Below are 208,751 nucleotides of genomic sequence, written 5' to 3'. Positions count from 1 at the left end.
ACTGTGGAATGTCCAGCAGGGAGGAAATTTCCCAAACTGTATCATTGTAAAGGTGGCATCCATCACAGTACTACACTTGAAGTCACTGAGCTCTTCAGAATGGCCAATTTTGTGTCACAAATGTTTGCAAATAGAGACTGCATGGCTAGGTGCTTGATTTTATATTCCTTTGGCAACAGGTCTAATCGAAACACCTGAATTAAATGATAAACAGTTGTAGCAAAATACTTTTGTCCATGTAGTGTAAATCCCCCTGGTGCTTGCATACTTGAGGACAGTAGCTAATATTTGTAGGGCACAGAAAGGAAATGATTAAAGGGAACTTTCTGTGTATGTTAAAGGATCAGTGTGTTTAGTTTTTAAAGGGACATACTAAATATAGAGAAGTCGAAGCTGAAATATCTCTGCTTTTAGTCTGTGTTGCTACAAAGACTCTGGCTCCTACATTACCCATAATGCACCTCAGACATGAAATATGTTTCTTTGATGCTCTTTAGAAGCTTAGGTGTTCCAGGATGAGATGGTTATAGGTTCTTTACAGATGATGTCATGCAGCAGCAGCGATCTCCAAACAGGGGGAAGAAGTGATTTCTGCTCCCAAAAATGCCATGTTTTGAGCTGTTTAGGAATTGTGGGCACATAAATGAATGAGTAAAATATACATCATAGACCAAAACATAAATGAACTTACTTATCCCCATTATGAATGCACTTGGGTTATACTGATGAAATATCAGTATAACATACTGTATGTTAACATAATATCGGCCAGGGGTTGACTCAGTTTTCTCAGTTTAACTTATTAAGCTCTGATCTTACCTGTTTTTCCTCAGCTGATGTCTGTCCAGTCTCGCACGTTGTGATGGGAAAGCTGTCTCTTTTGAGAGATCCAGATCATTTGGCTCCGTAGAACAGGTTGTTTGGCTCCGAAAAGGCTCTTCATTTGGTACCATTTTGGCTTTTTAACTGTGGATTAAATTATGACAAAGGAGGGAGGAAAGGAAACTGGCACTCAAATGGGAGTTAGCTTCTGTAGCTTACATGGAAGAGCTGTTCTGTAGAACAGGCTCATTCATGAACGGCACATCATTACTCTGTCACTTACCCCTCAAGTTTTATTCGTTTGATAGCATATCACTTTTTCAGTTAAAAGCATGTTTGTGTCAAAATGAGGATTTTTTTAAAATATGTTAAAGGGGCTCAGCTAGTCTCTTAGCTCAGTACAAGACTCCTCAAGTGAGTGAAATGGTGACATGCTCTGGTAGTAAACAAAAGTTTGCAAGATATCAACCTCGTTTTAATAAAATCAGTTTATTCACGATCTCAGCCAAAAATACACAAGTCCCCACAATCATAGAGTGTCACAGTGCCAGCTCTGATTTGCTGGGTCTTACAATGGAATTGTCTACGGAGCCCACCAATGATGCCTTTATTTTAGAGAGGAGGATAGAGTCTGAAACAGGGATGAGAGATCAGAGAAAAACATGCGGGAAAGGAGCCACAGGCTGGACCTGAACCTGGGCCGTCCGTGTACATGGGGCATGACCTAATCACTAGGCCATCTACGCCCCACAACATTATCATTCAAAATAAAATCACTACTAATTTAGAAAAAGATATATATGTGGTTTGAAAGCTTGAAAAGCTGTCATTAATAGCAAATAAAAAGAATGGCAATGGATTATGGGAAATGTAGTTCTTCTTCCAGTAAAGAAACATGTACACAGTCTTATACCTTTTTCTCATTTTTTAAAATTCCGTGTTTGTGTTGAATCAAATGTTTCAAAGCCATTAGTACCCAGGTAGCTGGTTAGCTTGGTTCAGTCATTAGAAGCGTAGTAGTAAGGATTTTGCGAAATGTCTATGAGGGATTTGAACGGCAAATTTCACTTCTGGAACCAGCGCTGCCAATAAAGTGGGCAGACACTGTTGATGTGTTTGATCTCTGCTCTAGCATCTTTTCCTCCAGTTATGGGGACAAACAAAAACTAGCAGCAGGAAGGGCTTTAGTTTGGCTTCACTCCCAGGTGACCATAGCTATGTCCATCTTTATGTAGCTTGATAGAATAGGCCTTTTGAGGTCTTTTATAATTACTAGTGATTGTAAGTCCTTCAACATGCTTCACAGTGTCATGTTAGGGTTGCAGTTTTCACAACTAAAGGCTACACACTGGTCCTTTAACTTCCCTGCTTAGATACACTGTTTATATATCAGGTCAGTGTTGAAGTTAAAACATAAAATGTGAATTCAAAACCTCAGTGTTTAGTAGATATTATGTAAACGGAGGCCATATGTACATATATATTTCTCACGCCAAATGATGTTCCATGTTGAAGAATGTTTGTTTCATTACCTTTTCATTGGAGAATGTGTTGACACAAAGTATGTTCATTCACAAAGCAAAGGAATCACAGTATTGTTTCATTTAGTTGATTCCTCAAATTCCTCCCAGTTCTTCTCTGCTTGTAAGATACTGTAAAATAACTCCTGCTTCCTCCCGATGCTACTCTTTGCATGTACAACACAGAAAACAGAAAAATGCCACCTATTACGTAAACATGCATACATAATCCCCATCAAAAGGCATCTAACTTGTGAAAAATTTCACCCAGAGCCTGCTGGATGAGCAATTTTAACACATGTATACGTGTATACGTCTACACTGACTGAGGATGATTGTGTCGCTAAAGTATGAGAGACTGTGTTTTTAACAGTGCAACTAACAGAAATGATGCACAAAAGAATTAACTAGGAGAATGCTGCGTTTCAAGCACTTGCATTAAATGAAAAATCATGAGAAATGGCAGCCATAGCCTGTATGAGACACAAGAGAAAAATCACATTGCCAAATATTTTGATAAATTTTGCAGTATGTGGTTTATGGAAGTGTATAGAGGGTGAATGGGTGCATAGCTTTGTAAATATTAAATGTGTTTGAGTTGTGCAGGTGATGCAGAAACCTACGCTACCTTCTTGGAGCAGCTATGATGACTCATCCAGAAGGCAGACAGTGTTCAGTCAGTCAGCCGCCTTAATGTCTCTTCTCTGCCCCCTCTGTGCGTAGCGAGGGATGACTGAGCTTTGTCTGTGTTGGAGATCATTTTCCCCCGTTAGGCTGTGCTGATGCAAGCGCTACCACGCCTCTCAGCAAGGTCAAAAATATCCCATAACTATCAGAGCTGTCAGACTTTTTTCTGCAAGAATGCTTGGGCCTTTTATCAATGGACTGGTGGGAAATTTCAGCTTGCAGTATTCAAGGTGTGTTTGTTTGTGTGACGCTCTCAAACAGGGGTGTGCATCTCCTGCATTTTGCCAGCAATCAATCTTTGAATTCTCCCTCTTTCAATGCTCTATTATCAGGCTCTTGGATTTCTCTCAGAACGCTGATGTGCAGACTTTTTTATATTCAGTATAACTGTAAGATATTCAAAGTAACTATTTAAATAAAATAATCATTGTAAAACCATAACTTTTATGCTAATGACTGTGAGTGAAAGGGATGAAAAAACACTAAAAAGTGCTGCTGGTTTTGAAGATAATCAGATTTCTTCTCATGTTTTTTACATTATTATTGCACATACATAAGTGGTGTGTAGTTGTAGTACTAGTGATACCTTCCAGAAGAGGTTTTCTTAGCTACTCTTTAAAGTGGCCTCCTGATAGGCTAAGTCCAAAACCGCATACTTTAACACTATTAATACCACATCTGACATCACATTGAGTATGTATAAGTCCAAATTAACAGTATGCAATATTGCATGTGCAAAAAAATCCCTGGATGTATGCTGACGTGTCCAGGATTTGTAAGTATGAAACGGGAGCTAGTGTTTATTAGGCTTCCCACAATGCTTTTTTTTATACCACATAAAATACATGTGAGAGTGCTCAACTTGTAAACTTAAAAGCTTTTCATGTACTAAAAAAGTTGGTTGCTAACAACTGGCTTAACTGATAAGAGCAATCCATCCAGGAGCCTGGCCCACAATGCTGGCCTCAGCCTTTTCTGGGTGAAAACATTCCTTCGCAAGTTTCAGACATAAACACTCGTCTTAAATTATAATTTCCTTTTCTTCAGTATTTTTTAATACATACTGCTATGTTCTTCTTCACCACATAAAACATAATTTCAAGTGTTCTTGTTTATACAATTTCTAGAACTCTCAACATGGATGATCCTTTAAAAAGTTGATTGATTCTGGATATCCAACTTTATTTATTATCCTAAAAGCTCTTTTTCTGCAGTTTAATCATTGGATCTAAATTTGTTTTATATGTATTTATTTCCCCAAATTTCAGCACAATATATTAGTATTACAAGTGAACAGTAAAAAAAATGAAGGCAGTTCTTATTCATTGACTCCCTTGCTTTGTAAAGAACAGCAATAGACTTGGATAATTTGTCCTTGATGTGTTCTGTGTGAGGCTTCCAGTTCTGAGTATTTTAAGGCCAATGTAATTTTTAATTTTACCCATTACTGTTTAAAGATTGGAAAACAAAACTTGAAAAAATCTGCCCCCTGGGTCTTCTTGTTATTTTTAAAAAATTAAACTGGAAATCAAAGAACAGAAAACAAAAAACATTTGGTCTTTCATTTTCTTTTGCCCGTTTATTTTGAAAAAGGACTTTATAAAAGAAATGGTATGTTTCTTTCATCTTATTGTCTTTTTTGTGTTCTATTGTTTGATATTCCAAAAAGGAATATAAATGAACGAAACACTGGTGATGTAGCATTCTTTTTTGCTGTATTTATGATCTATTGCAGGTGTTGTGGAAAAAAAGTATGTTTTATCACCAGTGTTCCATTCTTTCATCATCCATTTTTTTAACAGAGCAAAAACAATAAAATTTACTGTTCTTTATTTATAATGTTTTTATTTCTCTTTTTAATGAGAAACTGAAAGGAATGTTATTTTTTTATTCTGTTTTTTCATTCCAAGTTTAATGTGAACTGCATGAAAGAGTCAAAGGCACTTTTATTCCATTAATTGTTTTTCTATTTTTTAAAAAAAGTAAACCACTTGTTTCTTTATTTTAAATTTCTTATTTAATATTAAATAAATAAGAAAAGGGGCTGTTAACAGACCCCTTTTAACATAGTTAATCATTTATTATCACTCCCAAAACTTTGTTTCATAAACTCCATCAGTTTAAATAGCTTTATGTCAGTGTGCTTATACTTTAAAAACTATGAAAGCAGAGTCCATTTATCAAGATTTTCCTGATGAACAAACAGGCTCAATGCTCAATGCTAACTTCTGGTTTAGCCTAAAACAAAGTGTAACAGATTTGCCTGCAAGCCAACAAGCAGCATGAAATAAAAGAAACCAAACTGATGTTCAATGTTGTTAAATAACACTCAAACTATGTAGCTGTTTTACTGTTGAACTCTACAAATCAACGCTAGTGCTAGCTTGTTGCTAGCTTAGCCAACGAAGCCTGGAGCAGAAATATGTAAACAAAAGTCACGTGATGCGGGGCTAACAGGCTGGTGGAAACTGTGGAATGGCGTAACACATAGCTTACTATGCTGTATATATGTTTGATTTTGTAGTATCAGTAGTGTAGTATGCGGTTTTGGACAGCGATAGAATTATTTATTGTAGCTCACCAGTATTTGCAGATATAGATACTCATATGCCAACTGAAGTCCAGCTGTTTTAATTTATTTAAAAAGCTGACATGGACACTAATGAAAACTTTTTGTGTGCACTGGTACACTTCTCAAGTCATATCATGGAGTAACTTGTTTGTAATTTATAATTACTTGACAGAAATTATTTATTATGACATTTGCTTACTTGCCCATCCTTCATTTTGACTTTTTTTAATGTTTGATATTTTGTGTTGTAATGTATGTCTCAGTTTTAAAATGTATCTGTACAGTCTCAAGGAAAGAATGTAACAAGTGGGAGTTTTGCATTGTATATAACTGTAATTATTTATGTTAATTCTATCATTTGTATCATATCAATGCCTTGTACAGTGTTTTTTTTTTCTTTTTTGTTTAAAATTATTTTGTATTTTATTTTTATAAACTGGTTATAAATAAAATACTCATTCCGCATGCATAAAATCTTGTGAAATGTTGTATTTTTTCCTAAAATTTTCAGAGGAAAGGTTACAAAAGGGTATCTTTGAGGTGTTTATTGATTCAAATGTTTGTTTATTTATTTATTTGGACAACCCAAAAGTGAAAAGAGGCATCACTGTTTAAAGGCACAGAATCTAAATGCTGCTTCCAGGGGTCTTTCAGTCAAAACAATTACAAAAGATGAGATGCTCAGCAACTACTTGTTTTGAATTGAGGAGTTTTAAAAATTCTCTCTATTAAGGCACATTTATGCTCTACACTGCATATGGTTAAGGATGGAGCCTTTTTCATACTCTGCGTCTTGGACCAAACATTATAAAACCAATGGTCATCGTGAGGTCAGTGTTGGGCAATGTAGCCAACAGTTCAAGCCAGAGCAGCAAAATACAAGGAGGAAGAAAAAATTGGAAAATGGTGGGTTAGTACTTCAACTTTTTGAGGTAACATTGCCAAATCTTGTGTGAGTTTTTAGAAACCACATATTTGATGTTGGCTGTTAACTGCAAAAGAACAGCAGGGTCATCTGAAGGTTGGGGGTCCGAATCCTGGCCGGGGCCTTCCTGTGTGTAGTGACTAATCCTAAACTTAGCCGCTACCGGCTGATAGTGGGCATTAAGATGTTACGACGTGTACTCAGTTAACAAAAACAAAACAAACCGATCAGAGAAGTCGCCGATTTAACTCCAAAAAGGCGTTTTATTAACTCTCAACGTTTCCTTCAGCTTCCAACAAGCCTATGATTGAAATTAATACAAATAATATAAAAGAAAACTGAGCACAGTCGAAAACTGTTGGGCTCCTTCCACTTCAACCACTTTTATATAATTAACACAAACCTTTAACACCTGTTGCTGGCTTCAGCCTGCACCAAAGGCCACTTCACTGACCTCTGGTGGCTCGGAGAAAACAATTAAAGCAAAGTGAATACATGGCTCTTACACTGTGTGAGGCTGTAAATTCTAAGGACATAGAAATAGAACAAAGACAGAAATAAGTGAATTTGGTTCGATCATTATTTGTCTACTGGTAAAAACTGTGTATAGGGTTGTATTTATTATAGCTTCTCTGTTTCTTATAAGCTCAAGAGTAAGCCCATAAATTTGCATGTGGGCAGTAGATGACAAATGGGCATACTTGCCTGCCTCAGCTTCATATTTTTTGCCTGTTAGTAAATTGAATGTTAGTTTTAGCCACAATTTCCAATTTCCAGCAACCGCCACTGATGGGAGTCATAATGCCGCTTCAGGAAGCCAATGGATGATGACACAGCCCTTTGCTGTTCCTACATGACTGTGTCCTAGTGCACAAAGCAAGGACTATGAAGACATGGTTTGATGATTTTGGTGTGGAAGAAGACCAACACAGATCCCTGACCTCAAACCTATCCATCACCTTTGGGATGAACTGGAACAGAGATTGCAAGTCAGGCCTGACCTCATAAATGCTCTACAGAATGAATGGGGACAAATTCCCACTCCAAAATCTTGTGGAAAGCCTTCCAAACAGAATGGAGGCTGTTATCGCTGTAAAACGGGTTTCACCTCCAACTCAATACTTCTGTCCAGATAGTGTATTTGCTACCCACTGAAAATTGCCAGCCCACCGGTTGAGAACCACTGGTTTAAACACTCAGTTCACTCTGACTGTAATGGTCCGACTATCATTTTAACTGGTAAAACCAAAAACAGGCCAACAAAGCTCCACCCTGTTTATGACTCAGCACAGATGCACCAGGAAAAAGGCTGTCTCTCTCACGCTGGACAGACACACTGAGAAAGAAGATAATTTTCATTGTGAGAAATAAAATAAATAACTTTTATTTGAGTTATAAAAATAATGAATTTTTAACTCAGCTTTTCCAAACATTCTGGTTTAATTTTGGAAAAGCTGTGTTAAAAATTCAATTATTTTTACTGTGTGTTAAAAATTCCTTTTTTAAAACATACATGTAAGTTTGTATACATATACAGATATACATATTCATATACATGATGTAAACTCATCAGACATGGATAGCTAGTTTAAATAGTTTTCACAGCATTCAGTTTCATTTTAGAGAATTAAATTCGATGAAGAACATTCCTTTAACAGACTTTCTAGATTAAAAGGGAGAGGTTTCTGTTAGAAAATTTGTATCGAGTGTAACCATAGACTGTAGAACGTTTCCCCCTCTGTTTAGCTACGTCATACGCATTACGCCTACGTGATTGCGTATGCGCTTGTCCCGCCCCCTTCTCCCCTCAGCCCTCTAGCCGCGCAGCTCTTGGACAGAATGGCGGCTCTTTTGGAATCTCTCCTTGTGAAGAAAGCGGATATTAAAACAGTCTTGGACTGGCTCACGAATGCTAAGGTTGGTCCGGGATGTTTACAGACCACATGACTGACATGTAGTAAAAACACTCAACCTAGTGTATCGAATATTTTGAGATGACAGAGCCCCAAACTGATTGTAAACAAAACTTTTAGCTGGGGGGCTAGTGGGCTAAGCTAGCTGTAATCTGTATGGGATGGATTCAGGGGGATACGCTACGTTGTCAACTTTCACATAGTCAGGATAGCGATAATAGTTAAAAAGATTACATCTCAATGTAGCTGTTAGATGCTGTCACCTTTATCGTTACATACACAGACCTGTGCAGCTCAATAGGAATGAATTAGCGCCTATTCAGCTAACGTTGGTTCAAGAGGTTTGTATCAGCCTCATGTCCTGAAGCTTCACTAAAAATATTCAGATTTAATCCATGAAAGACTCATGAAACAAGTGTACTATCAACTTCGCATCTTAGTCTTGTTGATGTTGTTTCCAGTCCAGTTCATTTTCCAACAGTGATGCCTCTCTTTCACAGCACGATGACAGCCTGGCAATCAGTGAACCTGCCTTGACGGTTTACAAACAAGAATTTGTCCCTTTTCTGTTAAACTTCCTGAGAGAGCAGAGCAGCCAGGCACTAACTCATGGCCCTGCCACTCCTGCAAAGACCCCTAGTCGCCCCAGACCCACTGCACAGTCCCAGGGCTTTACTGACAGAAGGGGCTGCAGATCTGCTGGTGGTGGTGCTGGTTCTCGGAGTGCCAGCCGTGTCCAGCTGTTTTCTCCTGCCTCCTCTGTGTCACCTGGAAATGATTGGGATGCTTCTGGGCAATCTGGGTCACACTGTCTAAGTGGGATCAGTGCCTTCAGCAGCCCCTCTTTCACTACAACATGGAGCCCCGCTTCCAGGCCTTCAGGCTCTGAACGTCGGCCTGGACATAGGATCAGTCTGGGGGACTACATGGTTTCTCCTCCTGAGCATCAGCACAGCCCAAATGTCCAGCCTCAAAAGGGTCGCAGGAGAAGTGGAGGCAGCACGGCAGTGGTGGGACAAGGGAGACATGGAGGAGGGCGAGGGGGGCATCACAGTGATGACACTGGACGCTGGGAGAGTGGGATGAGGAGGTCAGGTAGAGGAGGAGGGCACAGTAGGATAAGCGAGCAGGTGTCACCTCCATCAGTGGGGCAGCTCAACTTCGGCAACTTAGAGGAGTTTCCTCCAGTTGGGACGTCACCACTTTCCCCAGCGTGAGTTCAATTAGACAAAAAGTCAACACTGACTCCGTGTTAGTTGCTTTCAGTTTTATGTAACAGTTTCTTGTCTACTCCAGGGCATCCAAACCATCACGGAGAATAAACCCAACACCAGTTGGTGCAGAGCGACCACACTCAAAGCCAAAGACCTGCTTCACCTCCACACCATTCAGCAAACCATCAACTCCCCCTTTAGTTTCAGAGGCAGCTGAGGGGTTGATGACAGTGGGAAGTCCTCTCAGCCTGCATGAAGAGAGGGAGCTACTAAAGCGGGAAAAGTAAGTGCATGTGCAGAATTATTCTAATTTTTGATTCGTTTTTGTGCTTGATATGGCAAGTACTAAATGGTGTCTACTATTTCCCATTCCAAGCTAAAAATATGTGTTAACTTTTGTTATTAATCTCTGTATTTCTACTGAGTATTATGGAAGCCCTTTTAGTTTATTTTCTAGTCTAGTTTCTGATAATATGCTAATTTATTTACTTAGTCATCTTCAGTATTATGAGCCTTTATTATTTTTCCACTGGAGCATCATTAATTCTCTGCCTCAGATTATATATGCTTTATTACTATCAAATATTTGTTTTTAGGACAAGGCTTGCCCAGCAGGTTGGCTCTCCTCTGCCAACCTCTCTGGACCCCAGCACACCGACCAAGACGGGGCTCAGGATTGGATCTAAAGCCACTCCAGATCTGCAGACACCCTGTCCTGAACCATCCAAAGTCATCTTTTCTTTGGAACTAGACCTCCTGGCAGAGCTGTACTGTACCTGCATCTCTGGTGAATCACCACAAGATGGCATTAATGCACCATTTAAATGAAGCTGGTGGAACATCAACTGTTTCTTCATATTTATCAGACCACCTGCATAGATGCATGAAGACATATGAGTTTGTTTGTGTTTTTCTGACTTGCAGAAAACCTTGTGCCAAACATTTTCTTGGAGCTTTTCTTTGTGATACAGTTACTGACGTCTCAGTCTCCTCACAATCACGATGATGATGAGCAGGAAAGTTTGTGTGCAGGGAATTCAGGCATGTACTGAAATATTTTGTAACTTTAACCCTAAAATGTTCAGTCTTTGTGATTTATTTGAATTCATATAATCTAAAACTTTTTCCTCCTTTTTTCAGATGTACTTGAGAAGTGTTACCTACGACAAGTACACAACTGCGTGTATTTTGCGGTGAAGGTACTAGAGAATCAGTTTCAGTGAGTTTTTTTTATCACAGTTATCACAGTTATCCTTTATCCTCTTTACTAACATAAACATGTACTGTCACACAGCAGCTTTCCCCAATTAGGTCCTCATATCCCTCTGATTTTCCCCCCATCTTGTTTTCTTGGCAGGTTGGTTGCTCATTTGGACAAGTGTACATTGCGTCTGCTGGCAGAGAATGAACGGGTGGCATCTTTTTCTCCGGATCTCAGGAACCGTCTGACTCAGGCCCAAGACAAAAGCACAGCCAAGGTAGTTTACCTTTACCATGTGATGCTATAAATAATCAGTCTTATTGAATATGATTGAAAATTGGTCCCAGAATTTCTGCTCTTTAAGATCGGACCTGTTTTGGATTTAATGTTTTTTGTATTCTGCATTTTATTTTTAGACCTGCAAATATGATTCTATTAATTTGTTTGTTTATTAGAATGGCATTAATCTACAACTCTTTTGGAAATTGAATCACCACTTTTGCTATAAAGTAAATTTAAGATACAAAACAATTTGTTTTCCTTCTGTTCTTTCCTTCCTTCTATTCTAAATACACTCTATGGATGCTTTACAGAATGAATGGGCACAAATTCCCTCAGAAACACTACAAAATCTTGTGAAAAGCCTTCCAAAAAGAGTGGAGGCTGTTCTAACGGCAAAAAACTCCACATTAAAGTACATGTATTTGAATACAGTGTCACTAAAATCCATGCTGATGTAATGGTCAGTTGGCTGAATACTTTTTGTCAGTATAGTGCATGATCTTGTGTTGTACAATGTTAATAATTTAATCTTTGATTGCAGCCATACTAAGGTCTGATAATACAGTCAGTTTGCCTCTTGCTTTATTGGATTTCTTGTTTAAATTAACAATTAAAAAGTTCACAACTCCATATGCTTTATAGCTGCCTTTGTGGACTTTTTTTAAAATGTTTTTTGGGTTCTGATTCCTCCTCATCTGTTCCAGCTCTCTCCTTCAGTTTCCACTTTCATCCATTCAGTCCCATTCCAGCCGGCCACTGACAATCGGTCCAATTTTGGTAGTGACAAGGCCTTTCACACCTTTAAAAAACAGAGGTATTATTGAAAGGTTTATGGTTTGTGTAAAACTTCAACAGGCTGAGCACTTAGAGATAATTCAGCATTTTCTTTAACACTTTAGTAATCAATGTCCATGTTTTTTTTCTGTCTCAGGGATATTTTTTATGAGGTATTACGAGAATGGGAAGACTTTCACAAAGAGCCAGGGTGGAACTTTGACTCTGCCCTTGGAAGTAGAATAAGGTCAGTACAAATATTAAATGCGTACAATTTGTCTTCAAGATGTAATTCAGAGCTTTACTTATATTTCTCTCTGTTCATCCTCTTGTTTTTAGAGGAATTATGAGTCAGCTGACTTCTGCAGGAAACCATTCCCACTTTTCCCGTCTCTTCCTTAAGCAGCTTGTTCAGGTAGAGTGTAGCATCTCCCTCACACTTAAACTGTAGATCATAAATTAAAACTTCTGTACAAGGGGAAATTTTTTGGAGCTGCTTCCTGACACATTCATCACTTTCTAAACAAATGTTGCAGTACATAGAGCACACACCAGGTACAATAAATCCTCCAATTTCTTTTAGATGTGTAAAGGCCCTTGTGTGAACAGCTCTCCTGGAGATACTCCTGATGCTGACCTGCTAGGCATGCTGGGAGCAGACAGCCTGGGGCGCCTCAAACGCCTCGAGGAGCGTCTCATTCAGCCTCATGGAGTCGCAGGTCCCTGCCCTCCTCCTTCCTTTCCTGGTCATCAGGAGTTCTTCAGGGATTTTCTACAGACAGCCAGCTGGTAAGACATTATCACTAATTATACTTTATCAAAACCAAACATAAACTCCAAGATTAATACCTTGAATTTAGAAAAATAAATTGTTTTAGTGATATTTATCCTGACAGGAAGTTAAAGCAGTCACTTTACTTTCTCTGCAAGCTTTGCCTTCATTTGGCAGTAGTCTTTTCTGAACTTAATGAGCCTTTTCCTACATTTAAAGCTAAAATCTGCAGTGTCTGTTGTCTTTCTGTGATCTAACAAGTCTTCCATATTGTGAACCAGCTGCCAGCTGAACCAGCATTTGCAGGACAGCCTGTGTCAGCAGCTCCTCCAGCTGGATGAGGTGTCCATCATTAGCCCTAAAGCTTCCATTGGAGAGGGCGAGGAGGAGGGAGAGGGTGATATGGAGCAGCAGGTATACCAGCAGAGAAATATATTATATTGGAAGTCATGAATACATTTGTAACAAACTATTTTTGTTACAGTTATTTAAGCTTTTTAACCCAAAGCAAAGCTAGTTCATTAAATTACTAACATGCCACATTCAGAAAACTTCAGAATCTGTTATGTGTTGACTAAAACATGGTATTTCCTCTCTTTCTACTTCAACAGGATGAGAAGCAGAGGTTCACATCAGTGCTGCTTCTTGCTCGTCTTCTTGCCAAGTTTCTTGGATTTATTTCCTTTCTACCTTACCAAACAACTGAGAGACCGTCCAGGGAAATACAGGAGACTGCTATAGAGCTGCGCAGCAAGGTGAGGGAAAATAAGAATGCACTTACTAGTATATGGCATGTTTTAGGTAAAGCAGGAGACATCTCAACACAGGATTGCTTTTCTCCACATTTTCAATGAGGACTAATGTGGTTAGTCTATTAGTCTATTTTTTTCTGGTCTTTAACCATCCTAATAGATAATGTCTCTTACTTTCCTCAGAGTGTTCCTGTGCTGGATGTGTGTGCAGTCCTGAGTAACAGTATGAAAAGAAGGCGCACCATCCTGACAGTGCCCTGGCTGGTGGAGTTTCTCTCCATGCTTGACTTCATTGGTCCTCTTTTGCTCTGTTATAGAGCTGTGTTGGGCACATTGCTTTTACTGTACAGGTCAGTCTCCATCTCTGCATGCCTATACTAAAAGATTGGTAGAGAAATAACCTTGCAAAGCAGATGGATAGGCCAGACTCCATGTTTGTCATCAGGCAAATCCATTTTGCAAAGCTACAATCTACAACATTTGTGCCAGGTCTGAAAACAGACCTAGCCAATCAGCATCGCTTGAGGAGAGCTAAGCGGTAGCTACGGGCGGGGTTGAGTTGTACCGGAAACTGACAACAATGGTTGCCACCAGTGTAGCGATTAGCTTGGTATACTAAAGGGAAGTTTGGTCAGAACTGGACCACAAGCGTTAAGAGTCACAACGAAAGGCTCTTGGCGGAGATTTTGCTGCACGTCTTCCAACCATTTAAGCAAGACCTACTATTAGTGCACTAAATGTTTTGCTAATTGCAATTAATCACATGCTTTATTGTTGCTTTCAACACACTTTGGTTAAGGCATTTCAGCATCTCCCTGCAGCCACAGTGATGTAAAATAAGTCCACTGCTTCTTTAAGTCTCATTTTACTTTAGAAAATTATACAGACAGCTCAGTGGAAAACAGTCATCTGAACCTTTTTAATGTTTTCTAATTTCATTTTCGATCCATAAAAAGTTCCTTTTTCCGCGTTCAAGATCATCTTCAATCTACCATTAAAAGCAGGTCTGTATCCAACAGGAAGTTTATTACCCTTAGTTTAAGATGGTAGAAAAATAAAAAAAGTGTTTCACAAAACTGTTTAAAATGCAAAATAGTGGAATAAAAAAATGAATTTAAAAGGGTGCAAATAATCACAATTAACTACAGAACTTCTGGGATTCATTGCGATTAAAAATTTTAACCTTTTGACAGCCCTACTCATAAAATCTGACCTCTCTTTTCCTTGTAGGAGAATGTTGCTGGGCAGATGTGGAGAAATGTGTTACCTGAACAAGCTGCTCATGGTTTCTGTGTTGGGCTGGCTTTTTCAAGTATGACCTTCCCTTTTTATTTTCTTTGTTTTGTATATTGTTGCACATAGAAAATCATAGAACAAAAAAAAAAATAATAACATTTGTAGCTTCCTTGCGTCTGTCTGAATATAATATTCATTGAACTTGTGCAGATTCCAGTGATCCCTGAGGACATTTTCTTCACTAATGATTTCACTGAGATGGCTAAGCTGGAGGACAACATTACAAGTGCTGCAGGGCTTGTAAGTTGAATATCCATCCAGGTGTTTTATAAATCCATTGGTGTTTCTTTGTTTTAATGGGGTATTCATTTCTTGTTGATCTGCAGGATGGCATTCCTTTGGTGGATCAGCAGCTTCTCTATATATGCTGTCCATTTCTCAGTAAGTGGAAATCACATTTTATTCCCCCCCTAGTACAAATGCCACGTTTTATAACTTGCATGTACATTTTATAGGATTCTGGTAATATAATCATCTTTTTGTAGTATAATTTGTAGCTATAGTTTTGTTTTGTATTGTGTTGTTCATTGAATAGTGCATAATCTTCTAGACAAGTGTCAGACTCCATGGTTTGTATCGTTCCAGGTGAGTTTCGTAAGCTTCTCGCTGCTTTTGTGTCTGGAAGTACTGCCAAAAGTGGAGGAATCATTCGCAAGATCACTCCCACTTCTGCTGAGCTCAGGGATACGCCGACCACCAACAGATCGCAGCAGAAACTGCAGGTGAGTCAACAGCGGAGGTGATCAAGCTGGATATGGTGTGATATCACTAAATTGCCTGCGTGCAAACATTTTGACTGATTGTTTAAATGTGACAGGTGGATCTCGAGCAAGCCTTCTTCCACAACCAGCCACCGTCGCTGCGCCGCACAGTGGAGTTTGTGGCAGAGAGAATTGGATCCAATGCCGTCAAACATATGAAGTCAGTACAAGTTCACACAGGCTCTTAAAATATTCCAAATCAACCATATACATCGCATTTCATTATTTAACCTTCACCGGCCGCTGAGTTACAGTTGAGAATTGAAAAAGACTTTTTAAATAAAAGTCAATAAACCTGCATCTGTGGTTGGTTGCCTTCCTAAAAGGCTTGTGAGTGTTCAACAGTCCACATTTATCAGCACTTTAGGGGGTAGCTGGAGAGAATTCCAACACCACATGTAGATGCATTGTGTATGTGTTATTAAACTGTTTTAAACTTGATAGCTAAATTATGCGTAACTAATAGCATATATATGTAGTATTAATGTGTTCCTATCCCTTTGTGAATGTACTCCAGGGCAACATTAGTGAGTGAGCTGGTGGATCGTGGGGAACAGATGCTGAAAGGCGGCCTGGAGTCACCAAACTCAAACCCTTCCAAACTGAATGAGTCCATCTGTGCTCAGCTGTGCGTCGCGGGGTTGGAGGCGCTAGCAAGGGCTACCAGGTACCACAGCTTCCTTTAAATGTCTTTAGATTTATTGCAATATTAGAACTGGAAACAGAGTATGAGTCTGCATGAGTGAAGATTTTTCATTGATTCAAGGATATATAAACAAAGCCAAGTGGATTTTTGTTCTTGTTAATCAGCATATTTTGTGGCTTTTTTCAGATTTTGCAGTGAGAAAAGTCCTGAAGCCATACGAATTCTTCTCCCTGAAGAGACCTCCTCCACTGTAAGTTCAGCAAAAATCATGCATGTAGAAAAAAATCGCTTAAGTGCTGCAATTCTTATTCTTTAGTCAAAAAGAGATGGAGAAAACACTAGAAACGTGTGAGTGGGTTGTTTCAGTGTTTTGTACTTGCTGCCTATCTGAAGGTCTTGACCACATCGGAAAACATCACCAAACGCCTCGCAACAGAAAAGGCCTGCAGCTGGCTCTCTGCAAACATCACAGGTAGCTCGTTAATTCACCATGCTTGTGGTTTTGTATATTTTCACTTTTTAATACAAACTAAGCCTACTCTAAATGTACTCTTTTCCCTTTAGGGATGCAGGGCAGTCTTTAATCGTTCTCGCCTTTTATTATCAGCTGAAATTCTGGAAATGTAGTATGCACCGTGGATCTAAAAAGTCTACACACCCCTGTTAAATGTCACATTTTGGTGATGCCCAAAAAAAAGCCAAGACATTTTATTCCAGGAATATTTCCAATGTTAATATACATGCTATACAAAAGGAAACAAAGAAATCTTTTAGTAGGAATTGATAAAGAATACAATAAGAAAGGGAAAACTGGTTGCGTAAATATCCACACTCTTTACCAATACTTTGTTAAAGCACCTTTTTATTACAGCATTCAGTCTTTTTTGGGAAGAGTCTGTCTGTGTAATCTTTCTGGACCTGAAATTTTCCCTCTCTGAGGACATTTCCATGGCAGAGTCCTCCTTAGGTCACCCATAGATTTCCAGCAGTATTCAGGTCATTGCACTGGCTCGGCCAGTCCTAAACTGTTATCTTCCTCTGTTGGAGCCATTCTTTTATAGATTTGGATGCATGCTTTGAGTCATGGTCACACTGAAAGGTATTCATCTTCATCCTCAGCTTTCTAGCAGACACCTGTAGGTCTGTGCCAAAATGAACGGGTATTTGGAACTGATTGTTTTCTCTCCATTAAAGCCACAGATCCAGTTGAAGGAAAAAAGCCTCAAAGCATGATGCTGCTCACACCGTGCTTCACCATGGGTGTGGTACTCTTTTTTTTGTATTCTCATATTCTGGCTGTGAGGTGGGGGACAAGATGGAAGCTTTTTCTTCAAAAGAAAGCCAGACTAAATTTTGCAAAAACATAGATAACGTCTCCTGGAAGCATATGGGAAAGTGGGTTATGGTCTGATGAGACCAAAGTTGAACTATTTGGCCACCAAAGGTGTGGTTGACACAAAAACAACACCAAAAGAGCACCATACCCACAGTGAAGCATGATGTCTGCAGCATTATGCTTTGGGACTGTTTTCCTCCAGCTGGATCAGTGGCTGTAGTTAGTGCGGATTTCCAACATTTCCAGATACCTGTTGATTTTGGCATTCAACCTTCAGCTAGAAAGCTGAAGCTAAAGTTGAATTTAACATGTCAGCATGATAGTCACCTAAAGCATACATCCAAAGAATGAAGAATGGCTTCACCAGACGAGGCTAAAAGTTTTGGATTGGCCAAAACTTGAATCCTGCTGAAAATCTGAGGGGTGACCTGTGGAGGGCTCTGTATAGGAAGTGTCCTCCTAATCTGACAGATTCTGGATGCTTTTGAAAGAAAGTGTTGATGAATTTGCCAAGTTTTGCCAAGTCGGTTTGGTACGGCAGGGTACATGTTTTTTTGTGTTTTCATTATCAAAGTCAAACCGTACTGTCCCACTTTTTGGCACCCTTCTGCAGGGGTGCCAAGCTTACCAATCCGTCCCAAGAAGGTGGAGCTACACACATAAAAATAGGGGTTTGCACTGATGTCACATTTAGCGTGCGGCACGAAAACTCAGCCAAAGTACGTCTGTCTGCTCTATGAGGAGTAGGTGAAAATGGGAGAAAAACAGACTGGTATCTACTTAAATTAGGGATATTTGGATGGACTCAAAAAGTATGAAGGCTGTAATGAAATCAAAAGGTGCAAAGCATTGGTCTGGTGGTGTGCAAATTTATGCAAACACATGTCCTTTTATGGTAACACTTTAGTATAGAGATCAACTCTCACCATTAATTAGCTGTTTATTAGCACACCAAGTAGTAGCATATTCACTGCTGATTAGTCATTATTAAGACCTTAGTAGTATCTTATTTTACAAGACCATAATCTATGGCTAATAGTCCTTTAAGAGTTTTCCCCTGACAACCTCCTTATTACTGCATATAAATGGCAAATTAGGAAGTTGTTTCACATAAATTGTGATCTTAATGCTTAGTGTGGCCCTTTTAAGGTAGTAGTACCACAGGAATAGTTATTTCCCCTTAATTACTCTATCCTCATGAAACAAAGCATAACATTTCTATTTTTAGTAATGTCCAAATTAAACCTTTGTAACTCAGAATATGTACCCCAGACTAATGTGAGGTCTTGTTCATCATTAATGCTGTGCATTAAATATATTTTATAGGATTACTTGGTTAATTGACAGAATAATTGGTAGAATACACGATTACAGAAAGAATCATTTACTGTAGCCCAGTGGCAAAATTTTTGGCATACTCTTGCTGACACTTAAGTAAAAAATAAACTGTTTTTTTAAGGAAAACAGATTCATAGACTAGATAAGTTGTGATTTCTCAGGCCTTTCTTGTAATAAACTACCTGCAGTGTAAATATTTTGTAACATCCCTGGGGAAATCTACTTAGAGACTGAACTTTAAAGTGAAGGGTGCTGCCTTGATCATGCTCCAGGGCATAATTGCCATTGTATGAAAACAAAAGCAGTGCTGTGATTTACCTTTTTTCCATGTTCTTTGCCGTCAGCCCTAATCAGACGAGAGTGGAAGAGCAGGTATGACCGTGTGATGAAGGCGGTGGGAAGCCCACCGGTTCCAGACTCCGGTGATGTGGTCGAGCTGGTCATTCAGGAGCAGTCAACTACACCTAAGAGGAAACAAGGAAGTGAGAGAGTGACATCCTGCCCTCCACACTGCAGCCACAGTGCTTCACTGCCCTCTGACGTCCTCATAGAGATGAAGGTTCGTCCGCATGAGAATTCAAGTGTACATGCACGAAATGGAATTGCTTAGGGTTGTTATTCTGCAGAAAATCACAATTTTGTCCAATTTTTTTAACCTTCTCAGCTTAATTTTATTCTAAAAGATATATAAGAATTAAAAAAACATGTCTAGAGAGAGTAAACTAAAGTAGAATTGATTGATGTCTGCATGAACTGAATGTAGGAGTTGCTGAGTGTCGCAGTCGGCCCCAGGACTGATGAGGAGCTGCCAACTGGTTCTCAGATCAATACGCTGCTACAGAGAGTGGGAGAAACACTGGCTTGCAGGAAGGTACATGAGACGTATGAGTGCAAAATGCAACTTTATCATTACTAATTTCACTAGTATTCACTGCAGCCTGTTCTTTTCTCTTAGTATTCAACTGCAGTGTCAGAGCAGATGCTGGTGAACTGCACTGTCCTACTGGCCTGCAAACTGGGTAAGAATGATGGGCTCTTAATTGATGTATTTGTTATGTGCATTGTGTTAACTGAAAATGGCTTCATAGCAGGGCTTGACATTGAAACCCCCCAACTAGCCAAATGCGGATGGATTTTGGCCGTGGCAGGTAGCAGCGTGACTCTAACTAGCCACGATGGCGGGTTGAATTTATCAGTGTCACAACTTATGCTTCACTCTGAAAGTGCTTGTCAGTTAGCCCTTATGATTTAGACTTGTTACAGAGAGGCTGTTCGGCACATAAAAGCTCAAATTTCCCGCCAAAATAACTGAAAAGCGGCTGGTCTCTTCATCCATTCGTGCGTATTTTATGCAGCGCCAAGGGCTTTGATGCTGTATGACACACACAAACGCGACACTCACAGACATATACGGACACACACTCGCACTGACGGGTTGGTTAGACTGAAGGCTTCTATCTGTTGAGGGAAAATGTTTCAGAATTTGCAGGATAAACTCAGACCTGAACTTTCTCTTTCTGCTTTAAAGTGCCTCTCTGTCCATGTGTGTCAGGGCCGTTTATGTGTGTGTGCTCTCCAGCTGTGTGTCTCTGTTGCTCGTGCAAGCCAGGGCGGGCGGTGTGTCTAAATATTTTTTAATTAATACTCCATCTGTATTCTTTGTTTGTTGAGGGCGATCTAAATGATAAAAAGCTCAGCAAAGGTGCGCATACTTTAAATGTCATTGAAACTTTTAAACGTTTGTATATTCAGGGTTTATTATAAATTCGCCATAAATTGATAATTAACGGTTATAAAAGACGAGAGGAACTCTGAAACTTTAAATCAGTTCACTGAGGCAGTGAGAAACAGAGGCAGAAGGATAAAAGTCTGTAACTAATCACTTAGAAGTCCAAGAGAATTCAACTAAACGGTGATTTTTTCCTTCCTCTTATATTATACATCTGTTGTTTAATGTTCTCCAAATGTGAGCTTCACCACCAAATGTAAGTCATCTATTACTTGAAGAGATATTTTAATTAGTATTAGACACACATATGAAAACATTTCCTCCATACAGTATAGAGCAGAGGACAGGAGAAGTTGGACACTTAATATTCTCTGGTGAAGATTTGTAAGAGTGAAAATTAGAGATGAAAGTAGAGCACGTGTGTCATATCATACGCTTTGTACCAAATTTGACATATAGCTCAGAGTTACCAAACACCAAAGTTGTGGCTAGTGGAAATACTGAGTGGCTAGTAAGTTTGCAGAACCACTAGCCACCGTGGCTGGTGAGCAAAAATGTTAATGTCAAGCCCTGATCATGGCTTTTGCCACGTATGATGTATAAAATGACTATATCGCGAACATAGAGTACAAATTATGTGGAAGTTTTGAGCTGTCAGCGTGACTTTCTCACTGGAGTTTCGCTTCTCCCATTGTCCCTGAATGCATCTTTCACAGCAGAGAGCTCTCTCTCTCCCTATCCCCCGCCCATCCAGAAAACTCGTCCACACAGGTGCGCTGTTGTATCAGCGACGAGAGAAGCAAGTCAGAGGAAGGTAAACAGAGCAGCATGGCGAGTTAGCAGTGAGAAAAAGCCCTGGATCTGCAGCGTTGAGCAGTTGTTCAACTTTGAAAAGGAAGAGGTCAAACTCACGTGGTATTTGTTAAAATACGTCGCAAGATGATGCCGAGATAACAGCAGCAGTAACACAACTCATTGCTAGAGACATAAGCCCAGTGTTGTTGAAAAGCCAGGATTTAAAAATTTCATAAAGACACTTAATCCAGAATACGTGATTTGCTTGGACGCGAGCATTTTGGTGAAAACTCCCCACCAGAGTCGTACATGTCAGAGAGAAGACGACCCAGCAGCAGACAAATGTTATCCACAACCACAGAGCCTTATCTTAGCCTAACAGTTCAAAACACCGATAGCAAGAAGTTAAATTGCCCCCCCCATGGTCACAAAAAAGAGTTTGTGTCATAAGATCTAAAGATGCTCTCATGTTCAATAAAATCTAAAGATGCTCTCATGTTCAATAAAATCTAAAGATGCTCTCATGTTATGAACTTGTCAGAAACTGGTCCAGCTTTCATCAGCACAGATAATGGACTAATGTAATCACAGCTGTGAGCCTGAATGGTGGATTAGACTGCAGGGTTTTGGCCTTTGGCGGCATGCAGGATTGGTGAGTTTTGTGTAGGTTTGCTTCACCCTTAATAAGGAAAATAATCATTTTATAATCAGCAATAATTAACATAACACAGAAAACATTTCAGGAATTTGCATACACTGTAAAATACATTGTATAATAAAATGTAAGTATTTCATGATTTATGTATTTTGATTTATTAGTAAAAGATTGAAGATTAATATTAGAATGAAGTCCTTTTCAACATAAAACTGCTAAATTTGACTTAATATTGATTTTTACCCTTTCTGCATATGGTTTTATTCAAAATCCAATAGAATCGTCTATTCTTATCACCAAACTAGTGTCATTTGGGGCTGAATTAAATACAGCTGCTGAGAGGCCATTTCAAAATATATATCCTGTATTGGGACATGCCTCGTTATCAGGATTTACAAAATGTTTAGGGGGGATTTGATCAGCGAATTTTACTTCTGGAACCAGAGCCACCAAAAAGGGGTGGAGCTTAGAGAAGGATATATGGAATGTTTAACACATTTATTCTGGAATTGTGGTATTGTTGCATCATAGACAGAACAGAACTCTTAAGACACAGTCATATTCACAGCTAGACTCATTACACCTGTGACTTTCATGTGAAAACTTGTGAGAGTTACCCTGAGTACGGATATATTATCGACATCCGGTGAATTCTCCTGATAGTTTATTATTGAAACAGCAGTTGTTCCCAACATGGATCTACTGTCAAATCAATTCAAGAGGCTAAGTTTTAGAGAGGTTGAAGAAATGGCTTTGGCACCAGAGAAGTATTATTTCTGCACATTCTTCAAAGCTGAGGAAGTGCCACTGCCAGAGGAACTAGAACCAGAGAAGCTGGATTTTGAGCCTCCAAAAGACATTGCCTGCCTTCTAAACCCAGCATATCCACCAAGTGAGGAGGAGCATCCACAGACATGTGCTAAATCACAGCCTGTGGCTACAATAGCGGACAACTTGGTCGCCAAGTTTGATTTGTCAGAGGCTCTTGAGGCTCCGCTACCTCCAAGTCCTCTGCCTGTGGTCTACGATCCTTCCTTAGATCAAGAGATGGCTGATTTGTTCTCCCAGCAATGTCAGATCCACACAGCAATGCCCTGCATTTACCCGGCATTGGCTGAAGATGTTGATTTGAGGCCCCTCAGCGTGTTGGCCGAGATTCCTCTGCCAAGTAATGTCAAGGCAGACACAGAGTACGCTAGGGAGAACATGTTTCCGGACCTTAAGGTCTTCCAGCACCCGTCTCTGGATGACCAACTATATGAAATCATGTGCCAGCATCTCTTCCAGAAGGCTCAGAGGATTCCTTTACCTCCAAGTCCTTTGCCTAGGGAGCTGGACATGGACGACAACATGGACGGCACCCACTGGGGACTAAACAAAATCAGGTCCTGGTCTGTGGATGCAGAGCTGGATTTGCTATCCCAGCATCTCAGCAGCAAGCCTTGGGAAATCCCTCTACCACCAAGTCGTTCTCCATCACCTGATCAAGATGATCACCATGAAGTAGATACTGGACTGATGCCACTCAATGTGTTGGCAGACATTCCTCTGCCTGAGAGCGCAGTTGATGGATTTGATGAAAAGGAATATGCCAAAACAACAAACATCGGCTTTCCTAGGGAGACAGGGTCTACAAGTCTGAAGAGGAAAAAGTGTCCAAAAGTGTCTTCAGTAGATGCAAGGCCAATGAAGCGTCATAGGCAGGAGGAAGCACTATCACCATAGAGAAGATCGTCCTCTTCAGCGTTCATTAATGAGGATGATAAGTCATTAATGAGGATGATAAGAAAAACCGTCTGAACAAGATATGGGTCCTTATTGATGGTGATGCCTCCAGACAAGATCCATCGCGCCCAAATGTACCTCCAGTGAAAGTGGTGAATCATCCAGGTGACGCCTTTGGTGACAGTTTATCATCCTGTTTTGAACTCTGAATGATATCAAGCCCCTGATTTCTCCATCAGGCCTCAAAATAAAAGGTACTGTAAATAAACATGAAACAAGTTCATCTTTACAAAATTACTTTAGAGGTACATAATGCTACCTCCTAGATGAATCGACGTGATGTTTTTCCATAAAACTTAGGACATGGAACAGAGACAGTTCAAACATCTAAAGGGGGAAAACATACATGACTATTGTACTCAAATAAAAATACAGTTACTCTGGTTTAAATTTACTTCAGTAAAAGTGCAAGCAATGGGCTATAAATCTATTAAACCAAAAGTAAAAAGTATTTAATTTAAAGTTCACTTAAGTACTGAGTAGCTACTAAGGAGCTGTACAGTAAAATATGATCTTTCCTTCTGGCATGAACAACAAGAGAAGAGATCTACCAGGTTTTTCAGGTAAATTCACTCCTCTATAATAAAGTAAAATACACAGCAAAATTGAAAGTGTTCATTAATCTGACAGAGAACACGTTAATGAAGATTATCACCACATATGTGACGTTTCTGGATCCTAGCCCTTCATCAGACATGAGCAGACACAGGGGATACACCTCCATATATGCACAGCCTGAATCACCTGACAAGTCATGTGACAAAATTCTGCCAATGTGAGGACAGTTCATATCAAGAAATATATACACAAATATACCTGTACACTGTACACCATGTTTTTAGAAAATTATACAATAATACTGCATGTCAACTTTAGAAAAAATAAATTTGTTGAGAAAAAATACAATCTTAGAAAAATATATCAAATCAATTCAGATACATCAATAAAACTGGGGAGCCCCATCATAGTGACACACAATAACAAGCAAAAAATATGTAACAAGACACAAGTATTAAAATACAAAGAAGTTGCCCTGTCAGTTTAAAGGAAGTGACAATCTATTATTGGTGTTCTTGTAATCTGCTGTAGCTTTTTCTAATAAACAGCCGGTTAACAGTATTTTAATTTTAGCATAAACTTGATACCCATTAAGAAAATAAAAATCTAAGAGTCTTGACTCTTAGATGACTGTCTCTAATAGTCTGACCCATATCTCAGTAGTGTGCTGTTTCATATGTCCAGGGAGAAGTGCTTTATTAAGAGGAGAGCTGATATTGATCATATTGGTGAGGGAAAGTAGAGCACGTGTGTCATATCATACCCTTTGTACCAAATTTGGCATATAGCTCAGAGTTACTAGACACCAAATTTGTGGCTAGTGGAAATACTGAGTGGCTCGTAAGTTTGCAGAACCACTAGCCACCATGGCTGGTGAGCAAAAAAGTTAATGTCAAGCCCTGCTTCATAGACTATGAAACTATGGAAGTACCTTAAAGTCCATATGTAATAAGAGCTGCCTGTTGTTTGTGTTTGCTCAGTGTCTGCAGAGCTGCCGGTGCTGCCTCCATCAGGGTGCGTCAAAGGTGACAGGGTTGTTGTGGGTCCTGGTTCAGGGTCAGAGCCTCCTGTCAGAGCACTGCTGGAGCAGCTTGTTGAGCTATGGGAAGGAGACTGTTGTTCCTCTGCCCCCCTCCACCTTCTATTTACCCCCCTCACCGTCACTGCTGTGCTGAAGGCAAGCGACACTGAAGTACGTCTCCAAAATCTCCTACAACTGTTACTTAAAGTTTTAATGATACTTCAACTCCTTCTGTCTTTTTAGGCTTTATATTTGTATGATATCCACCTCATATACCTTAATCATGTATATTCATGGCCATTTATAGCCTTTGTACAGGTTCTAGATAAGTGATTTAAAGCAACAGGTATGGGCAAATGTTTGCTCAAACATTTCAGATCAATTTGCTGTTCTTAATAGACAGCTTTATGTACTCACCCTGATTGATATTGCACTGATAATCCCTCTAAGTTGCAGGACAATTTCTAGTGTTTAGCTCATGAATTTGAACATTTAGTCCTGCTTCACATTGCTACATGAGTTTTGAGTGCCCCTCCACCATAAACATCACTCAAAATAAGCTATTCTGCTGAATTATTATTATGTCCAAAAGACATAAATCTGGTGTTACTTACTAGTTTATTGCTTACTGCGCATATTGTATATTTAATATGAGAAGTACTTTTTGGAATTTTTGCCTCTTTTAACATTTGGTAATAAAGAGACAGACAAAAAAGGAGGGAAATGACAAGATTTAAAAGGTCCATGGTCTTACTTGAATATTCCATCACTGACATGCTCAAATGAGTCACTTTTTTTTAGTTTTAGGCTGTTGTGTGCAATTTTATGAAGCATTTCCCCCTCAATCCACTTTTTAGCTTAAATTTAAGCTTTACATGTCTGAGATGTGAAGCCTCTGGACTTTTAACCTTTCACAATGTATGGTTTTGTCTTTTTTAGTGGAACAACTACCTTTTCCTGGTCAGAAAGCTGGTGGATAAAGACGTCCTGAGCAAAGAAGAGGTCATATCTCATTGGAAGAAGTTAACAAACGTAGCCTTGCCAGCGGTGAGTTTTCATTTCGTTCTTGTTATTACATATTCCTTTGAAGATTTTTTTCCTTTCTATAGTGATCTGACCTCTTTTGACTCTTTCCCTCTATCTGTCTCTTACTGACTTTGTTCTCTCGTTTTTGTGTCATTTCAGGAGCTGATAGAAAATTTTCAGCTGCAGTCACAGGGTATTAAGCCACAGTCGCCTCTGGCTGAGTTGCAAAGCCATCTGGACATGCTGCAGGTGTCCCAGCAGACAGTAGAGGGTGCTACATGACAATAATATTATGCCCATGGAAACCAGAGCACCTTTTCTGTGATCCCCTCAGTGTTTTATACCAGTTCTGTCAGTGTGGTACTCAAGAAAGAGAGACCATTTGGATGAGTTCCTGTTGTTTACTATTTCTGAGTTTCTAATGCACAGCACATCAGAGCTGTCCCACAGTTGGTCTCTGCACACACTCACGAGCCCGAGACTTTTGGTATTCACCTGTGCAGTTGGAGCAGCCTTTTATGAATCTCTCTTTGGTAAGGTGCCAGTGTAAAAACAAGTGAAGCCCTGCCAGTCAGGGGAGCATGGGACCACATAAACTCAGACTTTATACATGTTGAACTTTGTATCTGTTTCTGTCTGATGGGAGTACTTGTAGATTAAATAGTCAAGACTATAACAAAAAAAATAGCAAAGATAGAATATGCAATTGTATATTTTTGTTGTTTGTAGTATTAAACACATGTAGCTCTTATGCATTTATACTCCTATGTATGATGCCCCTGTAAAAGCCATAGTCCAGACTACCCCTTAAAATAGACAGAAAATGTTGATTTTAAAGACACTCTTGAAAGAATTGATGTCTTAAATTTAGTAAAGCACTTTCACACACTGCCTTTGACCACCAATACTAGTGACTGCATGTTAATTTCATGAATGCCAGACTGCGTTTGTGATTTGTTTTTGTTCATGTTGAACGGCTTCTGTATTTCCTGCTGCTTTTAAAAATGAAATATTTTTATGTTGCCAAAATGAAATAATAAAGATTTAATCTGCCTTGAGGTTGTACTCATGATTATTGTCTCTGTTGATAATCCTAGATTAGTCATTGGCTGGTTTAATGGCTTAAAAATTGTAAAAAGTTGCTAAAAATTTGAATTAATGTTTCCCAAAGCCCATTAAAATTCCCAAATTTGAAAAATTTGCTGCTAATTAATTGTTTTTATTTTTAATATCTGAAACTTGTGTTTCATGTGCCTTAGTTTTGGTAACAGGGTTGCACCAAGCAGGCCTTCCCACTGAATTGTCTGGGTCCCTGAGGAACCCTGTGAAGGGGTCCCCCCCATTTTTGATCTATTAATATATCAATGTGTGTGTGGATCATTGGTGCTAGTGTCCTGACTAAGAGTTACTTAATTTTGGAGCTGAAAAGTGTGAAGTTGTTGGGTTCTGATGTTGAAATTACTTATGCCACTTTTTAACCCCTCACTGTCATCACTGTCTACCCATTTTCTACTTTTATCCCATTGTAACCACTTTTAACCACTTTTCCCCATTTCCTAACCAATTTTTGACCCCCCCTTTTGTCTTTTTGACCCTTTTTTCCCCACTTCTTAACCGTTTTCACCATTTTCCCATCCATTTTATGTCTCTTTTGCCTTTCTTGACCCATTTTTTGTCTATTAACCCCTTTTCCCCTGCTTTTTAACTGCTTTTCATTTCCCATCCATTTTTTGCCCCTCTTTGTCCCTCAAACCATTTTTGCCTCTTTTAACCATTTTTTGCCACTTTTAATTGCTTTTCACAATTTACTCTCCCATTTTTTGCCCCTTTTTGCCTTTCTTGACCCATTTTTTCAACTTTTACCCAATTTAGCCACTTGTTAACCACTTTCCAACATTTCCCCACACATTTTTGTTTTTGTTTTTTTGCCTTTTTGACCCATTTTTACAGTCTAATCTCGTTTGAGCCATGATTTAACCACTTCCCACCATTTCCTCACCAATTTTTGTCTCTTTTTGCCTTTCTTGACCCACTTTCTTCCCCCTATTATTTCATCACTTTCCCTTACAGTTATTTCTTTTTCCTCTTCTTTATTCTCTGGCATCCTGACATTTCTGCACATCATCGCTTAGCTATGAACTCTGATATTACTGTCCAAATATTTTCATCAATTTGCCCATGCACATTGTTAACATTAGTAAAAACAGGGACTTCTGGTTTAGGAAAGGGGGTTTACATTTTTATTCAGCTATATTGTAGCTACTACAATAAAAATATAGTTGTTTTTGTTGCGTTTATGAGAGTGGTTATTAGTCATGGTTAGGATAAAATCTGGTTATCACAGCTTAATTTTGCCATGGACCCTGATTTTCCTGACTTCACTGTTGTTGTTTTTTTAAATAAATATCAGACATTTGCCAAACAACTTGTGATTTTTTTCTTAAAAGATTTGATGGCATAATTGTCCTTCAATTCTGGAATGACCCTGACGGGAAACTTTTGAAGACTTTATGCAGTTATTTAATCAATTATATATGTCAGAAACAGTGCATTTTCCCTCTGATTAAATTTAATTCCTTTTAATTTCAAATAGTGGGGGATTTGAATAATAACAGACATGAAAAAAGATGTAAATATGGCGAAGTAGGAGGAGTATCCTAGGCATCTCTCCTCCCTCTACTCGCTCTCTGTCCAGCAGGAAGTTTGTGTTCTGTTCAGACTTTTGGAGATACTCAGCGGGCGGTTGAACCCACGTCCAGAGCCCGGCAGAGATGACTTAAACAGCGGATGACTGAACCATTTACACCCGCTTTAAACTTTTATCGGAGTATAATGAAAGGATGAAAGAAGACTCGATATGCTCCCACAGGACAATGAAGAGCTATTTTACACCAACTCGGAGTTAGTGAACCGATGATTTTTGTGTAAAAATCTTCGTTAAGACATGGCAAACGTTAAAGTTGCGGTTCGTGTTCGTCCTCCCAACGCAAGGTAAGTTCGACCGTTAGCTCACATTAATTACAGAGCTAGCCTAAACGTCTTATCAAGTTGACGTTATTTGGTAAACTTTATTGAATCTACCTCCATGTCACATTTTACCACTGTTCTGTGCCATTTTCCTCTGCCTGTTGCTTGGTGTTTATTAACATACCAGGTACAAGTTAAACGCATATACATTTACCCATTTATATAAGCGCTGTTGTCATTTTGACAAGTCATAACAAAGAGACGTTAAGCTAAGTTAGCCGTTAAGCTACTCAAAAACTTGGTGCACATGGGGAAGTAATGACAACTGTGGCTGTCAGTTGTGTTGTCTGACTAAGCTCCTTGTGTGCAGAACAACTGTGTGTGTGGTGCTGAGTAATGTACAAAAACAAATCAGCTGACTAAAGTCAAAGGTACAGCCAATTATCTTTGCACAAGGACAATTAACTTGGACTAATTTGGTGTAACCAGAATTGGACATGACTTTTGATGCTTTACTTTGTGTGTGACTGCTCCTGGGATAAATCAGTTAAGTAATTTTATGAAACGAGTGTTACCTAGAACATTACCAAAGCTTTAAGAGATACACTATATGGAAAAAAGTATTTGGCAACCTGACCATTACACCAACTGGGACTGTAATGACATTATATTAAACTACATATGTTTGATATGGAGCTGGACCCTCATTTGCAGCTATACCAGCCTCTACTCGTCTTGGAAGGCTTTCCACAAGATTTTGCAGTGTTTCTATGGGACTTTGTGCCCATTCATTCTGTGGAGCATTTATGAGGTCAGGCACTGATGTTGGAAGAGAAGGCCTGGCTTGCAATTTCCGTTCTAGTTCATCCCAAAGGTGCTTGATGGGGTTGAAGTCAGGGCCAGGGAGCAGGCCAGTCAAGTTTTTCCACACTGAACTCATCAAACCATATCTTTATAGTCCTTGCTTTGTGCACTGGGGCACAGTCATGTAGGGGTAGAAAAGGGCCTTCCCAAATTGTTAGCGGGGTTTTACACCACTCCATCCGGTGCTAGGCACTGGACTCGGTGGTGTGAGGCTTGCATGTAGCTGCTCAGCCATAGAAACCTGTTCAATGAAGCTCCCACTGCAGTGTTTGTGCTTACATTAATGCCAGTGGAAGTTCATCGCTCTTCAGCTGTGGATTAACAGAGCGCTGGCGCTTTAGTAGTCGTTGACTCTGCTTTGGGATTTTACAGTTGCTGTTGTTCCTAAATGCCTCCACTTCTAATATTATCACTTAAAGTTCACGGTGGAATATCGTGCAGGGTTGAAATTTCATGAACTGTTGTTCTGCAATGGTGGCATCATCATAGCACCACACTTGAAGTCGCTGAGCTCTTCAGAACAACCAATTTTGAATCACAGATGTTTGCAAATGAAGAGTGCATGGCTAGGTGTTTGACTGTATACACCTGTGGCAACAGGTCTGATTGTAACACCTGAATTCAATGATTAATAGGTGTGGCCGAACACTTTTGTCCAAATAATGTATCTCAAGATATCAACGCAGTGATAATGTCACCCTGAATTGCTTCATAATGCTGTTTCAACCAATTTCATGTCTTAACTGCAGTATTTTCTGTTGGACAAGGAGACAATAATTGCAATGGGTTCAGTATTTATTTCAGTGTGGTTCATATGTTAACTCATTGTATGAGCTCTAAGACCTCCATTGTTTTCCAGATTCACTTACAATGTCATTTACATTATGTATCTACTTTTTTCTGCACCATATTATAAAACACAGTGTTTACCAGTGTTTAAAGATGTTTAACATAAAACTAGTTTCTGCACGTTTTGACCTTGTTCTGACCAGAAACAGTAATGAATAAACGTGATATGATGTTGGGGTGTAGAGGTTAAGGTTTGATACATGGAAACAATGGAAAGAAGATTAGGTAAAATGATACTATTCACATTTTTGCAAGCCTTCTGTTTGAAATATAATCGACTTAGTCAGTGAAATTTATAGAGTTAAAAAGTCTTGATATAGAAAACAAGTTTAATCCTCTCTCACTCGGTTTAGTAAAGGTATTTTCTTTGTAAAATGAGAGGCCTCTATGGAAACTAGTTCTCCCTCTTGGTTTTACAATGCAGTGAAATCTGCAGTTTAAGTAATAAAGTAACACATGGAGGTTGTAAAGTTGCTTTGCTCAGGCAGATTGCTCCAAAAAGTTAAATAACAGCCCTGCAGGGTCCTAAGATAAAGTACTTATAAGTTCTGTATTAGTACATAGCATTATTTTCAACTTCTTCAGGGTGTTTTGTGGGGATACTTAATCCGAAGGCCTCTACAGTACCATAACAAAGCATTATTCAGGCTCTGCAGGGCTGGACAATGAATCTTTTAACCAGTCTTCCTGGTAATTTGCATAACAAAAGAATTTCTTATACATAATGTTCAATGTAATGCAAATCTGTGCTTCCTGATTTCTTTCTCTGACACTCCAACTGTCCTTAGCTCTTCTTCTTTCCTTTTCTAAGTGAAGGATGTATTTCCTTCCTTGTATATTTGAATAAGGGCATACTGTGAGACAGAGATAACATTAACACCAGTCTGGGTAGCTGCATTCCTCATTTGGTTGGGCATAAAAGCATGTTACCCTTTGTTTTAGCTGACCAATAGGATTAATGTGCCCTCCTTTAGAATGAAAGCATCCCCTTACATGTGCAAGAAACATGCCAACTGAATTGTGTAATTGCTCATCTAAGGTTTGTATCAAAACCCTTTTTTTTATGAGGCGTACTATTTTCCAACCTCAGACCTCCTCTCCTTCATGCTAGTTTGAGCCTGAGATTGAAGGTTAGTGGTTTTGGGTTGGGCCGCTGCTGGGGTTGACAAAATGAGTCCCGCGTGGTGAAGCACAGGGAGAGAGCTGCCGATTACAACAGCTTACACGTCTGCCCCCCAACCCACCACAGAGGCACAGCAAGAAACGGTCTCTGCAGGCAGCGGCAATATTCGCCGTCATTATCGCTCCTGGAGATCGAAAAACTCTGCTCCGTGTTGTGATTGCCTCCGCTTTCGCGTGTGTTGCATCAGATGTGCTTGGTCCAGCTGCTGGAGCTCACATAGCTGAGTTGACCTTGTTTTACACACATGCAAAGATGTACACTCTGGTCCAGATTACACACGCGCACAAAACTTGAGTGTGCTTTGTGGAGACAACCCAGGCTGCTTCGTCAGAGAAGATCTCTTGGGTGTGTGGGGGTCTGTTTTCATTTGAATCTGAAACTAGTGGGAATTTCATGGATCTCCCTTTAACAAAGAGATTCATTGTATTAACTGTCATGTGATGGCCTCAAGTCAAGTGGAACTGGTTTAAATGTTTCTGGACACCCTCTCAATTAGATCTGCATCAGCTAAAAGAGGATTTTAAACCCTTTAAGTGTTGAAGCCAAAGTGAACTTTTGTTAATTTTTTGCCTGGTCTTATCTGAAGCATACTCATTTATTCTGATTGCTCCACTTAGATACTCTATTCTTCACTAGAAACATGTTTTAGTGTTAAACAATGATATTTATTTAAGCTGTCATTCCCTCCCTTTTTGCAGGGAGAGTGCAGATGGAGGAAGGTTTGCAGTACAGGTGGAGGACAAGTTTGTGAAGATTCGAAATGTAAAGGTGAGTATGACTGTACTTTGGAGTGAAAGCATCCTTACAGCTGTACACTTCTACCCAGAATTGAATCTGTTTTTGTGTGCTGGGTCTTAGTAGGATGGAGAACAAGGGGGTAGAGGCTATTCATCACAGCGACAGGATGTTTACAGCTTTGAGTCAGGCTTGTAGTGCTTGATGTTACTGTTGTTTATTGTATGTGTTAAAGTTGCACACACACGGACTGATAGATCATTACTCTCAAACTTGTGCGCCCTGATACTCAGCATATCAAAAAACATGCTAGATTTTGTAATGGAAAAGTAAAATATGGTTGTTGACAAACAAATGACTATAATCAACAACAAGTTAATGATAACTAAGCCATAAAGTAAAGTTCATTTTATTTGTACAGCTCCAATTCCAAAAAAAGTTGGGATACAAAAGTAGGGACAGGGCAACAAAAGACTGGAAAAGTACGTAAGTGGTATAAAAGAAAAACAACTGGAGGAGCATTTTGTAGCTTATTAGGTTAATTGATAAAAAGACAGAAACAGGACTGGGTACAATAGGAGCATTATAGAGGTAAGGTCTCTCAGGAGTAAAGATGAGCAGAGGTTCACCAATCTGCAAAACTGTGTCTAAGAATTGTGGAAAAACTTCAGAAAAAATCCACCTTCTACAGTCCATAATATCATCAAAAGATTCAGAGAATTTGGAGAAATCTCTGTGAGCAAGGGACAAGGCCAAAGGTCAATACTGGATGCTCTTGATCCCTGAGCCCTCAGGGACCACTGCATTAAAACAGGCATGATTCTGTCTGGAAATTACTGCATGGGCTCAGGAACACTTCCAGAAATCACTGTCTGTCAACACAGTTTGCAGTGCCAGCTGTGCCACAAATGCAAGTTAGAGCTGTATCATGCAAAGAAGAAATCGTATGTGAATATGATCTAGAAACGCCACTGTCTTCTCTGGGCCAAGGCTCTGTAAAAATGACTGATGCATAATGGAAAACTGTTCTGTGGTCAGATGAATCAAAATTTAGAATTCTTTTTGGAAACCACAGATGCCCTGCAGACTGAAAGGAGAGGCACCATCCAGCTTATTAGTGCACAGTTCAAAAGCCTGCATCTCTGATGGTATGGGGTTGCATTAGTGCCTGAGGTGTGGGCAGCTTGCACATCAGGAAAGACTATCACTGCGGATAATTAGAATGAGGTTTAACAGCAACATACGCTCTTATCCAGACAACGTATCTTGCAAGGAAGGCCTTGCATATTTCAGCAAGACAATAGCATTCTGTTTTTATTTACATTTTACACAGCACTCCAACATTTTGGGAATTTTGCAATTGGGGTTGTAGTGTGACTTGTTATGATAGGCCAAGTCTTCTTTATCTATGTTTCCTTGCCCCTGCTAAACTCCATGTTGGTCCTTAATATACAAAAACATCCGATAAATGTTAGCATTCGATATCTTGGTGATGAATGCATAATACAAAATCATGTGCTGCAAGGGATTTGTATGCTTTTAGTCTTTCTTTAATGTAGATGCTGGGATTCTCTCAAAGGTAAACAAAGATGTCTGGCTCTGTAACTTTGGCTGTCTTGTTGGATCCTTGACCCAACTGTGTGTGAGTAAGGAAGCCTCACCTAATTGCAAGGGATTAGCCTGTCACTGTAAGACAAATTGCATTCTGCTGCCAGTCACTTAAAATGACTGAAGAAAGCATCTGGATGCCCCATAGCTTTCTGATGTACGTTAACAGCAAGCAACCACTGGCTTCTGCCACCAATTGGGCTTCACCCCAAAAAAGTTATTACTGTTTACAAACATTAAAATTTCCTGTTCCTAAATTTAACACATGGAAATGATAATGAAACAAACCAAAAGATTTTGATAAGTTTTGATTTCATTGCTAGTCCTAGGCACCCAATATTTTTGAGTTTTCTGATTTTAATTACCAAGAACAGCTACTGCTTTTGGTTAAATAAGAAAGGCCTGAAGCTCTGTTTACAGCTTTGGTTTTCTTTGATACTGATCATTAAAATAATGGAAATTAAGCTACTTCCAAAAACCTTTCAAACTACATCAAAAACATCAGTATTTCAAACATTTTCAGTACACAAATGTGGTCTAAATTAGGGATTTTACCAGAGTCTAGCCCCAGACTGTGTTAAAAACAGACAAGACTGTAAGAGAAGAAGAATGTTTTAAATAGTATGTCAGATGAACGGGATAGGTTTTTTTGTTTTTCTTTTTCATTTAGGTTTCCCTGAGGTTTTGCACATTTGGGAATAATTACTGTGTAAGCTGACACTTTCACCAACCTGCTGTGTCAGACAGCTTAGAAGACTTGTGTGATTGGTTGAGCTCCATCACCTACAGGCAGCCTGGTGCTGTCTCTACTGCTTCAGTCTGAAGCATGTGACCATATCCTGTTTTTCCTTTTGAATGTTTGCATTATTAGCTTATACTGACAAGATAAAACTTTGGGTATTTGTTGGGTGTAGCCTGTAGATGAAAAGGTCTTTTGAGAAGCATATATCAAAATGTTCATCTCTAATGTTTACAGATGATTCAAACATCAAGAAAGAGGATTTATTTTAAACCACACATTTTGCTATAATAAATTCAAGCACACGTAAGGTTCTTTTTTTGAAGAAGTTCATCAAATTAGCTGTTACAGAATTACCCCTCTTTGTTTTGCTTTGGATTTTTCAATGCTGACGTCTAGGAGAGAAGTTGGGTGGGGGAGGAGAGAATCTGTTACAAATAATGTGACAGAGACGAGCCACATATGGCCTCCCTCTGCATGGAAAAGGATCAAGACTCCACGGCTGCTGTGGGTCTTTTGGGAATGATTATTTATGGAAAGTGGGACAGTTTTTGGCGATCTGAGACAGAAAGAAGTAAGGATGGATTTTAAGGGACAATAAACGCAAGGCTAACCAACAAACAGCAGGAAGCAGTAGCTATAAAAAACTACTGAACTAAATAAAAAAGTTTGAAACAAGAAGAAGATATAAACTAGGGAGTTCTAAAACCAGTCCATTTTCTCTGACTTCATAGCCTTTATCAGAGGTTGAGGCTCTGTTGGCTGCTGTTGCTTTTGGCTAATCCTTTCCTTTGTAAGGCCCACTGTTGGACATCCTGAAAGCGCTGAGGGGTTAAACAGTCATGTATTCAGGCAAGCCAATTGCTGTGAACAAAACTGATACCCAGAGCTTAGCGTTGCTCAATGTTTCAGTCAGGGAAAGGAAAGGCTATTTACATAGATGTTTAAGTGGATTCATTATTTGGACAATTGACTGAAGGTTTGGAGTACAGAGTGAATGGATGACCCTTCTTCAAGCTCTCAATCTACAGCTGAAGTGACCCTGAGCAGTGCATTTAACCCTTACCATCTGCAAGGCTGTTATTACAGCTGAACGTGCACTCATAAAATGCAAAGGTAATATACTGATGTCAGTATAGGAGAATGATGAAACAAAGTTGATAATGCAAATCATTTCCATCAGCTTTAGAGGCAGTCTTGAAAATGACATGAAAATGCTTGGTAGATGGAACACATGCTGCTGCTACATAAGCCATTTAACTCTGCGAGTCTTTACCTTCTGGAAGGAGTTTTAGGGTCATTTGGTGCTGGCTATTCAAACATCCATTTCTGAATGTGTCCGTTAGACTCCTCAGCAAGTCAGGCAAAGTGCAATATTTTGAATGGTACAGTATGTGAAATGTGGCTAGTGCAATATGCTACAACTGTACAATGTCAGACCATTATCTGTGCAATAGGAGATACTATACACTCTGTACTGTACACCAGGTGTTTTGTCCATAAATCAGATTTTTGCATGGCCAATTAAAAATAAGAAATGTCAAATAATGTTACAAGAATTTTGACAATGTATGTCCAAAGCTCTACTTTGACTTGTAACGATTTAATTTGTATTATGTTGTATCAATATATTGCCCAGTTCTACCAGCAATCAAAGAGAAAACAGGCTTTGGGAAATTGTCTCACCTGCCACTTACTTTTCTAAAAATAACCTCAGTAATGTAAATATGGCCAAGATTTAATGCTGTAGGAAGTTCAATTTAAAGTAAAATGTTTTGTGAAGATCAGGCTTGAACCCTGGAACTCAAAAAAACTTGCCATGCACTCTAAAACACCCCTTCTTTGTAATTTGATGCGTCAGCTTTTAAATAAATTGAGAACACCTGAAAACACTTAAAATATTGCAAGTCACACTTTAAAGTTAACTCAAGTATAAATGCCAAAGCGTGTATTATTTTTGCTCTTATTGTTAGGTCATTTCAATGAGATTGATTTGTCTGTGCAGTGATTTAGAAGAGATGTGTTGTCTATTGTCTGTTTACTCATACAGCTGTTGTGCCTGAACAAGTTTCAATGCTACTGTTCAGGATTCACTCACTGTAAGCAGAAAACTGCTCAGCGTTGATGCAGTGAGGCGACTAAAGGACTGGAGGAGCAGTGAATGCATCGCTAATGAATGGAAACAGCTTGCTTGCAATTTCACACCACAGCAGTCTCATTACTTGTAATTTTCAGAAAACATTGAAGTATCTGTTAATAAAGTATCAGTAATTTAATGTATGTTGTATTGAACTTATGTACAGTAGCACAGAAAGTGATTTTCGACTATTTTTTCCTTCATATTCAGTACTGACTTTGTTTACCAAATGAAAACATAATGATAACAAACAGTCTTTGTGTTTACTTCTCTGCTTTTTTTTTTTTCCTGCAGTTGGATGGACGCACTGATGGTGCTGTAGATTCAAGGGAAAAGTTGCTGGAGTTTTGCTTTGACTACTGCTACTGGTCAGTGGACCCTGCAGACCCTCACTATGCCTCACAGGAGGAGGTAATGACCAAACTACCTGCCAGTGTTTATATGAACTAGAATAATTAGTTTGTAAGGCAGTATTCCACTCCAAACTATTCAAGTGATTTTACAGATATACCATTAGCATACATGCTATGGGGCAGAGCACAAATAATGAACTCTGAATGTTTTATTCAGAGCCTTTTCATTAGTAACACTGGACCTCATGTGCCAACTGTTCTTAAGAACAAGTTTGTTCCTAATACCCACATATGCAGCTTTTAAGAAGAGTGTTGATTTTTTGCCACTTTGAAATGATTTTCCGGTATTTAAAGTGACAGGTTTTAGAATAACTGTATGTTTCAATCAAATCCTATTCACTTTGACACCCCCTGCCTGATTTTACTATTTTTTTCACCTAATCCTGAATCCATCCTTTTCTTATTACAGCATAATGCACGTCACTCCGAATGAAAGCACTATCGATTACATCCAATAAATGTGTTTGTTGCGTATATTTAATATCCATTACTGGTGCTAAAAATAGAATTAATTTTTCCTCTTTTGGTGTCATTTGGAGCAGCACTACATCAATTTAAGAAATATTGAATTATTTTAAAGTATTGTGTTTTTTTTAACAGTTTATTTTAATTTGAATGTTACTGACATCGTGTGTCTTCTCCTCTCACTCCTGTTTGCCTTCTGTGTTTGCACACTGCCTTGCAGTCTAATGCCCTTATATGGGCATAAAAGAGATGTTTCCTTATGCTGATTAGGAGGAATGTGCACATGCTTCCAGCTTAGGAGCACCTGGCATTCATCAGCTTATGAACATAGATGAGAACGCCTCAGCAGATTAAGAACCTGTCATTAATCCCTCATAGGTTTCTCTCAGAAACTTTCTTAAGAAGAAATTTAAGTAAAATCTGTGGAAGATATTGGTGAATGAGGCCTATTGTTCTGTGCCTGAGCACCCTTGTATATGTTTTGTTGCAGCCTGTTTCATGGGTGATGAAAACTTCTGGAAGGACACAAGTTTTGGTTTCAAATTATGATTATCACAAAATTAGCCAACTCAAAGGATAATTGCAAATTTGTAGTGTCATTTAAATCAGTGATGTACTGTAAGTGTGGTGGCATGGCATAATGAAGTGTGGAGTAAATGAACAAAAGACAAAATGTGTGAGTGATGGCGAGGGTGAGTCTGGGCTGAATGAGAGAGAAAGAGACAGCAACACAGGGGGTTGAACTTTCATTCACTCTGAGATCATCAAGCCAAGGTCTACTGAATCTGGCACACTGAATTCTCTCTAGGAGCAAAGAGACACGAACTATTAGAAAGGTCTTGGTAGGAAAAAGAAAGGCAGTGTCTGTCACAGTATATAGTCATTTACAGTAGGTTGCTGTACCCACATAGTGGGTTTCCAATTCCACCAAGAAGACAAAAGATGAAGTAACCATGACAAACAACAGGTTATATATAAACTTATTTTCTATGTGGACAATGGACTCCATCCAGCTACTATACACGTTGTTTTTAATTGTTTTTGAGACACCCGCAACAATGTTGTTACTACTTTCACATCCACAATATAGCTATACAGATAAAATGGACCTCTGCTGTGTAGTTATTATGATGCAGCAGACACAGCCCACTTCCTTGTTTGAGCATGGTTGTACTTAAATCTTTCATGGACCATGCAATAGTCATAAATCGGGCTTGAGACATGCCCAAGCCCAGGTCACTTCTGTTCACAATGATCAAATGAAGCTGGGCTGAATGATTTTGAAAAAATAACCCAATCTGATTGTGATTATTTTGACTCATATTGCAAATTTGATATTAATTGTTTTATTGAAGGGAATGATCTTTTTTTATGCCATTCTCCCTTTGGTTAAGAAAAACATAAACTAAGATTGCTTTGCATGATGTTTGTGTGATGTGTAGAGCATAACATCTCTGCTGCAAACAAATATTTTGACACATTTCAGGTTAAAGACTTATTGCACTTTCTGTGATTTAAAATTGCAGACGGTCATATTGCAGTCTAATCTTAATTTTGATTAATTGCACAACCTTGAAGTGGATTAAAGGGCCAAGTGCATTGGATTCGGGACTAAGTCTCTAATGTGAAAGCCCCCTTAGTGGAACAGCACCAGAATAAAAGTGCTTTGAGTGATCCTCTTGAGAAAACCAGCTCAAAGAGGTTTCTCCTGGTAGAAAATCAGCATTTTTTTTCTGTTTATATAGACTGCATTTTGCCCTACACAATGAAGTATTGTAGACACAAACACTACATCATACAGTTTCTCCTCAAGGTATGTTTTGTGACTTAAACCATTTGGAAAACCTTCTGACAGGTTATTCTAGTTTTTATGTTGTGTTATATACCCTCCCGTTACGCACACACCCTTGGAGACCGGGTACGTGCCAACTCAGGCTTCGGTCACAAGTTGACACTGGGCAAACACAAAAACTGCACCAAGAAAAGAGCCCAGAGGAAATGGTGTGTCCTTGCAGACAAACCGCAACAAGAGGGGTGTGTATGTTGTGTTGTGCTGTATGTTTTTACACAGATGGCCACTCAAGGGATACAATATCAGCTCCATCTGCTACCCAGAAGTCTGTTCGCCTCAGACATGGCATGGCTAAAGTAAGCTCGCTTTTCATGTCCCCACTTTGATTGGGCGATTAGATATTGTAGCGTTGCTTTGATTGGAGGGTGTTGCTGGAACCTGAGACGGGGCTTCACATCAAGAGGAAGTGCTGCATAATTCTATTGCAGGAAATGTCCTCAAACGCTTTTACTTTGAATTTCTTTTTTTGGACACCTAGTTTTGCTATGATTAATAATTCCATTGAGTTTTTGTGATTAAGAGTAACAGATGCAACCCTAGTTTTTCAGTAACTTTTTACTCCTTTATCCCCAAGGGGTTCTCTCCTCTGCCACTCCCTAGCTGCCTGTTTCTCCCCTTGTCAGAGCAGCCTTTGTGTGTGTTTGAGAAAGACACGGCTGTAATGACGGCCTACACATTGCAGAGTAACAGGCAGCACCACACTTCTTCCTCTCTCTTTTCTCTCTGGCTCTGGACAACACTCTCTTCAGCAGAATTGTGTCCAGTCACAGTGGCCTTGTTGCCACAAGACATTCCTCTGTCAAGCCATGGTGGGCGAAAGGACACTGGCAAAAGATGGGGCCTTTGGATTTAAATGTGACCTCTTTTCCTGCCCCAGAATCCAGAGGATTGCATTTTTAACAAAGACACTCTTACATGAACACGTCATTTGTTTACTAATCACATCACAGTTGAAAATATTTAAGACTTGTTTCTGTTGGATTTGAATGTAACTTTCATGATAGAAGCAGAAAATCTCAGTGTTTGGTAGCTGTGCTATTGATAGCAGGTGGACTCTAATAACTGAAGAGCCATTCCAAAGTACTTTACTAGACTGAATGCTTTTTAGGACAGTGAAGAGCCTGTGTGAGAGGGTGGTTTAGTGGACTTGTTAACCTCAACCAAAATAATGTTTTTGGGCCACATTGTTGTGTTGCCTCATTTCACTTAGTGCCATTACATTTAGGTAATAGCTCCCAAGTGAGGGCTTGCATGTGGTTTCTCTAATGTATCTAACTTCATATATTTTTAACACATTAATGAGCTTATGCTGTTTTTGCCAGCAATTGATTTTCACATGATATGAAAATACATTTTAGCATGCTTTTTAGAGCCTTATAGGGACTTTGTCTGAGCTTGTTTTGCAGTGTTTTCCCTGTGAGACAGTCTGAGTCCAGCTGGAGAAAACAAGGGAAAAGGGGGTCCCAATTCTGGCTTTTTCCAATCCCACCACACCCAGTACCCCTCAGAGAACAGGATACCAAGCCCCCTGTACCTCCCTCCTGCCCACTTCTGTACTGTTCTCTGAATAATCATGTCATTCTAAGTAACAGTTTACATCCATTTCTTTTGAAGGTTTCTGTGCTTTAGGAGAGTTTACCAAAATGTAATACCTACTAGGAGTGGAAGAAATATAGATGCCACGATATATCTTCCTGACTTTTGTTTAGTTAGCCTATGACTAGTGCCAAATATCTGTGATTCTATAATTCCAAAGCTGGAACTCAAAATAGATTTCAGTAATTTTACTCAGTATGTCAATACTTTGAATCCAAAAAAGTTCTTGATTGGCTGGATTCCCTAACTAAGTAGAGGACAAGCATGGGTTAGTCTGCTATGGAGTGCCATCAGAGAAAAAAACCCATAGATGAGCAGGTCTCTGTAGGTTACAATAGATAGCTACACCTAACAGACTTCTCCTAATTCTGACGTAATTCTGACGCAAAAGTATTTGGCCACACCTATCACCTGTTACTGAATTCAGGTGGTTCAATCAGACCTGTTTCCATTTGTGATACAGAATTGGTTGTGCTGAAGACCTCAGTGGCTTTAAGTGTGGTGCTGTGATGGATGCTACCTTTGCAATCAGACGTTTTTTGAAATTTCATTCCTGCAGTGCAGGATGTTCCATTCAACTATAAGTGATATTATCAGAAAGGGGAAGCGTTAAGGAACAACAGCAACTCAGCCATAAAGTGGAAGACCATGTAAAATCACAGAACGGGGACAACGACTGCTCAAGTCCATGGTGCGTAAAAGTCTCCAATGCTCTGCTGATTCCATAGCTGAAGAGTTGGGATCTTTCACTGTGAGCACTAAAAATGTATATTGGGCGCTCCATGGAATGGGTTTCCATGGCTGAGCAGCTGCATGCAAGCCTCACATCACGAATGCTAAGTGTCAAATAGAGTATTGTAAAGCACATCAGCACTGGATTGCGGAGCTGTGGAAACGTGTTCTGTGGAGTGATGAATTGTGCTTCTCTGTTTGGCAGTCAGATAGGTGAGTCTAGGCTTGGCAGATGCTGGGAGAACATTACCTGCCTGATTGCTTTTAGCCAACTATGAAGTTTAGTGGCGGAGGTATTATGGTTAGGGGCTGTTTTTCAGGGTTGGGGCTAGGGCCCTTAACTACAGTGAAAGGTAATTATGCTTAAGCATACCAAGTCATTTTGGACAATGCTATGCTTCCAACTTTGTGTCAAAAGAATGGGGAAGGACCCCTTTAATTCCAATATTGCTGTGCCTCTGTGCACAAAGCAAGGACTATAAAGACATGATACGAGGAGTTTATTGTGGAAGAACTTGGCTGGCCCGTACTCACTCAACCTGTGAAGCACCTCTCAGATGAACTGGAACAGAGACTGCAAGACAGGCCTTCTCATCCAACATCGGTGCCTGACCTCAAATGCTCAACAGAGTGAATGGACACAAATTCCCAAAGGAACACTCCAACATCTTGTGGAAGTTGTTGTAGTTGCAACAACTATTGAATGTTGAAGTACACATATTTCAATAAAGTGTCATTACAGTCCCTGTTGGTGTAATGATCAGGTGGCTACTTTTCTCCATATAGTGTATCTTGATATCTAGATCATATTATAACTGTCTTTAACTAGCACTACAGCACAAGAGCACTGACTGACAACTGATAGTGATCCTCATACTTCCTTTAAGTAACATGAACTATCTAACTTTTGCTATGTGGCACTCACCTATTCTTTAATGATGAATAATTTCTTGCCCTTCATTTCAAATAGCAGCATTATTGACCCACAAACATCGCAATGACAGAAAAAAATTTTTTATCCTGTTTGTGGTGTTTATGAAGAAGGATTTAATTACTTTTTGTTATTTAAATAGCATCCCTGGTGCTGTATAAGGGTTCAACGTGACAAAAACTTGCTGTGTAATTTAATATCTTATTTTTTCTGTGGTTGTCTGGTGATGTAATTGTTTTGTGGAGTTGGGGAATTAAATACCCAGTGCTGCACAGCCCCATAATGTAATAGTAGCTGCCACTGTTCTGGGTTTTTTTGCCTTCCAGGTCGCCAGACAGGTTATGTGATGGAAAACTTTGAATTATGTTGGGGGGTTTTTGTTATTATTGGACATGTATCACATATCTTACTGTGCATCCCCCTGCAATTCTTACCTCTGGTATCAAACTGTAATGCTTCTGTTGTTGTTGCTGAAGTCTTCTTACATGATTTTTTCTTCCAAGAGTTCCTTTTTCTCAGGTTTTGTTCTTTAACCAGTTCATAAAATGAAGTTTAGCAGAGAGGAAAAAGAATGACACCTTCAGGTGGGGAGAAGAATGTTTTTGAAAAAACCAACACTCCATAATGGGATCCAGCTGTTGCATTAATGCAGGCTAGCGAGGGACTATTTATTTAAACGCTGCCTTTGTTTTGGGACTTGATATCGAAAAAATGAATAGCTTTTTCCACCATTTATTAACACAAACAACTCACTTCTTTATTGCCTCTGACAATGAGAAACATGGGAAAGGAAAGTGAAAAAGAAACAGGGCTAAGAAAAACTGATTAGAGAGAGTGGAGATGTAAATTCCTGGGGAACAAGAGGAAAAGTGGGGTCAGGGGTCCGCTGTGCCTCCACAGTCCCCAGCTCTCTCCCAGCCAAAGTCACAGCTGCCTCACGAAGTAATTTTTTGCAGTTAAATCTCTGGCCAAAGTCGTCACAGCTGAGCATTCAAATCAGAGCACAAAGCTGTTTTTTATTGCCAAAGTAGTCGACTTGCTGGGGTTTTCCCCTCTCCTCCTCTTCTTCTCTCTGCATTGATGCAGATTGTGATTTCAGTGTTTCTAGGTCTGTGTGTCAGTGGTGCTGCAGACTCATGGAAGAATAGCTTCTCTGTATGGGAAGAATCCTCCACACATGCACGCACGTGAGCATTTTACTCCCCCTCAACATAACCCAGTGGACCTCAGTTCAGCCTGGTTTGAATTAACTCCAAACAGGACACCAGATACATCTCATGCAATCAACAAAGAAATATGAGCTCAAGCCATATGGAAACAGGAAGATCACCTGTGATTTATGCATGGATGTACTGCTTACTGAAGGCAGAGGATAAGAGGAGCAGCTACAAGAGGGACTAAAAGAATTAATTTACAAAAGGTGCAGAGTGCATTATAATTGTATGCTGTCAATTTTGAAACACAGATGCCAAAGTTTGATCTTTTTAGTAACTGAAAGGTTGATGATGATCCAAGTTATTAGTGAAGTTTTTATTCTTGTCTTTTGAAGAACTTGCCAGTTATTTATTCATTGGTTTTGCTTTGAAATATCGAACTGAACATTACCATTTTAATTTTTCTAAAGTCCATGCTCTTGTTTTGAAATTATTTTTGATCACAACCACATGGATCTATTAAAACCAAGCTTAAACACACTGATCTATGAAAACAGACAACATTTTAATTGAAACACGATACACACACTTGATTATGTTTTCTTTTTGGTTTGTGTTTATGTTCCTGTTACCATCTACATAGTGCATGAAATATCGTAGAAGATTCCCCATGCTTTATCCCTCACTCTCTGATAGCTGTTATTCATGGTAAGTGAAAGTTTACAGATTAACCAATGCTGAATTAAAACACCTGGCAGCACTTGTTTTTATTTTGTCACCCTCAACTATTTAAATTTCATCGTCTCCTCTATTTGCGCTTTTTTCCCTTTGATATCAAAATATTTAAGAAAACAACAACTTCAGAATAGAAATAAAACGGAGAAGGAAAGTAAATCCATTGGCATTTACTGCAGGCTATCCTTGCTTTTTTTGTAAGTTGTGGGGGTATGTATTTATCTTTGTGTTGGCTACTCATTTCTTGTCTTGGCTACTCCATGCACTCATGGCTTTAGACATTAATTGTCCATTTGGTGCACACACATCAGCAGTATTTTTAAGATTTTTTGTATAGATGCATTGATTGCGAATGTTAAGGCTGATGTTTAACACAACATTCTGGTCTACGTTAATGCCAATACCTAAGTCTTTGTTTTATCACTTCTTTTGGTGTAAGACCCCTAGTAGTGCTGCACATTTACAATATCTTATCACGATATCAGGCTGGACAATTGCATAATCGTATTTGCAATTATTTTTGTATTAGGTAGTACTTGAAAGGTTTAAAAAATGCCTGCAGAAAGACCTTTAAACTCACAATAGTGCCACTACTGCTCTTTGTAGAAGTACCTTTAATTTTAAGGGGGGGTGGTATGAAGTTATTTTGGAAGCAGTATTATAAAAACTACTCAATATTTTTATATTGCGAGTTGAGAAATACACTTCATTCAGGAACACTCTCAACATACATTTCATCATACAAACTTCTCTTTGCAAAATGGATGTACAGGATGTACAGGCTTTCCTCAAAAGATGCACCCTGGATTAGTCGAGCAGCATGCTTTAACTTTCCCGAGAGAGCACAGCTAGAAACCCCTATATAGATGGATACATTTATGACAGTGCATGTTGAATACAATAAAATTAGCTTAAAAGCAATTGATCCATAGTAGCATGAATCTTAATATACAATACAGTACAATAAAATACACTAACTTTATTTATCCCCGAAGGGAAATTCATTTGTCTGGAGTCTCATCTGTTTATGGTAGAATTATATAGTCTTATTGCTGATGGTATGATAGATCTTCTATATCTTTCTGTCCTGCAGCGAAGAGAGAGGAGCCGTCCACCACCGTTGTTTCTTTGGTCATTTAGGGAGATATGAAGTGGATGATCCATGTTCCTCAGAATGGCCTTCACCTTCTTCATTGTGCATCTCTCCACCTCATCCTCGAATGAGTTCAACTTGATTCTGACCACAGAGCCAGCTTTTTCCCCCAGTTTGTTCAGACGCCTTGCATCCTTGTGTTTTACACTGCCTCCCCAGCAGACTGTTGCATAAAACAGAACACTTGCCACCACAGACTGATGAAACATCTGCAGCATCTTACTGCAGATGTCTATTGATCTGAGTCTACTCAGGCAATAAAGGCAACTCTGCCCCTTTTTGTAGATGAAGTCTGCGTTTTTAGACCAGTCCACCTTATTATCAGGGTGTACACCTAAATATTTATACGATGTCGCCAGCTTGGTGTCCACGTCACAAGTGTTCACTGGCTGAAGAGGGGGTTTGGATCGGCGGAACTCTATGATCATTCCTTTGTCTTTGAGGTGTTGAGTAGGAGGCAGTTTTTGTGACTCCAGTCACTGAAGGCACTTTTCAGATCCCTGTATTCAGCTTCTTGTCCATTTGAATATGAGGATACAACAAATTTTATACTATAAAGGAAGTGGCTGGGGTGGTGGAGGTTAAGCTTTTCCGGCAGTAGCATGGGGCATCAGCATTAATGCAAGCAGGGTTTAGTGAGAAGTACGTCATATTTAGATAGACTGTATGGAGAGAAAGAGCTGCGATTTGCTGTGGGCGCTGGGTGGCGATAATTGGTATCAGCTGGCTGTCAGCTGATCACAGCTTATCTGCAGTTTTTGGTAATTGACAGCAACAAAATTACTTCATATTGGTTGTGTATGACCTCTGTTTTTGTTGTTGTGGTATCAAAGTAGGTGTAAGTATTGCTTATTTTTTACAATACATCAAAGTTTCAAAATCTGGAGCACTGCAATCCTGCATGGACCAACAGTAAAAGCAGGGATCTGTAATCAGCCAAAATGGAATGATTTAAAATAAAAGAATGGCACTTATGTTTATGCCAGACTCTATTAATATTGTCCCCATGTGTTTCCCATTGAATCAAAGAGCCTATACCCTACCACTGTACCTTATAGATCTTACACACGGCTCCCATCAGTCTGCAAGCTGGAAAAGTCATTCCAGCCAGCCATAAAAGTATAACATGCAGCTACCTTCTACAGTGTCGTGCTTTAACAAGGATCAGGGGAGGGGCACAGAATCCCCAAACTCTCTCCAGATATGGTTTTATTTATTTGTTTTTAGTGTCTGGCCTTTGCCCCAGGGTCAGCTGCTGGCAGAGCGTACACTGAAAATATGGAATGCTCTGCCAAAGCACAACCCATCTTCTTTCTTCTGTCACGTGCTCCTCTTTTTCCCACTGTCCTCCGTTCCCATGTGTAGGGAGGCCTGTTTAATGAAGAGCAGCTTGTCTGTTTGGCCTTCATATCTCTGTCTCTCCCTCTTCCCTCTCTTGCAACCTCTCTGCCCTCCCATGCTAATTTGACCTACAAATCCTGTCCAAGTATGACAAACGAGAGTGAGGTTGAACTTGGGCCAAACAGCTTCCTCTCTGTCTCCTTTCTGAATGTGACTGTCTCTCTCTCTGTCCTATCCCTCCTATTTATTTACCTCTGATTCTCTTTTTCTCTCTGAATCCTTGCAGGAAGTTCCGACAGTGATCTCCAGTGACATTTTATTCCCTGTGCCTAAACAAAGGCATTTAGCTTTTGCTCAAGGCCCAGCTGTTGTGTTTGTGTGACCCACTTGGAAAGCGTGGGACATGAACTGAGGGACCTTTGATTCTTCTGCAGCTGTCGAATCGCGGAAATTGGGAGATTTGGGGAGATGTGCATCTCTTCTTGCCTTTTTTGTTCATTTACAGTCTTAGTTGTTAACATTAAGCTCTGAACCATCCTCCCAGTGAACACAGAAATAGAGGGAAAATGAAACCCAGTCCTCTTGGTTGCGTCACACCTGGCAAACGAAACGAGAAGCAGAAGTTTTTAAATGTGGCCAACTGCTTCATTTTACTCTTTTGGCCTCAAGCCATCACCCCTGACAACATTTTACTCCCATTCACACACAAGCACACTTAAATGCCTCCCCTGGGTTTAGCGTACAGCAGGCCACATAAAACCAGACCAGCAACTGGCATTTTCCACAGCCAGTGATTGCAAGACTTAACTTATTACAGAAGCATTAAACCATTACTTTTTCACTCTTCTCAGTCTTTATCATTCTTTTTCTTTGAATGTTGTGCTTTTTGAGCATTTCTTCACAACCAAGGCTGCCTCTTTGGAGAAAGAAGTCTTTCACGTGTTTCAAAACAATCACAGAACATGGTTCTTATCACAGTCCAGATCTCTGGCATGAAACCCAGTTGGTTCCTTGTTATTCAGAGGACCTCGTTTTCCTCAGAGGTCTGCTTTAACTTAGACACGCATGTGACTTCATCTTTGTTTTTAAGGTCAGTTGCCAAAGACTGGATTTTAAAAGATATCGTCTCTTTGTGTCACCACTTGATTAAAAAATGCTGTCATGCAGTATAATTTGTTCACATGAACTTTTCTGTTTTCCATTTCTTGACATTGCATTGTTTAAAGTTGACTCTTAGCCAGAGTTAGGAATACATCATAGTTTGGGGACAGTGGTGCGTGTAGTGGCTGTGTAAACTGCAGGACTGATGGTGGCCAGCATAAAACGGCTGTGTACCAGAAAAATCTAAAGCTTCTTTTCATTCTTTACACACTGTGGTTCTGCAACAGTGCTGCAATGAAGTTCCACCATCACTACACCTTTACACTTTCTCCTTGCTTCCAAAATGCTGCAGTATATCTGTACATGTGTGAGTTCACATTGTTTACTATGTTGCAGAATGTGAAAGCATGCAAACACACACACTCAAGCATACTGGCTCAGATGTTTCACATTCCCATTATGCCTCTGTTACTACCTCTGATGGTCGATGGGGGCAGAATGACTCTAGCCTCCCATTCAGCCTTCATGCTTCACAAATTGCAGGCGAGGCGTAACAAAGACGTAAATATTCTTAAAGTGCTAAATGTCACTGGACCACAACTACTTGTTCAGTTGCTAGTGGCTCTTCTGGGCTCAAGGAGCTGACCCTCAAAGGGGGTTAGCTTACAAGCTGAACAGGGATGTCTACAGGCGAGGAAGTTGTTGTGGTTACTGGACTTTAAGAGAGAAAAGACATTTTAATGTATCATGTGAAGGGGCAGGGAAATGGAAAATATGAAAACAAACATTGGAATACTTTGCTGTATTGAGTTTTTGGGGCACATCCCTGGTGTAGATGACAATATTATGAAGCTAAAGATCTCCTCTAAGATTATACAATGGAGATTATAGACATCTATGACCTGTTACACAGTTAGGTTCTTAAGTTTTTGAACAGCAAGACAATGTTGTATTGTATCATATTGAATGGCTTTGTTTCATATTGCATTTCTTCATATCCTATCATTTTCTATTGTTTGTATTGTATTGGAAGACACACTTAGCATTGTAACCCAAATAGTGCACCTTTTGATTAATCAACTTTATTCATTAAATAAAAAGCCCCTACCTATAATAGACTCAATGCCAAATATCAGCCTCAATAATTGGTCAGGTTGATAATTGCCCGACCCTTAACGTGAATGATCGCGGAATCCGTTCCTCAGGGAAGAAACACCCCGTCACAACATCTAGAAAAGTCAAAAACCCTCTAGAGGTGGTCGGTCTTGAATCAAGAGATGTCTTCGTGATTATGAATGCAGAGGCTTTACAACAAGATGTAAACCACTGGTAACATTTAGATTAGACTTCACCAGAAAAACATCTAAAAAGAGCTTTGGATGGATGAAACCAAGAAAAACTTGTACCAGAATGAGGGGAAGAGATCCAAAACACACCACATCATCTGTCAAACATGGTGGAGACAGTGTTATGGCATTGGCTTGTATGGCTGCCAATAGAACGGACTCAGTGGTGTTTATTGATGATGTGAATGTCGATAGAAATAGTAAGATGAATTCTGAAGTTTATAGGGTGGTACTCGCCACTCACACACTGACATTCAGCCAAATGCTGCAAAACTGCTAGTTTTGTCTCTGTCTCCTATGACGTTGTTTTGCTATTGCAGACCCAATTTTCTGCTAGTTCTGATCCCTCTTCTCTTAAAGCCTTGATTCATTCTTCCTTCCTCACTTTCTGGTTTGACCCAATAAATCTGACCTGCATTTCCTGCAAAAGAATACCATCTATGTTCTGTGTTTCCTCTTCCATTGTTTGATTGTTTATGCATTTATTCTCAGAGGGGGAAGCAAACTCTGAGGCCTTGTCCTTGTTTTGGGTGCTGTTTCCTCTAAACTAGAGACACACGCATTAGAGTACACATAAGCACGTGCAGGGCTCTGCTGATGGCAGCCACCTTCCTGTTAATGGAGGTGTTTAGTCTGTATTCTATGGCTTAGCTATGAAGTCTGACATTAATTTCCAAATATTTAAGTCAATTGTTAAAATTGAAAAAAAGAAAAATTTGGTGTAAGATAAGGGGTGTACATTTCTATTAGGTTATATTGTACTGCAGCAAAAACTCATTTTTTTGTTGCTTTGATAAGAGTGGTTATTATTCAGGTTAGAAATAAAATATGGTTATCACAGCTTAACTTTACAATGGACCGTGATTTTCCTGACTTCCATTGGCCCCAATCTGGCTGGGCCCCAGAAAGCTCTCCCCTTTATCCCCCCTTATGAGCAGCCCTGGATCCTGGAGTACAGTTTCCATTCCAGCAATGCAGCCTGTCTCATGCAAAAGCTTTGATAGTCTAACAAAACTCACAATCTAAAGGTTGCTACAAAGTAGGTTGTGTCAGAGACCTTCAACATCGATTCGAGCATTTACAGCAGAGGGGCATGAGTATAAATGTAGTGGTTAAAACTGCTGGGACAATGGGGTTGCTATAATGTCTCCTCACATGGCCTGTCAACTCATAGACACACTTTGAATTCTCTCAATAGGTTGAAATAAGTTTATGGGTTCTCTTGTGGTTTTGCTCAGGGGTTATTCAAAGTATTTTGCAGACTTAAAAACAAACCTGGCAGAACCAGAGAAACTGAAAGAAAAGTGCACAAAGAGCAAAGAAAGTCAAGATCAGAGGCTGAGCGCACAGTTGAAGGGAAGTTCCTGCTCTTTGTGCTAAGCCTGGAGGGACCCTCTGCCTTGTCGTAGCCCCCATAGAGTGAATTTAAGAGGGTCAACTTTAACAAGGGGTGTATTGATTCTCTGTGTTTGAGGGAGGAGAGGGTGCCTGAGTCTGTTTTTTGAATTGTAGGATGAGGACAAGACAGGGGCGGCACTGCTTTTTGTCTTCGTGTTTAAGCTTTTATTCAGCTGAGTAGCAGGGGGTAACACTTGGTGGTCTGGACCCTGGCTGACTACACACTTTGACATTTGATATAACATTAGTATGAATTGGGCAGCAGTTGCATAAGAAACCAACCATTTCAATTTCTTTAAACATCAAAGTACATATAAAAACACAGTTTCCAATATGTCATATATGATTCAAGCACTACTGAAATGCAAGGGAAAAAGATAGTCATCTGTCGGTAGGACTTGGGAGCTTAGAAGCCAAACCTGTAAATCAATAAGTTGATTGACTTAAATTGTAAATTGTAAATCGTAAATAAAAATGATAAATATTTAGCAAATTTAGTTGTGTTGAGGATTTATCTAGTTTTTCATGTTAGATAACAGATTAAATATAATCTGGTCTGATTTAAAAAGGCAATTTAAAACATTTCATTGTCTTAGAAATCACAGTTTTCCACATTGGCCTGATATTCATTTCTCAATAAAAAGTAAGCCAAGAAAATATCTTGTTTATCAAGATCAAAAAAATTCTCAATTGAACCCCAAGTTAGGCTTAAAAAAATCCCTGCCTTTACATGGATTCCTAGGTGTAGGAACTGTCACGTCTCTGCCATGGTCTGCTTGGTGATTTATAAGGTCACTGAGTAAGACAGCTGTTGTGGCAGCACTTTTACTAGTTTTGCATGTCTGCTGCTGTCTCCATGGTTGGCTAGGCTACAGAGTAAAGATGAAAAATGGGGTTTATAGGATTCAGGACTACACCCCAAAGTTATTTTCTTAATGCATGATTCTGTTTCGCTCGTTATTGATAAATAGTTTGGCCTGTATACTGAAAATTCTTAAAGAAAATCTTGTGTATGAAGAGCCAAGAATTCATCTTCAGATGTCTTATTTTGTACAACAGCCTGGAAGGAAGATTCAGTTTACAGTTATAAGTAATGGAGAGGAGTAGAGGATTCTCATATTGGAGAAGTTGCAGTCAGTCAATGTTTGGCATTGACGCTTGATGGATGACTTAAATGCAAAATCCTTAGTCGAAATCTGTTCTATCTCTTTTTGCTGAGTTAACTGCCATCTTCTTAGCTCCAGTAAGGTTGTGAATAAACAATTTAATAACTCCCATATTTGAAAGAGGGATTAGTTTATGATTCAATTTGGTGACTGACAGAGAAAAGTAATCTCTACAATGATTTCAACATACAATTAATTATTTGTTGAGCAAAATTGAAAAAATGAACTCTTTTCTGATTAATTTTGGCTTTACTGACAGTAAATTGATTATTTTTGTATGTCTGTGAGTCACAAAAAATGGCAATTTCTTTATCAATGGATAACATGTAAATATCAGGCCAATCTGAATGTTTCAGCACACCAAGACATTTTGGACAAAACTATGCTTCCAACTTTTTGGAACAGTTTGGGAAAGGCCCCTTTTGTATTCCAGTGTGACTGTGCCCCAGTGCACAAAGCAAAGACTATAAAGACATAGTTTGATGAGTTCAGTGTGAAAGAACTTGACTGGCCGGCGCAGAGCCCTGATCTCAATCCAATCGAGCACCTTTGACACAAACTGGAAGAGAGATTGTGAGCCGGGCCTTCTTGTCCAGCCATCAGTGCTGGACCTCGTAAATGCTCTATATAATGAATGGGCACAAATTCCCACAGAAGCGCTCCAAGATCTTGTGGAAGGCATTCCAAGTAGAGTGGACTGACTGTATATTAAAGTACCTGTAGTTGAATACAGTGTCATTACATTCCTTTTTGGTTTGATGGTCAGGTGTCCGAATACTTTTGTCCATATAGTGTATCGTATTGTATAACGTTAATTTCCTCAACATATTATCTGATTAAAAATGTTCATTAGCTACCTTTTTCATGAGGAAGAACTGGACTGGAAGAACTACAATGAGCTAGGAAATAGATCTTTGCTTATAATAACTCTGATGATCTACATTTGTCCACTCTGTGTGTCACTTTTCACTGAAAATGTGAGCAGAGGTGTGCCAAAGGACACGGAGCATGAGGAGTGAGTCTGTGTTTTCTGGTGTGCAGAGCAGTGTGACAGAAAGGGAAAGCTGCAGTTGTAGCTGAACCTCTAACTCTTCTGTGTATGCTGGGGTAGTTTTTGCATGCAGTTCTTTTGTCTTGCTGAGAAAAGTCCTTGAACTCCTTGGCTGTTGCAGTGACGAGCATGATGACACATACTGGCCGTTGAAGGAGAATTCTCCTCATCCTAGTCCAGAGCTTCTGTGGTAAACTCTCCCAAACTTTCTATTAAGTCCAGATAGCTAGACAGATAGAACAAAGGAATCTGTTTTGAAATCTGCTAGAAAAAAGATTAATAGCTCATTAGATGAAGTGACATAGAAAAGCATTGTAATATGTTTCAAGTAAACTCATTAAAATGACTATCATGCAATGGTAAATTACTATCTTTTCAGAGAGTTAATATTAACTTAAAAAAAACAATCCTATATAATAGTTTGTTTCTGCACCTACATTTTAGGGTCTTCTGAATAAAAGTGTTGTGTTGTTGCAACAGTTTTGAAAGCATCTTTATTCTGCCTTGTCATTTGGTCACTGCAGTCAGATAAGACGTTGGTCTCTCTGTAACCTTCACCACACTGTGTCAATATAAATCTTTGACATTTCTCACATTTGACTCAAGGCTGTTTAATATTAATACTCACAGATTCACACACTCCTGAAGACAACCACATGCCCACTGGATCCTTTCAGGTTGCTTTTACAAGACTTAGACTTTTCACAAGAGCTTTCAAGCACATCCAACCTAAACCTATTCCCACCGTCCTGTAAGCCCTGAGTATACACAGGCTTAGCTCCAGGTTCTCTCTTCTCCTGACCACAGTTGGTGCTCGCACACATTCACACACATGGGAGGTATTTTGAAATGATTCCTCTGTTTGATCCTCGGAGATTGCAGTAGGTTTTAGAGCATTCCTCCCCTCTTCTCTGTGTACATAACCACCAGTATCCGTGGTCCAGGCCTGAGCCTCGAGGCCATGACAGGGGACCCCTCGCTGGTCTCCAGGTTGTGTTTTGGCTCTTGGGGGGGTGGGGTGTGCTGGTGTCAGGTCTGGTCTGGATCAGGTTGCTGCCCCCCTCAAGGTATTTGTTGGCTTTGGACTTAGTTTGGCTTTTGTGTTGCTGATGATCCAAAGGAGTGTGTTAAGATTTAGTCAGTTTTTGCTGATGAGTCGTAAAAAAGGAACAACTGTAAAGAGGATTAAGATCTTCAAAGAAGGTACATTTTTTTTTTGTCTTAAATGGGGCTTTTGTGACACTTTTCAGCTGCCTTGTGCTCTGTCAGCTGCCTTGTGCTCTAAACAGAGTTCCCTGCCAATTTTGCCCACTGGGTCACCATTTCATGGCTATTCATGGTGCCACTTATGCCATTAATGAGAAGTTGGAAAAACAAAGAAGACTGCAGGATAATGCTGGAGAGCAGTTAAAGGAGGTTAGGAGATGAAGTGGGATAAGAGCTGAAACTGATAATGAAATACAGGAAAGAGAAATAATAATCCTGCCTTGAGGAGCATTTAATATCTCTTACTTAATCAGATAATATGGTTTATCATTACATAATTGCCTCACAACATATCAATCACTGCAAAATTGCTGTATTCAAATAATATTGTGGTATTGGCAGTGTTTCAGTCCAAACTGCAATGTTTTTGTGCAGTTTAGACTGTGTGTAGGAGTCTACGCATTTACTTAATAAAAACTTTTTAAAAAGTTTTGTAATATTTGATAATACTGATTATTGAAATATAAAAGATTAGGATTTTTAACCACATGGTGCCAAATACCTTTTGAAGTGGTCTATTTTTACATTAACATTTACAGTAATCCATCTGATGTGATATTTATCAATTTTTCACTTGGTAAAACAGATTAATAAGCTATCGATTCAATACAATATTTGAGTGGTGACAATTTAGTTGAGTAGTGTGCACAGTACAATAACCTTGCCAAAACATCTTCTGGTTTGCGGTTAACAACTTCTATTTCATTGCAAACTAAAACATGAATACAATGTAATTCCATGAACTTTAAAAACAAGTGTCTGTGATTTGACCTCATGCTAATAATCTCCAGACTCTGGCTCTCAGACGTGAAAACAGAGAGAGGGAAAACAAGAGGCCTTAGCTGATTGTTTTGATTGGGACTCCCCCGGATCCCCCCGTCTGAGCGCCATGATTTTAAGCAACGTTTATTTTCTTGACCCAACCACTTTTCAAAGTCTTGCTATCTTCACATATGTTTCTCTCACAAAAACATTCTGCAGAGTTGTTTACCCAGAGTATTAGCTGACCTCCCTGCTCCTACCTAAACACCTATGCAGGAAGTGTTGTTGCTTTAGACCAGTGGCACAGTGCCACTGCATTGTGATCAAGAAACCTTTGTGTGAGGCTTGACTTGTGTAAAAACACAGTGTGGTTCAGATAAAGGTTGTTGTTTTACTGTAGATTTTTTTATATGCACTAGAGAACACTTGCTTTTTAGTTCATGGACTTTTAGATGTATTTGCAGAGATTTTGGTACATTTCTAGTTTTCACTCATCAGTCAGTGTGTGTATTCGGCCTGTTTTTCTTCCTGAATCAACATCCTTGTTAATTAGCTCAACATTTTGAAAAACAGGGAGGTGAATCCACGTGTCAAACGCCACCCATTTGTTTATAGAAGCCTTCATATTTTCTTTCTTTGTGTATTTGTGATTAAAGGTGTGTATGTGATTTTCCATCAGGTATTCCAGGACCTGGGTGTGTCGGTGCTGTCTGGAGCCTCTGAGGGCTACAACATTTGTCTATTTGCTTATGGCCAAACAGGATCTGGAAAGACGTACACAATGATGGGGACATCGGTGAGAAAAAGACTGTAAACACTGCATTAGATTATTTTCATTTATCAGACCTACACCCATAAAGCTTGGAAATATGCAGTGAAATGTGAAGGTGTGCAATAGTGATGCAAACAACAACCTGAACTCTAATTTTCTTTGGGCAAATGAATTGTCTATATGCTTTTCAAAATTGCAAAGATTGCAAACTATTTTCTTCTCAATTAAAGACTCAGTGGGCTCAATGTGTCTGAGTGTAGCTGATAGTGAGCCTGAGCTTCCTCTGACTACATCAGAATTGTGTGAAAACAGCCATCAAACCCCATCAAAACCCAAAATATAGAGCCGTGCAACTGAACAGGTCTCACAGTTTGATTTGATTATAAATATCAGCTCTCAATTCGATTCGATATCATGATGCATTAGGATTTATCCAATGTGTCCTCCATTTTCTGTATTTTACTTTATCTCATTGTTTTTTACATACTACATACATATTACATATCTCTCTTCACTTCCCTTACTCTTACACATCTCTTTAAATGAGAGAAATAAACTTCATATTGCCCAGTTAAGAATTTAAAGCTAAACTAAAAATGTGACGGGTAGCCTCCTGTGTCATTTAAAGGATTTTTCTATAAACTCAAAACTAACATAGCTTTAAGAAAACATTGCTGTTATGTTGTTAAGCAGTGTTTCATTGAATCAGGATGCAATGCTATTTTTTGTGCCATTGCATCGTATGTTTACTCTACAGGTATGTATTTTGTCTCGTAGTAATGTTTGACATTACTGTGTTCAACGGTAATAAAATTTATGAGACTTGCTGGATTTAAATTGTCGGTGGGGACAACAAACATAACGGACATAAAAGAGTCTGTCCATCCTCGATTAAAATGTCATTTTCACTGTCTTCTTTTTTAACTCTCCCTAACTCGCTCCATATCTTTGCCTCTGTGTTGACTTTGCACTCTGCTGACTCTCAAGTAGCGTCACATGTGACTGGTGCTACAGCAAAGTCAGGAGAAGCCGCGACATTCAAAATAGACCGCCGTTGAAATTCATTAAAGCAGCATCGTTTAGAAGGGAAACGGGACATTAGTTGAGTATTTATGGTAGATTCAGCTGCAGGGGAAAATACACAAGCAGCATCCATCTGTATCTCTTATGAGCTGCCTCTGTATTGATGCAGAATTATTGTGGAAAAGATTTTTTATTTATTTATTTTTTTAAATTTTATTTAACCTTCATTTAACCAGGTAGTCCCTTGTGATTAAGATCTCTTTTTTGAGGGAGACCTGGCCAAGACAGCACACCAGTTACAACAAGAAAAACATCAAAATGCAATAAACATGACAGAAACATCAAAGACAAAAGGCAGAATGAAAACAGCTAAAAAAGCAGTCACATTTTTCAGCTAAATGGTCTTTTGATATAGTTTATCATAAACAAAACTCAGACATCCAGCATGTGTTTATTGCTGATGCTCATTTTGCATCACATGTTAGACTGCCATTTACAGTGCAGCACTAATCTAACAGTATGGTATATTTCCTTGTAACTGATCCTGGTTTTTAGGGGGATTTAAAACATTTGTGATACAAGCACCAGTATTTGAACAACCTTAGCAAACCTACTGCTAAAATGACATAAAACTCTGACCCAGTTTTATATGCAGGCTGTCAAAGTAGTTCTCCTTTTCCGTCTCTTTTTTCTCCATGCTGTCAGGGCTCCATTGGATTGACACCTCGGATCTGTCAGGTACGTCAACAGATTGTCGCATTAAATAACCTTAGCTCAGTGATAATTCAACTAACTTGAGTATCTGGTGTTAAAGCAGGAAGAAAATAGCATTTCTCTTTTCCTTACAGGGCCTCTTCAGGTCTGAAGACACTTTCCCTGACGGGCAAAACTCAAGCAGAGTGGAGATTAGGTACTGTGTCTGATTCTTTGTGATCGTCTCTTCCTTTTGAACAATTCAATGTTGAAATTCAAATACCACTATACGATTATACTTCAAAGCTGCTAGCAGCACAATGCAAATCACAAACCGGATTTTCTTGTCTGGGTTGAAGGGATCGACAACTTTTTGAAGGCAATGTTAGTTTTACAAAGCATGCATTGGCCTTGTCTGCTCTCTACTCCCTCTACTTTTCGCAAGGAAAAATGTTGAGTTTTTAGGATATAGGAGATTATTTTTATAGTGCAGATTTTGTTTTTGGGTCATTTAGTTTGGTCCCCAGTCTGACGCAGATCCCGTCACCATGACTACGACCTGGTTCAGCTGCAGCCATTGTCACATACCATCCCTTCCTTTGTCTCTGTGTACTCTCCTTCAAACAGAGGACAAGTGACAGAAAGTTAACTTAAAGATTTGTTATTTCTGAAATAATGAATACAGCCTTTTACCTCAGCTTAACAACTTGCACATTGTGATTTTGCACTTATAGTTGTCCTGTGCTCTAATTTTCTGTCAGTAAATTTACATCATGCTAGAAAGTACAACCCTAATTCCAAAAAAGTTGGGGTGTTGTGTAAAACGTAAATGAAAACAGAATGCATTGATTTTTCAAATCTCATAAACCCTTTTTTTATTCACAATAGAACAAAAACAACTGCTGAAACTATCAACTGCTGAAACTGAAACATTTTTCTAGTTCATTGGTGGCAGCAACACATTTTTAAAAGTAGGTACAGGGCCATGTTTACTATTGCAAGTTTTTGAGAGGAATTTTGTCCTATTCTTGTCTGATATAGGATTCTAGCTGCTCAGCAGTCCTGGGCCTTCTTTGCCAGATTTTTCATCTTATGATGCTCCAAATGTTTTTTTTTTTTTAATGGTGAAAGATCTGGACAGCAGGCAGGCTGGTTCAGCACCCAGAATTGTCTACTGTGAAGCCATGCTGTTGTGATGGATGTTGTATGTGGTTTAGCATTATCTTGCCAAAATATTCTAGACCTTCCTCTAAAGAGACATTGTCTGGATGGGAGCATGTGTTGCTCTCAAACCTCTTTCTACTTTTCAGCAGTGCCCTCCCAGATACATAAGCTGCCTACGCCATAGGCACTAATGCAACCCCATACCACCAGAGATGCAGGCTTTGGAATTGTGCGCTGATAACAAGCTGGTTGGTCCCTCTCCTTTTAAGTCTGCAGAACAAGGCATCTGTGGTTTTCAAAAACAATATAGAATTTTGATTAATCTGACCACAGAACAGTTTTCCATTTCCCCCAGTCTATTGTAAATGAACCTCAGCCCAGAGAAAATGGCAGTGTTTCTGGAGGTCACAAATGGCCTTTTCTTTACATGTGGAATGCACAGCCTACTGTGGTGACAGATGACAATTTCTGGAACCTCTGCCCAACTTCATCTCTGAGAGACTCTGCCTCTCTAAGATGCTGCAAAATTTTCCTTGAGCTGATTTCATCAGCACTACTTACTTTTCTAGCTTTTTGGTGCCTGATCCCTAGTTTTTTGAGGTGCTGCTGCCATCAAATTTAAAGTGAACTAATTTCTTGTAATGAAATGGTGAAATGTCTCACTTTCAACATTGGATATCTTATTTTTTGTTCTATTGTGAATAGAAATGGGTGAATAAAATATGGGTAATGAAATTTGCAAATCAATGCATTGTTCTAATATACATTTTACACAGTGCTCCAACTTTTTTGAAATGGGGGTTGTAGAGTTATTGCAGTTGTTTTACTAAAACTAGACCTTTGTAAGACATATAGACAAAACAAAGTTGAATTTCTTAAAGGAAGTTAGCAGTCAAAGCATGTTAAGGTTACAAAAATCTATGCTTGTGTGTCAATATGAAAACAGGAAAAAATTCCTTGTCTGTTGATTGTTTGATATCTGATTTGATGGATCAACTTAGCAATGAGCTCAAAGGGGCTATATCGCCACCTACTGCTGTGGAGTCTGACATACTTCTGCCAATACATTGTGGTTGTACACTTGCACAAGGACAGCAGAGCTGTTAAATATCCTAATCAAGCTATAACTGTAGCTTAACTTAGTGACTGTGTAAACAATAACAGCTATGCAACAACTACCTCCATCAGTGATAAGCTGCTAGTGTCATAGTACTCTTCTGTCCCTGTAGCTTCCTGGAGATCTACAATGAACGTGTGCGGGACCTGCTTCGAGGGGGAGGAGAGCAGAAAAAGAGAGCCGCCCTGAGAGTCCGAGAACACCCAGACAAAGGACCTTATGTACAAGGTGATTATTCTGCCAGATCCACAGATATTAAGAGTATTGATTTCTTACTTTCTTTAATAGAGTGCATTGTTAAATAGACTTTCAGTGCATGTTTGTAATCATGCAAAGCCCAAAATCCCAATACACATGCACATACCTTTACATACATATCCATGAATATAAAATCAATCTCTGCAGGAAACATAGCAGATGATCTGTAAAAAAACTTTCCAAAAAAACACAAAGAAAGTGAAATTGGATGGATTATGAATATAATTGAAATTCTGTATTCAAACATGACCCACAGTTCCAGGTGTAATTGCAAAACTCATTGAGCTCATAAATCAACAGATCATTTCCACTTTCTGTAATTTTCTGTCTGTTTAACTGATTGAGCTGTTAAACAGAGGTCTAGAGGCTGCAAATTCTTATTACCCTGCATGGATAATTTTATCCAGATTACAGTAAAACTTTATTTTAAATAACCTTGTGGTAACCTTACGTCTCAAGAGCACAGCATAACTTTACATTTGCATATTTAAACTTCATGGTTTTAATGTTGTGTCTTTTAAAGGCAGCAAGCTCTTTAAAGTATCTAACAGCCTTTTGTAAAAGGTTCACAAACAGACCACAGTGTTTCATTAGGTTGAAATAATGTGTCTGAAATGCTTGGTATTTAGAGAGTGAAGATGAAAGTGGATAGCAGAGGTTATATCTTCTGTTTCTACACTGTTATACCCACAATTTTGTCAAATGAAGCACTACAATGTGAAACATGGGCTGCTGTATTTTGAGTAATACTCATGTCTTGTTAGTTTAGTTTACAAGTCACTGTGGTATGTGGTCTGGGGCAGAATTTTGTTCTGTTGTCAAGTTGTTTTTTTCTATATCAGATCCAAAATAGGCCATCCTGGCTCTGATCCAGATTCCACTTTTAGCTTTTTCTTCTTTCCCTTCCTCTCGCTCTCTCGTGTCTTGTTTCCTTCTATTCGTCCTCATCCCCTAGCCTGTCTGTGTTTAAAGCCCCACATCCAGTCATTGTCTGTATCAGGAGAAATCCCAGCTGGCCAGAGGAAGTGAGATCATTTCCTTCTGGCTCCAGGGAGAGTGCTTTAACACAGACTCACACATATGGAGCGTGTTCAAGATTCCATTACTGCCACTACTTCAACACGTGCTCAACAAATCATGTTTCAGTATCCCTTGTATTCTTCTGGAATCATTCCAACTTTTTGTATTATTATGAAATAACTATATTTTCATATTTAAAAAATGGCAAGACAAGTTTGTTTATAAAGCTTTATTCATACATAGATCGATCCAAGGTGCTTTTCAGAGTTAAGCAAGATTATTAAAAACACAATTCAGCAAAAGTAACCAGTGAAGAGACAAAGTATATAAACTTAGCACAAAAAGTAAGGAAATTTGTGTTTGTTAGATAATTTCTTTGTTGTAACAATGCCTTTTGGCAATAAATTGTATACCGTTGGAAAGCCTGTTTATCTCTCTTTTAAGTGGTGCCGCATTTATAATGAAGATGCATTTTTGGGATGAGCAGCAGAGCTGAGTATGTAGGATGTGGGTTTTGCCAATGAAAAATTTAGCCAAATCATTTCAGTCAATACCAAACAACATACTCTGCCATTGACTCTTGTTTGGTGTTGTTTGGTGGATTGGATGATTGAAGTCTGAAGAAACAAGACATTGGCAATTTAACTATTTATTTAACATACAGAACCCTCAGTAGCGTGTGGAAGATCCATGCACAGCCACAACAGCCTGGCACCTCCTGCTCATGCTGATCACTAGCCTGGTCAGACACTGCTGTGGGATGGCATCCCATTCCTCAACCAGTATATGTCAAAAGTCAACCAATGTGGTTGTTGTGTTCAGTGGGGTTGAGGTCAGGACTGCTGGCAGGCCATTCCATCCTCTCCACTCCCAAATTCAGGAGGTAGTCTCTGATAAACCCTGCTCTGTTGGGTCAGGATAGAGTTTGGTCCTAGACTGTGGCGATATGGGATTGTCACAGGTTGCAGAATCTTATCACAGTATCTCTGCATTGAGATTTCCTCCAGTGATGACCATCGAACACATGATTGTCAGCACCTGGGGGTTTCAGAAGCTCAAAACAAAAGTCAACAGTGACAGCAAAATAAGCGGTTTGGCATTGGCAGAGAAGATTTGGCAAAGTTTTCAAGGGCACAACCCAAACATACTCAGCTCTGCTGCCCATCCCACAAATACATGTTCCTTACAAATGTGGCACCATTAAAAAGAGAGATAAACAGGCTCTCCGAGGTATAAGATGTATTGCCAAGAAGCACTGTAACAACAAAGAAATAATCTACCAAACACAAATTTATTTACTTTATACACTTAGTTGAGATAGAAAGATCAACTTCATATGCCCCAAAAGTGACCAAATTTTTCCTTTGTTAAAGTTCAGACAAGAATTACAACATACATTAAAACACATTGAAAACATAATGTTCAGGCCTGTTAAGAACAATAAAGGATAGAAACAAGAGTTTTTTTTGTTGTTGTTTAGGGTTGTTAGTGCAAAGAGACTGAAGGATTTTTTGTAGATATTTTTCTGGGCCTGATGGTGGTAACTGGCAGGAGTGGTGGAGGGGGTGAGAGGGGCCCTCTGTGATCAGGGTAGCTTTCTTGATCACAGAACGTTTTTAATGTTCAGAGAGAGGGGAGTTTGATATTTTGGTATTCAAATGTCGGACCCATTCTGATGAGAACAATGCAACAAAATGTGCAAAAAAAATCCGACCCAGCTGTTCCGGACTAATTTCTTTCCTGGAACTTTTCTCTTGACGGATGTGAGATTCAGTATTGTTGCAGTTATTTGACTTCAGTAGTTTCCCTTCTGCTTTTTAAAGAATTTGAAACTGTGGCATAAATAACCCTGTTATAGTACCATTTGTCTGTATTGCAATAGTGAACATGCACGTGGTTAAACAGCTGCTTTGGATATGTGATTCATGCCAACATGAGGAGCAGCTTTTCTGCTGTGGGAAAAAATTACAGATCGCACATAAGCAAGTATTGATGAGACATATTTCCTGTTTGTGTCTTCAATGCATCCCTACTCCTCTACTTTTTCCTAGCTGGCCTGGATGTCTTTTATTCACTGTTTTTTTATTCACAACAGCATTGTAAGGAAAAGTTGAAATAAAGCAATTTGGAGGAATTATTACAATAATAAGGAATAATGCAATAGAAAAGAAAATAAGTAAACAATGAGAAGTAACACAAAAGCTCTCTTGAGGGTGTGCTGTACTCTAGTATGGTTTATGATATACACTATATGGATAAAAGTATCCGGCTGCCTGACCATTACACCTACAGGGACTGTGATGACATTGTATTCAAACACATGTACTTTAATATGGAGGTGTTCCTCTTTCTGCAGCTATAACATCCCCCACTCTTCTTGGAAGGCTTTCCGCAAGGTTTTGGAGTGTTTCTGTGGGAATTTGTGCCCATTCATTCTGTAGAGCATTTATGAGATCACACTGATGTTGGACAAGAAGACCTGGCTCATATCGCTGTTCCAGTTCATCCCAAAGGTGTTCAATGGGGTTTGGGTCAAGGCTCTGTGCGGACCAGTCAAGTTCTTCCACATCAAACCATGTCTTGAAGTCCTTGCTTTGTGCAATGGGGCACAGTCATGCTGGAATACAAAAGGGCCTTCCCAAACTTTTGCCACACGGTTGGAAGCATTACATTGCCCAAAATGTCTTGGTATGGTGAAGCATTAAGATTGGCCTTCACTGGAGTTGAGGGCCTAGCACAAACCCTAAAAAACAGCCCCATACCATTATCCCTCATCCACCAAACTTCACTGTTGAGACAATGCAGTCAGGCAGGTAATGTTCTTCCAGCATCTGCCAAACCCAGACTTGGCCATCTGACTGCCAAACAGAAAAGTGTGATCAGTAACTCCACAGAATATGCTTCAACAGCTCCACAGTCCAGTGTCGGTGTGTTTTACAGAGCTCCATCTGGCACTTGGCATTGGCTTGCATACAGCAGTTTGGCCAGTGGAGGTTCAGAGGTCTTAAGCTACAATCAGCACAGCACTGGTGATGCGCTTTAGCAGTCGTTGACCCGGCCTCTTTATTTACGGGGTCTTCGACTTCATGGTCTAGGTGCTGTTGTTCCTTAACGCTTCCACTTTCTAATAACATCATTTACAGCTGACCGTAAAATGTTGTGCAGGAAAACAAATTTATGAACCGTCATATTGTAAAGGTAGCATCCATCACAGTACAAAGCTTGAAGTCACAAAGCTCTTCAGAATGGCCCATTTAGTATCACTAATGTTTGCAAATGGAGACTGCATGGCAAGGTGCTTGATTTTATACACCTGTGGCAACAGGTTTGATTGAAACATCTGAATTAAAAAAATCACACGTGTGGCCAAATACTTTTCTCTATATAGTGTACCTCTATTTGTAATGACAGCAGGATGAATAAATGGAGGCAGTTAAATTCAGCAAGAAAGAGTGAAGAGCAAAGGGAGGATGAGGGAGAGTGTTGGGGGGAGATGAGGATTGCTACTGATCGAGGTTGTTGGCATCAAATTTGTTTGCGTAATAGTCTAGGAAGATGTGCCAAGTTCTTTTTAAAATCTTTTCAATAAGCCCTAATGTTTCCAGTTTGAAAACTGACATAACCTCATGAATTTATGAATCCAGCTAAAGTGAGATGGAGGGGTTGGTGGTTTCCTGCGTAGAATAAGCCTGCGGGCTACTAAGATTGTGAATGCATTTACATCTCATTGATTGAAAGGGTCTGGAGCAACTCTCCTTTCACATATGGGATATGTTGAAAACATCTGACCTGATTTTGGGCAGGTCAAAAACATTTGGCCTAAAGTAGTAAGGCCTGATGGTATCTGATAGAAGTCGGTCTGAACCAAGGTATCAAATTATAATAATTAAATGTCATCCTGAGTAAAATAAAGGAAGGCGCTGAAACTGCACACACTTCTGCTAAGTTTCCCAGCCTGAATTCCACATGAATTACGTTCCACTTTGAGAAGTAGGTCAATTAACAGATTCGTTACCAAACCGTAACCTATTTTGTGTATTTACTCAGTTTTTACAACATTTTGTTAACTCTCTTACCAGACCTTTCACAGCACGTGGTCTCAGACTGCAAGCAGGCCATGGACCTTTTGGAGGAAGGCATCGCCAACCGCATCACTGCAGCAACCCACAACCATGATGCCAGCAGCAGATCCCACGCCATCTTCACCATCCAGTACACACAGGTCATTAATCTTTCACACAGCAACACTCATCTGTTATAAGTCAATCTGATAAAAAAATCATCTTTTAACTTTTGTGCATCCTTGATTCTTGACTCAAAATGCATTCAGTATTGTTAGAATTCATTTGAAGCTGTGACATTTAAACTTTTTTGCAGATTCCAGTTTGATACTCTTGTGTTTTCTGCAGGCAATCCTCGAAAACAACCTCCCTTCAGAAACTGTCAGCAAGATTAACCTGGTGGACTTGGCAGGGAGGTATAGCTGTAATTTCCTTCTGCTTCTTTCCTCCATAATCTTTAGAGCACAAGTCATTGACTAAACTGCCCCCTAGTGGATCTTGGGCAGTGCCTTGAGATTTTCCTCACTGTCTGATTCACATTCGTGGGGGATAATCAGCATCTTTTGTTACTGCAACAGGCATAGACCATGCTTTTTTGGATTTTGCCTTGCAGTGAGCGTGCAGACCCAAATTACTGCAGGGACAGACTGACAGAGGGCTCTAACATCAACAAGTCATTGGTTACCTTAGGCATCGTCATATCAGCTCTTGGTAAGTTAAGATAATGAAGCTTAATAAATGATAATGAAGATTTTGTTTGGATGTAACTCTGTTATTGAACTTCACAAATTACTGTTTTTCTTTCCTTCTGCCTGCAATGCTCCCTCGATGTTCACTGCTTTTCTTCCCTCCACCTCCACAGCCCAGAACTCCCAGATGTCCAGCAGCTGTCAGAGTATCAACAGCGTGGCCTCTGAGGGCGATGGCAGCACCATTGGTAGCCACAGCAGCTCCCTGTCTGGAGGAGGAGGAGGTGCGAGAAGGCACTGCTTCATCCCCTACAGAGACTCGGTCCTAACCTGGCTGCTGAAAGACAGCCTGGGCGGCAACTCAAAGACCATCATGATTGCAAGTGAGTGGTAAATGTCAGTCTTGAAAAGGGCAATAGCTAAGGGCCTGCACAGACAGTTTGATCATTTATTTGCTCATTCTTGCCTAAACTGAGTATTCAGAACATTTTCTTATAGCAGGTGATGTCATGAAAACTCACACAATCTCTTTGTAATAGCTGCACTGTCAAAAATGTATCCTTAAAAATGTATTTTATTTCAAGCGAGTCTCCAAAATATTTATTTCTAGGATTATATTTGATTGGAAATGCTTGGCTGGATGGTTGTGAATAACTTCCAAAAGGGATGGTTATGCTTTTAAAACTAGTGTTAAGTAACTTGATCACACAGGCAAAAACACTGATGTGGTCCCTTTAGTCCTGCTTTTAAATTCATGCACATATTTCCTTTGATTTCAATACTATTTGCTGTGCGTGGGTGTTTTTGTGTGTGTTTCATTTTTCTGTTTTGTGTTACAGCTGTGTCACCCTCTGCTACCAGCTACAACGAGACCCTCAGCACCCTGCGCTATGCTGCCCATGCCAGGAATATTGTCAACAAGCCTCGTGTTAATGAGGTTGGTGCCTGTTTGGAGGCTGTCAACAAGATTGCATGTTTGATCAAAAGGCTTTTCAGTAGGTTAATGTGTGCTGTGATCTCTGTGCAGGACGCCAACGTTCGGCTGATCAGGGAACTCAGAGAGGAGATTGACAGGCTGAAGAGCATGCTGCTCAGCTTTGAAATGGTATGTGACCTTTTACTGTTAGAGCACTGTGCTTCCTCTTTTTTAGGGAATTGCCCAGCTGGTTTTACAGTCCCCAGAACCCTCTTGATACCACAGAGCTTTGAATATAAAGGAATCTCACTTTTTAAGTTTTTCTCTCAAATGTTTAAAGCAGCACTTTGTGTCTTTGTGACATGTTTTAATCCCATCAGAGGTAGAGAATGAATTGCATTGTAGCAAGTGACCTTTCCCTTTTATGCAATATGTTGACTGTTTTTTTGTCTTCTGACTGACAGCAGAGGAATCCCAGTCCATCACTGAGTGATGAGAGGGATGGAAACCTTTCTGACATTGTGCTGCAGAACGAACTCAAGGTAATTTAAAATCAATGCAGATTGTTGACCTGCCTGACTTAAGCCTGGCACACTAAAATTTTTTTAAATCTGAACTTTTTAAAAAAGTGATGACAAATAATGACAAATTGAACAGTTTTGTTCTTGTAGTGTGTGGGGCTCATCTTTAAACATCAGGTTCAAATGTTGTATGATACTGTATAGTCGACAATGCACCCAAGACACCCCACGACAACAATTTGACAAGACTAGCATATCTGAATTTTTCTTGCATCGTTATTTAGTTCAGTGGTTCTCAACTGGTGGGTTAGAGTAGGTCGTAAGCCTGTTTTCAGCGGGTTGCAAAGGTGTACCTGGAAAAAAACTGTGGCAAAAACTCCATGAGTTACATACATCAGAACATTTTATTTCACTCTGTTTTTGCATGATAAGAGTACATTATAGCTGTTTTCTAGATGTCAAATCCAGTTTGACTTGAAATCTCAAGAAAACATGCAAAATTCACACTTTAACATAGAAGAATAAAATGCCAGTTCAGGGTTTCTGAAGATGCGCTTGTTTTGTCACTTTGTTTTGTCATGTTTTGTTTCAATTAAGGTACAAACATCAGTATTCTTTAAGTAAACTGAAGTTGTTGAAAATTTTCTGAAATTTGGGTTGCAATTGCTCATTCGGGAGGTGGTGGCAGGTCCTGAAGCTGCCATTTGAAAGACAGCCGGTCCATATGGTCCTCCCTTGATACATCTATTGTGCGTTTTTTTCTTCTTGTCAGAGCAAAAGACTGCTAGAGTCCAGTTGCACATAGGTGAAGTGTTGTCAATCAAAGTATTTTAATAGTGTGTCAAATCTGCTGGATATAAATCAGTCCAACTGCAGACCATCAAGTTTCCTGACAAACTTCATAAAATCATCCCAAGTGTTGTGGAAGTTCTCGAGGGCGCCATTTAGACTATATCGGATCTTTTCCAATTGAAAATTAGAGATAAAAATGCGGATGAGCTGAGCGTGGGTGGGTGGAGCAGCATTCTTCCAGTTCAGTAATATCAACCGCCATGCTAATAGGGAAGAGAACGCAAGAGCCTTATTCTTTTTAGAAGTTGTGGATACGTTTGCTGGGGGTATGTCAAAGATAGCAGTTAGGGAGCAGAGGGGAATGTTTTTCTTAAATATTTTAGAGAACAGATTGAAAAAGGAGGACCAAAATTGATTTAGTTCTGAGCGTGGGTGGGTGGAGCAGCATTCTTCCAGTTCAGTAATATCAACCGCCATGCTAATAGGGAAGAGAACGCAAGAGCCTTATTCTTTTTAGAAGTTGTGGATACGTTTGCTGGGGGTATGTCAAAGATAGCAGTTAGGGAGCAGAGGGGAATGTTTTTCTTAAATATTTTAGAGAACAGATTGAAAAAGGAGGACCAAAATTGATTTAGTTCTGAGCATCCCCAAAACATGTGATAAAGGGTTGCAGGCATTGTTTTGCATCTAAAGCAGTGAGGGTCTGTGTGGGTACAGTTTAGCCAGGGCAGAGTTGCAGTAATGAAGACGATGCAGAACTTTAAACTGGATCAGAGAGTGACAAGCACATATAGTTGACGAGTGTACATTTTTAAGGGCTTTGTCCCAGATATTCTCTCCAATGCCAAAACCAAGCTCCCCTTCCCAGCGTTGTTTAATGGTATGTAGAGATGGGGAATTAATGGAAATACTATATTCATATATTTTAGCAATCCTCCTCCTCTGAGATTTCAGACACATTTTTGTGATATGATCAAGGTGAGTCTCAGGTGGGCAGGATGGGAAATTGGGAAACCTCTTTCTGATAAAGTCCCTCACCTGTAGGTAGTGAAAGAAGTGGCAACAAGGGAGGTTAAATTTCTCTGAAAGTCGAGAGAAGCAAGCAAAGATGTTATGTATGTACAAGTGCTGAAGATTTTTTACACCCGTGGTAGCCAAGGTAGGGGCTTTGCTTTTCTTAGATTGGAATAGGGCAGCCCACTCTCTGCTTGCTCTTTAGCATCTGTATGCTGTGCAGGTCAACAAGGAGAGAGAAGGGGAGGGATGATCTGTCTCCCTGTGTATTGCTTTTGATTGCTTGGTTTTCTGTAAAATACGAACCTCTCAAACAAAGGTTTCTATCATTATGTGCTGTTTGCTGCCAATTTTATTCTGTACCCTCTTAGTTTTGGATTATTTTAACATGGCCAGCTGAATAAGTAAAGAATAATACTATTTGACATATTGGTGATAGTTCTAATTGTATATTAAAAGTGGTAAGAGAAGTAGCTGTTGTAATGGAAACTGGAATTGATGTTGGTGAAAATAGTGATGTTAGCTATTGTTATTATCATCATCTCCCCAACACAATTACTTACCACTCTGGTTTGACTCTGGTTTGACTCCTTCCCTTTGGCTTTTTGCCTTGTGTGATCCTCAGGTGGAGCAGCTCACAAAGGATTGGTCAGAGAGCTGGAGAGACAAGAAGGAGCTGCTGGAGCAGTACAGCGTGGACATCAACAGAGACCAGGCTGGATTCCTCATCAATTCCCTCCAGCCGCATCTGGTTTCTCTGGACAGAGATGTTCTCAGTACCGGGGTCGTCTTCTATCACCTCAGGGTATGAAGCAAAAACAGAAACTTCTCCCCTCTGTATATAAAATTACCATGAACATTAATATTGTCTCTGTGTTTCTTTTGCAATAGTCACATCAGTCATTTGCACAAAAGCTGTTACTCTAAAAACACACATTAGCAGGAACATGTAACAAACCCCCTCAAACTGGTAGTGTTTGCATTTTCTTCTTTCCCCCCTTAACTCTGAAGTTTCAGATTTGTCAGCTGTCTTGACTAAAACTTTGAACGTTTCTTTCTTTCCCCCTGTTAGATTTTCCTCCTTCCTCCTTCTGCTTTTTGCCTTTGTTCTGCTATAAAAACTCTTGAGAAAAGGTGCGTTTCTTCTCTCGTTTCTTTTCACTCTTACCCTCCAACTGTCCTGTCGATCTCCCATCTCTCCCTGTGTGTGTGTTTTTTTTCAGTAATGCATAAAGCTCAGTTGTCGAAGAGGCTCTTAGTTCTGAATCTAGGACTCAGGGGAGCTTAAGCTGTCCTGATTCTGACAATGACAAGCATACCCTCAGGCCTGACAATTACACTGTTTCCTGCATGTGAAGAGCTCAGGCCACCTGGGAACGCATGTGGTCTTGACACCGTATGAGAAGGCCTTTAATCCCATTAGATAAGACTTCAGAGTAAACAAATGATATATTTTCTGTCAGCTAAGTGGAGATTAGAAGAGAGGGGACAATAGTTCTCTGTGGATCCCAGTGTAAAGTCATTGTATCGACTATCACTTGTCTTTACGCAGCAGCAGTAATGTTGTAATCTAGATAGCTGTTTAATTTTTTTGTTAAGAAAGATTTGATTAATCTGTCATGTTTTTTTCTTACAGGAAGGAGTTACCCACATTGGACTGCAGGAACACTCTGGAGAGCAACAAATAGGTATTTTTTCCTTGTTTGATAGTCTTTGAGTCTCCCTTTCCAGCTACAAATATTCATTTCCTACTCGTTTAGTGTATATTTTAACCTTACTAGCATTTTCTTAGAGATGACAAGCAGCAAACTGGAAGCTTTAAATAAAAAATCCCCTTTTTCATTGAGCATGAGGCCTGACAGTACATAAACAGTTTTTTATTATATACTGTAACTACGACATGAGAAAGTGTAGTGAAAAACATTCTAAAATAAACTACTAACGTTCTGTTATATGGTTTATTGAGCACTGAATGCTTTTTTGACCCTGTAGCTCAGCATCAGTGTTTATGACTGTTTCTGCATCCTGTTTTCAGTCCTGCAGGGCAGTGCCAGCTGTGAGATTGAAAACCACGGAGGTGTTGTAACACTGAGACCACTGCCGGGCTGTGTCTGTCTGCTGAACGATAGAGAGGTCACCGAGCCCTGCAGACTGGCTCAAGGTACACACCTGTCCTCATTAGAACAGTTTGTTTGACAGAGACTGGGTATGCTGAATTAAGAGTCGAGTCAGACTTTGTTTATACAAATACAGGACAACACAGTGTGCACCAGATTCATTAAGTTAATCAATTAGTCTGTTTGTATAACTCCATTTCAGAGTATATCATATCTCATAACATTATACCCAAGAGCAAGTCTAAGACCGGCCACACACTACAGGATTTTAAGCTCAATTTTAGGCAAGATTTGACCCCCCCGATGATTGTGGGGGTGTATTCCAACTGGAGCCTCATCGCAAATGATTATTTGTCTGAGTAGTCTGCATGTGTGTACTGTCAACATGATTAATTTACTGCTCTAAATCGCGTCGTAGCCTACCAAACCCCGAATTGTAAATATCAAACAAGTTTGATATCTGTGATTCTAGGTCATAGTGCCACTGATGGAGTATACCCACAACAACCAATCAGTTTTAATTTTTGCAGCTACTTTTAATTTCAGTCTTAGTTTTAGCCTTTAAATAAAATGTATTTTCATTTTAGTCATTTCTATTGTTTATAGTTTTAGTCAAGTTTTAGTCGACGAAAACTCAAAACCATACTCAAAGCCATACATTTTATTATCTGATTTACAAGACCCTAAACAAATCAAGCAATTAGGGATGTATGATACATCAGTTCAGTCAGGATCACTTTGTCAACAAACACATGATTGCGATTTTAAACTTATCTCTTTATTAGAAGTTATTGATTTGCTCTTATTGCTGTTATTTATATTTGGCTGTGTGGCTGTTCTAGGATCCCCCTGCCCTCTCACAAGCCTATGTGGAAAGCATTATTCTACTATTATTCTACTACAAGAAAAGCCTTAGGCAGGGAGAGAAGCAGCAATAAACCCAGAGCAGAGCAGACATCAGTGAAAACGGATTGACATTAATTAAGTCAGATAAAGCACAGAGGAGGAGCTCGGGTGGAGGAGGGTTGCAGAAAGCAGCTTGCGGAGGGAGCAGCAAAGCATAGCCAGGCTTGAACAGTTTGAATATGGCAGCATGAGTGCAATTAGCCAATAGCATGAGTCAGCTGGCCATCAGCTGATGACGGCTTGTATAAGATCAGCTGATCTCAAATTTATGGCAGTGCCCAACTCCATGGCTTTCCTGAATTAATGCTATATGCTCAACTATTGGCAAATAATAGCTAAAAGTGAGAAACAAACCAAGTTTGAGCCTTTTGTCTTTTGATCTCAATCTCATGGCTATGAAGACAATATAGCTGCACTATACTGAATTTTTGCCAATTTTTAATATGCCAGTATTTCCAAACTCACTTCAGCCGATACTAGGGATTTTACAGTATTTATATTCACATGACAAATTCAGCTGAAAGGAGAAACAAGCATTCACACATGGTGGTATTTACACACCTTTCTAGGTTGCACAAATGCTTGTAACTATTTGCTAACAAAACCGTAAATTATTTGTTATCACAGCAATTCATAGAAAGATGAAACGCAGGGAGTGTGCAGGACTTTTTGGGCCAAAAATTGAGGTTGAAGTAAGGTGTGGATGTGGCGAATAAGCTGCCTGAGGATACCATCATGTGGAAAGAAGGAATGACACAACCCCGGTGAACTTGATTGTAGAGTTATGGCACATCGGGCCCATGATGAATCCTTAGCCACCTACATGCCCTAAACTTATGCACATGACTGTATGTCCACTTAAGGCTTTTGTACTTTTTGCCACTTTTAATTCCTTTTTAGATCAAAGGTATGACAAGTAAGTCAGAATTTATATAGATTAAGTAGGATTTGATGTGAGAGTTGAGAAAGAAATTTAATAACCATAGTGAACACATTTAAATAATAAATGTCATAGAGTTATAAAAGATGAAGAAAACTTTTATAATACAAGTCTCACAGTTTGGGTCAATGGGCTACTACTGACAATACAAACTGCCACATACAGAGACTGTAGTAATAGGCATGCAGTCATGCATGATGCAGGAAGAATCTTACACATAAGGAGTATCATGTGGACCCTTTCTGATGCTGTTTAAAGAGACGCAAGCGTCCAGTGATGCATAAAATCAAACCTGTACAGCACAGACATGCAGCATTAAGGTCTGTCATGCCACACTAAGCTGGATATCACATTTAGGTTAATGTGCAATTACACACTCGCTTAAAGATGCAGGGGTACGACTTGATAACATATATGGGTTAATGTACAATTTAATATGCATGCCTGCCTGAAGTGCACAGATTTTCCCCAGCAAAAACATAGATATACATGTGCATACCCTGCAGTCTTCATCAACATGATGCCTCAGTATGAGTGCAGCTTGTGATGAAAGATATGTCTCTGTCTCTAGGGATGATAATCACCTTGGGAGGAGTGCATAAGTTTCGTTTCAACCACCCGGCAGAGGCAGCCGTGCTCAGGGAACGCAGACGGGTGGGTGCTGCTCTGAAAATGTTCTTGATGTTGTTTGTTATGATTTATGATGATAATGGTAATGAGCTGTGGATGATAAACCAGGATGTAAGTAATACAGAAATCATTTCTAATTATAATTTCGACTGTGCATGTGTAGTTAGACAACAGTAATGATAGTTGATTTTTTTATAGTTAGTCTAAATTGGATTGATCTTGTTGTATTGTTCACAGGCCAGTGAAAGCGGCATGACCTGCACCTACATTGATCTGTGCCCTTTGAGTCCTGACCACAGGTAAATACTGCTTCAAAAATGAAATTTAGACCCCTTAAAATATTTGTGTGGTGTGGGAGACCTTATTCTGCCAACTCCCAGCATACATATTTGATAAGAGGTACATGTGTTATACCAGCGTTCATGCTGTGGAAATAGGGCAATGCTTCATGCATGTTTTAATTCATTTGGTACAGATGGCATGTGTTTCAATTTACCTCCACCCCAGTGAACAATCCCAGTTAGCTGTTTACGGGGAGGACTCAGCTGTTGCTTGGTTACTGTTGAGGCTCTGGACTGCAAACCAACAACAGAGGATTTTATTTTAAACACACCAACAGGAAACCTTCAGTTATTATACTTGAAGTTTAACCTAGTTAATCTAAAAGAGTCTCTTTGGTTGTGGTTTTGCTTTTTGGGCTGTCTGTACTGAAGAAAGTCTGTCAGGGGATATTTTTTCCTGAGCCTGTTTGTATTTTTCATAGTGCTGAAGAAGTAAAACTCCAAGGGCAGCTGGGAGACTGTCTTCCCCCAAGTGAGGAGCCTACTGCGAGGCAGCGTGTGGAGGTACAGCAACGCTACGTGGAGAGTTTGAGACAGGAGATTCAGGCTGAACAGAGACGGGCCGAGAGAGAGCTGGAGCGAGAGCAGGCCCATCTCCGACAGCAGCACAGTGAGAGTAAGTAGTCCTTCTGCAGATTCACACAGAGATTTAAAAAACACCCTGCATGTTAGCTTTAGAATTTCAAGGTCACATTCAGGAATTTTGACATAAGATGGACAAAAATGGAAAGTTGCAAAATCAGAATATGTTGTCTAGGGGTCAGATACTCAGCCCCTCTTTCCAGTCTTTAAATATTTTATTTAAATCTTTCCTTAACAGTCCAGCAGTGGATTCTGCAGGAGAAACAGCGCCTAACAGCTGCAGAACAAAGAAGTACCCAAGAATCAGGAGTTCAAACAGACCTTCTCCCTGCACCCCTTCTGGAGCGCCTAACAAGTCAAGCACCTGAGGATCAGGATGGTCAGACAGTTGATCAACCACCGATGTTAATAAGGGCCAGGAAGAGGGCGGTACAGGAGGAGCTACTAAAGCATCACGCTCTCTGCCGTGCCGAGAGCCGCATCCGTCGGAAAAGGTTGCACTATCAGCTGGAGAGAATTGCCCGTAAGAGGCATCTACTGGAAGCTAAAAGGGAATTGCAGAAGCTGGAAAGGGAGCTGCCTCCAGGACTGGACAGTCCTGAGTCTCCTGAGTTGCCAACACAAGTCAGAGGAAGGCAGTTTGTTTCACGTAGACACTCATTTTCTGCAGATCTTCTGTCCCGGCTCTACCCACAGCACACTCCTATCTTCAGGTAAGCATAAAATTTTTTGAGTTTAATGCAAACTTCCTTTCTTCACTTAGAGTGAATATGAAGTCCAAAACTATGCATCAGTTTGCTTTTCCTTCTAATTTTTGGTGTTTTCTTTGGTGATTTTTTTGCCAAACAGATCTCAAATAAGTCATTTTTTACTTTTTTTGACAGACACTTCCTCAAGAGAAATAGATCCACAGAACTGCCATCAGATTCCTGCTCAACCTCTTATTCAATTGGCAGGAAATGGGTTTCAGATGAGTGTCTTCCTCGGGGAAGAACCCAGAGTTGTTCTGCCAAGATCATCTCAGGTCAAAGTCAAGCTAGCGGAAGTAGAGTAAGCTCCTGCGAGAACATTACGCCAGTGGTCAAAAATGAGCCTCAGCCCTGCCGGGGACGACCGGAAAGAAAACCTCTGCTGCCAAACAGAGACCTGTCTTTTAAGATCAGATCAGATCAGAACTCAGCGTTTAGTTTGAAGTCACCTGTTGGAAAGTCTTTGCAGCCAGTGAGTAAGGAAAATGTTCAAGGACCCAAAACCAGTGAATCAAGTTCTCCGATTTTCTCTTGCACAAACAAAATAACACAACCCTTTACTGATAGCAATGAAGTGGAAACCGTTATAAAACCTTGCTCTTCTTCTGTGGGGCCCAAGTTGAAAACAGTGCTTTCTAAAGTGTTCAAGAAGCCACCCTCAGGTGTGAAAGGAGGCAGAAGCCCCAAAACCTTTGGGAAGATAGCAAGCAAATTTAACTGGAGGCAAAGAAAAGACCGTGGCCCGAAAGATCCCAAGATGAGCCGTAACAGATGTGCTGTTAAAACAGCCATCTCATGTGAGAGGCTTGACCAAAAGACACCGTTGGATGACATCAAACAGAGACGATGGCATAGCACTGAGACTCTGATGAATAAGACCAGCAGATGGGTTGAGAACCATCAGTGCTTAATTGGATGGGAGGAAGGGCAAGACGACAGAGATGAAGGGATGTCAGACTCTGAGAGCCTTTTCTCTCTTGATTCCCTCTCCTCTGCTTATGCTACAGCCTTAGCAGAGCAGCTGCGACATGAGGAAGCAGCTCAGAGTGAAACAGAGAGTGAAGACAGTCAGATGTCGAAGGATTCTTTGGCTATGGAAAGCAGCGGGAAAAACACAGCAGTGGAGCGGTATTGCCAAACATTGGTGCCAACCTACTCATTATTGACAGATAGCTCCCATTCACTCATACATAACTGTAGAACAGGGGAGACCATTTTAGATGGGAACAGCTGTCATAAACCTCAGGTAATCCCAGCAGAGACATGCTGGAGCCAACAAGGCTCTCCAAGATCAAATCATTGCAGTGCAATGAAGAACACTCCTCCTCATAAGCAATTAGTAACAAATTCCAGCTGCAGAGACACTGTACACAAACTGATTGACGACTTTGGAAACATCCAAACTACATCGACAAGCAGCCCAGGCTCCCTGAGCAGCTGCAGCATTAGGGAGCCAGAAAACATGCTGGCTCTCACCGATGCCTGGTCCTCCACAGATGCAGCAGATAGTCCAAGGATTCACAGAGATTCCCTGCCTTTCCAAAGAAAGAATGTGCTCAGATGTGTAGAAAGTAGCAGTAGCGGCAGCCCTAGCCCCATCACTACAAACCTCCTAGAGTCTCAAAGTGAATCTAGAAGCTGTAGCTCAACGTCCACCAGTGCTAGTGGTGTAAATGTGACCGTGCAGGAACACAGTGTTGAGAATTCAAGGGGAACCACAGGAACATCAAATTTTCCACACTCTCAAAGTCTAACAACAAAAGAGGAAGCTCTGAAGGAGGTAGCATATTGTGTGGAACAAAAAGATAGGGTGTCAAAACTCTTTTCAGATACTTCAGGCTACGGTAGCAACAAAAATCCAACTGATTTACCTAACCCAAATCAAGCCATGCATTTGTCACCAACTGATGTCTGCCAATCTAAACAAATATCACAAGTCATACTGCCTCAGGTATTCACTGATGAGTCTGAAATGGTGCTGGCTGACTTTGCAATGCCCTCTGCCTCTGAAAAGTGTACATCAGGTATTCGAATGTCCCCAACCAGTCCGACTAAACAGGGTCAAGTTTTAAGCAAGAATTCTGACTCTGAAAGTGCCTCTAAACAATCCACTAAAGATGAAGGACTGTGCAATCCAGATTGTCTGATGGAAAAAAAGACTCATTTTCAGCAGCATGACTTTGGGAATACCAATTTTTTCAAAAGGGACCAAACGTTGGACAACGTTGAAACCAAAGGCACTGAGCCGTACATTTCTTTACAGCAGGAGCTTGTTAAATCGGCTTGTAAAAATTCCAGGAAGAGGAACAAAGACCAACAGGATTCTTTCATGGGCAGCCTAAAAATACCAAAATGGACCAAACGCAAAGAGTCGGTAACTTTGTGCCTTACACCAGTTGGCAGCCGAGAAGGTAATTGGCCTGATGACAATAATAACACCAGTGACTCAAAGGGGGAGCAATCTTCTGTCGAAGCTGACAGCCGTGAATTTGATTTTATTACTGTTGATGGCACAAAAAGACAGGACAATGTGGCTTCAGTGGTGTCGCCAGTTTACGATCCCATGAGCGGAAAACTTGGGCCCAGTTTCCAGATCTTTGAGGACTTTGAATGTAACAAATGTTCTCAGAGTGGTACCTCTGTGGGGGAGAGACTGTCGGTTGAATCGGTTGGTGTCACAATAAAGGAAATACCTGCCGAAACAAAAGGAGGAGAATGCCAGACTGATTACCCCAGAAAACATCAAGAAAATAGGAAACACACATGCAAATCTGATGCAATTTGTAGCGCCATTGATCTGAGAATCTCAGAAGTGGTGAAAGAGCACATGAGTTTGTCATTGGTTAGCCCTACTGTTGAGAGGAAGAGCAGGAGTAAAAGCCTGAATGCCTTATGTTCTGTATTAAATGTCAGCTGTAGTAGTGAGAAAAACAAATGGGCAGAAAAAGAAGTGCAAGACAAAGAAGTGGAATTAAAAGAAATCCTCAGTGAACCCTTTCTACTTGGAAAGATGGAGAGTGAAGACATAGTGGACAAAAATGAGCAACAGCAACCTGATCAGCCAGCTGAACCAATGGCTGTCCATGATCCAAACATGCTTGAATCAACTAAAGTATTACAAAAGATCAACCAGGGTGGTAACTTTTCTAATACAACACCAGACCAGTCAACAGTTGATCATTCAGCTGGGGTTTTCAAAAGCTCCTCTGCCGTAAACGACATCCAGTCAAACTCTCAAAGTGTCAGCAGTTCCAGCTTGGACCCAGTTGGTTCGTCCTCAATGAATGATGCCTCCTCTGCAAGGAAGTGCATGTATTTCCAAGCAAACACTGTAGAGAAAGAGGTTTTACTTCAAAAACTGAATGTAACTGGTGGTCAGAAAGTAAGCTCTTCATGTTATCCTGTTGCCAACAATCCATGTTCTAATGAAGGTGGAACCCAGAGCAGTCCAAACACCTCTACTTTAACTCCTGATTTCCAAAAACGTCAACAAATACCACATGAAACGCCTTCTTCCAAAGGGTATACAAAAGAAATCAATGGCTATAGTCATGTTAAGGATGTTAATGTGGAAGCCACATCCAGGGTTGAAGATGAAGATGGCTTTTCATTCAAACAAAACTCACCAAGTACCATTCAGCAGCTCAAAAAGTATCCTGAAACACATCAAGCAAACCAGAACACACATAGTGATGAGAGTTTCTCTTTAAATCTTGTTACAACAGTTGGAAATGGTGAAGTAGACAGCACAACGGGTGACAAAGGTTGTATCAGATGTGAACAGAATTGCTCTAATAACTTCGCGCAGACTTGTGCTGTCAGTGAGAACTACAACGGCAGATGCCAGCATGTTTCAAACCATACTCAGATTAATAGCCAACACACTTGTGTAATGCCAAATGACAAGGAGACATTTCACAACCAATCTGAAGCACAGGTTCCAAAAACATCCCAATCAAACTCAGAGGTAACTGATAACAGTTCATCACAGCTAAATTCCAAAATACCCCAAGAAAATGTGATCAGAAATGCGAGTTGCTGCAGACAGGTTCAGCTGAACCCATATGGGGATAAACTGGCTCATTCCTCTCTCATGCCAAAGAAAGGGAGGTCCAAAAGGTTTAGAAGGTCTAAGATCCAGACATATCCCACTTCTTCCTCCGAGTCTTCCCTTAAATCTACAGATGAGGATGAGGAACATGAGGAAAACAACAGAATGCTTTCCTCTAAATGGGTTAAACTTGGACATCAGAGCAATTGCAAACTGGAGGCCAGGCTAATCAGAGGTGGCAATGAGGATAATTCTCAAGTTTGTGCAAGCAAATCTAACACAAAGACTTACATGAATCTGGATAAAAGATGCTCTCTGCCCACTCAAGTAATGCCACAAAAGACAGTTACTGAAACAGTCATCCCATATGTGAAGAAAGGTGAGCTACAACATACAGCCATGGCTCGGGACTCTCCTATGCATTTTGCCTCCAGTGATATCAACCCTTTCGTTCACCAGTGGCAAAGCGATGGCTCAAACCAACCTTACTATAAGAACCCAGCATTTGGAAGTGCTGCTGACCTCTCCTGTAAATCTCCACTTCTAAACAGCTCTGAAAAACAAATCACAAGATGCTGTAGCGTTGACAATGGTTTGAACTCGCCTTTCAATTCTCACCTGAGCACTTATGTCACCAATAAGGGGCTTTCAAGCACACTAAGCAGTATGGAGGATTATAAGGAGAATAAGAGCAAAACATCTCAGCCACATCCGCAGGCTTCTGTTGAAACTCGCAATCATTCAGCTCATCTGACAGTGAAAGCTGGAAGTTCTGAAACTTCTTCAAGTAATGGGGCTCAAAGTGGGATTGGTAACAACCCCAGTCAGGTGGATGAAATTATGTTTGTCTACTCTGAAAAAGACTCCAAGGCAAGTCAGACACAAGCGCAAAGGAGTAGGACGTTAGAACATGGCACTCAAACTGACTGTAGGCTTCACACAGTCATTACTGGCAACAGTGACAGTGCACTGAAGAGGAAAGAGCGCCACAAAAGAAGTAAAACAGATGTTCCTACAACTCAAAAAATGAAAGTGGATATTAAAGAATCACCAACATGGGCAAGCATGGAAAGCATGTCTGTTCAAATATCAAAGCTGATCAACAGCACTTCAGACCTTCTAGAGGATGTCCAGGGAATGAGGACAGGCGATTCTCTCAACTCCATAACAAAGAGAAGTTTTAACTTGTTAAATACCAATACTTCTTACAATGAATCTAATGACTGTAGCAAAAGAGACTGCTCAACACAGACATCCATAGATGTTGGAATCCAGACAGATAGATCCTCTTCACCAGCCAAGAATGAGGTTCACCAAACTCCTTATGAACAGTCCAAACCTCATGAAGTCAATGTAATAGTCAAAGTAATTGGTTCTGAGGTTGTCAGTGTATCTCAAGACCAAAAAGTGCACTGTCTCGTGAAGAATAAGGCAAACACAGATGATAAGATGCAGAGTATGCCTGACTTGAGATATAAAAGCTCAAGGGCTTCCTGCCAGTCAGACAGTGGCCCAGTATCACAAGTGAAGACTACTGGTGAAAGTCAAAGGCGTGTAAAATCGGCTTTTTCTGGAGTTTCAAAGCAAAACCTACCTGAAACATTGTTCAACAAAAGCAGAACATTATCTGAAACCATCCATAGATCGCCAAAAAAGTCTGACAGCTCCAGTAATTGCTTGAGAAATGACTTGAAGAAAGCTACATACACAGACCGTGCTTCATCTCCAATACAGACCGTGGCTGTTGGGTTGCGTATAAAGCAGAAAGGAAACCAATCAACACAATATTCCTCCAAAAACCAGGATTGTAATTCTGAAAAAGACGGCTTTACTGCACAATCATGCAAACTTTCTGGATGCAAAACTGTTTCAGAGACTGATAACATTTCCAGACAGGGCTGTGATGTGTCTTCTTGTACATCAGAATCCTTATCACTTGGGAAAGAGAGTCAAGTGCCTTGCTCAAGCCCAAAAGATTCCGATAAGGGCTCTATAAGCCTAACTTCATCTCTGGATGTATATACAGGCCCCAAGAGGCAAAATGTCTCCCATAAAAGTGACCAATTCACATGGCACATGGAGGAAGGGACTTCAACAGGAGGTTTAACCATGCATAAACAAATCAGTCCAATATCAAGACCACCTCATGTGCACAAAGCTAGACAAACAGAGGAGGCAAACTACTCAAGAGCTGCACTTGAGTGTGTAGATTTTTGTGTTGATACCTACAATCAGTCCCAACTTAGCAAAACAACTCTTCAAGAGGATGATATGGTGTCGCTGGCACCCAGTGAGTGCAACACAGATGTCCTTGTAAACTTTGAACCAATCAGCAGTGTGTCCCTGTGCAAAGACCAACAGATTATCCCGGAAGACCTCCCCATGCACAACAAGTTCACCAACTGGTCAGGCATCAGCCACCAGCAATCAAAACCATCCAACAAACAGGCCTCAGTTCTAGCCAAAGACTATGTCAAGAGCAGGAAGAATGCTGAGTGGGGTGAAATGGAGAGTCACGGCTCACATGTAGAATATACAGGGCAGAGCAACAGACGGGTGAGAGAGATTGAGAGGCTGAGGCAGGAGAGAGAGCATGTCATGGCAACCGTCAACATCAGCATGAACCACACGCCGCTGACTGTGGAGCTCACAGAGGCCAAGCTACACTACAGCCTGGGAGAGACAGACACACTGTTAAAGATGCTGTCTCCAAGGTCCACAGAGGAACCAGCAACATCTGCTCCAACCAAACAGCAGCTGTACGATCAGTGAGTATACAACCTCAGGTATCTTGATTCTGATCTATTAATGCAGTCCTGAAATGAAATTTGCACCAATACAAATACTGTATTTAGTAAACAGCTCTATGTAATGTGCCTTTTCATTTTCTAACCAAATTCCTGTTTTATATTTTTTATCTTTTAAACTTTTTTTTCAGACATCGCAGGAGTATTGAGGGTCTGAGACAGCAGAGGGAAGACCGTCTGCAGTCTTATCGCAGAGCTCGTAGTTTGAGTCCAAGCAAACATCTTCACACCTCTCCACCAGAGGCTGCTTTCTCCTCTAAGATGTCTGCTGCCACGCCCATTAGGCATAAAGAGTACCTGCGACAGCTACACCAAGAGGTGATTGACAACACCAGGTAAGACTCTGGTTCTGTTATAAAAGCAAAATAAGATTCTCATTTCAGAAAGTAAGTCAGGGAAATTAATTGCCAAGGCTTGAAAAGATTTGCATTGAAAAGAACAGAATTGTTAGGGCCTGTGTCCACAGTAACAGTTGTTTACGCTGGCAGTGCTCAAGTTCAATGCAAAACCAATGGAGTGGAGTGTTTTCGGAGCTCAGCTTCCCACAGAGTCCTTTGCATTGTTTTCATGTTTTGTGGTGATGGTTCCTTAAATGCAGAAACTCATAAGTCCACAGAGCTATTTAGAAATGATCTGCGGATACAACCAATGAAAGCAGAAGTTCATTGTGACACTGCCAATGCAAAAAGTCTATGGACACTGGCCCTTATTGATTTAAATTAAACTCACCAAATTATCCTCATAACAGAACACCAGACCCACCACGAGGAGAGGGCCAGTGTCCATCTGACATTGAGCAGCTCCTGCGGGACTATGGGCGAGCCCGAGAGGAGGCACGGACAGAGATTGCGAAGGCTCGAGAACGACTGCGAGAGAGGACCGAACAGGAGAAGAGGAGGCTTCAGCAGCAGGCTCTGTCACAGGAAGCCAAGGTCAGTGGGTCTGTTATTAGATATTTCACATGATAAATGTCTTCTTTTATAATTTTCACTCAGGCTTGTCAGTAGGAACAGGTTGTAGGGACGTGAGGCATTCCCTATATTTATGTCAGCTGCTTGAATGTAACATTCTGATACTGGGTAATTTTCACTTTTACTTTGAATAAGTTTTACCAGCAAATATATACAAAGAAAATCTTCATAAATTACTTGAATTTTACATAATTTAACAAATTGTTTTGGATTTTATAAGTTTTCGGTCACAATTAAATGTTTATGCCCCATTTTTTTATTCCAGCTCATTTTTATTCCCACTAATTTTAAGGATATAGAGTGTTCACCAGAATCCCTTGTCCCCTCCTACATCTGCAGGATGACTTGAGACATCGTACAAGAATCAGTAGCAGTACCTTGTGTACTGGATCCAGCCTCAGCCTCTCTTCTGGACCGACTTCAGGGTACAACAGTGGCAACGCTGCCCAGCTACAGCAAAGCAACAGAATGCTTCTTAATGGACAGGTTTGATTTTCACATGTACTCAAGCAATGTAATAACCTAAAGCTTTAATTTAGACAATACTGAAGGAATTTCTGATCAACTTTTAGAAAGCAGAAAGCCTATCTTTATGTATTTGTCAACTTTTTTAATGAGCACCATGGAGATCCATTTTACTGTCTTATTTTGACTTTTGGTCTGTGCAGATGCCAGAGTTCCAGGATGAAGGGCTGAAGGTCAGGACATGTCCTCCTGTATGTGGTCCACAAAGTGTGAAAACACACAGAGTGTGGCTGTCTGCCCATGGTAAGGACTGGATGGCGAGTCACATGCACAAAAAAGCATGCTTAAAAATGATGTGTTGCAAAGAACATTTTTTCCAGATTAAAAAGTAACATATCTTTAAAAATAGCTTGGTAGATGGTTTTGCTTATGTCTGTCACTATTCATTTTCCATGTTAAAATGTCTTGTCAATATCTGTGTGCTTTGCTAGATGTTCGTCTTGAACCTCCTGTGACCGGGTTTGAGCCACTGATGGCTTCGACGCCATCACCAACAGCTTGTCCACGTCAGCGCACTGCCTCCTTTGGCTCCTCCTCTTCCATATCCATAGCCTACCAGGATATTACATCCAGTCTCCTCAGCCGAGCTCTGGCCGAGGTAATGACCTTCAACTGTGACACTGATTTGAAGAAAAACTGGCCAGTATCTTTGCTATACTGGCTGCAGTTCTTCGTCAGTAAAAAGTTATTAAATGCTGCTGCTATTTAATAAACATGTAAATGATCCACATTATTTTATCTTCTCTTTAAGACATTCTCATCAAGTTGAGTTGTAAACTTCTTTCTTTAGGTGCGGTTGGCTTCTTCCGGGGATTTGAGCAACCTGCTGGTAGGCAAGCCCACAGCAGGCTGGAGGTGAGATCACTAATTCTATATCATAAACACCTCTAAAAATACCCTCAGTCTAATCCCTTATTATTGCAGGACTTCCTCATTGTTTGCTTTTAGATACAATTGATCAGCTGCAAAGTAAAGTCCTTACTTCAGTCCACCAAAATTACAAATATATTTCATTTGCCTTTGTATTAACTGTGTTTGTTCAGATATCAGGGGGAAGAACGAGGCATCCAGGCTTACTACAAGCCCTCCTCCAGCCCGTCTGTCCACGGTTTTCTCGGGGCCGGGGAGCTGAACAGACCTGTGGACAGTCTGTGGAACATAATCTGCCAGCTGTCCAAGAGCCACATGTACAATCAGTCAGTCCGTTCAGTCTGGACACGACCACTAGATGACAGCACTCAGCTGGGTGAGCTATCATGTCTGCATAGTTAACATCCTCATATAGTTCCTATATATCAAAATACAAGTGGTAGAATATAACAAAATATCTAAATTCAAGAACTGTTTAGTTGATATTAATGTACTTTACTGAAGTGATTCCAATTCATGCAGTTTTATTTAGTGACAAATTGCTGGAGTTAATCCTTTAATGTGAATTTTCTTCAACAGTGACTTTCTTTTTGCCACTCTCACATAAAGCTTTCACTGTTGAAGAATCTGGGAAGCGGTTGATGCTCACAACTCCTTTAGAGTAGTAATAGGTGTCTTGGTGGCCTGTCTCACTAGTTTCCCCCTTGCACGCTCACCCAGTTTGTGAGGACATCCTGATCTAGGCAGATTTACACGTGCCATATTCCTTCCATTTCTTGATAATGGATTTAACTGAACTCTGGGGGATGTTCAGTGTCTTGGATTTTTTTTTTTATATCCATCCTCTGACTTATACTTTTCAATAATCTTTCATCTGAGCTGCTTGGAGTGGTCTTTTGTCCTCACGGCGTAATAGTAGCCAGGAATACTGATTAACTAGTGACTGGACCTTCCAGACACGTTTCTTTATACTACAATCATTTGAGACACATTCACTGCACTCAGTTTATCCTCATTTTCATTAACTGTGAGATTACTAGCACCAGTTTGCTACACCTCTGCTGGATTAGGTCAGTCACCTTAAAGGGGGTTAATTTTTATGCACCACCTATTTTATATTCCATTTTTTGTTTAATTGATATTACTTTGTGAGATCTGTTTTTACTTTGACATTAAGAGTTTTTTTTGGTCAAAACATCAGATTATATAGACCATGATTGATTTATAAAATCAGTAAAAGGGTAAACATCCAAGGGGCTGAATACTTTTTTTATAGGCACTGTATGTTTTCTCTGTAAACACCACCTGAAACTTTTAGACAATACAGAAATAAATGGCAACCAGTGCATTTAATTTGCTGTGGCTAGAGTTTACCGAGCAAATGATATTGGTATTTTTGCAAGACTATGTGGAAAATAATTCTGTTTTTGTCTATGCTGCAGAGTTATTTTTCATCTATTTTTGCAAGGTGTTTATGGCCCCTCAGAATGTCTTAACCAAAAATGAAATGTCAGCATTTGTTAGCCATTTGTTATACTGTAAAGAACACAGTCCCATACATCAACTCAGTTCTTACACCTGCAGTATGTTGCTGACCTTTGAAACATTAGTTCTTTTCTGCTCTGCTCTCTTTAATTTGGCTGTTTTAGTGCCAGTTAGTATAGATCCTTATATTTTAACTTGCCTTTTTAATATTTGGTATATTTTTTTTAATATTGGAAACCAAACTGCTTTCCACAGTTTTGGCAAAAAAGTTCTGTCTAGTGTATATTTTCCTTCATTTACATAGTAACATCATCTATTTATTCTTGTATTTTCGTTCAGTGTACATACTGACAGATCCGTCCTCCTGCCACCTCAGCCAGCCGCGAGACTTCTGCTGCATCAGCACTGAATCCAAACGGGTAAGCACAGCTGTGAAATGAACCAGATGATCCTGGTCATTCCTGCTGGTCGCTCTTGTAACGGGTCCCCTGAGTGTTCGCAGCTCAGTTGCAGGCTTTATTACTCTTCATTGTGAAGATGAAAACACACTTTACTGACATATGGTGTTGAAGAAACTTAAATTGGACTGTGATATATATTTTGTAAGCAAATAAAATTTCTGATAAACATTGCTGTTTACCCTTAGCATCGAGAACCAGCTGTGTAGACAAATTAAGCTTATAGGAATTCACTGAATATAAGCAACATTCACCCAGAGGAAGGAAAAAAAAGGAAAGAAATGTACCAGCTGCTAGTTATCTGTCTTTGGCCCCTTCTGATGAAATAGCTAAACTGTCTGTTTTGTTTATACTTTTCTCACTTTTTGCCTCAGGGTGGCCGCTACATCCTGGCGATGCAGTCTGTGTTTGAGGAGTCTCTGCCTCGTCCTAGTGTAGACGCCGTCCGAGGGGAGATGATGCCCAGTTGTTGGATACTGCAGCCAGTCAGGCATAATGGAAAGGAAGTCACCAGGATCATCTACCTGCTACAGGTAAAATATGCTTCCTTTAGGTTCGTTCTTTTATTAGAAACGTCACTGCATTTCTTAGCTATTTTACTTTGGTTATCATAGACAATAATGGCTCCTTTTGACTGATGTAGATTTCACAAAACCTACCTCTGACACAGGCCATTGGAGAACAATAAGTCTTGACAACTTACAGCATTGCAGTGTCATTTAGCAGAGGCTTTTGTCCAAAGTGACATACATCTCAGAGTAAGTACATCACTAGCAAAGATCTAGTGTGTAGTGTTTTGAATTTGATGCAAGCTGCCGCCAGGGTAGAGAGATGAACAGTGGAGTGACATGTACTGTCTTGGGTTGGTTGAAGACCAGATGTGCTGCTGTGTTCTGTATCATCTGCAAAGGTTTAAATGTGCACACAGGGAGCCCCGCCGGTAATAAGTTGCAGTAGTTGATAACATGATATTACAAGCTCCTGTACCATGAGCTGTATCAGGTAGGGTCTGATGTTGGTCATCAGTCAGGACACCCAGATTTCAGGCAGACTTAGTGGGCATACATTAATTCGATCCAAGCTGGATATTGATTTGATGTTGTATGGTGGAATGATGATAAGCTCAGTCTCGGACAGGTTGGGCTGAAGGTGTTGTTCATTCATTCAGAAATATCAGCAAGGCAGGAGCCTAGCTAAGACAGTTGTGTCATCTGGTGGAAAGGATAGGAACATCTATGTATCGTCTGCATAGCAGTGACTTTACAACCCTGCGTGTGGCGCAAAAGGCCTAGCGGTTAGACTGCGCCCCACATATGCAGGCAGCTCAGGTTCAAGTCCAGCCTATGGCTACTTTTCCGCGTGTCTCACCTCCACTCTCTTATCCCTGTTTCAAACTCTATCCACTGTCCTTCTCTAAAAAGGCAAAAAAAAAACCAAAAACATCTTCATAAAAAGTTCTAACCCCGGGAAACATACAAAGAATTCCAGCAAGATGAGTCATCAGCTCACTATGAACTGCCAAATTAATAAGATAGCAGCTTTTTGTTTTGCCTTCCAAAGACAGCAGCATATCCCAGAATGCTATATTTTCAGTCTAGCCTACGTTTTTTAATTGGCCTGGTAAAACTGTACAATCATAAACCAGGGATTCTGAGTGATATTCTTCTGAATGCAACCTTAGAATCATGGACAAATAAATGTTGGCTTAGTAAGAACAGCATGTTTGATAATTATTCAACTAATTGGGCCAGTTAATAATGATGTAGAACATAGGTTTCACACATTCAGGTGGGAAAATAAAAGTAAAGCACTAAAAATAAGGTGAATGTATGATAATTCCTGCATTATGCCCACTCCAGATTGGGCTTTGAGGTAATTGCAGGTGACTAACAAGTTCCTGTCCCAGGCTGTGTGGAAGCAGAAGTTGGTAATCAAAACTGGACCTGCGCTCTAGACTATGATCCAGTCATCTGTTAAAACTAGATTCAGTTTATCAGAAAGTTATAGATTTTTTCAATTATATCCTTTAATTCAGAGTATTTGTATGCCTCTATTTACAGCACTTGTACAGAACTCTGCATTTGTTATGGACTTAAATTATAAATGGACTAGAGCTTGGAGTGCTTTCCTAGCCTGACTAATCAAAGTACTCTCACACTGCAGGTCACGCTTATGCATTCACTCCACAGTCGCACACTGATGGTGGAGGCCGCTATGTAAAGTGTGCATGAGTATTCGTTAATCCCATTTACACACATTCATGTACTGTACATTAACATGCCACTAATTTAGCAGAAGGAACAAATTGACATGTTACTTAGGGTACAAAACCTTCTATTTAGAGACACCTAATTCCACCACTGAGCCACATCCACCCATTTTGGTCCAAAGCAGTTAGAAAGTGAAGATTACAGTATTGTTCCATCCGTGCTGTTTATTGTTGCCAGTGGGTTCTGAACGTGTTTATCTTTGATCTTTACCCCCCAGGTGGACTTAGGAACTCCATCTTTTCCTCACCGATTGTTAAACACTGTTGCCAGAAGACAAGCGGCTGTCATTGCTGACCTTGATGTTTTCCTCGCTTCGTAAATCCCTGGGATGAAGACACATTAGCTGTGAGCACTTAGACTAAACTGTCTCCAGCAGGGAGTTAGTCTGTCTTTTACTTTTGCACCTGAAAACTATTTACTTGACTTTTTTTAATTCTAAGAGCACTGTTACATTGATTTTTATTTTTTAAAGTTGAAGCAGCTTTTTTGCATGAAGGTATTTTTTATATTAAAGATTGAAACTGTGTTTTTATATGTGTAATGTACAGTATCGCTTGTAACAATCAGATTTCCTTTTTTATTATTATTTTTTTATTTTTTCTACCAAAGATTAGTAAGAAGCCTTAGGGAACCACTTGAAATGACATTAAGCTTGATAATTAGATAGCGACTGCTTCAAAGATTCCCCATTAAATCCATTTATTGATCTTAAAAAAAAAAAACAAAGGTAATTTCTTATGTCAATCATAGCTTAATTGTATCAGCAGTTCAGCTCCCAAACAGTTCAACACTATGATGTTGGCTTTTTTTTTTTTTTTCAATTTTATGACATGGAGCTGATATGTTAGAGTTTATAAGGTCAGTTACATAGCTTTAGCAGAAAATACAAGGTCATACTTTTTTAGTCAGTGGTGGTTATTTACTAACCTACTGTTTTATGAATACAAGAAAGTAAATGTAGCCCAATTTAAGCTCATATTCAGAAGCAATACAGCTTTTCCTCGGATCTAATTTAAACATTTTTCTAAGAAGCAAAGATATGTAAGGTATGTACTTATTTCCTCAGGCATTGCATATTTTAACCACTGAAAGTTGTTAATTCAGCAGAGAATGAACTTCTGAAGCAAAAAGGGAAAGTATGAACTTTTTAGAGGAGATGGATCATCAAAAAAGGTTAAAGAAAGGAAAGTTTAACTTTCCTGGAGAGGGTTGGTTTGCAACACTTTTCAAATCTATATGATTTTTTTCTGTTATATTTCCTCAAAAAAACACTACCAACTAAAAACAACTTTAACCCATTAAAGCCTGAAAACACCAATTAAAGCCAGGAATTTCTCATTTTTTTGGATCTGAAATGTTTATTTACCTTTCTACTGAAATTCAAAATAATCCAAATTTCCATTAAATTTAACATATATGTATTTTTTGTATCTCATTCATTCATTGGTGACTGATAATCCACTTGATGGCATTTTTTATCATTTAGCAGATTGTATTTAGAAGTTTTTTGAGTAATTTATTGAGCATGTTAACTAGATGGAGGTATCATAAAAGTATGTATCAAATATGATACAACAGGCTTTAAGGGGTTAAAGGAATATTTTAGTGTTTTTTAAATTGGGTTATGTAAGGTACTTGGTTGTAGTAGCGGCATTGGTCTCAGATGATTTTAGTGTAAGTTGCCCCCTGGGCTGGTTTTGTCATTTTATCTTCAGAAAGTTGAAGCAGGTTGGTAAAACACAGACGTTCAGTAAAGCTGGTAAATTTAATCTGATTCAGACACATGTTTTGAGTCACATCACTCACTTAGAAGTTGTCTTGACTTTTGGTCTGATCGTGCATTGTTTGTTGTGCAGTGTACAGGGGGATACGATGGCTGACCACGACCTGCCTATTGCCCAACCAGTTGCTCTTGACTGGTTGGATGGATTTCTGATATGTTTGATATTTTAGTCGTAAGACTCCCCACACTTCCACAGTTATAGCAGCACCAAAAGCAGAATCCTCAACACTGAGGGAATTTTGTTCCTTTGTGAAGTGTTTCACAATGACCTAAATCAGCTTTTTCATGCTTTTCCGCATGTCTCTCAACTGGTTGGCCACCTTCACAGAAACCACTTAAATTCATTTAATTACAATTTTGTCTCATACAGTTGATCAGATACGCTGAGGTGGGTGAACACGTAGCCAGTTGCATGCAGCCTGCAGTGCAAACAGTGCCAAACACAGAGGCCTTCTGGGTAAAAAAATTTAAACACCTCAGACATTTTCACTTTAGCAAACAATTGAGCAGACATTGCTTTTTGGCCCATTTTTACCTAAAACTCACTAAATACCCATCTGTAGCACTATATAGCCTAACTTCCCTGCTGCTACTACCAGCAAGTCTTCTCAAAGGGGCAACACTGAAATCCCTAGAGACTAATGCCACTTCTATTGCCAACAATGCCAAGTACATCATATGGCCCAGCTTCAAAAATACTGAATATCCCTTTAAGTAAAAAAAAAAAAAAAAAAAAAAGAAAACACAGGAAATGCCTTGTTTTAATGTCAAATGTAATATTTAGCTCTCTTCACTGTAACAATGATTGCCATACTGTCTTTAAGCTATATTTTGGATAATACGCAGGTGTATTGAAGAATTTAAGAGAATGATTGTTACTTTATCTGTTTGGGCAAATGTAAAAAACAATAAACAGCACTGTTTTGTAGCAAACAAGAAGATGAGTTTAAAAGTCAGGAAATTTTCAAATAAGACGTCTAAAACAGTTTTAAGCCAAAGGTCTCAGATTCCTTTAGGCATCTGACCTACTGAAGTGGCCTTAAGCAAAGTGCTTTAGAAACCTAGGATGGTGCTCTCCAACTGACCCTGACCACTGACCTCCCTGTTTGATTTTACTGTAATAAGTAGAGAACAAAAAAGACACACTACGGTACCCTAAATCTGCATAAGTCTGAAGGCCTTTGTTCTCACCTGTTCAAGAAGTTGTATTTATTTTGTTCCTTTTGCATTCAGTTTGAAATGCTGTTGAATGTGTGTTATAGTTATCGTGTTTGTAAGCAAAGCTCGGTGCTGTGTTGCACAACATATTAATGCATCCATTAATGTTTTATATTGTTTTACTTTGTACAGTGTTGAAACTATGCAGAATCAAAGGCAGGACTGTTGTCGGGTCAAAGCTGGATCGACTGAATCCAGATATGAAGCCATACTATTTACTGAAGGTTCACAACTGTTTGGGCGTTACAGTTGTGACTAAAACTTCACCTGGGAGCCAAAGAAAAAAAAAAAAAAAAGATACTGAAGTGGACACAGATTGAAGGAGCATAGAACTTTTCATACTGATTTTGTTTATGTCTTCCTATATATTTTTTTAAGTGCCTATTTCATTGTGTACAAAGTATGTATTGTTATTTATGCATTGATGAATTGTAAATGTATTTTATTATAAATGTTCAGCTTTGTTTGGCCTGCTTGTTTGGCCATTTTTGAGTACAATACATATTTTAAAGAAAATGTTGTTGCGTTTTTAATGTGGAGACCTTTCCAGTGGACCAAAACTCTGTCAGAAGCTTGAACTGGGCCTTTTAACATCCCTCATAGACGTTAAAAAGGACATGTACTTGTAATTTTTGGGAATTTGTTTGGGACGTTTAGGGGACTTTTTGTTTATTTCATTTATAGATTTTTTTGGTAATGTGTACATTTTTGGGAATTTAATGATACCGTTTTGGGGGGTTTGTTTTGAAATTTTGGAGAGCATTAAGATTTTCAGGAACTTACATGGAATTTTGGGGATTTCTAAAATTGAAATATTCAAGCTTGAGGATGAAGTTTCACTGAAATATCTGGGGGGTGCTTTTTATGGTATGCTTAAAAATGTGTTTCAGAGTTTTCACTGAAATTTTAGGTAATTTCTTGGAGATTTTAGAGAATTTGTATGGATTTGGGAAAGGAAATTTTCCAACAAATTCAGAGCTTTTAGAGAAGACTTTGTTCTTGCTTAGTCTTAACAAGTCCTTACGGTCTGTCATCAGAAAAACAGGAAAAATACTCCATAACAACACACAGATCCACTGCTGTTTCTTTTTCTTCAGAAACCAAACCTTCAGACATTTTTGGTAAAAAAAAAATCCTGTTTGAAGATCTGGTCCTTCTTATCCTAAATAAATGGGATAAACTAAAAATGTATTCCAAGAAAACGCCCAAGTCTTACAAGGTTAAAAAAATATGTATCGTTTAAATGCAGTCCTCTATGGAGTCAATAATCCCTACTAAATGTCATAGATTCTCAGAGTCATATGAAAATGTTTGAGAAAATACATAAGTGTAGTTTTTGAAGCATTTCGTTTCACATTGTCCACAGGATGTAGAGCATCCTTTCAAATGAGAGGATCTTTGTCCAGTACTTGTCTCCATGTCCAATCTTCCTTCACGCTGTTCAGTGTGTAAATGGCATTCAGAGGCAGCAGTGGAGGTGACATTTCTGAAAGGGTCTGGGTGGGTGTTGTGTGTGCGATTAGAGCCCTGTCTGGGCGGGGAGATGTGAAGTAGGTGGGGGGGGGGGGGGGCACGGTAGATCAGAAGTGTCTGCCATTTAGAGTCACCAGCTCATGTCAGGAATGTCCGTCCCTGCCTGCACACAGATCATGTACTGGATGCGCCCACTTTATTTTTAACCCTGCAGGGTGGGTCAGTCGCTGGCTTTCGGGAATGATCGTGGAGCGCGCGGCGCCTGCAGCCCCTCTCCCTCGTCCCCCGTACCCTCCTCGCGCTGTGGAGACCAACGTCCGCACTGACCAGGACCCCGCTGTTTCAATGGGATTATAATTGTTTTATTGGCAGGGCGAAGCTTCAACATAAGCACTCCAGGACAGAAGAACTTCAAGAAACAAGTAAGCTGAAATTCATGACAGAGCAAGGTGAACTGTTTAATGTTTCTTTTGAAAAAGAAACTGCCAAATTAGTGTTGGAAGGCAACTTTACCGGGGCTATTAGCACAAGTTGTCCTTGTTTGAAGAGAATTTACAAGTTTCCGCCAAACCACCTGTTGTAGGCTGCCATTTCAAAATTACGACATAACCTTTGAAAAGATAATATAAAATACACACGAATTAACCCCTGCATTTTATTTAAAATTGAAATAACAGCTGGTGTTTATTTGCTATCAGTTTGTTATCTTTCCATTACGAGCAAAGCGCGTTGAAAGTGCGCACAGTGACGTCTAGGCGCATGGTTGTGCGTGTCCAAGTAGGTGTTTTTAAAGGGAGGACGAAGTGAAGAAATACTTGGCAGTAATGGAGAATGAGAAATACTACGTCATATTAAATACTGTATGTAGAAATCAAAATAAATGAATTCCTCTTAAAAATTGGTTAAAACAGTGAAACTCTCCATTAAATGTCATTCACACTGTTTAAGTGAAGAAGCCTTCTAGTGTTGTTTGCTAGGTTTTGTTTTGTAGGTTGCTGTTTTATTAATGCATGTCAAACTTGAAAAAAAAAACCTTGGAAAAATGATGTAAAAGCATTTACATTTTGGATTAATTCTCTATACTTTAAGACCAGTGGTTCTCAACATAGGGTCAGGACCCTTTGGGAGTCTCCAGATACCTTCCAAAAACAAAGAATATTTTTTATTTTTTTTTAATTGTATATTTTACCCACTTTTATAGAAATATATGTGTAAAGTTAATTAAATGTAATATAAAAACTTGGTCATTTCAGGGAGATTTATGCTGAAATTAAAATAATGTTTAAAAAATCCTGTAAAAGTCTGCACATGGCTATTCTTGAATGTGCACTTTCAGGTACAGTGGGGGTCCCTGTTCTCTTGCACCTTTATTTTAGGAGGTACAAAAGTTTGAAAAGTCCTGCTTTTTTTGGCTGTTTGCCTTAATTTTGGTAGAACAGCCTAAGTGAGTCAGGAATGTATAATATTTTTAAAAGATATATACGTAATTTACCTCAAGTTTTACATGCAAAAATTGAACTGTTTTTAAAAAATGTATTTTTTCCCCAAAATGACTTGAAAACCTACATGAAAACCGAAAATAATGACGTAAAAGTACCTACATTTTCAATTCATCTGCCGTACTTTAGACCAGTGCTTCCCAAGTGTGGGCCGAGGACTACTGGAGGGCCCTGGAGGTCCTTCAGGTGGGCCACCACAGCTCATTTAAGATAAATTAAAATCATAAGCATGGTTTAGAATAGAAATCACATTAGTTTAGGAGATTTTAAAGCTAGAATTAGGGAACATCTGACCAGTGTATGCTCATTTTTTTTTTTTTACTGAAAGCTGCTGAGTTGTTGATTGATGTAACCTAGATTTTGTATTTATTTATTTTTGGGCTTTTTTGCCTTTATTTGAGAGATGGGACAGTGGATAGAGCTGGAAAGAGGGATGAGAGAGTGGGGAATGATATGCAGTGAAAAAGCCACAGGCCAACTGAAACCCAGACCGCCCATATCAAAAAGGCACAACAGGCCATCTGTGCACCAGGTGTACTCCTGGTTGAATAAAGACTAAGTACAAGTTAATGATTCTAGAAATAGTCCAGATCTAAAACAACCTCAGCGAGAGGACTGAATTTACATGCCACCCTTTTTTGTCACTGAATCAGTGTCACAGTTTAATTGGTGTTGGATTAACTAGGGACAATCCATACAAGTCCACTAACTTCCTGATTCTATGAATCTATGGGTGCTTTTGGGGACATAATGTTACTTGAAAAGAGCTTGTGGAGTTGCAAAGTATGATTAAAAAGATGAATACTTGAAAAGAAAATATAAGCGACTTAACAAATGTCTGATCAAAAACATGCAAACAATGGCGGCTTGTTAATTGTACTTCATCACTCTGCAAACCCTTTTCTAAATAAAGTTTATGTCTCTGAAGGCACTGATAACTATTATAGTTGGGAAGCAGCAGTGAAAAGGGATGTTTGAAGTTATTTCAGTCGTCACAAGTCCAGTGAAGTAACTGGGTGTTATGTTTTGGGTGTATGAGGGTTTGGTGGACCTCGGAGAATTCAGGTTTCAAATTTGACAGTAGCAAGTTTGGGAAAGTCTGCTTAAGATCATTTAATTCCACCTTTGATTAACTAACCCAAGTACTTTCCATGTACTTTCCATGATCGCATGGTTGCCTCAAGGCGACCATAGATGTTTATCCCATCCTTGATCGGAAACAACGTGCTGGCCTCTCAGTAACAAAGACATAAAATATTCTCTGAGCAAAACAGACCTTCCTCCTCATTCCCCTTAAAAGGACAAGTGTGTGTCGCCACGTCTGGTTGAGCAGGGACTGAAGTGTAAACACTCTCCAGGAATAGTTTACTATTGATTCCTTATAGCCTCTCACAAGATCAGGCTCAGGCATGCTGAAGTCAAAACAGAACTGACCACAACAGAGGGACTTTCTCACTGCTGGTGTTCATAATCGATGTACAGCATGCTATGCTGTCACAATAATAGAGGTGTGTTTTGTGTTGATATTTACAGGTTGAAGATAGCATCAAAGCTGCAGACTTTGGTGGTCATTCAATCCAGTAAGCAGCCTCCTCTTCCGTCCATATTGATCCCTCTCCACTTTGTGTTTATGTCTCCGATTTACTCTCTGCAGGACCACAGGCCTCCCTCTCCTCAGTTCAGTTGCTGCTGCTGCTGCTGCTACAGTTTCACACGCTGTAGGTCCCCCACATTTACACCACACCCATCTCTTATTTCAGCCTCTTCTCCTGACTCTAAATAATGTGCTTCCTATAGCTAATGTGTTTCTGCTCCTCAGAGTGCATCCTCCAGCAGCTTACTTACAGCTGCGAGCACGCTTTGCAAGGTTATTACTCATCTCCCAGGTGCTGATTTGATGCTTATATTGTACATGTTTGTTTGCGATGTAGTTTTGCAGTAACAGCAAAGGAGAAAAATAGGGGCTACTTAATTAAAAAAAATCACAAGCAGCGGAAAAGTTATGAAAGAAAAGCTATTTCACGCCTCGCAAACAAGGAATTGTTTTGTTTATGTTCTTACTCAGCAAATCTTAAGGGTGAAAATCTCATTCACACCTTTTTATCTATTTCTCAAAAGCTGCAGAAAATATTTGCATAGCAGCATCCACAGTAACATGAGCTTACACTTTTTTGTCAGCTTTTGCAGTGCTTGGAAATGTGGAGAAATTCCAGGTGGAAATTTAATCATCCCTCTTGACATTTATACAACTTTTGAGAAATTAAGCAGCTACCCTTACTCATAAGCTTACAATGTGCTGCTAAAATATATGTATTTACTGATACATGTGCTGCTGACATTTTATCTTCTATGGCTGATAGTAAGAGTTACAGTGAAGTTCTGAAGTATTAGAGAATTTGTTTTATCAGTAGAGGCCAATAGGGGCAATCTTTGCCAACTTCATACTGCAGAATAACTGACAGTGTTAATATTAATTCTTCTTTATGTCATTTATATGTCTGTGATTTTATATTTGTTAAACTCAGACGCAATAAAACTAGAGATTTAGTACACTATCATCAACTATTTTGTTTAACTGCCAGACATTAAGTGAGTTATGGCTGAATGATGCACTAACTTTGCCACCTTTTCTTTCCTGTGCCATCTAAGATTACAAACCTTGATTTTTGCTATTTAAATGCCTACATCAGATCTGATTTAGTAATAACAGCACACGGATCTGCAGGGGGCTAGCCTTCTGGTTCCCAGGCTCAGATTGACTTTGAAGCTGACTGAAGAACATTTGCTGTCAGGTTATCATTAGGGGTCATATGCATCTCCTTTTTCTCCTTTCTTATCCAGTATCCACACTTCTATTTCAGGAACGTATATTTAAATTCCACGGGCTCTCCCATGATGTTAATGGTACTAGAAAAGAAAGAAGTTAAAGCTCAACACCATTTCAAGAAAGCAGGTTTACATTATGAAACTGTCTCCTTTTACTGAGGCTCAAATTTCACAATGAATATTTTTGTTTTTTTTAGTAAGTAAGGTTTAGTACATTTGATTTTTTCTTGAATTTAGCATGGACCATATTGCTGTCTTTCATGGGCCTCTCAATGTGGCTGGGTCCCACAAAGCTTTCCCCATCATCCCCTCTTGTGAGTAGCCTTGCCCCTTGAAAGAGAGATGCGTACCTGTGGTGGTAAAATCTTCTGCTATGAAATGATAAGACCCTTCAAGTTCCTCATCATTTGTCACTGACATCATTTTTGTAAACAGATGTGACAACATTTCAATGATAAGCAACTTTTTTTAAAGGCTTGTTCAAAATCAAAAGGACTATAATGCATTGAAACAACATTAATGTAAGACATTAGATTGTTGTAATTTTCAAGTCTTGCAGATTATTCACAAAGTATTCTGGGAGAGTTGCCATAATGCTGGGTTTGGAGTGTGCCTCTCCATTTGTAGCACTGTTTACTCCTAGCACTTTGCCACCATTCCAACAAGACACCTTACCTCTAGATGTGAACCTGCACAATATACAGAAAGGGCTAGAAATAACCCTCAGGTTATTTTGGGACTGAGCCTTTTTAATTTCCCTTTTCTTTGTAGCTGTGCCATTATTATGAGTTGAGGAATAAAAGTATTTATCTGCCTGTGTGTCTCCCAGGCCACAACAAAGATCCAGGCATTCAGGGATGCCTTGGATGCTGCCATAGAATCTGTGTCTGTGGATGGTGAGAGCCTGGAAGGTAAGGAGCAGTTCATCTATCTTGGCAGCGTAATAACTGCAAGGCTGAGATCAACTGCAGACTTGGCCTCGCACATGGTGCCATGGGTTCACTGGGCAAAGCAGTGTGGTGCTCCTAATATTTGAGCATGCAGACGAAAGTCAGAGACTTTCTGTCCTTGGTCACCCTGGTCTTACTATACTCTTGTGAGGCCTGGAGGTGACGGCTAGAATCCTTTGTGACAACATTTTTGGCTATCATTGGCAAGACCGTGTGTCTAATGCTGGCGTGGTCAGGGATGGGAAGGGTCCTCTGCTGGATGCAGGAGCTGCAGCTGCACTTCTAAGGCCGCCTGAAATGTCAGAAGCACAGCAGAGTTGGACAAGAACTCATCCACGACCAGACCCACAATGTTCTTCTCATTCCTGTCAGCTTGCATTTAGATTAAAGCGCTTGCACACCTATTCAGAGAGTTGCCAGCTAGCTACAGTTACAGTTAGTAGTTTGAATTAGCATTTCTTCTTAATGTTTACGATATATGATCTCGAAATAATTCCAAAATAAGTATAAGTAAGTATAATTAAATTCTTGCTTGTTGTAGAGAGGTTGTATTGTCCGTTTTTATTTAAAACAGGTTTTAAAACATCTTGCAGCTTACAATGTAACCAGGTGCTTCTTGAGTACATAACTACATTCTTTTAGCTTTTATTTCAATCGGCGACTGTATGCTTTGTTTTTTTTGACTCCCTGTGTTCACTAGAGAAGCTCATAGCTGACAAAGTGACCTGCTTTGAATGAGCAGGTGTGTCAGAGCTCAGTCTCTTGTTCAAGGACACCAGGAGAGAGGACAACTCACTATTGACAGACTCACACTGGCTTTGGCAGGCAGTGAACTTTGTGTCACCGGACTGTCTATAAGCAGGAGGCCTTATACAGCTTTAAACTGAGGCAAGGACACTGTTATAAAGTCTCAGCTCACAAACTCAGGCATGTTTTGCAGGTTCATGTCAGAGGAATGGTCCCAATTCTTGTTATAATAGATGGGATGGGTGATGTCTTAGGGGTACGTGGCAGAGGCATACTCCAAACCTGTTGTTAATCAGTCTCTCTCTTCAGGCTATTCCTGATTATAGCTTTTTGGTCCCCATATAAATGGACTGCACAGGTTCAATCCAGCCTGCGCCTCCTTTACCACATGTCTCTCCCCCACTCTCTCATCCCTGTTACTGACTTTATCCACTGTCCTCCTCTCTCATAACAAAGGCATAAAAAGCCAAAAATAGATCTTTTAAAAGCCTCCTCAAACTTTTCAACTTTTTACCTATTTTTTTCCAAAACCCTTGATAAAGTTGTCGCTCAGCATCTTCTTCAAGTGGTAGAAGGTCATCATGCCTTTGATAAATTTCAATCTGGTTTCCATCAAAAATATAGCAATGAATCTGCTTTCCTTAAAGTTTCTAATGCAGGCTGATAAAAGTGAATTTTCTATTTCAGCTGCCTTTAACACTATTAATCTGCAATTCTAATCAACCGCTTGGGTTGGCTTCAGGGGTACAGCTCTAAAATGGTTTGCCTCCTACCTGTCTGACAGATATTTTATGTACATTGGTTATTTAAGATCTTCTGCTCCCTTGTTCTGTGGAGTCCCACAAGGGTCAAGACCTATTTTCAATCTGTATGTTACCCCCGGTGACTTGTTCCAGTGTACCTGTAACACTTCCTACCACTGCTACGCTGATGACACACAGCTGTATTTTTCATTTAAACCTAATCACCTTAAAAATGTCTTCTGTTTTAACTGGATGTCTCAAAATGTTCTCAGCCTCATCCTAGATAAAACCAACATTCTTGTCATCGACCCTACTCATTTCCATAAGGGGGTCAGCCTTGACCCCTCGCCATCAATATCAAGTCCTCTGCTGAGAATCTTTGTGTGGTATTTAAACCAACATTTCAACTTTGATTTTCATATCACTTAGCTAGTTCAGTCCTGCTTCTTTCGGTTCAGAGACACCGCCAAAGTCATACCGAAATACTGATATTTTAATCTGTACCTAAATTTTTTACGGGTCACTTTACTCTTCATTACTCTTCCCTGGCATCACTCAGTCCTCTATTTCTCATCTTCACTCTGTACAAAATGCAGCACCTGGTTAACACATACTAGTCATCATTCTCATATTGCTGTGGTTCTTCCATCTCTTCCGTGGCTTTCAGATACTTTAAGGATCAGTTTCAACATTTTATTAATTGCATGCAAGATCCTGCATGGTCAGGCTCCTACTTATATAACTGAATTAGTGAGCCCTCACTGGCTCTGATCATCTATTTAGGGCCTTCTAACAGCCCCTTGCTCAAATTTTAAATCCTGAGGTGTGCATTTGTGATGGGAGCTCCTAAACTTTGGAACAGTCCTCCCCGTGACAAATCTGTGGTTTCTTTTAAAAAGCTACTAAAAAGTAAGCATTTTAGTAGATAGGTGTATAATATCTACCTAAGATGGCTGCTCAAGCATCAATAGAATAATGTTGTTTCAGTTCATTATGATCCTGAAATGTCAAACAGGCAATTAAAAAAACATTGGTTGTATTTGAAATATTCTCTAATGTCTCTTTTTTATGTAAATCCCACTGCAGACTGACAGTGGGAAGGGTCGTTGCATTTCACAGGGAAAGATTTTCCCACTTCTCTTTATGTTTCAAGGGCCATGGGGCAGACTTGCAAACAAGGACTAGAGGTAAAACTTAGAAATGGGGCTGAGCCAAAAAAGCTCCGCCAGCTGACGCCATTGCAGGTTTCAGCTGACAGTTTGTGGGCTTGAACGGTGTGTATGGAGACACGTACAGTGTGTGGTGGTTGTGCAGTAGCGCTGTCCAGATCATGTTTGTGAGGCGATAAGGGGGATCCCCGGCTGTGGGTGGAGCAATCCCCAGACTGATAAGTGCTGTCTGTGGAGCACTGATACTGAGGAGGAGGAGGGAGACCTGTACTGTCAGATGTCATCATTGTGCATCACTGAGGGCCTCTTTTCTGTACCCTAAAATCTGCTATTGTGAACTTGTGTCTGCGGAAAGTAATTCAGAAATCAGCTACAGTTTTGAGGTCATTTCCCCCAAGATTATTCCATTTTATGCTACTGTAACTTTTACCCAGCTATTTCAAAAGGCAATTATTGATCTTTCTACTCTTTTTATGTGCAAATTATACGATAGTCCTTATTATTTTGTTGCAGATAATTAATATCTTAGTATCTTAAAAATGAAAGTAATCTGAATAGCTTTTTGATCACTGATTAAGCAAAACATTGGAAGAAACAGTAATCAACTTTTTCTGTTTTTTCATTTATGTATTTGACAGACCGAACAATGAGTTTATTAACCCCAAAAATAATCAACTGTGCATATCAATAAATATAGCTAATGTTGCTTAAATCTCTCATATTCCAAAAAATGCCCAATAATCATTCATGGTGTGCAGTCTCAGCCTCATAAAGACACTGCCACGGGCCTTTCTCTTTGTTCATTGTGTACCTCAGCATCAACATGAGCGTGTGCACTCTCACACTTTCAATTCAAGCTGTTTGAGGTGCATCATTCAAAAGTCACTGGTTTCGTCGTGTTCTGCAGTTCATAGGTGTTCCCCTCCCCCTGTGAGGTGAGATAAGAGAGCTATGCTGCACACAGATAGAGCTATCTGAGCGGGTACCCTTCAAACCGCCATTCCACACAAAGACGCACAGACACGCTGCAGGGTGACAGTTGAGCAAAGCGACATGCACAAAATGGAGATTATGAGAGGCACAGGAGCCTGTGTACAGGGCCTGGAGGAAAGCTTATACAGGAAAGATTTCTGTATGAAAAATATACCTTTAACACATTTTCAATAACAAAATTCAACAATTTCTGATAACTGAAAATGAGAAACTACCTGACATTGGGTGCTTTAAACTTGTTTTTTACTGCCACAGTAACAAAACAGCTATCAGTATAATCTGATTTTTATTGGTATCTTATCAAAGCTAATTTTTTGGGTATCATTGTAACCCAAATACAAATAACCCCAATTCCAAAAAAGTTGGGGCACTGTGTAAAATGTAATTAAAAAAGAATTCAATAATTTGCAAATATCATAAACCTATATTTTTTTCAGAATAGAACATAAACAGCATATCAAACTGAAACTAGAACCATTTAGAGAGGTAGAGTCTCTCAGAAGTAAAGCTGGACAGAGGCTCACCACTCTGAAAAACTGTGTCTAAAAATTGTGGAACAACTTCAGAAAAATATTCCTCAATGTAAAATTGTGAAGACTTTGAAAACTCTGTAGTCTACAGTCCATAAGATCTTCTCTAGATTCAGGGAATCTGGAGAAATCTCTAAACACAAGTGGTCAAGGCTGCTCATCATCTACGGGCCCTCAGGTGGCACTGCATAAAAAACAGGATTCTGTACTTGAAATCTCTGCATGAGCTCAGGGACACTTACACAATTGGCCATGCCTTCCAGAAATGCAAGTTAAGCTGTATGAGAAGCAATATGTGAACAGGATTCAGAAACAGCACTGTCTTCTCTGGGCCAAAGCTAATTTCAAATGGTCTGAGGCATAATGGAAAACTGTTCTGTGGTCAGACAATCTTTTTTTTTTAAATTTGGAGCGGACGGTTCAAAAGCCTGCATCTCTGATGGTATGAGGTTGCATTAGTGAGTAATGGTGTGGGTCGCTTCTGGAAAGGCACTATTAATGCTGAAAAGTATATAGAGGTTTTAGGGCAACATATGCTCCCATCCAGACAATGTCTCTGCCTTGCATATTTCTGCAATACAATGCTAGACCACAGACCACATCCATCACAACAGCACGACTCAGAAGAGTCCGGCTGGTGAGCTGACCTACCTGCAGTCCAAACCTTTCACCAATAGAAAATATTTTGCACATCATAAAACAAAAAATCCAGCAAAGAAGATCCTGGACTGGAGAGCATCTAGAATCCTACATCAGACAAGAATGGGACAACATTCCTCTCCCAAAACTCCAGCAAGTGTTCACCTCACTTCCGAGGCATTTACAGACTGTTGAAAGAGGAGGGGGTACTACACATTGGTATTGTTGTCACGTACCAACTTTTTTGAAATGTGTTTGCCATCAAATTCCAAACGAGCTCAAATTTTCATGGAATGGTACAATGTCTCAGTTTCACCATCTGATTTGTTGTTTATGTTTTATTGTGAGTAAATATGGCTTTATGAGATTTGACCATCATTGCATTGTCTTTAGTTAAATTTTGCACAGAGCCGGATGTCTCTTTTAAAGCAAAAATTCCATTTTTGCATGCTGTGGTGTCACAAAATCCTTTACACCCACAGTCAGTGTTTTTTCTAAAAGAGATTAAGATGATCTGAGAGAAACTTCACTCCTGAAAACCTTCACAAACATTCTGTATAATGAAGGTCAAACCTCCAATTGACAAAAATGAGCAAAAACATTTTTAAATGTGCAGGTCTTTGAATGTCTTTGTCCTCTGCGGTTATGTTCTCATGTCTGGTATGATTTTATTATTAATGAAAGTCTCGCTGTCCCTGGTGTATGCGCTGAACCCGAGTTAATCATCATAATCAGTCATAATACCACCTCCACTGTCTGTCTCTCCCCTCTGTTTCAGACCTCCTCCACTGTTCAAGGTCCATCCTGCCGTTTCATCCCCTCCGCTCATTTCCCTAAACACCCCGGACCACCTGAGGACGCCTGCTGCCGTCCCCTTGCCCACTTGCCAAGCTGGCTACCGCCATGACTTCCACCACAGACTTTGACAATGCGGAGATCACGCAGCAGTACAGCCACATCAACACCCGCTTCGACCTCTCAGACGAGGAGCTCGACAATGACAACAGCTCAGCCCGGCTGTTTGAACGCTCGCGCATCAAGGCCCTCGCAGGTGAGTGCATGCATAGTAAACAGGCCGTGTCCTCTCAGAGGTATGTGTGGGACAGATTTCTGAGTTGACTGTCTTTTTTAGAGCGTGGGAGAGCAAGAATGAAGAGCTATAATGAGCCTCTGTTTGACATTCACTGACCTTCACATAGTTATGGTCAAAAAAAGATCACATCAGATTACTCCTCACTCCAGATGTCACACTTAGAGAGTTCTGCAGGTGCATTGTGAGTGTTTTTGATGTGTTTATATTCCTCATGGTGCCCCCCCCCCCCACAACTAAGCTCTGACACTGCTCCGCACCCTCTGAAAGTAGCAGAGATCACTTGCACATTCCCTGAATGTCCACTGTCTGACTGTTCTGGACAGCTGCCCTGCCTGTCTGTCTGCCATAGCACACATCTCTGGCATTTCTAGCTAAGCGGGCAGGCTGTCGTCCACCTGTGGGGCGGTTGCTGTTAGGGGTTTTTAAATAGCGGTGTTGGTGAGTTGGGAGGAAGTGTAATAGAAAGGGGGAGCTGAGGGTCACACTGTGTTTATTTCTGTAAAGCTGTAGACACAAGAGAGGTCAAACACAAGGTGGTCAAACATGGAGTCAACTCTCTGGAGGAGATACTGAAATGATAGCAGAAGTTTTGTTCAAAAAGTTTTGTACAAGTGAGGATATAATATCTGAATTAACAAACACAAAACGGTACGGTCGGTGACAAGGTAAAATGATCTCTTATTAGGGGAAATACTGATGTCTGTTGACGAAGGGGTAAATAATACACAGTACTGTGCAGAACTTTTAAGTATGTTTGGCCCAAAAAATTAGGCTGAAGAAAGGTGTAGATGTAGCAAATAAGATGACACAACCCCAGCTGTGCTCTAGATATCCTTGCACATTGCCAGGGGCATGGCCAAGATAAGCAATTGAAAAAATATCAAAGTCTACACCTTTAGGGCAAAGTAAGGGGTGAATGTGGCAAGTTAGTATGCCGTTTAGGTGGATAGTGGGATTGCCATGAGCCCTCAGTCATGCTATGGATGTCCAAAGGGCCTGAAAACTGCCAGCAGCAAGACATGTGTAGCACATCTGGCCCCATGATAAATCATTAGCATCCTACATGCCTACAACTTATGTACGGCACTGTATACAGAAAAATTGTCATGCTGGATTTTTACAAAATATTTTTGTTTGTTTTTTGCCTTCATTTTGAGAGGACAGCTGAAGAGAGACAGCAAACATGGGTAGAGAGAGTAGGGGTAAGATATGCACCAGCTGCTGGAGTTTTAGGAGAGGAATGTTGTCCCATTCTTGTCTGATGTAGGCTGGAAGAGTGGCACGAATGAAAAACAGCTGCAGGTGGATTTTGCAACCAATTAGGTGAATTGGTCACAGTAACATGACTGGGTATAAAAGGAGCATTTTGAGCTTGTATAGCATTTTCTAGTTGTCTGACAACTCAAAGGTCACTACATCTAAACGCAATTACATTCCAGCGATGAAGCTGTGGGAGCAAACTGGGGTTAAGTGTCTTGCCCAACAACACATCAACATGTGATTGCAGGAGCTTGGATCGAACTCACAACCTTCAAGTACATACTGAGCCACAGTCACACCATTTTAGAGGGGCACAGCCTCTAAGAAATAAAGATGTGCAGAGGTTCACTCATTTTCTGAAAAATGTTAACTAAAAGTTTTGGAGCAATTTAATTAAAATGTTCCTTAATGTGAAACTGCAAAGACTTTGAATATTCAACCATCTACTGTCCATGATATCACCAAAGATTCAGAGAATCTGGAGAATTTTCTCTGAGCAAGGGACAAGGCTGAAGGTCAAAACTGGATGATTATATAAAAGGAAAAATCCAGCAAAGAAGAGGCAGGTCTGTTAAGCTAGAATCCTACATCACACAAGAATGGGACAGCATTCCTCTCCCAAAACTCCAGCAGCTGGTCTCCTCACTTTCCAGATGTTTACATTGAAGAGAGGATGCAACACAATAGTAAACATGGCCCTGTCCCAACTTTTTTGAGATGTGTTGCTGCCATCAAATTCCAAATGAGCTAATATTTTTGATGAAATGGTAAAATGTAACAATTTAAACATCGTATGTGTACGTTATCTTCTATTGTGAATTAGATATTGGTTTGACCATCATTGAATTCTGTTTATAGTTACATTTTACACATTGTCCCAACTTTTTTGGCACAGTTAAGGCCTATTTGAATATTTCCTAACAGCCACAGTTCCAAGCAGCACTGATTCCTTAAAACTGTATATATGTGGTCTGATTTTAATGGTTGTCTTTTGTTCATGGTTTATTCTTCAAGACAAACACAGTTGCAATTGTATAGCGGCAGTTTTTTTGCACTCGATGCCTAACAAAAATAACTTCCTGGAGCAAAACGAGTCCAGTTTTTAGCTCGACATCTAGGTGGGCGAAATATTTAAAGATGTGTCCAGACGGTTTATCCAGCAGCGCTCTCACCACTTTACTTGCTGCATCTTTTCTGTCTCTTTAAGTGATGAAGGCTTCTGTGTGGGTGTTTGTGATATTGTGTTAGAGTGCTTCTGCACCGATGTTTCTGTAATGCAATCAGTGTTTCCTGTCAGAGAGGGAGGGAGGGAGAGAGAGTGTGTAAAGGGAGAGCTGGGGATGAGAGAGGCTCTGAAAGATGTCCGCTGCTGATTTACAGCTTGTGAAGTCAGAAATATTCACTCAGCATGCCTTCGAGCACATACGCAACATATCTGATATCCAGCCATTTACATAAAGCTAAATACATAAAGCTAAATAAAGACTCATTACATTGAGCTGAAGAGCTTTATGTCCTGGTGTTGGCAGAGGAAATCACAACTGTGCCAGTCCTACATTTCCTATTCAATGATGTCACGACTGTGTGGGAGTGCCTGGCGGAGGGAGGAGTTGTGGGAGCACGTGGATGTATTGAAACATATTGTATGCATGGATGGTGCTAGAGAAACCACTCTGAACTGTACCGAAGGCTGCCTGAGTCCTTGTGCCGCCTGAGAGTGGAAGCAGAGCATCATCACGGCAGCAGCGGCAAGGGGAGAGTGAGAAAGGAAGAAGAGGAAGGGAGGGAGGGAGGGAGGAAGTGAGCACGAGAGGGATCTGAAAAGGAGGACAGAGAGCCAAGAGACAGAGAGGAGGAGAGACGTGGAGTGCCAAGCTCCGGGCTGTGTTGCTCTCGTTGTTGTTATTGTTGTTGTTGTTGTTTCGGGTGGGGGTGGGGGGGGTCAAGATGAGCAGCCCATGCCTGCTGCGCGCCGCCCCGATCAGCCAACCTGGGCTCAGAGAGGTCAAGCTCAGCCTGAAGGCCAGCAGCAGGGAGACCACAGTCATCCGGAGCAGCACCAAGGAGACTTCCAACCGGACTTATGCAGAGAGAGACCCCCCTGTTCGGGTTGGGATGAGCAGCAGCAGGAGCAGGAGCACTCCACCGGTGCACCGAGCACAGAAACCTGAAATCAGGAAGCCTACAAGGGGGACCAGCATTAGTGGAGGGAAGCATCATGAACCAGAACACCACCCGGAGAAAAACGGCACCCTCCTGCACATCCCGCTCAGCGTGGCGCCCGTGGGACTCTCCCCTTTCTCCTCATCCTCCTCTTCATCCTCTTCCTGTACCCCTAGACGTCAGAGGCCCTCTCACCCTCACCCTCCCCCTGCCCTCCACTCCTCTTCCTCGTCCTCTTCGGCAAAAAGTATGAAGAGGGCGCGCTGGCTGAGTTACAGCACCTCCAACATCTGCTTCAACTCCATCCTGGACGGACGCTTCAGGCAGCTGCAAGGTACAAGGTGGAGGAGTTGTGTGCATGTTTGTGTTTGTTCGAGAGGGAGTTGGCCTTCCTCTGCTGCCTCACTGATGAAACTCTTTTTTAAATCAATACCCCTCCCTTCCCCAACTTGTGTTTACGTTCAGGTGTGGAAGGGATCACAGGGAGGTCGGGCTGTGATGTAGAGCAGTGAGAGTTTTGTTTGTCATCCTCTTGTGAAAAGTGGAAAAATGCAGCGTTACAGGACGTTAAAGCGTCACTTGCTCTTTTATTAAATGTATAGGGTTGTAATTTATTTATTTTGAGGAAGCTGTGGCTCTGCCCCAATTGTTCACTGACTTACCTTTGAATAATTCATGGGCAAACCCCTAAAAAGGTTGTGATGGTTTCCCTCCAAAGCAATTCAAAGCTGGGAAGTGTTATGCACCCTTACATGCCCTATTTTTCTTTAGATAACAAACTTATTCATCTTTTAACCTCCTTAGCCTCTGTGTGAGTATTACATTTAAAAAATTGACAAATAATGTCATTTTGCCTCCTTTTCCCCTTAATGATTGCGTTAGTGATGTTAAAAATGAATAGTTTTCTGTCGGTTTAACTTCTCCCGGCCTGTGTTATTAACGTTTTAAAGAGAGAGGTTTGCCGTCACTGTGGATTTTTGTTAGCTTGCACTATGCTGTCCAACTCCCTGATGACAGGAGTGCATTAGTGAGAGGAAGAAAATGGAGGAGACGAAGCTGGAACAGAGAGGGAAACATGCCTTTTTTTTTTTTTTTTTTTTTTTTTTTTTACCTCCTGCATCTGCTAGATTTCAAGTATCGACTGGCTCCGAAGACTGCAGAGGCAACTGATACGTGAAGCAGTAAACTTTTGAGGCTTTCTCACAAATCAGGGAGGTCATACTCGGCCAAGTGTATTGATCGCCCCGTTGGATTTCATCAAATTTCATCAACTTTTTCTCACGAGTCATTAGGGAGTTCTAATGAAGACTGCAGGAGAATCAAGTTGTACAGAGCAACAATAACATAAACAGAGGTCGAAATAATGAAATACAGGGAGAAAGGGAACTGTCTTCCATTTGAATGTATTGATTTAAACCATTAATCTTTTTTCTCCTCTTTCACTGATCGTCCAATTTGTGTTTCTCTGTTTTTTCAGCTAGTGGCATTGAATTCAGTGCTCTGTAGGAGCCTATTTAGGCAGCTTGATTTTAGGGTTTGATGTAATAAACAATCATAGAACATCACCATACACTGCCTATGGAAACTATTCACCCTCTTGGATGTTTTACACTTTTATTGATTTTATAAATCAGTCATGGTCCATATAATTTGGCTTCTTTATGGGTTTTTTGTACAGAAAAGTTCCAAAAAACTTTTTTTTTATGTCAAATTGAAAACAGATTTCTACAAAGTAATGTCAATTTAACAAAAATATGTAAGTTAAAATAAGAGACTGTGTAAATATTCCCTCTCTTTTAAAGTGACTGACCTAATTCAACAGAGGTCCGGCCAATTGTTGCTAGTGTTTTCACTATTAGTGAAATGGGGATCACCTGAGTGTGAATGTGTCTCAAGTGATCGTAGTATAAAGGCACATGTGTCTGAAAGGTCTAGTCACTGGTTAATAAGTATTCCTGGCTACCATTACACCATGAAGACAAAGACACACTTTAAGCAACTCAGAGAAAAAGTTACTGAAAAGTATAAGTCAGGGGATGAATGAAAAAATCAAGGCAATGTACATCTCCCAGGGTTCAGTTAATTCCATCGTCAAGGAATGAAAATATGGCACATGTGTAAGTCTGTGTAAATCAGGCTGTCCTCACAAACTGAGTGACCGTGCAAGAAGGAGACTAGTGAGAGAGGCCACCAAGACACCTATGACTGCTCTGATGGAGTTACAAGCTTCAGCAGCTGAGATGGGAGAGATTCTGCATACAACAACTGTTGGCCAGGTTCTTCACCAGTCAAAGCTTTATGGGAAAGAGTGTTGAAGAAAACTCAGATTAAATCTGGACTAGAGTTCACGGGGAGGCATACATGGACTGCATGGTCAAGTGGTATGTTCTGGCCATCAGATGAGATGCTTTGTTTGGTGGACACCAACCACTGCACACCACCACAAACACACAATCCCTACTGTGAAGCACGATTGGCAGCATCATCCTGTGGGGATGCTTCTCGGGTAAGAAATTAAGGGGGTGAATACTTTTTATAGGCAGTGTACACACAATATATAGTAATGGAAAAACGTAAAACTTGACGTAAATAATCTATTGATAGTTTCTTTCTTTGCATACTTTGTCCTTACCAAATCCCTCTGTTTACATTACCTTGACAGCCAACAGATTTGCTGGTGATTTTGGTGTGCTATGCTAGTTGCAGCCTACTGTTCTCATAATTTACATTAAGAAATAACGGTCAAATTAGAGCCCAATCTTGTGACAACTGACTGTCATTGATATAGTTTATCAACAACAATATTTACCTCTACTATTAAACTCTAATGCAAATCAAAAGGTAAATGCTTACAGGATATTTGTGTAAAGTAACTGATTTTTAAGCAGATTATTTACAGTGCTGTGAAAAAATATTTGCCTGCTGAGGGATTTTGGCCAACTCTGTTTTGCAGAATTGTTTTAATTCAGCCACATTGGAGGGTTAAATCTACATTAGATTTAAGTCCAGACTTTGACCAGGCCACTCCAAAACCTTTGTTGTCTTTTTAGCCATTCAGAGGTGGACTTGCTGGTGTGTTCTGGATCATTGTCCTGTGTGACCCAAGTGAGCTTGACCTTGAGGTCATGAACTGATGGCTGGAAACTCTCCTTCAGGATTTTCTAGTAGAGAACAGAATACGTGGCTCTATCAATTACGGCAAGTGGTCCAGGTCCTGAGGCAGCAAAGCAGCCCCAGACCATCACACTACCACCACGTTTGACTGCTGGTATGATGGTCTCTTTACGAAATGCTGTTAGTTTTAAAACCAGATGCAACATGCTGCACACCCTCCAAAAAGTTCAACTTTTGTCTTGTTAGCTCACAGAAAATCTTGCCCAGAAGTCTTGGGGATCATCAAGATGTTTTTTGTCAAATGTGAGACGAGCCTTTGTGTAACTTTTTGGTCAGCAGTGGTTTTGACCTTGGAGCTCTCCCATAGGTGCCATTTTTGCCCAGTGTCTTGATTGTTGAATCATGAACACTGAGCTAAATTGAGTCAAGTGAGGCCTGCAGATCTTAAGATGTTTTTCTTGGTTCTTTTGTGACCTGCTGAGTGAGTCATTGATGTGCTCTTGGAGCACTTTTCATATGCTGAACACTCCTGGGAAGGTTTACAACTGTTCAAAGTTTTCTTCGTTTGTGGATAATAGCTCTCACACTGGTTTGCCTGAGACCCAAAGCCTTATAGATGTCAATGACTTTATTTCCCATCGGTTCTTGAATTTTTTTAGATGGGGCCATAATTTGTTATCTTTAAGCCTTCTTCACTTTGTCAGAAAGGTTCTATTTAAACAATTTCTGGATTTAACAGGTCTGGTAGTTATCAGACCAGGGTGTGGCTATAGAAATTGAACTCAGCTTTCCAAAAGTGTGATTAATCACGGTCAATTCATGATTTAGCAAGGGGGAAATTACTTTTTCACTAAGGGGCCAGGTTTTGAATGAAATCATCATTTACAAACTGCATTTTGTATTTAGTTGAGTTATCTTTGTCTAATATTCAAATTGAAAATTTCATAGCAAATTCTTTGAAGCATTTGAAGCAAATTACTTAAACATCAGTGGACATTCTTGACAGGATTTAAAATTCTAACAGCAGAAATCTTCACTATGTTAGTAGGAAGCCAAAATGTAATATCCTCATATGTACATACAGGGTCTTAAAGGATAGAGGATAACGGATAAAGCAAAATAGTTTTAAAATGCAAAGTAGATGAATTTCAGATGCCATGATTATATTTAGCAATTGTAAGATTATTTAATCTTTTGACAGCCCTAGTTACAAGGTGTAGAAAAGTTGAATTTTCAGCCAAGAGCAGCTAAAGTAGAGCCTGGAGCAGACGGTTCACAACCCAATATTCCGCCATTAGTCTTAGTTTTTAGTTCCTTTTGATGCTAAATGAAGTATTGTTATCATGCCCAGATCATTGCCAGATTTCACAATGCTTTCTCTGCCAAAAAAAATACATAGAGCTATTTTGAAGTTGTAATGTAACTCCCCAGAATTTATTAGGACTTTCTCTTCAAAGTACCAGGAAACATCGACTCACTGTAATGTGCACTAATGTGATTATAATCAATTGTTGAATGTGTCCATTTGGCAAAAATATCAGACGGATCATGTCACACTAGGGGTAGGACAATTCATCGATTTAATAATGTATTGTCCTCATTTCCTCGTTACTATAATCAAATAGCTGGTGCCAAATATTGATTTCTGGGTTTATGTCTATGCCTATTTGACTCACTGCGTCACTACTCTGTGACTCCTCGCTGTGATGCTTATTACATGAATGAGGAAACATCAGCAGATTTTCATAAACCAATGAAGAATTTGGCAGCAGATAAAAGAAGAAGTCAGCAGGACAATGCCAGACAGCTGAGAAAAACATAAAAAAACCAAGTGTCATATGAGGTGAAAGTGACTCCAAGATATAGTGAATTAACACTTTAAATTCCAGCACTGGTTTCTCAGTAATCTGATATTTAATATTATTAAGTTAATCAGGAATCATCTTGGTTCTTTTATGGTTGTCCTACAATATTCAGTTATTACAGAATCACTCAATCTTCTATGTTTTATATCTTGTCTTCCTACATCTTAATGTATCATCTCATGTATCATGTGTCTTTTTGTATAATAGCATATTGTGCAGTGATATTAACCCTTGCATTCAATGTTATCATGATAATGGGCCACATAATATGCATGTTATCCTGTTGTATCATATCATGTTTTCGAGTGTTGTCTTATATTTCATCATATCCTGCTCTACCGTGTCCTGTTGTACAACCCCAATCCAAAAATTTGGGGCGCTGTGTAAAATTTACATAAAAACAGAATGCAATGATATGCAAATCTCATAAACCAATATGGTATTAACAAGAGAACACAACAACAAATACGTTGAAGCTGAGATGTTTTACCATTGCATGAAAAATATTTGCCCATTTTGAATTTGATTTACAGCAACACATCTCAAAAAAGTAGGGACAGGGCAACAGAGAAGTTAATGAAAACAGCTAGAGGGGCATTTTGCAATCAATTCAGTTAATTGGCAACAGGTCAGTAACATGACTGAGTATAAAATGAGCATTTAAGAGAGGCAGAGTCTCTCAGAAGTAAAGATGGGAAGAGGTTCGTCAATTTTTGAAAAACTGTGTCCAAAAATTGAGGAACAATTTTTTAAAAATGTTCCTCACTGTAAAATTGGAAGACTTTGAATATCTCACCACCCACAGTAGGCTACATAAAATCATCAAAAGATTCATAGAAACTGGAGAAATCTCTGTGCACAAGGGACAAGGCAGAAGATCACTACTGGATGCTGGTGCTCTTCGGGCCCTCAGGCAGCACTGCATTAAAAACAGGCATGATACTAGGTTTGAAATCCCTGCATGAGCTCAGGAACACTTTCAGAAACCATTGTCTGTCAACACAGTTCACCATGACACCCGCAAATGCAAGTTAAAGCTGTGTAATTCAAAGAAAAAGCTGTATGTGAACACAATCCACAAATGCCGCAATCTTCCCAGGGCCATCATTTCAAAAAATGGAAAACTGTTCTGTGGTCAGATGAATCAAAGTCATCTGACCAAAGTTTCCAGTTTCAACATCTGATATGTTGAATAAAGTATGGGTTTATGAGATGACCATTGCATACTGTTTTTTATTGACATTTACACAGTGCTCCAACTTTTTTGGAAGGGGATTGTATTATATCATATCATCTCAGAAGTAGCCCTTCAATTCCAGCCCCTAACCCTAACTCCAAATATGTCCTGAGGAAGTTCACTGACCAGAGGAGGTATTTAGTCTAAAGTATTTGAGAGCTAGATTTACAAATACACAGTATCATGACTGAAGGACTGGTAACTCTGGTGTTGCCATGACTCAGGCATGTATGACCACTCGACCAAATCCGTCAGGAACTGACTGTGGGAAAAGTTGGATCAGGCTGTAAACAGGGAAAATCCATCAGTATGAATAAGTCATGGGGCCTTTGCTGGAGTCAAAGAGTGGATGAGAGATTACAGAGTAAAAGCATGTGAAACAGAGGAATGTTTAGTAAAGCTTGTCCTGATACACAGCAGGAAGAGGCCATGAAGTTGCAGAGAGGACTATCCCAGTATCACATGAACCGTTCATGTCTAGTCAGTAAGGAAAAGTGTGTCAGACAGGGAAAAGTCAGATACTGTTCATGACTGCTGCGCTTTGTAAAAGATATTTAATTCATGCCAAAAGACAGTATGACCATGCAGCTTCTGTTGCAGCACCATTAAGTACAATAAAACATACTGTATAGTGAAGTTGTGGGTAGGGCACTGTTTGAATTATTGCTTATACTTTCCCATTTATGAGCTCAACCTTAATGTGCAAGCTTCGTTTATGTAAAAAAGTCAAACTTCTTTTATACTGAGTTCTAAGAAAGTCATACAGTGAGTCAATTAGAAATGCTGGCTTGCTTTCATATATCAATTTAGAAATCAGTGGATAAGGGGCAATGGTTGTCTGGTGGTAATGTCTGAATGCCTCATGTACAGAGGCCACTGTCCCCCAGTTGCCAACCCTATCTACCATCCTTGTCCTGTGAAATAATACTATAAAAGCATGAAGATCATTGTTTAAAAAAACACTGGAAACAAATCCTGCCTGTACACACACTTTAAACTTGAATTTGCTGCTTTTGGAGAAAAAAAGCATTTATGACATAAAAGCAGATTCTGATTCTGATCTTTTAACAACAGTCTGTAAATATCTGGAAAGTTAGGAGACCAGGCACTGGAGTTTTGGGAGAGGAATGTTGTCTCATTCTTGTCTGATGTAGGATTCTAGCTGCTCAGTAGCCCTGAGTCTTCTTTTAGGATTTTTCATTTTATGATGCACCAAATGCATTCAGTTGATCTGGACTGCAGGCAGGCCAGTTCAGCACTCAGACTCTTTGATAGTAAAGCCATGCTGTTGAGATGGATGTGGTTTAGCATTGTCTTACTGAAATAGTCAAGGCCTTTCCTGAAAGAGACATCTGGATGGGAGCATATGTTGCTTTAAAACCTCTGTCTACTTTTCAGCATTGATAGTGCCTTTCCAGATGTGTAAGCTGCCCACACCATAGGCACTAATGCAACCCCATACATCAGAGATGCAGGCTTTTGAGCTGTGCTCTGATAACAAGCTGGATGGTCCCTCTCCTCTCTGTTCTGCAGGACACTGTGTCCGTGGTTTCCACAAAGAATATGAAATTTTGATTCATCTGACCACAGCAGTTTTTTCCATTTTGCCTCTGTCCATTTTAAATGAGCTTTGGCCCAGAGAAGACAGCAGTGTTTCTGGATCCTGTTTACATATTGCTTCTTCCTTGTATGATACACCTTTAACTTGCATGTGTGGATGGCACAGCCATCTCTGGAAGTGTTCCTGAGCCCATAATGTGATTTCCAGGAAAATATTGCATGTTTTTAATGCTTTCCTGGCCTTGTCCTTGTCTCTTGTGCCCGGAGATCTCTCCAGGTTCTCTGAATATTTGATAATATTATGTACTGTAGATGGTGGAATTTTCAAGGTCTTCATTTAAAAGTTGTGCAAGTTGTTCTTAGTCCCCCTCCCATTTTGATTTCTGCTTCCGCCGCGTATATGGCACGACCCTTCTTATGACGTAATCAAGCACACTTGCTAGCCTGTTCCAAATGTGTGTTCAAAAATGACCAGGGAGGACTCTAACCTCGTCTTCAAGAGACCTGACTCAGGAGGGTCCTTTCCACAGGAGAAGGATTCTGGTCTTTGAGAAACAGCTAAAGAATAAACGTCACACAGCCACCATTCTTTGCTGCTGCAGGGGGTCCTTTGGTTCTTCTTCACCACTCTAAAAATGATAGCTCATGCATGCAGTGTTTTATGGCAGCGAAGAAATAATTGATTTCTGTTAACATTTAGCATGGTTTAACAAAGCAAAACATAAAGTCAAACCAAACGGTATCAGATCAGTGCATAAACTTCTTGCTGACAGGGACGTAGCTAGGGATTTTTGGTCCCCAGAAAGAATATTACACAGGGCCTCTTTAACTGGCTAGGCAAGCAACAAATGTTCGACATTTTAACAAATATCTATGCATTTAAATGTATTTCTGAACCATAATTTTCCAATGTATGAGCAATATTTTTACCATGGTTAAATTAGATTTACTTGCATTATTTTGCAGCACTGGACTACACCATTTGGACATTTTTAAGGAAGGAGAAGGGCTTGCTGATGCTTGCCGATACCAATACCTGCATTTCAATCTAATATGTCCAGTAGTTTCCATCGCTGTTAACGTTTGACAACTTAAGATAGATACTGCTGTTTAACTGATGCTAGAGATACATATTCAAGTTGTTACTACAGAATGTGTGAGTCAGTTCCTTTGTGATCCTTATCCTAGTCAAGTTGCTTTATTTTTGGCTATCTGGTTCAAAAAGATCTTGTATATCAAAGGAAAATTTAATGAATCCTTATTATGTAAGATGCACAGTCAAGCTTCAAAGATGCTTGAATATAGTACATGTCATGCAGCATGTTATCAGGACATCTATTGGAAAACAAGCGGAACAGGAGCATGTGAATTTTCAGGCAATAATCAAAATGATGTGTCTTTAAAAATAAAGCTCAGTGACATTAATGTAAGCTCTTATGTCGGGATCTCTGCTTTGGAAGGCGATTTCAAGGTGATTTTTAATGGGAATCTGTTCACCATGTGTATTATTCACTGTCTAATAAGATCAAATATGCAGTTTAATCAATCTAAACAAGCATGAACAATGTGAGAAAAGACACAGTCTTATGTGAATGCTCCCCAGAAAGGCCAGTTTCACTGGAATGCCGTATCAGCAATCACTTGGATTGCATGATTATATTGATTTGATTTTCTGCTCAGTGGTGGAAAACCTCCTCTGTAATTTAGGGAGTTTTTAGACTAATGCTGAGGGCTTTGTTCAGCAGCGAGTGCACAGAGGCTTGATGTCATATTGAGCTTGTAGAACGACTCATCTAGAGACGCCTCAACGGGATACACGTATGCAACAGCCCTACTTTCTCCTCCCACTCCTCCTCCCTTTACTTCTGCTGTCCCATGCTTAACCAAATGCCCAGGAGCATCAGTGTGCACGACATCACGCACATCGAATGCTCAGTTATTGTCCTCTTGTTGCCTCTGTACTGCAGCTCCCCAAATAGTTCAGAAAGTGTCCTTTTTTTCACATTGAGCTGTCTTGTTGGTGTTTTATTCTTTTTTTATGATGTGGCAGTCTGTGCTTAACCGGTCCTGACGTTGATTTAGAGCTCTGAGAAATTTGCATGTTTTAATTGCCATGACTTTTTCATGGCGGGTTTATACGTGTTGATGAAGTGGAGCCGTGCGTGCTGTTGTTCTGCTGAGGAGAGCAGAATGAAGCATGATTTATTTACTGAACTCTGCACCATGTGTTTTACATACAATAACTTGGTGTATTCTCTTTGATGATACTGAGAGTGGAGGTAGCGTCTCATTTTTTGGAGCTTACTGGGTCATTGTTAGCAGTCTGACGAAAATGTAGGTGATAAATCTTGCTCTATTTTCTTGGTCTCTGTAGATTAAACCATGCTACATCTCTCAATCCCCTGCCTCTTTTTCTTCTCCTGTATCTGATTTATTGTTAACCTTTAAGTCTCTTTAACATCTTCTCTTTGCTTTCTATCCTCCCTCTTCTCTCTCTGCTCCCTTCTCCTCATCTGTTCTTTGCTTGTTCTCGACAGCCTCAGGGTCTAAATCATTCATTGCAGAAGTCATTAAGGATGCAGTCCTTTGCACTCATAGTTTGCAGTCATATTTGGGTTCAGGAATAAACAGGGCAAACTGTAGCAGAGCAAAAGGGGGAAGTCACGTGTCCAAGGATGGGACAGCAGAAAGGGAAGACGTCTCATCACCAGAGGCTGACCTGATAAACTTTAGACAGCGGCGTGTGTGTGAATATACAAGATGTCTGAGTGCGTGTATCTACTGGGAGTTGACGGAGCGTTCAAGGTACTTAAGTGGGTTTGCATCATCCTTCTTTCATTCTTGCTCAGCGTTATGAAAACTCTTTACCTGGACTGAGGGTTTCAGTCAAAACCTAAACTGCATATGAAACTAGAAAAACACTCGCAGAGCGCAGACCTCTGCCATTAGCCGTGATCCGGATCACTCACAAAATCTAATCAGTTCTTCCTTATGCCATTTCTGACATTCCCTGAAAATGTCATTAAAATCCGTCCATAAGTTTTTGAGTTATGTTGCTATCAAACAAACTAACAAACAACCTAACTAACAAGCCCTGCCGGTCACATAACCTCCTTGGCGGAGGTAATTATTTTTATCACAAAATTATTATTTTGTTTGCTAAATCACAGGAAACAGCTGAGATAGCGCCCAGAAAAGTTTATAGTTCAGAGAGGGCATTCATTCATACATCATAGTTTCCTTTGTTATCCTGTGGAAGTTAATTACAGTTGCTTTGTTGAGATCTCAACTTATGTTTACTCGGGATAACAACACTGGTTCTTTGTGCTAATTATCTTGAGATAGCAACATGTAAGGATTGAGATCTCATGAAAAGAACATGACACTGCTCTTTATCCCAGGAAAATATCGTCCTGTGCTTAAGTTTTAGGCATGTAGGGCACTAAGGCTTCATCACAGGGCCTGATGTGCCCAACTCAACTTAGCTCTCATGTGGAGTTTTTTTTGCAAACTCAATTTGAGCTTTTATGTGTTTTGCACTTTGGAGAGACTTCCGTCTAGCCACTTTGCCATAAAACCCAGATCAGTGGAGGGCTGCAGTGATCGTTGTCCTCCTGGAAATTTGTCCCATCTCCACACAGGATCTCTGGAGCTCATTGAGAGTGACGATCTGGTTCTTGGTCATCTCTCGTACTAAGACTCTTCTCCCCAGTCATTCAGTCTGGCTCTTAGAAGAGTCCTGGTTGTGCCGAACTTCTTCCATTTGAGAATTATGAAGGCCACTGTGCTCTTGGGAACCTTCAGTGCAGCAGAGATTTTTTGCAGCATTTTAGCAACAATCCTGTCTCTGAGCTCTGCAGGCAGTTCCTTTTCCTAATCACGTCCAGTCAATTTACCACAGGTGGACTCTGCTCAAGGTGTAGAAACGTCTCAGGAATTATTGAGAGAAATGGGAGGAGCCTATGCTAAATTTGAAGTGTTTTTGCAAAGGGTCTTAATATGCTAATGTGATTTTAGTTTCTTGTTTTTCATGAATTTGCAAAAAAAAAAAAAAAAGAAAAAAAATGTTTTAACTTTGTCATTATGGGGTACTAAATGTAGAGTAATGAGAATAAGAGTGATTTTTTTTTTTTACTGTTGCATCAAGCTGAAACATAAAAAATTGAACAAAAAATCTGCCTGAAAGCACGGTGTGTTCTAACGGTTTTCTCAAAGAAAAAAATTAAAATTGATACTGATTATTGACAGTGATGTATCACTTTTTATTTGTGTGGGCCTTGAGGCGGCTCAGCTCTTCTCAGATGCAGGTAGAAAGGGGTTCCAAGAAGGAAAGGCTGGGAACCACTGATCTAAATGATACTGCCAAGCCCTCTAATTAGGGATGAAAAATACTGGATTTTTCCTGAGATTTGATCTGCCAACATTAACAAAATTATTTTAACCAATATGGATTCTGATTTTTAAGTGTAGTTCAGACCTTAAACTTAAATCCTTTAAACACCCCTTAAAGTTTAAGGAATTGGGATGAATGACAAAAAGGATTTCAGATGATGGAGGTCTACTGGTCCAGTTTAAAACTCCACAAACTTATTTGTGGTGCAGTCGATATTGTATATATATTATAATCAGTTGGGTAATGAAAATTTAAGAAATCTAAATTTGAAGAAACCCTTACAGAAATTTTTGTAAGATTGTGTTTGCAAATGAGCCGCAGTCTGGGTCTCGTAGAATAGGTACTCTGTGAAATGTCTACAAGAATATCAACCAAGTCCAAGCCCACAAGGAAGCACTGACAGTTTGATTTGTTTGTGAAATGTCCTGCTCAGTGCACATCATGGTTAGAGTGATTATACAAGTATATTTAGAGTATTATATATGCTCAGTTAAAACAGATGCCGTCACAAGCATACACCCACACACCTCCTCGTCCTCACTCAAAGTCACCATCCCCACAAACTAAATAAACAAAGTATAGAACATTTGGTGGAGCTGACATATGGTCCCATCAAAATTGGTTTTATTTTTGCCGCTGAGTGGGAGGCACATCTGCCGAACACTGAGATGTGATTTCAAGTGTGAGCCCAGCAAGATGTGTCACCATGTGGGCAGCTCTCTCCCTCCCAAATAAAACCCTCTCTAAGTCTGACTCGATGCATCTCTCAGTCGCCATTCCTGAGTTTTCGGCTAAAACTGTAGTCGGGGAGTTTTAGCATAATACTGAACACCTACACTTCAGTATGCAGAGAGCCTGCCTGTGTTTACTTTTTGTTTCATGTGATGTTGTTATGCAGCTCCAGCTCTCTGTCTGATCTGCTGGAAGGAGGATGAGGAGACATGGAGGCTTAAAGTAAAGCTTCTCTCTGGGGAGTTGAGTTTTGTGAGGTGGTGTTTGCAGCAGGTCTATCTATGAAAATTCATGAGTTAGTAGTGATTATGTTTTTTTTTTTTCTTTTTCTTAATACAAGCAAAGCAGGAGTGACTGGTGATGACTCCTGCTTCAATAGCCAAGCAAAAAAGCTACCAATTTGAAGAATTTTAAGCATTTTTACTTGGAGATAGAATGTACATTTACATGCATAGTTAAGCTGACGGCCTCTGCTACAGATGACAAGATGTACTTACTCTGTGTTTACTTTTGGTACAACTGAGATGAAAATCAAACCTAAGTTATATGGGCAAAAGTATCTGGCCTAGCCATGAAGAACTCAAGAACCTAGCCATGCAGTCTCCATTTGCAAAAATTCACGATACTAAATGGGTCGTTCTGAAGAGCTCAGTGACTTCAAGAGGTTTTGTGCTTTTAGTTATTTATTTTATTGGGTATTTTCAAAAATCTGATATCGTAAATCTCTACAGAGGAAGGAAGTTTTTTTTTCTTGTCTTTTTTGTAGATATTTGGAGTTGGGCCCAGGATAATCAAAACACTATCAGTAATATTTGGTCAAAGTGTTTGTTTAGAATCAGGTTCAGTCCGAAATTTAAACAGTTAATTGTTGGGCCATGCATAACTTTCTGTTGAAGTTCTACAGAAATGATAATAGTATAGGATTTTTATAGCATTATCCTCTGAGGTTATCATCCCGTCATCGCCCCATCAGTCCAGCAGTTTTTCTTCAATCCTCCTGACAAATAGACCAACAAAACATAACCTTCTGAACCAACGCTAATTTGTAGTTATTTGACTTGTGCAGATCTTTTAACTCTGCTTCGTTTGAGTGTAACCCCGTTTGACACCGCAGTGATAAAGTGTCAGAGCGAGGCTGTTCTCTGCTGGCAGGGCTGCACTGAGACGAGGTCAACCATGTCTTCATCTTATTGAAGTTTTAGTCATGGACATGGACCCCCTTGGCAAGAGATGCTTTCTGAACTGACAGTTTCTTGTAAAAAAACTCGCAGAGTGAGTGAAAAAGTAGGACTGTCCAAATTGTTTTTGCTCCATATAAGAGTGCCAGCCAAGTCCTATCCATGGATTTTTCTTCTTTATATTAGAGGCTAACATTTAGATTAAAATAAATTTAAAATGAGGAAGCAATTAAAAAGTTTATAAGTTGGGCATTATAATACTAGGCAAACTACAGAATACTCAGAGGGGCTGGCCTCAGTATATGCTCCAACTTGGGACAATGATAAATTCATCTTGCTGAACGTAATCGTAGAAGGTGATGTCAGTCAGGTTCAAGACACAGGACTTGATTGGTCATCCACTAAACAATCTACTGCAGCTAAGCCAGCAAGTGCCATTAAATTTCATGCTAACCAAAGCTACAGTAGGAACTCTCATTTTGTGTTGATTCGGGGTTCTAGGGAACCACAGTGAGAGCCATTATCCACAAATAGAGAAAACTTGGAACAGTAGTGAAGCTTCTCAAGTAGTGACTCAAAGAGCAAATCAGTGGCTCATGGGGATCACAAAAGAACCCAGAACAACAACTAAAGAGCTAAAGGCCTTACTTGACTTAGTTCAGGCCAGTATTTATGATTCAACAATAAGAAAGAGACTGGGCAAAAATGGCATCCATGGGAGAGATCCAAAGCCAAAATCACTGCTGACCAAGAAGAGCACCCCCTTAATAAATGAAATTATCAACAAAAAAATGCATTTTGTATTTACTCAGGATATCTTTGTCTTATGCTAAAATTTGTTTGATGATCTAAAACATTTTAATGTGACATATAAGCAAAAAAAAAAAAAAGAAATCAGGAAGGGGGAAAATACTTTTCACAGCACTGTAACACGCTGTGCACACAAACCGTGTGGAAGTTGGTCTCTAGAGACATTATTATTGATTTCAATCTGTTTCATAACCAGCTAAAAACTTTTCATTGGAGCTTTAAGTGAATAAACTTTATTAAATTATCTTATCTGTAAGCATGGTTTCTGCCTGAGTCAAATTGTAAAGTTATTATTGTCAAAGGCAGTTCTTTAAGACGACAACAACTTCCATGATTCCATTGTTTTGATCATATTTTTCATCAAACACTGACGCTCTTCAATAAAAAATGACTTTCATCTCATGTTTTCTTTAATGGGTTCCTTCAGCGTTTTGTATGGTGAGCTGTCATGTTCTGAATACAACATCTGTGCAGATGGCTTTCAGGCTGGATCTAATGCAGCAGAGCACTACAGACAGGCACCAAATAGCCTCTCATCAGCTAAAGTTTAAACTGAGTACTTCAGTTTAGAAACAAAAACAGCACATTCAGTTTTAAAATACCATGCATGCATGTAGGATAGGTTTGAGGCCTTTTACATGTGTTAGCAAAGGGGCCTGTTGCTTCATAATCCATCCTAGTATATTATATAAGAAAAAATACCACTTCTTTTTTGCACTTTTTCTGCAAAAATGTAAACAAAATCTATTTTGGTTTGTGTAATGATATTAGTCTTATCTGATACCAGCTGAAATTTCTTTGGATGGTCTCTATGCTTTTGTAGATCATAAAGATGCATGAGCGTTACTTTCTCCCTGTTTCATTTTTTCCTGTTCAAAACTCCTCATAGTATCTTTCATTCAAACCTTGAGTAGAACACTTGATCCCCACTAGCCCCGGTAAAGCTGCTCTATAGATATAAAGTTCATTAATTACTCATGGAGCTCATGTTCTTCCTTTACTCTCTGTTCCCATCAGATGAGCGTGAGGCGGTTCAGAAGAAGACCTTCACTAAATGGGTCAACTCCATCCTGTCCCGGGTCGGCTGCCGTATTTCCGACCTCTACCTGGACCTGCGAGACGGACGCATGCTCATCAAATTGCTGGAGGTGTTGTCCGGAGAACGACTGGTGAGAATCCTCCTACTTTTTTTGATATTATTCCCTTTTCTTGTAGTCTTGCTCTTAAAATTCTCCCCCTCTGTATGATCTGTGTAAAGCCAAAACCCACCAAAGGCCGAATGCGTATCCACTGTTTGGAGAATGTGGACAAGGCGCTTCAGTTCCTCAAAGAGCAGAGGGTCCACCTGGAGAACATGGGCTCCCATGACATTGTCGACGGCAATCATCGCCTCATCCTCGGCCTCATTTGGACTATCATTCTTCGCTTCCAGGTAAATTCAACTACACTGAAAACTCTTTTTTTTTTTTTTTTTTTACCTTGACTTTGCTTTTGTGTTTTTTAACCCGTCAACACATGTTAGATTTTGTTTAGTTTAGTTTAAAAGTATTAGCTATGTCAAGATATTTTTCCAGGCAATCCCTTACAAAATTATTTGCTTTTCCACTGCTAAAGTTGGAAAGGGTACCAAAATAACCATTCCATGCTATGGTACTATTTTGGCACTGTTCTATTAAGGTACCAGACTATACTGATCCAAACTGGACACATTGGTGGAAACGCATTAGATTTTGCAACACACAAAATAGAGGATCCCCTTCTCATTGCTTGCGTGTAAAACACTATCTGGCCGCTTCATTAGTTAGGCTATATCCTTTCAGCTTTCAACACTTTCCATGAGTATCCTCTGAGAACAGCCTGCCCTTTCAGCAGTGACCTTCTGTGGCTTACCCTTGTTGTGAAGGATGTCAATGATTGTCCTCTGGACATTTGTCAAGTCAGCAGTCTTCCCCATGATTGTGGTTGTGTGTATTGAATCAGAGTGAGAGAATGAAGGCTCAGGAGGTAAATCACGGGAAAAAATTAACCTTTACATAACATTCTTATTTTTCGAGATGCACCTGTAGTCAAGACGACGAGCTGAAGTTCAAACCAAGCAGCAGACTGATAATAATAATAATAATGCATTTTATTTATAGGTGCCTTTCAAAGCACTTAAGGTCACCTTAACAAGGTGAAGTCAAAACAAGACATGCAAATAAGACAATAAAGATATATGAATTAACAGTAAAGTAAAATATAGAATAAAAACAGTGTGTAGGTTGGCGGACAGAAATCAATCAGGCTGAATGCGCAAGTTTGAAAGATCGGTTTTGAGACAGGATTTGAAGATGGAGACAGTTTATGGTACTGATGTGTCGTGGGAGGGGGTCCCAGAGGTGGGGAGCAGAGCGTCCAAAGGCTTTAGATCCCATGGTGATCAATTGGACAGGTGGGACAGTGAGGTGGATGGAGGACCTGAGAGTGCAGGATGGGGTGCTAATGCGCAGGGGTTCAAAAAAAGGTACAGAGGTTATGTATGGCCTCAAAGGTGAGGAGTAGAATCTTAAAGTCAGTAGTAATTTACCAGGAGCCAGTGTAGCTGCTGAAGAAGAGGAGTGATGTGATTACTGCATGGGGTTGTGGAGACGATACGGATGGCAGAATTCTGCACTAATCAAAGTTTGTGAGGTTTGGGAAAGACAGTGTGCTGTTGAGGATGATATAGGATGATGGACTCTTGACCTGAGGGGAGTAGAAACTGAGGAATGATTGATTGTGAGGGAAAAACTGTCAAGGTGGATTTTAACGGTTGAGGTTTAGAAAGTTGTGTGAAAACCAGGATTTGATTTCCTGTAAACATTTACAGAGGGAGGAGGGTGGGGAGGTAGAGTAAGATTTAGTGGAGGTTCAATTTTTGGAAGATATGACCAAGAGGAGGGCACTGGTTTGGCTCAGTGGGTAGCTCAGGGGCCCATATACAGAGGCTATGTACTAGTCTCTGGATTGATTTCCATTCTGCTTGGTGCATTTCCTGCACCACTTGCTCTCCCCATGTTTCCTGTCTCTCTTCAGCGGTCTTATCTAAATAAAGGCAAAAAAGCCCCAAAAAGATATGACCAAGAGGAATTAGATAGATAATGACTAGTAGGGTTCCCCAGGATAGAACCCTTCAGGTACGCCAGTAGGGACTGGAAAAGGGTGGGATTTGAATGATTTGAGTTGTTGAACTGAGTGTGTCCAGAGAGGTATGATTTAAACCAGTAGGAAATAAAGGGCAGTTAAGGTGATTTGACTGACTTTTAGTGTATCATGATTGTAGGTGGTCTGGCAGGCGTTCGTGTTTGGGCCAAATTCTAACCAGGGAAGGTTTTTTCAGTCCTCTATTTAAGTGAGCTTTTGGGAATTGTGGCCTTCCCGCTCTTAGCCGACAGGAGGGGGAGTCAGTGTTGTCTCCTGCTGCTGTAGTTTATCTGTTTCAAGGTTGCTCCTTGAGTTATTGTTGCCTTTCTGTCTGCTTGAACCAGTCCGGCCATTCTTCTCTGACCTCTGCCATCAATAACAAATGGTTGTTTGTGAAAATCCCATTAGATCAGCAGTTTGTGAAATACTCACAGCAGCCTGTCTGGCACCGACAACCGTGGCACGCTCAAAGTCACTTAAATCAACTTTCTTTCCCTTTCTGATGCTTAATTTGAACTTTAGCAGATTGTCATAATCCAGCACTGGCCAAAAGACTGCTTTAATTATAGTCTTCCTGATGTTAGAAGGAAAATTACATCTATTTCTGTACAGAAACCTGAGTTTCTGTCAAAGTTTTCCAGGGAGATTTTCACTATAGCACTAGAATTTGAATGATTCATCCAGCCAACACAGAGGTATTTATAAACTGTAACCTTTTCAATTCTGCTGTCATTGAGTGTCAGCTATTCAAATCAATATTTCTGGCTCTGGAGAAGATAGGTTTTAGAGGAAAAATAACTGATGCTTACAGCAAAAAACAATGCTTCTAGGCTTAAGTTTGAAAATGACAAGTGCATTCATCAGATAATATGAAGTATCTTACAGAGACTATTTTATAACAAACTCATTTTATTGTTATGACTCTTAAAAAATTACCAAAATACACAACCTGCTGTGTTTGACAGACATGCCTCTGATTGTTAGGGTGTTAGCCTGACTTGGGTGTGTATGCATGTAGCACAAAAACAATTTCAGTATAAAGCCTTGGGATGTTTTTTTTTTCCTTGTTTCTTTTCCTCAGATGTGATGCCTTCAGGTTCCAGCCGTTATTATCTGCTGTTAGAAGCACATCCAAAACATCAGAACATGTCTGTTTGACTCTTTTATCTTCTCGGAGGGGGCATGGATTTATTTTTAATTTGACAGCAACACTGTTATTTTTAGGCGCGTTAGTTCAAACAATATGGCCTCCTGCATTATTCAGCCTTGAAAAAAAAAGAAGAAACTGAAAAGAAAGGAGTTAACTTGGTCCTGTCTGTGTCTCTTCAGTCTGCAAAAACCAAGGAGAACCAGCTAAATTTAGCCGTCTCTCAGGGCCCGTCTCTCAGATCACATCCCTGCTCTAATTACTGGCCCTCAGTGTGGGAAAATAAGAACCTCATTAACTACCCCCCTGCTTCTATCAATTCCACCCTAGGTTAGGATTTGTGAGAATCCAGATGGCTAATAATATTGATGATTTACCACTTGCACTTATTTTGTTTGGCATGAATAAAAAACTCCCTGTATTCAGTTCCTTGTTGTAAATTATGTATTTCAAAGGGATATTTTTTCCACTTTGTCAAAACACTCCCAATTAGCTTCATGTTACTATCATTTTCTTTTGTCTTTCTGCTGTAAATTATCCCTCTTTGATTGCAAACCAGGCAGTAATTAGTTAACGTTCATTATTTACCATCCAGCTGCGCTTGTTGTTCTCCTTCAGATCCAGGACATCATCGTGGAAACGGGCCAGGCGGACCAGAAGGAAACGCGCTCAGCCAAGGACGCTCTTCTTCTGTGGTGTCAGATGAAAACGGCGGGGTAAGTGGAATGTGTGACCCTCATCATCACCAAGCTGTTGTTAATATGCTCAAGTATTAGTGAAAAAATCCACTCCACTACTCTGCTGCAATTCTAAAGTGGTTAAAGGATATTTGAGCACAGCTTTAATAACAGCTTTGAATATATGACTTCATGTTTTCTGTAGCATCTCTAAGGATATTTCTCTACACATAATGTCCTTTACCTTCTTTTATAGTTCAGGTTTTTATGGTTAAAACAGGCCGTCACTATTATGGGTGCTTTCACTTATATTTTTTTATGTCAGCACTCACTGGTTTACTTGGGATTGTAAAATGTTTGATTAAATTGTGCAACAAAGTTTTCAGTCATAGTATTACCATAGTTTATCACAGTTCAGCTTCCACTGTTAGTGTGTGAATGTGTATGAATGGGATTGAGTAATACTGTTGGACAGTTTACAGTACATAGCATCTTCCACCTTCAGTATGTGTATTAAGAAGATTGGCTAATACTGATGGACACTACATAGCATCCTCCATCATCATTGTGTGAATGTGTATGAATGGGCTTAGCTTAAATTGATGGACACTCTACATAGCAGCATCCAAAGAAGCGTCAACAATCAGTGGGTGAATATGTATGAATAGGATTAGCTTATTCTGTTTGACACTTTACATAGCCACCTCAACCATCAGTGTATGAATATGTGTAAACGGGATGGCTTATGCTGATGTCCACTTTACAGAGCAGCTTCTACTATCGGTGTGTGAATGTGAATGAATGCAATGGGCTTATACAGATTGAAACTTAACTTTGCAACTTTCCCCATCTGTTTGTGCACATTTATGAATTTGGATTAGTTCATACTGATGGACACTTTACATAGTAGCTTCCACCATGAGTTAGTGAAAGTGTATGAATGGGATTGGCTTATGCTGACTAACACTTTCTATAATAGTACTGATGGATACTTGACATAGCTGCCTTAACTGTAATTGTGTGAATGTGGATGGATGGGATTGGCTCATACTGATGTCAACTTTACATAGCTGTTTGGTTAATACTAATCTGTGCTTTAGTTAGCACCTTCCGCCATCAGTGTTTGAATGTGTATGATTAGGAATCATTAAGACTGATGGGCACTTTTTAAAGCAGCTTCCACCATCGGTTTGTGAATGTGTATGAATGGGATTGGCTAATACTGATGGACACTTTAGCAGCTTCCTACATCAGTGTGTGAATGTAGTTTGAGTGGGTGTTGCCTGTAGTGTAGAGGCACTGAGAAGTCGGACATGTATAAAAGCACCGAACAAGCTCAAGTCCATTTACTGATTCCCCATGTCCCTTGTGTTCTCCAAATGACATCTTTGGTTTTGTTCTGCAGGTATCCCAATGTGAACATCACAAACTTCACCACCAGCTGGAAAGATGGCATGGCTTTCAATGCTCTCATACACAAACACAGGTAAGGAGAGAAAAACAGTCGAATCCACTCTCACCAGCTTTGAAATGTAAACACAGAGGAAATGTGATGCTCTCTCTTCCTACTGCTTCCCCATTTATCTCACTGTTACACTGTGTCATTCGTTTTGCCTCTTACTCTGTCTTTTATTTCCAGGCCTGATCTGGTGGACTACGGCCAACTGAGGAGGTCCAACCCGACACACAACCTCCAGAACGCATTTAACGTAGCAGAGCAGAAACTTGGTGTAACCAAACTGTTAGACCCTGAAGGTAAGTGACAGAGGGAGGATGTAAATGTACAACTTAATTCTTTTGAGTCTGGTGGGAAAGAAAGCAGCTTGAACTGTGACTGACTTGCTTGCTGTTTTGTTTCATAGATGTGTTCACAGAGAACCCTGATGAGAAATCAATCATCACATATGTTGTGGCGTTTTACCACTACTTCTCAAAGATGAAGCAGCTGGCTGTCGAGGGGAAAAGAGTTGGAAAAGTGAGGCAGATACATTTTTGATATATCTTTACTTGTGTTTACTTTGTCAAACCATCTTTGCTGATTGTCTCTGACCTCCTTCTTCAGGTTCTGGATCAGGCAATTGAGACAGAGAAGATGATCGATAAGTATGAGACACTGGCGTCAGATCTGCTGACGTGGATTGAGCAGACAATCATCGTACTGAATAATCGAAAACTGGCCAACTCTTTGAGTGGAGTTCAGCAGCAGCTTCAGGCCTTCAACACCTACCGCACTGTAGAGAAGCCGCCCAAGTGAGTGAAAGCATGGATGCCTTCTTATGGCACTACACCTGAGCTTACCTCTGCAATAATTCATATTCAAATTTCATAAAAAATTAGGGTTGCAACAAGCAGATAAAAAACTGACAATATAATCAGTCTCTAAAGCATGTTTTAAGGGCTTGATGGGCTTTTTATTCTTACTCCAATGTGCTTTAGATGAATAGAAGAAAAAGAGATAATTACATTCAATCCCAAATTTTTTAGGCACACTTATCTAATTGCCTGTACATATCCTGGATGAGGTGGATGTGGTTTAAACCTCAGTGTGGGCATAAAAAGGGAGCTGTGAAAGAAGATAGGTGCCGTTGGATTTATATAAAAGTAAATTAGGATCTCTTTAATGCACAGAAAGTGGGTTTGGGTAAAAGGTTTACTTCTTTTGGTGGGAAGATGTCGAATAAAGCCATAACTGCTGTACAGCTTTTGTGAAAATTTTGATGTTTTTCTTTCAGGTTTCAAGAGAAGGGAAACCTTGAGGTGCTGCTGTTTACCATCCAAAGTCGTATGAGGGCCAACAACCAGAGGGTCTACACGCCTAAAGAGGGAGCTCTGGTCGCAGATATCAACAGGGTGAGAACAAGTATCATACAAGCTTCCTTATTTGTTAATTTTAAGACTATATTTGCTGAAAATTGACAAAAAACAACCGAAAGAAATAAAGAAATCAAAGTTATGCCTTCAAAATAGCTTGTTTAATCCAACCTACAATACAAACTCAAAGTATATGGTTAATTTTCAGATAATGACAGAAAACTGAAAGGGAAAAATTAGCATATATTGCTGAAAATATAACTAAAACAACAAACATGATTACTGACGTAGCTGTAGTCTTATATAAAAGCATTTATCTTTGGTTTTTCCTCATAAACCTCATCTTTATTTTAACCAGCATACAACCATCTTATTCAGAGCTCAGGCGTTCAGCTCAATTAGATTTATATAATTCATTCATTTAGCAGATCATAATCCTTGGGCTATTATTAAATCCAAAATGAATTGAATTATACTTGTTATACTGTGGTCACATTCTATGAACTGTTCAATAAAAGCCTTGCCTTTTAGGGGAATAAAGGTTTAACAGCAAAGGCATCAAATATATACATATGGAGAGAAAAAAACAGATTTTTAAACTTAGAATTTCTGAGTTTGCAGAGAAGATTTGAAACACTTTAATGATTTTTTAAAATTGGGGCATGAGAAAATATCAGTTTTCAAGAAATTTGCAACTACTGAACCATTTCAGCCACTACCAGTCAAGTTCTAACTTTTAATTTGTGATTTTTTTTCTGTCCCTGAATTGACAGCTTGATTGACTTATCTTTACAGTTTGTTATGATCAATGTAGTGAAAGTACATGATTACTGGTCTCACTGGGATCATGTTCTATACTTTGTTTTTTCTTAACATAACACTGAAAACTTACATCAATCCTGCATAAGATTCGCTATCCCCATGCTACAGTGCTCAGTTTGATTTTTAGTTTGTCTGTTAATTGACATGAACAAATCGTCACTACACTGACTTTGACCTCCAATATCTTTGTGGGTCAGTTTGAGCAAATAATTTACAAATTAAAAATGAAAAAACACCATGGTGCCATCAACAAACACCAAGCAAAACCTCCAAACCCTTCATGATCCACCTTCTTAATACTGTGTAGGCATGGGAGCGTCTGGAGAGGGCGGAGCACGAGCGGGAGCGAGTCCTGAGAGACGAGCTGATCAGACAGGAGAAGCTTGAGCAGATGGCAAGGAGATTCGACAGGAAGGCGGCCATGAGAGAGACATGGCTCCAGGAGAACCAGAGACTAGTTGCTCAGGTAGACAACAGCTAAATGATGGATGATAAATTCACATAAAAGCTCATATTGATCCTGAACTGGGAGAAGTTTTGATCTTGATTAAATAGCTTAATTAAATAAGATTATAGAGACATTACAGCCTTCCCTGTATTTGCATGAATTAATTGACACAGCAGGTTGTTTACACACCTAATTATTCATGAAGGGGGGTAAACAACAGAGGTAGGTTTCCAAAAACAGTAAGTATAAAACTACTTTGTCATGTGCATAATTATCTCCCCAGGATAACTTTGGTTACGACCTGCCAGCTGTGGAAGCAGCAAAGAAGAAGCATGATGCCATCGAGACAGACATCGCTGCGTACGAAGAGCGTGTTCAGGCTTTGGTGAACATCTCACAGGAGCTGGAGTCTGAGCGATACCATGACGCCAAACGCATCGACGTGAGGAAAGACAACATCCTGCGCCTGTGGGATTACTTGCAGGAGCTTCTTAAGGCCCGCAGGGGGCGACTGGATAAGAACCTGACCCTGCAGAGGATCTTCCAGGAGATGCTGTACATCATCAGCTGGATGGATGACATGAAGGTTTGACACCCAGCAATATTTATGACTTATTAACTTTCATCATAAACATTTAGCTGATGAGATGCTTCCTCCTTTCTTCAGGCCCGGCTCATGTCTCCTGACTTTGGCAAACATTTGTTGGAAGTGGAAGACTTGTTACAGAAACATGCTCTGTTAGAGAACGACATCGCTCTGCAGAAAGAGAGGGTTCAGAATGCAAGTGCTGCTGCTCTCAAGTTTGCCAATGGAGACAGTAAGTGCATTGGCCCATGGAGCTTTTGTGCAGTCTTTTTAATTGGGGGAGGACAAAAGATGAATTCAGGCCCCGATCTTTGCAGAATATTTAACCTCAATGCAATTTGAGCATCTATAAAATTTCATTTTTAGCTCTGAAAACAAATAACGCTGCAAAAATTCTGGAAGTTTTCACCATCTTACTGTATTTGCATGACCTTTGGACACATATTTTCCTCTATTTCATTTCATGCATTACTAAACATTACATTGCACACAAAAAATCTTCACCCATGCTGTTGGAATGCAGTTGTAAGTGTTTTTCTCCACCTATTGAAAATGTATTATTTTAACTTAGTGACAGTTTTCATTTTAAGAGGATTCTTATTTCAGCAAACTTAACATAAGCAAGCATTATTAGAGTGTGTGGAGCTTGCTCTCCCAATGTTTGCATGGATTTTCCTGGTGTGCAGATATTGACAAATAGTGCTATTGGGTGCTTAAATCAGGAAGTGTGGTCATGCTTTAATTAACCTGGTTATTTTTATGTAGTTGATGTAGATTAAAAAGGAAGATAACAGCATTTCTAAAAGAAGAATTTTGCAAGAAGAATTAAATATATTGTTTTACTTCTTTCTTCAGCCTACAAGCCATGTGATCCTCAGGTGATCCGTGACAGAGTCCAGCATCTTGACTTGTGCTACAAAGAGCTTTGTGCACTTGCAGCCCAGCGAAGAGCTCGCTTGGAGCAGTCCCGCCGCTTCTGGAACTTCCTGTGGGAGGTGGCTGAGTTGGAGAGTTGGATTAGGGAAAAGGAGCACATCTTCTCCTCTCTTGACTACGGCAAGGACCTGACAAGTGTGCTGGTGCTCCAGAGCAAACACAGCGCCTTCGAGGATGAGCTCGGGGCTCGCCGCGCCAACCTGGAACAGGTGCTGACTGAAGGAGATAAGATGATCAAGGCCAAGCACTTTGGCTCCCCAAAGGTTCAACAGTGCATGGATGACATCGGGAGGCAGTGGCAGCAGCTGGAAGAGCTGGCTGCGTTCAGGAAGCAGAACCTCCAGGACACACAGAGGTTTTTCCAGTTTCAGGGAGATGCTGATGAGCTCAAAGCCTGGCTGTTGGACGCCAAGAGACAGATGAGCAGCGACGACGTGGGCCACGATGAGTACACCACCCAGAGGCTGCTGAAGAAGCACAACAACCTGAAAAATGAAGCAATAAAGAATGGGGCCACAATAGAAGCTTTATCAAAACAGGCCAACGCACTGCCAGAGGAGCTGCAGAACACCCCTGACATCCAGAGACGTCTGAAGGACGTCAAAGACCTGTACATGGAGCTCCTGTCTCTGGCCGACCTGAGGCAGAAGAAACTGGATGACGCTATGGCTCTGTACACCATCTTCAGTGAGACGGATGCCTGTGAGCTCTGGATGGGCCAGAAGGAGACGTGGTTGGTGGGTTTGGATGTGCCTGAGAAGCTGGAGGACCTGGAAGTAGTACAGAATAGGTACACAGACCGAATTATGTTTTTTTACACTAATAACAGTCTGTATACATGTGCCTGCCCTACTTCTTTTGTTTCCTCAGATATTCTTAGATAGTAGCTCTGCAAAGTCAGTGTTCAAAAGCAAAAACAAGCATGGCATTTCCCTAGGAGCCGTATCACTTTGTCACTTTGTCACTTGTTTCCCATAAATTGATACCAACTTTTCTCTGTTCTAGGTTGAGTATACTTGCTCAAGATATGGCAAATGTTCAGTCAAGAGTCGATGATGTCAATAAAGCCGTAAAACAGCTGGAGGACAGCAGACATCCTCGTACCAAGGAGGTCAAAGAATGTCAGACACGACTGAATAAAAGGTGCTTTCAACAGTTTATCTACTCCTTGCAGGTGTCATAAATGTCATTTGTCCTAAATTTCTAACTGACAGTTCAGTGCTGCACAAGTAATAAATGAAAAAAAGAATCCAATTTCTTTACACCAAAGCATATAAAAACTTTAACAGGTCTGTAGTTGAAATAATGTAAATCCTGGAAAATGGAGCAGTTGGTTGGACTTCCAATTATTTCCAGTTAATTACAGGCAAGCTGTTTAGTCAGAGCAAGGCAGGTCTTTTAAATGTGGAATAAAATTCATCCACATGGATGCATATTAATAACATCTGAGTTTGAAATTAAACTATAATGAATGAGTTTACAGTAGATGAAGCCACTCATCCAGGGAATTACTTTTTTCTTTATTGCTTTGTTCTCTTGATAAAACTTCAGGAGTCGCTGAAAATTTTCAGGGCTCAGTTTTTTTCTAATTAGCCAAGCTATGAGATAGGATCATGTCTTCAAATCAGGTTGTTTAAAAGAAAAAGAGGACTTTGTGATCGGACTGGGTCAGGTAATCCTATTCAGGTTTGGATTTGGATGAAACTTCTAGTTTGTCTTGTTCTAAACATCCATACATCCTATTTTACCCTTGATGATGTAGCAAAAATAAACTTCATTTTTCGCTGACAATGATTCTCGTTTAATTTGATACATTTTCTGGAGCTTTTAGACTTAAAAGTGGCACAACTTGTCACAAAAGAGCCGCAGTTTTGTAGTTTGTTGAATACCACTGTCCTTAAGGTTCTTTGCAGAAGACATCAGCAGTGAACTCCCCATGGGGGGCAGTAGTGATTTCTGCAAAGAGAAGTGCAACCAAAAAGGCCCTGTTCTGAACTGTTTATGACATGGAGAAACTGCAGCTGACAGTTATTGAAAAAGCCTTTGTCTGAAGTGTGGAGGAGTGGTGTCACACAAAGCTCATACACGGTCCATTTTCACAAAGTGGTCCAGTTTGGTTCAGTACAGTTTAGCCACAGTTCAGCACATTAAACTCCAATCTTGTGTGTGTGTTTCCTCAGCTGATGTCTGTCCAGTCTCACTCGTTGTGGCAAAAAATCTGTCCCTTTTTTTAAGATTTATTTTGGGGCTTCTTTGCTTTTATTGTAGGGATAGGACAGCAGACTGAGTCAGGGATAACAGAATGAAGAATGGCATGCTGTGAAAGAGCCACTTGCCAGACTTGACTGCAGGTGGCTCTGTACATGGGGTGTGTAGCACCACATTATGTAATAACGCTGCATTATGTAATAATGGAATAGATTTTCAATTCATTATGTAATAACACCACATTTTGTAAGCCACTAAGCGGATAGAATTAGGGCAAGGTAGTTGGGTAGGGCATACCTTGGAGCCCACATTAAGTCCTATTGTTAGTTATTACATAATGTGGCGTTATTACATAATGTGGCGTTATTACATAATGTGGTGCTACAGGGCGCAACCTTGCCACAAGGGCATCTGCACCCCAGAATGTGTCTCTTTTAAGAGATCCAGATCATTTGGCACAGCTCAGTAGAGCTGGTTGTTTTGCTCCCAATTGGCTCTTCATTTAGTACCAGTTTGGCTTTTTAAATGTGGATTAAAAAGCAACAAAGGATGGAAGAAAGGAAACTGGCACTCAGACGAGAGCTAGCTATAGTGGCTCCCATTGAAGAGCTGATTCATAGAACAGGCTCATTTGTGATTGGCACATCATTACTTAGGCTTATCCCACAAGGTTTATTTGATTGATAGTCTACAACCATTACAATTAAAAACATGTTGGTGACAAAATGAGGGTTTTTTTATGTTAAAGGGTCTCAGCTAGCCTCTTAGCTCAGTACAAGTCTCATCAAGACTTTTGTCTCCCTTCATCTGGTTAGATGACGCTAGAAGGTCTGCAGGTCAAAGTAAATTGTGATTTTGATCCCTTCCATGCTCAGTAAATCGGTTTAACTGTGGAAAAATTCCCTTTTTTAGAGATTTATAGAGATCATACTTGACGTATGTTGAAATGTCGTCATGACTGCAGCGTACAGCCCCCCCCATTAGGTATTCATGCATCATCAAGATCATATGATTGCAAAGAACCTATTAGGGATGCCGTACTTTTTATTCTTATCCTAGCAGATGTCAGGATTCAGACTTATTTACAGGGTAAAATGAAAGAAAACTGTTTTATCGGTTAAACAATACCATAGTTTTACATGATACTAGCATGTTAAGGCATTTTAAAAAGAAATAATTTGTACTAGAATGCTATTTGGCTTAAATGACAAAATGGAAGATGTAGACAGGGTTGTTGATAATTTGCTCAGAAAATAATTAGCTAAAAGGCATAATTATCAAAAATGTAATGTTATTTAAAGAAGCTGTAAGTTTATGTGGATTTTGGCGCCCCCTGTGGACAAAGTATGAAGTTTAAAATGCCCTTTAAAGCAACGGCACCTGGATTTGAGAACCCTGTAAAAGCTGTACGTGGGGCTGGATTGATCTGATTCAGTATTTCTTTGAAATGCAGTGATAAAGCAAGCTGGATTATGTGATCCTTGGTAGGAATAAAAACAGGTGACCTCAGCTGGATCTTTTTTTCTGGGATAAAACCTTTTGAATTGCTGGACCTCAAGGGTGTAAAAAATGTTCTGAAAGTTTAAAAGCAATATCTCAAGGTTAAAATATAACCTTAGATGAAATGAAAATGATGATGTAGTGACGTCTATTAAATGAATATTCCTCTTTCAGATGGGAGGCCTTCAAAGCCATGGTTGAAGAAAAGAAGAGGAAAATAGATTCTGCTCTGAGTCTGCATAATTATGGGCTGGAGTGTGACGAGACAGAAGCCTGGATCAAAGATAAGACTCGGGTGATTGAATCTACACAGGACCTGGGCAATGACCTGGCTGCGGTCATGACCATCCAGCGGAAACTGTTTGGCATGGAGAGAGATTTAGCCGCCATCGACACCAAGCTCACCTTCCTGAGGAAAGAGGCTGACCAGCTAGCTAAGGACCACCCAGAGAACGCAGACGACATCCTTGCCCGCAGAAAGGACCTGGACGCAGCCTGGGACACTCTTAGAAAGACCCTGAAAGACCAAGAAGACTCTTTGGGTGAGGTGAGCAAGTTGCAGACCTTCCTGCAGGACATGGACGACTTCCAGTCCTGGCTTTTCAAGACACAGAAGGCTGTAGCATCAGAGGAGATGCCTGCAACACTGCCAGAGGCCGAGGAGCAGCTCAGCCTTCACGATGCTGTGCAGGAAGACATAAACAACCATGAGGAGGACTATCACCGCGTAAGGGACACCGGTGCTCAAGTCATACAGGGTCAGGAGGATGATCCTCAGTACCAACAGCTGGAACAGAGGCTGAAGGGGCTGGACCGCGGCTGGTATGAGCTGCAGAAGATGTGGGACAGCCGGAAGAGTTTCCTGGAGCAGGGTCTGGGCTTCCAGCAGTTCATGAGGGACAGCAAGGCCGTAAATGCAATCCTCAACAACCAGGTATGGGTCTGCACGTATGTATTGAGTAGGAGTATAAGAATTAACCATCTTTAAGAAGAAGAGTATTCAGCTTCCACATAGAGAGCTGTTAATGATGGGGTTAGAGGTTCTGCAGGTATTTTAAAGAATGTGGCTGGAAGAATGCAGCACGGTCAGTTACCACACCGCATGTTTGTCATAAAATGTAGTCCACTGGTCGTGTGTCGCTGCTAATTTTCTCTTTCCTTTGTTGCAGGAGTACACTCTAGCCCACATAGACAAGCCTGACACTTTGGCCGGGGCAGAGAAAGCTTTGAAGAAGCATGAGGACTTTGTGAGCACCATGGAGGCCAATGAGGACAAGATCGATGGCGCCCTGCAGAGCGGACAGCGGCTGGTGGACAGCAACAACCTGTACTCCGGGAAGGTTCAGGAGAAGATGGACTCAATCCAAGACAGGTCTGTGATAAAGATTTTTTAAAATAAAACACCATCAAAAGACTTTTGAATAATAGAGAATATGGATGATATTGCAGTAATTCTACGCTTCCTAATTTCAACCACTTTTGGTATTAATGAGCAGAGTTTTACTTAGATGAGTCTCTCTTTCTTTTTCTTCCCACTCATTATTAATCAAATGAAAACTCTGCCAGTTGGAATATTAAATCAGAGGTGGAAATTAGCATCTTGCTCCATGGCTCATACTTAACAAAAAGTATTACTCTGGGAAATCAGAAAAAAAAGTTATTATTCTCCAAACATAACAGCTGAATTTCTTTGTAGAAAAGCCACCAGTTTAATCCACATGTCAAATTAAAAATAATCCTGTATATGTATTAGATTTACGGTGCCAATAAAAGTTATTCATCCCCTTGGATGTTTCAAACTTAGATTGACTTTATAATCATCAAGGATGATATAATTTGCCTTTTTTGACAAAAAACTCTTTAATGTCAAGGTAAAAACAGATTTGTATAAAGTACTTTCAATTAGATAAAAGTATGTATTAAGTGAGGACATAAATATTCACCCCCTTCAAGTCAGTATTTAGTTGTTGTGAATCCTCTCCCAAGCTGTAATTCTCTTGCAGACTGAATAAGATTGTCCCTCAGGATTTTCCTTTATTTTGCCCTCTGCCTTTACGAGCCCTCCAGGCCTGACTGCTGAGAAGCACCCCCACAGCATGATGCTGCCACTGCTTCACAGTGGCAAACATAGCGTCTTGACTCATGGGCAAAAAGCTCCATTTTGGTCTCATCAGACCAAAGAACTTTCTTCCACTTGACCATGGCGTCTCCCACATGCCTTTTGGTGAACTGTAGCCCAGATTTAATGAGTTTTCTTCAGCAGTGGCTTTCTCTTTGCCACTCTCCTATAAAGCTTTGCCCCGTGAAGAACCTGGCAAACAGTCACTCTATGGTCACTCAGTTCAGACGGCCTGATCCAGGCAGATTTATATATGTGTCTTATTCCTTCCATCTCTTGATGATATGTTTAACTGAACTCCGGGGGATAATCTGTGCCTTGGAATGTTTTTTTGTGTCCATCCCCTGACTTAAACATTTCAATAATGTTTTATCTGAGTTGCCTTAAGTGTACTTTTGTCCTTGTGGTGTAATGGTAGCCAGGAATACTAATTATCCAGTGACTGGACTTGCCAGACACAGGTGTCTTTATACTGCATGACTTGAGACACAGTCACTGCACTCAGGTGATCCCCTTTCCGCTAATAGGGAGACTACTGGCAACAATTGGTTGGGCCTCTGTTGACTTAGGTCAGTCACTTTAAAATGACTAGAATAAGAATATTTATGCAGTCACTTGTTTTACACTACATGATTTAATGTAATTGAAATTACTTTGTAGAAATCTGTTTGCACTTTTTTTTTGTTTTAAAATCCAAATTATGTTGACCATGATTGATACATAAAATCAATAAAAGGGTTAAACATCCAAGGGAGTGAATAACTTTTTAAAGGCACTGTCTGCTTGGCTGACAGAGACAGAAAAGCAGTGAGCAGAAATATTGTTCAACTGGTGGTAAAAGTACATCAGAGAAAAAGCATAGAAGGAGAACTTATAATCACCTTGACAAGGGCAGAATATAAAGACTTTTGAAAAGTTGTTACAAGAAAAATCAATGATTCATTTTCTTCTGCCCTTGACAATTACACAAAAAAGAAGATATAAAGTCCACAGCACTGCTGGCAGCTCTTTGAGGTTGTACTTGGACACAGCAAGCTTTTAGCTAAATGCAGCAATCAAGTTTTTAACCATTTTAGTTTAATATGTTTTAATGCTAACATTCAAAGACAAGAACAACAGAGAAAGTGTTGCTGAAGTTGATTGGAATGGCATTTGGTGAGGACATTGAGGTATATGTTAAGAATCAATGAGTCCTACACACACACACACACACACACAAAAAAAAACCTGAGTAAATTTTTTTTTTTTTTTCTAATGTCTAGTCAAAAGATTGGCATATGATGTGCTATCTAATTTCAAGACTCTGAACAGACAAAATTTGCTGATTGGTAGATAGTCTTGTGATTTATTTTACAAAATGCAGGCCTTATTTTTGGTGTTTACATCATGAAATCAGATGCTAATCTGGAACTGACAGGTAAATGTGGCTTGAAATATCTGTAATCATATATTTTGAGTAAAAATAAGACAAATATTCTTGCTTTAATGAAGAGTTTTTAGATTGTATACAGTGTTGTGAAAAAGGATTTTCCCCCTTCCTTTTTGACCCACTTAAATGTTTCAGTTCATCAAACAAATTTTAATATCAGACAAAGATAATATGAGTAAAAACAAAATGCAATTTTTTAAATGATGATTTTAGTATGTCAGTAAGTATGTGACACATACAGTCCTATTAAAAATGCATTGTTTTTGTCTGCTGGTTCTGGGGATCAGTGACAGTGTTTTGGAAGAGGGCTGGAGTACTGTTCACGAGACTGACAGCAGAGGGGAAGAGACTGTTTTTGTGGCTGGTGATTTTGGTCCTGATGGACTGCAGCCTCCTGCCAGAATGGAGGGCCTTTAAAGGTCCATGTCCAGGGTGAGAGGGGTCAGCTGCAATTTTACCTGCACGCCTCAGCGTCCTGGAGGTGTAAAGGTCATGGAGAGATGGTAGATCGCAGCCAATCACCCTCTGCGCAGAGTGCTGCAGCCAGTTCCTGTCCCTTGCTCTGGCTGCAGTGAACCAGACGGTAATCAATGATGTGAGGATGGGCTCGATGATGGCAGTGTAGAAGTGCACCATCATCGTCTTTGGCTGGTGTTTTTTTTTTGTTTTGTTTTAGCTGCCGCAGGAAGTACATCCTCTGTTTCTTAATAAGGGAGCTGATGTTGAGCTCCCAGTTGAGGTCTTGGGTGATTAGGGTCCCCAGGAAGTGGAAAGAATCCATGGTGGAAAATGGGGAGTTATAGAGGCAGGTGCTTGAGCAGCAGCATCCTTCCTGAACTCTACAACCACAAACATCTCCAATGTCTTTAGAGAATTAAGCTCCAGGTTGTTCTGACCACTCAGGTCAACAGCACCTGTAGGTGGACTCAACACAAAACCATGCTACTTGTTTAAATATAAGTTGATGTTGAATATTGAAACCAAATGCAAATTATAGGTTAAAACCTTATTTTTTTTAATTATGCTGATTGTTTTAGTTTAAAAATTCCTTACCATAATCATGAGTTTTGGCGCATTTAGTCACTTTTGCTTCTACAGTCATTTATATACTCAAACCAGCCTCTGTAAAGCTCTTTGTTCTTACTTTTACCATGAGTTGAGTCCAGACTTTGACTTTTATGTGCTTGATAAATATTGCAAGGTGCCCTTTCCTAAGACAGGGTATTTAGTTTATTTTTCCTCAGGTTTTCACAACCTCAGCAGGGAAACAGCTTTCCTATCACTGTATCTTTAATGTCAACAAGAAGCAATGGAGAAGGCCAGGGAGCTTTTCCCGTTAACTCCCACAATTCAACTCGGTAGACAGGCAGCGCAATAATGGATATTGATCTTAAAGTAAGAGCTGTTCTTCACGGTATAGCAGAGAAACAGATGACTGTTTTAGGTTACTGTGTCAGGTGTTTTTTCTGTGGAGGAGGAATGATTCACTCTCTCTCGGCTGTTCAGTGATGCATCCTGTTATGTCGCGGATTTAGTTGTTGAATGAAAAAATGGAAAAAGATAAACAGGAGTGTATTGTTGTTCCTTCTTGGATTTATGTTTGACCTTCAGGCGTAACAAGAATAAAAGAAGAGCCCAGGAGGTGTCAGAGAAGCTGAGAGACAACCGAGACCTGCAACAGTTCCTGCAAAATGCTCAGGATGTGAGTTCACCTTCAGTTTATTGTAACATCATATAATAACAATCCAGTAACATCAATTAACATGATAACCATTATTTGATTATATTCTAATTGAGAACTGGTACAATAATGTTTTCCTTTTTCTTCTTTTTCGATTATTATAGTTAATTTGCTTGTTTCTTATAACAAAATGCCACTTGATGATGCTCTGTAAGACTTAATGTGCCGTATATCTTCCTTAGTTGGAATAGGGGTCCCATTTGGCTAATTAGTAATCGATCCATTCAAAGATTAACGAATAAATCCTCCTCAGCTAAAGTCACCTCAGTCCAAATTTAAAATGCTGCCTTTCCAAAGTTTTCAACTGCACAGGCTTAAATCTGAGAAGTTGATTTGAATCTTTTTATGGCTAATCTGTGATGATTCATCCTCCTCTCTGTGCCTCAGCTCACTCTGTGGATCAACGAGAAGATGCTGACAGCTCAGGACACGTCGTACGACGAGGCCAGGAACCTCCACAGCAAATGGCTGAAACATCAGGCCTTCATGGCGGAGCTGGCTGCTAACAGAGACTGGCTCAACAAACTTGACAAGGTTGGTAATTGTTGTGCTTTTCAGGTTATATGTAGTCAAAGAAAGGACTGTCAGATTATGATATATAAAAAAAATGCATTGTCCTTTTCGAATTAGCCTTTTGCAAAAAAACTGTCAACATGTACTCTATTTGAAATTGCAGAGAAAAAAACATAATGACTCTTCGCATAAATAAAGCTAGCTTGGCTTAAAGATGATAATAACGCATTTGTAAGAAGGGAAGACTTTAAAACTAGCTGACTAAAGACTTGTGGTGCTTTAGTTATGAGACAGCTTTCATTATGAGAGCATTGTTAAACTTGATTTTGTGTCAGTAGCAGGAACAGGACCCAGTACTGTAGCCAGTATAATTGCTGCTGTCAGTAGCACACAAGGTGAAGATGAGCTGTTGTCCCAGTGTGTGAACACTTGCACATGATCAAATTAGTTCAACAAGAGTGACATATTATGTTTTTAATCATCTTGGAATAATATTAGAATAAATATACAGCATCCACAAGTACATCTCCATTTAAATGTCGTGAACTAAAGTTTACTAGTCTGAAACTCCGGGGCTGAAATTAATCCCACTCCAGCCCTGCTTAGCTGCACGCTTCATTCTCCACTGTCACCTGTCGACCACATCACCTAAATTAGTGTCAGTTTAAGCTGCAAATTTCCAGTCTTTCCGTACGCATCCACCTGCAGGCTCCTACTGGAGAACTTAATATATATTCTTAACATCCCTTAACAATCTGTGAGGAGTGACGAGGTCAGAGCCAAGCTGCCAAACTCAAACTATGTTTTACCTTTGCAGTGAATATAAAACCATTGCAGATTCAAGATAAAGTAGCAAAGTAGTTAAAGCATCTTTAGCATCCAAAAATAAAGCAACAGCCTGTCCAACCATCATTTTTCTCTGGATCTCACAAGCGAAGGTGGCTCTAAACGGTTACTTAAGCATCTATTGGAAAAGTCAAACAGAAGTTTCAACAGAATTAGTCAATAACAGAAGCCTTATGTCTGTAACTAAAATTATGGCATGACTGCTGATTTTTTCAGCAGACAAAGTAAAAGTGGAAGTAGAAACTATATGTAGATTAAGATATGCAACCCAGAAATCAAAGATATTTAATAATAGCTTTTTTGCAAAAGGCTGTTTGTACATAAACAAATGGTGCCTTTTTGTATTAGCTTTTACTAACATCTTCATCTTCTTAACAGCCTCCATAACAACCTCATGAGTATTTTTTTCTCATCTGTGTATTTCTGTGATTACAGGAGGGTCAGGAGCTCATGGATTCAAAGCCTGAGTTTGAACCCATTGTGAAGGAGCGTCTGGCCAAACTCCACGAGCTGTGGGAAAAACTGGAGTCCACAACCCAGGAGAAAGCCCGGCTGCTGTTTGACGCCAACCGCTCTGAACTTTTTGACCAGAGTCTGGCTGATATGAAGAAGTGGCTCGCAGAGCTGCAGCAGCAGCTCCAGAGCGGGGATGAGGATGTGAAAGATCTGACGAATGCCAACATCCAGCTCAAGAAGCATCAGGTCTGCATCTTTACAGAATTTTTTGTACCGCTTCTTTTTTGTTTATTGTGTTTGTGATTCTGCTGCTTCTTTGAGAAGCTTTAAAGCTGGTTGTAAAAACAACAAATTAACACTGATGATGGTTCTGTGTGACATACAAAAGCAACAAATCAAACACTGTAAAGATGACAAATTCTATGTTTTAGTTTTGTGATGTAGGTAACCACTGCTACAGGGTAGGTGTCAGAGAGTTGACTGCAAGCTGCCAAAACAGACTTCCGTCCACTTTTCAGGGCAAAGATTCTTGATAAAAAAAACATAAGACTGAGAAAAGACAGGATTGTGGGATTTTGTTGAGAATATGTGACACACTTTTAAGACATAACCAGTAAAATTATCACTTTGTCCACAAGGGGGTGCCAAAACTGAGACAAAGTGAAAGCTCCTTACTGGAGCTTTTAAAGACCTATTACATATACGATATGGACAGAAGTATTAAGATGCCTGAACATTACACCAAAGGGGCTGTAATGAGATTGTATTCAAAAACATGAACTTTAATATGAAGTTGGCCCCCCTTTTGCAGCTATAACAGCCTTCACTCCTCTTGGAAGGCTTTCCACCAGATTTTGTAGTGTTTCTGTGGGAATTTGTGCCTGTTCATTTTGTATCTTTGGTTACTATTTGATTAAAATTTGTTCAAAACTGTTGAAAACTTTTAGTGCTGAGAGAACAAGTGCATCATATGGCCTCTAAATCAAATGATAGCATTTATTGCACTGATAAAGCTTAGTTTCACACATTAACTAACCTTCGCTGTATTTACCCTCTACTACACACTTATTAAGCTTTTGATAGGCAACTAATATTTTCTCTCATTGTCTCCTGTGCCAGATGACAGAGAACCAGGTGCGTGACCGTGCTCAGGAGCTGGAGGAGCTCCAGGAGGCCGTCAGGAAGCACGGCGGAGGCAGGGATGACCAGCCAGAGTTGGAGGCCGAAACGCAGGTCCTGCAGGGAGACTTCCAGCAGCTCCTCACACCGCTTGCGCAGCGCAAGGGAAAACTGGAGGCTGCGAAAGCTGTCCATCAGTTCTACAGAGACCTCGCTGATGAGCTGGTAAACAATGTCCTTATGAAAATAAAATGTTGATGGCAGCACAAACTTACAATAAAGTTTGTTGATTTTTAATAAGCTGGATTTATGTCTTCTTTTGACTGACAGCATGATTGCATCTTTAGGGAATAAAAGATTGGAAATAATGAAGCCTGAACTTTAGTGGGTGTTTTTGCCCCCAAAATGATACCTTATTAATTTGAATAATAATTTTTCAATTACACTCTGTGTACTTGGTATGCAGGATGGCACAGCCACCCACTCTCCCCATGAGTTTGACTCTCCAGGTGAATCCTTGTAAAAAGCTTTAATCCCTTATTGCTTTTACTGTCTAAACCCACCTAAATCAAGTGGAAGAGAGGGCTTAAAGAGGGATTTTTACTGTTTGAGATACTAGACACATTTTCTAAAGGAGTAAAATGAAGACTAAGAAAGATAGTCTGTGTATGTGTAAGATCTGTTGTTTCTCAACAGAAGCAGATTTCTCTATCAACTCTTTTTGTCTCCTCTTGTTCTGTTTTAGCTGTGGATTGAGGAGAGGATGCCCCTGGCAATGTCACAAGAGCATGGTCACAATCTCCAGACCGTGCAGATGCTGCAGAAGAAGAACCAGGTAAGGGATTTTGATGCGGTATGAAAGAGTTTAGTGTACTGAAATGCAGCTAATTTTGGGCGCAGTAAATCTGATATTATTCTCTTACTTAACTGTTCATTTAAATTCCTATGCAAGGGGACTTCTGTAAAATGCTTGACTGTCCAACCAACACCTTCAAAATTAAGGAGGTTTAGTTTGATATCAAATATGTTCAAAAATTCTAATATTTGTTTTTGAGAACCGATACAAAGGGTTTGACTTCTTTGCTTTTTTGCAAGAAAAAATGTCAGATGTTTAGTTTATTCCTAAGATATTAACTGATCACAACATACCTGCACATCTGTATAGCTACTTCATATATACTTATTTAATATATTGCTACTATATTTTTTATATTGGCCTATTTAATTTGCTTGTCAGCAGAAGTTCTGCTGCTTTTATAGCATTTTACTATTTCTATTCTTCTTCTATGTTTTGTTTTTCACCAAAACTCCAAGTCAAATCCCTTGTAAGTAAAATGCAATAAACTTGATTTTATTTCTGATCCCTACATACCTAAATCATGTCAAGATTTTTTTGCAGATCACTGAGCATACAAAGAATAACTTAAAGTGCTTTACACTAAAAATGGAAAATTAAAACTACGAATGAAAAGTTAAAATACAAAATGTGTTACTAACATTAAAAGCCCAACAACTGTTGAGTTAACCACTTTTATTGGGGGATGCAACTGTACATTGATTCATCTTCAATGCAAAAAAAACAAGAAAAGTCTTAAAAATATCAGGTCAGGTATGGGAGAATATGCTGGACAACCTTGGTCCTGTACTGCTCTGGCTCTCTGATGTCCATCCTCCAGGCCTGCACCAGACCCATACCCCGTCTTTCCAGGTATCCTCCCAGCTAACATCTCCACAATGCATGCAGCCGCCCCCCCCTTGTCTGGTCCAGCCCACCAGGTCCTGGGCAACTCAGTATGTAGTAAGCTCGATCAGCCCGTTGAAGTACAGCTGCTGCTCCCATATCAATCAGCTGACCCTTCCTATCCCTACTCTCCTGAGCACATCAGCAGTAGACACGCAGGCCTGCCAATGATACCTAAAAATGCAAGAGAAGTTGCCGTAGAGGAGTCCAGCTGGGTCTGTTAGTTAGCGTACAGGCCTCACAAGAGTATAGTAAGACTTGGAAGGATCAAGGACTGAAAGACTATGGCTTTCGTCTTCTTGCTCAGATGCCAGGAGCGCTACACCACCTTACCCAGCGAACCTATCATCCCATAAGCAAGGCCAAGTCTGCAGTTGACTTAGTTGCTAACCAGTGTATGTGAATTGCTCCACAACTTCCAGACCCTCACCATTCACAGACACGCACTCAATGGCAGCATCCAAGGCATCCCCAAATACCTGGATCTTTGTTAGGGCCTAGGTGATGCACATTCCCAACGCTTCAACGCTAACTGAGCAAGTTAAGAGCCCCCACAAGGACATCTACAGTCCCTGCAAGGATTGGATGTAAATTTCTGTAGAAAAAAGGCAGAGACAAGAACACACAAGAGAATAAAAAGATCTAAAGAGGCCTTTTAATGACAGAGGCTGCAAACCACTGTGTCTGTCCAGTTTTTCAGCTCCCTCTTATGAGCCATTTCTTACCAAAAAGTTCTGAAACAACACAGGTAATGATTAGAAACTGTTTCAGCAATTCATCATTTTTTTCAAAGACAGAACATCATAAACCAACTGACTAGACATGTTTGTTTTTCAATTATAACACCTTTACAATGTGCAGGTTACTCATAAGGTTCACAATCTTAAAACAACATATTATCTGAGGACTCAAAGTTTGACTATCAAACAGCCCTAAATAAAATTTGCATAGATAATCTCACAAAAACAACAGTGGGATACTGCAGAGCTCCAGAATCCTCCAGAGGCTCAAACATATTCTGGAAAAATATAACATAGATTAAAATACAAAGTAGTTTTAGGATGTAAAATATGTTTTAAAAATTGTTATTTTCCTGTCTGTAAGTACGATTTGTACAGACCCAACATAGAGAGAACTACTTTTAAATTTCAATGAATACAATATCAATTTTTGATACTGTATAACCAAAACATTGCACCACAAGATGCTTTCACAAACAGAGATAGTTTGAAAGGTGGGAACATCCATGGAGAAATTAAGGTGTCACTTGGACACTGTCATTCTGTCTTTTGGGTGTTGTACTCACTGTCTCTCCTTTTGTCCCTCAGACGCTGCAGAGGGAAATCGAGGGTCACCAGCCTCGTGTTGATGAGGTGCTAGAGCGAGGGCAGAGGATGGCTGCAGCCGCGGGGGCTGAGGGCAGACCAGAGGCTGAGCGGATCTCAGACCAGGTTAAAGAGCTGGAGGAGGCGTGGGCCCGGCTCCAGGATGAGATGGCTAAACGCAGGGAAAGGCTTAATGGCTCTAACCTAGCCCAGCAGTACTTCAATGATGCAGATGAGGCCGAAGCCTGGATCGGAGAGCAGGAGCTTTACATGATTGCTGATGAAAAAGCCAAGGTGAGGATGGAAATGGAGAAGGAGTGAGAGACAGTGAATATAGTATCAGGATTATATAGTTAGGGGTTTCTTCATTTAAGTGCATAATTCTTTATAAATCTCACCCTCTACTGAGAGCACATTTTGATTTTTCCTGCCCCTGTTTTCTGCTCTTTATCCTCTTCTTCCTCCTTCTAGGATGAGCAGAGTGCCATGCTGATGCTGAAGCGCCACATGATTCTGAAGCAGGCAGTGGATGACTACGCTGACTCTATTCAGAAGCTGGCTGACCGTGCCCAAAAGCTCTTTTCTGAGGATCATCCTGATGGGTTTGTTTCCATAATTTGATGCACATGCCTAAAGAAATATCAGAACTCCCTATAAGGATGCTAATTCACTCCTGTTGTCCCAGTTGGATGTGTTTTAATGTGATAAGAGAGACGAGCACGTTGAGTATGATCAATTCTGCAACATAATCACACGTCTCATCTTGTGTAAACCTAAATCCAATCTTTTTTGCATTTTTCTCATTTTCTCTCTTTGTATCTAATTTTCCTGCCCTCTGTCTTTACTTCTGTCTGCAGTGAGGAGATCATCAGGCGGCAGGGACAGGTGGATAAGCAGTACGCTGGGCTGAAGGAGCTGGCCGAGGACCGCAGGAAGAAGCTGGACCACACCTACCACCACTTCCTCCTGAGTCGAGAGGTGGAGGACTTGGAGCACTGGATCGCAGAGAAAGACGTGGTGGCCTCGTCTCAGGAGATGGGCCAGGACCTCGACCACGTCACGGTATGTCCCATGATCAAACCCTAGATTGCATAAAACATAGACATAGTTTCAGCGACATCATCCTTTGGTTTTTACAGGACTTTTATGAAGCCAGATGAGCTTCTTTATTGGAAATCCTACCTCAACCTCTAAATAATCCAAAAACAGGCAGTGGGTAGGACATTTACAAGGTTGGATGGCTGATATGGTAGAGGTGCTCAGTTACATAAAGATGCACAGGAATGTTTTTATGCAAACTCATTTAATCTCACAGACACAGACAGGTTTTGTGCAATTTGTACAAATTATCGTTTTTCATATACAACAAAAGGAAACTAACAGAGAATTCTTTGCCTTGTTTTTTGCTTTGAAGTGATCATTTTTTGATCATCATTCATGAGCAGTCAATGCTTAATGCATATTTATGTTATAAATGCCTTTCTCATGCTGCTATACAAGTTCCCCTCTTACAAATTGGCTTGTTCGGCTATGGTTTCTTTTCCTTCCAATAAACAAATCCATTTTGCTTCTGTTTTGCAAACATATTCGCTCTTTTCCCCTCAGCTTCTAAGGGATAAATTCAGAGAGTTTGCACGGGAGACGGGGATGGTTGGTCAGGAGCGTGTGGATCTTGTGAACCAGACGATTGACGAGCTGATCGAAGCCGGCCACACCGAGGCGGCCACCATGGCAGAGTGGAAGGACAGCATCAACGAGAGCTGGGCTGATCTGCTGGAGCTCATCGACACCCGGGCTCAACTCCTCACAACGTCTTATGAGCTGCTCAAGTAAGCGAAACCGTATTGACGGAGCAGACCATGGATCAATGCCATTAAGACTTTGTAATGCAATATAAAGTGTTTGAACAACTGAGAGTGATACTAATATCAAATCAGTGACGAAAAATCGGCTTGATTATGATAACACTATACCTATAATAGCTGTTAGGATGATGAATGTGTGAATGACACACATGGAGGGCTAATTTGATGCTTTTTCCAGGTACTTTGATGATGGGAAAGAGCTGGTGGCTCAGATCCAGGAGAAGCAGAAAGAGCTGCCTGATGATGTGGGAGAGGACTTCAGCAAAGCCGAGTCCTTCCACAGAATGCACGCTGCCTTTGAGAGAGACATCAGCGCTCTAGGCAAACAGGTACAACACGGGGGAGCAGGCCTTTTACTCCGAGGGAACACAGCAGGCAGTGGCCAGGAGGCACACTTTGATGATTCAGAGCCAGAGTGCTGCAATATTTGGGCAACAGTGAGAAGTTCTCTCAGAGGGGGAGAACCAATGAGTGGTTAACCAGGATGGAGGGAGTTTTACATTTGTAACCACATGAAATTAATACTGTGGGATCAAGAATGATTATTCACATCAAAAAACAAAGTGGAAAAAATCAACATTTTCATATTAACCATGTAAAATGGCTTCACTTTGAAAGAGGTTTGTGTAATCTTTGCATTTAGATGTTTCTCTCAGCTCATTAGAGCATTTTATTGGCAACGTTTCACTTTAAAATATCAAATTCAGTGCAAAACACATCATCCAATTAACTGTGAAGTTACTCTCCTAGGGTAAGAACTGAAAAATGGTTGTCCAGTAGAGGGATTCTTACATTTGATCTAGGATCAACAACCAGTTTAGCACATTTACATAATCATAGCTGCCTATGTAAATGTTTTTATGTGTTTTACTGAATATTTCAGTCAGTCAAGTGAGTTTGTACTTTTTCAAGCCTTTATTATGGCAGCGTAATATTTGTTTGGCATCAAGCTCCGGCTCCATCACTCCTCACATATTTATTTCAGATGCATAATTGAGGAGTGATGAGATAACATCTTAAACACCCTGTCTGAGCATTTAGGTGGATGCTGGGGTGGAGGAGGGTTAAAAGCACATGCAGTTTCTGATTCAGGGCAGAGCAGACGATTACAGATCAGAGGAAGATACTGGAAATCTTAAATAGACTAACGAATTACGAAGGTCAAGTCAGGTGTTTGTCTGGTGTGAATCGTAGAGCTGGAGTTTGACTGCCTGAACTAGCTTGCAGGCATCACTCCATTTATTTTATGAGGAATATTTCGAAACCTCTTTTTGCTTTGGAGTCCTTTCCGAAGCAGTAGCTTTAAAACTTTTACACATAGAAAAATAACAATAACAAGCATGCAATTTCATTAAACAGTACATAAGCAGCTATTAGTGTTAAAGCATCAGTACATTCACTGGTTAATGATCCTCATCCTGCTTTCAAACTCATCACATCTAATGTAATGATCTAGTTTATGGTGACCCTAGAATCTCAACTTAGATAAAGGGGGCAAAACCACAAAAAACCCACTTAAATCGATGTTTGCCTCCTTGTCTTCAGGTTCAACAGTTCCAGGAGACAGCTGCTCGACTTCATGCTCAGTACGCAGGAGGACAAGCAGAGAGAATTCATGCCACAGAGCGAGAGGTGACGGAGGCCTGGAAGGGCCTGCTGGACGCCTGTGACGGCCGCAGGGCGCAACTGGTGGACACAGCCGAGAAGTTCCGTTTCTTTACGATGGTGAGAGACCTGATGGCCTGGATGGAGAGCATCATCCAGCAGATAGAGACTCAGGAGAAACCCAGGTGAGGACACCAGACAAGGATGTCATGATTTCACCAAAGCAGAAAATATACACTTTATTCTGAATTATTTAAACTTCCAAACTTTGAAAGGCTTAATATCTTTTTCTACTGGGGTATCTAAATGGCATGCTGGAAAGGAGCTGCAAGTGAGAATCAGACTCATTAGCACATCTTTCCATTGTAAAGTTAAGCTGTGATAAACACATTTTATTTTTCTTACCTGAATAATATCCACTCTTATCAAAGCAACAGATACTTTTTATGTATTTATGCCAGATAATATAGCCTTCTACAAAACGTAAACCCCTTTTCTTAAAAGAGAATAAGAATATGTACAAAAAAAACAGAGGAAAAAACAATTCACCAGAAAGGGTTTAAAGTGTCAATGACAGGCAGAAAAAGTGGTGAAAAGGGGTTACAAGTGGCAAAAATGAATCTGAAGTGGTAATGGTGGGAAAAAGTAGAGGCATGTGGTTAAAATTTGGTTAACAGAGGCAACAATTAGTGGAAAGTGGCAAAAAGTGCCAAAAAGGGTGAAAATGGGTTACTAATGACATAAATTGATTTAAAGTGGTAAAAATGAACAGAAAAGGTGTTGAAATTGGATTAAAAAGTGGCAAAAATAAGTTTACAGTTCCAAAATGTATTCACAATGGCAAAAATGGGTTAGCAGAGGCAACTAAAAGGGCAGAAAGTTGCAACAAAAGATGTTTAAAGTGGCAACAACAGTCATAAAATGTGGTAAAAATGGGAAACAAGTAGCAAAAATGGACATGAAATAATGAAATGCAATTAGATTGGCAAAAACAGCCATAAGAAGTTGTGAAAAGAGCTTGAGAGTAGAAAAAGTTGGCTAACAGAGGCAAAAAATGGGCAGAAAAGTGGTGTAAAAGGGGTTACTAGTGATATAAAAGGTAGTAAAGTGGCAATTAGCAATTAGCAGAGGAGGTGGGGAAATTGGATTAAAAAAGCCAAAGTGGATTAACAGAAGAAAAAAAATGCAGAAAGTGGCAGAAAGGAGTTTAAAGTGGTAACAACAGGGAGAAACAGAATGGAAAAACTGTTGAACAGAGGCAACAATAAGTGGAAGGTGGCTGAAATGGGATAAAAGTGGCAAAAAATGGGTAGAAAAAGTGGTGAAAATGGGTTAATAGTGATTTAAATGGATTTAAAGTGGTAAAATGAACAGAAAAGGTGTTGAAATTGGACTAAAAAGTGGCCAAAATGAGTTTATAGTGCCAAAATGTATTCACAATGGCAAAAATGGGTTAAGTGGCAAAAAGAGGGTTTTAAAGTTTTAAACAAAAATGGTTATAAGAGGCAACATTATGTGGAAAGTGGCAGAAAAAGGCAGAAAATTAAGTGAAATTGGATTTAAAAAGTGGAAAAATTGGTTGATCATGCCAAAATGTACTCTAAGGACCAAAAATGGGTTGTAAAGGGCAAAAACAGGCAGAAAAGGTGTGAAAAATTGATGAAAAGTGGCCCTAGACCAATGCTACTGATCCAACACACATACATGAATACTATCAATACGTCCTAACTGGAGAGGGCCCATTCTCTGGGTTTGTCAGGGGCCCAGTGAAATCTGTGGGCAGGCCTGTTTGTGTTAATGGCTTAATAACACGAATAATATCATATTTGGATTTTTTTTTTTTAAGATTTAATTTGGGGCTTTTATGCCTTTACTTGGAAGGTCAGTGGATAGAATCAGAACCATGGGAAACAGAGAACAGATAGGAGCCACAGGCAGAATCTGAACCTTGGACATGAACACAAGGCTACCAGTGCCCCATCACAACTTTCTTTTTTTGCTGTTTTTAATCTGTAATAGTCATTTCCCCTCTTTTCCTTTGGCTAAATCTGATTCAAACAGATGAAATAACAAACCACAAACCATGCCTATAAGGTGTTTAATGTTTGCTTTTCATTCATATTGATTTCAATGATCAAAAATGTCTTTCATGTAAGAAAAAGCTCAAATAATTGTATAAAAGTGAGATGTTTTTCAGAATGACAAGCCTTTGTTTTGTTAACAAATATATGGCCCTGTCATCTTGCACAGTGGATCCTTAAATTAGAAAATACATAAAGATTATAATAGATTTATTTAGAAATTTCAAGTTTTTTGTTTTAATCTGGAAAATTTAAGCTTTAATTCTCCCCAAAATCTTTCTTTTTTTAAATAGAAAATCTAACAAAATCAAAATGTTGATTTTTAATGTTTTCTGATTGGTCTATTTTTCCGGTTTATATAAATGTATGCAGTACAGTGGCCATGGGATAAAGTCTGGGGTAAAGAGCCTTGTTATACTTCCTGCTGTAGTTCCAGTCCCTACCAACAGAGGTAGATACATGCATTACCTGTGACCACTGAACATCCCTCCCTCATCTTCATCAGGGATGTCTCGTCTGTGGAGCTCCTGCAGAAATACCACCAGGGGATCCGTGCAGAGATTGAGGCCAGGGGAGCCAAATTCACTGACTGCATAGACCTCGGCAAGACCCTGCTGACACGAAAGCACCGAGACTCTGCTGAGGTAAGACTTCAGCAGCGCAGACAGCTCCTTTTCATCCTCAGCCCGGGCCTCAAATTGCTGCTTTCATTAGATTTAATTACTTTTCTGGGAGTGATTGTTCCTGTCAGGCACAATGGAACCAATTGGATCTCCAGGAAAGAAAAAAATTCACTCATCTTATGTTCATCAGGGAGACTTTAAAGGAAACTCTAATTAGAAACGGAAAAGCCAAAAGAATTTAAATGAGCAATTGACCCCGGCCTGAATATAACGTGTGCTTAATTACTTTACAATACTAATTCTTGGAGGATAATAGCCGGTCTTGGTGCTGAGTTGTTTAATAACGCTGATATGTAACTGCGACTGCATTAACGCTTATTTCAGATCAAGGAGAAGCTGGCGCAGCTGATGGAGAAAAGGAAGGAGATGATGTTTAAGTGGGATGACAGATGGGACTGGCTCAGACTCTGTGAGTAAAACAATGCATACCTTCGACATAAAAACAGAACTTGTAAATAAATTATTCCTCCCACAAGCCTTTACTTAAGCTGCCAAACGACAAATAACTAACTGATGTGAGAGCTCATATAGGAGCAAACCTCTGCACATGAAAGAGCAACAAAGCTCTTACTCATCAAACCCTCAGAATCAAAAATGAATATTTCGCTGCTGTTTTAAATATAGTCTGGGGGAGAAATAAAAGCTGTTCTATGGTCATGTTTATGTGAAATAAAAAAGTGTTTCCAGCACGAGGTGATTCTCCAACAAAGCTTAGAAACAACATATCAATTAAAATGCTTTCAATGTGCCACTCTCTTTTGTAAGCACAGGGTTTTAGTTTGGGATGGCGGGCAGTGTGAATGAAAAAGGATGGACAACCAGGTTGGAGATTGCTTGAATGAAATTAATTTTATTCAGGCCGACTACAAATTCACAAACACAAATTATCACTCAAACGCTCTCTGCAAACAAAACAGGAGAACACTGAGCAAACAGAGAAGAGAGTGGCTGTCCTCATAGCTCTTTCTACAAAAGAGTCACAAACTAATACATTTCATTCATTTTACACTGTTACCTGGTTTGTTGGGCCAATCAAGAGGAGCTTTGTTATCAGTGCAATCTTGTCTTATGTGTGCTCAGTCTCTCCTCCTCTGTGGTACAGTCAAGAATGGAGGAAAGCATTGATAACCCTCCCAATAACCACAGCAGTGAGTGTGTTGGTATGTCTCAAACAGGCTTGCATGTCTGGACACTTCAATTTAACTCCATTCTTCTTTGCAAAACTGCTCAAGGTCTGTCAGGTTGCACGGGGATCTGGCATGTAGAGCCCATTTCAAGTGCAGCCACAAATTCTCTATTGTATTGAGGTCTAGACTTTGACTCTGCGACTCCAGAACATTCACCTTGTTGTCTCTAAACCATTTCTGTGTAGCTTCCCCTGTATGCTTCGGGTCATTGTCCTGCTGAAAAATAAATCTTCTCCCAAGTCGTAGTTCTCTTGCAGACTGAATAAGATTGTCCTCTAGGATTTCCTATATTTTGCTGCATTCATTCTATCCTCTACCTTTCCCAGGTTCCAAGGCTGGCTGCTGAGAAGCATCCCCACAGTATGATGCTGCTACCACCATGCTTCATAGTGGGGATGGTGTGTTTGTGCAGTATATAGTGTCTGCCAAAAATAGTGTCTTTTTGGTCTCATCAGACCAAAGAACTCTCTTCCACTTGACCATGGAGTCTCCCACATGCCTTCTGGCAAAGTCTAGTAGAGATTTATGAGTTTTCTTCAAAGTGGCTTTCTCTTTACCACTCTCCAATAAAGCTTTGACTGGTAAAGACCCCAGCCAACAGTTGTATGCAGAGTCTTCCCCATCTCAGCTGCTGAAGCTTGTAACTCCTACAGAGTAGTCATAGGTGTCTTGGTGGCCTCTCTCACTAGTCTCCTTCTTGCATGGACACTCAGTTTGTGGGGACGGCCTGATCCAGGCAGATTTACACATGTGCCATATTCCTCCAGTTGTTGATGATGGATTTAACTGAACTCTGGGGGATGTTCAGTGCCTTGGATTAAAATTTTGTATCCATCCCCTGACATATACTTTTCAATTACCTTTTCTCTGAGTTGCTTGGAGTGTTTCTTTGGCTTCATGGAGTCATGGTAGCTTGGAATACTGATTAACCAGTGACTGGACCTTCCAGACAAAGGTGTCTTGATACTACAATCGCTTGAAACACATTCACTGCACTCGGGTGATCCCCATTTCACTAATATTGAGGCTACTAGCACCATTTAGCTCTACCTCTGTTGGATTAGATCAGTCACTTTCAAGAGGCTGCATATTTATGCAGTCACTTATTTTACCTCATGGGTTTTTAATTGATATTACTCTGAAGAAATCTGTTTTCAGTCTGTTTTCACTTTGAAATTAGTTTTTTTTTTTTTTCAAAAAGACATTTTTATAGGCACTGCATGTCCCCCTTATTAAAATGTCATGCCTCACAAAAAGTTCTCACTATTTAAGATATGAGCAGAAGAAAATGTCCTCTGTTAAAAAAGAACCTTCCTTAACAGACTATGCTCAACTTGTAATAATGCTCTCCCATTCGAAACAAGTTTTAGTTTCCAAAGAGGTTACCTAATGGTGTTCAGATATTTTCAAGAGAAGCATTCACTTTAAAAGAAGACTGTGTTACTGGCATGTCTGTAATTCATCAAAAAAATGCATCCTTTGATAAAGGTCCTTACCATTCTAGGATGCCATCTTTAAAAATGTTTAACCGTTGGAAATATCTTCAAAGAAAATAAAAAGAAAAAAGTCCTTTCTCCTCAAAGCTACTACACAGTCCAATAACTATAATTATAAATGAATAGAGGGTGAAATAACCTGTGTTTATGCCCTGCAGTGCTGGAGGTGTGTCAGTTTGCTCGGGATGCCTCAGTGGCCGAGGCCTGGCTCATCGCTCAGGAGCCCTACGTGACCAGTAAAGACCTCGGCTACACCGTAGACGAGGTCGAGAAACTTCTCAAGAGACACGAGGCCTTTGAGAAATCCACCGCCACATGGGAGGAGCGCTTCTGTGCTCTGGAGCGCCTCACTACAGTAAGGAAAAGATCTAATCCACAATCCAAAAATCCAAACAGGAGCTTCAATAAAGCCCAAATAAAAATGTCATCTCATTGTCCTGTTACAGATAATTCTAGCATGCAAACTTACAGAAAACATTACTAACATAATTTGAAAATAATACCATGATTTGATCCTAAACTGATGCAAAGTGAAAGGAAGGATGAGGTTCTGATTGTAGTTCACTTCTGTGTTACAGCTGGAGCTGCTGGAGCTGAGGAAACAGCAGCAGGAGATGGAGCAGTTCATTAAAGAGGAGCAACGCTCAGAAAGGGACAGCAGGTGAATACACACCCACACATGAGCAGATAGTCATCCACTGCACTATGAGACAGTCATCAAAAAGCCTTTTTTTCATTTATCTTAAATATCATCAAAATCGTAAATAAACAACTATATGTAAAAAGCAAAAAACTTTGAAAATTGTGAATATGATTGTGGCTGCAAGACAAAAAAGCAGGTTAAAAAAAGCAAACAAACAAGGCATTTTTTCAGTCAGAACTGAGTTTTTTTTTGTGTCCAAAGCTTGTTTGGCTCATCCTTCCAGAACAGGAGGTTCATTGCTTTCTACAAAACATTTAAAGATGTGAGTTTCACTGCTTCAGGGAAAAACTTCCTCCACTTTCTGAAAAGAAACCAGCAGAGGCGTCATATTCTATTCCTTCAGGAAAAAACACAACTAACCTCACTTTTATTTCACATTTATTTTAACCAAAATGTGAATGTTAAATCCTCTCAACTTTCTCAAGAAGAACAGTTTCTAATCTACCTTTTTGCAAATGACTCCACATGCAGCCAAGTGTGTGATGTGGCAGCAAACAGACCTATTAATTCAAACAAATAACTTTCAATCTAACTTTTTCCTCAGTATCACTAATTAAATCTGAATCCAAGCACTGAAAAACACATCAGAAACCTTGTTCTTGAGGTGTCTTTAGCATTGACCTTCACTCCTGCACTGAGTTACATGTTCCTTCACTTTAAAAACAAAAAACATTGTTGTTTACTTTTCAGTCCCATATGCTCTGTCTGCTGAAATAAAAAGCACCAAGTGCCATAAATCTGCCTCATGGCCACAAAATAGATTGTCCAGCTGTTGAGTGGATTTTTTTAGCCTTATTTTTTTTTTTTAAAACAAACATTCAAGAGGATTTCATAAATACAGTATAAACAACCAACTTTTTTGGGCTTGGAGCCACAGACAGTCTGAGGAACTCAGAAAGAATCAAGATAACCCGCAAAGTTTTGTCTTGTCGAGAACAACAAATATACAGAATACTGTGAGTCTTATCTTTTACACTTTCATCCAGGAACACAGTCTCTCTCTTTTTACACACATACACCACTATTCTTCTTCACCTGCTGCTCTCCAAAGTGTCTCATGCAGACCCTATGCTACCCTCTTTCCTGCAGGAGAGAAGACACAGGCTTTGTAGAAGAATCCTCACAACTTTACACCATAGAGGAGCAGACTCTGGTTAGTCACTGCACTTAACTCCTGTTCTCTGTTTTTTTCATGTGGTGCCTGCCTTTAAGCATACTGAAATTTTTATGAAAGAAAACCAGCCTACTCTCTTCTCTATGTTCTCACTAACTTTTGCATTTAAATAAGCTCCTTGACTTTTCTACTGTTTAAAGCAAACTACATTTGACTGTGCTGAGAACCCTCTTTGAGCTCCTGCAGATGCATAAATCAGGGGCGTCCTCTGCTCTTTTATCTCCTCCAAATGTGCAGGTTGAATTTCTAAAAGACTCTTCTCCTTCTGTTTCTGTCTGCAGTCTGGTTCCGCGCCAGTCGAGCCCACTTCGGGTGTGCAGGAGGGGACAGCCGGCGAATCCACGGTCCCCGGAGTGTCAGAGATAAGAGAGAGCGGTTCTTTGGAGCTGGATCCCTCCGTGTCTGCGGTGACACCCAAAGAGCAAGAGAGGGCGGCCACCATGCCCACGGAGCCTGTCAAAGCCCAGACTGTGCTGCAGGAGGGCATGCTGGGACGCAAACATGACGTGGCGGGATCAGGGAAGAAAGCTTCAAACAGGTAGAAGCTGTTCCAGACATCTATCTGCTTCCATTCATTTCTGTAAATTAGGAAAATCTATCAGCACATTTCAAAACCCGCTGAATTTCTTTAATCCATCACACAGGCGCTGTTATTGCCATTGATTTTCTTCATAAATTTTTCAGCCACCTTATATAATGCTCTCAGACTTCTAAAATCAATGTGTACCTTAACAAAAACATCACACACAACTTCATTGTTTAGTGACAGATGGAACAGCCAACTCAACTGTAACAATCTTTTATATAAAACAATCATACCTAAATGCTAAAAGAGAAAAAAAGCAATAAAAGCCTGTATATTTTTGTTCTCACTCAAAGGGCTAGAGGTCACACATATGCTATATGAACAAAATTATTTGGTTGCCTGACCATTACTGTAATTATTCTATTCAAATACATGTACTTTAATATGGAGTACATGTAAAAAGTGTCTAAAAGGAGCATTAAGCACTGCATGATTGTATGACACCATACTTTTTAAATATAGAATGATTAAATAGCTCCTGTTAGTCAATGTGGTCATACAGAAGCAACTCAAAGTTTTATTTCACCCTCACAGATACTTTTATTGAGCCTGTTCCTAAAAGACTGAAAATGATGCACAGTTGTTTCAGAACAGTGAGTGACACTGACTCTACTCTGTCTCTTCTAACTGAGTGAATGGAGTCTAATGAGGTGTTAATGTCACTGTGGCTCTCCTAATTGGGATTAAATTAAATTGATTTTGTATCACTGCCAGAAATTAGCCCCCTGAAATGATCAATCCTGTCCCTCTCAGGTCGTGGAACAACCTGTACTGCGTGCTGAGGCCTGGTGCCCTCTCAGCCTATAAGGACGCCAAGAACTTTGGACACGGGGTGACGTATCACGGCGAGGACCCGCTGTCCCTGAGCAATGCAAGCTGGGAGGTTTTGACCAACTATAAGAAGAAGAAGCACGTCGCTAAACTACAGTGAGAACCCTGTTACACTTCTACTTACAGAAATATCTCTATATTACTCACTTTGTTTTGTTAAAATCAGATGAGAAGATGAAGTGTAGCTCTGTAGAAGGAGATTTTGCTCCATTCTTTCTTTTGTTTTTGAAATTTATTTAAACATTTTATTATTGCCTTCACACAGAAAATGTTGATTACCTCCTAGTCAAAATATCTCAATACACTAGACCAGAAAGATGTGCTATTAATAGGGACAGTGTCTGTAAAAAGTATCACCCCCCTTGGATATTTCACCCTTCAGAACATTCGTGGCCACATTTCACCACTCCAGAACATTACCCTTGTTGTCTTTAAATCATTTCTGTGTCTTTTTCTGTATGCGTGGGTTGTTGTCTCGCTGGAAAAAAAATCTTCTCCCAAACCATAATTCTCTTACAGACTGAATAAGACTGCCCGCTAGGATTTTCCCCTATTCATTTTACCCTCTACCTTTATTAGCCTTCCTGGGCCAGCTGCCAAGAAGCATCCCCACAGCATGATTCTGCCACCACCATGCTTCACAGTGGGATGTGCAGTGTTTGATGTTTGCCAAACATAGCTTCTTGTCTGATAGCCAAAAAGCACCATTTTGGTCTCATCAGAACAAAGTACTTTCTTCCGCTTGACCGTGGAGTCTCCCACATGCCTTCTGGTGAAGTCTAGTCAAGATTTCATGAGTTTTCTTCAACAGTGGCTTCTTCTTTGCCAATCTCTCATAAAGTTTTGATTGGCAAAGAGCCCAGGCAACAGTTGTTGTAATTGTTGACTTTTCAATAACCCCTGAGTTGCTTGCAGTGTTCCTTTGTCTTCATGGTGTAATGGTAGCCAGGAATACTGATTAACTACTGACTGGACCAGAAAACAGGCATCTTTATACTACAATCATTTGACATTGTTTAACTGACATTACTTTGTAATTTCACTTTGTCATTAAAGATTTTTTTGTCTTTTTTTTTTTGGTCAAAAAGCTAAATTACAAAGACCATGACTGATCTATAAAATTAGTATCGCCAGGGGGTGAATACTTTTATAGGCACTGTAAAACCCCACTACTCTGTTTATAACACTGCAGAGCAGCATGTTTGGTTGTCAAATTAGTGAGACTCAGAGGTGCTTGTAGGTGGAATTGTTTAAAACTTTGGGTGAATTTTTGCTAACTTTTCTCCTCTCTAAGCCGGCCAGCTGCTGTCTCAAGCTGCAGCTGCTTTTTATGCTCTCACTTTGCTAATGGATGCTAAAATATGCTGAAAGTGAAAAAACTGATTTATTCAAATGGAGGTACAAAAAGTTAGAGCTCAGTTGCTCGAATAACTAGAGCATCTGCTTTCGGGTAACTAGTTTTTAACAGTCAGGATGTCAACTGTATTAAACAGCTCCTTGTTTTTTTCTGTTTCTCTACATTTTAACATCTATTTCTTTTCTTTTCTGTCCTCCAGCCTCAAAGACGGCAGTGAATATTTGTTCCAGTGTAAAGACGAGGTGAGTGCTTGAGCTGCAGAGATAAAAATAAACTTTTTTTCAGCTCTCCAGGAATGATGAGACTTTATGTTCTGGACTTGGCAAGTATTACTATAATCTTTGACCCTTTGATAAACTGTGTTCACAGAGTCTGTTTATGCATGAATATATAGAACATACATGCATATTAATCTGTTGTAAGCGGTTTGACATTTGCCTTCATCTCAAGATGTAGCTTCTACTTTAGGATGATTTCTTTATGTTTCACTCTCCAAAGTTTCACCCTGAGGCGGTCTTTAAGTCTACAAAATATTGAGAAAAGGTTATTTCCATCTATTTTAAGCTTTGTTGTGAGCCTCTTCCTGTTTATTTACCAAAATAAAACCAAAGGCAAAACCCACACCGCTCCCTATGGAGGTAGACCCCCATCATAAGCTGCCGTGTTGTGTGATTAATTTCAGGAGGAGCTTCAGCGTTGGACCCAGGCCATGGAGAAGGCCATTCAACCCCTGGCAGCAGATGAGGAGGAGGCATCGGGGCCCTCGGGGGCCAAAGCCCACAGCCTGCCCGCTCCCTCCTCCTCTTCCTCCCCAGCCGCCCCCCCTGAGCCCAGCTCTGCCAAGAAAGACAAGGAGAAGAAGTTCAGTCGTTTCGCCAAGAAGAAGTAAAAGGAGAAGCCTTGGCAGTCAGGAAAGAGAAAGTAGTGTACAATCAGTCAAAGTGAGCTTTTTATCACTAGAGTTTTTATATTATTTTGCGAGAATTGACATAAGTATGGTAGTTTAGGCTAAAGCTGTCACTCTTTGCCTGTATTTAAGCCTGTTTGATTGCAGAGGTCCACGTTTTTCTTTGTGTTCTTTTTAACAAACGCCAAATTCAAAGTATTGAATTAAAGCACAGGAATGCTCTTTTCACACTCAACCAAAGAATGTTTGTACAACTTTTCTTTTATTCATTTTGCTGCAGGTTTATTTCGTCAGTATGGCATGCTTTGTTGTAGCTTTATACTATACGACGGCCTGTAATGAACGAAGGTCGACTCCAGAGTACTGAGGAGTACTTTTATTAATTTGCCTTATCCAATGGTTGTGAACTGTAATACTGTGCTGTTTGAATTTGGAGCACTAAACGCTACTCGTAGAGCAAGAGTGAGTTTAACAGGCTTTAAAAAGCTTTGTAAATGCATCGTAAAAACCTAAACGCGCAGTGCTGTACGGTGCACACACAAACACAAACACACACCAAGTGTAATTGCAGGCATGCAAACTAAATGCTCTATGCACTGTGAAGGGTTTGACTGTTGAGATTTTTAACCGCTACCTGACGACAAACAAGCCGTCGTGAGACGCCACCAACGGTCAGTTTGGAATAAAAATCTTCCCAGACTTTATTTTAAACTGAACTGTGACAGGAGTTGTTTTTGTCAACTTGAAATTTATTCAACACTTATATATCAAAACCTAGATTTCATAACTATTCATTAACATATAGACATATACAGTTTATATATCTACAGATGCATGAAGTATGTTTTACCTTTCTTTGATATGGTGCTATTGTGATTTTCTCAAAATTTCAATCAAGACCAACTTGATCTGCTGTGTTTGACATCAACTTTGGCTTTATGACTATAAACATGAAAAATTAAAGGGATGTTTCATAAAAATAATGACTTAACTGTTGGAAGAACAAAGAGCAAATCAATGCTTAAAGAGTAAATTAGCAAGATTTAAGTGATGGACAGCTGCGCTGTGGTGCACTGGTAAGGAATCTAGTCTGTGAAATGTGCAGGTTCTTCCATGTGCATGCGTGGGTTCTCCCAAGGTTTCCTCCCACAGTCCAAAAACACGGTCATTAAACTGATGGTGACACTAAGTTGCCCGTAGGTGTGAGTATGAGCATGATTGACAGCCCTGTGATAGACTGAAGTCCCACCCAGTGGCAGCTGGGATCGACTGGCTCCATTACACTGGATAAGCAGTGTGATGAAGAAAATTAGGTGCTTCTAAAATATATATTTTATCATGCAAAAGTTAGATTTTGTTTACTTCAGAAATTTGATGATTATAGCGAACTAAAATAAAAAAAATCCACTATCTCAAAATGTTTGAACATTATGGAAAAGTCTTAATTATTCTTAATTTCACTCTGGCTCAGTCCACACAACCACAGTCATGGGGAGGACTACTGACTTGACAAATGTCCAGCAAACATTCATCGACACCCTCCATATGGAGGGTAAGCCACTGAAGGTCATTGGTGAAAGGACAGTCAGCACAAACTAGAATAGAGCTTTGCAAAGTGGATTTGTCTGATGACAGAGCCCAGATAGCAAAATGTGACTGGTCCAGACACGGTAGTTGTAGTCCAATTGTTGGTCCATTTGATCCGCCCGAGTGCCTTTTGGGCATAATCTGGTGTTGAGTCATATAACAGCTCCATAACAGTTTTGGATCAGATTAGGTCCAGATAAATGGAGATAAAACCAATTTAATTTTTGTCCCAAATCTGCCAGATTTCAGTCAGATCTGGAACAAATTGAGCCGGCTTTGAGCTGGATTTGGGACCAGTTGGGCCAGCTTTGAGCCAGATCTACGCCAGCTGGCTTTGCTATATCTCTGATAGAGGAGACATTTGACCCTGATCTGGTCAAGCCTGTGCAGGCTTTGATCCGGGCCGAAATGCGCCAACTTTGACCTGGATTTGGGATGAATTGTGCCAGCATTTAGCCAGATCTGGTCTGGATTGTGCCAGCTTTGAGCTGTTGTGATTACTAGGTGAAACCGGTGAGTTGAGGCTGGGTCCAGCTCAGGGTCAGCTGCTATCTGGGACATGGAGTCTGGCCAGTCTATCTGCTTTGCAGGATTTTCATGAAGAAACAGCTTTAATCTCAGTCTGTTTCAAAAGCAGTGAAAATTCACAGGAGCATTAACAAAGAAGGCTTGACTTGCCTGATTTAAGGGGTTTATAATTTTATGAAACATCCGTCTCAGCTCAAACTATTTCTTCTAACCAGAAATGTTATTTTACAGCAGAATTAGAAACCCTGGATGTTTATTTCCAAAGCCAAAGTTTAAGACAAACGGTGGGTCAGATAAATCTTGACTACTTTTCCAGACTCCACAGCAGGACCAGGCATGATCTTTGTGTAAGACCAGGATCACAGAGTAGCAGTTTGGAGCTGAGGGAACGCGTCTTTACTATGAATGTAAATGGAGAAAAGAAGAAGCGAGAATCGGGTACACATAGGAGTTTAAACAACAAAAGCCATAAAAGAATGAAAGAAGATAAAGCAGTATACATATACAGGGAAGTGTGTACATAAAAAGGAACTGCATTTATACATCGTCACATGGAAAGTTGCTCACACACACATAGAATCTCCCACTGCCGTCTTGCCTTGAACTGTGGGCTCCGTCCAACTCAAGTGACCTCAATGAACTGAAAGAAGTCAGGTGTAGAAAGATAAATGAGATTGTTCAGCTCAAGAGGAGAAATGGTAGCATGATGATCTCTTTATTTAAATTCACAAGACGAACTATCAAGAAATAGAGATTTTTTTCTAGAGAATTATCACGTCTGTGCCACTTCTAATACTCTTCAATTTTTTTCTGTTGTAAATGCACCTCCAAATGTTTTAAAAACTTGCCTCACATGTATTCAGTCTTGTTTTCCTCGGTCACTATCTGCAGTAATTCTTGAACACTTCTTACTCCATCACTTTCATCCACTTTGTCATTTCCTCCACTCCTTCCTACCTGCCGTTTCTGTTCAGTGGTTTTTAATCTGCATTTTGTACTCTCTAGCTATGTAAAATATACAAAAAATGTTGACAAGAAATATCAAATACATTTTGGGAGAATAAACTTTAAAATAAACTCTTTAATCTGATGACATTGTGTCAATTTATTGGCAAAGGAAATGTCCTTTTCTACTATCTAGTAATGTATAAAACATGGACACACATGCCATCCTTTGGTTTCTGAAACCAACTACTGAAGCCCATCCATGCCAGTCGCCATGTTGGAAATGCTGAATCAAACAGACTTTAAATCTTATCCAGAAACAAAGAGATGGGTTTGAAGCCGTCCTTCAATCTCCTTGAAAACAGCTACAGTGAGTGCACTCTACTGCTTCTACTTTGGCAAGTTCATGCTTAACTCTAGGCCTTTGTGAAATCAAAACAGGGCCACAATATGGACACAAGTGTTCAGCCACCTGACCACTACACCAACAGGGACTGCAGTGACATTGTATTTAAATACATGGACTTTAATATGGAGTTGGTCCCCCTTCTGCAGCTATAGCAGCCTCCACTCTTCTTGGGAGGCTTTACTGTTGGAATTTGTGTCTATTCATTCTGTCGAGTATTTATGAGGTCAGGCACAGGTGTTGGATGAGAAACCCCATTCAACATCCCAAAGCTGATCGATGGGGTTGAGAGTAAGGCGCTGCAGGCCAGAGAAGTTCTCCCACACTGAATTCATCAAACCATGACTGTAAAGTCCTTCCTTTGTGCAATGGGACACAGTCAGGTTGGAATAGAAAAGGGCCTTCCCAAAACTATTGCCACAAAGTTTGAAGCATAGCATTATCTAAAAATGTCTTGGTATGCTGAAGCATTAAGACTGGCCTTCACTGGAGATGAGGGGTCTAGCCCAAACCCTGAAAAACAGCCCCATACCATTATCCCTCCTCAACCAAACTTCACAGTTGGCACAATGTAGTCAGGCAGGTAACATTCTCACAGCATCTGCCAAACCCAGACTTGACCATCTGACTGCCAAAGGAGCATGATTCGTCACTCCAGAGTCTTGATAAAACTGCTACTCTACTACAGCTATATCCGAGCTACAACGGTGGCAGCCATTGCCACCCTCTTCTAGTACAACTTAACCCCACCCCTAGCCACTGCCTCATTCACCTCAGATGACGCGGATTGGTCTGTTTCATTTCCAGACCTGCACGGATGTTTCAGATTTGCAAGATGGATTTGCCTGGTGACAGACATGGAATCCAAATGCTTTGAAAGATTAGCAACACAAGTGTTTATATGTGTACTGTTAAATACATTTTTAAAAATGCAGCCCATTAAAATCATGGCTGCTGGCTTTTTAACTGTGCTCAGTTCATTTTTATGCTTTTTTTTTTTTAGCCAGTAAGATTTCCAAACAGCGCTCAAATTTTAACAGGTCACTATTCCCCTTCACCTTAGTCAATCTTAAATGAGCTTGGGCACAGAAAAAGCACAAACACATTAAAATCACAGCATGAATGACACAGATGTACTGCATAGCGAAGAAACTAAATCAAACTGAAAAGCATCAAACTACATCTTTGCAGATTTTGAATGAAACTGGCTTCATTTTATTGTTAATACATTAAAGATGAGTTCAAACAAAATGAGTTTTCAAATAGATTTATTGATTACAAATAATTTTACAAAGGCAGGTATGAAACCAAAGGTATTTTCACTTTGTTGAACAGTTGTCCACAAACAGAGCTCATTCCAGAAAAGGTGAAGCTGCATATGAACACAATAAAAAGAGACAAAAGTGATGCATTTACATTCCAGTGGATGTTGGTACAACAATGAATAAACAGCCTGAGGACGGTAAGGCCGCCTGAGGCTGCACTAATTAGATCTCAGCTGACAAGTAACAGACCTAGGATGATCACTTAGAGCGATACAAAGCCCTGGATAACAGTCCGTTTCAATCTTTGCTAACTCAATAGGTGTACGCCTGAAGTAGAGAATACAAATCATCATTTTTCTTCAAAACAAATAAGCACAGAGATTCATATGAGAGATACTTTCAGCTTACTCTATCACTTTATCATTAGCCAATTTTCCACAGTGGCGCCTTAACAGCCTGCCAGGACTTATTCTGCTTCTGCATTTACCTCCTAAAACATTCATTTACATGTATACTTTGCATCTCCCTGCCAGCAGTAATTTCTCAGCCTGGCTACGGCTTCCACATAAACAAATTATGCTTTCCATCATCAGATTTGATCATTTTACCCTAGCTTTGCTCTGCTCTGCAGTGAAAGCTGGTGCAAAAACAGTTGTTTGGGATACAGCGGCTGTTACAACACAACCAAGGATCACGTATAAGGCAGGGAAGGGAAATGCTCTCCCATCTCCCAATTACAGTCTGATTTCTTTTTTTTTTAATAAGATTCCAGGTTGAATTTATCATGACAACACACAACACCTTAGTGACAATGTACTAATGAGCGAATACAACAGAAGATGATGAAATTAACAACTTAAAGCCCTGTTTTTCAGAACTTAGCTTTATTTATACTTTAAAATCTGAAACTTGAGGAAATTAATACCCAGATTTGTGTGAGAACCCTTTATACAACCTTCTCTTAGTTGCCATAAATCTCTATTAACAAGGAGGTAATGGAGAAAGAAGAATGGAAGTAGATTTAACAGAGTAAGCTACAATATGTTTCAGTATTTACAGAAACACTGTGATCACATGAACATGATGGGCTGTTTCCTCTCAACAGTGTTATTAAAGTGAATAGAAGCCTATGAGGACTAATCATGAACGTTTCTCATGATCGCATACCGACCCTCCTTCACTTTTAAAAAGATGTGATAGTTATATATTAAATTTCTAACACCAGGTCAGCTTCTTTCACCATTTCCCTGCAACCTTGACTTCTCAGCAGTCAGAAGGCTTAAGAAATAACATTTAATTGCTTCAATTCACTCAGGGGTCGGTGCTTGAAACTGCAGCATAAAGAATTTGCTGTGACTCATTTCAAAGCACTTTTTTTTTGGAAAATGCTTCTCCCATCTGAAACTGCAGAAATGACATGAGGAAAAAGATGTTAAAGCAACTTTATTCACATGTCTTTTCTGCTTTTGATTAGGAATAATTAAATAGGCACGTCATTTCAAATAATACACGATAATATTAACTTAACATACATGTTCATGTAGGATGATTGATCTGTTTTAGACTTAAATGCTTTATGAGTTAACTAGATGAAGCTAGGTCAAGACAGAACCAACTGGGGGTGATACAGCTCTGAACACTGACAGATAGGCAAAGCCTTATTTATACTTCTGTATCAAATCTGCACCCTTTGCCATTGTGAGCGCTACATTCTTATGTGTTGGTGTCTCTGCGCCACTCTGCCAAGATGCTAGTCAGCAGTAGGGGAATTTCCTGACAGCTCGCATTGCTGTTGTGAGCTTAGCATTAGTTACGTTAGCTACATAGCTAACATAGCCACTTTGTGAGCTTAGCTTTAGCTAAAGCTAACATAGCTCTGCTAGCTATGAAATTAATATTACTACATAAGCCAGTGAAGCAAAGTTGTCTTTAGCAATGTGAGCTTCAGCAAACTTAGCTGAAGCAAACCCAGCTAAGTAGAGAAGGTGGTTATGTAGCTGCATAGCTCATTTAACCACTTTGGGAACCAAGCACTAGCTACTTAGCTTACATAGCCACTTTGTGGCTTTAGCTTTAGCTAGGTAATTACATTTACTATGTAGATGACGTAGAAACAATAGCTTTAGCTAAAGTAATGAAGACTATGACATTATCTTAAGCAATGTGAGCTTTAGCAAACTTAGCTAAAGCTTAAACAGCTACGTAGAGAAAGTAATTATGTAGCTACAAAGTTGATGTGGCAGGGTTTAATTTAGCTTAAGCTAACATAGCTATGCTAGCTACATAATTAAGGTTACTATATAAGCCAATGTAGCTTAGTTATCTTTAGCAGTGTGAGCTTTAGCCAACTTAGCTAATGCTAACACAGCTACACAGAGAATGTCGCTATGCAGCTACATAGCTTACGTCACTGCTTTGTAAGCTTAGCCTTAGCTACATTAGCTCAACCCCTCTAACTTTTCCACTATTTTCTAGATCAAAATAGAGCTAAATCTGCACTGTAAGCTATGCATCCTATCCTATCTTTGAACAGAAGTTTATTCCGATATTTAGCAAAAAATTTTCAGTTCTGAAGAAGATGACGTCTCAGTTGCATGGTCTGCAGTCAGACCCCTTTCATTTCTTCACCATTTTCTTGATCAAAATAGTGCTAAATTGTGCTGTAAGGTGTGCAAAGGGATCCAACTTTGACCATTTAGCTGACTGATCAGAGATTTGCAGTCACCAGATGCTACCCAGCAGACCAATCACCGGATGCTACCCAGCAGACCAATCACAGGGCTTGCAGTATGAGCTGTTTCGATGAACAGTTACATTTCAAAGCTGTATGTCAGGCGATGTGCGAAGGCTTCTGTATAAGTTCTGGGCTACACAGACCTAAAACACACACTACAATGCACAAATTTAATGCAGAAGTATAAATCAGGCTTAATGAGTGTGAATCTGTCACTCTTTATGTATAAAACAGACACAAGAGGGTCCAAAAAGGGAGTAACTCAGAAAGAGAAGCAGCTGACCGTTGCTACTTCCCTTCCTGTGAAAGTTATATGATAAAACAGGCTGAGTGCATCTTCTGGTATCAAACAGCAGTGAAGGGCACTTCCTCTCCCATTGCAGTTTATGATGCACAAGTTTTTTTTTGTTTCTTTTTTTTTAAGAGTCCAGCATGATTATGATGACATGAGGTTTTTTTCTATAGTACACTGACTTCTTAGTGCAGTCAAGGCTACTAAACTGATGGAATAAAATATTTCTCCAGATGGAATTTATCTTTTTGAGAACAAGAGTGTGTATTTGTGTTTGTGTGCATGCATGTAGGTTGTATGTGTGTGTGTTGGTGTTGCGACAGAGGCTCAAGGTTGGTTGATAAAAGTGGCAGAAGCAGGTGCCTTGTCTACTTGAGGAGTTTGTTTGCTCTCTGGTTTGCTTCATCAATACGAATTTTGTTCATTTCAGCCTGAAAGCAAAAGGAAAAAAAAAGGTTATTGAAGCATTCACAGTTTCTTTCCTGTATTTCAAAAATATTTTACATAAAATGACTGAATAAGCATCAAGGTTCCCTGCAGAAGTTTTTGAACTGTAGACCCATAGAACATTTTTGCCCTTGTGCTGGAGGACAAATATGCAGGTGATGTGAAACACAGTCATGCATATGGAATACTCTACAGATAAACAGGTGTGGGTTATAGAAAGAAAGCAGTGTGGCTTCAACCAATTTAACATGGATCCAAACATTTCAGGATTCACACTTGAAGGTACAATATGTTGATTTTTTGAACTGAAATGTCTACATTAATTAAATAAATTAAAACTCACATGTCAGATATACATTTAAGGAGAGTACTTAGACTACCTCAAGTGGTTCCAACAACTTTCTAAGCTAGATAAATATTTTTTTTAAACCTAGCACAACAAGTAAGGACATTTGTGTTTGTTAGATTGTTTCCTTGTTGTAACAATCCTTCTTGGTAATAAATCTAAACCACTGGAAAGCTTATTTATTTATCTTTTAAATGGTGCCACAATTGTAAGGAACATGCATTTGTGGGATGAGCAGCAGAGCTGAGTATGTGGGTTGTGCCCATGAAAAATTGGCCAAATCTTCTCTGCTAAGTTTAGTTCTTAGAGTCTGTAATATAACCAGATTCAAAAGAGAGTGTGCTTTGTGAGACAAAAGATTCAGACTCTAGACTCAACGCATGCATACTACCCTTTCATTTTGCTTTACGATACACCCCCCAGTTAACTGGACCTTTTAGTAATTTTACAGGGTATATAAAGAGCCACCCACAGAGGCTGAGTCTATCTGAAGTAAGGATGGTTATAGTTCACCACTTTTATTTACTTATTTTACACCATACCCCAATTTTTTAGGAAAACATACGGACCATCTGCTTGAACCCCATTTTATTAGTGTACTTGTTAAAATGGAGGTTAAAAGCTGCATGAAATATTTGTGCTCTAACCCCTGATCATTTAAAGCTGACCTGAGGAGAAAAAAGGCAAAGTTATGCATTTGTATTTTTTTACTAAATTAGTTTTGCTGTCTTTCTATCTTCCATCTGCATTACAGCAGACAAGAATAAATCAATGAAATATGTAATAATATTTGTAGGTTTGTTTCTTGTGCTGCTTGTCTTAATTAGAATGAAAAACTTATAAAAAACCCCCCAAAACTTTCATAGTCACACTGCTGGTGAAATACTCCACAGGGTTTCTTTGATTTTTCTCTACAGATAAATAGCAAAAGTTTTGGAGATATAAAGCTTACATCTAACAGAAAAACAGCGCAGGTATCCATTCTCCCAGTAGTTTTGGTCATGTTTGATATCTTCTAACAAATTTTTGTACATTTTATTTTGGAGGGAATCTTTAAGCTGCCGTGACGGGAGCTGCTTTAGAAGTATGATCAGACAACTAACAAAGGAAAAGTGAATTTAGAGGAAAAACTAACCAAAGAACGATTCATCTTAGACTCTTACCTTGGCATTGATGTTGTCGATTTGTTTGTTCTGCTTGTCTATCTCGTTGCCCATGTCCACAGCCATGTTTTTTAGGTTGCCTATGATGCTGCCAACTGCGTCCAGGTTCTCCTCCATCTCGTCCTCACGTGCGTCGTTGGTTATCCTGCAGCACACATGCAAACAGAGTTTGATCCTTCAATAAATTTATATACAAACACACTGGAGAAACTGAAAGATTATCTTCATTTCCAACAACATGCTTCTGGCATCAGATTTTGGACCCCACCTCTTGATGTATGGCCCTGATGGTGCCGCAGCGCTGGCCTGAGTAGGCTGCCCGTTGCGGACCCCTGACGGCTGCCTTGAGACGACCTTTGCCCCATTGGCATCAACTTCACCCTCACCTCCTCCAATCCCCCAGGTACGCTTGTATCGGGAGTCGTGCTCGATTGATGACACCCTGGGATGAGATAACAGAAAGTCATTACACATGAGGAAATCTAGAGGTGTTTCACTAAACTAGACAGCTGCTAACAGCTACACTGTCTTTACATAGATGTTATTGGACACTGAATATACCTAAGAGGTTAGTAAGACTACAATTCAGCTACACTTACACGTATTCACTACAAAGAGGAAAGTGCAAAACATCCCCTACCTTATCTTATGGTATTCATCAAAGAATCCTCCTCTGCTCCAGTGTGAAAGCATTTAGGGGAAATTTTGTCTCATGTTTAAAACCAGTCATGATCTAATTATGCACACACACTGACACTGCATAACCATGGGGTTTGATGGACAGGGATTTAGTTATGCTCTGCAGAAAGCAGAGCACCTGTCATTCAAGGCTCGATAGAGACAATGTCACATTCAGACACCACTGGAAACTCGCAAATTGATTCAGCAAATATATTGACCATAAAAGAAACATTTGACATGCAAATTTGTATTTTCTTCTCTCATTGTCACACGCTTTTACCAGCCTTATTTATGAAAGTGGTTGAAGTCTTTGCTGTATTCAAGTGAAATCAACCTTACAGACTGGAGAACATCATGAAAGTGCTAAATCGCACGGAAATCCTCCGTTAGTCAAAAGGGATGCACTTGAGGAAAAAATAGCCTTCAAGTTTTACAGAATAGCCACAAACTCTAATTGTTTCAGTCATCAGAAATCAAGTATTGTGTGTGAATTTGGCATGACTCGCTGCTCAAAATATCACAAACCCATAAGCATGGTCGGCTGTTGCTAGGCAGAAAAAAAGCAAAACAGGCGTAGCAAAAGAAGTCAACACAGTGTCCGTATGCCACATGCTAGAATATGTCATATTCCTATTTAGAGATTTATATTTATTCTATAACTGCCACTTCAATATAAATACTGCTGTTTTTTCACAACTCTGCAACTATCAGTCATACCATGTCTCCATATCTCATACATATCACTGCATGACTGTCCTGTATAGTCTGTGTGGCCACAAATGGATGTATAGTGTAGTCAACCCTAATTTAAACAGCTTAATTCTATTTATTTGATCTATTCTTATTTTTGTTTGTTCTCTCTTACACTTTTTTCTCTTTGTGCTGCTTCACTTGAATGGAGACCAATAATTGATTCATGTCAGCTCTGTAGCATCAAACCTTAGAAAACTGATAATGACATTCTCACCTTCCTTTTATTTTTTATCGTGGACAAACTTCCCTTCAATAAAGAGTATTATAAAATACATAGTTTTGTTCTGATATAACCTGGGGGAGAACTCACACTTTCAGCCAATTTACACTGTTAATAAAGAAAATAAAGTCTCTAGTCAGAGTGGTTAAAATCTGATAATGATCACATAGAGCTGCTGCTTTAAACTGCTAATAGCCATCAGTGTGAGGTTCATCAACAAATGATGGTTAGATCCTGTCCTATTTGGACCTATCATTTAGGAGTTTTCTTAAAACTCTGGGAACAAGTACAGCAAATAAAGACAACATCCGTCTTAAAGGACTGATTTCATCTTCATTTTGTGCATTTCCATCAGCTGTACCTGGTGTTGGTACCAAGCATTCAGTTTTCCATTATACTTCAATGGTACCTTCTCAACAGTGATGTCGTCATAGCCTGACTGTGCAAAACTGTGCTAAAAGGCAAGCTAAGCCCTTTTAACATATACAATTCTCCTCATTTTGACACAGTAAAGCTTTTGATTGAAACGGCGATGTACTATCAAGCAAATAAACCTTGATTGACCACATTATTATGTGCCATTCACAAACGAGCCTGTACTATATTGGTTCTTTTATGAGAGCCACTCTAGCTAGCTCTGTTTGAGTGCCAGTATCCTTTCCTCCTTCCTTTGTTGTTATTTAATCCAAATTTCATTTCCTGCCTGCTGCTGTTTCTCCATGGGTTTTTCAAACCCTTTTTTTTTTGCCTGAATATTTCACTACTTTCTAGACACAAAGGCAGCTCAAAAATGCTTGGCATTGTCGTAAACAGTGCAAAACATGAACTTTTGGTAGCCTTTCTTTTTGTAAAAATCACTTCTTGCCCCCCATCTGGAGTTCTCTGCTGCTGCATGACATCCTCTGCAAAGAACCTACATATAGACATGAAGTGATGGACCGGCCTTCTAAAATTTGGGCAAATGTCTGTAGAGCGGCCAAGCTATGAGCTGTTTGGGCCACTCAAAGGCCTAATGAATGGTCCATAATTCTGCTTAGATAAAATATTAATAATATTTAAAGTGCCTGGTGTTTTCCAAAAAGACTACACAAATGGGTTCTGTGCTTGAGAAGTGCTTTTTCATATTCTAATGATCCTCTATGCGGTTGTACAGTGTTTTGATTAAATGCTTATATCAGTGTAAACTCTTCTTCAAAAAAGCAAGCAAAAATTCTTGGTGGAGAAACGATTCTCCTTGACATGTTTATGTGTTCTCTGTAAGGAATATTGTCTTGTTATGTTAACAGCTGGGTAAGTGTTGGTTGTAGGGCTGTGCAAATAATCACAAATTAGATTAAATCGCAATATGGCATGCTGCAGTTTTCAAATCAAAGACAGTACAATGTTTCCTTAACCTAAAATGTGTAAAAAACAGTTTAATACAATCTTTGTTCTTATTTCATGCTCTACACATTATGCAAACATTCAATTGCCTTTTTATTTTTATTACCCACGCTGATGAAATCCACAGAGGGTTATGTAAAGGATAGGTAAAGTATCTTTGTTTGTTTCTTTGTTCGTTTGTATGTGTACAAGATAACTCGAGAACGGAAAGTCGGATCTTCACCAAACTTTCAGGTAATACTGGTATAGTGACAGGGAAGAATCAAATAGATTTTGGTGATGATCCGCGCACCCATTCGGTTTTTCTCGCACTTTGAATTTTGAACACCATAGTAATCAATGGGAGCGCGAGTTCCTCGGTGGCGCTGCTTAGGCGTGGGTCTCCCACCTCAGATGGCCATTCTAGTTACAAAATCTTAATTTTCTTGTTCATATATTTGCTTTTTTTATGAAAAAGATCATGTCACAAATTTTCTATACAATTCTAAAAAAATTTTTTTATATTTTATCCCTTGTTTAACTTACTAATACTGAGCTTGTTACAATAAAAAAAGGATTTCTTGCTTATATTGTTGAACAACACATAAGATGAGGAACCTAAAAATAATTGCATATCAATCAATCAATTGCATATAAGGGGGAAAAAATCGTAATTAGGTTATTTTCGCAAATTGTTCAGCCCAAGATGGTAGTGAAAAATAGGGCTGGTCTGTTACAAATGCCCCTCGCAACCCTGAATGACTCAAGCGGTGTAGAAAATGGATGGATCAATGTTACAAATGCCACAGCCTCTTCTTGATCTCAGTGTGTTGAAAATGCTGCTGACCATTGTTGGTCAGCGGCATTTTCAAACAGCAAGGAGACAAGTTTTGCTCCAGAGAAGGATGCAAGCAGTGAGTCAAAGGAACTACTGAAAGGAAGTGGAGAATTTGGAAGTTATACAGTAAGAAGTTTGAGTAAAGACAGCTCACTCTGGATGCTGCAAGTGAAAATAGCTCAGCTCAATGGTAGGTTTCCACCAGAAGAGATACTAAAAAAGGGCCAGGTACCTGGTACCAGACATGACCCCCAAAGGAAAAATAAAAAAAAAACAAAAACAGGTTGAGTCAAGACAAGTTGAGCTAGTACCACACTGAAAAAGCACAGCTTTACTTGATTTTAAGGCTCTGCATGGTGCAGAATGAGCCCATATGGGTAATTGTTTGTCAAGGAGCACAAATTGTCATCAAAAAGGAAAATATAGACCTCAGTCTTTATTAGCTACTATGAAACTGCCTACAGCTTTAAGAGATGCTATCTCTGTGCCCATTTTAAACAACAAATAAAAGCATGACTTTACAGCACTTGTCCCTTTTATGTTTTTTTAATCTTCTTCACATATTTTGCTGATTTTTTGCAGTCCTCTGCATGCTTATTCATGCATTCCTTTGTTCTTAGCTTATTTCTGGTCTTACAGTTTGTTGCCTGTTAAACTTGCTATTCGTTTGATGCTTGGTTTTCAAATGCACTTGTTTTAATTTGTCTATTTTTACTTTGTTTCTTCATGTTATTGTAAAGAACTTCCAACTTGTCCTGTGCCAAAGATGCTACAAAGAAATGCTTAAATTTTATTATCAATATATTATGAACTCTGTTGGCAAATTCAGAAACAGCACATCAAAAAGAGTGGAGCTGAAAAAGATATCACACATGAGGGATTTGGAGCCGGGTTCAGCTCAGAGTGTACAGCATACCTGTCACAGGGGCACACACAGAGGCCGCAGCACTTGGAGAGGTCAGTCAGGTTTTTCTCTGCCTGTTTCATGTCCTGGTTGATCTGGTCCATGCCCTCCTCCACACGCTTCAGCTGTGCTGAAACACACACAGGTAACAACATGCCATGTCACACTGTTTTTTTTCTCTACACTTCAGAACATTTTAAATACTGAGAGTTTGTGTGGGTGTTAATTTTGTTATGTTTATCACCTTTATTAATCATTTTTTAGGATGGATCTAATTAAACTTCAATTATCCCTGCGAGGATTCCTAAAATGGGTCAATAACTGGGTCATTGCAGAAAAAGAAAAAATGGATAAAGATAAAAACAAAGAATGCCGCAGGTAGTACAACTAATCATTGCAAACACACTTTTAAAAACTAGGAATGCAAATCAAAGAAAGCAGTTAAAATATAGTTATTTTCAGGATGAACAGCACAGTAATGACTGAAACAAGAAATTATTTCTACTAATCATGTGGTGGATACTGATGTACCGTCATTTGCATAAGTTTTAGGCATGTGGGGCGCTAAGGGTTCATTATTGTGCCACAATCCAGAGCTGGAGGAGGGGGGCAGCCAAAGTCAAGCTCACCACATGTTGACCAGGGAGGGAAATTAACACCCGCCACCAGCCAAATGCAGGTACTTTTGATCAGTGTTTAGTAAATTTGCTATAAGCCTAAGAGAGTGATTTTGTTATAGTAAACGGCATAAATTTCACCCCTTACTCAGTGTTTTTCCTCTTGACTTTATGAGCAAAGCAGACCTGCATGCAGGCAAACATCTCTGGGTCCCTGACCCAAGGTTTTTGAACCGAGGCATTAGGCCACGCTTACTCGCCAAATCCATCCCTTACTCCGGCCTTAAGGTGTGGACTTTGTTATTTTTTTCAACAGATTATTTTCCCATGCCCCTGCTAACATGCAAAGACATCCAGAGCTCTACTGGGGTTGCGTCAATCCTCCTTTCCGCTCACTGGCACCCTCAGATGGGCTTAAATCGCCACATCTACGTCTTAATTCAGCCTTAGTTTAAGGACCAACCCTTCCTAAAAGTTCTGCACAGTACTGCATGTTTACACACATATTTTTTTTTTTTTACTTCTTGATGGAGTTCTGATGCTGAAACATGTAAAAAGTGTGTTTCTAAGGTCTATATGAGCATGCAGTGAAAATAAAAGCATTTTAATTGTTAAAATAAGTGCCTTGGAGTTGTTTTCTTATTAATTCTATTAGTATATGAATTTTATTCAAGAGCACCCCAAACATACTTTTTATTTAGTCAATGAAGCAATTTAATCCTTTCCCTTTAGATTTTTTTTGTAATACTGTCACTAAAAAATACTGATTTATATGCCCATTTTCTTTTGTATTACTAAACATGAAATTATTTCTAACTGCTCCCACAAAGGTTAGCAATACTGACTTCGATTCTTAGATAAAGACTATGATAACATTTCTCTAGGCACGGCACTGCTACACATCTTTGTCCTTGTTATTTTTCTACAGCCTACACGTCCCTGAGCGCCTCCTTAGACAGCTCCAACTGCCTCAAGTGGAAAGAAAGGTTTCTTTTAATGCCACAACAGGAGATCTGGGGCTTTAAATCATCTCAAACCCACCATAAAATGAAAAGGTTATTTAAATAATGACATTTTCATGGCATTTGAACAATGGCACAATGACGTCTGGTAGTTAAGCTTTAAAGACTTATCAAATTGTAAGATACTTTGCAAGATATTTGCCATTAACAACATATTGAAGGGGTAAATAAATCTGCATTAAAACCAGCAGTGTTTAAGTTACAAAAGGTGTTTTCCCAGTAGCAACATCACAATGCCTTATAGTCATTATGGCTTAAGATACAGTGCCTATAAAAGAATAAACAAACCTAGGACGTTTTACCCCTTTAATTGATTTGATAAATCAATCATATAATTTAGCTTAAAAAAATACAAAAAACTCTTGTATATCAAATTGGAAATACATTTTCTTCAAAGTAATTTCTACAAAGTAAACAAAAATATGCAAGATAAATTAAGTGATTACATAAATATTCACCCCCTTTACAGTGACTGACCTCATTCAACAGAGGTGCAGCCAGTCGGTGCTAGTAATCTCACAATCAGTGAAATGGGGATCACTTAAGTGCAGTGAATGTGTCTCAAGTGACTGTAGTATAAAGACACCTGTGTCTGGAAGGTCCCGTCGCTGTTCATCAATATTCTTGGCTACCATTACACCAAGAAGACAAGAATATTCCAAGCAACTCAGAGAAAAGGTTATTGAAAGTATAAGTCAGGGGATAGATGTAAAAAAATGCCAAGGCACTGAACATCCCCCAGAGTTCAGTTTAATCTGTCATTGAGAAATGGAATGAATATGGCACATGTGTAAATCTGCCTAGATCAGGCTGTCTTCAAACTGAGTGACCACCAAGACACCTGTGACTACTCTGAGGGAGTGTCAAGCTTCAGCAGCTGAGATGGGAATACAACAACTCTGAATACAACGACTGTTGACTGGGTTCTTCACCAGTAAAAGCTTAAAAGGAGAGTGGCAGAGAGAAAGCCACTGATAGAGAAAACAACATAAATCTTGACTTGAGTTTGCCAAGAGGCATGTGGGAGATTCTATGGCCAATCTTTTTGAGACTGCAAGAGAACTTTAGCTTGGGAGAAGATTTATTTACCACTAAACCAATCACCTGAAGCAAACAGGGAAAGCTACACAAAAGGATTTGAAGAGAACAAGGTGAATGTTCTGGAGTGGCCGAGTCAAAGCCAAGACCATTACCCAAAAGAAAATTAGTGGCTGGACTGGAAAGGGCTGTTTACACCCGGTTCCCATGCAACCTGACAGAGCTTGAGCAGCACTGGTTAAGAGGGTGAATATTTATGCAGTCACTTATTTTATATTATGCATTTTTATCTAACTGCCATTGCTTTTAAAAAAATCTGTTTTCACTTTGATATTAAAGAGGTTTTTTGTCATTTGTTGCTAAAAAAGCCAAATTATATTGACCGTGACTGATTCATAAAATCAATAAAAGGGTAAAACATCCAAGAGGTTGAATACTTCTCATAGGTGCTGTATCTATATTGAGACTTTCACTGTATGTTTGTGTACATTGTATTATGTGTTACTGGACATTACACCATGGCACAGCAGGCTCTGCTGATCCTGTTTTCAAATCTGTCTCCTCTGTTATGTTCTCTGAGGCTAGTACAGAAGTGGGATCACTTTATTCCCCCATTACATTGAAGGTGGAATGTCAAAGGGTTGTAAAGAACCGTAAAAAAGACAATAGTTACCTCCTTGCTCATCTATCATCACCATGGTGTTGACGCCGGTCTGTCTGCTCTAAAAAAAAAAACAAAAAAAACAACAAATAATCAAAACAAATGAAAAGATCATACAAATATGCATGTATAAAGAAGGGAAATGATCAGTGCTTAGTACATTTACATTTAAATACAAAAAAAATGTAATATTTGACAACAAATCTATATATCATTCATGTATAAAATGTTTTATTTACTCATAATATTATCCTGTAATAAAGCATAACTGTAAAGATCTTACAATGATTTGATCACAAACAACTAAAACGAAGTAAGTCTTTCCTACTCTAATTCCAAGCTTTCACACCACTGAGTATCTGTGATTGAATCAGAGACTTTGATATTATACTGCTAAAATTAAAAAGCACTCAAAAAAATATCAGTTCTCATCCAGGTAAGAAACCAACAAGCTTTTCTCTCCCAGCCAAGCAGCTACATAAAAGATGATATTGTGATTTTGTGTGAGAAGAAGCAGCATCATTTCCAAGTCTCACCTCCTCTGCCATCTGCAGCATCCTCCGTGTGCTTTCCAGTGACTGTGGAAGAAAAAAACACAAAAGTTAGTGAATAAGAACCAGTCAGTATGTTAAGAGTTGAATCAGAACTCTATGTTGGTACATTTCTGAACAAAAAGGGTTTTAAATTTGAGAGCTTTTGTTTTTTCTGTTAAATTATATCCTGCAATACTGTTCTAAACTGTCAGAATACAGGATCTTGTTCAGTTTGTTTGGGATACAAGGAAAACAAAAGAAGCACAAGCAGGAATCTGCATTCATATTATTCTTATGATTAAATAAAAAACAAAAAAATAGAAAACCTGATTAAGTAAGATCTGCTCATAAGAGTAAAGGTCTCTGCAAACCAATTCAGTGGTTTTCTGATGATTTTTTGGATCACTAATGTGATGAAAATTTGTAGTAAGAGACAAAATGGCTTTATTCTGCAAAGACAAAAAGCAGTGAGGATTATTTTGTGGTTCTTTCATTACTTGAAAAAGGAAAAATAAAACACTGGAACCATTTTCTCCTGACAGAACTCTACTAGTATTGTGCCAATTACTAAAAAGGACTAAAAAGCTCATTGGTGCATCTTTCCAGTTCAGTCTTTCTTGTTTTATGTGGCTGTGAGTACAAATTTCTTTGTTCCAGCATTGAAATCCACGTAATGCAGTGCACAATGCGACTTTAAAGTGAAGTTTCAGTGAAAGGGATAAAAAGGAGCTGCAGCTGATGCTCTGAATACTCAAAGAAACATGTTATGCAGAAAATCAAACCTGTTCTGACCCAACATAAATCACATTTCTTTTTAAACGTACAGCAATTTCAGAAGAGTAAAAAAATATATATTTAGCGTGCAAAGGCTTTTAAAAAAATTAAAAAATAGAGGAGAACCAAACCATAACATAAAATTAACAGGAAGACAACGAGAGGAACAAGGAAAGAGAGACAGGGTAAATGGAAGATACACATGATATGGGAAGTATGGAGAAAGTTACACAGAAGTATTTGTAAAGTTGTAAAAAAAAAAAAAATAATAATAAAAAAAAAGAAAATCCAGTGCTGCAGCTGGCTCAATTTTAAGTTTCTGATATGCAATTTCCCTGTAGCCTCTATCTGTGCTGCATTTAAAAATTACATTTAAGACTTTTTAGGCACTTTTCAAGATCTGAACTGAGAAAAATTAATACCACTTTATGTGCAGCATGCAGTCAAAAATGAATGGCATATGAGATTTCTGAATTTTCTAATTTAATGTATTGTTTCTAAAATGTCAAATGGCATAGGGCAAAATAATGTTTTGGCACTAAACAACCAAATTTAAATATCAGCGACACATTTAATGCATCTATTCTATCAAATATGCTGTTTACTAATATTTAAGACCTCTCACTGGTAACAATCTGACTTTTTGGGCCAAAAAATTCATATGTGCTATTTAAGAAAATTAAAGAATTTTCAGGGATCTGCAGGAATGCTGTGATATACCAAACATTCAAAGGATTGTTTTTACCTAAGCTTTAACTACGGATCCAAATATTAAACAAAAATGCAATAATTTAATAACTGATTTATAGTTAAGATTTTTCTCTTCTAAGGGAAATGACACAAAGGCCTTCACTATTGACTTTATGTTGTGTGGATAACATTTTATTCTGTGTATTTGAAAAATAAAAGAATTTAAGCTAACCACTTTCTGACATAATCTTTGTTTAAACCCTTTAAAGCAGCTTTAAATAAATTAATAAATCTGAGTTCCCTTGATTTACAAGTTAAAAGCTTCCTTTTTTTAATGCTTTCAGTCTCTGTGTCTTTGTTTTCCTTGTTAATGTGACTGACATGCAGCTGACACAAGCAAACAATCTGTGACAACACACAGACACCATATGTAGAAACGGACATGCGAGTGTTGAAGGCGAGCAGGAATGCAGTCAGTTCAGGTGAGATACGCCTTAGTGTCTCTATTAATAGTCAGTCCTGCACAGAAAGCAGAGCACGGAAGCGGCTTGGGGCACGACTCCATTGTTACCACCACTAATGAACTGTTAACAAGAGAGAGTGGGGACCAGATTCCTCCTTCTCTCTGTGGTACATTTGCTCTGAATACATTAATCAGTGAGTTGAGAAAAAGACAAACACACAATTGGCGAGAGAGTAGTGTAAGGCTCGGCCAGGTTTCTGTTGGCTTCGCCAGAACATCACTTGGGTGGATAAACATTAAATTATGTCTCCTAAAATCCTTGAACTTGGCTAATTAAGACTGAAATTGCTGTCTTAGCCAAAATTTCCAGATTGGGATGCTGTGAAAAAATCTTTGAGATAGAGACAATGGCGTGGTATTTTTATCATTTGTTTGGGATGACTTTAATAGAAGTACAGATAGGAGAGGCACGTGCAGGTTCCAGCAAACTACATGCAAGCCTCTTTTATCTGGAAAGTCAAGTGTTTTCTACTTCAAAAAAAAGGAGAAAAGCTCACTACGGGGATTAACTGGCAGCGATACACTAAATGATTCAATAGTAGCAAGCAAACAATGGGTTTTAATAACTCTGACATGAGGAGCTACGTGACACAGCCTTGAATTTAAAGAACGCTCAAGTAACAACCTTTTCTTATCAAGTTGAATTCTGATGTTGCCCTGATACATTACCAGCCATGCTCTGAGTGTTTCAGGTATGAGTGGTTACCCAAAGGACCCTCCCACGCCCTGCCCCTGTTAAGATCTGCTAAGTCAACAGCAGGAAGAAGAAGGAGAGAAAAAAAAGTGCAGGTTAAATCAGACATACAGGAGAGAAAACACACAGTTAAGAAGGGAAAAAACAGACGGAGACAATTAGTACAGTCAAAATCACAGGAAGGTGAAGTGCAAAGCTACGAGCCCAGCTAGTGTAAGTTAATTTGCTTCCATTTGAATCAGATGGCTGATCATATGATGCCCTGGAGTGCTGATTAAACAATTATCTCCTTGATGATAAAACGCTTAGATATAGCTGACAACATTGAAAGTGTCAAAATCACAGAGGGGTAAGGGAGCTATCAGGCTAAATTAGGCGTAAAGCCTCACATGCTTCCTATTAATGCCTAGCTTCATAATCAACTGTGCATGTGTATGTGAATTCAATGAGTATAATTACCCACAGCCCCCTGCTCTCTCAGTGCTGTGCTGGAGCATCCCCAGGATATGTTTCCATCTATTAATGCCTTTCCAAATTCTGCTGTCCTCTACATGGTTGTGGCTGAAACAATTATTTCATCTCAGATACAGTGTGATAAATCTGGATTATTTTCAATTTTGGTAGCAGGATTAGACTAGGCTAGATTCATGTGTTTATCACTGCTGCAGCTTTGAAGGTGCTGAACCTCAATGAAAATAAAATGACGTTATAAAATACGTTAGTTATATGCTACCTCGCTTGGAGCTACAAGTTTTATACATAAAAACAAAAAAGAGCAGTTCCTTAGACAAGATTTATGTTAACTAACTTTTGCTAATTAATTAATGCCGGACATTTTTTACCCTTAACATATTTTATGGTTTTGCTCTGGCTACTAGCAAACAGGGTAAGGCTGCCACATATCAGAGTTTTGAACTTCAGTATGATACAAGCACAAATCAAACAACATCAATATTTTTTTAAACCATCGCTGAAAAAAAAAATAGAAGTCTTAGACCACTGGCTCCCAAGGGGGCACCAAAGATCCCAGAGGGAGCATGGGCCCTGTCTGCTCTGACATTGTCTAATTTAGATGCACACTACATTTTTTTCTAACCATGACTAGAAATATAATGTTGAAGTAGTATTAGCCCCCCCCTAAAACAACATATTATGGTATAATATAATCTGTAAAGTTTTGAGAAAACACTCAAAATTTCCACAAGAAACAAACTCAGAATTTCAGTTTAAAAATGTTAAAACTTGCAAGAAAAAACTTGACATGTGACAATTTAAACTCATAAATTTATGAGAAACCCACTGAAGACAGCAGTTGGATAATCCCAGTTTACATTAATTTCCCTTCTAAGTCTAGATGATAATGATATTGTGATAATTCTAGGCTTAAATAATGTATTTCCTTTTTGATCACTCCAAGTAAGAAGTATCAGTTGATAAGGATTTTAACACAGGACTTGTTCATAGTAAACAGCTTATAGTATGAAAAAATTGCCTGGTAATTTTCGACTTTTAAATAAGAAAAAAAAATGTACAAATTTACATTTGTAACTTTAAAATTTTCTTCTTGAAAACGGACAGATCCTCTTTATATTTCAGAGTGCATGGTTCTAATAATCCACTGTAATCATGGATAGTTTGCACATAGATCCTCTGGCTAGAAAATGTGTATATAGGTCTATTATGTTGAGATCTTGTCAATCAAAACAAAGTAGGGGAGCCCTAAGGAAAAAAGGCTGTGAACCACTGCCCTGGACACTAGATCCCTGCATTTTCAGTTGCCCAATTTGATTACAGTGATCCTGGTTGACCTGGATGGCACTGACACAGGGAGTGTACAGCATCACTTCCTGTTTCCTGCTACTACTGTAGATCCTTCTCATTTGAGACTTTGGTGTCCTTCCTTCCTCTGTTCATGTCGTTCCCTCGCATCTTAGCTCCACCCAGTGAGGAATAGAAAGAGAGGAAGAGACATGAGGAGAGAGGAGGTGCAAGTTTGGGAATGAGAAATCCTTCACTTCACAGCATCAGTCAGAGGAAAGTCAGGTACAGATGACCAGCTGATCAGCTGATTCACCTCACAGCCCACTGTGCACGCTTTAAGCAGACAATTGTTCAATAATCATTTAAAACTTTTAGATTATTTAACATAAATATGTTCAGAAAAATTAGTCTTAAAATGTCTTAAACAAGAAACGATCGATCAATATTTACCTGCAGAATTCTTTATTTTACATATTTGATTATCAGTGGAATAACTTTGGTTGATAAATTGAATCACTTAATCTTCCTCTTAAATATCAATGTTATTATGATAACTGAGGAGTTTCATTTCATTCACATTCTTGTAATAAGCAGAATAATCCACCACAGAGCTCTGTGAGTTTACACTTTTGTTGTTCAATAAAATAAAAACACTAAACAAACTCTTGCCTTAATGAGGCCACACTTCTTTGAGATTAAATTGTATCATATAAAGCCGTTTGGTGTATCAGTATATTTATCATCTGTCTGTGTTAAACAGTTATATTTTAAGCAGATTAGTGCTGTGAGAATAAAATGTGAAAAAGAAAAAAAAAAAGTCATGAACTGTGCAGAGGTGCAGCTTATCAGCAGGTACTGTGCCTCCAAATAAATCAAGCCGCGCCTTTTGTCTAAAGACTTCTGTGGAGGATAGGCCGGTGCTTTCTCGGTCTGAGCTCCTCTAGAAGGCTGTTTTCAACACCTGTACTACACACGTAATATTGTGTCATTTATTTTCAATTCTAAAACAAAATCGCTGGCAAACACCTGCACACTACTTAAATTGCACAATAACAGTTGAAGTGTTTTGGTCCACCAAAATTTTGTGAGTAAAATTGTGCAATTTAGAGAGTGTGCAGGTGTTTATTTGGATTTTTCTAACATTCACTCCATGTATTTTTAAGGCTTTTATTTTTCCAATACTCTTGATCATTAAAATAACAAAGATTGTATCATTAAAAACACACAGTATCACAAAGAATTGAAGTATGGATGTTTGTGAATACATTTAGATTATGCTTGTGTGTTTTTTTTAAACTCCCATCCTGCTCTTAGGGAGAAAACAAATGAAGAAACTAGCCGAACTGTAAAAACTGACGCCTTATGATTCTGCAGTGTCAGCAGCAGCAGATTTTCTCTGAACTGCAGTTTTACATGAGAGAGTCTTACATTTTTTGTATTTTTTTGTCTTGAAATCAAAAAATTTACTTTTTAATTCTCAAGCACTCTTACTCTGAAAGTTTGAGATGAGTCTGCAAAAAGTCGCAGTTTCAACAAGAGAAACCTGCAGCGCATGTTGGCTTGAACTGGGTCACAAGGAAATAAAGTGGGTTTAGCATCAGAACTGAAAGGTTGATCACTTTCTTTTGATCTTATAATCTTAAAATATCTATTGTCTTTGGAGGGAATGTGGAATTTTTCAAGTTTTGATGTTTCTTTATTGGACACTAAAAGGTGAATTTGTTGCACAGATGGGAGATTCAGAATTCCAATGATTAAAAAAGCACATTACAAAATGAGTTCAAGGGATGCACAAACTCAAAAGTTTGTAATGTCCTGCCTTAGATTAAGTGTATCATTGTGCTTGCTTTAATTGTTTCTGTAGTGTTTTGTCCTTTTTTCAGAGCAGCCAAGTGTATCAAGGTTTTGGTGAATGATTATCCTACAAAAGCACTTAGCATAGCTTGCGTAAATATAAAAATGTTACGAACAGTCAAGACATTTATGCTACATGCACTAAATTTTGATTGCCTCCACATATATTTCACATTTCTGCTATTTCAGCTGTCTCTCTTTGGATTGACTCTGTTGGTTATAAATAAATGCAAGCCTATCTGTCAGTGAGGAAATGTCAGAGAGAACTGCTATACTCAAATCTATAACAATAACATTTTAAAGAAAAATAAAGGAACAAAAAATGGAGAGAAACTTCTAAAATCACTCCCCCACATTATCATTTTCCTCCCTGTCTGGCTGTAAGCTCAGCCTGCCTCAAACGCTCATATTTTCACCACTGCTTCTGTCTCGAGCTTGTAGTTTTGGTATTTGATGACAGAATATTTAGGTTAGAAAATCCCTTTAAGGCAAGTCTCAAACTCAGAAATAGAAAACAAGAGAAAGGAGGAAAATAGGGGTTCTGTCTGCGTCTGAGTGTGACTCATTACCTCGTCAGTCACTTGGTTGGCCCTCATGGTGATCTGCTCCGGAGTCATGTCGTCCATGTTGCTGCTGTCCTTCTTAGAGGCTCCCCCTGTGGCACCGAGCTCGATATTTTGTGGCCTAAAAGACAGGCAGAGTTGAAAAGTCACTCACTAACGTCACATCAGAGGGCATAATTTATCAGGGAGCTTTGTGACTCAAATAAAACTGAGAGGTGGTTTTACTCTAGGCTCCATAAAAAATGATTTACTGTAACCACACTGGACAAAAGAAAAACACACTTACGGCCAAAGACTGAATGTGAAGACAGCACAGACATATGCAAGTTTGATAAAGACTTGTTTGTTAATTAAATGAGGTGATTTTCAGTCCTTAGACTTGTACTGAATTAAAGCTCTGCAAACTAAATATCACAACAGTACTTACTCTCCTCAAACCATCTATGTTTTTGATGCTTGCATGAAGCCTGGGTCTGCTGAAGGTGGTGATCCTGTAGCAGCTAATGGCCATGTTGTTGGTCATGTCTTTTATTAAGAGCACAAAGGAGTATAATTGAGATTAGGGGTCTCTTTGCTGAGTGCATTTCCTTTCATTAACTCACAAATATCTTGTGGTTATTTTAAATGCATCTACCGTTCCGTTCAACCATTGAAAATATGCGCTCCTCTTTAATGTATTTTCTAAGAAATGAATAATGATGAGGAGGACGACCAGCATTATTTATCTACACCAGTCTTAATCTAAAATATCTGATACTAGTCTATCAATTAAATGTTGAATCAGCCTTTTCTTAGCTAGGTGTCAGAGACATTTCGTCAGCACAATATTGATTGTTTATAACACTTTATAAATTAATATGGATGACTACTTAGCTTTAGTTGCTTAATTAAAAATCCACCACATAAAGAGCAATGATTGCTATTCAAATAGAGTCATTTTTCTGGCTAAATGGTGGCTGTAAATCCAATAATCAATTCCTTTAAGCTCTATTTTTGAAGCCCTACTGAGCCCTGATGAATGCGAATTGTTAGTCACTAAATCCTGCACTGTGTTTACAAAATAGATGCCAGCTGCATCTGTCTACCGGTTAGTGTTGAGCATATTATGGGCAGTGGTTTTAAGGTCAGTTTCCACAAGGAGGAGTTTTCCATCGTAACTGATAACAGCACTTTGAAATCAGCAAAACAGTAAAATTAAATCCAGACTAATAAACCTATATACAAAGCTTGAAAAAGTCAAGAATTATGAAGAGAAAGTTAAACATCTTACTAAAAGCTACATCATTTACATCAGTGCTTTTCATCTGGTGGGTCAGAACCAGAGGGTGAAAAAGCACATGACTACAGTACTCAAGTAAAAGTACAGTTACTCTGGTTAAAATCTACTGAGGTAAAAGTATGAAGTATTTAGCCTAATTTTTTACTCTGAGCTCTGAATAGCAACTATTTATCCTTATTGGCAAGAACAAGATAATAGATCTCCAACCAGGTTGTTCAGGTAACGTCACACCTCTATGATGAAGTCAAATAAGCAATACTGACAGTGCTGATTAAACTTTTAAAGAGTCAAATCTAGCATTTTAAAAGTGTCTACACTGATCCACACTACATATATTTGGCAGGAACAAAGCAGACGGTCTACCCCATTGCAAGGCAATGTAAACTGAAGAATTACATGCACTATGTGTTTAGATCACCTAAAATCACAGATGGGAACTCCAACACAGTGGATAACTTCACCTAGGGTACAAATGTGTCTTACATCTAAAACAAGACTACAATTTTTGCTGTGTCTGCCAGCTTTTTTTGGGATGTGATCTGGAATCACTCTCTCACTATGAGCTACTTTATAGTCAACATATGTGGAATAAGTACAAGAATATTGTACTTAAGTGAAAGCACACTTACTGTGGTTAAAACATACTTAAGTAGAAATAAAAGTACTGATTTCAAAATGGACTCAAGAGTACAAGTACAAATAAAACTAGTCAATTAGAGTAGTGTCATTAGTTACTTTTCACCCCTGGTCAGAATCCAAGAGCGGGTTGTGAAGATGTTTTTAGAGGGTCCAAGAATCTTTGAAATGCTTTTGTTCCATTGGTTGAGTTTCTGACAGCAAAAAGGAAACACAAATTGTTTTGCTTTATTCCTGCAGAATTTTCTTCCAAACTCCTGGAAGATTTTTAAGGAAACTTGAAGTAATTTTACTATAAAGGATAAGGACGTTTCCTAGAAATTTTGGGGGTGTTTCCTGGGGCATTTCCCTAGAAATGTTTGTTACTCTTCTCAGGCACTTTTCTTCTAAGTTTCTCCAGGAACTGACAGGGCTTTCCCAGAAACTTTTGGCAATCTTCTCCAATAATTTCTTTGTTTAGTTATCTATCTGGGGCCCAAACAGCACTGTCTTTTATTTAACAAATCTGACTGATTGTCAAATATATCAGAAATTTGGGTCATGATTTTTCATTATGGAACTTGTGGTGGGTCCCAACCCTGGACCATTTGAGAACCACTGACTGACATCATCTTCAGAAAAAAAAAAGGCTTAAGACATTTAAAGACATTTAACGGAAAGGACAAACAGCACTTGCTGGTTGTAGATCCTGAAATGTGAAGTTTCTTTGTTATTTGTTATGCCTCAAATAATCAGTAATGATCATTTTTATCTTAATCTGCTTCTAAGACAAAATAAGTCACTAAGCTCTAATTATTTATGATGGTAAATTTTGATTGTTTTAACACTATACAGAACCTTACAGTGGGAAAAAATATAAGTTGCCTTCATACTAATTCCATAATTCAAATATTTAACATTTATTCTCAGAGTCCCATGCTACTGCTCATCAATGTATGTTGTCACACCTCACTAGAGCAAAGGGGGACATGCAAACCTAAACAAATAAGGCTCTTTTCCTGCGTGTGACAGCATTCTAGGAGGAACAACACTAACTTTCTGAAGCTGGAAAATGTCCCCGCAATGGTAGAGCTTAGCTGCAGTGTGGCTAGAAGTTATTTTTCTCTTCCTGAAACTGTGGCATGTCACTGAATACTTTGACAATCCTCTCAAGCTTTTGTCTGCCTCTTCTGATAAAGTGTAGAGAAATGCAAACATTACCTAAGTTTACATGGACACAAATAATGCAAACATTACCTAAGTTTACATGGACACAAATAATTTGAATAAAGCCTGATCAATGCAAAAATGCATCATGTTCACAAGCAAACTGAATTTTCTGATTTGATCCAATCAGGTGATTCACAATGAATTTTCACTGAGCACATGAGGGTGGTTTATGTTGGTTGTTATTCTGATCTTACTGTGCATACCTGCCTCATTATTCAGGTTTTTCCAAGCAAGTCTGTTTAGCAACTTTGGGTAAGTTTTCAGTCAATTTAAAAGACCACATAAAAAGAATCACTTGCGGGAAACCTCTGTTGCATGGCGAGGGGAGGAGTTGAAGACGTGTGTGTGTGCGTTGTTGTGGCACTTTTTCATAACACAGGTGGAGTCTAGGACACACAGCACAGCATAATGAAAAAAAAGCTGCCCAAAGAAATATTTATCCTGTATTTGGCTGTTACAGGTGCTAATTTTATCCCCACAGAACACAGATAAAAAAGCTCCAGATATAATCTATCCTGTTTTACAATCTTGGTTTGCCTCTTACCCTCTATGCCCTCTTGAATCTGCCTGGAGAGACATTCTCTAATTATCTCAAACTTCTCACAAATTAATTTCCCATATCTATCACAAGGTTATGTCTATTAACAGAGATTGCTCCTTTTAGACTAAAGGCAAATGGGGGTCTGAGCTGATGGTGGGACTGAGTCACGGATTGTGGTCAAAGGTACTTACACAGGATAAACTCCTCTTCCTCCTCTGTATGTCTCAGCCTGATTTAACTTAGACTAGTACATAGAAATGATCAGTTTAATGCCCACCTGGCGAATTCCACCACGTCAGCTCAATGTACCCACACTCCTCAGCTGTGGCATCCTCTTACACATGCTCTGGTTTTCATAAAACTTGGAAAGTTTTGGTGAACAATTTCACATCTATTTCAAAGCACCAAAAAGTTAAAAATAATAGCTGCCCTCTGGTATCAGTCTTTAGTGTGTCAGAGCTCCTCTTCCTTGCACTGTAACTCCAGTCCAGAATATGGATACTTCACTTTGCATTCTATGAGCACAAATAACACAATGTTCATCCTGCAGTTAGAAATAATCAGTTACACTCCAAAGGAACCAACACACTTATTTTTAAGAGATGACAACTGTTTCTGACATACTTTCAAGAGAACCTACCAGAAATCCCACCAAATAATAGGAATGCAACAATTCTTAATACAATATTGAACCTTTCAGTACCGCATCCATGGATCAGTACACACGTGTGAATTTCTCCTTTCTGCATATTACTACCTTCTTGGAAGTGGCTCTGTTTGTGTTTGCCTAATCCTGATCGGAGCTCTGGGAGAAAGAAGCTCATCACCATGAGTAAACACTCCGTCAGGGTCTGAAATCAGCACAGCGCCAAATGAGGGCAGTTTCTCAGTTTGGTGAGTACATTTCTGCGCCTCATGGCGTGTAGATATTTGTACCAAAATAGTCATGCATGAGGAAAGTGTGGCGAGTTTAAATTGCTGGTGCAGCTCTGTCTCCTGCTCCCCTGCTCTTTGCTGCCAAGACCCGACAGCAGAGGGCTGAGGGCCACAGCAACATGATTCACATCGTACAAACACAAGTGTATGGCTGCATCCCAGAGACCCCTCATCACTCATGCACTACTCTTCAAGTTAAACCGACTGACTACCACTCAGAATGCTTGTAATTTGTGGACTTATGAAAATATATTGACGGGTGTTTCATATATTTAATGCAGCAAAATCATGCAGATTTTTGTTGACATAAAAGCAGCAGAAAGTATGCATTAATACCATCAAGATCTGCTACAAAAGCCATTTCCTTCCTATCTCACCGTGTCTACATTTATCATGCTGATTACTGGCAACAATCAGGAAATTAATGTAATGTTACCCCACTGCCTGGTGTTGACTAATCCACACAGACTCTCAAACTGCGCACTTAGAACTGAAGATAAAGTCCTTAAACAAACTCTTTTTTTTTTATTACTTGTGTCACACAGCATGTGTCGCAGGATCAGTCAGCACCACATTCAAATAAGCACTACATTAAATGAATGAATTTTCCCTTTTAAAGCTTACCGAAAACTAGAGATGCATGGTAATTTGATTTTTTCTGTGTCTGATATGCTGATATTATCAAATTCATTTCATGGATATTAATATAAATGTAGCTCAGAACTAAAACCTCAGTCATAGGTCTACTGGTTTTGTCTAATGTTTCACATACATTAAGACAATATTTGCAGGCTGATATTGTGCATTCAGGAAATACTCAGGTCCACTTCCTTTTTTCATTTTTCTAATGTTGCAGCTTGAGGCTACAGTAAAAAAAATATTATTTTTTTTCTCATGATCTCTTGACTGGAGTCTACCTGTGGTAAATCAAATCTATTGGACATGACTTGGAAATGCACACACCTCTCTATAGAAGACCTCACAGATAACAATGCATATCATAACAAAAACCAGATTATGATGTCAAAGGAACTGCGTGCAGTGCTCACAGACAGGATTGTAGCTTGGCACAGATCTGGGAAGGCTACAAAAAAATTCTGCTGCACTGAAGGTCCCCGAGAGCACAGTGGCATCAGTAATTCTCAAAGGAAGAAGTCTGGAACAACTAGGACTCTTCCAAGAGCGGGTCATCTGGCCAAACTGAGCAATCGGAGAGAAGGGCCTTAGCAAGAGAGGTGACCAAAAACCTGATGGTTTCTCTGGCTGAGCTCCAGAGATCCTGTGTGGAGATGGGACAAAGTTCCAGAAGGACAACCTTAAATGGAGCCATCCACCGATCTGTGTTTATGGCACAGTGTCTAGATGGGAGAAAACACATGAAAGCCCACTTTGCTTTCATATGAGTTTTTTTTTTTCTTCTACAAACTCAAAGCAGGCTTTTATGTGTTTTATGGGCTTCAATCAAGGTGTAGAAACATCTCAGCAAAGGTTGAGAGAAAAGGGAGGCGTCTAAGCAAACATTTAAGTGTTTCTGCAAAGTGTCTGAATACTCATGCCAATGTGATATTTCAGTTTTTTAATCAATTAATTTGCAAACATTTCTAAAATTCTGTTTTCACTGTCATGATGGGCACTGAGTGTAGATTAATAAGTAGGAAAATATTTTGTTGCAACTGTAACATCTGGCTGCAAAATAAGAAAAATGAAAAAAGTGAAGAGGGTCTGAATGTTTTCTGAATGCACTGTATACTGGTTCTAAATATGATCAGAAATTACTTGACTGCAGACCAGATTGATTCACTTTTTAAGCAAATATATGTCGATACTGATTGCATGTTGATAATAAAGTGCAACCCAACCAGCTGTAGAGTTTTAAACATGCTGCTCACTGTCTGAATGCACCAGGGAAGTGATTTTTCATACATTTATACAAAATGTCAGATCTACTGACCTGCAGAGGTGGCTATGTGAACCATGTAAACACATATCAAAAGAGGGACTAGTATGTGAAATTACAAGAAATTCAGAACATCCACAAACTAAAGAGAGAACTGTTAAAGCTCTGACTGGGCTCTACATCTGCTTTAGAGTAAATAAGGTCATCTTTATTACTACTTAAATACTGCAATGGAGCTGATAAAGTCAGCTAAATATACTTGTGTGCATCCTGTGGTAATTTCTTCATGTTGTCCTCTCATCCCTCAATAGTAGAAGGCAGAGGAATTATAATGTCAACCTGTTTGAGGTGTAACAGATAATCATACATTTTTCCCCTGAATCCCTTAAATAATCAGGATTAGCATGTCATTATTATGGAAAATGCATGTTTGACAGAGGCACTACTGGTCACACCCAGAATTCACACAGAATAAGGTGGATTTATTTATTTTATTTGTTTACTTATGGCTTCTGTTTTTTTTCTTAAAGGAGAATTAGAGAGGGAATGGGGACTCTTCATGTTGTTCAGAATTACTTTGTGCTGTGTAGTTTTTAGACTGTCAATGCTGGCGTCCTTTTCTGTTGCATAAGCAATAAAAATGTTGGGAAAAAAAAGAATACAGCTATAAAAATGGCTTCATCATAAATGATAATTTTATTTTATTATTATTATTATTATTATTTATTTTATTATTATTTTATTATAATATAACTTGAAGAGAATCAATATAAACTAATGATTTTTTCTCTGTTTTTGCCTCTTGCGCCAAAATTGTAATCATACATCTTGTACAACAGCATTAAAGGATAATACATCATGAAAACTAATCTCATCTGTGTGATTATTGATGCTGCCACAATAATGGAGTGCACACACTCGCTGGTGTCTAAGCACTGGATATAGAGACTGTCTTACAGTCACGTTTTACACCACAGCTACTTCATTTCCTGGAAGGTTTGCAGACACAATGCTTACTGAAAAATGTGGTTAAATGCAGTGCATTAAAATACAGCAGAGTTCATCTTTACATTTTATCCATTAAAGACCAAGCTCTTATTAAGAGAGCAGGGGGATAATAAAATGAGACCATTAAAGCCACATATTTAAAAGGCACAAATGCTACAGCTAATTGTGTTCACGTCTGACAGCTTTGTGCAGGGTCTGAGTTTAGATTGAGATTTAGATCCACATAATTTGCACAAAATGCACAACAGCCAGACGGCCGTAAAGCAAGGACATGTCACTGAGAGGCTTTTGCTGGGAACTGGCAGCAGATAATGCTGATCATGGTGTGCCAATTACTGTGAAACTGGACCATTTTCTGTGTTGTAGTTTATTTTTAACATATCAAAAGAAAGGAGTGTTAGAGGGAGGTAAGAGGAGGACTAAAGCCAAAGCAATAGGCCCCATAACAACTTGAGCAATTTCACTGGAGATGCTGTAAATCAGTGGTTCAAGTGTTGGGTAGGGACCCAAAAGTAGGCAGTAGAGCAGAACAAAACAACTGCAACAAAGAGCTTATGATGTATGGAAGTCCTAAGCAGCCATGTATCTATATATTTTAATCCATTTTGCAGTGATCATGATTAAATTGTGTTTTTTAAAATCAAGATCTAATCATATTTATTTCTTTTTGGGGGATAAAAAAGTTGTTTTCCCCATGATTATATGTTAATTTCATCCGGGCTCTAAAAACAAACACAATTTACACATTATCAAGGCAAACTAAGTAAAATAAAACACATGCATGTCAAGGGATTCTGTAATGATGCACTTCTTAGACATTCAGTTCTGCTTCTGTGCTTAATCATTAGGGGTGCATCATATTTGGTTCTCTTTATTAAAGATTATTGCTGGGCGTTTGCCTTTATTTTGATGGGACAGCTGGAGAAAGACAGAAAATACAGGGAGAGAGTGTAGGAGAAGACCTGCACTAACCAGTGCCGAGGCCAGGACCAGTGCATCCAGGACTTCAGCCGCTGTGTATGGGCGCCCGCTCTACCCACTGAGTTACACCGGATTTTCATTAACAATAACACTAATTAATTTAAGCCAACACAGATATCAAGCGATATATAAGATCTAAAATTTCAGTCTTTAAAACATGCTTCAAAGTTTAGGGAATGGGTTTGAACAAAGAAAAGGACCTGAGTCGATGTAAGACTGCTAGTCCTGCCTAAAACCCTGCAAACGTACCTGTATGTATGGTTGATGTTTACAGCCAATATAGGCCAGTATTCAGCGCTGAAATATTGATTGTAACGACATCAAAAATGCAATTTCGGCTGAAATTGCATGAGGATGCTGAGAGCTGAATTGTGGAAGAACTGCTGAAAATAGCCAAAAGCAGAAAAAAAGCTGAAAATAGCATAAAAGTAGCTGAAAATGGCCTTCAATGACTAAAAAAAGGAAAAAAATAGCTGAAAGTCGCCTTATAAAAGCCGAAAAATAGCCTAAATATAACTGAAAGTAGCCTTAAAATAGCCGAAAACAGCACAAAAATAGCCAATTTTGGCCTAAAAATGACTAAAAATTGCATTAAATGGCTGAAAAAGCATAGAAATACCTGAAAATACCATGAAAATAGCCACATTTTAAAAATTAGAAAAGTCAGAAATGAGAAAAGTCATAGCAGTCGAATGACGAACAAACAGAATTCTTTAAAGTTTAGCTAAACGGTGTTGATACCACAAAGTATGAAGGAGGAGATAGCCAGCGTAGCAGAAGAATAATAAACCAAATGGCCGACACGAATATCAATAGTGTGGATGCTAAGCATCCCCACTAAATATCTGCAAAAATTGTCATATCTGCAAATATATTTCACTTTATAAGCAACATCTGCTGATATCATGCCAATAATATCGTACATCCCTATAAATAATGTTTTGCTCGCGTGAGGTCAAGCCCCCAGCATTTTTTAATTAAATAAATCAAGTGGTTGAACTCAAAAACATTTAGGGCACGATTTCTAACTAATGACGTGGTGGTGGGTCCTGAGGACAGACCAGCTGAGAAGCACTGTTGTAAATGATGCTTGGTTTTATAAATTCCCCACCACAGACAGAAGCAGCATCAAACAGAACTTGAGTAATCGGTGTGCTCTCACTGTGATGATCCAGGTAATCCATTTAGCAATACATTCTGATCACAGCATGTGCTGAGGCTGGGCTACCTAGCAGAACAGTTTAGCAGATACAAATCAATCCAAACTAAATCTGACGTGTGAAATAGGTGACCTTCACACAGCGCAGCATCATAGGAAGCACTCAGGCATGTTTGTAACCGCAGCCTCTGACAGCTTTCGGTGTGTGGGGTAACACAAGATCAAGATCATCATAAATAAAAACTTAATCTTGTTGCCTGTGATGCAGAAAAAGTGCACATTCAAGGACAGATCCTGATACCCATAAACACAAAGCAATGTCTTTATCCCAAGTTTTCAAAGCCTCTAACGCTCCGGAAACGCCGCTCTATTTCTGTTTCCTTTTCCTCCTCCACTGTCATCATATTTTCCTTTAGAGTTCAAGCTTTTCTTTTGTTTTTTTCAAGTAATCCTTGAACTGCAGGTTTCCTTTCAAACCTACACCCACTAAACATCCGGATTATAAAAATGAAGACAGGGAAAACAGATAGTCTACTTGGCAGACAGTTCAGAGGATTTGGTGTTGTTGACTCTGCATTTTTTTTTGTCTTTTGGAAAGAGGGCAGTTGGTTCACACAGGCTTGACTGCTTTTTCAAACTGATTATTGGACTTGGCACAATGTGATGTGAGTTTACAACCAGAACTTGGACGGTGGATTCATTCAAACAAAATGTGTTACTTTGAAATATCATGCCACAACAAAAGCAGATTAACATGTCTGCAAAAAAGGATCAATTCCATGTGCCAGTAAAGCAGACATCTGTATAGCTTGATTATTGATTTATCCTCATGGTTTAATAATGAGACAGTTACACTGAAGCCACACTTGGGAAAACACTATATTTTCTTGTTGCTGCCTATGCAATTTGAGCTTGTCATCACACAACAGTAAGCCCTATAACTTCACACTCAATAACAGCACATGGTTTTGACACCATACACGTGTTAGCAGCCACAGGAAGTACAATTTAACAAGCCTTAAGGACATACCCGTTCATGTTTTAGTTTCTCCGGAGCAGCAACAGCAAGTGTGGCCACACAACAGCTCCTACAGGGAAACACATTACTCGTTCCTCTACCCAAACCTGTTCCTCCAGATCTTGGTAGCGTCTTTTCTTATTGTCATCACGCAGCCAGCATGTCCTCCATCTTGATCTTTTTGAAATTTAAATGTGAAATTCACCATATATACCCCCTACAGCCTGTCCTCATTCGTGAGTGGACTACTATTTTGGGATTCTGATCCGTAAAAATGCCTTATAATGTGACCTATATGCTGATCTCTCATCCAGATCAAACAAGAGGACTTTCCTGGTGACATCATGCTTTCTAAACCAGGATGTGTTGTCTATTAGAGCATGTTTTATGGGTTATAAAGTTAAGCGTCGACACTCACCACTAACTTACAGCTGCTTGACATAACCGATGACATAATAAACAGATGGTTAATCATTTCCGCTCTCGCGTTTAAACAGGAACAATACTGTGTCCAAACACATGACTTTGGCTACCTTACAAACACATGGATAAAGTCTAGTGCTGACTGGCAAGTTATCTAACGAGGGTCACTTGATAAACAGGTGACGTTTGGTTGAATGGCCACCATGACTTAATACATTAAAAAAGTAGGCTCCCCCACACCCAAAACACCAATGTTTACAGAGTAAAGTTCCCAGTTTAACACTTTAAAACTTAGTTAAAGATTTGGAAAAGAGGGGGCACCACTTCTAAAAGTCTGTTAAAGCAGGTTAAAGCTGACTTACATTGTTAAAAAAGTCCCTGTCGTGTTCCAGTATCGTAAACAAGTCAGTAAGATCCAGGAGGGGAAACTCCAGCTAATGTACTCACTGCTAAGTTAGCTCACTAGTTAGCTAGTTCCGCTTTCCGGATAACTACCCTTACGTCGTCACTTTAACTACTTCTGAGAGCTTAACAGGGAAGAGATAGTTATGTAGGGAGTCAATACTTACAGTTAAGCCTCCTTGTTCAGAAATGGGCTTGTTACTCCTCCTTCTTTACGGTATGTGAACTTGGCTCAGCCAACTTCTGGATTCCTTCAGTGGTTCAACCGTCTGACTGTCCGAAGTGTGTCGGGTGCTGCTTTCACGTGCACTCGGAAATATCGCAATCAAACACCGATACCATGTCGACATTTGTACATTAATATCGGCTGAAATTGTGTTTAATATTGTTTAGTTCACTTTAGTTTTTTACTTTTATTTTGTTACACTCCTTTAACACAGCTAGGTGTACTTTATAAAATGTAGGAAAAAATAAAATGTCTTTATTTACAAACTCAGAAAAGCACAAGTAGCTAGACAAAACGCTACTCAATTAGCCTTTAGTCACACAAACTTAACTCCTCACCCCCGAATATAACAAAATTATTCAAATAAAACAATGTTGCTTCATTGGAATAAAAAGAGAATTAATCTGTCATTACACAACGTATCTGTAGCTCTTGCTCAGTGCTTGAAACCCCCCTGGATTGATCAAGTATCTATCTATCTATCTATCTATCTATCTATCTATCTATCTATCTATCTATGTGATATTTCAGTTCTTTATTTTGTTACATATGCAAACATTTTTAAAATTCTGTTTTCACTGCCATGATGGAGTACTGAGTGAAAATAAATGAGAATAAAAAATTTTTTTTGTTGTTGTTTTTGTTTTGTTTAGCATCAGGCTGCAACAAAAAAAATTAAAGGGGACCTGAATACTTTCTGAATGCACTGTATCGGTTTCACCACTCTAGGAGGTCATAGAGGACATATGTCTATTCGTTTTATTTATTTATATACGTGGAATTTCCCCTTGTGGGACTAATATAGGAATACCTTATCTCATCTTATTTTACTCCGTTGTGCCATGACAACAACTTAACTTCCGTTGTTTTCTCGAGATCTTGACTTCTTTGTACCTTTATCTCAACGCTTGAATCACTAAGAAAAAAACAATGTTGATTGTTTTCTGGAGATCTTAAGAAATCAACCCATTATCGTTGTGAATCCAACAATTTTACCGAGACAAGACAACAGATTAGTCAAGATTTCAGGAAAACAGCCAAAATGACTCATCATCACAAGAAAAAGAGGGATCCGATACACTCAAGTTTATGCTAATATGGTGAAACTTTAGCTCAATTAAGATACAAAGATCTCTTTTTTCATGGAGCAGTTACTAAAACCACAGCAGTAGGTCACACTTAGTCACACAGTTATGATAGTCAGGGGAGTATGTGACTTGTAATCCTGTCCTTTCTCACTATATCAACTTTCCTTTCCTCTCCTTTTTTTTTTTTTGGATGACTAATCCGGTAGTTCTACTTCAAAGCGTGGGCTCCTTCTGAAAGAAGTCGGATCTTTTGATGAGCCCTTGAACGCAGCACATGACGCATCTCATGCCCTGTCATATGACTCCAGAGGAAAAGAGGCGCTGCTCGTTTTCCCCACATGAGTGCAGCATTTACCCTTCACCCGGACCTCCCCTGCCCCGCTTCCCCCCCACCTCCTCCCCTTCGGATGCTGCCTGTTTTACATGAAGACAGGCCTCTGGATATTTTTTCATAGTGTTTCTGAAAGATGCTCTGAAATCTGAACCTCTAGCATTGAATCTGCTGTGTAATTCCCCCAAGTTTTTATGGTTGAAACCGCAAAAGCCTGCTCAAGGTGACTGCAAAGACACTGGGCTGAGTGCCAACTAACATATCAACTGACTACCTCTGAAAGGCAACTGTTTTTTTTTTTTCACCCTTTCTTTCACACTGGGGCTAAATATTTCCCCTGTTAGGTCACCTAAAGCTAAATATCTACAAGCTGAACATTTGGTGACAACTCCAAATTTGCACAAGGGATTCTCCCAAGCTGCCCTCACCAAACTACCCATGGTACCCAGCTCTCTCTCTGCCCATGTATCTTTTATAGAGTCTACATAGCATGCATTATTCAGCAATAACACACGGTCCATCTGGGCTCCTGTGGAGGGATGTGTGGTCCATAGTTAACTTTCCTGCCGTGCCATTTCACCATTTCACGCCACATCCAGCAGTGCTTGAAGAGCTCAGAATGAGTATTTCCTCTGTAATTACAGCTGAGGTATAATGTGAGTGCGTTTGACGGAGGATGTGTGTGACAGAGAGGGAGGAAGAAAGGAAAAGAAGGGGAAAGAATAGAAGGAGAGATAGATTAAGAGAATGTGTAACAGTGACTACAGATGGCACGTTCAGGATCAAGCTCTTTCATCATGCTGTTCCTCATTAATAGAGATGGGAGTGCTGCCCTAATTCCATAATTCCTAAATCATGCCAGTTAGTTGAATACGAGGAGACAAAAAGTACAGAGGAGAGGGGAGAGTGGATTAGCCCTGTAGCCTAATAATGCGCCAGAGAGAGCGAAAAAGCACCAGAAGAAGAGATGAAGAGACAGAATGAAGGAGGGAAAGAAAGGAGGGAGGTCGCCATCTGCATTTCCTGGTGTGTCTTTTTGCTTGTTGCCAAAAGCAACAACATATAGGCCAAATATACTCTTGCCAATTATTGCCCTGCATGTACGCCAGCCAATGAAAATAGCTGAAATAATCAAGTGATTAATTAAATCTGGAGGAGGGATATAATAGTGAGCGTGTGCATGTTTTGTGACACAGCCCAGATCACTACTTTCTCATGATTTCTAAGCTGCACATCTGTTCATTTCTGGCTCCATTCCAGTCATATCACTCATCCATCTTTCCTCTCACAAGGACTAAGACATGGTGGGAAACGTCTGCTTGATCAGGCTTAATTCTACGTTAGGCTAATTCCCCTTTGTACCTGATACTTGTAGGACAGAAACCAAGCATGCGCCTCAATATTCAGAGATAGTTTCACTCCTCGGTCTGTCTTCTTTCCACTAGAATTTCCTCTTTCTCCATTTAAATTGAACTCTTATATGAAGCAATTTGATGGAAACTGGAGACATCGATAGCCATTAGCCTGCTTTGCACAGTAGGGGCCAAACATGGCAGGCTCATCTATTATTCATTCTCCTCAGTTTTCCCTAAAAAACAGCGATTCTCATATTCATTTTGGATCACGCTGTCCAAAAGAGTTTCAAATAACGCTTTTAAAAAAGAGGATGATAAATGTTTCAAGCTAGAACCGGCCCTTACAAGTCCCAAAGGTGGGCCGTGTCTATTGTCTGTCTGTCTATTCATGTCCTGATCTGAACAAAAAAAAGCTTTTGAGGAAACATTTCAGATTCACTTTTTTAAATACTACGGCCTTAGGCTTTACCAGTGTGTAATATTAGCTCAAGGACATCTGGCTATTAATAGACACATTTGTAGAGCTGATCAGACCTTCAAGTTTCAGGACAGGCTGTGCAATTACTGAGGAAAGTGATGGATAAAGAGTTTTCACAAATTAAAAATAATCCTCTACAGATCCGCCCAAAGAATTGTCTGGGCCCCTGAAAAAACAGAGAATGGGTGCTCCCCAGCTGGGATTTATTAATGGTATCAATGAATGTGTGTTGGATCAGTAGCATTGGTGCTAGCTATCCTGGCTAAAAGCTATGATTGGTTTTGATGTTGAAGTTATTTATTAGTGCCCCTTTTTGTTACTCATTCTTGCCACCCCTTTACATCATCTTTTTCCCACTGATTTTTGCCACTTTTTAAACATTTTTCAACATTTTTTCAGCTGCTTTTGCCTCCTCAAATCCATTTTTGCTACTTTTAACTGCATTTCATCATTTTTTCTGCTGTTTTTTCCTCCTCAAACCCACCTTTTGCCACTTTTTAACCACTTTTCATCAAGTTTTTCCTACATATTTCTGCCACTTCAAAACCAACTTTTGCCACCTTTTAACCGCTTTTCACCATCTTCTGCCGCTGTTGCCTACTTCAACCAATTTTTTGCCACTTTTTAAACACTTTAATTACATTTTTCCCACATATTTTTGCCACTTTAACCCAATCTTTTGCCATTTTTTTAACCGCTTTTCCCCATGTTCTACTGCTTTTGCCTTCTTAAACCCATTTTTGCCACTTGTTAACAGCTTTTTACAACTTTTTCTGCTCTTTTGCCTCATAAACCCCATTTTTTTTCAAATTTAACCCCCTTTCACCACTTTTCTCTTGTTGCCACTTTTGACCCATTTTACACTTTAAACCTATTTTTGTCAAATTACACCTATTTTGTCTATTTAAACCATCTTTTCCCACTTTAATCCCATTTGATCACATTTTCAGATCATTTTACCACAATTAAGCCAGTTGCCACTTTTTTAAAACCCTTTCCACCACTTTTTCTGCCCATTTTGCCTCTGTTAACCCCTTTCACCACTTTTTATTCCATTTTTTTTCTCTTAACCTAATTTCACTCATTGTTATGCACATTTTTACCTCCTCTAACCCCTCCTTTCCCACTTTTTATGCCTGCTTTTACAATTTTTGAGCCATTTTTGCGGCTTTCCAACTATTATTTTGTTCTGTTAACCACTTTTTATTCTGTTTTAGGAAAAGGGGTACACATTTTGAAGATGACTATAAATAGATAAGCAAACTATTCTCAGCTTTGATAACAGTAATTGCTTTTCAGGTAAAAAAAAAAAATCAATAAAATATGGTTATCACAGCCTAACTTTACAGTGGACCTCAATTTTGCTGACCCATTTGGTCAGGCCCCACAAAACTCTCCCCTTTATCCCCCTTATGGGTGACCTTGCTCCTCTGCAATAAAGTCATGCATCCAACATTTCACTGAAATAAAATAAAAAACAAATGTTACATGTATTAAAAGTATCAGTAATAGTACTCTTTAGAGAGGAAAGTTGAGTTCAAGTTGAGGTTTTTAAGTGATGCATCTTCGTATGTTTCTCTTGTGTATTTTATGCCAAGTGGAGCTGTGTTTAACCTCTTTATGTACACTCCTGTGGTTCCAAACCAAAAATCACCCCCTCTAAAAGGTCAGAAGCTACACCTGAGGGATATGTGAGATGATCAAATAGAGAAAGAAGGAGGAAAAATATTGAAAATATATTTGATTATTTGACGTTATCTCTGGTTACTTTTATCTTTTAAACCTCAACGGGAATTTGAAAATCTCATAAGAAGGGATGCATGATTTTTTTTTGTTGTTGCTGAAATCCGATACACTGATATTTAAATGTAGTTCAGACATTAAACTTCAGCCCTTACAAATGCACATATTGAAGTTTGAGGATGAACATTTGAACTTATTTTAGTCTTTAAACACACTTTAAAGAGTTGAGAGAGAGTTACGTCTGCACTCTTAGGACAAAGTCGGACATATTCCCAGTGTGTGTTGGTCTCTGACACCAATTCTGTTTGTGATTTTCATGGACAGGACCTTGAGGCCCAGCCAGGGGGAATGAAGGGTTTCTGATTTTTGATGCAGATACAAAAAAACACCAAAATATGTACATTTTCAACAGAAATGACATGTATAAAAACTTTGGGGCATGTAAAAGACTGTGTCAGAGTAAAAGGGATTTTGTCATGGGACCAAGAGGCTAGTAGGTCTGACAATGATCCATAAGCAGATCAAAAATCAAAAGCTTAGGTTAAATGGTCTGTGGGTGAAGACAGTTTGAATACATTTCAGGGGGAAAAATAATTTAAACTTTGGGGCCAGATAGGCCTACAGTGAAAACTCCCAGTTTGCACAACTCTAGATGTCTATCTTGTCTAATTTCAACAAAAAAATTCTGAAGTCAATCTGACTAAATACCTTGGAGAAGATCCTTCAGATGTGACACCTGTAAATTGGCCAAGAAATGCCAAAATTCACATCTAGCTCAAACTTTGTTACGGGCCTCTTATAAAGAACATTTTTGAGGCAGATACACAAAACCACCAATATATGTAAATTTCACCAGGAATGATACGTCTACAGAGTCTGGGAAGTTTTGGGCATGTTAAGGCCACCAAATATGCAATTAATTTGTCGGAATAATAGTTATTTTTACAGTTTCCTTGATCCAAGGTCAGTGCTCGGGCCCTAACTAGTAATTGACTGTCAGAGTAAAAAGTTGGGATTTTTGCGTGGGTCCAGGAGGATTTTTTTGTAGGTCTGATGATGATGCATATACAGACTAAAAATCGTAAGCCCTGGTTGAATGGTATGCAGGGGCTGATAGTTGCTGATAGGCTGATAGTTTGAATACATACTGGAGGGAAAAATTCATGGTTTGTGACCAGATTGTGGCCCCACCTGAGGGTGAAAAGTCACAGTTTGCTCAACTTTAGATGTCCATCTTGTCTAGAATCAACAAAAAAAGTAGTCTGTCAGATTAACTCCCTAGGAGGAGAACTGTCAGATGTGACACTAGTATATTGGGCAAGAAATGCCAACATTCACATCTAGCTCAAACTTCGTTGAGGGGCCCTCAAAAAGGTTGCCAAAAATGTTTTTGGCACCCATGAGTCCAGTTTTTCACCATGATATATATGCAAATTTCCAGAAATTCTGGGGCAAAATTAGCAATTCATCTGACAGTATAGTCATAATTATCTTTACAGTTTTACATGGTCAGTGCTTGGGCCCTAACTAGTAAGAGAGCTGTAAAAGACTGTTTCAAAGTAAAAGCTTTTTTTCCTTATGAAAAGATAGTGAGAAGAAGTTTAAAGGAGACTCAGAGAAAATCTCTAGGTATAACTATGAGTAGCTCAAATGGGTTTAGAAGTACAGTACTTGAGTAAAATGCCTTTTCCATCTCTGGTGGTCCACTGCGCTGAAAATCTGATTGAAACCAGGGAGGAAAAGCTATCAAGCAATTCAGTCTCCATGTTGTCAGCGGTTCAGATTAGCTGTCACATCGCTGAGGGAGAAACAGCTGAAGATTGGAGAGGCTGATTTCATCTGAATAATTTCATGCTTTGACTGGCAGAGCTCAACGCTCACCGTCCCAGGACTTTTGACGTCAGATGATGATAGACTCGGCGAAAAATAAAGACCCAGGTGGTGCAGGCTAATGCATAAATACAATCGTGAGGAAAAGAAAAGAGACATCAAACGAAAATGAAGTCACATTTACACTGGAAAAAATCCCTCTTGGCTTGTTTTTCGAGTAGACAAAAAGACAATCTTTATTTGTGTGTTTCTCTCCTCGCTCTGACGTCTGTGTTTTCACTTTTGACTCGACTGACTTTAAAATGACTGAGGTCAGCATCCACAAAAAAACACCACAAACAGAAAGAAGGAGACAAACTCATACATGACGCTCAGACCTGGAGGCCTCCTACCTACCACTACCGACCATGGATCACAAACCAGAGAAGAAGAAGAACGATAGAAGGACAGCATCAGTGGAATAGAAGAAGAGAAAACACATTTTTTAATCTTCCACAGGCTAGACCCCATCACTGCATCCCACTCAGGAGTAATTAACAGTGATTTTAAATGCTACAAAAATAAGATGAAACAGGGAATGAAGTGCTTCCCCTTGTTTGTGTGTTTGTACATGTTTGTATGTGCATGCCATGTCTTTGTCGATGTCTGCATGTGCTTTTCTACATATGTGTGTTCATCTGTACATGTGTTTATGTCTGTGTGTGTTCACAGTGCTTGCTCATAATGTTCACTTCCCAACATTAAAGAAGTCTCAGTCCCATGATGCACACACACTCTCTCCCTCCCCTCCGCTCCCCCCGTCTTTGAGCTCTTCCCTTTATAGTCGTGTCCATGAATGCTCCCGCAGTCTCCAAGGAGCAGTCCTGTTATCAAAGACTGCATGTGTGTATTTATGTGCATGTGCGTTTCTGTGATGCTACCACACATACGCTTCGCCTCGTTTGCAACAGTCTATCCGCTTCCCCTTATTGGTTTAACCCTCAGACCCGGGACCGGCTTCAGTCTGCGTTTACGTCCATCGTGATCCGGCCCTAGAGCTGCGAGGGGTGATTTCCAGTCAGTTTCACCTTTTTGGTCCATTTATCTCCCTCCAGCTAATCCATCTAGAGAAACGGACAGTGTGAGGAGTATTCCTCGTTTGATGTCTGGAAAAAAAAAAAGTCTCAGGGAGAGCAAGAGAGCGGTAGCAGGGTGTTTTTTGATTTTCCCCCATGAAAAAATATATCATCATTACAAACGAGATTGATCTGAAGGATTCACAGTGGTCATGCAACTTGAGTGTCGCCCCCCTTCTTTTTCTCACCCGTC

The 208,751-nt window shown here is 39.6% G+C and overlaps 4 protein-coding genes across 15 annotated transcripts; 3 read left to right on the top strand and 1 right to left on the bottom strand.

Moving 5' to 3' along the window:
- The first annotated feature begins 8,338 nt into the window (after window positions 1–8,338).
- cdan1 (codanin 1) lies at window positions 8,339–27,454 on the top strand. 2 transcript variants are annotated; one of them, XM_041813306.1, is made up of 28 exons: window positions 8,339–8,443; window positions 8,940–9,652; window positions 9,736–9,936; window positions 10,250–10,440; window positions 10,578–10,694; window positions 10,794–10,872; window positions 11,011–11,131; window positions 11,841–11,950; window positions 12,068–12,157; window positions 12,250–12,325; window positions 12,494–12,699; window positions 12,964–13,096; window positions 13,294–13,437; window positions 13,618–13,784; window positions 14,665–14,746; window positions 14,881–14,970; window positions 15,057–15,111; window positions 15,316–15,452; window positions 15,548–15,651; window positions 16,009–16,158; window positions 16,324–16,387; window positions 16,531–16,609; window positions 19,156–19,370; window positions 19,575–19,682; window positions 19,767–19,830; window positions 25,314–25,525; window positions 26,294–26,401; window positions 26,540–27,454. In XM_041813306.1, exons 1-28 carry the CDS (start codon window positions 8,366–8,368, stop codon window positions 26,660–26,662), a joined length of 4,017 nt encoding a protein of 1,338 aa, XP_041669240.1. In that variant the 5' UTR covers window positions 8,339–8,365; the 3' UTR covers window positions 26,663–27,454. The 2 variants fall into 2 exon arrangements, with proteins under 2 accessions (XP_041669240.1, XP_041669241.1); XM_041813307.1 differs by lacking the exons at window positions 25,314–25,525; window positions 26,294–26,401; window positions 26,540–27,454 and adding an exon at window positions 21,257–21,782.
- A 1,657-nt stretch (window positions 27,455–29,111) lies between these two features.
- stard9 (StAR-related lipid transfer (START) domain containing 9) lies at window positions 29,112–93,173 on the top strand. Of its 3 annotated transcripts, XM_041812220.1 has the most exons (33): window positions 29,112–29,371; window positions 32,942–33,011; window positions 37,757–37,873; window positions 56,604–56,720; window positions 58,425–58,457; window positions 58,568–58,629; window positions 60,806–60,921; window positions 66,051–66,193; window positions 66,381–66,448; window positions 66,646–66,743; window positions 66,895–67,104; window positions 67,561–67,658; window positions 67,749–67,826; window positions 68,102–68,179; window positions 70,590–70,769; window positions 71,601–71,652; window positions 72,000–72,125; window positions 74,499–74,581; window positions 74,795–74,856; window positions 75,321–75,514; window positions 75,719–76,193; window positions 76,365–83,048; window positions 83,219–83,422; window positions 83,836–84,019; window positions 84,398–84,544; window positions 84,727–84,826; window positions 85,015–85,181; window positions 85,374–85,438; window positions 85,627–85,829; window positions 87,278–87,357; window positions 87,771–87,929; window positions 89,884–90,011; window positions 92,800–93,173. In XM_041812220.1, the coding sequence occupies exons 1-32, from the start codon at window positions 29,325–29,327 to the stop codon at window positions 89,983–89,985; spliced, it is 10,602 nt and encodes a 3,533-aa protein (XP_041668154.1). In that variant the 5' UTR covers window positions 29,112–29,324; the 3' UTR covers window positions 89,986–90,011; window positions 92,800–93,173. The 3 variants fall into 3 exon arrangements, with proteins under 3 accessions (XP_041668154.1, XP_041668155.1, XP_041668153.1); XM_041812221.1 differs by lacking the exon at window positions 92,800–93,173 and having other exon boundaries at window positions 68,105–68,179; window positions 89,884–91,071; XM_041812219.1 differs by lacking the exon at window positions 92,800–93,173 and having other exon boundaries at window positions 89,884–91,071.
- Window positions 93,174–94,254: 1,081 nt separating this feature from the next.
- sptb (spectrin, beta, erythrocytic) lies at window positions 94,255–166,907 on the top strand. 7 transcript variants are annotated; one of them, XM_041813559.1, is made up of 39 exons: window positions 94,255–94,562; window positions 97,294–97,357; window positions 99,295–99,376; window positions 105,015–105,287; window positions 124,659–124,810; window positions 124,900–125,073; window positions 128,569–128,666; window positions 130,033–130,113; window positions 130,267–130,382; window positions 130,490–130,602; window positions 130,690–130,877; window positions 131,360–131,477; window positions 132,568–132,726; window positions 132,992–133,294; window positions 133,376–133,526; window positions 134,150–135,020; window positions 135,236–135,373; window positions 138,113–138,872; window positions 139,108–139,310; window positions 143,098–143,188; window positions 143,615–143,761; window positions 145,022–145,288; window positions 146,162–146,386; window positions 146,907–146,996; window positions 149,231–149,521; window positions 149,699–149,829; window positions 150,085–150,289; window positions 150,833–151,056; window positions 151,271–151,421; window positions 152,638–152,882; window positions 155,284–155,422; window positions 155,786–155,870; window positions 158,303–158,499; window positions 158,723–158,805; window positions 159,937–160,000; window positions 160,303–160,559; window positions 161,361–161,534; window positions 162,995–163,037; window positions 163,478–166,907. In XM_041813559.1, the coding sequence occupies exons 4-39, from the start codon at window positions 105,140–105,142 to the stop codon at window positions 163,682–163,684; spliced, it is 7,089 nt and encodes a 2,362-aa protein (XP_041669493.1). In that variant the 5' UTR covers window positions 94,255–94,562; window positions 97,294–97,357; window positions 99,295–99,376; window positions 105,015–105,139; the 3' UTR covers window positions 163,685–166,907. The 7 variants fall into 7 exon arrangements, with proteins under 7 accessions (XP_041669493.1, XP_041669494.1, XP_041669490.1 ...); XM_041813560.1 differs by lacking the exon at window positions 99,295–99,376 and adding an exon at window positions 97,173–97,219; XM_041813556.1 differs by lacking the exon at window positions 99,295–99,376.
- Window positions 166,908–168,419: 1,512 nt separating this feature from the next.
- On the bottom strand, window positions 168,420–200,690 carry LOC121526013 (synaptosomal-associated protein 23-like). 3 transcript variants are annotated; one of them, XM_041812269.1, is made up of 8 exons: window positions 200,560–200,690; window positions 188,910–189,024; window positions 182,048–182,089; window positions 181,524–181,572; window positions 178,186–178,303; window positions 173,684–173,857; window positions 173,416–173,560; window positions 168,420–171,890 (listed from the first exon to the last, which is right to left on the bottom strand). In XM_041812269.1, the coding sequence occupies exons 2-8, from the start codon at window positions 188,964–188,966 to the stop codon at window positions 171,828–171,830; spliced, it is 648 nt and encodes a 215-aa protein (XP_041668203.1). In that variant the 5' UTR covers window positions 188,967–189,024; window positions 200,560–200,690; the 3' UTR covers window positions 168,420–171,827. The 3 variants fall into 3 exon arrangements, with proteins under 3 accessions (XP_041668203.1, XP_041668202.1, XP_041668201.1); XM_041812268.1 differs by lacking the exon at window positions 200,560–200,690 and adding an exon at window positions 200,353–200,512; XM_041812267.1 differs by lacking the exon at window positions 200,560–200,690 and adding an exon at window positions 199,580–199,602.
- Window positions 200,691–208,751: the final 8,061 nt, after the last annotated feature.

The sequence above is a fragment of the Cheilinus undulatus genome, linkage group 18 (genome assembly GCF_018320785.1).
Source record: "Cheilinus undulatus linkage group 18, ASM1832078v1, whole genome shotgun sequence".
Lineage (NCBI taxonomy): Eukaryota > Metazoa > Chordata > Actinopteri > Labriformes > Labridae > Cheilinus > Cheilinus undulatus.
Note: the sequence above shows the minus strand (reverse complement) of the source record. Positions and strands in the feature narration are given on the sequence as shown.

What these genes read in the sequence shown, in the direction of transcription:
- cdan1 (XM_041813306.1), top strand. Translation starts at nt 8,366, where the DNA reads ATGGCGGCTCTTTTGGAATCTCTCCTTGTGAAGAAAGCGGATATTAAA. An exon ending in GTACTAGAGAATCAGTTTCA is followed by an intron (nt 10,873 to 11,010) that starts GTGAGTTTTTTT and finishes TTTTCTTGGCAG; the next exon opens with GTTGGTTGCTCATTTGGACA. An exon ending in AAACACTGGCTTGCAGGAAG is followed by an intron (nt 19,683 to 19,766) that starts GTACATGAGACG and finishes CTTTTCTCTTAG; the next exon opens with TATTCAACTGCAGTGTCAGA.
- stard9 (XM_041812220.1), top strand. Translation starts at nt 29,325, where the DNA reads ATGGCAAACGTTAAAGTTGCGGTTCGTGTTCGTCCTCCCAACGCAAG. An exon ending in GCCCTGCAGACTGGCTCAAG is followed by an intron (nt 72,126 to 74,498) that starts GTACACACCTGT and finishes CTCTGTCTCTAG; the next exon opens with GGATGATAATCACCTTGGGA. An exon ending in GAATGCTTCTTAATGGACAG is followed by an intron (nt 84,545 to 84,726) that starts GTTTGATTTTCA and finishes TGGTCTGTGCAG; the next exon opens with ATGCCAGAGTTCCAGGATGA.
- sptb (XM_041813562.1), top strand. Translation starts at nt 108,537, where the DNA reads ATGAGCAGCCCATGCCTGCTGCGCGCCGCCCCGATCAGCCAACCTGGG. An exon ending in TGTCAGATGAAAACGGCGGG is followed by an intron (nt 128,667 to 130,032) that starts GTAAGTGGAATG and finishes TTTGTTCTGCAG; the next exon opens with GTATCCCAATGTGAACATCA. An exon ending in CCATAGAGGAGCAGACTCTG is followed by an intron (nt 160,001 to 160,302) that starts GTTAGTCACTGC and finishes TTCTGTCTGCAG; the next exon opens with TCTGGTTCCGCGCCAGTCGA.
- LOC121526013 (XM_041812267.1), bottom strand. An exon ending in CCAACCAAGTGACTGACGAG is followed by an intron (nt 182,090 to 188,909) that starts GTAATGAGTCAC and finishes TTTCTTCCACAG; the next exon opens with TCACTGGAAAGCACACGGAG. An exon ending in GATGATAGATGAGCAAGGAG is followed by an intron (nt 178,304 to 181,523) that starts GTAACTATTGTC and finishes TGTGTGTTTCAG; the next exon opens with CACAGCTGAAGCGTGTGGAG.